This window comes from Bufo gargarizans, chromosome 4 (genome assembly GCF_014858855.1).
Source record: "Bufo gargarizans isolate SCDJY-AF-19 chromosome 4, ASM1485885v1, whole genome shotgun sequence".
Classification (NCBI taxonomy): domain Eukaryota; kingdom Metazoa; phylum Chordata; class Amphibia; order Anura; family Bufonidae; genus Bufo; species Bufo gargarizans.
This window is the reverse complement of record NC_058083.1, coordinates 180733454-180986252: the sequence shown is the minus strand read 5'-3', so window position 1 is coordinate 180986252 and position 252799 is coordinate 180733454. Positions and strand designations below refer to the sequence as shown.

Here is a 252799-nt window from a genome sequence, read left to right as displayed (position 1 = left end):
GAACTGTGCAGTCTTTTTTGGTAGGTATAAAATATATGTACATTTATATAACATACATATATTACATTCTCATTGTTGCTCCATAGTGCGTACTTTACTGCTTCTTGTGCACATGTGTTACTGCTACAAGATGCATTTTAAGAACTTTCTATGGGACCACATTTGTGTTTGGTAAATCTGGTAGTGTCTTCCAGCAAAGGAGCAGACTACCAGACTTAGCGTATCCAGCATACCCAGATACTTTTGGGGGCGTGCCAGATCCCCATTCACTATAATAGGATCCTTTCCGGCATGAATGTTGGCTTTCTATTGAAAAAATACTGCTGCATGCAGCGTTTGCTTTCTGGCAGAAAGCCGGCATCCTTGCGGGACACCCAACAGATCCCAATAAAGTGAATGTGGATCCAGCGGGCCATAGAGGTGTCTGGCTTTGCCAGATATGTTATTCCGGAAGTCTACTTTCACATTTAATGGTAACAGTCTGGAGCAAATTTAGGCCAATTATACTTTACAGATATTTACAGATATTTATGTAGAGCCATAAATGGAAACCTTAGATAGGCTACAGGAAGAGGGAAGGTATATGATCAATGCACAAGGTGGGAATTTATCAGTTCTGTGCCAGCATTTTTCGTAAAAACATCTAACATTTTTCTCCTTTCTCTATAAATTTTTACAAACCGATGAAAAAAATTGGGTTGGTTTAACCTGATGGGGTGAGGCTTGTAGGTTTCCAACACAGTTATCATGATTAAAGGCTATGTACACCTTTGGGGCAATTTTTTTTATTATTATTGCATCGTACTTATTTTGAGCTACAAATCATTTTTTCAATTGGTTTGTGCATTTTCTGTCTTTTCCATCATTTGGAGAGCTGATGGGCTCCTTATCTCTGCTCTCTGACATTATGAGCACTCAGTATAACTCAGTTCTTATCTTACTGATAAGAATGTCGCTTAAATAAGTGTTTATGACCTCTTAGGCCTCTTTCACATGAGCGTGTCCAGATTAGGTCCGGATGCGTCCCGGTGCATTGCAAACCCGCGCCAGTAGGAGCGCAATTGCAGTCAGTTTTCACTGCGATTGCGTTCCGTTGTTCAGTTTTTATTGCGCGGGTGCAATGAGGTTTTGCACGCGCGTGATAAAAAACAGACTGTGGTACCCAGACCCGAACTTCTTCACAGAAGTTCATGTTTGGGTTCAAGGTTGTGTAGATTGTATTATTTTCCCTTATAACATGGTTATAAGGGAAAATAATCACATTCTGAATACAGAATGCTAAGTAAAATAGGGCTGAAGGGGTTAAAAAAATATATAATAATTTAACTCACCTTAATCCACTTGTTCACGCAGCCGGCATCTCTTCTGTCTTTATCTGTGAGGAAAATGACGTCACTACGCTCATCACATGGTCAGTCACATGATCCATCACCCTGGTGATGGATCATGTGATGCGCGCAGTGACGTCATCAAAGGTCCTTTTCCTCACAGATGAAGACAGAAGAGATGCCGGCTGAGCGAACAAGTGGATTAAGGTGCGTTAAATTATTATTATTTTTTTTTTAAACCCCTCCATCCCTATCTTACTTTACTATTAACCATGTTATAAGGGAAAATAATAATGATCGGGTCCCCATCCCGATCGTCACCTAGCAACCATGCGTGAAAATCGCAACCCCATTCATTTCTATGGGGCCTGCGTTACGTGAAAAACGCACAAAGAGGAGCATGCTGCGATTTTCACGCAACGCACAAGTGATGCGTGAAAATCACCGCTCATGTGCACAGCCCCATAGAAATGAATGGGTCCGGATTAACCTCACGCATTGCACCCGCACGGAAATCTCGCCCATGTGAAAGGGGCCTTAGTAGTTTAGAGATAAGATTTATTAAATGACCGGCACAAAGTAAAAGTACTCATCACACAGTTATAAAAAACAGTTAACCCTTTGTGACACAATGGCTCAGTACTTTTAATAAAGGCCAATTGATAATATGATTTTTAGCCAAAAATGAGTAAAATTCAATCATAAACAATAATTGCCTCAGAAGGTGTACATAGCCTTTACAGACAACAAATGGTGCGAATTGTAAATCTACATCTGCTCACAGCAGGCATAGGTTTCATTTCCTTTCTTTACAACACTCCAAGACGTGTGCTGCTTAATGAATGTTGTGAAATGTTACTCTGACTAATATTTAATACAGCCATATAAAACTCCTGTCTTAATAAAGCTGCCCCAATGTTTTCTAAAGGCAGTCTCCACACACAAGTTTTTTTGTATAAAAAAAAGCCACAGTTCTGTGGCACTTTTTGATGTACTTTTTTGAGCCAAAGGAATGAAGGAGTTCTTCCTTATGTTTCCCATTCTTTTTGTTTCCACTTCTGGTTTTGCTTTAAAAAACTGTATCAAACATTTCCACAAAAACTGCACCCCCCCCCCCCCCCCCAAAAAAAAAAAAGCTGCGATGTGACCACCCTAGCAGCTCCTACACACACATGAATTTTGTCTGGTGTTTTGAGAGGTTTTTTTTCTTCACATAATTGAATTACATTTTTTTCCAGATGTTTTAATGCCCTATAGAGGCAGGGATGAAAAAATGCCAGTGATTCAACGCGCTGTATTTTTTAAAAATGCCATAGACACAAAAAATACACCTAAAATTAAAAAATTAAAAGAAAATGTGTGTCTTGCCTTATATATTTCCTATAGACTTTCAGCTAATGTACGGAACTGGTGTTTTTCCCCCCACACAAAACTCTAATAACGCTAGTTACTTATCCCATGTGATTCTCAGCAATGTTCCTACAGTTGAAAATGGGCAAGCTCATACCAGATCAGGCACAGGGTAGAATGTAGAAGCTTTTATTTTTGCAAGATATGAACATCAGGTAAAAAAATGCTGCATATTATACTCTTTTATAGGACTATGAGTGAAGGGGAGGCAAAGAGGCAGCAGAGATTGGTATGGTCTGTACCTTCCCTCCATATCTGTTTTCGGCAGCAGAAAAAAACTAAAATAAAACCAGCGTATGATGCAAAGTGTGCCAACACTATGGAGATTTTATGATCAACCTAAAAAAAGAATTTTTTCTCATTTTTCATTTTTGGATATTTTCTGTATTCATTTTTGCTGATGTTTTGTATAACGGCTTAGGTTAAGTCACAGGGTAAGCTCTGTTGCATTCATTTTCACTTGCTCAGGTCAACCAATAAAACTTTGTCTTCCATTATGTATTGTAATATTGGTCACATATTTTGGAAATGCTTGTTATGGTTTCTGATAAGCTGTTTGAGATGAGATGTGCGCTGTGTGCCGAAAAATGTAATGTTGCAAACCAATGTTAAAGGGGTTATCCAAGACTTAACAACCCCCCACAATGCCTGGACCCGCAGTGCTGACCATACCTACCTGGTTTCCTTCCTTCCAATTGCTCCACGACCATCTCTGCATTTCCCCTGCAGTTGTCTGTCAATGGGGGGTATTACATGACTGCTGCAGCCAATAGCTGGCTGCAGTGGTGACCTGCTCGCCTTGCATCACGTGTGACGCAATTGTAATAGGTCAGCGCTGAGGCCGGCTATTGCCTGCAACAGTCACGTGAATCCACCTTATCCACCCTCCCACTCCCGGTCCACAGATGTTATCCTCAAGTAGAGCAGATGCAGAGACGGGCCTGGAGCGATCAAGAAGGAAATCTGTAGCAGGGACAGGTAAGCATGGTCGGTACCACTGGTCGGGATTGTAAAGTCTTGGATAACCCCTTTAAGCTTTCTTCATGTCACATGCATACAGTATTTCGATAGTTCGGTCTTGTGTCTTACCATATGGTTAAAAACTACACTTGACTTGTGGAATTTCAGTTCAGAAGCAAAGTTCACATTCATACTGACTGTAAATAATACAATAATTATATTTTTACATGACTTTGTGGTCTTTTTATATCACTAATATACTGTTACTTTTTAAACTGTACAATTATTGTAACAATCCTTCTTATATAAATCCTAATAAAATATCCTTCTAAGTACTATATGGTCACTTTTTCTGAGCATTTTGATGCGTTTTGCTGATTATTCCAAGCAGAAATGAAATATTAGCCGAAAGTGCACCAGAATACATGCACTGCCACAACCCTCTCACTTACCTCTCTTATCTTCAGCTACAATGCTGGGTGGTATGATACCAGCTGAAGAGAGGAAGAGGACAAATCATTTATGTGTTTATTACTCAGGCTAAATTCACATGGCAAAATCCACGGCAGAAAAGTCTGTAGCAGATTACTAGTTGAAAACAGGTAATTTTGGTGGCAAATTTCTCATTTGGTGGCGGATTTAGAGAAATATTACGGATGATTTAGAAGAGCATTTGGTAGAGGGTTTGGAAGCGTTTTTCTTATCCAGCCCGTGGTTGAGATATAATTCAGAATTGCTTTTGGTGGCTGAAACACTACCAAAAACGCTTGTAAAACCGCTAGCGTTTTATCCACCTCCCTATTTACTTCAATATTGAATCCTCTATCAATCCGATTCCAGAAGTGGAACTGCAGAACAAAATGCCACCGTATGCGCATGGTGACATTTTTTCCCCATCAAAGTCAGTGAAAAGTTATTGATGATTATTTAATGGCAGAAAATGGCCGTTTTTGGCAATGAAATCCACAGCGGATTTAATTCGTGTGAACATTGCGTCAAGCTTTGGCCTCATGCACACAGCAGTATCCATATTTCGGTCCACAAACCATAGATCTGAAAAATGCGGATACCGTCTGTGTGCTTTCTGCATTTTCTCTCTCCTAACAATAGAAATGGTGATTGGCATACGCAGTGCAGACCAGAACAGGACAAAGGACATACAGATGCAGACAGCACACAGATGACTTCTATGTGCTGTCTGTTTTCTTTTTTGGGGGGGACCCATAGAAATGAATGGGTCTGTGTGATCTGCAAAAAATTTGCTTCGGACAGGGATGCAAAATATGGTTGTGTGCATGAGGCCTTGGTAAGCAGGTACAGCATATAAACTGTAAGAAAGTATATGTGCAGGGCTTGAGGTGGCAGATGCAAAAGATTTGGTTTGTTTGAGTGCCAGAGAGGCTTGTAGCCAGCTCATGTAACCATGCTCATTAGAAGGTAACAGAAGGCTATTTAAAGTTTTGCCTCAACTTAGGCTACTTTCATACTCACGTTTTGGCTTTCCGTTTGTGAGATCCGTTCAGGGCTCTCACAAGCGGTCCAAAACGGATCAGTTTTGCCCTAATGCATTCTGAATGGAAAAGGATCCGCTCAGAATGCATCAGTTTGCATCAGTTCAGTCTCCATTCCGCTCTGGAGGCGGACACCAAAACTCTGCCTGCAGCATTTTTCTGTCTGTCCTGGGAGGCAGAGCCAAACGGATCCGTCCTGGCACACAATGTAAGTCAACGGGGACGGATCTGTTTTCTCTGACACAATAGAAATCAATCAGTCCCTCATTGACTTTCAATGGAGTTCATGACAGATCCGTCTTGGCTATAGAAGACATAATACAACCGGATTTGTTCATGACGGATGCATACGGTTGGTTGTATTATTGTAATGGAATCGTTTTTGCAGATCCATGATGGATCTGCAAAAAACGCTAGTATAAAACTATAGGGCCAAAAGTATGTGGATGCATGAACCATATGTTCATGTTAAATGTGTTATTCCAAAACCATCGGCATTGTTGAGTCGATTCTCCATCTTAAGGAAATAACAGCATTTACTTTTCATTAAAAGGTTTCTATGGTCTGGGGAATGTGCACCCATTCCACACAGATCAGAAAGTGAAAACTCCATATGATGTCAAATGAAGCAGAGACTTCTTTGGGGGCTGTATTAAAGGGGTATGCCCATCTGAGACAATGGGGGCATATCACTGGGACCCGCACCTATATCAAGAACGGATCGAGGAAAGTGGTGGCGGGAGGACCCCAGCCACCACCAAGCCCTCTCCCCATAGAAGTAAATGGGAGTGCACCGCACTTGCACGGCCACCACACCTATTAATTACTATGGGCCAGTGCTCGGCTATTTCTGGTAGTCCCATAGAAATGAATGGAGGGTGGCTGCGCATGTGCAGTGTGCCCTACACCACTTTCAGGGCTCCGTTCTCGGTGTAGGTATGGGCCTCAGAGGTGGACCACACCTATCAGACAATGGGGGCATATCCTAGCGATATCCCTTTAAAGCTCTGTACATGAAGGAACTTGTATGGAATATTATTGCCATGTGCATGAGGATAGCAATCTAGAAAGACAGCAAGGCTTTAGTTTTCAGAATTCTGTTCTGGCATACCAACAGAATGCTGGAATTGCATGCAGCGGAATTTTGTCCTGGAGAAAGCTCTTACTTAGCAAAGACCATTATATTGAATTATGGGATCTATCATCGGTGGTGTCCAGCATATGCTGGATCTGGCACTTTTGGTATTCCATCTCTATGCTAGAATAGAATACGGAGGATTAAAAACGGCAATGTGAACATAGCCTAAGCCTACTAAAATACCTTCAGAAATGTCCTCCTGCACAAACCTTCCTTGCATGGAAAAGTTTTCATTTTCACAGATAGAGGTCAGACTGTAGCACTCATGTACATACACACTAGTGGAATCCTCCTCCAGCAAGCTGTTCTGGCGGGGAAACAGCTTGCCGGATCCATGCTACCGCTAGTGCACCGTGCGCCGGAAGTCCGCTCCAGCCCCATTGACTATAGGCGGCCAGAATAAAACTACGGCAGGCTATTCACCTGCCGGAACAGCCTGCCGGAGAAGGCTGCCGCTAGTGTGAAAGTAGCTGTCACGGATGAGGATGGGGAAAACCCTCAGCCGTGCGATGCCCGGTGATGTTATGGCTGCTCGGCCATGAGAACAGGATAGGGAGCAGGTCACCTCCTCACGCATCCCTAACCTGACCCTAACTCCTACCTGCATGGGCCGACCTTGATGGTAGGAGGACCCATGCGCAGGAACCTTGGAGCCCTGCCTTACCCTCCACAGGTCCCTGAGCTAGGAGCTGGGTAAGACGACCTACTCCTCCTAGGCACGGAGGAGCAGGAGTCTCAATGGCCAAGCTGTTGGGAAAAAGGGAACAAGTGCAAGCCTATGTATATGGCAGGTGCTGCACTAGTTCCAGCCACCTGCCACAGCCTTGCTGACTGGATCCGTGTGCAGGAAAGCTGAAGTCCACAAATAAACAAACAGAACTCAGCACAAACTCATCCACACACCGGAACCCAGATACATGGCAGCACAGAATTATACAGGAAAACAAACAGAACATCACACAGACTTAACTAACTTAAACTTAAACTTATGACCACAGTGGTGGCTCTCACAGGCAGATAGAAAACACAGGCGGCTGCTCCAGCTAGCAAGGCTGAAGCAACCTACTGAGCCATGCCAAAGAGAGAGGCTATATAGGCCCAAGTGGCCACACCCAAGGGTTGGACACACCCAGTGCTAGACACACACACTGGGAAGGGAGTTAACCCTTCCAACACCAGAAAAGGGAAAACACACATAAAGGGGAAGTGCACACAATACATAAAACACAGTGCACACAACACACACACTTAACATAAATTAAGTCAGGTGAGACCGCATGCCAGGACAGCAAGCTGCCTAGCAATGCTCAGGCTGCTCTGCTGCTAAATACAAAACTAGTTGTCCGCGGCAACCACAAGTGAGGCCACACACCAGCGGCCCTCACCCGTGGCTGAACACCCATACAAAACCGCAGGCAACCGCATGCGGTAAAGGAGTCACGGTCATGGGCATGGCCGTGACAGTAGCCTTACATGTACTGTTTTTTCTCATATAGTGGAGAGGGAGATTGTGTGAGATTGTACTGGACTGCAACCTTGCCTCCCACCATAGTGTTGTGTCTCATGGCCACATTCTGCCTCTGTACAACCTCTGATTTCTATAGAGCCCTGAGTGTATAGGGCCTTACTGTACGTATTTTTCACCCTATAAGACGCACCGGCCCATAAGACGCACTTAGGTTTTTAAGGAGGAAAATGAGAAGAAACAAAAAACCAAAAGGTGTGTGTTTGGTGGGTTTTGATAATGGTGGTCTGTGGATGACACTATTATGGGGGATCTGTGGATGACACTATTATGGGGGATCTGTGGATGACGCACTGTTATGGGGGTCTGTGGGTGACACTGTTATGGGGGATCTGTGGGTGACACTGTTATGGGGATCTCTGGATGGCTTATTGGGGTCTCTGGATGGCACTGTTATGGGGATCTGTGGATGACACTGTTAAGGGGGGATCTGTGGATGACACATATATAGCATCTTATGCTATGTGTCATCCACAGATCCCCTCCATAACAGTGTCCCTGTAGTGTGAATGACCCCCAATACAGGGGGTGGGGGTCGCATCTGCTTTTACAATGACAGCGGGGCCCGTGCAGTGACTGTATTCTACTACACGGGCCCCGCTCACTGTATATAATCGCATCTGTAATTGTTATGTACGGTATATAATCGGGTAATCAGTGCCTGTATACTTGCAAGCGCTCGGTAGCAGAGAGGAGGGAGGAGGCAGGCCGGGAGGACGGGCGCTGGCTGCGTGAGTCACTACGTCATGCGCCCACACCGCCTACTTCATTCATAAAGTGGGCGACGCAGGCGCGTGACGTAGTGACTCACGCTGCCAGCGCCCGTCCTCCCGGCCTGCCTATAGGGCGAAAAATACGGTATGTCTTCAAGTGTATGAAGGAACATTTGGATGGCTTTTCTGCTTCCAGCACTGGAGCTACTATTGAATAGCTGATCAGTGGGGATGCCGATTGTCAGACCTCCACCGATTAACTACAGACGGCCTATCCTATACAAGACACTATATCACAGCACACAGAGTATCTTGGATCAGTATTATGGAGGCACAACTGCCATGCCATGTAGTCACAGTAGGCTATTACAGAATAATTCAAAAGAACTTAACTACTGTATATTCTTAGTATTTATTATGTCGTTGCTGTTTTTATTTGCTAGTGTAAAATATATGATTTTTAGTTTCTATTATTTATCCAGAGATTTGGAGTGGGGTTGTGTTTGGCCCTAATGGCGGAATATTGGTTGTTTGTGACTGTGATAGTCCATTGTTTCTAACGCAATGTTGCCAGCAATGTTCATCAGAACAACAGGGGTGTTTAGGTAATGAGATATTCCCGACGGTGAACACATGCTGTTTTCCATCACAAACACAACAACAGTAAGAGCTCAACTCCCGTGTGAATAGGCCCTTCACGGAAATTGTGCTCTCCAGGAAGCTGAAAATGTTGTGCCACATAATTTGGTATTGAAAATGCACAATTCCACTTACTTGTGCAATCACTATAAAGAAGACCTGTCACCGCTCCTAACATGCCTGTATTAGTAACTCATTTTTTTCCACATGAAATGACAATTCTGGAGGATCTTTTCTTATGGCTTTATTGTGTGCCATTCCTCTATTATTCCCATTAGAAATGTAGGCATAAATTGACAACTGTTACCAGTTAGGTGGGGTGTACTGCACAATCTCACTGACACGCGTTTGTGAAGACACGATGGCTTATATGACTTGTCTAACTGAAAGAAAGTTGTGATGTTCAATATGAAAACCACATGTGATGTCACAGCTGCTCACTCGGATAAAACTGTGATGTCACAGCAGTTACCTGACAGAAACACCCTTGTGATGTCACAGCAGTTACCTGACAGAAACACCCATGTGATGTCACAGCAGTTACCTGACAGTAATACCACTGTGATGTCACAGCAGTTACCTGATAGAAACATCCTTGTGATGTCACAGCAGTTACCTGACAGTAATACCACTGTGATGTCACAGCAGTTACCTGACAGAAACTGCTAAGGTAAATATAAATTATTGAAATTTAAGGTAATCTCAATAATTAATATTCATAAATAGGCATGAATCGTCTATTGATGACTCCGCCTATTTATACCTAAAAGAGGAATACTCTTTTGCCTCACACTACCCTGAACTACGTGCGTTTTACTACTGCTACTACGGTGGCTACAACAAAAGACTATACACTGTATGTTATGAATAAAGAAATATTTATTACACAATACAAATACAGTCTATTCCGCTATATCTATATATATTTATATATATATCAATGGTTATAAATATATATACATATAGACGCACACACCACAGTACAGTAATAGCACTACAATAAACACAATCCTCACTACACTACACACAGTACAATATCTTACACAATTCCACTCCAAAATCTATCTAAGCATTACACTCATACATATAAATACCAGCAACCCACCCACCTGGGGTTACAGCTTCAGGGGTACTGAGAGCAGGTGTACTCCCCTAGACCAACCAATCAGTCACCCCTTCACCAACTGTATACCCTGAACCCTGGGTTAACCCTTGCCCTGCCATTACCCATAACCCTTGATTAACCCTTGCCTCTTCACTGCTCTCTAAGGGGCAGGGGTAATCAGGGGTTAGGGGAATGGCAGGGCAAGGGTTAACCCAGGGTTGATGCAATGCAGCAGAGGTTATTGCAGACAGGGGTTAATTGCAGGGCTAGAGGTACAAGGATGAGAGGGTTCAGGGTATACAGTTGGTGAAGGGATGACTGATTGGTTGGTCTAGGAGGGTAAAGGGTTACTCAGCCATCTCTAGGGGCAAACTCCTTCCATGGAGCTGCATCTCTCTCCTGAGCACCGCCTGCGCTCTCATTCAGGTTGGGTTCTTCTTCTGTTCCGAGCGCTGCCTGCTCTCCTGGGGGCTGTGGGCTGCTCTCCTCCTCTGAGCACTGGCCGTGCTCTCCTACTGGGGTTGTATGGGGTTAACTCCTCTACCGCAGCTCAGCCCAGCGCATGACTGCCTGCGCTCTCCTATTGCAGAGGGTGCGAGGATTACTGCTCTGAGCACAGCGTACTGCTGCCTGAACTCTCTTCTTCTGCAGGGGGTAGGGGTTCTGGTCTTTCGAGCGCAGTGCTGCTGGGGTATTTAAACCCCTCTGCGCACGCACGCCTGCAGCCAGGTCCACGTGGGCTGGCGCGGTGATTTGATGTCACCGCACCAGCCCGCGCATCCTGGCATGCTCTCCCAGGTGCAGGGATCCTTTGATCCTCCCGCCTGTGGAGATATCGCATACCCCTAGTGCTGTAATTACAGCGCCGAAGGTACGTGGCATACATACCCCTGGCAAATTTTGACTTAAAGTTGCTTTTATTCAACCAGCAAATGATGGGAAATGACGAGAAATGACATAGTACAAGAGGCATTCTTGTGGAAAAAAAACTGCTTTTATTTACATTTGAGCAAAAAGTGTCCAGTCCAAAATTATTCATACCCTTCACAAACTGTCACAGTCTGTGGGAAAATCTAAAGTTCTATACCATTCCAAATAGTCCAAGCTGTTCTAAAGTATCCTAATTACCCTGATTAATTGGGAACAGCATTTTTTTTATCAACTCAACAGGTGAAAAACAGCAGCTCTCTGCAGTTGGTTTGTGGACAGTCATGGCTAAGACAAAGGAGCTCAGTGAGGACCTGCGGCTGTGCATTGTGGCTGCTCACAAGTCAGGAAAGGGCTACAAGGCCATTTCTAAACGTTTTCAAGTTCCAGTGGCTACAGTGCAAAGTATTATTAAAAAATACAAGATATTCCGCACTGTGGAAAATCTCAGAGGACGTGGTCGGAAGCCAAAAGTGACACCTGTGCTGGCCAGGAGGATAGTTAGAGAGGTGAAAAAGAATCCAAGGATCACCACCAAGGCCATCCTGGTGAATCTGGGCTCTGCTGGTGGCAATGTCTCAAGGCAGACAATCCAACGGACACTGCACTATGCAGACCATGGAGGACGCCACTTCTCCAGATAAGGCACACAAAAGCTCGCTTGGCCTCTACAAAAGCTCATCTGGACAAAGAAGAAGACGTCTGGTCTTCTGTGTTATGATCAGCTGAAATAAAAAATTAATTGTTTGGTCACAATGATGTTTCTGTTGTGATGTCACTCTAGCTACCTGACAGAAACACTGTAGCGATGTCACAGCAGTTACCTTACAAAAACCCCATTGTGATGTCACTCTAGCTACCTGACAGAAACACCCTTGTGATGTCACAGCAGTTACCTGACAGAAACACCATTCTGATCTCACAGCAGTTACCTGACAGAAAGACTATTGTAATGTCACAGCAGTTACCTGACAGAAAAACCGTTGTGATGTCACAGCAGTTACCTGACAGAAACACTGTTGTGATGTCACAGCAGTTACCTGAGAAAACCTCAATTGTGATGTCAAACCAGCTACCTGACAGAAACACCGTTGTGATGTCACAGCAGTTACCTTACAAAAACCCGATTGTGATGTCACTCTAGCTACCTGACAGAAACACCCTTGTGATGTCACAGCAGTTACCTGACAGAAACACCATTCTGATCTCACAGCAGTTACCTGACAGAAAGACTATTGTGATGTCACAGCAGTTTCCTGACAGAAACAAACACCGTTGTGATGTCACAACAGTTACCTGACAGAAAAACCGTTGTGATGTCACAGCAGTTACCTGACAGAAACACTGTTGTGGTGTCACAGCAGTTACCTGAGAAAACCTCAATTGTGATGTCAAACCAGCTACCTGACAGAAACACCCTTGTGATGTCACAACAGTTACCTGACAGAAACACCATTGTGATCTCACAGCAGTTACCTGACAGAAACACTATTGTGATGTCACAGCAGTTACCTGACAGAAACATCCTTATGATGTCACAGCAGTTAACTGACAGAAAAACAGTTGTGATGTCACAGCAGTTACCTGACAGAAACACCATTGTGATGTCACAGCAGTTACCTGACAAAAACACTGTTGTGATGTCACAGCAGTTACCTGACAGAAACACTGTTGTGACGTCACAGCAGTTACCTGACAAAAACGCCATTGTGATGTCACACCAGCTACCTGACAGAAACACCATTGTGATCTCATAGCAGTTACATGACAGAAACACTATTGTGATGTCACACCAACTACCTGACAGAAACACCCTTGTGATGTCACAGCAGTTAGCTGACAGAAACAAACACCCTTGTGATGTCACAGCAGTTACCTGACAGAAAAAAACCTTGTGATGTCACAGCAGTTACCTGACAGAAACACCATTGTGATGTCACAGCAGTTACCTGACAGAAACACTGTTGTGATGTCACAGCAGTTACCTGACAAAAACATCATTGTGATGTCACATCAGCTACCTGACAGAAACACCCTTGTGATGTCACAGCAGTTAGCTGACAGAAACAAACACCCTTGTGATGTCACAGCAGTTATCTGACAGATAAACCGTTGTGATGTCACAGCAGTTAGCTGACAGAAACAAACACCCTTGTGATGTCACAGCAGTTACCTGACAGAAACACCCTTGTGATGTCACAGCAGTTAGCTGACAGAAACAAACACCCTTGAAATGTCACAGCAGTTACCTGACAGAAAAACCATTGTAACGTCACAGCAGTTACCTGACAGAAACACTGTTGTGATGTCACAGCAGTTACCTGACAAAAACTCAATTGTGATGTAAAACCAGCTACCTAACAAACACCCTTGTGATGTCACAGCAGTTAGCTGACACAAAACAAACACCCTTGTGATGTCACAGCAGTTACCTGACAGAAACACCATTGTGATCTCACAGCAGTTACCTGACAGAAACATCATTGTGATGTCACAGCAGTTACCTGACAGAAAAACCATTGTGATGTCACAGCAGTTACCTGACAGAAACACAATTGTGATGTCACAACAGTTACCTGGCAAAAACATCATTGTGATGTCACATCAGCTACCTGACAGAAAAACCCTTGTGATCTTACAGCAGTTACCTGACAGAAACACTATTGTGATGTCACAGCAGTTACCTGACAGAAACATCCTTATGATGTCACAGCAGTTAACTGACAGAAAAACAGTTGTGATGTCACAGCAGTTACCTGACAGAAACACCATTGTGATGTCACAGCAGTTACCTGACAAAAACACTGTTGTGATGTCACAGCAGTTACCTGACAGAAACACTGTTGTGACGTCACAGCAGTTACCTGACAAAAACGCCATTGTGATGTCACACCAGCTACCTGACAGAAACACCATTGTGATCTCATAGCAGTTACATGACAGAAACACTATTGTGATGTCACACCAACTACCTGACAGAAACACCCTTGTGATGTCACAGCAGTTAGCTGACAGAAACAAACACCCTTGTGATGTCACAGCAGTTACCTGACAGAAAAAAACCTTGTGATGTCACAGCAGTTACCTGACAGAAACACCATTGTGATGTCACAGCAGTTACCTGACAGAAACACTGTTGTGATGTCACAGCAGTTACCTGACAAAAACATCATTGTGATGTCACATCAGCTACCTGACAGAAACACCCTTGTGATGTCACAGCAGTTAGCTGACAGAAACAAACACCCTTGTGATGTCACAGCAGTTATCTGACAGATAAACCGTTGTGATGTCACAGCAGTTAGCTGACAGAAACAAACACCCTTGTGATGTCACAGCAGTTACCTGACAGAAACACCCTTGTGATGTCACAGCAGTTAGCTGACAGAAACAAACACCCTTGAAATGTCACAGCAGTTACCTGACAGAAAAACCATTGTAACGTCACAGCAGTTACCTGACAGAAACACTGTTGTGATGTCACAGCAGTTACCTGACAAAAACTCAATTGTGATGTAAAACCAGCTACCTAACAAACACCCTTGTGATGTCACAGCAGTTAGCTGACACAAAACAAACACCCTTGTGATGTCACAGCAGTTACCTGACAGAAACACCATTGTGATCTCACAGCAGTTACCTGACAGAAACATCATTGTGATGTCACAGCAGTTACCTGACAGAAAAACCATTGTGATGTCACATCAGCTACCTGACAGAAAAACCCTTGTGATGTCACAGCAGTTACCTGACAAAAACATCATTGTGATGTCACATCAGCTACCTGACAGAAACACCCTTGTGATGTCACAGCAGTTAGCTGACAGAAACACCATTCTGATCTTACAGCAGTTACCTGACAGAAAGACTATTGTGATGTCACACCAACTACGTGACAGAAACACCCTTGTGATGTCACAGCAGTTAGCTGACAGAAACAAACACCCTTGCAATGTCACAGCAGTTACCTGACAAAAAAAAAACGTTGTGATGTCACAGCACTTACCTGACAGAAACACCATTGTGATGTCACAGCAGTTACCTGAGAAAAACTCAATTGTGATGTCAAACCAGCTACCTGACAGAAACACCTTGTGATGTCACAGCAGTTAGCTGACAGAAACAAACACCCTTGTGATGTCACAGCAGTTACCTGACAGAAACACCATTGTGATCTCACAGCAGTTACCTGACAGAAACACTATTGTGATGTCACAGCAGTTACCTGACAGAAACATCCTTGCGATGTCACAGCAGTTACCTGACAGAAACACTGTTGTGATGACACAGCAGTTACATGAGAAAAACTCAATTGTGATGTCAAACCATCTACCTGACAGAAACACCTTGTGATGTCACAGCAGTTAGCTGACAGAAACAAACACCCTTGTGATGTCACAGCAGTTACCTGACAGAAACACCATTGTGATCTCACAGCAGTTAACTGACAGAAAAACCGTTGTGATGTCACAGCAGTTAAGGATTAGGATAGAGGGATGGCACTCTAATCATAGGCAGTGTATGGAACAGAAATATTTATTATGAGCTGGCTGGTTGTGCCAGGAAACAATGATAAAAAGAGTACCGTATATAATACAATAAATATAAATACAATGTAGGAGATGAGCCTTCAATTAGATACTCCTAGTAAAATCAGGCAAACATAGTGGATATGGGATAAAATACCATAATACAATAGTATAAAGTAATGAACAAAAATGGGAAAAGTGGAAAAATGAAAGAATGAAAAAATAGATAAAATGGAAAATTGAAAAAAAAAAAAAAAAAAAAAAAAAAGAAAATAGAAAAATCTTTAAATGTAAAAGTCTGAGGTAGTGGTATGGTCAGAGTTCTGTAGACCTACTGGAGATATATGTAGGTAACTGATCCAATGGTATCCCCAAAAAAGAGTAGATAAGTCAATTGGGTGGGTAGGTAGGGACCTCCTTTTAGGAGGTATAGTATTGTTATAGTTCTGTCCTTTTGTCCCAGATAGATAAGATGTACACCTCTAGTTAAGGGTTAATCCAATATTGGTACTGGTCACTCTTATCTCAGATAAATAGTGTCTCCCATTGATATCTGTTTAGTTATGTAGAGAGTGGTCCAGTAGTCATAGATTGTATTGTATATACTGCTGTATTAGCAGGTACATTACCCTCCTTCGATCGGCTGGTGAGTGGCTCCCGGCAGGCGTGCGGTGTCCACGTGTGTTGTTCCCGCTCGCAGGGTTGAATGCTCTGCCTATTCGCTTCTGTAGGTGTTCGTCACTTCCGGTGACGTCACTTATACTCACTAGCCTTCCCGCTCGATTCTCGTCGGCGTTCCACACGGCGGCCGGTTGGCGGGAAAAGCTTGAACTTTCAAATAGATGTTATGCTCCGGAGTTTTGTAGTTTTTAGGATCCTTTTTTGTTGCTAGCTAGCTTGGCTTGGGTATGGCTACCGCAAAAAAACCTCATACGCGTTTCGGAGCCTACTGCTCCTTCTTCAGGAAGGTTTTTTTTGCGGTAGCCATACCCAAGCCAAGCTAGCTAACAAAAAAGGATCCTAAAAACTACAAAACTCCGGAGCATAACATCTATTTGAAAGTTCAAGCTTTTCCCGCCAACCGGCCCCCACGTGGAACGCCGACGAGAATCGAGCGGGAAGGCTAGTGAGTATAGGTGACGTCACCGGAAGTGACGAACACCTACAGTAACGAATAGGCAAAGCATTCAACTCTGCCAGCGGGAACAACACACGTGGACGCCGCACGCCTGCCGGGAGCCGCTCACCAGCCGATCGAAGGAGGGTAATGTACCTGCTAATACAGCAGTATATACAATACAATCTATGACTACTGGACCACTCTCTATATAACTAAACAGATATCAATGGGAGACACTATTTATCTGAGATAAGAGTGACCAGTACCAATATTGGATTAACCCTTAACTAGAGGTGTACATCTTATCTATCTGGGACAAAAGGACAGAACTATAACAATACTATACCTCCTAAAAGGAGGTCCCTACCTACCCACCCAATTGACTTTTTTTTTTCTTTTTCAATTTTCCATTTTATCTATTTTTTCATTCTTTCATTTTTCCACTTTTTCCATTTTTGTTCATTACTTTATACTATTGTATTATGGTATTTTATCCCATATCCACTATGTTTGCCTGATTTTACTAGGAGTATCTAATTGAAGGCTCATCTCCTACATTGTATTTATATTTATTGTATTATATACTCTTTTTATCATTGTTTCCTGGCACAACCAGCCAGCTCATAATAAATATTTCTGTTCCAAACACTGCATATGATTAGAGTGCCATCCCTCTATCCTAATCCTTAACTCTCACCACAAGCGTCGGGTACGCTCTGTTTGGATTGAGCACCTTATTCCATTTTTTGGGCTTTAGTGAGCCGCCCCACCATAACTTTAAAATATGTCACAGCAGTTACCTGACAGAAACTCCATTGCGATGTCACAGCAGTTACCTGACAGAAACACTGTTGTGATGTCACAGCAGTTACCTGACAGAAACATCCTTGTGATGTCACAGCAGTTACCTGACAGAAACACCATTGTGATGTCACAGCAGTTACCTGACAGAAACACTGTTGTGATGTCACAGTAGTTACCTGACAAAAATACCATTGTGATGTCACACCAGCTACCTGACAGAAACAAACACCCTTGTGATGTCACAGCAGTTTCCTGACAAAAACACCATTGTGATCTCACAGCTGTTTCCTGACAAAAACACCCCTGTGATGTCACAGCAGTTACCTGACAGAAACATCCTTGTGATGTCACAGCAGTTACCTAACAGAAACAAACACCGTTGTGATGTTACAGCAGTTACCTGACAGAAAAACCGTTGTGATGTCATAGCAGTTACCTGATAGAAACACCATTCTGATGTCACAGCAGTTACCTGACAGAAACACTGTTGTGATGTCACAGCAGTTACCTGACAGAAACATCCTTGTGTTGTCACAGCAGTTACCTGACAGAAAAACCGGTGTGATGTCACACCAGTTACCTGAAAGAAACACCATTGTGATGTCACAGCAGTTACATAACAGAAACACCCTTGTGATGTCACAGCAGTTACCTGACAAAAACTCCATTGTGATGTCACACCAGCTACCTGAGAGAAACACCCTTGTGATGTCACAGCAGTTAGCTGACAGAAACAAACACCCTTGTGATGTCACAGCAGTTACCTGACAAAAACACCATTGTGATCTCACAGCAGTTTCCTGACAAAAACACCCCTGTGATGTCACAGCAGTTACCTGACAGAAACATCCTTGTGATGTCACAGCAGTTACCTAACAGAAACAAACACTGTTGTGATGTCACAGCAGTTACCTGACAGAAAAACCGTTGTGATGTCACAGCAGTTACCTGACAGAAACACCATTGTGATGTCACAGCATTTACCTGACAGAAACACTGTTGTGATATCACAGCAGTTACCTGACAAACACCCTTCTGATGTCACAGCAGTTACCTGGGATAAAAACCGTTGTGATGTCACAGCAGTTACCTGACAGAAACACCATTGTGATGTCACAGCAGTTACCTGACAAAAACACTGTTGTGATGTCACAGCAGTTACCTGACAGAAACACCATTGTGGTGTCACAGCAGTTAAATGACAGAAACACTGTTGTGATGTCACAGCAGTTACCTGACAAACACCCTTCTGATGTCACAGCAGTTACCTGAGATAAAAACCGTTGTGATGTCACAGCAGTTACCTGACATAAACACCATTGTGATGTCACAGCAGTTTCCTGACATAAAATCCTTTGTGATGTCACACCAGTTACCTGACAGAAACACCATTGTGATGTCACAGCAGTTACCTGACAGAAACACTGTTGTGATGTCACAGCAGTTACCTGACTAAAATCCCATTGTGATGTCACACCAGGTACCTGGCAGAAACACCCTTGTGATGTCACAGCAGTTAGCTGACAGAAACACCCTTGTGATGTCACAGCAGTTAGCTGACAGAAACAAACACCCTTGTGATGTCACAGCAGTTACCTGACAGAAAAACCGTTGTGATGTCACAGCAGTTACCTGACAGAAACACTGTTGTGATGTCACAGCAGTTACCTGACAAAAACCCTATTGCGATGTCACACAAGCTACCTGACAGAAACCTACTTGTGATGCCACAGCAGTTTGCTGACAGAAACAAACACCCTTGTGATGTCATAACAGTTACCTGACAGAAACACCATTGTGATGTCATAGCAGTTACCTGACAGAAACACCCTTGTGATGTCATAGCAGTTACCTGACAGAATCACCGTTGTGATGTCACACCAGTTGCCTGACAGAAACACCCTTGTGATGTCATTGCAATTACCTGAAAGAAACATCCTTGTGATGTCATAGCAGTTACCTGACAGAAAAACCGTTGTGATGTCACAGCAGTTACCTGACAGAAACACCATTGTGATGTCACAGCAGTTACCTGACAGAAACACTGTTGTGATGTCACAGCAGTTACCTGACAAAAAGATCATTGTGATGTCACACCAGCTACCTGACAGAAACACCCTTGAGATGTCACAGCAGTTAGCTGACAGAAACAAACACCCTTGTGATGTCACAGCAGTTACCTGACAGAAAAACCGTTGTGATGTCACAGCAGTTACCTGACAGAAACACCATTGTGATGTCACAGCAGTTACCTGACATAAACACTGTTGTGATGTTACAGCAGTTACCTGACAAAAACCTCATTGTGATGTTACACCAGCTACCTGACAGAAACAACCTTGTGATGTCACACTAGTTAGCTGACAGAAACAAGCACCCTTGTGATGTCACAGCAGTTACCTGACAGAAACACCATTGACATCTCACAGAAGTTACCTGACAGAAACACTATTGTGATGTCACACCAACTTTCTGACAGAAACACCCCTGTTATGTCACAGCAGTTACCTGACAGAAACAACCTTGTGATGTCACAGCAGTTACCTGACAGAAAAACCATTGTGATGTCACAGCAGTTACCTGACAGAAACACTGTTGTGATGTCATAGCAGTTACCTGACAGAAACACTGTTGTGATGTCACAGCAGTTACCTGACAAAAACACCATTGTCATCTCACAGAAGTTACCTGACAGAAACACTATTGTGATGTCACACCAACTTCCTGACAGAAACACCCCTGTGATGTCACAGCAGTTACCTGACAGAAACAAACAACCTTGTGATGTCACAGCAGTTACCTGACAGAAAAACCATTGTGATGTCACAGCAGTTACCTGACAGAAACACTGTTGTGATGTCATAGCAGTTACCTGACAGAAACACTGTTGTGATGTCACAGCAGTTACCTGACAGAATCACTGTTGTGATGTCACACCAGTTGCCTGACAGAAACACCCTTGTGATGTCATTGCAGTTACCTGACAGAAACACAGTTGTGATGTGAAAGCAGTTACCTGATAGAAACACCCTTGTGACGTCCAGGGCCGTCTTTAACGCGGGGCAAAAGGGGCAGCTGCCTCGGGCCCAGTTGCTCCTGGGGGGCCAAAGGCAGCTGCCTCTTGAGCCCCGCTGGCCACTGCCCACAAATTCAATTACATCGTCCGGAGGACCAGGAAGCAGTGAAGGCTTTGTACTCACCGCTTCCTGGTCCTCGGCTGTCGGCTGTGCAGGGCTTCTGACGGCATGAGGCGCTCTGTGATGTCACGCTGTGCGCAGCCTTCACAGCACAGCTGACAGCAGGAGGATTCAGATTGCGCTGGAGGAGAGGAGTGGCGGCGTCCAGGAGCCGGAAAGGTAAGTGTTTTTTTTATTTTATATTTATGAGGCTGACGGACACTTCTGGGGGCTGGTGAGAGGCACTGGGGGCTGGTGGAGAGGCTGCTGGGAGCTGATGAGAAGCTACTGGGGGCTGATGAGAGGCTACTGGGGGCTGCTATAAGGCTACTGGGGGCTGCTATGAGGCTAATGGTGGCTGCTATGAGGCTACTGGGGGCTGCTATAAAGCTACTGGGGGATATGAGGCTACTGGGGGCTGATATGAGGCTACTTGGGGCTGATGAGAGGCATGGAGCTCTTATCTGAGGTCTGATTGGGGGTCATTCATATTGTGGTCTGAGCTGAGGTCTGATTGGAGGTCTGAGCTGAGGTCTTATTGGGGTCTTATTAACATTAGGGATCTTATTAGAGCTGTTAGCTGAGGTCTAATTAACATTGGGGGTCTGATTGGTGGTCTGACCTGAGGTATAATGAAAAATATTTTTTTTCTTATTGTCCCCCTCTAAAACCTAGGTGCATCTTATGGGCTGGTGCGTCTTATAGGGTGAAAAATACGGTGGGTGAAAAATACGGTACTTGCTTGCTCCTCCTCCCTACCTCCCCTGCCTTTTGCGTACGCCACTCGCCGTGACGTCACGCGGAGGCACTGCAACGCTAGGGTGAGCCGAGCCCCAGTCTCCTTCCTGAACTGAAGAGCAGTGCCCACTTCCAGCCCTGAGCCCAGCTGCCCAGAGCACTGAGCCTGCTGCGTCTTCAGAACTGTAAGTATTTACAGTAATTCATTGTAAGTTTTTTATATACAGTACAGACCAAAAGTTTGGACACACCTTCTCATTCATAGAGTTTTCTTTATTTTCATGACTATGAAAATTGTAGATTTACACTGAAGGCATCAAAACTATGAATTAACACATGTGGAATTATATACATAACAAAAAAGTATGAAACTGAAAATATGTCATATTCTAGGTTCTTCAAAGTAGCCACCTTTTGCTTTGATTACTGCTTTGCACACTCCTGGCATTCTCTTGATGAGCTTCAAGAGGTAGTCAACTGAAATGGTCTTCCAACAGTCTCGAAGGAGTTCCAAGAGATGCTTAGCACTTGTTGGCCCTTTTGCCTTCACTCTGTGGTCCAGCTCACCCCACCCCAGGTCATCTGGCGCAGCACCCCATCACTCTCCTTCATGGTCAAATAGCCCTTACACAGCCTGGAGGTGTGTTTGGGGTCATTGTCCTGTTGAAAAATAAATGATGGTCCAACTAAACGCAAACTGGATGGAATAGCATGCCGCTGCAAGATGCTGTGGTAGCCATGCTGGTTCAGTATGCCTTCAATTTTGAATAAATCCCCAACAGTGTCACCAGCAAAGAACCCCCACACCATCACACCTCCTCCTCCATGCTTCACGGTGGGAACCAGGCATGTAGAGTCCATCGGTTCACCTTTTCTGCATCACACAAAGACACGGTGGTTGAAACCAAAGATCTCTCATTTGGACTCATCAGACCAAAGCACAGATTTCCACTGGTCTAATGTCCATTCCTTGTGTTCTTTAGCCCAAACAAGTCTCTTCTGCTTGTTGCCTGTCCTTAGTTTCCTAGCAGATATTCTACCATGAAGACCTGATTCACACAGTCTCCTCTTAACAGTTGTTCTAGAGATGTGTCTGCTGCTAGAACTCTGTGTGGCATTGACCTGGTCTCTAATCTGAGCTGCTGTTAACCTGCGATTTCTGAGGATGGTGACTTGGATGAACTTATCCGCAGCAGCAGAGGTGACTCTTGGTCTTCCTTTCCTGGGGCGGTCCGCATGTGAGACAGTTTCTTTGTAGCGCTTGATGGTTTTTGTGACTGCACTTGGGGACACTTTCAAAGTTTTCCCAATTTTCGGACTGACTGACCTTCATTTCTTAAAGTAATGATGGCCACTCGCTTTTCTTTACTTAGCTGCTTTTTTCTTGCCATAATACAAATTCTAACAGTCTATTCAGTAGGACTAATAGCTGTGTATCCACCTGACTTCTCCACAACGCAACTGATGGTCCCAACCCCATTTATAAGGCAAGAAATCCCACTCATTAAACCTGACAGGGCTCAGCTGTGAAGTGAAAACCATTTCAGGTGACTACCTCTTGAACCTCATCAAGAGAATGCCAAGAGTGTGCAAAGCAGTAATCAAAGCAAAAGGTGGCTACTTTGAAGAACCTAGAATATGATATATTTTCAGTTCTTTCACACTTTTTTGTTATGTATATAATTCCACATGATGTGTTAATTCATAGTCTTGATGCCTAAAGTGTGAATCTACAATTTTCATAGTCATGAAAATAAAGAAAACTCTTTGAATGAGAAGGTGTGTCCAAACTTTTGGTCTGTACTGTATATATATATATATATATATATATATATATATGTAAAACTTGTTTTATGTAAGTAAGAGTGCTGGGTGGTTGGAGAGGGGGGGTGGAGAAGGGGGAGAGAGGGGTGGATGAAGGGGTTAGTAGTACAGTACTATCTGCACATTGTAAAAAAAAATATCTGCAAAATACTATATATTTGTGTCAGAAGTTATGCTTTTTTTATATTTAGTATAATGTTACAGCCATTTTATTTGATACTTTTGCGCTGATTCTTTTTTTTTCTCTATATTAATGGACACTATAGTCACCAGAACCACAACAGCTAAACGTAGTAGTTCTGGAGTCTATAGCATGTCTCTGCAAGCTTTTTAATGTAAACACTGCCTTTTCAGAAAAAAAGGTTTATATGTATAGGCGTACAATACCTAGGAAAGCATAAAGAAAGCGCACCATAGCGTAGTATATTCCAGTTGATTATGGCAGATTGATAGAACTAAAAAATGTAGGCTCACCTTAAGGAGTTGTGCTATCAATAGGCACAACTCTACTGTAGGTTTAGCACTTTTCGTGCAAACTCCTGCGTCCACTTGTCGGTTTATGCTGCCGTAATATCCAAAAGTTCCGGAAAGGATGCCCAATCTTCCCCAAAAGACAAAGTAGTAGTGGTATCAGGATACAATCAAGGCGCAAAATACACCGGCCAGGACACTCGCATGAAAAATAAGAATCTTCTTCTTTATTGAGTTTTTTCTTTTTTATATCAAATAAAACAAACAACGCGTTTCGGGGGTACTCAAGCCCCCTTCATCAGGTTCAAAAAGACTCAATTGATTTGTTTTATTTGATATAAAAAAGAAAAAAACTAAATAAAGAAGAAGATTCTTATTCTTCATGCGAGTGTCCTGGCCGGTGTATTTTGCGCCTTGATTGTATCCTGATACCGCTACTATTTTTTAGAAAAAAATACAGTATTTATATTACTGCCAAGGAACACCTCTAGTGGCCACATGCTAAGGTGTGGGGAGGCGGGATCCATGGGGCCCAAGTAAAATCTTGCCCAGGGTCCAATCAATATTAAAGACGGCCCTGGTGATGTCATAGCAGTTACCTGACAGAAACACCGTTGTGATGTGACAGGAGTTACCTAATACACACCACCTTGTGATGTCACAGTAATCATCGTGCCTGCTAAGAAGAGCTCATAATTCCCATCCATGTCACAAGTGTATCTGATGTAAATACATCTGATGTCACAGAAGCTCACCTGGCTACATGCACACAACCACGCCATGTTTTGTAGTCCACAAATTGCGGATCTGCAAAACACGGATGTGCCCATGTGCGTCCCCCAATTTGCGGAAAAGAACAGGCTCTATATTATAGAAATGAGGTATGGCAACCTCTCCACTCAGGAACGGACGGGATCTTTAAAGACACAACTTCCATGCATATAAGGATGAAGCCCTTTCCCTATCACAGCTCACGGTTCGTGTTTTTTTCTCAGGGGATGTGTCCTTTCTGCTGCAGCTCTCTCCCTGTAACTGTTACCACTTCAACAGTAGATCCAGCTAGTGGTAGTTGAAGGATGGAACTGAGCATGTGCAACCAACTCAGTAGGTGGACTTGCACATTACCATACACATTAAACACTAGGGGTCACCATTATAATGAAGTAAAGCGAATATCTCACAAATGGAAACATTTTTGTAACAGAAAGTAAACTACAGAAGTAACTAGTTTTTCATACTGAATTATATCAAAATAAAGGTGGGTTCACACTAGCGTTATAGAGTCCAACAGGGTTATAACGGAACATAAAGGAATCCATAGGATGGGAAAACATAATGGATCCGTCTGGATCCCGTTAAAAAAAGTCCTGTCGACAGGGCTTTGTTTTCCGTCTTGCATAACGGGAACCAGACGGATCTGTTGTGATTCGCATAGACTTCTATTAGAACGGAGAGCAAACGGAATGCCTTTTAAAGGCGTCCGTTTTGCATTCCGTCATAATGCAAGTCTATGGACAGCAAAACGGATCCGTCCTTCCGTCTTATGGATTCCGCTATGTTCCGTTATAACCCTGTTATAACGGAAAGCCATAACGGACTCCATAACACTAATGTGAACCCGCCCTAACATTTACTGATGGCATAACCCCTTTAATGCAGATGAATGCAGTGATTGCATCCATAAAGTGTTGGTGTTGCTCAGACCTACCAAACCAACCACAGCAAAATAGAAGGTGGAAATGTATTAGTTAACTAAAAAAGCTTCCATCGTCCCTGATAACTTGCAATCCATGCTGAAAAGGAATCATGTCAGATAAAACACACGCATAAAAGCTTGATGCGTTTATTAAAATATACACATTTTGGTAGAGTGAATTTTCAGATAGTAGCTTCAAATCTGTAGATTTAACACACAATAGATTGAAAATAAGTTACTCCATAATAGAGATGCATACATTTATCTCTCTTCAGATACAATGACCCATTGTCCAGTGCACCAATGGGACTTAAAATCCACAAAAATAACAAATCCAACAAATACAGCTTTGTTAAGTAGGAAAAATAACGCAACAAAGCAAGTGCAAAAAAACAACAAACAAACCACCAGATACGGAGCAGACGGTAAGGAATACAGTAGACATGGCAAGCTGACACTGCAATATAAAACAGAACTTTTACAATAACATTGCCAGATTGGAGAACAGACACTGCAACCTGTAGCTCCCCGAATGTCATGATCAATACTAAGAAGACAATTTACATGTGGGATATTACATTTAGAAATATAAAAACCTGTTTGTATTACTTTTTATGTATTTTCTTTAGGTTAGAATAAATACACTAGACGGACGATATATAAACATATGTAAACTTTGTGCCCACTAGACGCCTTTGTTTATGCAGCTCACACGGATATCTGACAGTAAGAAATTTTGCGTTTATAATAGCAAAATATGCCATGCCACATCACCAATATCACAGCCAAGAGCGATCACATAAATGCAAACTGAATGGAGCCCCATTACTATACAGTTCACGTGCCGACATTCAGATCCAAATTATTTTCTCACCAGAAATGATTTCAGCATAGGAAATTCTCCGCTGATATGAGGGTACAATGATACACTCCTTGGAAACAATGTGTTTGTACTCAAGACATAATTTTGGGTATAAATTCTCATTACTATTCATATGGGGAAAATATGTATAGCTATGGCCTCTAGGGTCACTTCCCAAATGCATTGCAATCTCTGCAGTCCTCTTGAGCTGTTGACTCATGAATGTGATCACTATGCGTATCTCCCATCAGTCCTGTTTTATCAGATATAACAATTTAGATGTAGTGCTATTTTTTGTAATCCTGGACAACCCCTTTAAGGCTAGGTCTACACGACGACATTTGTTGCGCGACAGATAGGGCGCAACAGTTGTCGCGCGACATTTTGTTGCACCAATGTCGCGCAACAATTTTTATAATGGCAGTCTATGGTGTCGCACTGCAACATGCGACATGTTGCGACTGCGACGCGACAGTCGCAGAAAAATCCATCTTGAATGGATTTTCTGCGACTGTCGCGTCGCAGTCGCAGCATGTCGCATGTTGCAGTGCGCCACCATAGACTGCCATTATAAAAATTGTCGCGCGACATTGGTGCAACAAAATGTCGCGCGACAAATGTCGTCGTGTAGACCTAGCCTAAATGTTCTGTGATTTAGGATTAGGATATTGGGAGTTATAAGTACATTTTTGTATATATACTGTAATGACTTTTTTTCATATTTTGTTATGTTGCGGACTTGTGCTAAAATAAAATAAAAATTAAATAAAAACATTCACATTTTTCCAAACGATGTTGCAAATAAAGATGAGCGAATTTCATATTTTGAAATTCGTTCACGCTTCGTTTGGTGGTAAAAGCAGAATTGCATTATGGATTCAGTTACCACGGCGCATAACGCAATTCTATGACAGAATGCATAACGGAATGCCTTTAAAGGCATTTCATTATTAATTCTGTCATAATAGAAGTGTATGGGCTGCATAACGGATCAGTCCCTTTTCTGTTATGCAGGGGAGTCCTCTCCTGCATGACGTAAACCAGTCGGATCCGTTATGCAGCCCATAGACTTCTATTATGACGGAATGCCTCTAAAGGCATTCCGTTATGCATTCTATCATAGAATTGCGTTATGGTCCGTGGTAATGGAATCCATAACGCAATTCTGCTTTTACCACCAAACGAAGCACAAACAAATTTCATAATATGAAATTCTCTCATCCCTAGTTGCAATCAATACCCCATAATGACAAAGAACACAGCACAATCAAAATTTTTGCTAATTTTTTTAAAACGAAAAGCCAAAATCTTGCATGGACACAAGTATACAGACTCTACTCTTCTGAAACCCCTTTGGCAGTGATTACACAGTCCAGTCTTGTTGGGTATGATGCAACAAGGTTTGCATATCTGGATTTAGGGATTTTCTGCCATTCTTCTCTGCAGATCCTCTCAAGCTCTGTAAGGTTGGATGGGGACCATCAGTGGACAGCCATTTTCAGGTCTCTCCAGAGATGTTCAATTGGATTTAAGTGAGGGTTCTGGTGTGGTCACTCAAGGACATTCATAGAGTTGTCCCTAAGCCACTTCTGTGTTGACTTGGCTCTGTGTTTAGGGTCATTGTGTTGTTGGAAGGTGAACCTTCAGTCCAGTCTGAGGTCCAGAATACACTAGGTTTTGAGAATATGTGTTTGCTCCATTCAGCTTTCCCTCAACACTGTCTCCCTGTCCCAGCCAATGAAAACACCTCCACAGCATGATGGTGCCACCACCATGTTTCCCTATAGGGATGGTATTGTGCAGGTAATGAGCACTGCCTGGTTCCCTCCAGACAAAGTTCAATCTTGGTTTCATCAGAGAATTTTGTTTCTCAAAGTCTGAGAGTGCTTTTTTGCAAACCTTTATGTGTCTTTTACTAAGGAAAGGCTTATTTCTGGCCACTTTGTCATAAAGCTCAGATTGGTGGAGTCCTGCAGACAAGATGCATTGCCAGCTATAAGACCTTATATAGACAGGGGTGTGTATTTCCAAATTATGTCCAATTAAGTAAATTTAACACCATTGAACGCCAATTAAGGTGTAGAAACATCTCAAAGATGATCAAGAGAAATAGGAGGCCATAGTAAATGGTCTGAATACTTATATCCAGGTGAAATTTTATTTTTTATTTTAATAAATTTGCAAACATTCTAAAATTCAGTTTTTACTGGGGAAAAACTTTTTGGTTTAGCACAAAGCCATAACATAACAAAATGTAAAACAAGTGAAAGTGTATGAAGACTTTCCGAATGTTCTGTATACAATAGGTGTCATTTACTAAAGATTTGGGTTTCACAGTCTTAATGTAAAGCCTGCTTGCAAAACATGCATCCAGTTTATTAAAGATGTGCAGGCCTCTTAGTAAATATGTTGCATTTGTGATGTCAGTGCACCTAGATTCCAGTTATAATTTACACCAGTTTCCTGGTATAAATTATAATAAATGTGTCGAGGTGTGGTGGCTATGCCCTAGGCATTGGTGAATCGATCTGTACAAATTGATTCATTCATCAAATAGAGTTGCTGCTCGTGAAAAAGCTCCCCTCTGCCATTTGATTCGCAGGGCCAGACATCTCACCAGGCCCTGACAATATCATGGCTTCTTCACTGCACTGAATAGGGGTGCAAGCACAGAGTCTCTGCTTCCGTACTGCAGCAGGGACTGTTCATGCGCCGTTACCTGGAAGTGTAGCAGCAAATGCACAGTATCGGCAGCAGAGCCTCTGCACAGGAGATTGTCAATGAAGCAGCAGAAGGAAAATATAGCAGCAGAGACAGCCCCTCGAGGCTGGAAATCCCCCAATATGTTGCCATCTAAGAACTGGGCTAAAGGCAAAAGAAGCTAAAATATGGTAGAATTACCTAACTTATTCCTATGTAGCTTAATTTATTAATATAAATGAATCTCGCCCAACAGATATCGCTGTTACCACCATTTATCAAAAATGCCGTATTCTGAAGTTATAAGCCTACCAGTGCATCCTGTGTTAAATCAGTTTCGATATTCAGCTGCTGTAAGTTATGTCCTGCATTGGATTCTTATAATGTAGGATGTAGGAAACCTCATTGGTAAGAACAAGGGGCATGGTGGCCAAGACACATCTCACTGCCCTAAGGCATGATGGAATAGCAGACACATGACAAACTAAAGTAGTATTCAAGCATGGGGGATAAAAGAAAACTGCAAATGAAAAACAAAACAATCTAAGAAGGAATGGGAGCTAGAGTAATTGATGAAAATAAACTTTAGAGCAAAAAGTACTTTATGGCGCATCCTCTTTAACTCATTGCTTTGTAAAACACAGAGGATTCATGAAAACAAGGTGCATCCTGTTGATAATTTTAATATAGAGTAAAAAAAAATGTAAGGTCAGGTGGTATTTTCTACAACTTTTCTAAGTAGAGAATTAACTAAAAATGTTCAGAAGAGGTGTAGCTACAAGTTATAGGGTCTGGTGTAGCAGATAGTGGTATCACATAGCAGAAGTGCAATCTGCATAGTATTTATTCATTTAACACATTTTTTATAGTGCCACTATATTCTGCAGCGCTTTACAGACATTAGTATCACACTGTCCGCAAGGGGCTCTCAATCTAAGTTCCCCATCAGTATGTCTTTGGAGTGTGGGAGGAAACCGGAGTACCCAGAGGAAACCCATGCACACACGGGAACATACAAACTCCATGCAGATGTTGTCCTTGGTTGGATTCGAACCCAGGACCCCAGTGCTGACCACTGAGCCACCATGCTGCCCCTAATCTAGTATTACTAGATTATCACAGAAAAAGGAACAATTTTGTACCTGAGTAGGCCATCCTAGCCTTTTGGGGCTTGTAGAACCTTGTGAGTATTTTAACGCTTACTATTCAGTCAAGCATATCAAAGAAATAAACCTTTCGACTATGTTCATATGGGAACAGCATTAAGAGAACTGTGGTTAGAGCAATACAAAAAGAAAACTGTGACCTTCTAAAGTGGACACCCATGGCTTTGTTTCATACTGGTAAGGGGGTAATCAGTAACAAATGACTCCTTTCTGTGATATTATGAGACTTATTCCCATGTAGGAGATCAGTATATGCAATTAAGGTTTTGATAACACAGAACAGGGGGTATAAACGAGCCTTTCTGAAAGTAATGCAGAAATATTTAGCTCTGAACAAAGCACTTGGAATAATGTCTACAATTTAGTACGCCTGTGTATAAGAAGGATTTAGCTGAACTAGAGCAGATGCATGAATATTTCACTTATGGGGTGCATATAAAAAATAAATAAGAGATAGGTCATCAATATATCAGTTGGGGTTCAACTCTCTGGTGGGTGCTGCAGCCCCTTCCTAGGCCAGTGACTCCACGTTCATCAGTCATGTAATGTATGTGCAGCTCACTTCCATTAAAGTGAATGGGACTGGGCTGCAATACCACTGTACAATGTGCAGTGCTGTGTTTGGTCAGTCCGTAAAACAAGGGATATTTTGCCAGTACCCGTGCAAAGAATAGAATCAAGATAAGTGGATCGACTCTAACTAATTGATTTGTCCCCACAGGTGAAGAAGGGCCCACCTACTAGGGCTGGACATTTAGTCCCACCCTGACTTTTTCTGTCTGCTCTGATTAATAGAGCAAGGGCAGAGCCTCTGCTTCTAATTTGCAGTTGCTTATCTGATCTTTCAATTTGTCCGTAAAAAATGGTGGCTGTCCATGATTTTTGGATAACGTGTCTAGAAAAAAAGAAAAATTCAGGTTGGCAACACTTGGACATGTTTACATTTGGGAAAAGTAAGGCTACGTTCACATCTCTGGCTCAAACTGCAGTAGTCTGTTCTGGCAGAAGAGTTTACCGTATGTATGCAGCGGTATTTGTCAGGCCGAATGGTGTAGGAAGGAGGGGTTTGGGTTCCTGGAGAACTGGGCCGACTTCTCTAGCGGCTACAGGCTCTATCGTAGAGATGGGCTGCACCTCAATGGGGAAAGGGCAGCTGTGTTGGGGGAGAAGATGGCTTGAAGGTTGGAGGAGTGTTTAAATTAGAGACTGGGGGAGGGTAATTACGTTATAGGATGGGAAGATAGTGCAGATAGAGACCGAGGGCAAGGTAATGGGACTGGGGGAGAAATGGAAGTTGGGACTAGAACATCTCAGAAGGAAAAGTGTAGGGTACAAAATATACATAAACCTCTTAAATGTACGTATACTAATGCCAGAAGCCTGACTAATAAAACTGGTGAACTGGAATTAGTGATGTGTGAGGAGGACTATGACATAGTGGGAATAACTGAAACATGACTGGATGATAGCTATGACTGGGCGGTTAATGTACAGGGTTACAGTCTGTTTAGAAAGGATCGCCAAAACCGGAGAGGGGTCTGACTTTATGTAAAGTCCTGTCTAAAGCCCACAGTCCGAGAAGATATAAGTGAGGGACATGAACACGTGGAGTCACTGTGGGTGGAAATACATGGAGGCAAAAACAATAACAAATTACTAATAGGAGTTTATTATAAACCACCTAATATACCAGAGTCCACAGAAAATCTGCTATTAAACGAGATAGATGAGGCAGCAAATCATAATGAGGTGGTTATTATGGGGGACTTCAACTACCCAGATATAGACTGGGAAACTGAAACTTGTATATCTCAAAGGAAACAGGTTCTTGGCAATAACCAAAGATAATTACCTTTCCCAACTGGTTCAGGACCCGACTAGAGGGACAGCCATACTGGACTTTGCATTAACCAACAGGACCTGATAGAACAGCAGGTGTGCAAGTCGGGGAACACCTGGGAAATAAGGACCATAAAGTAATAACCTTCCAATTATCATTCAAAAAAGTGTTTCTTCAGGGAGGAACAAAAATACCAAACTTCAAAAAAGCTAAATTTAGCCAACTAAGAGAGGCTATAGGCCTAACTAACTGGGACAAAGTCCTAAAAAAAATAAAAAATACAGCCACAAAATGGGATATTTTTAAAAGCATCCTAAAATCTAATTGTGAGCGGTACATACCTTATGGGAATAAAAGGTTAAGGAACAAGAAAAATGTGGATAAATAGAACTATAAATAAATCAATAAATGACAAAAAGAAATCATTTAAATCACTAAAACAGGAGGATAGCGAGGAAGCACTAAAAAACTATAAGGAAAAAAATTGAATACGCCAAACTGGAGACTGAGAGATTAATTGCCAAAGAGAGCAAAACTAACCCTAAAATGTTTTTAATTATATAAATGGTAAAAAGTATAAATCTGAAGCTGTCGGCCCTCTACAGAGTAATGAGGGGGGAGTTGCAGAGAGCAATGAGGAGAAAGCAAAGCTATTAAATATTTTTTCTCCACTGTATTCACTGAAGAAAATAAAGAAAATAAACTGTCAGATGAAATGCAGAATGTAAAAGTTAATTCCCTATTAAAAGTGCCCTTTCTGACCCAGGAAGAAGTACAGCAGCGTCTTAAAAATTTTAAAATAGACAAATCGCCAGGACCAGATGGCATACACCTAAAAGAATTAAGTAATGTCATAGCCAGACTCTTATTTCTGATATTTAAGGACTCTATATTGACAGGGAGTGTTCCACAGAATTGGTGCATAGCAAATGTAGTGTCAATATTTAAAAATTGTCCAAAAACAGAGCCTGGAAACTGTAGGACGGTAAGTTTAACATCTGTCGTGGGTAAACTGTCAGACCACACATGGAGTACTGTGTACAGTTCTGGGCTCCTGTGAACAAGACAGACATAGCAGAGCTGGAGAGGAGGCGGGCAACTAAAGTAATAACTGGAATGGGGGAATTACAGTACCCTGAAAGATTATCAACATTGGGGTTATTCACTTTAGAATAAAGAGGGGGGATGATTTGAATTTTTTATCCTTTTTTAATATTTTCAAAACCTTTTTTTTAGGGAACTATAACAAGCAATCATTAGATTGTTTTTTTCATAGACGCCAATACATTAGCATTGGAGTCTATGACAATTACACTAAGTTCCTATGGAGCCCTGCAGGCAGGCTCTCCATAGGAACTAATGTGCGCAGCCCTATGCCACTCATGAGTACAAGGGCTGTTGAAGACTACATGCTGCGGCTCCCCGATGTTCGCCAGGGGGAGCCGGAACACGGCTGGGTCTCCCGGTCTTTAACTTCCCAGATGGCATGGTCAAATTTGACCACGGCATCTGATAAGTTAAATGGCATACATTAATCCTGGGTGCCTGCTGTTTAAAAGGTGGCTATGGCTCTATTTTTAAATGCATGACCGCCAATGTAAATTTATGTGGGTTGGTCAGGAAGGGGTTAAACCTATTACCCTAACCCACACTACTCTCCACAGTTGTGCACACCCCTACATATTCTCTCTTATCTCTGCCTACCTCCCTACCCATCCTCAGTGTTTTGCCAATGACTTAAGACTAACATCCTCCATAATTTTAACCTCTGGCTCCCAACTCAAAGACTTTTATAGAGCTGCACCAGCTCTCTGGAATGTGCTACCCCAGACAATCAGGTTAAATCCCAACATCAATAGCTTTACGTCTAAAAGTCCTAAAATAACCATCTTATTTATGATGGCCTGTTACATTCCCTAATCTAATTATTTTCCATTTACAGCCCTTGTATGTTATTCCTTAAAACCTGATCCCTTTATCCAGCAGCAACCTTCATACTTCATGCACTCAAATGCACTTGAAATCTCTACAGATTATATGAGCAGGGCCCCTACCCTTAGGACTCATGCACACGACCAACTTGAATGGGTCTGTCCTTACCACAAAAAAGTAGTGCATGCATAGAGAGAAACCCCACGGATGCACTCCGTAGTGCTTCCGTTGGGTTTGGTGCCTCCGTTCCACACCGACCTTCTGGATTGTGGACCTATTCAAGTGTGCTATTTGTGGGCAGCAATACGGGCACAGCCAGGCAACAGCCATGTGCATGAGCACTTAATATATGAATTATATGTTCCCTCTGATTATAAAGTGCTGCGGAATATGTTAGAGCTACAGTATATAAAGATTATTATTGTTAATAAATATCAGTGTTCCAAGTTCAATACAATTGTCTTTCGCCATCACAATCTTAAAAAACATTTTGATTATTATAACTATGCCCAGTTTCATTTTTCTTCAATATCATTACTGGGGCGTACTTATGAATATTAGAGCCAATCACAATCATTGTATAGGTAAGGCGTCCATCGATTGCCACAAAATTCTCTCTATACATGAACCTATTTTTAACTAGAACTTTTTTAAGGCCTAAACTGAGTGTATAAAATCACAGCATAGCTATAAGCATTGTACATTGATACAAATTATTTTTGTGTTTTTCTTTATAAGCAAAAATCTGCACTTGTCAATAGTGTTATATCTAAAACCATCAAAAAGGTATTTACATTATAGGCAAGCTAGGCACATGGCAAAGGCAGCATTACACAAGAGGCAGCAAAGATATAATGAAAACTATTTCCATTTCTGTGAAGGTCCATTCCCAGTATTTACTATGCAATCACTTTTCTAGTACAAGCTTGGGCTTGGCAATACAGAAGGAGTGGGGGAAGATTTATCAACGATGGTGCAAAGGGAAACTGGTTTATTTGCCTATAGCAACCAATCAGATTGATCCTTTCATTTTCCAAAGGTGCTCTGAAAAAAGGTGTGATTTGATTGGCTGTGATGAACAACTAAGCCAGCTTTCCTTTGCATAACTTTTTATAAATCTCCCCCCATGTGTTTTATGAAAAAGACATAGGTGCAGATTTATCAAACTTAGAAGGTTGTCTAGACCTCTACCAGATTTATCACAGTCATTTTATCACTTTTCTCTAATTGTATGCTATTAGCATCCAATCATGAAGAGAATTTAAAACAAGAATTGTGGCAAAATTCTATACAAAATGATGCATATTAGGCCACATCCCCTTGTCGGACTAGGCACTGATAATATGTCTCACTAAATGTCTCAATTTATGCCCAAAATATAGGTGCTCTCACATTAGTAAATTTGGGCCTTAGTGACTTAAATGTTTAATATTTAGGTTGGAGCAACACGCAGGTGTAAATTTATCAACTGCTTTGCAACACTTTTAATTTTTTTTTTTACCTTTCATCACTTTTAAAGTAAAGAGAAACGTCGGCAGAGCAAGTCCAGCAAGTTTCCTACAGATTTATTATTATAAAAAAAGACAGAAAATGGTGTAAATTATAGTGCAAATAGTTTTCATATTCTGTCTTCAGGACAATAGAAGATGTACCAAATTTATTAGGACCAATGAAGTATGGTTTAAAGGGGTTGTCCCACAAAAAATATTCTACAGTTTTCAAACCAGCACATGGATCTGAATACTTTTTTACAGTAATTGCATGTAATTAAAAATGTTGCATAGCCACTGAATTATTCAATAAAATGTATCTGTATAGCACCACCTGCTGTTTTTTTATTTATTATTTCTTTGTCCTGCTCACTAAGATGGACGCACATGCTCAGTTTCATTTTTCAGCTGCCTCCTGAGCTGTGATAGGGAGAGCTGAGACACAGCTCCTGAGCTGTGATAGGGAGAGCTGAGACACACCTCCTTAGCTGTGATAGGGAGAGCTGAGACACGCCCCCTGAGCTGTGATAGGGAGAGCTGAGACACACCTCCTGAGCTGTGATAGGGATAGCTGAGACACACCTCCTGAGCTGTGATAGGGAGAGCTGAGACACGCCCCCTGAGCTGTGATAGGGAGAGCTGAGACACAGCTCCTGAGCTGTGATAGGGAGAGCTGAGACACACCTCCTGAGCTGTGATAGAGAGAGCTGAGACACGCCCCCTGAGCTGTGATAGGGAGAGCTGAGACACACCTCCTGAGCTGTGATAGGGAGAGCTGAGACACACCTCTTTAGCTGCAGCAGAAAACTCCCCTTGAGCTGTCAGCTTGATATAAATCAATGGGCAGAGAAATTAATGGGGAGATCTCTGGCTCCATGTGAGGTACAGGGCTGGTTCTAGCTTTGTTAGAAAGAGATTGTCATGTACTATATGATGTATTTCGTTGTCTACATTTTTCATGAGATAACCCCTTTAAAGCTGCCATATAAAATGCTAATCTTAATATATACACCTCACAGACTTTTGTCATATAACTGCGGCAATTAAGAAAAAGCAGAGGTGTCCATAGCAGCAGAACTTTCACTTTGCAATTGGCTGTATAAATGAATAGCTATGATCTGACTGGTTGCTCCAGGCTGCTCTCCATTTTTTTGCTTTACACAATAATGGAGTTTGATCCTGTCTGATTAGGAAAGGCTTTCCCACAGCAAGATTTGACATAGGGTCTCCTGATCTCACATGATGGAATCTGATCTTGGCCTTGGTACCATACATAATGGCATGTTTGGCCAACAATCTAATGTGTGTGGGGAGCTCCTGACTCTTCCCTGTCAGTTTTCGTCGGGTATGAGAAGGATCGGGCAAAGTGAATATTTTCGCTTGATGCTTTTTATTCTCCTAGGAGATAAGCCGACATCAGAAGTGTCTCTCTATCTGTTGAACACAATACACGTTTGGCTAAATGAGGAAGCAGGGAGGGAGTCAGGAGAAATAGATGTTGGCCAACAACTACTGAAGGTATGTGGTAGCCATAAAAATCTAATACAGTATCGTGCGAAGAGCCAAAGATTGTTTTATCTATTTATCCTAGTTGCAAGGGTGGCCGGAGCTAGTGATCCCACTGTAAGGACTGATGCTTATTGATGGGGCTTCTATTTTTTTGGTCATTGTACATGGCATCTACACGACTGTTTAATGAATGACAAATGCACACATGGATTATCATACATTAAAGGCAGACATCAGAAAATGAAAAAGCAATTCCCAAAGTCTTCTTAGGCAGATCAGCATAATATAAGTCTCATCACAGGTCATTAACATTTACATGCAAATATGGAGTCTTATCTAGAAATTTTTACTGTATTTGTACAATTTCAAGATAAAGCAATACAAAACATTGAAATTCAAGAGATCAGAAAATACATTAAATTTGATGATGAAACATTTCAAGGTAAATTCTTCTTATTTTGCAACTTCCTGGAAAATATTAAGGAATCAATACTCCATTTGTAGTAGCAGGAACACATGAGACATACTGATTCTTAAGCCAGCGTTTAAAGGACAAATGACATATCACATAACAATAGACTGATTGGCTTCTCACCAACAATATATTTTATGACTGTGATTTTCAAGCATCATATACCACAAATGCTTAAAGGGGTTGTCTCATCTCACCTTTACGATAGCAAGATGGGACTAAGTCCTAACCACCAGGAAACAGCAGAGCGGGCCAGTGCTTTGCTGTTTTAGTAGCTCCTATTGCAGTGCATGGGTTCTATGGAAATAGCATAATGTGTTGTCCTATGCTGTTTCTGTATCTCCCATGCATTGCAATGGGGGCCACTGAAACAGTGGAGTGCTGGCCCACTCTGCTGTTTCCCATCCACCTGCTGGTTGGGGCTTAGTCCCATCTCACCTTAGTAATGGTCAGTTGAGACAACCACTTTAATATAAAGAAAAGATCTCACCATGATTCTGACTACACAGGTTACAAGCAAGTATAACTCATTTTGGCGGTACTTTGGTTAAAATACTGGGGCTTTCCCTGTGGGCTGAACATAAGGCACAAGAGGACCATGTGTGGGCCCTGGGCCACCAGGCGTGCATCACTGCTAAAACAGTCTGCATCCCACAGGCCCTCTACAGTCTACCATAATATATAGACTATAGTTTGCACTAAGGTCAGTGGATTCACTTTATCTGATATGCAGCAATTGTAGTTTGGATAATAGGAATGTATTAGACAACAGCATTATGAGTCAAAGTACCACCAAACTCGAGGTATTGGTTAGGTATTACATGGAGAGTGCTACAGTGAAACAACCAGAATTCCAAGAATATCTTTTCTTGGTATCTTTATGCTCCGGAGTGGCACTCGTTTAATATTAGGCACCAAAAAACATTCTGGATTTAAGTGGTTCATTTTCTGCAATGTGTTTTTACAAGTTGCATTAGAGAACAGAGAACATCAGCTAAATGCAACTGTCACACATACACACAGTAATACAGCATAGCCAGATGTCCATATTGTCTCAGTATACCCAGCGCAAGTACACAATGTTTCACGTCACGCTGTCTTGCCTTCCAAGCTTTCATCCTTTAATAGTGAGTTTAGATATAAAGCACAGTAGACATGCTGCACAACGATGACATGGAAATAACAGAACATCTAGGAACATTCTAGCCATATAAATAGCATCAAATAAGACTGGGTGGATTGACTGCCATGTTCGGTGCTACAATACCTACATTGACAGAATATTGGAAGTCGAAGCAGAGGTAGAAAATCACACAATTGAAAACCTTGAAGTAAAACATGCAACTACATCTGAAAAATACTTCAGTCGTGTAAAAATAGATTGGATGTGTCTCAAGCTGCAGCAATAGTGTTCCTAGACTGCGGGCCTTACATCTATCACAGGATATATACAATCAGAACCATTTTTTACACTTTTCTATATCTTCTCCCACCTAGACAAAAATATACTGGTTTTAGAAAGTCTTCCATACAGGGAACAGCAACCATCTGAAACTGCACCTCAAATGAAATGCATTTAATGATATCAATAGATTTTATATTACAAACCTGAGGATAGCATTTTTGGATCGATAATTAATGTCTATTAAATTTTTATATCAAATCTACATATGAAAACTCCTCTAACAGAGGCTTAATAATTCTTAAGAAGCAGCAGAGTCTAATTATATAATGTGCGGGTATAGCCACAGATTCCTCTACGCTACATCTTCAGCTATGTACAGGCAAGTGTAACAGTATCCCTTGAGTAGAATGGGGGTTGTTGGTTATTATTGTAATAATAGAAAACTACTGTATATATATTCATTTCTTCTCCAAATAATTTGGCACACATGTTTTAATTCTATCTTAGTCTTTTTTTCTTAAAATATATCTGTCAACTATCTCTGAGGAGACAAATTGGGAATGAGCCAAGAGCACATAAGCCCTAACCAAATTGTAGCACTTCTTACATTTCAATGCAAGTCCTACAAAACAGGTGTATCATGGGTATAGTGGTTGGTAAAAGGGGCAGCGGGTCCCAGAGGTGGAGCCCGAACCAATCAGACATTTATGGTATATACCAGTGGTGCCCAACCATTTTTCATCTGAGGGCCTCACTAGACATGGTATACCTGCAGACGGGTTATTGTCTGAACTGTGAAACTATACATTTCGTGGGCCATAACCAGGTAGCTTTGACAGAAAGAGGGGGCACGTGTGAGCATTACTACTGTGAAGGAGCAAATATCTGGGCATTTTTTCTGTAAAGGGGGTACATGTGAGCATTACCACTGTGAAGGGGGTACATGTGAGCATTACTACTGTGAAGGGGGCACATCTGGGCATTACCACTGTGAAGGGAGCATGTGAGCATTACTGTGAAGGTGACACATCTCTGGGCATAGCAAAACTAAGGAGTGGAATGCAGGAAACTCTCTCTAGAAATGTATTGTGGTGCAATATAATGAGTCCTCGCACACGGGCACCAGACATAGTAATCACATATTAAGAAATAGGCTCAGGTCCAATCACTTCCACCACTACCACACCTCACCAGTCACATCCTCCATAGACCTCCTGCTCCCATCTGACTCGTCCTCACCTTCTCCTTTGACATGCTATAATGCCTGGCTGAGAGTCCTGAGGGGGGCTGTATGGGTGGGTGTGGGGAGATGCGGTCTTCAGTCGCCGCAAAACTAATAATAGTACTGCCCCACAGTATAATTAAGAATGGTGGCGCAGGCTCGTCTCTTCTGCAACTTTGCGCAACCTCCGCCTTCGGTCACTGCATGGGCCGCATGATACAGCTTTGCGGGCCAAATGTGGCCCGTGGGCCATAGGTTGGGCATCACTGGTATATACTATTGCTATGCCATAAATATCCGAGATGGTAATACCCTTTTATATGCATGAAAACCATGTTACTTTTAGTCCACCCCTGATTTTTCTCCATCCTCCATCTTTGTAGAACCATTTCAATAACAAATAATTGTGCTTTCATAAAACTCCTACTTTAAATTCTTCCTATTACTTCTGGTAGGTTCTTTGGGCACTACATCCTATTGAACAAACATTTGGAATCTCCAAGGCCAGAAACTACTGCCCACATCATCCTTTTTGCATGAGAACAATGCAAATATCCTTCCATTCATACCACATACTTATATAGTTTGATTGTTGGCTGTACCAGGATGGATTTACACATCATAGTTGAGCTTATGTGTCTGAAACATTCTGATAGGACACTTTCCATCCTCATTATGATGCCATTACATATTTTACAAGTGGAATTTCCCAACTAGTCGTCTTTGCCAAAGTTTTGTATGTACAGGTTTTAACTATCCTGCATAATTCCCCTACGTCTATGACTATCCTATGCTAGACAAGCACAATAGAAATCCAAAGCCATATATTTTACACTGCAGCACAATGTATGTATGTATGTATGTAATTACTTTGGTTTTATAATGTCACCTCTATTTTCGGACCATTACATCTTCCCCATGCCTAACCGTTCTCTGGACCTTCTCTTTTCCAAAATCATAATGAAAGTTTTTCTTTTTTATAAATATATAAATTCTAGATAAATAGGAAACATCAATTGAAGAACTGCCAACTGTATTTCAACCATGAGAAAGGAAGTTTTACTCTGTATTGTTTTGGACTATCCTCATTATAATATAATAAAACAAACGAAGATAATGTAGGCCTGAAATGTATGGAAAGGAAAATCAGCAAAACATTAAACACTTTTTTACAACTTAGTAAGCAGTACACTGCATGAGAGAGGAGAGAATCCCCATACAGGGCCTGTGAAGCTGTTGCGTTTTAGGCCACAATTGAGGTGGATCACAAACACAATGTGCTAATGGTTATTCTGGGTAGTCTAACTCCTCATTGGCAATCAAAGCATCAAAGTCTTGTTTATGCTTTCCTTTACTTTTCGGTCTGCTGCTTGACCGGTTGCTGTCTTGTGCCTCCCCTGTCTGCTGATAGTAGTATCCTTTTGTATCTGCACTACCCCAGTCCTGGGATTTTTCTTCTTCGGGAGGGTAGGATAAGCCATCCTCTACTGAAAAGGTGTCGTCAACATCATATCTCTGGTACGTGCTCTGGTGGAGAACCTCTTCTCTTGCACTAATTTCCAAGGTGCTGTTCCACATGCCATAGCCAAAATATATCAGCAAGCCTATGGGATCACAGAAAGAATATAATATACTATTAGTGATGATGATGGAAGTGTGACATTTTTATTACCTTTAAACAAATCAAATTGTCAAATAACTGCTTAATATTTTCATAAAATGTTCTTTCCTGTTTCCCCTGCTTTTCCTTGTTATCTGATTATAATAAATACTGTAAGGGTACTTTCACACTTGCATTTAACTTTTCCGGTATTGAGTTCCATCCTAGGGGCTCAATACCGGAAAAAAAATTATCAATTTTATCCTAATGCATTCTGAATGGAGAGCAATCCGCATGTGCAGACCTTTAAAGTATGAAAAAGATAAATACTGGATCCGTTTTTACGGATGACAACCGGAGAGACGGATCCGGTATTGCAATGCATTTGTGAGACGGATCCGCCTACAAATGGTATATGTTTGCATACAGATTGCCGGATCCAGCAGGCAGTTCCAGTGCCGGAACTGCCTGCTGGAATCCAACAACGCAAGTGTGAAAGTACCCTCAGTAAAGTTGAACATTTACCCCTTTGAAAATAGACAACGTAGTTTAAGAGAACCAGTCAGGCCCCTTCTGAGGACAACATAATGTAGTGAGACACACATGATTTCAGTGGTCTGTCAATAAGGAGTTCACATGAGCTAATTTTGAAGTACTCACAAGTAAAAGATCAAAGCGAGGAGTCCAGCATGAAGTAAAGAGTCCAATGTATTTGTAAAACATGAGCTTAACCATGCCCTCTCCTACCTGCCAGCTGCTGACATTTCTCCATATGCACAGTAATACAGAAAAACCTGTCATTCAGCACCTGGAAAGGGGGGATAGGGTTAAACCCACATATCATGAATGCATTAGTTCAGTGCAGGCTTCCCACTGAACAGTTTAACTATTTCATGTTAAATTCTTAGTGACAGGCCAAACTGTGTGTCTGCCACTTAAAAACTTCCTAAAATCCTGCAGTTTTGCACTGGCCACCAAGCCTCATAATAGGCTAACACTGCTCTGTATGGTAGAGATCACTTTTCCGCAGTCATTTCATTATCATTACAGGCAGAATTACAATAACAGATAACACCTATATACAGAAAACACAGCATCCATCATTCACAACAGGTGATAGACACAGCTTCCCCGCCTTGCACAATGACCTCTGTCTGCATGGTCACACAGTATGTCTAGAATAGAGGTCAATGAGTCTCCAGTCTATTGTGCCTATCGTCTATGTGGCTGCTGTAAAGTATATTTCCAAGTGCTAGCAACAGCTCAGGCAACATAGCCCCATCAGTCATCATGTACAGAAACAAATGAACAAATACTGATAATTAGTGTTGATCGAGCATCAAAGTGCTTGGGTGCTCGAGTAGAACACTTTGGGATGCTCAGGTGCTCTACAGAACACCAGAGCACAATGGAAGTCAATGTGAGAACCCGAGCATTAAACCAGGCACCCCCTGCTCTGAAGAGGGGAGGGTGTCTGGTTCATATGAAAAGGACAGAAATTGATGGAAACAACCACTGAAATGGTTCGGGAACAGTATGGGGAGGATGTCTGGATCCATCTTGGACTCCACGGTCGCTGCTGGGAATGATGTTGTCCGAGTAGTACGCCACTTTTACAGACTGACAATAATACACACAAAACCGAAGATAAAATCGATTTTAGAGGAAAAATTGTTTGGAAACTTTCTTTCCTGTATATTTACTTGTATATAAAGTGCAAGTCTGAAGGCTGCCAAAAATTACAAGGAAGAGGCACTGCGATACAACCTGTATATCACATAAAGATGGACCTCATTCACATTGTGGTACAATTGTTCAGGTAGTGGGACTCCTACACTCATAAAGCCTATGCACTAAGTGAAAGGGCTGCCAAAAATTACAAGGAACCGGCACTCCAATATACTCTTTATTACACGTAAAGGAGGGCATCATACACACCCTTGAAAAATTATGATTGATGGGCTGCTGGTGACCCTCAAAAACATTAGGAGAAAGGGCCTGCTGGTGACCATCTAAAACATTTTGGACGAGGGCCTGCTGCTGAGCTGACCATCTAAAAAATTTGGGGCGAGGGCCTGCTGCTGATCTGACCCTTTAAAACATTAGGGGTGAGCGTCTGCTGCTGAGCTGACCCTCTAAAACTTTAGGGGCGAGGGTCTGCTGCTGATCTGACCATCTCAAATATTAGGGGCGAGGGCCTGCTGCTGAGTTGACCCTCTAAAACATTAGGGGTGAGGGCCTGCTGCTGAGCTGACCCTCTAAAACATTAGGAGCGAGGGCAGCCTAATAAGCATGTTGATATGATGGAGGAGGAAGAGGAGAAAAAGAAGATTGACCCATATACCCTTTTTTGGGTGCATGGGAATACAGTGTATTCAATACACCATAAAAGCCACATTTAAAGTGCCTTTATGTTCAGCCGCTTTCCTCTGGTGGAGTAGAGACGTCAGGGGCAATCCAGGCCTTGTTCATTTTGATAAGAGTCAACCTGTCAGCATTTGCAGTTGACAGGTGGATGCGCTTATTAGTTATTATGCCCCCATCAGCACTAAATACACGCTCTGACAAAAGGCTGGAGGCAGGGCAGGCCAGCACCTCCAAGGCATAGAGCGCCAGTTCGTGCCATGTGTCTAGCTTGGACACCCAATAGTTGTAAGGCACAGAGGGATCGCTGAGGACGCTGACACGGTCTGCTATGTACTCCTTTACCATCTTCCAAAACTTTTCCCTCCTTGTGACACTAGGCCGCGCATCAGAGTGAGGGTGCTGGTGGGGTGTCATGAAACTGTCCCAGGCCTTGGAGAGTGCTGCCCTGACTCTGTTGGAACTGCTGCGTGTTCCCCTCGTCTCCCCTCCTTGGTTGCCCAAGGAACTACATACTCTGCCGCCAGCGTTGTCAGCTGGAAATTTTTGGAGCAATTTTGCCACAAGGTCCTTCTGGTATTGCACCATTTCGCTAGTCCTCTCCACCACAGGAATGAGAGATGAGAAGTTCTCTTTGTAGCGGGGGTCAAAAAGGGTGAACAACCAGTAATCGGTGTTGGCCAAAATGCGTACAAAGCGATGGTCACGGCAAAGGCAGCATAACATAAAGTCAGCTATGTGTGCCAGAGTCCCAACAGACACAACTTTGCTGTCCTCATCAGGAGGATGACTCTCAATCCCCTCATCCTCTTCAGCCCATCCACGCTGAACAGATGGGATAAACCTGCTATGGGTACTACCCTCTGTAGCGGAGGCAACCTTCTCCTGCTCCTCCTCCTCATCATCCAATTCGTGCTGAGAAGACGAACGGAGGGTGGTTTGGCTATCACCCTGTGTACTGTCTTCCCCCATTTTCACCTCTTCAATATGCAAAGCGTCCACCTTCATTGTGAGCAGCGAGAATTTCAGTAGATACAGATGTGGGATGGTCAAGCTGATAATAGCGGCATCGCCGCTCACCATCTGTGTTGATTCCTCAGAGTTGTGTAAAACCTCACAGAGGTCAGACATCCATGCCCACTCGTCGCTTGTGAAGAGCGGAAGCTGACTGGAAAGGCGACAACCATGTTGCAGCTGGTATTTCACTACTGCCCTCTGCTGCTCACAAAGATTGGCCAACATGTGGAACGTGGAGTTCCAGCGCGTGCTAACGTCGCGCAACAGTCAGTGAGCTGGCAATTGCAAGCACTGCTGCAGCGTTGCCAGACCGGCGACAGCTGTAGATAACTTTTGGAAATGGGCACTCACGCGGCGCACCTTCACCAGTAGCTCAGGCAAATTTGGGTAGGTTCTGAGAAACCGCTGAAACACTAAGTTGAACACGTGGGCTGGGCATGATATGTGTGTGAGCTTGCCGAGCTCCAAAGCCGCCACCAAGTTACAGCCATTATCAGACACAACTCAGTCTGGTCCCTTATACCCTGCCACAGCACTGCGGCCTTGTGCTGTTTGTTACCTAAGCAAATCCTGATGGAAGAAGGGCCCGCAATCCCAGGGTACGACTCGCTCCCTGCATCCATAACGTTCATCCAGTGTGCCGTCAGGGAAATATAGCATCCCTGGCCAAAAGCACTTGTCCATGTGTGTCCAATAACTGCGTTGGTCAGGGCACTGGTGATGTTATGGGACACATGCTGGTGTAAGGCGGGGACGGCACAATGGGAAAAATAGTGGCGGCTGGGGACTGAGTAACGAGGGACAGCCGCCGCCATCAGGCTGTGGAAAGACTCAGTGTCCACAAGCCTAAATGGCAACATTTTCAGGGCCAGCAATTTGGAAAGGTGCGCATTTAGTGCTATGGCCTGTGGGTGGCTGGGTATTTGCGCTTTTGTTCACATCTGTAAGCTGCGCCTGGACACATAAGTGGATGTGCTAGCTGATGGTGCTTGCGAAGGTCCAGGTGCAGGGCGGGAGGCATCCGAGTCTGCGTCTTGGATAGGGGATTGGCCAGCACGTAACACAGGAGAAGAGGAGGCAGTGGTGTAACCTCAGACACTGATTGTGGACCCAGGTGTTTCCGGCCACCTATTAGGGTGCTTTGATGCCATGTGGCAGATCATGCTGGTGGTGAGGTTGCTAGTGTTCACGCCCCTGCTCATTTTGGTATTTCACAGGTTGCAAATGACAATTCTTTTATCGTCCGCACTTTCCTCAGAAAAGCGCTAGACTGTTGATCACCTACCCCTTGGCAAGGTAGATTGCTGCAAAGGGGTGCTCCGGGGAACAGTTGCAGGCCTGTTTGGTGTGGCCCCCCCTCTCCCTTTTGCCACCCCACTGCCTCTTCCAGCCTGCTGCGGTGCTGCGGATCCCTCCCCCTCTGTACTGCTGTTCTCGCTCGGCTTGCCACCTACCCAGGTTGGGTCAGTGATTTTATCGTCCTCCTCTTCCAGTTCCTCACTCTGGTCATCCTCCTGACTTGTTGACCTAACAAGAACCTTACTTATTGACAACTGTGTCTCATCCTCATCATCAATCTCTTGAGACACTAATTGCTGTTAACTTATTGGCAACTGTGTCTCATCATCATCATCCACCTTGTGAAACACTAATTGCCGTTCCCCACCGTCATCTTCTTCTGACTGTGGATGCTCAAGAGTTTAGGAATCAGTGCACAAGGTCTCCTCATGTCCCTCTTCAAGCGGGCTTGGCAAGAGGCCCAAATCAAGGAATGTCGCTGAAAAGATCTCCTTTGAATATCCAAGTGTGGGATCACTTGTTTAGCAAGACTCTCCATGGTAGGAGGAAGGAGGATCAGGGTGAGGATTCTGTTGGCCAGACTCTTAGCTACTGAGACTGGACTTTGTGTAAGACAGGGTGGTACTTAACTGACTGGAAGCATTATCTGCTGCAATCCAACGGACCACCTGGTCGCACTGGTGTGATTTCGAGAGTGGTGTCCTGTGCCGCCCTGCATACTGGGACATGAAGCTAGGTATTGTGGATGAGTGTGTTTCTTGTGCTCTGGCAGCAGGCACAGTTTCACCGTGCCCAGGGCCACGGCCTCTGCGTGCACCATCGGAAGCGCGGCCACTTCCCCGTCTGTTAGTATGCACCACTATATAGCACCCGAGAACGCATATCGGCCAGGAAATAACTGTAATGCTAGTAACCAACATGGCTACGGCATTACACTGAGGGACAGTACTTTCCCGCATGTTTATAGGCAACAAACGTGCAGGGAAGAGATTAGAGCATCGTGCTCGAGCACACGCGGTGCTCGGCCGAACACCGCTATGTGCCAAGCATCGCAATGCTCGAGTGAAAATGGTGTTTGGCCGAGCATGCTCGCCCAACACTACTCGTAATACATTCCCTTTAAAAATAAAACTGGTTGAAATATATCCTTCAACAGGTTGTATGGGATTAAATGAAGGGCCAGAATTCCTTCTGGAAACAGCACTATTGTTGTCTATGAACTATATCTGTACATGAGTGGTGCTGTTTACGGAAGAAAATAATTCTATTTTTTTCTAATATTGTACAACCACTTGAGAAATAGTGCAGAATTTTATAATTATTCCATTCAACGTCATCATGTTTTAGATAATAAATTACTTGTGACTGTTGTCCTGGCAGAGGCACCCTCATTGTGAGCACCATGTTCCACCATATATCATTAGATGCTATCACAAGAGGATAAATTCCTTAGGTGTCCAGTTGCTACATGCATATTAAATGAATGAGCTCTTGGAAGATATCCAGAATCGAAACTGTGAAAATACAAGGGCACGTTAACCTGAAGAGCCCTTCCAAGTCCCTTTCCTCTTCTCATGTTTACCTACATTGCAATAAAGAGGATTTGGGTTTAGGGCACATATGTTTGACTTTTGATGACAAATCCCTATCATGATAGTTGGCCTCCTCAGGCAGATAATATGTTGATTGAGATGCAAAATTATTTTATCGCTGACAGCTCCACAAATTAAATATGCATGATGAGTGTTAGAGAAATCTTCTGATGTGCACACAAGCCTCAGGTCTAGCAGTGCCAGATGGCATATGAGCAAAGTTCTGTTCATAGAAATTTAATGAGGCTCTATCTTGTCCGAGTCATGGTGAGCGCTGTCCTGTGAATGCCCAATTATAACTGCAACTATCTGCTCTGATGGTCGCTGTTTGATGACTCTTTATAACCAAACAATCTGACGAGATTATTAGTCACTGAAAAAATAATGTATTAATTGCCTTTTATGTGTGTTACTCTTTTATGTACCATTATATATGCAGAATTCATTATTCCCAGCTGCAAGCCAAGGACTCAGAGAGATGAAATGTTGGCAGAAGTGAATATTTAATTGCTATGTATACCTGTGAACACAGTGAAAGAAATGTAAAGGAAATCTCCATGCCCTTTACAATGTGTCCTGAACTCCATGGGGTACAAGGCAAAAAAAGAAACAAACTTCAGCTTGTCAGTGTGAATTTTTTGTTGGCTCAATGTGAATTTATACAGTAATTCAATAGTAACCAATTATGCTTGGTAAAGAAGAATAGGTAGCAAATACAGGTAAATATTCCCGTTATATACATTTCACTAGAAGAGCCATCTGCTACTAAGCTCTACAGAGAAGGGAATAAACCTGCAATTATTGCATAGTGTAATATGAAGTGCCTCCAATGCATAAACCTGCCTATGCCATACAATGGGTCACCAAAAGAAAATCCTTCCAGTCATTTTTAGAAATGCAGTACATTATATCAGACCAATTTAACACATGACTGGTGTCCTAATAACCATATACCTACTCTTATGGCTACTATGAAATTAAAATGTATATATTCTACTTTATTCTTTACCTATTAACAGGCCTAATTAACCCATTCGCTACCAGCACCATACATATATGGTGCTGGAGAAATAGGCAAACAAGGACGGCAGGTCTCTGCTGTTACAAACAGCAGAGATCTGTGGTTAATTACGGTGACCAGCAATAATACTGATCGTGGTAATTAAAGCCTTTAGATGCCGTGATCAAGTGAGATCACGGCATCTAAAGGGTCAAAAACCCAGATGCTCGCGCTTCCGGGCTCGATACCGGCATCTTCTGTGGCCAATGAGGATGCCGATAATTGATTTAAATGCGCTCAGCCTCGCTGAAGAGGCTGAGGGCATTCATGCTGCAATTCTTATTTTGGCGACCAGGTGGCGGGCAACACAAGAAATGATCAATAATCATTAATAAATGCATTAAAAAAATCCCTGATTGTTCAAAATTAAAAAAATTGATTTTGTACGCCCACATACAAGCTTCAAAATCATTACAAAAAAGAAAAAAAAAAGTAAAAAAATATATAAAAAATAAAAAATATATAAAAGTTTAAATCGCCCCCTTTCCATTAGGGCATGGCCAGGGTCATCGCTGGGTGTTGCTGGTTGACTCCCTTGTTTAGCTCCAAAACGCAATGAATGAAAAAGTGTTAACGTGGAATGTACGCGGGCTTGGGGATAGAACAAAACGGGTTATAGTGTTTGATTTGATCTCCCGACACCTTCCCGCAATAGTTGCATTACTGGAAACACATGCAGCACCCGAGATCCCCGTTCATCTGAACAAAAAATGGGCGTCGCACCAGTTCCACTCTAGCTTTTCGTCATACTCCCGCGGGGTCAGTGTATATGTCCATAGAAACGTAGATTTCGTTCCTTTGGAACATCGGATTGACGCCGCGGGAGTTATATTTTTTTATATGGTCGATGGAACGGTCGAAATTGCATACTGGCCTTTGTGTACATCCCCCCTCCGTTTGCTATGAGAGTTTTGAATCATTTGGCCACGTTTGTTTACAGTAAAGAGCGGTGCCCGCTATTAGTATCCGGGGATTTTAACTGTGTTCTAGACCCTGAATTGGATAGAATATCTAACGCTGTAAGATACAACGCCGGAAAACAACCATTGTTTAGAGGTTTTTGTAAGGAAACAGGACTAATGGATATCTGGCGGGCGTTGTATGGTAATAAACAGGTTTTTTCATGTTTTAATAAGACATACAGCGCCATGTCCAGAATTGATATTGCTCTGGCTGATAGCGAGATGATCCCTTTAATTTTAAAAATGAAATATGAGATCCATGGAATTTCAGATCACTCGCCTATCTTTTTAATTATCAGGATAGGAGGTAAACCACTCCATCTTGTCCCTTGACGCCGCTAAGGCTTTTGATAGGGTGGAGTGGCCCTTTCTCTGGCGGACTATGCATAGAATGAATTTGGGGGTTAACTTTATTGAGTGGGTCAAAATGTTATACAATGGCCCCATGGCTAGAATTAATATTAATGGAGTGATTTTACCCTCTATCTGTTTGCAACGTGGCACTCGGCAGGGTTGCCCACTCTCGCCACTGCTCTTTGCAATTTTTATGGAACCCCTGGCTTGCAGGATCAGAGCGGATGAGGGAATTGCGGGGTTCGGAGTGGGGGGGACGGAGGACAAGATCAGTCTGTATGCAGACGATGTATTGCTCTATTTAAATGACGTCTGGAGAACTGTTCCACGGGTTATGCAAATTATAGACGAGTTTAGCCGGGTTGCCGGCTATGAGATAAACTGGTCTAAATCCGTCCTCCTACCTCTGAACCGCGAGCCCCCACAAAATGCAGTAAAGGTGAAGGTACTATCTCCAACAGACCATTTGGAATATTTGGGGATAAAGATTGGGAACTCAGTAAGGGACTATGATAAATTAAATATTACCCCCCTGATAAATAAAGTAAAAGAGAGGGTTAGGGTTTGGCAGAAACTCCCCCTCTCACAGATCAATAGAATAGCATTGATCAAAATGATTTTGTTGCCCTGGATATTGTATGTGATCAGCCCCTGCCCCATATGGATCGAGGAAGTTTTTTTTAACTTGATCGATAGACTGATTAATGATCTAATATGGGGCAGGAAAAGGGTTCGCATTAAGTAACGATACTTGTCCTTGGCCGAAAGTGAGGGAGGGCTTGGTCTACCTTACTTTCAGGGATACTACCTTGCCTCCCAACTGCAATGGTGCATTAATGTGGGAGATGGCATGCTGCTATCTTACTTTACCCATCAACAGACATACCCTATAGTGAATATTTTTAGTACACTAGAAACCGGTCTCTTAGGCATGTGCCCGATAAGTTCAATGCTACAGAAAGTATGGAATAAGACCAAGTCTATTCTGCAGATCACTCAGGCTCAGGAATTCACCCTGTTATGGGACAACCCCTTCTTCAATGAATTTCTCGCTCTAAATGATAATAATTATTGGACTCGGAGAGGGATAACGAAGCTGTCACATATCTGTAGTCTTGGCAAATTAAAACTTTTAGGGGAAATATTTCACTAGAGACCCATCACGGTAATAAGTCAGTATAGATATGCTCAACTTAAACACGCATTTGCATACACGCGACATAAAATTTCTCAAACAATGGGGACACAGACACTGCTATCTTTTTGTTATAATTCGTATGGAAAAAATTTCGGGTATCAGAAATTTACACTAGACTTAGAAAGGAATTAAGCACTGTTCTTAAATTTAAGAGTGTTGGTAAATGGGAAGCAGATTTAGGGTTAAGCAACTCTCTACAGTGGCGGGAGGCATATAAAAATATTAAGAAGGCTTCTCGTTCACGTCAAAATCAGTTGACACAATTTTAAATAATAAATCTGCTATATCTCACTCCAGATCTCCTCTCCAAAAAGGGAGATGGGAAAAAATATGGTTGCCTGAAATGTCTGCACCCTGCAGCCGGATATGTCCATATGCTTTGGAGCTGTCCGGCTTTAAAAACTTTCTGGCACAGTATACTTCAGGGTATGGGTTTATTAGCGGAGAATAGCTTCCCTCCAACCATCGAGTTTGTTATTCTCGGGATAATTCCCCCGGAGTGCAAAACTAGAACACTGAAAAGTGTACAGAACTTTTGGTTGAAGGGATTCCTGGTGGCTAAGGTATTAATACTCAGGAAATGGATGATGTACAGGTCTCCTTCCCTACTGGAGTGGGAAAGACTTATGCACAGAGTCTAGGAATTTGAGGATATTAAATTTGCCTCATGCACCGGAGGGGGGAGAAACAGCTGAAGGAGAATGGCTGGAGTGGAGCTGTCGACCGAATATGATAAAATCTAGGTGGAAATTCAAGGGAAATTCAGGTGGAAGTACATTCTATGCTCTACAGTGTTTGTGGGCATAGTAAGAATCAGATTGGAGGGGAGTTGGGAGTCGCCCAGCGCACCCACGACGGCCGTGGCCTGGCCTGGGGGGGTTGGAATGGGAGGGGGGGTGGGAGATTGGGTAGGAATTTCTTATTTATTTATTTATGGAAGGAGGGAGATGAGTAGACCGCCCGGGGCCCTATATAGATTGACATTGATTTACAGGGGAATGTGGTTGGCCAGGAACTCATTATTAATGTATATTAAGAAGATTATACATTTTGAGATGAATTTGAAGATGTATTGTGTCCCCCCCTTCTTTGTTATATTGAAGTGTACACAGTGTTGTTTTTTGAGAAAATTAATTAAAAAAAAGAAAATAAAAAAAAGTAATGCAGTACATTATATCAGACCAATTTAACACATGACTGGTGTCCTAATAACCATATACCTACTCTTATGGCTACTATGAAATTTAAATGTATATATTCTACTTTTTTCTTTACCTATTAACAGACCTAATTAACCCATTTGCTACCAGCGCCGTACATATATGGTGCTGGAGAAATAGGCAAACAAGGACGGCAGGTCTCTGCTGTTACAAACAGCAGAGATCTGTGGTTAATTACGGTGACCAGCAATAATACTGATCGTGGTAATTAAAGCCTTTAGATGCCGTGATCAAGTGAGATCACGGCATCTAAAGGGTCAAAAACCCAGATGCTCGCGCTTCCGGGCTCGATACCGGCATCCTCTGTGGCCAATGAGGATGCCGATAATTGATTTAAATGCGCTCAGCCTTGCTGAAGAGGCTGAGGGCATTCATGCTGCAATTCTTATTCTGGCGACCAGGTGGCGGACAACAAAAGAAATGATCAATAATCAGTAATAAATGCATTTTAAAAATCCCTGATTGTTCAAAATAAAAAAAATTGATTTTGTATGCCCACATACAAGCTTCAAAATCATTACAAAAAAGTAAAAAAATATCAAAAAATATATATATAAAAAAAATATATAAAAGTTTAAATCGCCCCCTTTCCATATAATAAAAAAATTAATACCGTACCTAAATAACAAAAAATAAAAAAATCATGGGTATCACCATCACAGAAAACGCTCATACTATTAAAATATAAAAATATGTTTCCAATACGGCAAATGGAATAACGGAAAAAGGGTCAAAATAGCCACATCTGCCATTTTTCATTGCTTCTCCCAAATTTTTTTATAAAATGTGATCAAACTCACACACACTCCAAAATGGTATCAATAAAAACTACAGATTGTCCCGGAAAAAAATGAGCCTCCACACAGCTTAGTAGATATAACTATAAAAAAGTTAGGGGGGTCAGAATATGGTGATGTAAAACAAAAATGGTGATGTAAAAAAAATGTTTTTTTCAAAGTTTAAAGGGACACTGTCAGGCCCAATAATCATTTTTAGCTATATACAGTACAGACCAAAAGTTTGGACACACCTTCTCATTCAAAGAGTTTTCTTTATTTTCATGACTATGAAAATTGTAGATTCACACTGAAGGCATCAAAACTATGAATTAACACATGTGAAATTATATACATAACAAAAAATTGTGAAACAACTGAAAATATGCCATATTCTAGGTTCTTCAAAGTAGCCACCTTTTGCTTTGATTACTGCTTTGTACACTCTTGGCATTCTCTTGATGAGCTTCAAGAGGTAGTCACCTGAAATGGTTTTCACTTCACAGGTGTGCCCTGTCAGGTTTAATAAGTGGGATTTCTTGCCTTATAAATGGGGTTGGGACCATCAGTTTCATTGTGGAGAAGTCAGGTGGATACACAGCTGATAGTCCTACTGAATAGACTGTTAGAATTAGTATTATGACAAGAAAAAAGCAGCTAAGTAAAGAAAAACGAGTGGCCATCATTACTTTAAGAAATGAAGGTCAGTCAGTCCGAAAAATTGGGAAAACTTTGAAAGTGTCCCAAAGTGCAGTCACAAAAACCATCAAGCGCTACAAAGAAACTGGCTCACATGCGGACCGCCCCAGGAAAGGAAGACCAAGAGTCACCTCTGCTGCGGAGGATAAGTTCATCCGAGTCACCAGCCTCAGAAATCGCAGGTTAACAGCAGCTCAGATTAGAGACCAGGTCAATGCCATACAGAGTTCTAGCAGCAGACACATCTCTAGAACAACTGTTAAGAGGAGACTGTGTGAATCAGGCCTTCATGGTAGAATATCTGCTAGGAAACCACTGCTAAGGACAGGCAACAAGCAGAAGAGACTTGTTTGGGCTAAAGAACACAAGGAATGGACATTAGACTAGTGGAAATCTGTGCTTTGGTCTGATGAGTCCAAATTTGAGATCTTTGGTTCCAACCACCGTGTCTTTGTGCGACGCAGAAAAGGTGAACGGATGGACTCTACATGCCTGGTTCCCACCGTGAAACATGGAGGAGGAGGTGTGATGGTGTGGGAATGCTTTGCTGGTGACACTGTTGGGGATTTCTTCAAAATTGAAGGCATACTGAACCAGTATGGCTACCACAGCATCTTGCAGCGGCATGCTATTCCATCCGGTTTGCGTTTAGTTGGACCATCATTTATTTTTCAACAGGACAATGACCCCAAACACACCTCCAGCCTGTGTAAGGGCTATTTGACCATGAAGGAGAGTGATGGGGTGCTGCGCCAGATGACCTGGCCTCCACAGTCACCGGACCTGAACCCAATCGAGATGATTTAGGGTGAGCTGGACCTCAGAGTGAAGGCAAAAGGGCCAACAAGTGCTAAGCATCTCTGGGAACTCCTTCAAGACTGTTGGAAGACCATTTCAGGTGACTACCTCTTGAAGCTTATCAAGAGAATGCCTAGAGTGTGCAAAGCAGTAATCAAAGCAAAAGGTGGCTACTTTGAAGAACCTAGAATATGACATATTTTCAGTTGTTTCACACTTTTTTGTTATGTATATAATTCCACGTGTTAATTCATAGTTTTGATGCCTTCAGTGTGAATCTACAATTTTCATAGTCATGAAAATAAAGAAAACTCTTTGAATGAGTAGGTGTGTCCAAACTTTTGGTCTGTACTGTATATGCAGGTATAGGTCTTCTAATGTGTATTAAAAACATATAAGTATACCCCCTGTCCACCTTATAAATACAGTAAAATCATGTTTGATAACCTGATAGAATCACTAAGGTTACCCAAGGGGCGGCGTTTCAGCTCCACTTGTGCCCAGCCGCGCCCCAACCGCCGTTTTCAAGCGCCGCCCAGCTCATCATTATTCACTTCGCTAGGCGGCTTCTGCTGTCCCCGACACTCCGAGATCCCACGCATGCCCAATAGAAAGCTATGGGCATCGGCCTCACTTGCAGCTTCTGGGCATGCGCGGGATACCTTGCCCGGTACTCCCAGTGGCCACAGTGATACTGCGCCTACGTCCCATAAACATTGCTGAGGCGGCTTCAGCTGCGCCTGCGCTGGCTTTGCAATCACAGCCACTACATGTCTTGCTGCAGATATGTGTGAAAAAGCACCTGCGTCGGGGACAGCAGAAGCTGCCCAGCGAAGTGAATATTGATGAGCTGGGCGGCGCTTGAAAACGGCGGGTGGGGCGCGACTGGGCACAAGTGGAGCTGAAACACCGCCCCTTGGGCGCAAAGGAGATCGATTCTATCAGGTTATCAAACATGATTTTACTGTATTTATAAGGTGGACAGGGGGTATACTTATATGTTTTTAATACACATTAGAAGACCTATGCCTGCATATACAGTTGTGTTCAAAATTATTCAACCCCCAATGCTGTAAAGGTTTTTAGGGAATTTAGTGTACGTTTGTAATTGTATTCAGAATGAAATCTTACAGGGACTTTTTAAAGAACCAAATGCAACTAAAATGACATCAATTGTTTTTGTAATACAGTATTAAATGTTTTTTTTGTGATTTCTTCATTGACACAATTATTCAACCCCTTAAAGACTACTGCTCCTAAGAACAGAGGATCATTCAAGTGTTTTCGATTAGGTATTGAAAACACCTGTGGATGTCAAGGAGCAGCAATCAAGCATAATAAGCACCAATTAGGCAGATTTAAAAGGACTGTGATACTCAGCTCCTTCTAGACATTTACTGCTGTGTTTACAAACATGGTGAAGTCAAGAGAATGGTCCAGGAAGACAAGAGAAGAGGTGATTTATCTTCACAGGAAGGGCATGGCTATATGAAGATTGCAAAGATGTTAAACATACCAAGAGACACCATAGGAAGCATCATTCGCAAAATTAAGGCAAAGGGCTACCTGGTCGTGGCAGAAAGAAGATGCTGACTTCGACTGCTGTGCGCTACCTGAAGCGCAAAGTGGAGAAAAGTCCCCGTGTGACTGCTGAGGAACTGAAAAAAGATTTGTTAGATGTGGGTACTGAAGTTTCAGCTCAGACAATAAGGCACACACTGCGTAATGAAGGCCTCCATGCCAGAACAGGTACAGGGAAGCTTCAGCGTGTGCAAGGTACCATGAATTCTCTTCAGTACCAGGAGATATTGGATGAAAATGTGATGCAGTCCGTCACAAACCTGAGGCTTGGGAGACGTTGGACCTTTCAACAGGACAATGATCCCAAGCATACCTCCAAGTCCACTAGAACATGGTTGCAGATTAAAGGCTGGAACATTTTGAAGTGGCCATCCCAGTCACCAGACTTAAATCCGATTGAGAACCTCTGGTGGGACGTAAAGAAAGCTGTTGCAGCGCGCAAGCCTAAGAATGTGACTGAACTGGAGGCTTTTGCCCATGAAGAATGGACAAAGATACCCATAGATCGCTGCAAGACACTTGTGTCAAGCTATGCTTCACGTTTAAAAGCTGTTATAACTGGAAAAGGATGTTGTACTAAGTACTAAGATTGAATGTCACTTGGGGGTTGAATAAAACTGATAATGATGTGAGCACAGAAAAGACATTTGTGGTTATTTCATTATAAATGTTATGTTATATTTGTCTGACTTACAAGTGCCTCTTTTATTTAATTGTAAACAAGATGACTGAAAAGATCAAAATCAATGTCAAACTGGCCAAAACACTCAATTTCAGTGGGGGTTGAATAATTTTGAACACAACTGTATATAGCTAAAAATGCTTATTGGGCCTGACAGTGTCTCTTTAAATTTAGTTTTACATTATTTAGACATAGAAAACCTATATGGGGTATCTTTGTAATTGTACTGACCCAGAGAATAAAGGGCATGTGTCAGTTTTGCCACAAATGGAACGCCATGGGAACAAAACCTGTAAAATGGTGGAGGAATTGTGTTTTTTTTCAATTCCACCCCATTTGGACTTTTTTTTACCGCCTCCCGCTACATTGTATGCCATAATTAATGATGGCATTAGTAAGTTCAACTTGTCCCACAAAAAAATCAGCATTCATACAGCTATGTGAACGAAAATATAAAAAGTTATGGCTCAAAGAAGATAGAGAAGAAAAATTAAAATGAAAAAACCTCCAGTATCCTAAGGATTAAAAGTAGACAGCTTTGTCACCATCCATCTCCAAGCTATAGGTTGTTTAGATGGCCATAAGAAGAAAACACCAGCCATGAGTGCTGAAATGAATTAGGGATTATTTTCTACAGCCATGTGAATTTTTTCATTTTTTTAACAAATGTGATAAGTCACTTTGCTGGAGATAACAGGGTGCTCGGTTATCTCTAACAGTCCCACACAGATGAACACAGCAGTGGCATACATGCTCATTCACTGCTCCATTTTTATGAGGAGATATGGGGCCCCAATTCTTGTGATCAGTGGGGTTTCCGGTGGATGAACCTTCACTGACCACTTATCTCCTGTGGATTTTGCGGAACGGGTGTGGACCCATTCATTTCAATGGGGCCGCAAAAGATTTGGATAGCACACACTGTCCGCATCCATGGTTCCGTTCCACAGAAAAGTTAGAACACGTCCTATTCTTGTTTCTATTATGGTTGCGGCCATGTGCGGTCCGAAATTGCGGAAAGCACGTGGCCGTTATCCGTGTTTTGCGGATCTGCAAATTGTAACAGAAAATGGCTCATGTAGTTTGGCGGTTAGGTTACTAAGTGCATTTTTTGGCAAATAATTGGAAAGTGCGGGGTAAAAATTTCCACTCAAAACATAGCCTATGACGTTCCCCGAGTCACAAGAGGAGGCTGTGCAAAATTTCGTGATTGTAAATGCGATGGTGTGGATTCCTTTAGAGGACATACATACCAGTACATACATTCATACACTCAGCTTTATATATTAGATCTTTTTTTTTTATTATGGGTTGGTTCTTAAAAATGCCCTTCAAAATATAGCAAAAATGTATAATTCTGTAACAACTTTTCGACCCAAATTGTTCATTCACTGTCTGTTATATCCCATTGACTAAATGTCACATGTGATGACACTGTAAAACCGTATTGGCTTTCACAAGGCATACAAATCAGTAATGTTGTAGTTCTTCAAAGATCCTTCAAAACTCCAGTATGAAAAAGTAATAGGCAATATTAGGTAACTAATTATATGAACTGTTTCAAAAACTATTTTAAATAGACACGTTTCATTTACATATTGCCCCTATACTGTAGATTAAGAAAGTGCTTTAGTCATGCTGTGGTAGGTTAAAACATTCAGGGAATAAAAGTACAAAAATACAGGTTCCACCTTTTGGTGATGTTCACAACTTACCTACAAAACACCAGACAGCAAATCGGATCCATGTAATGGATGACAATTTTAGCATCAGATAAATGTTGACTAGCATTGCAAATGCAGGAACAAATGGGACACATGGTGCCATGTAAGGCAATTTTTTAGGGTTCTCCGGTTGTTGAAGTATAACAAAAACCAAAGCAATGATCAGCAGTACCATCAAAACGACCAACAGGACAGCCCACCACACGTGGTCATAAACATAATCTGCGGCAAATATTATAAAAGAGCAGAAGATGAATAGCAAGACAAAAAGAAGCATGACGCAGATGGTCACTGTGCGACCTGTGGCAAGTGTTGGCCTATCCATTTTTCCTGGTAAACCAAGCCGTATTCTCATGGTATAGTATCGTGGGCCTATGAATTTCTTCAGCTTTAAAAGGTAGATGTTTTCAGACCCATCAGCCTCTATGCCTGATGTCATGTCTACTGTTCCATAGTTTGGATGGTTAACGTTGTAGTTGGATTTGTCAGATTTACCAATAAGCATTTCATTGTCTCCAAGAGACGGTAGATTCTTTGCTCCACAGGTGTTAGTGGCTGGACTACTGAATTCCTCTCCGTCACTCATAGGAGAACAAATTTCTTTCTCACAATCAGCAATGATTCCTTCTTTCTTCTTGGTATGTTCTTCAGAAAGAAATTTCACAAAACCATCAATGTCGCTTTCAGGCTGGTAGCGCAGTAACAAGACACAGACAGATACGAGGGTGTAGGCTAAAAGAGTTCCAATAGACATCATTTCTATTAGATCACGAAGACTAACCAGTAGAGACAGCAGGGCGGCAAGAAATCCAGAGACAATACAAGCCACAATGGGTGTCTCTGTGTAAGAGCTGACATGGGATAAAAACCTATAAATACAAGAAGGAACGTATATTATTACAATAGATTTATAAAGAGCAGACAAGCTTTGTTCTATGTAACACAGTTTGTAATGCTGATAAAAGATATAGGGGGGTCATTTATTAAGCTGAACTACAGCTATACTAGGTGTATTTCAGTCACAGATTGTGGTGCAATGGCAAGTTGTGCTGCAATCTGTGATTTCTACCCGCACATGCCAGGTCTAAAATTGTGTTAGGGTAGGGGATGGGCCGGCAGCCCCGTCACATTTACCATTTTCTATGCCTGTTTTAGGCGTAGAAAAAGGTCTAAATGTAAGACAGCTCTGAAGTTTCGGCAGATCCACCGCCGACTTCTAAAACGCCAGTCTTAATATATGTGGCCCATAGATCCAACCAGTTCAGTCTATCATCCTGCAATATTGATCCAGGGGAGGAAGAAAACAGTTCCCCTATTATGTTGGTGTAGAAAGCTTCTTTCCTCTAGATGTAGAGGATGTCTACATCAGCTGTTTGAGAAGGCACCGGTGCTGCTGTGAGTGCTGCAGGCTACCCACAGCTTAGCCTGGACCAGTGATGCCACGTTCATCTGTCAGTAGTCTAGGTGCAGCTCAGTCCCATTCAAGGTAATGGGGCTGAGCTGCGATACCAAGGAAAGCCGCAATACAATGTGTGAAGCTGTGCTTGGTAAGATGCAGGAAGGCTGAGGCACTCACAGGAGCACTGGAGCCTTCTCAAGCAGTTGATTGGTGAGGGTCCCATGTGTTGGACCACCATTGATCAGATACTGATGACCTATCCAGAGGACAGATCACCAGTTAGAAAAACCACTTTAAATGAAATAACCCTTTTATTACTTGAGCCATTTTCAATCCATTCAAGCACTACAATGTTTCTGTACATTGGTGCACAAACCTGTGCACAACATTCCATGTGTGGTCTGACTAGTGATTTGTAAGGTGGTAATACTAACCTGAATAACAACCCATCACCAGACATTGCGTAGATCACTCTGGGCATAGGAAACAAAGAACCAAACAAGCTGACACTGAGCCCAGCTACTGATCCAATGGCCACAATAAACTTAGCAGCATAGAAGCCATGTTCTACGAACATCTCCATCAGTGGTGATTCTGTATCAATCATATTGTATGGGACCATTAGTGTTAAAATAACACTTACCTAGAAAGACAAAACAGCAATATGTTTGGAAAAGAATGACAGTGTATTAATGATCGTGTAGTAGCATGCCAAATTTAGTAGCATCCTGTCTTCCATAACGGTCTGGGACAAAATATATGTAATGGAAGAATACTATTAACTGCACAGCGGGGGTTGTAAATGCAGTATTGTATAGTGGAAAATTACATGTTATTATCATGATACATAATCTGGGTAGAAATGTGTGTTAATATCTGTATAAACAGTTCTCTCATGTTTGAAGAAAATCCCATCTCTAAATATGTTCAGCAGTGGATTATCTGACATGCAAAAAATTTCATTGAATTTTTTAGAAGATGAGGAAAATGTAGCATAAATGGCAGATTTCAATTACTTGGAACCAATTGTTTTCAGCACAAAGAATAAAATAAAGGTAATGACTATATTTAACTATCATATGATCAGGGGCGTATCTATAGGGGGTGCAGAGGTAGCAGTCGCTACCGGACCCAGGAGCCTGAGGGGCCCAAAGACCCTTGTGCCACATAAGAAGACACCGGTGTTATAGAAAGTGTATGCAAGTTACACCTCTGGCTGGACAGAAGGGGTTAGGTTAAGAATTTGGTATGGAGGGGGGGGGGGTGCAGTTTCAATTTTTGCAGCACGAAGGTTTGAGGGAAGGGGGGCTAAAGCTGAACTCTTGCATCAGGGCCCATGAGCCTTTAGCTACGCCCCTGCATATGATTGTTTGTATCTCTATGTCTATGGAAACATAACGGACTTGAGTAGCAGCTGCTATGTGTGTGCATTTATGGAGAAAGTCAACTGGATCTATGGCATGTACAGGCCTTCAAGCAATGATATCTCACTGTGCACAGAATATATTTTACATTTTCATATACCCTTTATATATTACATCTGATAGTTATGGGTTGACATGGCTACCACGACCACTTACAGATACATATGCTGTTAGACAGGTGATCAACGAAGCAGTTATAGCATATGGAATGGAAGTATTGGGACTCTTTGCCTCTTCCCCTGTAGTCGCTATGATGTCAAAGCCGATGAAAGCATAGAAGCAGGTGGCTGCGCCTTTCAGGACCTACAGGATGTACAGAGAGAAAATAAGCAAACTATACACATTTTATTTAGGTTTCATTTCCATAATCTTTTCTCGTTATCTTATTCAATGGAAACTGATACAACAGCTTGAAAGGATTCTCTGAAACTAGGAACCCAGGGTCAGGGGGCTGGGCTGGGCCAAAGTAAAAAAATAAAAAGACCTGTCACGAGTGCTGTGGGTCTAGCGCTGAACTCCCGTCTCCAAAGCTTCTGATCCTTGCCGAACAGAAAGTGTGACATGCCGCCTACATGCATGGCCAATCAACGGCGTCCTATGCCGGAAGAGCACATGACCACTGAGCTCATAGTACCCCTTTAGCTACAGTAAAATATTATGGTGGAAACGGTGATATTGACCTGAAAGAATCCAATAGATTCCTATATCAGTTTTAAAGGATGTCTACATACATAACTTGTATTATTTGGGATGCCTGTGGCATTAGTAAGATCAATAAAAAACAGAGGAAGAAGTCTACTGGTGACGCTGAATACCATTGCACTTTGTGGCTTTACAGTAAAGATGGTCATATACCTCTGATCATTCACTGTAAATTTTAACCAAATTTGGTGGCCTGCACTGATCATATGATGGTCATCGTCAACTGTATGAATATTTTAGGCAGATCTCACTACAACTGGTTAGCTCTTACTTGATATTTTTCATTTATAAGACTACTGTAACTAAAAGTACATCTTAAGGTATGCGTGATACAAGAGGTGCACCACCAATGAGGCGAGGTGAGGCAATCGCCATCAGGTAGCACTAGGTAGGGACAAGAGGGGGCAGTGGAAGGGCCGTGGGCAATGAGCGCTTCTATTGTGGAAATGCTCATCTCTAAATATTCAACTACATCGCTGTACTCAGGACAGCAATACAGTTCAATGCCGCGATGGGGCACAAGAGCGATGTCTCCCTGGCCCACCATTTCCTCTAATATTAGTCCTAGTTCTTGTAGCCTATCTGAGGCCAGTGTCATTAATATCACGCTGCCTGGGCCGGGCTGCATAGAGCTCAGGGCACAGAATAGAAGAAGTCTGTGTCTTGCACTGCATCGTTGACAGCAGAATGAAAGTATTTGAGTTAATTATTTTTATTTGGCAGCATGCATAAGGGAGTATTTTTGTACTGCCACACATTATAAGGGAGCATTTTTGTACTAGCACAAATTGCAAGGGGGGTTTATTTTACTGGCAAACATTATAAGTGGTCATTTTTTTAAATAAGGGTGTATTTTTTTGTACAGCCTCTGTTTTCAGCAAACTGGCCACTCTCACCGGTATGAAACCTTATTCCTGTATAGATAGACCATCTGAAATATATATTTCCTATTCCTATACTGTATATGTATTGTGTTTAAGGTGCCAGTTGCACATTAATTAGGATCACAGCTTATGCTTGCCATTGATTGCCCCTGGGGCTGGTACAGGGCGGTTTTTGGTGGCGCGATTCAGTTGAAATTGCAGCAGTATGTGTATGTTTGTATTCTGCTGACCCAGAGCCCCGAATCGTGTTGTTTTCCAAGACTTTTTAATAACCCTGCTTTGAACTAATCTCATCCTGTGGACCCAATGCATTGATAATTTTGCACCCACATGTCTGTATACCAGCAGCCAAAGTAAGCAGACCACTTTCTTCCAGTGTTTATGGAATGTTGATCTTACAGAATCAATATATATAATATCGCTATTATTAAATTTTTCAAAGGAAACTCCAAGCAAAGTATACTTTTTTATTTTATTTGTGTCAATTAACATTCATAATCCTCTTTTCAGACATTGTCCCCTACAATATTGGGGTAATAGTCCCCAAACTTATTGTGGCAACTGATGCTACGCAATTCGGGACAGTGGCAGTTCTTGCCAAAACTCTCCTCCTCCATAGCGCCATGCAGGCATTGGATGTAGATGCAGGACACTGATGTCACCATTGCCGACCCCTGTCCCACACCTCCTATTTTGTATGCCTTTGGAGAACATTAGTTCTCTTACAACTGACTCTTCCAGGTGTTTTCCTTGTTCTGTTCTCAGTATTAAGAGTTATATACAGTGCCTTGCAAAAGTATTCACCCCCCCCTCCAGTCAAGTGAACAGAGCTTAGCCCCGCCCACGCTAGTTGATACTAGTCGTGACATCAGTGGGCCGGCGGTAAACAGTGAGAAGGCCGCGGCGCTACTGGAGCTCTGCTGCCTTCTCAAACAGCTGATCGACAGGGGTCCCGGGTGTCGGACCCCCTCCGATCAGAAGCTGATGATCTATCCAGAGGATAGATCATCAGTTAAAACAAACTGCAGAACCCCTTTAAAGATTGCTGTTCACAAGCGCAAACCATCCAACATGAAGGAGCTGGAGCAGTTTTGCAAGGAGGAATGGGCAAAAATCCCAGTGGTAAGATGGCAAGCTCATAGAGACTTATCCAAAGCGACTTGAAGCTGTGATTACTGCAAAAGGTGGCTCTACAAAGTATTCACTAGGGGGGTGAATAGTTCTGCACATTGACTTTTCCTGTTATTTTGTCCAATTTGCTGTTTGCTTCACAATAAAAAATAAATAAAAACATCTTCAAAGTTGTGGGCATGTTCTGTAAATTAAATGATGCAAATCCTCAAACAATTCATGTTAATTCCAGGTTGTGAGGCACCAAAATACAAAAAAAGTCAAGGGGGGTGGGGGTGAATACTTTTGCAAGGCACTGTGTGTGTACTGTTTCTTTGGTGCTCTCATACGATTAAATGTTTTGGACAGTTAGTTTGGATCTCCATTGCTGATGTAAACCATATAACAGAACTTCTGTAAGATGACACCTTCTCTATTGACTTATAACAGAGATCAGTACTGAAAACTACATATGATCAGGCAGTCAGATCACATTTACATTGTTTCCTTCTTTACCCTTTTGTGTTTTTGTATGGCGATGCATAAGTAACAAGAAAGGTCACCTACCCCTGACCATCCATAGGGTAGAAAGTTCCCTTCTGACCAGTTTTTTCCATTCACAAAGAAAAGGCCAGCAATCATTATAAAGACCCAGACGGCCAGGTTAATTACATTTAGTACATTATTAAATCCAACTGAATTCTTTACTCCAAGGGCAACAATTATTGTCACAATAACTGCAATGACTAGAGCAAGAAGATCTGGATAGGATTCTTCACCTTTGCCTGAAATAAAACAATAATCAAAAGTCAAATATTACAATGGGAACATAATGTACAATCTTAGAATATATGGCAAAATAATGACAAAAAGAAAAAAAAAAAAGATGCCCTGCAGACTGCTGTATACGCATTTGATCAGATGGTGAAGAATGGCTACGCCAGAGGAGAACGTCTGATTATGAGTCACAAGAGTGAGTAATAGGTTGGTGATTCAGGCAGATAGTCGTCTTTTTTTCTGCAGCGCATGGATCATCTTCTGTACTATAATGTGCACATTTCTACACACAGACTTTGCTGTAGGATAATGCATGTGTGCATTTTGTCAGCTTCTATGATATGCTTTTATTGCCTTCATCCACTATCATGTCACAGGTGACACCAATGACATAGTGGGAGGCTAAGAGGCTTGGAGATGCAGTGAATACTAATCAGACAGGCAAAAGCAATGAATGATATGAAAATTTTAAGTCATTTATACTGAAACATGACATTTTAGAAACAATATACAGGTTCTACATGAAGGCCGGCAGTGACGAAAGTATGCTATAACCCACAGCAGCACAGTTATTGCATATGGGAATCCTCTGCTACGGTCATTGGTTGAAATCCATCCTTTAGTATTATCGGTAGCATGCAATGGTAATCTTCTGTTGCTCTAATCCAGGCATGCTCAACCTGCGGCCCTCCGGCTGTTGCAAAACTACAACTCCCAGCATGCCCTAACAGCCTACAGCTATCAGCCTACAGCAGGGCATTGTGGGAGTTGTCGTTTTACAACAGCTGAAGGGCCGCAGGTTGAGCATGCCTGCTGTCTAATCTGAAACAATACAGTGGCTGTTTACTTACAGCTTTATTGTCCAGCAGGGGTTCTCAACCTGTGGTATGTGTCTCTAGTAGTTAATTACAATGTCCTCATGCTGTCCTTTTGCTGTACGGCACAGTGTATGAACATAACCTTGCGTGTTCTTTTTACATCACTTAAAGGGAGTGTTGATCATGCAAAACTGCTGACAGAGCAGGGGCTAGTGCAGTGTAAATATGAACTTTTTTTCTGCCAGGTTCTGCACTTGCACTTGAGGTCACTGTGAAGGGCTCTCTGCATTAAGCCACTTTACAGCCCCTCCCAATACAGTACAACCACTACATGTGTCATTCAGAGCAAAGGGGAGGGGTTGTGAAGCAGCTCAATACAGAGAGCACTTCACAGTGACACCCTCCCCCCAGTGCAGGTGCAGAACCGGGCAGAAAAAAAGTTCATATTTACATTGCTCCTATTCAAAAGTTCCTATTTACACTGCATCAGCTCTAGGCACTTACACGGGAGCAGAATCTGGCAGAATAAAACTTCATATACACACTACTCCTAATGATAAAGATCCACAATCCCCAGCCCCTACCTAAGGACTTAGGAAAACTAGAGGAATGGTCAAAAATCTGGCAACTAAAATTTAATGTTGATAAGTGCAAGATAATGCACCTGGGACGTAAAAACCCAAGAGCAGAATATAAAATCAGTGATACAGTCCTAACCTCAGTATCTGAGGAAAGGGATTTAGGAGTCATTATTTCAGAAGACTTAAAGGTAGGCAGACAATGTCATAGAGCAGCAGGAAATGCTAGCAGAATGCTTGGGTGTATAGGGAGAGGCATTACCGGTAGAAAGAGGGAGGTGCTCATGCCGCTCTACAGAGCACTAGTGAGACCTCATTTGGAGTATTGTGCGCAGTACTGGAGACCATATCTCCAGAAGGATATTGATACTTTGGAGAGAGTTCAGAGAAGAGCTACTAAACTGGTACATGGATTGCAGGATAAAACTTACCAGGAAAGAGTAAAGGACCTTAATATGTATAGCTTGGAAGAAAGACGAGACAGAGGGGATATGATAGAAAATTTTAAATACATAAAGGGAATCAGCAAGGTAAAAGAGGAAAGAATATTTAAAAGAAGAAAAACTGCTTCAAGAGGACATAGTTTTAGAGGGGCAAAGGTTTAAAAGTAGTATCAGGAAGTATTACTTTACTGAGAGAGTAGTGGATGCATGGAATAGCCTTCCTGCAGAAGTAGTAGCTGCAAATACAGTGGAGGAGTTTAAGCATGCATGGGATAGGCATAAGGCCATCCTTCATATAAGATAGGGCCAGGGGCTATCCATAGGATTCAGATATATTGGGCAGACTAGATGGGCCAAATGGTTCTTATCTGCCGACACATTCTATGTTTCTATGTTATTTTTCTATCAGCAGTTTTACATGAACGAGACTCATTTGTAAAGACACCTGTACCTCATTGCCATAGATGTATAGATATTATAAATTGGAATATACAGTACTGGTCAACTTATCTGCACATATACAGCTAGCATTTGTGAATGATGCATTTGGAACAATTATAGCAGAACATCATCATGTCAGAGACAGTATCTGATTCATTAAATAGATATTCAATGATGTTTCTTTCTGGTCAGTGTTTAGTCCCTTCCTGACTGCCTCACATAAATTTATGTAGGTGGTCAGGTATTTAAAAATGGCAGTGGGCACCTGGGGCTATTGTATTGGATCGACAATAATGGCGATCAAACACATTTAACCCCTAAGATGCCGTGGTCAAATGAGACCACAACATCTGGGAGGTAAAAAAACTAGAGGGCACACTCCCAGCCATGCATCGGCTTTCTCTAGCAAGGATTCGGGGGGCTGGATGGTGTGTGTGGCAGCCTCAGTCCTCCTGAATGATCCGAGGCTGCCTCACATAAGTTCCTATGCTAATGCATTGAGGTCTATGAGAGAAGCAATCTATAGATTGTTTGTTAAAGCTCCCTAGGGGAACAATTAAAAAGTGTAAAAATAAAAAATATCTATCTATCTATCTATTTAAATTTATATAAATTTTGCCAAAATAAAAATACATAAACAATTTAGAAAAATAACCATGAAAGGTGTCACCACGTGCAAAACGCTCATACTATTTAAATATTAAAATTGTTTATTCCATACAGCAAACGGTGAAATGGAAAAAGAAAAGTCTAAATGGCCGATTCACCATTTTTGGTCGCTTCACCATGGTATCAATGAAAAGTACAGATTGAAAAGTACAATCTCTTCAGAAAGAAACAGCCTATTAGAAATAATGACTGGCATCCCCGATCGCAGCACGGGGATACCGGTCTTAAGCCGGTAGTGCGTGCTTCTAGGTTTTTCAATCTTTAGATTCCGTAATCATACTTGAACAGGCATCTAAAGGCTGTAATATTTCAGTGCTGCTCTGTTTTTCAGAGGCAGTAGGAACATACAAATAACTGATCTGGACCCCGTATCTGCAGCACTACTTATGTCTTACTGTAGATAATGGTCCTAAATCGGGGTGACAGATTCCCTTTAAAGAATATTCACAATGTATAGACAATACCTTTGTTTTATCTTGGATAATTATAGTATATATTGTGACACAGTGAGGGGAATGGTCTGGGAAAACAGGTATTTTCCTCTCAGTGTGTGCTGCTGGGCTGATTTGCAGCCAGGAGGGGTCAAATACCAGACTGGATTTAAACTGCCATTCCGGGGTTTTGGCAGCACTTGGCTGTCCTTAAATAGGCAGCTGGGCTCAGCAGCAGGATCTCTGTGTTGGGATCTGAGGCTTGGTGCCAGGTTAGAGGGATGAGACCCATGGGCCGATTAAACAGGCCCCCTAAAGCCTGCCGTGGACTGCTGGAGGCAGAACTGACATCAAGCTGACTTGTCTTATATGAACTTTCCAATTTGTGTGAAGCAACACCAAGATGTACTTTCCATTGTGTGTGAAGTAAACACTAAGACTGCAAAGTAACGCATTGTTTTGTGCATTTTCCTCAAGTGTAAATAAAACACTAAAGTTTGGCGTTAAGAACTTGTCTTTTGCCTCTGTACTGCTTCCGCTTACCCTATCTACCAGACCGAAACCCCACTATATATATATATATATATATATATATATAGTGTATATATATATATATATATATATATATTTATATATTTCACCATTTACAGAAATAGAATGAAAATTAACCATTACCAATTCAAAATAATGAGCTATATTTGACCTGCAACACTCAAGCAAATATTATACCAGACAGTTTCTTTAACATACAGTCAGGTCCATAAATATTGGGAAATCGACACAATTCTAACATTTTTGGCTCTATACACCACCACAATGGATTTGAAATGAAACAAACAAGATGTGTTTTAACTGCAGACTGTCAGCTTTAATTTGAGGGTATTTACATCCAAATCAGGTGAACAGTGTAGGAATTAAAACAGTTTGCATATGTGCCTCCCAAATGCATGCTCAATCGGATTCAGGTCAGGTGATTGACTTGGCCATTGCATAACATTCCACTTCTTTCCCTTAAAAAACTCTTTGGTTGCTTTTGCAGTATGCTTTGGGACATTGTCCATCTGCATTGTGAAGCGCTCAATGAGTTCTGAAGCATTTGGCTGAATATGAGCAGATAATATTGCCCAAAACACTTCAGAATTCATCCTGCTGCTTTTGTCAGCAGTCACATCATCAATAAATACAAGATAACCAGTTCCATTAGCAGCCATACATGCCCACGCCATGACACTACAACCACCATGCTTCACTGATGAGGTGGTATGCTTAGGATCATGAGCAGTTCCTTTCCTTCTCCATACTCTTCTCTTCCCATTACTCTGGTACAAGTTGATCTTGGTCTCATCTGTCCATAGGATGTTGTTCCAGAACTGTGAAGGATTTTTTAGATGTTGTTTGGCAAACTCTAATCTGGCCTTCCTGTTTTTGAGGCTCACCAATGGTTTACATCTTGTGGTGAACCCTCTGTATGCACTCTGGTGAAGTCTTCTTTTGATTGTTGACTTTGACACACATACACCTACCTCCTGGAGAGTGTTCTTGATCTGGCCAACTTCACCAGGGAAATTCTTCTTCGGTCATCCACCACAGTTGTTTTCCATTGTCTTTTGGGTCTTTTGGTGTTGCTGAGCTCATCAGTGCGTTCCTTCTTTTTAAGAATGTTCCAAACAGTTGTTTTGGCCACACCTAATGTTTTTGCTATCTCTCTGATCGTTTTGTTTTGTTTTTTTCAGCCTAATGATGGCTTGTTTCACTGATAGTGACAGCTCTTTGGATCTCATCTTGAGAGTTGACAGCAAAAGATTCCAAATGCAAATAGCCCACTTAAAATTAACTTTGGACCTTTTATCTACTCATTGTAATTGGGATAATGAGGGAATAACACACACCTGGCCATGGAACAGCTGAGAACCCAATTGTCCCATTACTTTTAGTCCCCTAACAAGTGGGAGGCACATATGCAAACTGTTGTAATTCCTACACCGTTCACCTGATTTGGATGTAAATACCCTCAAATTAAAGCTGACAGTCTGCAGTTAAAGCACATCTTGTTCGTTTCATTTCAAATCCATCGTGGTGGTGTATAGAGCCAAAAATGTTAGAATTGTGTCGATGTCCCAATATTTATGGACCTGACTGTAATAATGAGAAATGTTCCTAGAGAGTTGGCAATAGTCAAGTTTTATCATCAGAGCTGAATAATCCTTACCTAATCCATTTAATGTCCCCACACTCTCAATCATCCAGTGGCTGATAGTGTGATTGGCAAGGGAGTCAAACATGCTACTCAGGGCACTTGCTCCGGCTGCTGTACCAATGAGATATTCTAAGATTAAGTTCCATCCAATGAAGAATGCCACAAATTCACCAACAGTGACATAACTGTACGTGTAAGCAGATCCTGTTGTTTTGGGAACACGAACTCCAAATTCAGCATAACACACCCCTGTGTACATAAAAAGAGAGAATTACAGATTACATCAGAAAGTGTTTCTCAAACTGTGAAGCCACTCTCACCATTGAAGCATACCTCAGATGTTGGTAAAGTACGATTGGGGAATATATAATTTACAAGTCTTTTTATGGTTGCACCAATGTCCTGTTTGGCCACATATGCGACTCCTTTTGAGTTTATGTCAATGATCTACTGATGGCTGGTGAATCCAATAGAACTATTCCAGTAATGTCAATAAAATGTCAATTCAATAAACAGAATATACACACATAGTAAATTGTTTAACTGTGCTTTTTATATTTTTTTCACCGCTGGAGACACTCCATGGCTGAAGGTAGAACGGCAAAGAAGATTATTGAATTCATTCATCTGCTACATCACCCATGGCAATGCCACTTTAAATAAACCAGTTCAAGCCTGGACAATTTAACTCCCTTCCCGACCAGGCCTCATTGAAAGCGATAACATTTTATCTATTTGGTTATGTAAATAGTTTTTGCACCTTTTTGGTGATAAAGAGGGGGGGGGGAAGTCTTCTTTTCCCTTTTTTTTTTTTGTTAATAGCACAACATGTAATCAATATATATATATATATATATATATATATTTTTTTTTTTATTATGTCCCCTTTCCATAACTATGGGAGGAAAATCCAGCCAAAAAATAAAATTAAAATACCTTTGTAACATTTCTTTTTGCACAAAGAAAATGTCATTTCATTTTCATTACCATACTGGTATTTCATGATCAAATCTAAAATTAAAAAAGCTGAAAGGGAAAAGAAAACTCAAACTTCACTTTGGCTTTGCTATTTCTTCATGAACTGCATTAAGTGTCATAAAATGAAAATGCAATATGCATTTAGCTTTTCCTTTTCAACTGTGATATCTACAGATGTGACAAAATGCAAATGCATATGAAAAATGGTTAAATTAAAGGTGGAGTGACAGTATAAAGGGAATGTAACGAGGCGCAGGCGGCGCATGCTTCCTTCGCAGCACCACTGGCAACCTGCGCAAGGAGAGGGGCAAGGTCGTAGCCTGCGTCCTCGTCTCCATGGCAGCAGGCGAGCAGCAGGGGAGCTGAGTGCCGATAATGATTATCGGTGCTCGGCTGAGTTGGGCTGTTGTGAGTCACATGATGCTGGCCACGTCATGTGACTTACCAGCCAGGCCTATTTAAACAGGCAGCCTGCTGGCCACAGATTGCCTGTGATTAAGGTCTTTATTCGCTCCTGTATTCCTGGTATTGTGTTCCTGTATCCTGACCTCGGCTCTGCTCGTTTGACCTCGCTTCTGCTCATCTCCTGCTGCTTGTCGTGATCTCCTGGTACTGACTTCCAGTGTTTGGACTCGCTCTTGTTGCTCCCTTGTACTAATTAGACTTCCTGGTATTTGACTTCGACTAGTTTGACTTGCTTTGTGTTCTGTTTGTCCTGTCTTTTGTTTTCCCCTGCACTTACTTAAGTTAGGGAATGCCGCCCAGTTGCGCCTAGGACGGATCGTGCAAGTAGGTAGGGGCAGAGGCATGGGTGTCAGTCAGGAGTGCACTCCTCCCTACCCCCATCCGTGACAGGGAACCTGCCACCATGAAAAGTCAGTGTAATCTGCAAGCAGAAGTTCATAGAGCAGAAGGAGCTGAGCAGATTGATATATAGTTTTGTGGGAAAAGATTCTGTAAAACCTGTATTTTATTCATTTATATCCCTGCTCATTCTGGGCTTTGACATGCATTTCATCTCTGAATGCACTTTCAGTGCCAAAATTAATGAACCTACTGTTCATTATATTATAACATATATTTACATATTGAGCTTGCGCCCCCTACTAATTAAGATATATTTAAATATTGCACAGTCTGAAAATGCAAAGGCTAAGTATGAAATGAAAAGTAAATCAGCAGTCGGTGCCATTTTTCATTTTCTTTTTAATTTTGGCACTTCCAGTGCATTCCTGGCTGCATCTGCATTTTGTCACATATGTAGCTTATCAATAGTTGAAAAAAGAAAAGCTAAAAACACTTAGAATGCACTTTATGAAGAAATAGCCAAAGTTTCAGTTTTCTTTTTTCATTTTATTTTTGTCACAAATTATTCATGCTTGAGTGAAAAAATGTAAATGCAAATTAAGTGATTTTCATTTAATTTTTAATTTTGTCATGACATTTTAACAAACATGTGGAATAAGAAATGTCATAAAGTTATTGGTCCTGTAACTGAGGCTGCATATTTGCATATTAAATGTCTTCAATGTCTTATAAGACAACCCCTTTAAGAGGGAGAAAAAACATTTAAGGACACACATCTTTCTGCAGATGCCAATTATATGGTACAATAAAAATATATTTTAAGGATCATTCCATTAACACCCCCACAAAGAAACTGCTGATAAAGTGAGAATATAAGCCACACTATTTTCCAATGGTTTGGTTTTGAAAAGACAAGCGTATGAGGGCTAATATGCAATAATTACATGTGGCCAATTAGGATTTATTGTGTTACAGAAATACATGTAAACCACAAAGCCTCCATATGGAGTTACTCATCTTCATTTTCTCATTTGGATCTTGGCAGAGGTTCTCAGAATAAAATGAATCTCAGCGCAGAAGTGAACTTGGCATGGAGTAAATGCTGTTGCTGCAAATGGGTGCAAAGCATATGCAATGTTTTTAATTCTCCTTGCACAGAGTCCGAGGGTTACTCCATGATTGCAATCAACTAGATGAACAGTTCCTTTATCCATCATGATGTTGTATTCTGACCAGCTAAGGCTTAATTTAGTCTAAAAGCTGCTTATGGCAAGTAATACCACTGGGATAAGATAGAGTTAATAATTGTGAAAAAAAATTACTCTTACTTAACCATGTAACAATGATTTATGACAATTTTACTCAGTAGAAATGTCCTCATTAACGGTAATTTGGTTGAATTTAGACAGCCACGAGTGAGATGGTTCTTGCCCATTATGATGGATGATAAATTACATTGGATGTCAACACAGATGTAAGAAGGGTGGGGTAAGAGGAAGCAAAGGCATTGAGCATCTATATAAAAAATATGCAAGTTTATTACCGCATAAAATCCATAAGGGATAGTGTTCTGTGTCACTCGCGCATTTCCACCCGTCAAAGAGGTATCAGTCATAGCATGGCAGCATGCAATCACGCATCAATCACAAGCACATGGAAAAATTCTGTGGCAATCACATTAAAATGACATATTGGTAAGTTGGATCATGAATAAAAAACAACCAAAAATGGGAACAATAACACAATTACAATACACAAAGGAATGATATAAGATAAGCACTTATTTTAAAAGCTTTTCGATTACACAGCTTGTGCCTGAAATTACTGCCCCTCAGAGAGGGTTAAACTTTTCAATGCCAATAACACTTAGAGGCGGACATGTTCCCTTGGTGCACCCGTGCAACATGAAGACACAACACTGAAATGACCTTATAAAGATGATGTGTGAGGTTACCAGTTGCACAGCCTATGTACTTCAGTTACTGAAGGAACATAAACTGCATTAACTGTACTGCAGTTGATATACTACTGTATTTTACGGGAAGATTTACTGGACAGAGCCCCAAAATTAATGTCCAGTGGTCATCACCCTACAAGTGCACTTTGTGTGGCCAGACCCATGATAATGCAGCCAGGTAGATTGAATCAGGACCTGACCCATAAAAAGGCTAGGGGAACCAAGATTACCATGAGATTGAGTTCCTGTAGACACACATTTAAAGCCTGACTGCAGCACAAGTAGGGTTGTTGCGGGTATCGAAATTTCAATACCCAATCGATACTTTTGTCCCGATACCGGGATTTCCGTTTTTTTGATACTGGGCTGCGCTTCTGTGCAGTCTAGTATCTCTGAACATGAGCGCGCTGCTATCGGCGCGCTCATGTTCTCTCAGCAGCACGGGGAGAAGGAAGCTGTCCTCCTCCTCCCTCCCCCTGTGCTGCTGCTGCTGCCACCAATGAGAAGAGAGGGGCGGGCGCACTGCCCCACCAATGAGAAGAGAGGGGCAGAGGAGGGGCGGGCGCACTGAGCCACCAATGATAGGACTATTCCCACACAGAGAGCGGCGCCCAGTGATGTCCCAGCACTCACCATTAGTCCTGGGCGCCGCTCTGTTCGCCCGCAGTGCCCCATTACTGTCTCCTCTCCTGCTCCACATGCTGCTGATTACTATCGGAGCGATGGGAGGAGACATCAGCTTCTTTAGTGGGCGTTCCTTCTCCCTGCGCTGCGATTGGACAGCGCTACAGCATTCCGTGTGCATTCCGTATTTTGCGGAACAGAACAGTTGGCCCCTAATACAACAGTCCTATCCTTGTCCGTAATGCGGACAATAATAGGACTTCTTTTGCGGAACGGAAATATGGACATACGGAAACGGAATGCACACGGAGTACCTTTCGTTTTTTTTGCTGACCCGTTGAAATAAATGGTTCAACATACAGTTTGCAAAATAAAACCAGAACGGACACGGAAATAAAATACGTTTGTGTGCATGAGCCCTAAGCTTGCAGCAGTCTGTTGCATTAAATTGAAACAAAATTAAAATCACGAAAATCACCATGACTAGTACAATTCCAGCAAGTTCTTGTCATCTCCCCAATGAAATATTCTTGAAATATATAATCCCAAAAACATCTATGTACATTTTTGGTGCAAACGTCTATTTGGTTGCTGCACTGTAACACATGTTGCACCAGCTTTCTAAAGGTTCTAAAAGATATTGAGGGAGATTTATAAAAAAAAAAAGCATAAATGTCCCACTCATGAAAACTGCAACCTACCATAATTCGTGGACAAATGCTTCACTTCTTTGTCCTTGTATACAATCCTTTGTATACATTTTTACACACGTTATTGGTTGGTACAGCTTTTTCTGAATAGGGGCTGACAAGCACTTTGTATAAACTATAATCATTATTATTTTTTTTGAATCAGATCATTTTTATTAAAGGTTTTACATACAGCCAATTGTAACTATAATCATTTTTAATAATAATCTTTATTTATATAGCGCCAACACATTCTGCAGTGCTTTATAATCAGGAGGTTCATGTACAGAGTCATAAATGACATAGCAGCAAATAGGTCAACGATTTAAATAAGAGGAATGAGGATCCTACTCACAAGCAGTGATGGCCAGTTCGCATTGTTCGCCCACGAACATATGCGGGCTGCCATCTTTTTTCACAAGTCCGGCGAGGCACAGGTAAGCCCTTACCTGTGCCTGTGCTGCGAGCCGGTCTGAAAACAAATGCAGTCACCGGGAGCAGGCAGTTCAGAGAACGGTCCGATGAAGGCCCCTGGTGGCTGTTCTCAGAACTGCCTGCTCCCGGTGACCGCATTTGTTTTCAGAGCGGCTCGCGGCACAGGCACAGGTAAGGGCTTACCTGTGCCTTGCGGGACTTGTGAAAAAAGATGGCAGCCCGCATATGTTCGCGGGCAAACAATGCGAACTGGCTATCACTGCTCACAAGAGCTTACAATCTATGAGGAGATAGGGGTGACACAGAAGGTGAAAAGTGTTTGTTTTATACAATAGTCCGGCCATCTTAACTAGTGATGAGCAAAGTTTTCAAAAATTCGACTGCTTTGCTGATCCTCGACAAGAAATTTGATTTGTTACAAATTACTTTGTAACTTTGATCACATTCAGCCTATCAGGGAGTGACATCACTGATGATGTGACGGCCCCACCCAGCGTGATGATGCGGTGATGTCACACACGTTCTCTCTGCAATCAAATGAATGAGGTGAGTATGTTGTTGTTTTTTTTACCAAGAAAGTCAAATTTTTCCTGAAATTCGGATCGAATTCCACTTTGTTAACTTTGATTCGCTCTACGCTAATCTTAGCGCATTAGGGGAGTAGAAATAAAACGACATGAGCCAGTACTAGCAGATACCTGTAGTGCTTCTGAGTGCATGGGGTGTGCTATCCCCCATACTGACTGCAAGGTAGTGGTCAGGAACCTCCAGCACTCCACTTCTTGTGAAACTACATCTCCCAGCATGCCTACTTGCTAGGCTGTAATTGGAACATTCATAGAAGTGAAAGGAGCATGCCGGGAATAGTAGTTTCTCAACAGCTGGAGAGCCAGAGGTTGCTGACCCCTGTATAGAGCATAACACTGTTCTCTTTATTCTTGTAAGTATTACCATTGTACCAATATGGAGAATCAAACTTGAGAAATTACAAACATCAATCCTCTATTTATTTATTTTATAATATTTTGCTACAATACTGCTGTAAAGAACTGGGAGTTATAGTTCTGCAAGAACAGGGGCCAGAGCCTGCACAAGCCTGGTCTAGATCAATCTAATCTGAATCTAATTAGTCTCATTCTCAGTGAGGTCAACAGAGGCGGTAATGTCGTCTTTTGTAGTCATTACATCGGCTGTGCCAGACACAAATTGGGATTTTCCACATTTAGATTGTGCATGAGGTTGCCTAGAAACAGATGTGATGACACAGGTTGTAATATGACCACAGATATCTTAGCCCTCTACTTCTACGCCATTCCCGGCAATATAAATGCAGAGTGTGTCCTTGGAGGCTCAGCTACCAGAGCTAAAATGGGATTTGAAGAACGTCTATTTAATAAATAACAGCACTATAATCTTGATAGTAGATAGTTTTTATTCAAACACTTATTTCACCAGCGGCAATCAACATGTCTGTTAACGATTTTCGGTTTGCAGGCCTTCTTCCGACGCTATCGATCAAAAATTGTGCGAAAGAACAAAACGCAAAGCAAATCATAATCATATATAGGACAAAAGTAGTTATATGTGTTACATGGATATAAACAAGCAACTCATAATTGCCAGGCAATGATTCCTCCTCTTACTTCAGAGGATCTATGCTACTTTAAAAGACCTGGTATAAATCATTGTTGGTCAAGAAAACAGGAACAAAAAAACAAGAAACAAACATAAAAAAATAACATTAAAAACAAGTATTACAGAGAACTTGTTGGTGAGGAAGTACTCCAGTTTCCAAATAGAAAATCCTATACTGGGAGGGCTGCCAATAGTAGCTAAAAGAGAAATACTTACCTATGCCGCATTGGGGTTCTTTTTGGATATGTAGTGAAGGAGTACTGGTGCTATGTTTTGTTCTTTCGCACAATTTTTGATCAATAGAGGCTGAAGAAGGCCTGCGAGCCGAAAACATTAACGGTCCATTCACACGTCCGTTGTTTCTTTCCTGATCTGTTCCGTTTTTTGCGGAAAAGATCTGGACCAGATCTGGACCCATTCATTTTCAATGGGTCCTGAAAAAAATCAGACAGCACAATGTCCGATTTTTTTCAGGACCCGTTGAAAATGAATGGGTCCAGATCTGGTCCAGATCTGTTCCGCAAAAAACGGAACAGATCAGGAAAGAAACAACGGACGTGTGAATGGACCCTAACACACACGTTGATTGCAGCTGGTGAAATAAGTGTCGGAATAAAAACACATTATCTACTGTCAAGATTACAGTGCTGTTTTTTTTTATTAAATAGATGATCTTGGGGTGGGAACCCTATATGCAGCACCAACTAGCAGAGTGCAACAAAGTATTTGTAGAACGTCGCTAGTTTTCATTCTCAAGAAAAAAAAAAATCGGATTCTTAAACAAAAAAGATGGAACTGAATCTCAATGCATATTGATTGGTTCACAGAAGAATCATTGGTATCCTCTAGAGCAGGGGTTCTAGAGACAAGAAGTTTGAACGAAGTACCTCCAAGGAAGTGAACAGTGATAAATGTTAAAGGGAACCTGTCCCCAAGACAATACAGAATACCCTGCACGCAGCATGTTATAGAACACGAGTAGCTGACCAGATTCATATATACTTCTGTGTAAAAAGATGCAGTTTAGAGCTCATTCAGACGTCCGTATCCGTTTTTGTGGTTCACAAATTGCAGATCTGCAAAACACGGATACCAGCCGTATACGTTCCACATTTTATGGAACAGAACAGCCAGCCCTCTAATAGAAATGCAATTGTGGACAAGAATAGGACATGTTCTATCTTCTTTGCGGGGCCAAAGAACAGACGTGCAGATGCGGAAAGCACAAGCTTTTTTTGGCCCCATTGAAATTAATAGGTCCGCATCTGTTCCTCAAAATTGCGGAACAGAAGCGGACACAAATATATGGTCCTGTGAATGGGCCCATAACCTGATATTTATACGTTTAAACTCCTGCTCATTCTGGGATTTGAAATCTAGGAGTTGGTCCTATCAGTGATTGACATCCTTCTCTCTATGACTGTGTATACCGAGAGAGCTGTCAATCACTGCTCTATTTTAGGCCTAATCTTCTGACTATTACTTTTGAAATTAAATTCGGGGCTACCAAACATACAGGACCATGCAGCACCACATACCTTTTACATCCAGTGACATCTTCTTTTCCATCATCCTCCCCATAGTTAATGGGGCCGGATGGAATTCCGGCAGCACCTGGCAGTGACGGATCCGGCAGGCTATTCCCGGACAGAAGAGCCTGCTAGATCTGTGAAACGCAGATGTGAAACAGACTCAATAAATCTATTGCATCTTTAGACTGCCTAATCTAAATTTATGCCACCTATTAGTTGGCTTACTTTACTGTAAAATTGTGGCAAAAATCTGTGGCACATTTTTTTAGCTCACATTGCCTCATCATAAGCCAAGCCTCTTTTCTGGTAGGCCTTGCTTCTTTCCGATAGGCCATGTCTCCTTTACAGACAAGTCAAAAAAGTGTCTGGGACACTTAATAAAGGCAAGGCGTGTACGTGTTTCTAGGCCTAGCCTTCTGACTATTACTTTTGACATTACAATCCGCGCTACCAAATATACAGGACAGTGCAGCACCACCTACTTTTTACATCTCCTTTGATGTTCCATTGCCTCATCTTCTCCATTGTTTCAGACATGTCTCGTCTCTTCAGAGTTTGCCACACAGATATCTTAGTTTCCTACTATTCCATTATCCTCTCCACCTTCTCAACACCCCATCCTGCCACCTCACTACTGTGCCCTTTGTGCTCCTCAATACTATATTGCAGAAATAGATAGTTCCCCTGAAGATTAGTGCTTCCTTCAATAATTATTGCTACACAGTGCCCTACAAAATAATTGCACCCAGTGAACAGAGCCCTTGATAGCAAAAGTAGTGTAAAATAGTGTCCCCCAAAGATAAATGTGCTATGTTGATACTGTGCGAGGGTTGCCATAGCTATAGTGCTCTTAAAAGTCCCCACAATAGTAATAATTCTCTGCCAAAGTACACTTAGTAGTAATAATGCCCCTACGATGCCCCCAATAGTAATAATGCTCCCCATTGTGCCCAAGAAATAATAATGCTCCAATAGTGCCCATACTAGTAATAATTTGCCCCATAATCCCCTAGCTCACCATAATGACCTACAGTACTAATTATTCCCCCTATAGTGCCCTAGTAGTCACCTAGTACTACACCACAGTGTCCCCAATAGTATTAATGCCCCCACAGTGTTCCCCAGAAATAAATATACCCCCTTATAGTACCCCAGTAATACTAAAGAAATCCATAGTGCCCCATTAGTACTAAATACCACTATAGTGCCCCCCTATAGTACCCCAATAGTGCTAATATAATAAATTGGTAGATAAATGTTTACGTCCCTCGTCCTCAAAACTAAATATCTTGCCAAAATGGGACGTTTAAAATAAAATAATAAATCTTTACTGTGTTATTTTCTTTAAAAATAGGAGTCAACCACTCACTAGTGTCTCAGGTTAGTCAGGCTAGGGCCCCATGGACAGAGGGAGAGGTGGAGACACTATGAATGTCTATTTACACTTTCTATCTCAAAACGATTAATCGAGCCTAGAGTAATTGCCACCCTCCATAAGGCCCACTAAAACCTTTATGACACTGTATCAAGACGTACTGGCAACAGTGTCACTTTAACCACAAACCTCAGTGCTTGTTGATATATAAAACTGTAAATGTATTATGCTTGGATCAATACCTCAGGGAGACTTCCCTGAGGAACAATGGGCTTTGTATCTCGACCTCGTTTAATATGGTCGCTTGGATACGTAGGCTTATGTCTTAAAACCTGTCCTCATTGCCCAAATCTTCAAAGCTAGCCCCGCTCAACGTGCTTCCATGCGGTGGTAGGACCGCACTTCATAAGCAGCAGGTTAAAAGATTAGCAGGTAAGTAAATAGAGCATGAGGCATTAAATCCCTGCACATAGTGGCCTGCAGTGCAGCAGCATGTCGGCGCTATGAACGGCGGCATTAAAGGGGTTATCCCATCTTTGACAATGGGGGCATATCGCAAGGATGAACTGGGACCCGCACCTACAAGGAGAACTGAGCAGAGAAAGTGGAGGAGGGCGCACTGCGCATGCGCAGCCGCCCTCCGTTCATTTCTATGGAGCAGCCGAAAATAGCCGAGCACTGGCTCGGCTATTTCCGTCGGCCCCATAGAAATGAATGGGAGCGTTGGTCGCGCATGTGCGGTGCGCTCCCATTCACTTCAATGGGAGAGGCGGGGAGCTGTGCCTGGTGGTGGTCGGACCCTGGGAAACCCGGGGTCCTCCAGCCACAACTCTCCCCGGCTCCGTTCTCATTGTAGGTGCGGGTCCCAGAGGTGGGACCCGCACCTATCAGACAATGGGGGCATATCCTTGCGATATGCCCCCATTGTCTAAGATGGGATAACCCCTTTAAGTAGTTCAGACTCCGCCCCTCAGCAGGCGTGGTCTCAGTTGACAGCTGATCGCAGCATGGGTATGTCAGCTGTCTCCTCCTCCCGCTTGTCGTCAGCTGTTAGTGTAGTGTGGCAATGCTGGGGAGTGCCTACAATTGCACATACGTATCAGGAGGAACCTACTGGCGGCAATACTTGTCAATCAGCTGGGAGACACTGCAGAATGTTTCCACAGGATGGGGATCTTCCATATACAAGTCCTTCATTTAATCAGCCTCAGAGTATTGATCATATTTCTTTGTCATGACTAGAGTGTGCCCCAACTTATGCCAACCTTTTCCTGGGCTGGTGGGAGAGTGAGGTGGTCTTTTCCAACATCATGGAAAGTTTCACGTCATCGATAATACTCTGGATAAGATTTAATCGATGACGTCTTGTATCTGAATTGTCACAAAGGTTTTAGAGGGTCTTATGGAGAGAGGAAATTACTCTAGGCTCGATTAATCATTTTGAGATAGAAAGTGTAAATAGACATTCATTGTGTCTTCACCTCTACCCCTCTCCATGGGGATATAGCCTAGCCGGACTAACCTGAGACACTAGTGAGTGGTTGACTCCTATTTTTAAATAAAATAACACAATAAAGATGTATTATTTTATTTTAAACGCCCCATTTAGGCAAGATATTTAGGTTCCCCAATAGTGTTGCCTAGTTAGAATAATGTCCCCCAGAGTGCCCCAGTTTTAATACTGTCCTCCAGTTATAATAATGACTCCCCCCATACTGGCCCAATAGTGCTGCTGACAAATGAAAATAACAAAAACAAATACCATAATGCTGTCACAAAACTGTACAGGGCACAGACCTCTTCCGACCAGTGTCCTGTGCATCGCACCGACTGTGCCGGCCTCTGATAAGATTCAGGTCTAGTGTCTGTAGCCTATCAGAGTGAATGGCAGGGCAAGGACACATTGGCTCCCGTGCCCAACCACAGCATTCAACAGTATCAACGTTGAGGGCAGCAACACAGATGAATACCGAGAGGTCCTAGCAACCAGCAATGAAATATTGCTGTCTGCTAGGGCAGTCCGGCATACCCCTTCACCCTGCAGCACATACCCCTTTGGGTACGTCTACCGCGGGTTGAGAACCTGTGCTCTAGATCTTAAGTGTGTAATTTACCTCCCATAGGAAACTATCCTGCTGTCTATGTGACATAGTGTACGAAAGAATAATAAAGCACAACTCATGTATATATGTAGTATAGATGGCACTGCTGTAAACCAGGCAGCCTTTTGCCACAATTGTCTCAGAAGTTGGCTTTTACATCCTGCACATTGGGTATGGATTCCTTGTTATTCAGTTGTTGTTTTTTGGGGAGGTGAAGCAACTGAAAATGGCAATTCAGACATTTGTTTTCCAATATTTTTATAGTTTTCATGTTTTTGGAGACAGCAATACCAATGATGTTTAATTGTTTATTTCTTGTTTATTTTAATATGTAAAACGAGGAAAGATGATTTGAATTTTTTATTTGTTCCTTAAAAACACGTTAGATTAATCATCAATGCATCACCCAGTGTTTGAGGTAATGTGCCCTCTTTTTAAAATAAATGTAGTGGCATGAATTGTGACAAATTTATCACCTGGCATGTAAGTTTTTGAAATCAGCCCTACCACAACCACAACTTTCCATAAAATGCATCTGTTTCCAAATGCGCCAAAATTAAGAATTAGCGTGTAGAATAAAAAATACCTTCAAAGATTACCTTTATAATACATTCAGTGGCGTAACATGGGGGGCCTGAAGCCTATGAGGCAATAGAACGGCGCAGGTGATCACAATTACCTAATGACGAGTCTTGCGAGATGATGTGATGAGACGGTGCAGGAGGGCACGGTGATGTGTTACGCTTGCGCCGGGATGCCACAAGCGATGATGGAGTGAGGAAGAGAGGTGAGTATTTATTTTAATTTTTTTATGTAACTCCCTAAGGCAGACCATACGGGGGGTGGGGGGCATTATCAGTAAAAATAGAAGAAAACGCATACAAAGGAGGCAGTTATAATATACAGTACAGACCAAAAGTTTGGACACACATTCTCATTCAAAGAGTTTTCTTTATTTTCATGACTATGAAAATTGTAGATTCCCACTGAAGGCATCAAAACTATGAATTAACACATGTGGAATTATATACATAACAAAAAAATGTGAAACAACTGAAAATATGTCATATTCTAGGTTCTTCAAAGTAGCCACCTTTTGCTTTGATTACTGCTTTGCACACTCTTGGCATTCTCTTGATGAGCTTCAAGAGGTAGTCACCTGAAATGGTTTTCACTTCACAGGTGTGCCCTGTCAGCTTTAATAAGTGGGATTTCTTGCCTTATGAATGGGGTTGGGACCATCAGTTGTGTTTTGGAGAAGTCAGGTGGATACACAGCTGATAGTCCTACTGAATAGACTGTTAGAATTTGTATTATGGCAAGAAAAAAGCAGTTAAGTAAAGAAAAATGAGTGGCCATCATTACTTTAAGATATGAAGGTCAGTCAGTCCCAAAAATTTGGATAACTTTGAAAGTGTCCCCAAGTGCAGTCACAAAAACCATCAAGTGCTACAAAAAAACTGGCTCACATGCGGACCGCCCCAGGAAAGGAAGATCAAGAGTCACCTCTGCTGCGGAGGATAAGTTCATCCGAGTCACCAGCCTCAGAAATCGCAGGTTAACAGCAGCTCAGATTAGAGACTAGGTCAATGCCACACAGAGTTCTAGCAGCAGACACATCTCTAGAACAACTGTTAAGAGGAGACTGTGTGAATCAGGCCTTTATGGTAGAATATCTTCTAGGAAACCACTGCTAAGGACATGCAACAAGCAGAAGAGACTTGTTTGGGCTAAAGAACGCAAGGAATGGACATTAGACCAGTGGAAATCTGTCCTTTGGTCTGATAAGTCCAAATTTGAGATCTTTGGTTCCAACCACCGTGTCTTTGTGCGACACAGAAAAGGTGAATGGATGGATTCTACATGCCTGGTTCCCACCGTGGAGGAGGAGGTGTGATGGTGTGGGGGTGCTTTGCTGGTGACACTGTTGGGGATTTATTCAAAATTTAAGGCATACTGAACCAGCATTGCTACCACAGCATCTTGCAGCGGCATGCTATTCCATCCGGTTTGCGTTTAGTTGGACCATCATTTATTTTTCAACAGGACAATGACCCCAAACACACCTCCAGGCTGTGTAAGGGCTATTTGACCATGAAGGAGAGTGATGGGGTGCTGCGCCAGATGACCTGGCCTCCACAGTCACTGGGCCTGAACCCAATCGAGATGGTTTGGGGTGAGCTGGACCACAGAGTGAAGGCAAAAGGGCCAACAAGTGCTAAGCATCTCTGGGAACTCCTTCAAGACTGTTGGAAGACCATTTCAGGTGACAACCTCTTGAAGCTCATCAAGAGAATGCCAAGAGTGTGCAAAGCAGTAATCAAAGCAAAAGGTGGCTACTTTGAAGAACCTAGAATATGACATATTTTCAGTTGTTTCACACTTGTTATGTATATAATTCCACATGTGTCAATTCATAGTTTTAATGCCTTCAGTGTGAATCTACAATTTTCATAGTCATGAAAATAAAGAAAACTTTTTGAATGAGAAGGTGTGTCCAAACTTCTGGTCTGTACTGTATATTATACAGAGGGGCCACATTATATATTATACAGAGGGGCCATTATATATTATAATTATACAGAGGGGCCATTAATAATGACACCTCTATATAATTATAATATATAATGGCCCCTCTGTAATATTAGGATATATAATGACCCTCACCGTATTATTAGGATATAAAATGCCCCCCTCTGTATTAATATAATATATAATGGCCCCCTCTATATTATTAGTATATATAATGCCCCCTCTGTATTACTATAATAGCCCCCTCTGTAAGATTAGGATATATAATGGCCCACTCTGTATTATTAGGATATATAATGGCTCCCTCTGTATTATATACAATAAAAGCACACAGAGCTATGGGGACTGGATATTGCGGATGTGCTAGCGGCCATCTAGCAACACATGTCCTCAGCTCTATACCCCAAATCCCAGTGACAGGTTCCCTTTAACTTATCAACTGGTGCAATGAGTTGCTTCTCATTTCTTAACCCTTTCATGACCAAGGGTCATTGATGCCCCAATGTCCAGGTCAAAATTTACAAATCTGACATGCGTCACTTTATGTGGTAATAGCTTTGGAACACTTTTACTTATCCACGCCATTCTGAGATTGTTTTCTCGTGACACATTGTACTTCATGATAGTCATATATTTGAGTCAATATATTTCACCTTTATTTATGAAAAAATCCCAAATTTACCAAAAATTAGGAAAAATTCACAATTTTCCAAATTTCCATTTCTCTGCGTCTAAAACAGAAAGTGATACCTAATAAAATATTTATTACTTAACATTCCCCATATGTCTACTTTATGTTGGCATCATTTTGGAAATGTCATTTTATTTTTTTAGGACCTTAGAAGGCTTAGAAGTTTAGAAGCAATTCTTACAATTTTTAAGAAAATTTCCAAAACCCACTTTTTAAGGACCAGTTCAGGTCTGAAGTCACTTTGTGGGGCCTACATAGTGGAAACCCCCATAAATGACCCCATTATAGAAACTACACCCCTCAAGTTACTCAAAACTGATTTTTACTAACTTTGTTAACCCTTTAGGCGTTCCACAAGAATTAAAGGAAAATGGAGATGAAATTTTAAAATTTCACTTTTTTGGCAGATTTTCCATTTTATATATTTTTTTTCTTTAACACATTGAGGGTTAACAGCCAAACAAAACTCAATATTTATTACCCTGATTCCGCGGTTTACAGAAACACCCCACATGTGGTCGTAAACTGCTGTACGGGCACACGGCAGGGCGCAGAAGGAAAGGAATGCCATACGGTTTTTGGAAGGCAGATTGTGCTGGATTGGTTTTCTGAACGCCATATGTTTTTTATTTTTTTGCCGATCGTCTTGTGCAGGGGCTCGTTTTTTGCAGAAAGTGTTGAGGTTTTTATTGGTATCATTTTTGGGTACATAGGATTTTTTGATCATTCATTATTACACTTTATGGGGCAAGGTGACCCAAAAATTGGCTGTTTTGGAACAGTTTTCATTTATTTATTTTCACAGCGTTCATCTGAGGAGTTAGGTCATGTGATAGTTTTATAGAGAAGATCGTTACGGACGTGGCAATACCTAATATGTATACTTTTTCTTATTTATTTAAGTTTTACACAATAATAGCATTTCTGAAACCAAAAAAATGATGTTTTAGTGTCTCTATAGTCTGAGAGCCATAGCTTTTTTATTTTCTGGGCGATTGTCTTAAATAGGGTATCATTTTTTGCGGGACGAAGTGATGGTTTGATTGATACTATTTTAGGGGTCATAAGCCTTTTTGATCGCTTGCTGTTGCACTTTTTGTGATGTAAGGTGACAAAAATAGCTTTTTTGACACAGTTTTTTTTAAATTTATTTTTATGGTGTTTATCGGACGGGGTCCATCACGTGATATATTTATAGAGACGGTCGTTACGGACGCGGTGACACCTAATATGTGTATTTTATTTTATTTTTTCATTTTTTTATAGGAAAAGGCAATGTCTTTTTTTTTTTTTTTACATTTTTATTGATTTATTGATTTATTTTTACTTTTATTATTTTCACTTTTTTTTATCAGTTCCCTCTTGGACCTTGAAGATCCAGTGGGGCTGATGCAATGCTCTTGCATTGCAAAGTATAATACTTCCAGACTGCCTGTAGGTGGCAGCACTGGACGCCTTTGCCATGGCAACCGGACGCTTTTGCAAAGCGTCCGGTTGCCATGGCAACCATCGGGCGCTGCAATCACAGCGCTGCAGCCCCGATGGTGGAGAGGGGGAGCCCCCTCCCTCTGTTAACCCGATGGATGCCGCAACCGCAGCATCTATGGGGTTACAGGAGAGTGTCAGCATAGAGCTGACACTCTCTGCTGATGGCGGCGGCTCAGGAATGGAGCCGCCGCCATCGCACACAGAATGGGGAATCGGGGGCAGCGCTGGGGGGGGGGGGATGCCGGCGGCCAGAAAATGAATGCAGGGGGCGGACCGCATCAGGGCAGGAAGGAGATCAGCGCAGCTGCGCAGGAGGCACAGATCTCCGTGGCACAGGTCAGCGGGGCACAGATGGGGGGACCACAGAGGGGCACACCAAAGGCTTGGAGGATCGGGGGGCACGAGGACACCTTACCGATTTCAGGCTCTGATCTGCAGAGCGCAGATCAGAGCCTGAAACCGGCATTTTAACGCTGCCGCGATCCGATTGGTTAGTCTGCACAGACTAACCAATCGGATCGATTGCCGGCAAGGGGCCACTCTGATTGGTCCCTTGCCGGCATTACTGCACTGTATGCTGTCCGTGACAGCATACAGGGCAGGGGCAGAAGCTTTAATCCAAGCGCTTTGCAGCGCTTGGATTAAAGAGCTGCCAGAACGTATATATACGTGGTAGCTGCACGGGGTATGTGCAGCTATCACGTATATATACAGATTGCAGACGTGAAAGGGTTAAACAACCATGTCGAAAGACACATCTCGTGGTTGTGGAAAGATGTTAGTCTGTTTGAGAAAGGTCAAATCATTGGCATGCATCAAGCAGCGAAAACATCTAAGGAGATTGCAGAAACTGCTAAAATTGGGTTAAGAACTGTCCAACACATTATAAAAAACTGGAAGTATAGTGGGACCCATCGTATTCGAGGAAGAAAAGTGGCGGAATGATCGTGATCAGTGATCACTTAAACGTTTGGTGAAATCAAATCGAAGAAAAACAACAGTAGAACTCAGGGCTATGTTTAATAGTGAAAGTAAGAGCATTTCCACACGCACAATGCGAAGAGAACTCACGGGATTGGGAATGAACAGCTGTGTAGCCGTAAGAAAACCACTAATCAGTGAGGCAAACCAGAAAAAAAGGTTTCAATTTGCTAGGGAACATAAAGATTGGACTCTGGGGCAATGGAAGAAGGTCATGTGGTCTGATGAGTCAAGATTTACCCTGTTCCAGATATGGGCGCATCAGGGTAAGAAGAGAGGCAGATGAAGTGATGCACCCATCATGCCTAGTGCCTATTGTACAAGCCTGTGGGGGCAGTGCTATGATCTGGGGTTGCCGCAGTTGGTCAGGTTTAGGTTCAGCAACAGTATGTGTTCCAAGAATGAGGTCAGCTGACTACCTGAACATACTGAATGACCAGGTTATTCCATCAATGGATTTTTTCTTCCCTGATGGCACGGGCATATTCCAAGATGACAATGAAAGGATTAATCGGGCTCAAATTGTGAAAGAGTGGTTCGGGGAGCATGAGACATCATTTTCACACATGGATTGGCCACCACAGAGTCCAGACCTTAACCCCATTGAGAATCTTTGGGATGTGCTGGAGAAGGCTTTGCGCAGCAGTCAGACTATCATCATCAATGCAAGATCTTGGTGAAAAATGAATGCAATACTGGATGGAAATAGATCTTGTGACATTGCAGAAGCTTAATGAAACAATGACACAGCGAATGTGTGCCGTAATCAAAGCTAAAGGCTTTTTTTTTATGGCGACTTTTTTGGGGGATAGGCAGTGTATAATGGCCCCCCCTGTATTATTATAATATATAATGCCCCCTCTGTATTATTAGTATATATAATGGCCCCCTCTGTATTACTAGTATATATATAAATATATATATATATATATATATATATATAATGGACCCCCTCTGTATTATTATAATATATAATGGCCCCCTCTGTATTATTAGTATATATAATGGCACCCTCTGTATTATTAGTATATATAATTGCCCCCTCTGTATTATTAGTATATATAATTGCCCCCTCTGTATTATTAGTATATATAATGGCCCCCTCTGTATTATTAGTAAATATTAGTGTGCCTCAACTCCGGTCCTCCTATATGTCTGGCTCTACCACAGTATTGGGGGTAGCAGCAGGATGACAGTGTTGAGGCACCAGGAGGAGGAGGATGATAGTGAGGAATCTAAAACATGTTTTCTGTGAAACTCTGCAGAGATGCGGCTGAAAGAAGGTATCATGGTGGTCTTATCACCGAATGAAGACGTTGAGGAAAATCTACATCACAGGAGATGTCACTGGATGGATGAGGTATGTGCTGCTGTATTATACTGTATATTTTGTAGCAATGTATGTAATGTCCATTCACTTATCTGTTTCACGGTAGGGTTGGCGGGTGGATTGAGAATATGGCCCACCCTGCCGCATCCTGGCCCCAGACTTCGGTTCACACTGTGCGTGTTCTGAATTCTGGGGCCTCAAACCCATCTACTACATTATCTGTACTCAGAGAGTTATCACTGTGTTATCTGTGGTGTTACATAGGACTGCAAGTGACATCTACTATATTATCTGTACTCAGAGAGTTATCACTGTGTTATCTGCAGTGTTACATATACTACATTATCTGTACTCAGAGAGTTATCACTGTGTTATCTGCAGTGTTACATATACTACATTATCTGTACTCAGAGAGTTATCACTGTGTTATCTGTAGTGTTACATAGGACTGCAGGAGACATCTACTACATTATCTGTAAAAAGGGGAGTGTCCACAGATTGGGGGCGCGCAATAAATGGCTTGTCCTGGGAGCTGGCAACCCACACTATGCCACTGAATACATTGACTATAATGGGGACTGGTGGAGAGCTGGCTGCAACCAGGCAAACAGTGTCTTTTTAGCCAGTTCCCATTACAGTAAATGGAACCGGTCAGAATCCGGATCCGGCAGGCTGTTCCCGGCTGGAAGTGCCTGCCAGATCTGCAGATGTGATAAATCTAGTGCAACCTTAGACTGCCTAGTCTAAGTTTACACCACCTATTAGTTGGCTTACTTTACTGTAGAATTGTGCTAAAATTCTGTGGCTCATTTTTTTAGTTCACGTTGCTGCATCATAAGCCAAGCCTCTTTTTTGGTTGGCCTTGCTTAATTTAGAGGTATTATGCAGTGTCCCTTGTGTTCTATGGAAAATGTGCTGCGGTGTAGATAGGATGGCGGTAATTTAGAGGTATACATTGATTAGTTGATGCCTGCTATGTAGCCTTGTCATGGTGTCTATTCTTTCTAGGATATTCACCACATGTTTGCAGTGCTAATGTCCGTGGCTCCTTAATAATGATATACCTGCCATCCTTTGGAAGTTGAGTCATGTTGCGGACGGTATTAAGAAATAGTATGTATTACTTTGTCAAAAATGGGATAAATTTATTAACCTATTGCTGCCCAATATACCATTGTAACTTAGGGTCCGCTATCCTAATTATATGCATAATACATTCAATCTTGTGTTGGTGAATCAGCATTACGTCGCCTAATGGGGCTGTTTTACATAGTCCATTGAAGAGACATTGTGTGGAACGCATTTGCGTTCCACTGCCCGCTAGTGCGCATGACCAACGGGGCTCACTTCCTGCTGGTGCGCTTTATTCGCCGGATATTAAGGCGGCTGGTGCGCATGACGTGACAGGAAGCATCCTGTGTATATCAGTAACTGCTTAATCTTTTCTGGTAGGCCTTGCTTCTTTCCGACAGGACATGTCTTTTTTACAGACAAGTAAAAAAAAAAAAGGTAAAGCATGTACAACAGTTTTTTTTTTTAGCAAATTATGCCAGAATTCTACACATTTTGATTAGTAGGTCTCTTCCATTTTGTGTGAAACCAACCTAAAGCCAAATTTCATGTATACAGTGCCAAATCATGACTATAGGGGGTACTAGTTGTGTCATGTGTGTGTTTATCTATGCCTCTTTTTAGCTAAATAAAATACATGGAGAAAACACCAGCTACAAATACAGCTGTGTAAAACACCTGACGGAGGTATTGGTTATCTGCCGTCCGACCCCTAACCATCCCCCTTTCTTCCCCCACTCCCCGAAAGCTATCTCCACCCATGTCTCAACTCAACCTGTCCTAAAATGACACACAGACACTGGGCTTGGAATAAATCGGCCACAGCAGCCGTCTTTTATTAACATATAAACATACCATTTAATCAATAACAATTCCCCCCCGAGGGGAGGTCCTTGAAGCCCCCAAACAACTGCAAATACCCCACTGGGTGAGCCATCTTGCCTCCAGCCGTTGCCCTCCAGCTCAGAAGCACCACTGAATGGCCCCTTTAAAATCCGTCACCACTGGGAGTCCAGCCCCAACCATGGAGCCCTCCCAGCATCCTCCTCTGTGAATATGACCAACTTCAAGGACCTCCCCCCGCCACAGCCACCGTGACACCTAAACAACCCCACCTACCCCTCTACACCCTAAACCTCTTCCCACTAACCCCTCAATAAAGGGAGGGTGGGCGGGAGCTCTTCTCAGGATTGCACAAAATGCCCCCGTTCTCCTCTCTGCTTCCCTATATAACCCCTTAACCACACCCCTACGCTTAAACCACCCAATCCCCTTCTCTCCCAAAAATCCTCCTCCCAACCCCTCTAAACTCCACTTAACCCACTAACTGGGGTCTTCCTAAACCAAACCCCCGTCATGATGCCCTGCCCTAAGGCTACGCCCCTCAGTCCGGCCATAACTATAGATTTGTGGCTACCTCTTCACTCCACTGAATGAGCACCACAAAGTTCATGCAGCCTTATTATTTTCAATAGCGATTGACCACAGATGCATAGACACTTTGGGGGAGATTTAACAAGTCTTGATATCTCCTGCGCTGCTGGAAGATGTGCCTAATTTATGATGAGGCGTAGGGCTTGTCATAAATAAGGCGCATCCTCCTGCAGTCCATGCTCCTAAAAAGAGGGTAGCGTAAAAACTGGCTTTGCGACTTTTTAACGCCACTTTTCTGGCGCAGGGAGATGAGAAATACCTAATCTTGAGATCCCTGGGGGTAACTTGTAACAATAAGGCCTCTTGCAATTTGCAGTCCGCAATGCATGGGCACCGACCCTGGGCCAGCCGCATGCGAATCACGACCCCATTCACCTGAATAGGGTCCGCAATCCGTCTGTTCCGCAAAAAGATAGGACAAGTTCTATCTTTTTGCAGAACAGAAGCACGGAACGGAACCCCACGAAAGCACTCCAGTAGTGCTTCCGTAACGTGGTTCCGTTCTGTTCCGCAACGCTTCTCCGGATTGGCGGACCCATTCAAGTGACTGGGTCTGCATCTGTGATGCGGAATGCACATGGCTGGTGTCCTGCGTATTGCGGACCAGCCGTATGAAGACCGCAATACGGCCACGGGGGACACACGGCCGTGTGCAAGAGGCCTAAGACAAAGTTATAAACTGCAAAAAGAAAAGATTAACCCCTTAAGGATGCAGGGCGTACCGGTACACTCTATTTCCCGAGTCCTTAAGGACTCAGGGTGTACCGGTACGTCCTAACTTTAAATCGTGATTCCGGCGCCGCGGGGGTTAATCTGAACGGGGTGCCGGCTGAAATCATTCAGCCGGCATCCTGTCACAACGCCGGGAGGGGTCATATGACCCCCCCCCGTATCGGCGATCGCAGCAAACCGCAGTTCAATTCAGACCTGCGGCTTGCTGCGCTTTTTGCTGATTCTGATCCCCGTGGTCCCTGGCCGCGGGGATCAAACTTCAAAATGAGCCATATACATTTTTTTCCACCCCCCCTGCACCCCTGAATGGTTTTATGGCGGTGAGAGGTGCAGGGGGGGTGTTGTGGGCGGTGCGATTATTCCCCTTGAATAATCGTTGGTGTACAGTGGTATACCAGGGTGTCAGCACATTGCTGACACCCTGGTATAAACGGCTGACATCGGTGATGCGATGTCAGCCGTTTAACCCTTTCCATACAGCGGTGCGTACGGACCACTGTATGGAAAGAGTTACCAGTAAGATGCGGCTCCCTCCCTCTCCCATCGGGGGGCTGCTGTGCCTTTGCAGCCCCCCCGATGGGATGGTGTGACAGAGGGAGGGAGCCCCCGTCCTTACCCTTCACCGTCTGCGAAGTTGTGGCCACAACTTCTCAGGCATCCTGCTGTCCATGGTACTGAACAGATCTGTGCTAAAGGCATAGATCTGTTCAGACAAAGTGTAAGTAAAATACAGTACAGTACAATATATATTGTACTGTACTGTATTATACAGACATCAGACCCACTGGATCTTCAAGAACCAAGTGGGTCTGGGTCAAAAAAAAAGTGAAAAAAAGTGAGAAAAAAAAGTAAAAATCAAAAAACACATTTAGCACTGATTAAAAATGAAAAAAATATAATTACCTACACATGTTTGGTATCGCCGTGTCCGTAACGACCTGATCTATAAAATGGTCATGTTACTTTACCTGAACGGTGAACGCCATAAAAATAGAAAATAAAAAACTATGATGAAATTGAAATTTTGCCCACCTTACTTCCCAAAAAAGGTAATAAAAGTGATTAAAAAAGTTGCATGTACGCCAAAATTGTAACAATCAAACCGTCATCTCATCCCGCAAAAATTATACCCTACCAAAGATAATCGCCCAAAAACAGAAAAAACTGTGGTTCTTAGACTATGGAAATACTAAAACATAATTTTTTTTGTTTCAAAAATGAAATCATTGTGTAAAACTTACATAAATAAAAAAAGTATACATATATTAGGTATCGCCGCGTCCGTATCGACCGGCTCTATAAAAATATCACATGAGCTAACCCCTCAGATGAACACCGTAAAAAAATAAAAATAAAAACGGTGTAAAAAAAGCCATTTTTTGTCAGCTTACATTACAAAAAGTGTAATAGCAAGCGATCAAAAAGTCATATGCAGCCCAAAATACTGCCAAACAGTCATCTCATTCCGCAAAAAATGAGACCCTACTTAAGATAATCACCCAAAAACTGAAAAAACTATGGTTCTTAGGCTATGGAGACACAAACTTTTTTTGTTTTAAAAATGAAATCATTGTGTAAAACTTACATAAATAAAAAAATTTATACATATTAGGTATCGCCGCATCCGTGACAACCTGCTCTATAAAATTACCACATGATCTAACCTTTCAGATGAATGTTGTAAATAAAAAATAAAAAACGGTGCCAAAAAAGCTATTTCTTGTTACCTTGCCGCACAAAAAGTGTAATATAGAGCAACCAAAAATCATATGTAAACTAAACTAAACCTAAACTAGTACCAACAAAACTGCCACCCTATCCCGTAGTTTCTAAAATGGGGTCACTTTTTTGAAGTTTCTACTCTAGGGGTGCATCAGGGGGGCTTCAAATGGGACATGGTGTCAAAAAAAAACAGTCCAGTAAAATCTGCCTTCCAAAAACCGTATGGCATTCCATTCCTTCTGCGCCCTGCAGTGTGCCCGTACAGCAGTTTACAACCACATATGGGGTGTTTCTGTAAACTACAGAATCAGGGCTATAAATAATCAGTTTTGTTTGGCTGTTAACCCTTGCTTTGTAACTGGAAAAAAAAATATTAAAATGGAAAATCTGCCAGAAGAGTGAACTTTTGAAATGGTATCTCTATTTTTCATTAAATCTTGTGCAACAGCTAAAGGGTTAACAAAGTTTGTAAAATCAGTTTTGAATACCTTGAGGGTGTAGTTTCTTAGATGGGGTCACTTTTATGGAGTTTCTACTCTGGGGGTGCATCAGGGGGCTTCAAATGGGACATGGTGTAAATAAACCAGTCCAGCAAAATCTGCCTTCCAAAAACCAAACGGCGCACCTTTCACTCTACGCCATGTTAATGCCTGAGGAAGCATCAGAGGCACAATTCCACAAATTGTACCCCTGAGCAAAAGTTCTCCTGGTGTTCTGCACACTGTTTTCATAGAATGTGTGTCCTGTGAAACACCCTTTTTATTTCATGTTCCCTTTTGCCATACATCTGGTAGTCAGTCTGGAGATTTTTGACGTTATAGAAAAACATTTGAAAGAACAGAGAACCAAGAAACAAACACATTAATGGGGTTAATCAAGGCTTAAATATTGATGGACCTATCCTCAGAATAGGTAGTCAATATCAGACTGATGGGGTTAGACACCCAGCACCCCCATAATCAGCAGTTTTAGGAAGCAGAAGCTGGAAGCATAAGACACCTTCCACTGTGTAGTGGCCGGGCCACAGTACCGCTACTCAGCTTTAATTCAAGGGAATGGGAGCTGAGCTGCAGCACACCAGTGCAGAAAACTACATTGTATACAGAGACTTCTGCTTCCGCCCAGTATACTGTATAGCTTTCGGCACAGTGGCTTGCTTAAATAGCTGATATGTGGGGATGCGGGGTTTCAGACTGCCACCAATCTGATATTGACCTACCCTGAAGAGGTCATCAATATCTGTAGCCTGAACATCCACTTTAAGGTTTATGTATTTTTTATATGATGAAAGTATACGGCAGATGTACAATTATATCTCGGGTAGTTTTGTGCGTGCATTTGAACAATACACGGTTGGATTTTTCTATATTTTGCTTTATAGAAAAGCATATCTGTCAAATGGACATCAACTGTATACCTTTTTTGACCTACCGTATTTTTTGCTTTATAAGACACACCTGATGATAAGACGCACCTAGGTTTTTGAGGAGAAAAATAAAATTTTGAACCAAACGGTGTGATTTTGGTGGGTTTTGAACTAATGGTGTTCTGTGGATGACACTATTATGGAGGATCTGTGGATGACACTATTATGGAGGGGATCTGTGGATGACACACTGATATGGGGGGATCTGTGGATGACACTGTTATGGGGGATCTGTGGACAGAGGCGGCTCTTCCATTAGGCCACTTAGGCCGCCGCCTAAGGCCTTGAGCTGGTGGGGGCCTCGCCAGTGGCGTTGTGAGGGGGATGCGGGGGCAGGGCACAGGGAGATAAGCACTTCCATTGTGGAAGCGCTCATCTCCATAGTCATCTGCAACGCCGTCCTGAGGACGGCGATATAGATGACTTTGTTGTGGCGGGGCAGGGGAGGGATAGGCGTCTTCCTTCCCTGTTCCTCTGATAGACTCCTGGCACAAGGGCCGCAGCGTATCAGAGGCTGGTTCAGGCGGCGCCATGACATCATGGCACCGCCTGAGCCGTACAGTTCGGCACACAGGCCGGAAGAGGCTTGCATCGCATCGCTGCCATAAGGAGGTAAGTATAAAGAGGGGGGAAAAGGCACTTGTTACTGGCACGTGATTGGGGGGGAGAGGCACTTGTTACTGGCACATATTTTGGGGGGGGAGAGGCACTTCTTACTGCCACATGATTAGAGGGGGAGAGGCACTTGTTACTGGCACATGATTGGGGGGGAAGAGGCACTTGTTACTGGCATGTGATTTTGAGGGGGAAGAGGCACTTGTTACTGGCACATGATTGCGGGGCATCTATGGGGGCACTTTTTACTGTCACATTATTGGGGGGCACTATGGGGACACTTACTGGCACTTCTTACTGGCACATTATTGGGGACACTTTTTACTGGCACATTATGGGGGGCACTATGGAGAAGGGGGTAAGGATCACAATGGGGGCATCTACTGGGAGTGAGTGACGTTACGCTGCTGTGCTGCCTGCTAGTTTGATAGTGAGTACTACTACAGACGATTACGGTAGTTTAACAAAGCAGAGCCACTGGTTGAGGATTACATGAATAGACTTTACCTGCTGTGAGTGGGGCCCGGTGTAATGGAGTACAGTGACTGCATCGGACCCTGCCGCAAGTGCAACAGCAGTTGCCGGCCGTCCAGCCCCTCCTCCCACCCCACGTGATAGAGGTAAACTGTAACTGATACATCACAGGCTGTGCATTATAGCGGCCAGCGATGTATGAGTGTCAGCTTTGTGAAAGTTGGGGGGAAAAAGTGCGTCTTAGAAAGAGAAAAATACGGTAATCATTTGAAGAATCAGTATGCATTTATGATTTTACATGGCAGACAGGTATATAACAAAGAGTACAAAGAAGGCACAGATCTAGCCTAACAAAAGTACTATCATTGTTAGTAGAGATGAGTGAAGTTTAGAAAAGTTTGATTCACTAACTTCACTAAGTTAGCAAAGAAATTCAATTAATTAATTTGTCACGAATTGCTATAAATCAGGTACACCCAGGCCTCTCTGCCTTAGAATACCGCCACACAGAGCGGCCGTGGTGCAGGCTGGTTTGGCTGTGGATGACACTGTTATAAGGAGGATCTGTGGATGACACATATATAGCATTTGTACAATATTTTTTTACAAAATGTATTTGCCAAGAATCTCACATTTACAACGCATCATTAGTATTTTATATTTTATGAGTATGGCAATATTGTTTGTACTTATTTTATTGTTTGTGCTTGCAGAGTACTGTTGCATTGTTTGTCTTTTACTTTTCTGCTTTCAGCTATGGCAATGTGCACCTGCGACTTGGAATGTGCTGACTGACCCTCAATTTTGTTTTTCGTGCTGCTGGCTGGTTGTGGCGATGCTGTGTTGAAGAACCGTGTGGCCAACTAGCCCGCAGTTGCCTTTCATTGAATAATGAAGACTGCACTGTATAGCCCTTCTTTGCTATTAATGGCCGCTCAGCACCTTTAAAAAGGGGCTGTTGCTGGTATGGGGTTTGGCTGGTTAGGTGGGGGGACAATATGCATATTATAGCTGGTCTGGCCTGCAATCTCCCGCAGATTATTAGACAGTAAACACAGAATATTAATCAGCTCTGACATACCCACTTCTCCAACCCCACCGCTCTTCTGTCCTACAGGTGGGAGCCCTTCTACTGCCATTTGCTTTTTCTCCTTTTCCACATCATCTAAAATTGATGAGAATATGTCATCAAGAACATCCAGCTCCTCCTCTCTCTGCATCTTGCTGACTTTTCTAGGATATGGAGACTTTTAAGGATGATTTGGAAAAAGTAAAGCCAGTAAAAGATGAGGATGGTCATCATTAATACCTGGCCCCCCTAAGAGATGCAGACTGGATTTTATTGGTTGGCATGTTGGCACCAAAATAATAAAGATTTCCATTTTATGGGTATTTAATTATATATCTTAGGTTACGGCTGATGTAGGAATAAGTAAATGTAGGAATAAATAAATAAAACCAATGCAGCATAAGTCTTCCTCTTCTCTCTCCGGGTGTCAGGAGGAGCAGGGCAGCAGAGACTATGGCACAATGGGGGGAGAGCTGATGGCACAATGGGGGGAGCTGATGGCACAATGGGGGAGAGCTGATGGCACAACGGGGGAGAGATGATGGCAGTGGGGGAGTAAAGCTGATGGCACAAGGTGGGGGATCCGATGGCACAATAGGGGGAGAGCTGATAGCACAATGGGGGGAGAGCTGATGGCACAATGGGGGGGGGAGAGCTGATGGCACAAGGGGGGGGGGAAATGATGGGACAAGGGGGGGAGAAATGATGGCACAAGGGGGGGAGAAATGATGGCACAAGGGGGGGAGAGATGATGGCCCTGGGGGAGTAAAGCTGATGGCACAAGGGGGGAGAGATGATGACACTGGGGAAGTAGAGCTTATGGCTGTGGGTGGGGGAGAGCTGATGGCACTGGTTGGGGAGAGCTGATGGCACTGGGGGAGTGGAACTGATGGCACTGGGGTGGGGAAGAGCTAATGGCACTGGGGTGGGGGAGAGCTAATGGCACTGGGGGAACTGAGCTTATGGCACTGGGGGGAACTGATGAACTTGGGCTGATCGCACAGTGGGGAATGAAGGGTGTTGGGGACTAATAGCAAGGGGTCTTATGAGTTTTTATAAGGGAAAACTGTCTATTAATTCATTTTTTATTATTAGAATACTCGATTAATCGTAAAAAATAATCAATAGAATACTCGAAGGCCAATAAGATAATGAGTTGCATCAAAAAAGGCATAGATGCCCGTGATAAGAACATAGTTCTACCACTTTACAAATCACTAGTGAGGCCACACATGGAGTACTGTATACAGTTCTGGGCTCCTGTGAACAAGGCAGACATACCAGAGCTGGAGAGGGTTGAGAGGAAGGCAACTAAAGTAATAACTGGAATGGGGCAACTACAGTACCCTGAAAGAAAATCAAAATTAGGGTTATTCACTTTAGAAAAAAGACGACTGAGGGGAGATCTAATAACTATGTATAAATATATCAGCGGTCAGTACAGAGATCTCTCCCATCATCCCATCATCTATTTATACCCAGGACTGTGACTGTGACGAGGGGACATCCTCTGCGTCCGGATGAAAGAAGGTCTGTACACAAATATAGAAGAGGATTCTTTACGGTAAGAGCAGTGAGACTATGGAACTCTCTGCCTTAAGAGGTGGTGATGGTGAGTTCACTAAAAGAGTTTTAGAGGGGCCTGGACGTATTTCTGGAGTGTAATAATATTACAGGCTATAGCTACTAGAGAGGGGGCATTGATCCAGGGAGTTATTCTGATTGCCTGATTGGAGTCCTTAAGTGGGGAAAATTGGCTTCTACAGCACAGTTTTTTTTTTTTTACTTTCTCTGGATCTACTTGGAGGATAACAGGCCGAACTGGATGGCCTTATAAACTATGTTACTATGTCATGTCCTTCCCCTCGGTGCTTGCACCGGTATCTCTGAGCCCCTGGTCAGCTGGCACTCGGGGACTGCTCTGGAGGGGCACCTGGTAACTACCCTAATGGCCCAAGCCTATGCACACCATCAGATGCTCTAGTGAAGACCAGGTAGTTACTTAGTCACGCACCTCCAGGGTATAGCCAGTCAGTGGCGCAGTGGGTCCACACCCGCTTGGATAATAGAGGTATGCCTTTTATTAATAGCCTGCAGTAGTCATAATCTGCAGCTGGAGACAACAAAGGAAACGTAAAAACTACTATATTAAGCTGCCTGCAAAAATCCCCCAAAACAGCCTTCTGTGGGCAAATGATCTATAATTTTAAAGAGCATCTGTCAACATGATCAACCCTATTTTTTCTATATACCTATTTCCAAGATTGCCTAAACCTACACCCCTGTGTATTCCCCCTCTCCTTTGATTGACAGGGCTAGATGAGAGTTTTTTTCACACCTGTGCCGAATCGGTTTAGTGACTCGGGACTTGGGCAGTGGATCTGATGAGCTCAGACAGCAGCATCAGATCCACTGTGCACGTACTAAGTCACTCAGCCAACTCAGCGCTTGCATAATGGTTTTGCTGCTGCTCCCCAAGCTCAGGAAGCAGAATCTCATCCACTGCACTTAGAGGTCTAGCGCTGTCAATCAAAGTAGAGGGAGGAATACACAGAGCACAGGGGCATAGCGATAACAGTGGTCCAAGCACTACGGCCAGTCCCTTGGTGCTCGAAATAGATAATCTGCATAAATATAAAAAGTTTGTTCGCAAACAGTCGGTTGCTGCTGTGTATAGGGTTCCCAGCCTTATTCTGTTAAAACGAAATATGCATTAGATCCAGATATTGGGATTTGTAGCTGGATATTTATTCCTTAATATATGATTTCTAGTTGGTATGACGCCTCTGCGAGACATGTAATAGGTCGACGCAGTCTTCTTCTTATATGCAAAAGTGATTTTGACTCCAGACGACCTCGAGATCCGGACAAGTGCATTTTTCTAGATTCCATAGTGTCGACATCTGTATTTTATGTTATTTTCGTATATTATTTTTATTTATTTATTATTTTCTTCTAGAACTATATGCTGTCAATTGAATATAGTGTCTACATATGGCTTTATTATTATTTTTTGTAATTTCTTAGTGTCTGAGGAAGGCTTTGCATAGCTGAAAACGTTTACACGTATTGCCGTATGTTACTTTGCTTCGATTTGAAAACAAAATAAAAGAAAGACACAAAGAATATCACGTTTATCTGCTGTTATCTTTGGAAAAAAAATTATATAAAAAGTAATATATCTCGCCAGCAGTTCATTCTACAGAAAAAAAAATATATATATTATTTTATGCAGCATGCTCCACACTACCAGGCAATATGCCTAGTTTAATAGGGCTGATCAATCTGACAGATGCACTTTAATGCCATGGCACAGCCTCATGTATTATATATACAAGGTGTTTTAGTCACCAGTGCATAAGTATTCATATTTCACGTAAGTAATGTACTAACAAATTTGAAAGCATTCCGATGCCACATGTAATTTAATGTAAGCTGAGCATAGTCTTGACAACTTGTCTGGGAGAATTAGAATATAAAACTTTTGCTCAGCTTTAATGACGTCCTACCATTATACCTTGAGGGTCCTTTTTTATTAAAAAGTGAAAAAGAAATGCTTGTCTGCTACAACTGCATAGCCAGCACAAACAGTCTACAAATGCAGTATATCCACAACTATTATTCTCAAGATTATCAGGATCATGTCAGATCTCTAAGCACAAACACATTTAACCCCTAAGTGACCAACCATACGTGTTTTTACGGTGGCCTAGTCTTAGGCTGGGTTCACACTTGAGCGTTGCGCAAACGCGCGTTTTACGCGCGTTTTTGACGCGCATTTTTATGCGCATTTTTGTAATAGTAAACGCGCGTTTGACGCGCGTTTGTGTGATTCACTACAGTGTCCTATGGCCACAAACGCCCCAAAAGTCGCTCATGTACTTTTTGGAGCGTCGGGCGTTTTAAAGCGCGATCGTACGCGCTGTAAAACGCCCAAGTGTGAACCATTCCCATAGGGAATCATTGGTTTCTCCTTGTTGAGCGTTTTACAGCGCGTAGGAACGCGCTGTAAAACGCTCAGGTGTGAACCCAGCCTAAGCGCTGCAGGGATCCCCTGTGCAGCTGGAAAGCCTTGGCCGTGCTCTAACAGCCTGGACCAGCAGGAGTGCCGATCCGGGCTGTTTAACACTTTAGATGCCGCGGGCAATGGCGCTTGTAAAGTGCTGACAGAAGGAGTAGGCTCCCTCTGTCTCCCATCAGCACCCCACAAATACAGCAGCCTGCTGGTCAATATCAGAATAGCCTTGCCATTAAAATGCAATGCACTATAGGGATAGTGCATTGCATTTTAAAAGCAATCAAAATACTGTATGTTATAGTCCCCTTGTGGGACTATTAAGTGGTAAAAAAAAAAAATATATAAAATAAAAAAATTCTATTAAAAAATCCCTTTTTTCTTAGAAAATACACTTTTCAATGAAAAAAATTGCAAAAAAATATTCTTCCCCATATGTTTGGTATTGCCGCGTCCGTAACAATCCAGACTACATAAATAGCTCGTAAATTATGCTCTGCGGTGCTAGGAATACTACTTTTTTATGTATTAAGATCTTGTAAGTAGAATAAAATCCTTTTACTTGTGGGTCTGCACTATGTCTTTTTCCTTTTGAAGGGATAACAACTGTTTCTGCTGCCGGTTGGTTCAGAGATCGAGGGGGCTGAAGCCAGTGATTGAGGAAACGGCCTCTGGAAAAGGGATTGTATGTGAACTGACCTCTACTTAAAGCACCTTCAGCGAAGACCCAAACTCCATTTTTATGTGCGAGCAAAAAGTGTAGTTTACTTCAAAATGATACCAATGAAAAATAAAAGTCGTCCTGCAAAAATCTAGCCCTCACACAACTCCATAGAAAGAAAAAAGTTATGAGTCTTGGGAAGGAGCGATGCAAAAACATTTTTTTCCTTTTAAAAAAAGGAGTTTTATTGCAAAAAAAGTAGTAAAATGTAAAAAAAAAAACTATATGTATTTGGTATCACTGTAATTCTACTGACCCAGAGAATAAAGATATTCTGTTATTTTTACCAAAAAATGAACGCCATAAAATTTATACCATATTTTCCGGCGTATAAGACGACTGGGCGCATAAGACGGCCCACAACTTTTCCATTTAAAATATAGGGTTTGGGCTATACTCGCCATATAAGACTACCCCTCTTCCAACACACACTAAATAAAAATTCTCTCTCTTATTTATTTACTGCACTTCGGTTTTTTTATCTTCTGAAGCTGCTCGTCTGCTCGTAATCTAGCGCATGCGCAGTTAGTTGGCGCTTTCTCCTCTATTCCCTCCGCCCTCACAGCAAGAACGAGTGAATGCTCCAACTAACTGCGCATGCGCAAGATTACGAGTGGCTTCAGAAGATAAAAAAAATGGAAGTGCAGTGAATAAATTAAGAGAGGGGCAGCACTGGGATCCCGAACTCGGGGCGCGGCTGGGCACAAAACGGTGACAGCCCCTTGGGCACAAAGGTACCGGTACTGGTAATCTGTATATCTATAAAATCTTTTTTTTTGCAATAAATAAACCACAGGCCCCTCCTCCGCCCCTCTCTCATCATTGGTGGCAGTGGGCAGCGCAGGGGGGAGGGAGGGACTGCTTCCTTCTCCCCTGTGCTGCCTTATACCTGGCGTATAAGACGACCCCCGACTTTCAAAAATAATTTTTAGTGTTAGAAAGTCGTCTTATATGCCGGAAATCACAGTAATTTAAAAATGCAGTGGCAGAATTGCTGTTTTTCCCATCTCCCTCCCAGAAACAGGTAATAAAAGTTAATCAAAAAGCTATATAGACGAAAAAATATAAAAGTTATAGCTCTTGGAACGTGATGATGAAAAAGGAAGAAAAATGCTTGGCCAGTAAGGCCAAAAACAGGCTGGGCACTAAGGGGTTAAAACTTATTGTAGTCCTCCAAGAATTCAATCTAGGGGTAAAACCACAGGTTATGGCTGTTGCGTGTATTTATGGTGCATTTTTGGAAGTGAGAAACCATGACAAATCTAATTGTAATTAATTGTAATTAATTAATTGTAATTAATTGTAACCAACCGTTTGAGAGCACTGGGTTGAGGCTACATGTTTTGGCCATTGTGTGTTTGCTGTGCAGTCAAAACCACAATAAAAAACTAATGATGGAAATTTAAAAAAAGCACACCATTTTTTTAAATTCGATTTTGATTTTTTTTCAATGTCTGGGACTGCTTAAAGGGAATATATAATTGATAATAATTTTTTTCCAGTTGAAACCAGATAGCCACAAATACAGTATAATTTTTTTCTAATCTGTTTTTATTTTCTGATTGTAGATTTTTTCATTAACATGATTATTAGTTGCTCTTAAAAGGGTTGTCCGCTTTTGTAATATTGATGACCTATCTTCAGGATAGGTAATCAATGTCAGATAGACAGGGGGCCAACTGCTGGCACCCCCACCAATCAGCTGTTTGAAGCAATTCTTGTAGGAGTGCAGTGTTTTCTTCCCTGTTTACCTACTTGCCGCTACAACTGCAGCGGCGATCAGGTATAATTACAGCCCCACCATCCCATTCACTTCAATGGGATAGCTCCTTCCTGAATAGAACGGAGCCTTCCCATTGAAGTGAAAGGGGACGGAGGAGTTGTAAGCACACCTGATAGCCACTGCAATGTTGAAGGCAACCAGCTAAACAGAGAAGAGAACACAGTGCTCATACGAGCGCTACGTTCTCTTCTAACAGCTGATCAGCAGGGGTGCAGCAGTCATCAAAATTACAAAAGCAGGCAAGCATTTAGAGATATACTCTATAGCAGCCACCATGAGCCATAGACGCAATAGAGAGAAGTTGACTTCATTGACTTTTATGGGAGAATTTTCTAGGCTCTGTGATATCTGTCATTGTAATCCTGCCTGTAATGAAAATTAGATGACTGCAGAAAAGTGATCTGCACAGACCAAGAAGTGATGCCTCTTATTAGGGTAGTGACACATTCCCATTAGCAATGCAGCCTTTCAAATTCCATGTGAAGTATATAGCTGCATTATAGAGGCATTATAGAGGTATATCCTGACTGGCTGAGTTCATATAGTCTGACGTTCACCCAGACTAAGAAACAGGGTAACTTAGGTTTTGAGAAAGAGTTGAACAAAAGTTGTTATTCAGCGTGTGACAGAGTGTCTGGAGAAGTGGTGGATGGGGTGTATATTTGTCCAAGGTTCCTTCATTCACAGTTTTATTAAAAATCAACCAGGATATGTGAATGAAAGAGATGTGCAGTCGTCTTTGTGTTAGGGTTTGTTGAAAACCCGCTTTCAGGGCCATGTTGTTGGAGAGGGGAGAGTAGGCTGGGCCCCCACTCCATCCGGACAGTCCAGGTCTTGGGCTGTCCGTATTAACTAATCCTCAGGTGTGCTGGCCTTATTTAAGGTGAAGAGCCCAGTCACACCTTGCTCTCAGTCTGGGAACAGGTCATCTGTTTGGAGCCGCTGAGAGCACATCAAGTGGTACAGACGTTGCTGTTTTGTTTGGTGCCTGATATTTGGCTGGCACTGGGTCAGTGAGGTTTCCTGCTGTATAGTTAGAGCTGGACAGGCAAAGAATTTATGTTAGTAGCGGGCAGCTGGTCCAATATTACAAAATGCATGGGCTGCAAGTTACAAATATCGTGGAGGCCAGAAGGAAAATGAGGACAGCACCTAGTAGGCTTTGTATGAGGGTATCACACATGGTATCAGATGTGAAAAGGGTTGTCGGGTTTCAGCAAGAAACCAGACAATGAAGAAATGGGTAGCATTTATCTAAAAGATCCAGCTCTGCATCTTTGGTTCTCCTGGGTGGGCATTGTTTACTCGGCTGCATGGTGACATCATGGTGACATCATGTTGACAACATGCGACCACTGCAACCAATCACTGGCCTTAGCGAAGTACCGAAGCGTTACTCTGATCTTTTTCTAGTTTATTGTGTATTCTATGTTTTCTGGTGTTTGACGTTCCATGGAGTCTAGTGTGTTTTCTGTATATTCTAGGATCTCTATGTCCACAGAATTTAGAATGTCAATTTGTTTGGAATTTGTTTGTTGCTCAGTACCACAGAGCAGGGTGTACTTGCAAATTATTTGCTGTTTAATGCTTGTCATGTTATTTAATGTCACTTTATTCTCTGTGCACCTAGTGTGGTTATGGATGGAAGTGACAAGAGTTAATCAACTCTAGCACTGCACCTATAGGAAGCTTGGGTGTGGATCCTGGATCCGCCCCAAGCTGAGTTTAGAGAGTTCTACCCTGGAATTAGTAAGGAAGCAACTCCGTGTGCCCCTTCCTGATAGGACTGCACAAAAGCTACAAAAGCTTACCAATCTCTGCATGATCTAGAGAGGGAGAGAAAAAGACAAGAAGGTTCAGAAATCTGCATTGCTAAGCGTTAGAGTCGTTAAGGTATTCTTCTACTTAACCTATTTAGACTTTACTGCAGTGAGGGTAATTCTGTTAAGACACCCTTCACACTTGGACACAACTTGGCCAGTAGTTGTATCTTAAAACCTGTATGTCTCAATTGCGAATTACAGGCACAACTGCAAAATTGAGATTGCTAGATTCTGCAGGAAGACACTTGAGAACGATAGAAACAAAATAGTACAATAATTCATACAAAACCATCTAGGGAGAATTGCACTTTATATTGTGGGAACTGTGTTTTGCTATCGGTGGATGTACTACAACTCACATTTTGCACTACAGTAAAGAGAGACGTTTATTGTATTAAATCTGGCCTGGTTACTGACTCTTGCACCCTATATCAGACTTTGTATGGGTGTGAGGCAGGGAGTGTAGAGTGCAAAGGCTCAACATCTTGGGCACGCTGACTACCACCAGGCAGGAGCACCAGAACCAGGTTGTGCCCTGGGGGAAGAAAGGGTGCATCCTTTTTTATTGACTGTAGCAGCCACAGACACCTCCACTCCCATGCTCTGGTCCTGCTCCTCCAGGGCCACTGCAGTTGCAGTGCTGTTACTTGGTTCTGGCTATTGCTGGGTTGAATTCGGATAGGGACAGTTCAGTATTTCTCCACTTCATATTCACTTCCTAGGAAGAAGGTTTGTGACCTCTAGAATGCATTTCATATTTAATGAGGCACTTGACACCGATACCCTTAGGCGACTATGCGAATGAATGACAGGCAAGGTGGATACAGAGCATTCTGATAACAAATACAGATAGCCCTTGGTTAGCTCTGGGGTACTGTTCCTGAAAGCACTGTTACAAAAATATCACTGGTAAATTACCTAATTATATAATTATGAAGTTTCAGGAACCTTTCAAAACTGATCCATGTAGTATTTAATAGCAGAAGCTCTGAAATATATATTAATGAAATATAATCCACACTGTGCTAAAAATAATTCAATAAAATGAAACACTGTACACTTGACAGGAGTATAAATCTGACTAGTGCAGATGTACAGAATATTCACTTTCCTGATTAAATCCCTGGCTGAGGATATCCATCTTTGAAGGAATGGACAGTGTTAGGGCTCATGCACAGGAACGTGTCGGCAGTGCCCGTGCTAACAAACACCAATTTGAGAGCACACATATTCAAAATATCAAATTATGTTATATACCATGATTACACTATAGACACAATAAAACCTATAAGGGACAGAATATGCAGGAGAGAATATGGAAACAATGTGTCGCAAGCGGTAGAAGCTAAGTGGCCCCAGGCAGAGCTGCACACAGATTGCAGTTCCTCCTCCGGGGAAGCCAGGGACCCCCTTTCGGAGGCTCTACAAGAATACAGACATGACAACGGACGCAGTTAAGCATTGCTAGTCTAGCAAGGAACAGAACAGGAACAAATGACATAATACACCAGAACAGAGCAGATACAGACAGAACAGGAAATGGCAAAACAAGGAACAGAATACAACAATATAAAACTTAGGCGGAACCATATAAATGGACAGATGGAAAAACGCAACAGGATAAACTGACAGACAGAACTAAACCAGAACTGACCGGAGGAACAGGACACACAGGGAGAAATATGTGCTGAACGAGTGCACCTGCAAAACCACACCCAGGCACAGCAGACAGGGGAGTAACCCCATCAGTACCAGAGCTCAGAACAGGACACACAAGAACAGAATCGGGTGTTGCCCATGGCAACCAGCGTACATGGGATACAGAAATGGGTGCTGCCCATGGCAACCAGGAACACTGAACAGAACAGGTCGTTGCCCTTGGCAACCAGGATACACAGATACAGACACAATCAAAGGGGTACACACATACACGGACAGGTTCACATCAGATACCGCAGCCAGCACGCAGCCCCTAGCAACCAGCCTGCACAGGATTTTGGCCTGCAGCCAGTACATCAGGGTGCATGCAGCCAGCCTGCAGGGCATCACACGGCACAATGAACCGCACCGTGAGATTACCTCCCCCTCCGCCCTCCCTCCGGACATGAACGCCAAAACTGACAAACCGAACATGCTGACACTCTCTATCAAAGGTAAAAACCGCAGAACAAGGCTAGTTACAATGACCACAGAACTGAGATCCAGGGAAAACAAAACTAGAAATTCAAGGCAAAAACATAGCAGAACCTGGCATGGTAGCTGCTCTGCATACTGTAACATGTCGGGGATCCCCTGGAGACGTCAGGCAAGGCAGGACACGACAAAACAGGCTACGGAACACGGAAACTACAGACACATTCAAAGAGGTACACATGTACACGGGCAGGTTCACACCAGATACCGCAGCCAAAAGCAACCAGCCTGCACGGCATCAACCCCAGCCAGTACGCAAAAGGCGTGCAGCCAGCCTGCACGGAAACACCGGGAACCTCACCGTGACAGTATAAAAGTGGACACAACTGCTTTAACAAATGAAAAAAAAAGCAACTTTTCGGCACGCAGGTCTTTCTCACAACATTTTTTGCAACTGCCTGCTGACACATTGCTCTTTTTGGCTTACTTGCCCCAAATAATTTAGGTGACATTGACTTATAGGATAGCTACCTTACATCTGTTGATATTAGAGGCTCAGATTTTTTATTTTTTTTTAAATGGAGCTAATTTTTGTGCTCCAAATAAAGCAGCTTATATTTTTGGTGATACTCTTTTTGTAAGTTGGAATTCCTTGGTGGATTTAGGTTGAACTCACCCCCAAGACACCACAAATTAACCTGGTGCACTCATTACATATTTGGATACTCTATTCCAGCTACCACCATTACTGATTTTCATATATTTTCCCATATACTTACAGTACGTGTATATAACTGCATGTGTTTGTAACATAATTTTATTTTCTGCAGCAATTTCTTCCTTACCTCTTACACCAAAGAAGACAGAATTTAAGCATAAAATAGGAGTAAAAAACTCACCGGATAATATGGATGCTACTGCTGCAATTATGAAGGACACAATGACTCCTGGTCCTGCCATTTCCTTAGCAACCAGTCCAGAGACAACATACATCCCGGTGCCAACACAGCTGCCCACACCAAGGGAAACCAGGTCCACTGTAGTCAGTACTCGAGCCAGTTTGGTTCCATGGGATGAAGTTCCTGCTGTTCCTTCTAGCATGGACTCTACTGGTTTGGTGCGTAAAACTCTTGCATTGATTGCATGCCATGTAGCCCTCCAAGGAATCCGTCTTGGATCCAGATAAGAAAAGAAACCACTCATGATTAAAATATTTTTTTAGAAAACGTGTGCCGAATGCTAAAATACAGTTTACTGCAGTTTCTTCCAACATTCAGTTTTATAGCGTTTTAGTTGTGTTGCATGTGGCTTGAGTCAAGAAAGTAGCTCATGATATTACATGTATTCTTCTTCTAGTAATCCTAAGACATCTGTAAAAGAATGAATGCAATAATATGGTTAGAAATCATTACTAGACAAAGCATCTTAAAGGCTCTTGCACACGAATATATTTTTTTCCATGTCCGTTCCATTTTTTTTCACCCCTTATGGGGAGCCATTCACTTCAATGGGGCAAAAACAAAACAAGATGGAAATTACTCCGTGTGCATTCTGTGTCTGTATGTCCGCAAAGCCGTTCCGCAAAAAAAATAAAAAATAGAACATGTCCTTTTATTGTCTGCATTACAGACAAGGATAGGCCTGTTCTATTAAAAATGCAGAATGCACACGGCCGGTATCCGTGGTGTGCAAATCTACAATTTGCGGACCGCAAAGTTTGCTGTATGATATAAAGACATTTTAAGTATTCCTTGGATTTACCATCCTGAAAGCAGCTTTCCTGAAATGGATTATCGAGCCTCCCCCTCTTGTGTAGCTAAAGCTTGCTATCAGAAGCTTAGTATCTCCTACATTCAATGCTGTTATCAGTATTATCCCTGCTTATGCTGCAGCTTCGTACTGTTCTCGTCTACTTCATCCAATGCACTCACAATATACATGCAGCAAACAATAGGCTTTTAAGATTTGTAGCAAAACTCCTAGATATCATGGTTATAAATAACAGTTTTACACAGAGTTGGACTGACCTACCAGAGTGACAGTGGATCCTCTGGTGGGCCCCGATCTCTGAAGCCACAGTGGGCCCCAAAAGTCCTGGAGAAGATATGTAGCTGATCACATGCCACTTGCCACCTATGATATAGAAGTTTGGCCCACAGTATAATTTCCACTGGTGGGCCCAAGGAACTCCAGTCCAACACTGGTTTTACATGCACAATGCACTTACAGTTTTAGCACTTGATGTTAATAATGACTCGTATTATCATTATTATATTAAAGGTTTGCGGCACAATATTGATGACTTGAGATGAGAGAGAATCAAATTAGTTCAAAATCAGCCATTTGGAGCACCGCAGGAGCTGGCCCCTTTCCTGAAGAGACTCCCTCCTCCCCATTGATAACGCCAGACATCTTGCCTGGCTCTTCCAATCTAGCGCTGCTGCTGCTGTGCAAGTGCAGAGGATCTTCTGCTACCTGAGCAGTGCAGATACCAACTGTGCATCTGCCACTGACATCTGAGTACACCAGAAAGTGGAGGCGGCGCTCCTCTGTTCAAAGCCACCACCTCCAATTCCAGGTGTACCCACATGTCAGCCTTGCATTAGCAGTGGGTAGGTGAGATCTCTGGCCCTGTCAATCAAGAGGGAGATCTTGAGCAGAGGAGCCAGCCCCTTAGTGCTCCTGTAGGCTGATTTTGAACAAATCAATTTGCTCATCTCTACTGAAGACCTATCCCTGGAATAAGTCATCAATATCAAATTATCAGGGCTTAGACCCCTGCTAATCAGCTGTTCGGAGAGGATGCTGGTTGTCGGACCCCTGCTGATCTGATATTGATGACCTATTCTGAGGATAGATCATCTATATTATCACACAGCACAACCCCTTTAATATCGGCACATTAATGACAATAATGATGCTGGTAGGGGCATTGCCAGCCAGATAAATTCCCATTTCTCAACTTGTTTGGTCCCTTTGAATGTAACATAGGTGGGGGGGGGGGGGGGGGGATTTGCTTAATTGCAGTAACAATTTGTTGGGTTTTGGAGAATATTCAAAAGTGCACAAAGGCCCTGAGGCAAAGCACTGGGACCCCGCTCCACTTATGACCACCTTCAGCAGCAAATTCAGAACATGAAAAGGTGATGATTATTTTGGTCTCTGTTATGATGTCACAGTAGAGATGAGTGATGTCATAATACAGGGACTCCATTATATTACAGCATATGAGTTATACAACCAGTGATGTCACAGTAGTGGGCTAATGCACATAGTGATGTCACACCACATGCATAAGGAGTACAGTGATGTCACAGCATAGGGATAATGGCAACAGAGTCCAAGGATAATGCATAGTGAAGTCACAGTACAAGGAAAATGCATGCAAAGATGTCATAGTCCAAGGATAATGCATACAGTGATGTCACAGTACAAGGATAATGCATACAGAGATGTCATAGTCCAATGATAATGCATACAGTGATGTCACAGTACAAGGATAATGCATACAGTGATGTCACAGTACAAGGATGATGCATACAGTGATGTCACAGTACAAAGATAATGCACACAGTGAAGTCACAGTACAAGGATAATTCATACAGTGATATCACAGTACAAGGATGATTTATACAGTGATGTCACAGTACAAGGATAGTGCACACAGTGAAGTCACAGTACAAGGATAATGCATACAGTGATGTCACAGTACCAGGATAATGCATACAGTGATGTCACAGTACAAGGGTGATGCACACAGTGAAGTCAAAGTGACATTACTGCAGAGGAGTTATACAAACAAAATCACAGTATAGGGATATTTCACATCATAATATTATGGCAAGGTAAAGCATAGAAAAAAGTCACCATGTACACAGCATAGAAAAAAGAGAATAATAGAATGATGTCAAAGAGGGGTATTATAAAGTACCATTCCAGGGATAATGCAGTGATGTCCCAGCACAGAAATAATGCAAATGTATAAATGAATAACTGTAATGGTGCAGAGAAGGGGATATACACATAAAGTGGTAACCATGGGGTTCCTTAGTCTTATCCGTATTTGGCCCACAAAAAATGGACTCGCAAAATACAGATACTTTCCACACGCCTTCTGTATTTTTCTCACTCCCATCAATACAAAGGACTATTCTAGTCCACAATACAGACCAGAATAGGACATGGTCTATAATTTGCAGAATAAAACATTTTGATGTGTGTACGGCCACACAGGAAACAGCTGCAGCTTGCACGACTGCACATCTGTCAGATGCATGTCAGCCATGTCTCAAACTAGTTCTGCCCTAACGGCTTTATTCAGATGAATAGTAAGAAACTCTTAACAGACCGCACATGAATGGTGCCCGTGTACAGTTTTTCTCATAGGCACATCCACTTGAATAAATGAGTCTTACAGGAAGCTGAATGGTGCAAGCTACAATTTCTTGGCACCAACTGATGGTCCCTGCAGAAAATCACTCATGTGGAATGACCTATTGACTTAAAAGGCTATGTACACCTTTGGGGACAATTTTTTTTATTATTGCATTGTACTTATTTTGAGCTAAAGATCTTTTTTTTCATTGGTCTTTATTAACAATATGGAATCCTTTTTTGTGTACATGGCTGACATACTCTACTAGCTGCCAGTGGGTTTATTTTTCTTTTTTTTCGTCATCTGGGATGCAGACAGACTCCTTATTGTAACGGTCGCGTACACACACACAGGGGGAGGAAAGTGACCACTGCGCTCCACCCTCACCTCTGGCCCTGCCTACTTGCCTCGCAAGTCCTAATGACAGGGGACAACTGGACGGCAATCCCTAGCTTGGAATAAGTGCTGGGAGGACAGAACAGACAAACAACGGAATGTGAACGGACGGAGTCAATACCAGGAGAGCAACGAAGTACAAATGGAGCAAGCAGGGAATAGTCAGGAAGAGCCGGGGTCATAAATACCAGGAGTGTCGTGAAGTACCAAAGGAGTCAGCAGAGGATCGTCAGGAGGAAGCTGGGGCCAGAATACCAGGAGAGCAACAAAGTACACAAGGAGCAGGCAGAGGATCGTCGATGTGGATGAACTGACTCTTAAGGGCTGGTTCATTCCACCCTGAGGGAACACACCACCTTCTAAATTGGGTGCAATACTCCTCCGCGGGTTGATCACCCTGAACCAGTGCCTGGGTACCCAGGGCTTGAAAAAAAAACAGATGCTAAACAACTGGCATCAGCTGGTAAAAAGAACGCCCACTCCTGGGGACCATCCTGTAATCGGGAAATGACAATGCCCATGCGTTGACTCTCAGAGCCGGAGGACAAGGGGGGCAAACGTTAATAAAGTTTAGAATTCTTCTTAAAAGAAAGAAACTTCCTCCGGTCTCCAGAGAAGGGTTCAGGAAGCTTAATCTGCGGCTCTATATGCGGAATGGAGGCCTGAGGAATGGAAGAGCCTTGTCCTAACTCAAAAGAACTGAGTTTTTCCCCTAGCTCCTGCACCATCTGCGTCAGGTTGGAAACATGATCTGTCAGGGTGACCAGAGGATTCATGATACAGTGGTTTGGTAGGGCCTGTTATTCTGTAACGGTCGCGTACACATACACACAGGACAGACAAACAGCGGAATGTGAACGGACCGAGTCAATACCAGGAGAGCAACGAAGTACAACTGGAGCAAGCAGAGAATAGACAGCTAAAGCTAGGGGTCATAAATACCAGGAGTGTCGTGAAGTACCAAAGGAGTCAGCATAGGATCGTCAGGAGGAAGCCGGGATCAGAATACCAGGAGAGCAGCAAAGTACACAAGGAGCAGGTAGGGGATCGTCAGGGAATAAGCAGAAGGTAAGTACGCCAGGAAAAGCAAAATCACAGAAGGAACCTAAATAACAGGCAACCTCTGGCCCGCAGGCTGCCTGTTTAAATACTGAGTAACAGGGGTCATGTGACATGGCCAGCATCACATGACTCGCCCTGCTGTAAATGGCTGAGCATCTGGTTGCTGGGGGCTGACCCACCTAGGAGACAAGGACACTGCACGCGTCCAAGCTCCTGTACAGAGGCAGGGCGTCGGCAGGCGCTGCGGAGAATCAGCGCATTGGCGGCGCACCGTGACACTTATCTCTTCTCTCTGACATTATAAACACTCATCAAAGCTCAATCCTTATCTTACTGATAAGAATGTGGCTTAAATACTAGTCACACAGTTAACAGTTAACCTTTTGTGACGGAAGATCTCAATATTTTTAATAAAGGCCAATTAAAATTATGATTTTTAGCCCAAAATGAGTAACATTCAATCATAGAAAAAAATTGCAATGCCTCCAAAAGGTGTACATAGCCTTTAATGGGTCAGTTTTTAGCCCGGGTACTGACTGTTCTACAGCACATGGACGGTTCATCTATCCATCTAATGGATAGCTCTTTATATTTAACTTAACATGTAGATGAACTCAGTCGAGATGATGAAAGAATGTATGTGCTAAATATTAGCCAGATTAATTTTTTATCAAGAATCTGCCACGGGACTCCAAAATGTTCTGTGGGTGCCCCCACAGAATTACATCTAGCATGCCCACTCGCTCATTAACTATTGTTTATGAAGAACCATTTATCACTCGTATTACTCACTGCTGTCGACTATGCATGAAGTAGCCATTTCCTTCCCACCCCTGACAAATATGTGTAATAAAATGCAATTAAAATATTAAAGATATAGCAGAGCTACCCAAAATAATATGAGGTTGCTGCACTCCCACAAGAATAGCAATAAAAATCTATATTACTAGTAGTATTAGTAATAAAATACCATGACAAGAGGAAAGGGTTCACGCCAGCCATCCAATAAACATAAGCATTACATTCTCTAATTTTACACATAATTGGTCTTGTTTTTTTTAATAAAAAACAAACAGAATAACAGCAGCTAAACATAATGAATAACCTATCTAAAACACTGCATATCGCATACACTGGTGTAAGTTCCAATCTTAGATATACAGAGATGTGCATGCAAACATTTCTATGTATTTAGTCTATGTAGAAGAGCTTACTTCTTTATAAACATATCTAAGAATGCCCAGAAACGGTGCTTGTGGACAGGACGTCCATAGGAAATTATGACCTAAATCCCTATATTAATGCATTTGCCATTTTTTTGTCGCACACCATTAAAGAGGACCTTTCACCGATCCTGACATTGTGAACTAAGTATACAGACATGGAGAGCGGCGCCCGGGGATCTCACTGCACTTACTATTATCCCTGGGCGCCGCTCCGTTCTCCCGCTATGCCCTCCGGTATCTTCAATCACTAAGTTATAGTAGGCGGAGTCTGCCCTTGTTCTGCTGTAGCGCTGGCCAATCGCATCGCAGAGCTGCGATTGGCCAGCGCTACAGCAGAACAAGGGCAGACTCCGTCTACTATAACTTAGTGACCGAAATCTCTGCCTACTATAACTTAGTGACCAAAGATACCGGAGGGCATAGCAGGAGAACGGAGCGGCGCCCAGGGATAACAGTAAGTGCAGTGAGATCCCCGAGCGCCGCTCTCCATGTCTGTATACTTAGTTCACAATGTCAGGATTGGTGAAAGGTCCTCTTTAAAGGGGTTGTCCCATGAAAAATATTATACAGTTTTAAAAACAGCACTTGGATCTGAATACTTTAAAACATATTTTTTGCTTTATAAGAGGTACTTTTCCCCCCCAAAAGTGTGTGTGTGGGGGGGGATCAGTGCGTCTTATAAAGCGAATGTGCCGAAAATTATTGTGGCCGGCACATTGTTTACGTTAGCCTGGACCGTAAAGTTTGGGAAATGTGAGGCAGGCAGCGGCATTGAAGCTTTTATGAAGCTGAATGCCACCAGCCTGCAGGTTGTCGCTCCGTAGCCGAAGAGAGAGGATAACCATTCTCCTTTTCCTCTGCTGCCCTGCATGGTGTGCTGATTGGTAGCGAGTGCCAGCGGGAACTGCTGCTCCGCCACCACCACGTCAGCTTACTCAGCTTATTGCCACCCGGCTGTGCACGCCGCTGCTAAAAGAAAGGTAGGGAGTGAATGACACTGGCCCTCAATGGACTGTCTACTGTAGTTCCTGGGTGAGAGAAAGCCAGGACATGAAGGGGAACAAGAAAGGAGCTCAGGGGCAGACCTGGACATTAAATGACTATAACCCCCCTCATGCAGTACATGGTTGTATTCTCAAGCATGAAGGGGGTTATAGTCACATTTAATATGAAGACTGAGACTGTATTGTATTTAGTCTAAGGTCCCTTTCACACAGGCAAGTATTCCACGTGGGTGCAATGCGTGATGTGATCGCATTGCACCCGCACTGAATCTGGACCCATTCATTGCTATGGGGCTGTGCACACGAGCAGTGATTTTCACTTATGCGTTACGTGAAAATCGCAGCATGTTCTATATTGCCATCCGTGTTTTGCGGATCCGCAATTTGAGGACCGCAAAACACACAACGGTCATGTGCATTAGGCCTTAGATTAGTGAGTGGTCCACCCCCAACTTGTGAGTGCTTTATAAATTGCTGTGACCCCTGTAGCTACATCACTTTCTGTACAGTGATGGTCAGTTCGTAGTGTTCGCCAGCAAACACATGCGGGCTGCCATCTTTAATAAGGTAGACTAACCCGTCCGGCGATGCACAGGTAAGCCCTTGCCTGTGTCGGGAGCCGGTCTGAATTCAAATGCAGTCATCGGGAGCAGGCAGTTCCGAGAACAGCCCGATGAAGGCCCCCGGCGGCTGTTCTCGGAACTGCCTGCTCCCAGTGACTGCATTTGATTTCAGACCGGCTCTCGGCACAGGCACAGGTAATGGCTTACCTGTGCATCGCCGGACGGGTGAGCCTACCTTACTAAAGATGGCAGCCCGCATGTGCACTGTATACAGTCGTGGCCAAAAGTTTTGAGTATGACACAAATATTAGTTTTCACAGTTTGCTGCTAAACTGCTTTTAGATCTTTGTTTCAGTTGTTTCTGTGATGTAGTGAAATATAATTACACGCACTTCATACGTTTCAAAGGCTTTTATCGACAATTACATGACATTTCTGCAAAGAGTTAGTATTTGCAGTGTTGGTCCTTCTTTTTCAGGACCTCTGCAATTCGACTGGGCATGCTCTCAATCAACTTCTGGGCCAATTCCTGACTGATAGCAACCCATTCTTTCATAATAACTTCTTGGAGTTTGTCAGAATTAGTGGGTTTTGTTTGTCCACCCGCCTATTGAGGATTGACCACAAGTTCTCAATGGGATTAAGATCTGGGGAGTTTCCAGGCCATGGACCCAAAATGTAAACGTTTTGGTCCCCGAGCCACTTAGTTATCACTTTTGCCTTATGGCACGGTGCTCCATCATGCTGGAAAATGCATTGTTCTTCACCAAACTGTTGTTGGATTGTTGGAAGAAGTTACTGTTGGAGGGTGTTTTGGTACCATTCTTTATTCATGGCTGTGTTTTGGGGCAAAATTGTGAGTGAGCCCACTCCCTTGGATGAGAAGCAACCGCACATATGAATGGTCTCAGTATGGTTTACTGTTGGCATGACACAGGACTGATGGTAGCGCTCACCTTTTCTTCTTGCCCCAAACAATCGTAAAGAGGCTTCATCGGAGAATATGACTTTGCCCCAGTCCTCAGCAGTCCATTCACCATATTTTCTGAAGAAAATCAATCTGTCGCTGATGTTTTTTTTGGAGAGAAGTGGCTTCTTTGCTGCCCTTCTTGACACCAGGCCATCTTCCAAAAGTCTTCGCCTCACTGTGCGTGCAGATGCGCTCACAACTGCCTGCTGCCATTCCTGAGCAAGCTCTGCACTGGTGGCACTCCGATCCTGCAACTGAATCCTCTTTAGGAGACGATCCTGGCGTTTGCTGGACTTTCTTGGACGCCCTGAAGCCTTCTTAACAAGAATTGAACCTCTTTCCTTGAAGTTCTTGATGATCCGATAAATTGTTGATTGAGGTGCAATCTTAGTAGCCACAATATCCTTGCCTGTGAAGCCATTTTTATGCAACGCAATGATAACTGCATGCGTTTCTTTGCAGGCCACCATGGTTAACAATGGAAGAACAATGATTTCAAGCATCACCCTTCTTTTAACAGGTCAAGTCTGCCATTTTACGCAATCAGCTTGACATAATGATCTCCAGCCTTGTGCTCGTCAACATTCTCACCTGAGTTAACAAGACGATTACTGAAATGATCTCAGCAGGTCCTTTAATGACAGCAATGAAATGCAGTGGAAAGTTTTTGGGGGGATTAAGTTAATTTTTATGGCAAAGAAGGACTATGCAATTCAATCTGATCACTCTTCATAACATTCTGGAGTATATGCAAATTGCTATTATAAAAACTTAAGCAGCAACTTTTCCAATTTCCAATATTTATGTAATTATGTAACTTTTGGCCACGACTGTACACTTTCCTATGTAGATGTTAAGTTATATTATAAAAAATAAAAAAATCTGTTGAAGTCTATTGAGAGGGACATTAAACCCCAAAAATGGCACAAAACAAAATGCCATGTGTGTACAGATACTATATATATATATATATATATATATATATATATATTCCTAACAGAAATCATCTAGATGACATATTTTAACAGTTGTAAAACAAAATGCAGTGACACACTAACCTAAATGCTGTGTGTAAATCCAACCATATTGATTATTTTTTATTTCAATGGAAATAATAAGTGGAAAACCATAATTAACACTTTACAGAAATCAATTAGACAGTCACATTATATCAATATGTTTATTGTGTGCTACAAGTCAAACACAGCTATTGACGCAATTATCTGGCAGACACTTCTTTTTCACTGCATGCTATCTAGAAGTGAACTTAATCGTGACGAAGCTTTTAATTGCAGCTGTAGCCTTCTACAGATGCACATAATTGAGGGACTAAAATAATGCAGAAAGCAAAAGGAATAATTAGAGTACAATAAGAGTAATTAGGTTTTGGCACATCAGAGCAGTGCAAATGAGAGTAACAGAAAAATCATACAATACTATACAATAACTATTTACAATAGGCCAAGCGGAGCATGCACACAAGTTTGTTTTAATCAACCACCGGTTCCATGTCTTCATCTGCAATTCCTAAATGTGTCTTCTAATAAGTTTATTCGTAGACTATCAAGTGGAAGTCAGCAAAGCTTCCTGGCAAGGGTTGCTGCCAGACAGTGCAGTGCACTCCTTTAACCTCCGGAATGGTCAAGAAACTCCTACAAGGTGGTTAAGATGTCATTTTAATTCCCATGAATAAGCCATAAGTACGGAATGGTGAAAAGTACTATTTCCAAGATTTTCTTGCCTAAAGCAACAGATGCTCTTACTAAATAAATACTTATGTCAGTAGCAGATGTACAATGTGACACAATTAGGAGTCAGCTCTTGCGATTTATTTCAAGTCTGCTATTATTTCATGTGAAGTGAAGTTCCACTTTTGTTCAGAATTTGTGTACAATGAATACCTCAATCTGATACTGATGGCCTATTTAATGTATTTGCTGTGGTACTACTGTATATTAGGCTGTGTTACGGCAGTGGGTGTTAAACCACAGTGCCAACAAACAGATTTGATTTTGGGCTACTCCTAAGGATGTTATCCTGGCAGTCCCCTGGTTTTCATTCTTCAACCCATCTACAGGGATCTGGAGTTCGCTACAGAGGAACGACCAGGCCACTAGCTCCTGAGGTAGTCTCTGTTTGTTTGACAGCTGACTCACTGGGTAAAGAGACACTGTTGCAGGTCATTGAGCAATAGTACGTAAACAATCTGCGGTCAGAGCAGGCAGCAAAGGGTTAAGGGAGGTCAGGCACAGGTCAGGTTAGGCAGCGAAGTGTTACAAACCAGGAAATGGGCAGAACGTTGGTACATGGGCAGACAACAAATATAGATTGTGCACGCACCTACAGGCAAAGGATGTGGGGCATGCCAGCAAGCAAATTGAGGCCTGCATGGCGAGACAGAGCAAGAGCAGTGCAGGTCCATGCCACTGGGATACAGAAACTCGGGACCTGTAAGTACAGCAGTGGCGGCCGCAGACCGCCGCTGTGAAAGGCTGACACCAGAGTACTGCTTGTACCATATCCAAAGGGATTCTGTTGGTAAGTGCTGTGGAAAAGCAGTCGGTTGACATCCTGCAATAAAGTGTTTGAAGGCTAAAATGGTTTTATTCTTAGGATCATCAATGTGTGGTAAGCGGGGGTCATAGTGGATCAGCCCCATCCTGTGGTTCCTTGTTTATCCAGGTAGAGGCAGCTCATTAGTACACGTGGCTGTGTCTGGTACTACAACTCAGCCCCTTCACACTGCTGATTGGTGGGAGTTTCGGGGGTCAGAACCCCAGCAATCACACAATGATGACCTAAATGAAGAATAGGCCATCAATGTTTTTCCTGGAAATGTTATATGCTGGGCTGCATAGGATATACTGCCATGTGTAGTACATGTAACAAACTGCTAAAACTGTTGACACAGGAAACTGAATTTATTTGTGGAAAGAACGGTGGAACTGGAGATTTGTATTAGAGCTTCATGAAGTTGTGTCCCATTGCAAAATATATTTTGAAATGCCCCAAAAATCTGGAGTTAACCATTAACGTACCTTTTTGAATAAACAGTTCAGTGCTACATGAAGCAAGACGTAAGAGTTTAATATAACATAAATGTGCTCTACAATAGGTCAAACTCAAAATCATTCACTCATCCTAGACTAGTTATAGCTCAAAGCATGGGTCAGTACCTGAATATGTCATATTCCATTTATCCTTTGTACTAATATACTTAAACTGTGATTTGTGGATCATGAACGCATGAAATATAAAGGGGCTTTCCCATAAAGTACATTTGTCACCTATCCACAGCATACAAGGTAAAAGTATGACCACAAAATCAAGAGAATGGTGGTCCCCAAGTCCCATGTGTGACCACTGATCCATTCACTTCTGAGGGACTAATGGAGTAGAGTGCTCGGCTATCTCTGGAGCAGTGGTTATGCATTCCCTTATTTTCAGGATCTCTGGGGGGGCCCAGTGGTAGGATCCAAAGTAATCACACATTTATCACCTATCCTGTGGATAAAACCTCAGATGAAAGTCCTTCACCTATTCTGGCTGAATGCCAAAGGCATCTTGTGCTATCAATCCACTACAATTACTGTACTTAAAAACTTTCCTGAGTAACTGAGTGGTGCCCATATTTCTTTCCAGCTGGACTCCCAGTCATTTTGAAAATCACCATGGTTAATGGAAATTCTATTTAATGTATCTCTAGTGAGTTATTCTAACCCCTCTGTGCCTTGAATAGAAAAGATACAGTTCTGCAGGAGACATTCATATATTTCAAGTTTATAGCAATTCGAATGTTTAGAGTGAACAGCCGACTTATGTGAAAAATGAAAGCGGAATTACAACAAGCAGCTAATGGCAAAATAGATTTATAGCCTAACGAACGAACACATTTTCTAAAGGAGGAAAATGGGTTATTGATTTATTCGAAGAAAAAATATGTTGTCTGGAACGTCTCGCTATACTGTGATCCTTGGCATAATGCCTACAGGTAGCTTGTCTAGATTAAAGTGTATGCACGGATGCAGAACTTCTGCATTTACTAAATTAAATCATAAAACCGAGATTTCTCTATCCGCCAGAATGCAGCACAATTCCAAGTGCATTTTGGCTCCATTTTCATGATGCGGCCTTCAGGAGAGAATCTGATGGTTAATTCACAAATAGACATTGGAATAGGTGGCTGAATTTGTAATTATCCTAACTTTCAGTATTTCAAGTAAAACTGGATTAATAAACTGGAGCTACTTGGGTCATGTAATCTTGACAGGGTGCGCCGTACAGTATAGGACCCTCAAGGCTTGTGCAGTGATATAAGTCTTAGTCACTTCGGAAGTTTGGGCTTTAACTCACCTTTCAGACCTGTGGTCATGCAAAACTGACTGTCCATTTGCTGATCATGAGCTCTTTTGCTCCACCCCTTAGAGCCTGCACGGTGCGCCATACTTCAATGACACGGCAAAACATTGCGTCTGCAAATCGTATGACCTCCTCTACTGGTTGCCCTGTCCCTTAGACGGAGAACATGGGGGCTTGCAGTAAGCGTCTAGTTTCAGCAGCGCAGGCACACAGAATTTCTTGAGCACTGCAATGATCGCCTCAATAAAATGTTTGCTGAATCTTTTAATCAGTGAAAGAGGTCATATGACTGGCAGGTAGAACGTCCTGTCGCATCATGGTACCTTGGATAGTCAGTGTCACATGACCATAGGTCTGAAAGGGGAGTTGGAGCCCAAACTTAAAACATGCTATCTTTAGTAATTGACTGGTTTTACAGACGTGGACAAAATTGTTGGTACCCTTTGGTCAATGAAAGAAAAAGTCACAATGGTCACAGAAATAACTTTAATCTGACAAAAGTAATAATAAATTAAAATTCTATAAATGTTAACCAATGAAAGTCAGACATTGTTTTTCAACCATGCTTCAACAGAATTATGTAAAAAAATAAACTCATGAAACAGGCATGGACAAAAATGATGGTACCCCTAGAAAACACAGAACATAATGTGACCAAAGGGACATGTTAATTCAAGGTGTGTCCACTAATTAGCATCACAGGTGTCTACAACCTTGTAATCAGCCATTGGGCCTATATATATGGCTCCAGGTAATCACTGTGTTGTTTGGTGATATGGTGTGTACCACACTCGACATGGACCAGAGGAAGCAAAGGAAAGAGCTGTCTCAAGAGATCAGAAAGAAAATTATAGACAAGCATGTTAAAGGTAAAGGCTATAAGACCATCTCCAAGCAACTAGATGTTCCTGTGAGTACAGTTGCACATATTATTCATAAGTTTAAGATCCATGGGACTGTAGCCAACCTCCCTGGACGTGGCCGCAGGAGGAAAATTGATGACAAATCTAAGAGACGGATAATCCGAATGGTAACAAAAGAGCCTAGAAAGACTTCTAAAGAGATTCAAGGTGAACTTCATGCTCAAGGAACATCAGTGTCAGATCGCACCATCCGTCGTTGTTTGAGCCAAAGTGGACTACATGGGAGACGACCAAGGAGGACACCATTGTTGAAAACGAATCATAAAAAAGCAAGACTGGAATATGCCAAACTACATGTTGACAAGCCACAAAGCTTCTGGGAGAATGTCCTGTGGACAGATGAGACAAAAATCGAAGTTTTTGCCAAGGCACATCAGCTGTATGTTCACAGACGAAAAAATGAAGCATATCAAGAAAAGAACACTGTCCCTACTGTGAAACATGGAGGAGGCTCTGTTATGTTCTGGGGCTGCTTTGCTGCGTCTGGCACAGGGTGTCTTGAATCTGTGCAGGGTACAATGAAATCTCAAGACTATCAAGGAATTCTAGAGAGAAATGTACTAGCCAGTGTCAGAAAGCTTGGTCTCAGTCGCAGGTCATGGGTCTTGCAACAGGACAATGACCCAAAACACACCGCTAAAAACACCCAAGAATGGCTAAGAGGAAAAAATTGGACTATTCTAAAGTGGCCTTCTATGAGCCCTGACCTCAATCCTATTGAGCATCTTTGGAAGGAGCTGAAACATGCAGTCTGGAAAAGGCACCCTTCAAACCGGACACAACTGGAGCAGTTTGCTCATGAGGAGTGGGCCAAAATACCTGCTGAGAGGTGCAGATGTCTCATTGACAGTTACAGGAAGCGTTTGATTGCAGTGATTGCCTCAAAAGGTTGCGCAACAAAATATTAAGTTAGGGGTACCATCATTTTTGTCCATGCCTGTTTCATGAGTTTATTTTTTTACATAATTCTGTTGAAGCATGGTTGAAAAACAATGTCTGACTTTCATTGGTTAACATTTATAGAATTTTAATTTATTATTACTTTTGTCAGATTAAAGTTATTTCTGTGACCATTGTGACTTTTTCTTTCATTGACCAAAGGGTACCAACAATTTTGTCCACGTCTGTATAACATAATACTTTTTATATAGTTTTATAAGCACAGGCAAAACAGAAAAAACTGCATGTTACTTTCCTGTAAAAAAGAAGTTGACAAAATGATGCCTCCGTCTCTGACATCATTTCCTGCTATACAGCTATTGGCTAAAGCTGCACCTCACAGACTTCCTGTTCTGCCCTCCCCTGCATTCACTATGCACATAATAATGTTAATACTAAAAGCTCTCTTCTACCTTCCAGATATTTGCCTCTGCTTTTTGGTCCAAATGCAGGAGGAAGCAGATATAATGGATAAGTCCTTTATCAATTTTACCCGTTTTATGTACGGTGGGCATGTAGGGATTGGTCAGAGGAGGAACTCTGTGCAGTACAGCTAGTAGCACTGAGTGATGTCAGCAAAAGAATTGCTGAGTTGGTTAGTAGTAATGCAAATTTGCTGCAAGGTTCCATTTATTACTTTACTACTTGGTTTTATTATTGTTATTATTGTGGTATAGTGTGTCTGTCATGGAGGGAAGGGAAGAGAGCAGCCCTGGACTCCACCCGCACCTCTGTCCCTACCTACTTGCTTGACCCATCCTATCTGACGGCTTACAACTTGGCGGCAGTCCCTAGCTTAAATACGTGCAGGGGCCTAAAAGCAAAGGAAAACCGTGAACAGAGTCAGGGAAGCAAAAGTCAAAAACCAGGAGGTCACGCAGTACACAGGGAAAAACACAATAGCAAGGTCACAAACAAAGCCGAGGCAGTAAGCCAAGAGGTCACTTCAAATACAAATGGAGGTAGCAAGGTGGAGGTCACAAACAAAGCCGAGGTCAAAACAAGCAAGGTCTGAATATATAAAGAAGGCTGGTGAGGGTAACTAGACCAATCACAGGCAACCTGTGGCTAGCAGGCTGCCTGTTTAAACAGCCCTGACATGTGACTCACATTACACATCCCAACACAGCCAAGCACCAATTCATCATTATCAGCGCTCGGCTTCCCTGCTGCTCGTAGTCTAGGGGAACACTGGCCGCGCTGAGGAGGCGTGCACTGCCGGGTCCTCCCCACCCCCTGGTCCTCATGGAGACGACGCCGGACGTGTCCTCGCTCCTGCACACAGATAGGATGCCGCCGGTGCTGCAAGAAGGAAGCGCTTCGCCGGCTTCCTGTTACAGTTTGTCTGGAGTTGGGGCTATGTTCACATTCTTAGCTGGGGTTTCACAGCAGGAGCCTCCATTGCACATGTAAAAAAAAAAGCAGAAAATACTCCTGTATGCAGTTGTATGTTGTCAGGCAGAATGGCAGAGCCTAACAAGGAAACTTGACGGACCCTGTTGTAGCCAATAGGATCTTTCGGGCTCTGCTGGTGTCTGGCATATGCCTAATCTTGCAATTACGTTTCTCTGTTCCTATACTGGAACATCTGCAGATCTGAATTCAGTCTTATCCAATCTACTACTCCACACCAAAGTCACCCTGACAGGGTTCTGGGGAGCTGTTTAGCGGTGTCCTTGCACTATAATACTTTTTTATCTGCCATAATAAATGGGAGTATATTCATTTTTTATAGATTTTTTTAGTGCATGCAGTGGTATTTGTCCGTCCAAAACCCAGCATTTATGCTGCAAAAGTGGCCGATCACTGGTGGATAGTCAATGTTGATCCGGAGGTGGAATGTACAAGGTGGGCCATTTATATGGATACACCTTAATAAAATGGGAATGGTTGGTGATATTAACTTCCTGTTTGTGGCACATTAGTATATGTGATGGGGAAACCTTTCAAGATGGGTGGTGACCATGGCGGCCATTTTGAATCCAACTTTTGTTTTTTTCAATAGGAAGAGGGTCATATGACACATCAAACTTATTGGGAATTTCACAAGAAAAACAATGGTGTGCTTGGTTTTAACGTAACATAACAGTGTGTGAAGAGTGGGAGAAGAGAGTTGCATTGACAATCCAACACAATGGGCAGCACATTGAACACATTTTATAAGTGGTCAAAAACTTAAATAACTCATGAAAGAATAAAGTTACGCTAAAACCAAGCACACCATTGTTTTTCTTGTGAAATTCCCAATAAGTTTGATGTGTCACATGACCCTCTTCCTATTGAAAAAACAAAAGTTGGATTCAAAATGACCGACTTCAAAATGGCCGCCATGGTCACCACCCATCTTGAAAAGTTTCCCCCCTCACATATACTAATGTGCCACAAACAGGAAGTTCCCATTTTATTAAGGTGTATCCATATAAATGGCCCACCCTGTAGAATCTAGCAATGCCGGATATCTGGCAGTAACTCTGCTCTTTGTCGGAACAGCCTGCTGTATCCGCTGCTGCATATGTGAATGTACCCTTAATGAATTTAACAGCAAATAGCTCCGGTTTTGCTATGCAATTTTTTAGGTGCACTCCTTCTACAGATGAAACAAGTTAAAAGCACTTCTTCTGGATCCTGTTGACCAGCTATAGACCAATCAATAGCTTGTCTATGGAGCTCATGCTATAGACCCCTATAAAACATTAAAGGCTACTGCCACATTTGAAGTCATTTAAAAAAAATATTGAGTGAAGTATTTTTGGCTAAAACATATTTGTGTGTAGATTTTTCTGTAACATTTTGCTCCAGTATTTTGTGGTACATAGCAGATGCTTTATGCTCATGTCCATTGAAGCGTTCATCTCCATAGTCATCTGTATCGCCGTCCTCAGGACAGCGATACAGATGGAAGTGCTGCGGCAGGGCAGGACAGGGAGAGGCGTCTCCCTTCCCCGTCCCTCTGATAGGCTGCAGGCCTAGTGCCTGCAGCCTATCAGAGGCTGATGCAGGCAGCGCGATAATGTCATCGCGCCGCCGGAGCCGTACAACGCGGGACACAGGCCGGAAGAGGCCTGTATCGCATGGCTGCCAGCCTGATGGAGGTAAGTATAAGTGTTTATTTTTTTTATATGGTACTACTGGCACATGATTGGGGGGCATCTATGGGGGTACTTGTTACTGGCACATGATTGGGGGTATCTATGGGGGCACTTGTTATTGGCACATGATTGGGGGCACTTGTTACTGGCACATGATTGGGGGGCATCTATGGGGGTACTTGTTACTGGCACATGATTGGGCATCTTTGGGGGTACTTGTTACTGGCACATGATTGGGGCATCTATGGGGGCACTTCTTACTGGCACATTATTGGGGGGCATCTATGGGGGCACTTCTTACTGGCACATTATTGGGGACACTTTTTAATGGCACATTATTGGGTGGCACTATGGGGGGCACTTCTTACTGGCACATTATTAGGGGCATCTACTGAGGCCACAAAGAAGGGGTATTTTATATGGGATGGGGGAAAGAGGAACACTATGGGGGCTTTCACTGAGGCCACAAAGAAGGGGTATTTTATATGGGGGCTCTGTATAGGAGTATTTTATACTGGGGCACATTATGGTGGGTACTATGGGGAAGGGGAGAGAGGAGTTCTATGGGATCATCTATGGGGGGCACTAAGAAGGTGTATTTTAGACTTGCAAATTATGGGGGATACTGGGGCACTATATATAGGGCATTTTATACTGGTACATTATGGGGGCACTAGGAAGAAGGGAGAGAGGAGCACGATGGGGCATTTACTGGGGGGCACTATACAGGGGTATTTTATACTGGCACATTATGGGGCACTATGGGGACGTTAGCTCAACTGGGGGCATTAAAAGGAGGTATTTTTTGCACTGGCACATTATAAGGAGAATTATTACTACTTGGGGGAACTATGATGGGCTTTATTACTACTGGGGGTCTATGGGGAACATGATCACTACTATGGGAGCATTATTACTTCTGGGGCACAGTGGGGACATGTTGGGGGCAATGTAGGAGCACTATTACTACCATATGTGCTCTAGCAGAGAATTATTCATATTGGTGGGACTTTTGGGAGCACTATTACTGCACCTTGGCACAGTATCAGCTTACCACAAATATTTTTGTGGGACGTTATGTTTACACTATTAGTGTCAGGGGCACTATTTGCTGGGCGCAGTTATTTTAGGGCACTGTGTGCCAATAATTATTGAAGGGCATTATCTGCATGGTACTACTATTATCAGGGGGTTTATCTGTTTCTGCAGTATAGTATTGGGGAGCACAGCGGCACAGTATTGGGGGTGGTAGGATGATTTGTCCAGAAGATGGGAGGATGATGGAAAAGTAGTAAACTACGATTTTGTTTGTCAAACTGTTTTGGTGGTCTGGTCTGAAAGGAGAAGATGAGGAAAGAGAACATCTACATTAAAGAGACATCACTGGATGTAAGAGGTATATGGCGCTGTATTAACCTGTATGTAGGGGTGGATGGAGGGGTTAGTAGTACAGTACTATCTGCACATTGCAACAACCAAAAAAGTAATCTGCAAAATACTATATATTTGTGTCAGAAGTTGTGCTTTTTTAATTTTTAGAATAATGATACAGCCATTTTACTTGATACTTTTGTGCTGATTCTTTGGGGGGGCCCCCCCCCCCCCCCCCCTATATTAAGGGACACTATAGTCACAGAACCACAACAGCTAAACGTAGTAGTTCTGGTGTCTATAGCATGTCTCTGCAAGCAGAAAAAAGGCAGTATTTACATTACTGCCATGGAACACCTCTAGTGGCCACTCATCATTATTAAAGTTTACTACTCTACGAGGTGTGTAGATATTTTTTTTTGTGTGTGTGTTGTGGTGGAGGGCGTGCTTGCATGCTAGGGTGTGGGAAGGCGGGATCCAGGGGACCCAAGTAAATTCTTGCCCAGGGTCCAATCAATATTAAAGACAGCCCTGGTATGGCATACGGTACATATCCATGCACACACACACTTTGGTCATTGAAGGCCACAGATGCTCCAGAAATCAGGATAGGAGAATAAAATAAATATTAAGTAATATCTATTAATTAGCTAAAATGCATTGGGTGCAGGCAATGAGCAGCACAGGAAAGTGAAGGTGCTCAGTTCCCTAGTGATCATATTGTTTCATACTAAACAGCTCGATGTAGGGAGACAGCACACCTACACACCAGCTGGACTACGTGACTGTGCATGAGCTTATATTCAGGATTAAATGTTCTCTCTGCATTATCCAGCTACTTACATGATGTACACTAAAGGATTATATAATAGCTAGCCAGCTAACAATATCAAATTCACAGTGGAATATTCAAAAATGGTAAGTGTGGCCATAGCCCTAAAGACATTCTCTACCATATACATCTATCACCTATGCATGATCACTGGGGTCTCACGATCACTAGAATGGGGGTTTCATTAACCCCTGTTCCTCTTCACTTGCACATTCACCCACATGTCAACAGTGAGGAAGGGTTTGAATGAAGCAATCATTGGTTTCAGTCCCATAGATTTTGAATAGAGTGGCAATGCACTGCATACTCCACTAAGTATTTTTTGGGTTGGATTCAAACTAGGACAAAGCAGCAATAAGCAATAAGCAAGGCTATGTTGACATCACGTTTGGTCTATACGTCACGTTTGATCTATACGTCAAAGGTATACATTTAGTGTATTCCCTTATGTATAGCACTGATGTATACCTCCAACTGTATAGTGTACATGCGTACACATCGGCCACGATGAAAAAAAAAAGGATGCTATTTTTGTGATGGCCCATTGTATAGCAATTTGCTTCTCCTGTCTATACATATGCAAGACATTCTTTTGGCATCTGTCAGGGAAGACTTATGGGTACGTTTGGCATATGCACCGGGAAACTCTCCTGCCACATACACTGTGTGCAATGTGCTGGTAGCCCACTGCAAAATGGGTTAAAATGTGTGGGAAATATGATGTTATGCATTTCCTTTCTACTGGCTGTGAAAGGGTTAACAGGCCTTGGTAACCATGGCTAGATGGGGCTGCTCCACCCTACCCATAAGAATTGGTCTGCATTCAGTATACAGTTTAGTGTGGTAAGAGATAGCATTGAGACTGAAAGCAGAAAACGGCCCTGGGAAGCACCAGCCAGCTTGGGAATCAGAGCCATCAACCAGCCTCTGAGGAAGCTAATGATGATAACCACTGTGAGGAGGTGCATGCTAAGGAGACTGTGGAGATAATCTGCATTTCGGACTCCATAGCATTATTGCCTGAGAGAATAGAAACTTCAGCATACTTGGAAGACAGACTGGACATTTGATTAGAAAACTACACCCTGCAATTGGTTATTCCTAGTTGTGTCGTTTGAAAGAAGTAAAGAGATTGAGAGATACAGATAGAGATGAGAGATAAGAGAGTAATTACAGATTTGGAAGACTGACTCAGAGAGGAAATATCCAGGCCTGTCTACCACCTTTGCAACTTAAAGAACTGAGAAAACTGTAGAAACGACAACCTATGTAAGATCTGCCAGTCCAAGCATGGTAAAAACGGTGTCTTATGTATCTGAACATTATTGCAAGTAAACAACAGTTATTTGATGCAAAACCGGTGTCATCTTTGCGTGCGTCAACATCTGCATTGCCGTAGCATTGCATTGCACCAAACCACACGGGACCTTGCCATGCCAACACCCACCAACACCAAAGGCACCCTTAATCACTATGAAGCAAAGGAAACCACCAAAGCCAGGGTGTGTCCCAAGGAAACCAGCTGTGAGGACTACCACCATCATCGGGCCTCTACTACCATGCCTATCTGCTCGCCTCCCGACTGGGCCACTGCATGTGCCTGTTTACCCACATGCCATACAAATACAGCTTGGCAAATACAATAAATAAAATAAATAACATTCACAGTAGGCCCTGAAGGCCTTATCTATGCAGAAAGGTTATACATTACGTTATTATACAGGTATAATAACAATGAATATGCATATTTCTTGAATATACCTCAATTATCCATACAACATTGCCTATGCTGTAACTCTGTGTTATACATTCAAAACTCTCTAAAATTGTATGTAAAAAAACAACAACCTTCAAGTATATACTAGGAACACTGGACAAACGGGACAACAAAAATACAAACAAAAACATAGAACATAAAGATAAATCTTATAAACTAGGATATAGTGCAAATCATTTGCTCACCAGATATGAATGAAATGAATGACTTTGTAGGTTTTATTAAATTTGGTTCTTAATAGTTAAACCAAGCAAATTCATTACACTGGCAGGCAGTCCTGTATACCCAGATAACACATATATGTGATACTGTTTGCCTAAGACGTTGCTGTCTCTGGCAACAGATTGTGGTACAAATATTGATTTATAAGTATGATGTAGATACCTGGAGATCTGTGGGCTTGTGTTCAAACAATATTCCCTACTATAATATGTAATACAGCATGTTGTACTGGTCACTCTGTACACAGAGCATTTTTTCATATTTGCAGTGCATTCTGAAAGTCTTCAGACCTTGTCACATTTTTGCTATGTTGGAGCCATGTCCTAAATTATTTTTAAAAATCTAGTTTTTCCCCATCATTCTTCACTCAGAAAGTGAAAATATAATTTTACAAATGTTTGGAAATGTATTAAAATAGAAAAAAAATCTATTTTGCAAGGACATAGATTTGGGTCTATGTTACTTTACTTACAAAAGCATTTTCCTTTGTGAACTATAATGTATGAATGTGTCTCTATGGCGTTGGTCTGCTCTGGCATATATAGCTTTATTGCTAGCCTCTTCCAGTGTTCCCTCATTTATGTAATTCACCTTGTAATGTGGACTTTTATTCATGTTTTTAAAATCCTATAGAAACCGACCTACCAAGGCCACATATATGCAAATATTACTCCTACAATAAATACATGTGTACCCAGGCCATTTACAGTCCAAACAATCTTAAAATATCAAATCCTTTATTTCATTTCATAATCACATTAAATTAAAGAGTTCTGGAATGTATTGTATAACACTGACAGTATTATGTCAGTGTTATCCAGTACATTCCAGACCACTAAGGGTTACATAGCATCATAACTCAATAAAATGCTTTGCGACCCTGGCAGTGCTGGAAGGTCAGGACAGGTGCTGCGCTGCAAGTGCGGAGCGTGACAACCGCTCATTTATCAATGCAAATCAATCCATTGATTGCTGCCACCTGTAGTGCTGCTACCTGAGAACGGCATCAGATTTCTGGCATTTCACAACTAACAAACGGCTCCTGGAAGTGCAGTTATTGCAGCCATTAGCCCCTATTGTTTGCTGTATAAAACAACAGAAACCCGACGGCCAGGGAGCCAAGACTGGATTTGTACGACAGAGGTCCAGAAAGTATTAAAGAGCCATCACAATGTAAACACACAATCTATGTACAGATGTTAAAATTGTGTACAGTACTGATATCACTGGGGATCTGACTCCTGGCACCCCTGATGATCCGCTGATTGAAGAGGTCGCAGTGCGCTGGATGCGCTTGGTATTGCAGCCCAAGACAATTCACTTAAAGGGGTTCTGCAGTTTGTTTAAACTGATGATCTATCCTCTGGATAGATCATCAGCTTCTGATCGGCGGGGGTCCGACACCCGGGACCTCTGCCAATCAGCTGTTTGATAAGGCAGCGCCGCGGCCTTCTAACTGTTTACCGCAGGCCCAGAGGATAGATCATCAGTTTAAACAAACTGCAGAACCCCTTTAAATGTGACTGAGCTGCATATAGATCCTGTAACTGATGAACGTGACATGGCCTAGAAAGAGCACTCACCGCAACGTCATGGCCTGTGCAAACAGATAATCTGATATTCATGACCAATCCTGAGAATAAGCCATCAATACTGTGCTCCTTCTGTGTAAAAATGTATATTTCCTTATCCATTATGCCTGATGAACTGTTCCAAGTCTCTGATTTTATTAATAATTTCCCAGATATTCGGAGAACCTTCTCCTTGCATTGGCTTCATTATAATTCAGTTCACTCTAGAAAGGGGATATTGCTGAAACTCGTATAGATTTTATAAGCAGGAATTATACATATCAAGTTCCTAATCATTGAGTTAAAGGGGTTGTCCGAGATATGAAAAAAAAAAATATAGCACTGAAAATCTGATGGGCAGCAATATATAACTAAGCTAAGCAAGTTTTATGCAAAAAAAAAAATATATATATTTCCTCATTTCCCTGGTTCTTTTCTGGCCCTTTGTTTACATGCAATAAAAACAATCTCTGCCCCTCCCCCTGCTCTGCTAAGGGAGTGAATACAAGAGCTTCCCTGAGTGACATGTCTGCCTGCTGGGAGACTCAGCAGCATGTTGTATGTGTTGGACTATAAGTCTCAGCTGTATAATGACACTGCTAAGGGAGTGAATACAAGAGCTGCTCTGAGTGACATGTCTGACTGCTGGGAGACTCTGCAGCATGTTGTATGTGTAGAACTACAAGTCCCAGCTGTATAATGACACTGCTCATACACACAGGATCTTCCCCCTACCTTCTTGTGCAATGCTCTCTCTAAGGCCTCATGCACACGACCGTTGTTGTGTTCCGTTCCGCAAAATGGGGTTCCGTTGTTCCGTTTCCGTGTGTCTTCCTTTATTTTTTTAGGATCACCAGACATGAAGGAAAGTAAAAAAAATGTCTAAGCCAAGTTTGCCATGCAAATGATAAGAAAAAAACGGACGCAGACGCGCGGATGCGGATGACAATCTTGCGTGCCTCCACGAACCTATTGACTTGAATGGGTCCGCAAACCGATTTCCGTGAAAAAAATAGGACAGGTTATATTTTTTGGACAGACTGAAACCACGGATCACGGACGCGGATGACAAACGGTGCATTAGCCGAGTCAATGGGTCCGCAGAAAATCACAAAAAATGGAACAACGGACACGGAATGAAACAACGGTCGTGTGCATGAGGCCTAATCCTTCAGCTCCTGTGCCCAGAATTGTCACTGCTGCAGATACCCAGTCTGTGCAGCTGAAGTGGTTAAGAATCCTAGGAGAGAGAGCAGACGGCAGTGAAGGAAGGGGGGGGGGGGGGGCGTGGTCAGCACAGTGACATTTACAGGCTTGTAAACAAACGTTATCAGAGCTGGGAGAGAAGCTGACATCACAGGTCATGTGACCCTCAGTCTAATCTGAGAAACCAGCCACTGCAGATAAAGTGAGTGAATTGTAAAGCTGTTACATTTGCTTAGTTAGGAACATAGAAAGAACAAAAAAATAACTCGGATAACCCCTTTAATTTATCTGCATTGTTCTTCTGCATCTGCAGAAATAATCATTCCTCCAAGTCAGGGGAGCATATGCAATTCTAATAAAGCTGAATATTAAATCTGCATATTAGATTTATCATTTGCCTACCGAAAAACTATTGGTAAGCATGTCTTCAAACTTTATCAGAAATATTACAAAAATAATATGTATTTTCTCTTGTCTCCAATAGAACGAACCTTATAAACATGCATTGACAGAAATATGTAACCTAATACCTGTAACACAAACTGCATACGTAGTATGCTTGTAATATGTACTCATGATGCACTTAATAAAGGGAACCTGTCATAGGGATTTTGTGTATAGAGCTGAGGACATGGGCTGCTAGATGGCCGCTAGCACATCCGCAATACCCAGTCCCCATAGCTCTGTGTGCTTTTATTGTGTAAAAAAAACGATTTGATGCATATGCAAATTAACCTGAGATGAGTCCTGTCCCTGACTCATCTCACATACAGGACTCATCTCAGGTTAATTTGCATATGTATCAAATCGTTTTTTTTTACACAATAAAAGCACACAGAGCTATGGGGACTGGGTATTGTGGATGTGCTAGCAGGCCATCTAGCAACCCATGTCCTCAGCTCTATGCACAAAATCCCGGTGACAGGTTCCCTTTAAAGGAAATCTGCCAGCAAGAAATTCACTTTTAAACCAGCCACACTGCCTTGTAGGACTCCCATTAAAACCAAAGAGGAAACTGTTTTATGTTTCTGCAATAACTGATGTTGCAGTTCTATATCTTGTGGATGCAGCTACCCTTTTAAATTCTCTGCACTGCCTGCATCAATCTTTCCACTTGTGTCAGCTGCATGAAGCCATTTGGATCGGAAAGAATTAGAAGGGAACAGTGCTTAGGAGATCCCCACAAGCCCCCTTGTTTTAGGAGTCATATACCCAAAGAAGTTAAACTTATGACCAATGACCTACCTTCAATGGAGGCAGACCATACAACTGCTACACTGCTGTAATAGAAGACGTCATCGGCGCAGGCGCACTGAGGGAGTGCTGAGGAGACGAGCCTCCTCATCTCAGAGCGCCTGCGCCGAATCCACACAGGCGCGCGATTTTTGAAATACTGACAGGGCTGGCCAGAGGAGGAGATCCCGGCTGGCCCTGTCAATCAACACGACGAGGGGGCGGATTTCTGCAGCAGCTACCAGCAAGTAGCCGCCCTACTTGCTGGTAGAGACCGAATTTACATATTATAAAACTTCGTTTTTTGCAGAAACTGCTGGATCAAAGTAAGTAACACAATTATATTGTCATATATCACAATATAACTAATTTCACTAGCCCAAAAAAAAAAAAATCACTTTAGTGGGGTGACAGAAGCCCTTTAATGTGGAAAAAAAATGCATTTTTATGCAGCCACCACTAGGGGGAGCTAAGTGAAAGTTGATTATTACAGCTTCTAATTCAGTCAGTTGTAACTACATAAATTCCTGTGTACTGAGCTCCCCCTAGTGGTGAATGCAGGAAGCCATCTTTGTAAAAGAATGGAAGCAGGAGAGTTATCAATGTATTTATGCCAGTTTTATGGTGTAAGATACATTGAGAAATATGGTGTTGGCAACGAGCATAATTTTTATGAAGAACCGGCTTAATTTTTTCTGACACAGAGGCAGATAAAGTGGTGTAACTTTTTTATTACAATTTTTTTTAATTAAAATTTCCTCTGCTTAATTTACAAAAATGTAAATTCATCAGAAAACTGGGTGCTATACTTTGCGTTCTGCACTGCGTGGGAGTGATTGATGCCCGTGTACTGGTGTACTGGATGGGGCAGGGAGGCCTATAAGTTTTACTATAGGATCCTATGAGATCTGCTTACAGCATATTCCTAACAAGATGTCCTAAATGTACATATCTACAAAAACCACTTAGACTATATATTCTGTTTTTAAAAAGGCACCTTTACTTTCTGTTAATATCTCCTTGCTTACAGGATGATGCAGTGTGACGCATGGTTTCATTTAAGCAGGCGTGACTTGAAGTGAGAAACATTTTCCATCATCAGGCACTGCATAATTAATATACCACAAAGTCCACGTTAGGCCAGTGCACTAGCTATGTCTGTGGTTAGAGGAGCAGTGGAAGTCCCAGATTCGGCACATAACTGAAACCAATGGAGACCCCATTATAATAAGTGGTTCTGTTTGGTTTCCATTTGGTTGTCCACTTTTTTAGCAGGAAAAAAAATCCCTGTCTGCTATTTTTGGCAGAATCTGCAATGGAGGCCCCGAACTCTGAGTCTCCAACTCAGATGTGAACATCCCCTAAATGAGCCATACTGCACCAAACTAGTACTGCCATATTGCTTAAATTGTACCATCATATAGTACTCAAATGGCTGTGCCATACAATGCTGAAAAAAATACTTCCATATTGTGCAATAATCTCACCATTCATGGTATAGAAAATAAGTTCACAGTGCTGAAATTGTACCACTTATTATAGTTATTTCTTTCTTTTGTCATCTTCTGTGATAAATGTATACAATATACATAACAGATATGCAGAACTGACAGCACTAACAGATATAGGGGGTGAGAGTGATCAAAACTGGTGCAAAGTAGAACTGGCTTAGTTGACCATAGAAATCAATCAAATTCCACCTTTCATTTTTCAAAAGAAGCTGTGAAAAATGAAAGGCAGATTCTGATTGGTTGCTATGGTGTTTAATACTGATAACCTATCCTCAGGGTAGGTCATCAGTACCTGATTGGTAGGGGTTTAACTCCTGGCAGCCCCCACTGATCATATGTTTGAAGAGACTGAAATGCTCTGGTGAGCTTCCCAAGCACAGTACCGTCTGTTTTTGAATAGCGGCAGTGCTTGCTACTGCAGATCATCTCCATTTACTTGAATGGAACTGACTGCACCTAGGACATGTGACTGATAAACGTGATTTCAAGCCCACAGCGCTCGCTTCAAAAAGCTGATCAGTGGGGGTGCTGGGGGGTCAGAACCCCACCAATCAGATACTAATGATGTATCCTGACGGTCTCTGTTTACCCGGGACATAACTACAAAAGGTTGGGCCCCTTAGCACGTTTTTAAACGCCCCTCCCGCACACATCACCTGAGCAACTTCCTCTATGGCTGTCACTCTTGTAGGAGGTGTACTGTAGCTATCACTGTTATGGGGCTACTGTAGTTGCTGCTACTATGGTCAATTTCTTTCATTTCCATTAGTATACAGGTGAAACTCGAAAAATTTGAATATCGTGCAAAGTTCATTTATTTCAGTAATGCAACTTAAAAGGTGAAACTAATATATGAGACTCATTACATGCAAAGCGAGATATTTCAAGCCTTTATTTGTTATAATTTGGATGATTATGGCTTACAGCTTATGAAACCCCAAAGTCACAATCTCAGGTCTGCTCAGGGGGTATGGACTAATTAGCTGACTAGAGTGTGACACTTTGAGCCTAGAATATTGAACCTTTTCACAAAATTCTAATTTTAAGCTGCATTAATGCAATCCTTTTAATTTGAATTACTGAAATAAATGGACTTTTTGTCACGGCGGACGTACACTTTGTAAGATAACACACCAACCAGGCTCTGGACGAGAGACAGGGGAAGGGTCACCTCCTAGCTTATCCCTGACCTCTTTCCCTGCACTGCTCATCCCACAGCAGACCTTGAAGGTAGGTGTGCTAGTGTCCTCCAGCCTGGGCTAACAAAACCCTTGAACTCCCTAAGATGGTGAAGTGGGGAGATAGGAGCAGTCTGCTCGCACAGAACCTGGATGGACAAGAAGACACAAACAACCGAACTAGCAATGACACTTATCTCTGAGAGCAGGAACTGACAGCCAACCTTCTCTCCAAGCTTCCCACACCAGAATGAACAGTATAATCCGCTCAGGACACTGGGCAGTGTGCTATTTAAACTAAAGACCCCACCCAGTGCACCTGAGAGAGGCGGATCCAGCACGGCTCCAAAGCAATCACTAAACTCGTGCTGCTATCCTGGCTGACCTCCGCACATCGTCAGAGTGGGGCATGACAGTACCCCCCCATCTACGGGTGACCTCCGGACACCCCGGACCAACCTTATCCGGATGGGACCTATGAAAGGCCCTCACCAGTCAGCTGGCGTTGACATCAGACGACCGGAACCCACACCCTCTCTTCAGGACCGTATCCCCTCCAGTGCACCAGGTACTGGAGGGAGCCCCGAAGAACTCTCGAGTCGAGAATCCTGGAGATCTCGAACTCCAAGTTTCGCTCGACTAGAACAGGAGGAGGAGGCAATGGCGATGCTACTAAACGAGACAGACCAGGCGGCAGATCATAATGAGGTTGTTATTATGGGGCACTTCAACTACCCAGATATAGACTGGGAAACGGAAACCTGTATATCTCAAAAAGGAAACAGATTCTTGGCATTAACCAAAGACAATTACCTTTCCCAACTGGTTCAGGACCCGACTAGAGGGACAGCCATACTGGACTTAATATTAACCAATAGACCTGACAGAACAACAGATGTGCAGGTCGGGGGACACCTGGGAAATAGTGACCATAAAGTAATAACCTTCCAATTGTCATTCAAAAGAGTTTTTCTTCAGGGAGGAACAAAAATACCAAACCTTAAAAAAAGCTACATTTAGCCAACTAAGAGAGGCCATAGGCCTAACTAACTGGGACAAAGTCCACAAAAATAAAAATACAGCTACAAAATGGGATATTTTTAAAACCATCCTAAAATCTAATTGTGAGCGGTACATACCTTATGGGAATAAAAGGTTAAGAAACAAGAAAAAACCAATGTGGATAAATAGAACTGTAAAGAAAGCAATAAATGACTAAAAGAAAGCATTTAAATCACTAAAACAGGAGAGTAGCGAGGAAGCACTGAAAAACTATAAGGAAAAAAATAGAATGTGTAAAAAACTAATGAAAGCCGCCAAACTAGAAACCGAGAGATTAATTGCCAAAGAGAGCAATACTAACCCTAAAATGTTCTTTAATTATATAAATGGTAAAAAGTATAAATCTAAAGTTGTCGGCCGTCTACAGAGTAATGAGGGGGGAGTTGCAGAGAGCTATGAGGAGAAAGAAAAGCTATTAAATGAAATGCAGAATGTAAAAGTAAATTCCCCATTAAAAGTGCCCTGTCTGACCCAGGAAGAAGTACAGCGGCGTCTTAAAAAGATTAAATAGACAAATCGCCAGTACCAGATGGCATACACCCCCGTATCCTAAGAGAATTAAGTAATGTCATAGCCAGACCCTTATTTCTGATATTTAGGGACTCTATTAAGGACTCTATACTGAAAGGGAGTGTTCCACAGGATTGGTGCATAGCAAATGTTTTGCCAATATTCAAAAAGGGTCCAAAAACAGAGCCCGAAAAGACTTAAAATCTGTTGTGGGTAAACTGCTATAATGCTCTACTATATACTGTGGGGTACTGTATAGTGTGGGGTAGGGATCGACCGATTATCGGATTTACCGATATTATCGGCCGATATTCAGGATTTTGAACACTATCGGTATCGGCATCTATTTTGCCGATATTCCGATAGTGTATGGGGAACACAGATCGCGCTGCTGACAGCGCTCTCCGTGTTCCCCTCAGCAGCACAGGGGAGAAGGAGCAGTGTCTCCTCCCCCTGTGCTGCTCCTGCCGCTGCTGCCAATGAAAGGACAGGGGACAGGAGGAGGGGAGGAGCTATGGCCACTGCGCCACCAATGAAGATTAATCTATCATTCATATACAGGAGGCGGGAGCTGGCTGCAGGATCACATAGCCGGCTCCCGGCCTCTATGAGCTGTAGCTGCGATCCGCGGTAGTTAACTCCTCAGGTGCCGCGGATCGCAGCTACTGCTCATAGAGGTCGGGAGCCGGCTATGTGATCCTGCAGCTCCCGCCTCCTGTATATTAATAAATTAGAGATTAAGCTTCATTGGTGGCGCAGTGCGCCCCCCCAAGCCCCCCAGTATCAGACATTGGTGGCGCAGTGCGCCCCCCCCCCCAGTGGTGGCGCATAGGGCCCCCCCACCCCAGTCGCAGTGCGCCCCTCCACAGGATCCCCTCTCCCTTGCTCCTCCGATCGGAGCCCCAGCAGTGTAATGCTGGGGCTCCGATCGGTTACCATGGCAGCCAGGACGCTATTGAAGCCCTGGCTGCCATGATAAGCTCCATGCTGCTGTGTGCACAAAGCACACAGCAGCAGGGACAGTGTGAGCTCCTATTCACCCTGATAGATCTCTATCAGGGTGAATAGGACAAGGGTTCTAGTCCCTAAGGGGGCTAAAAGTTAGTTAAAAAAAAAAAGTTACAAAAAAAATAATAAAAAACACCAAAATATTAAATATAAATGAAAAAGAAAGATTTACAAAAAAAAAAAATACACATTAACAATAAACATTAATTTTCAGCAGATTTGTGGGAATTTTTATTTTTTTTTCAAAAATGAAAATTCCCAGAATATCGGTATAAATTATCGGCTATCGGCCTGAAAGTTCACAAATTATCGGTATCGGTATCGGCCCTAAAAAATCAATATCGGTCGATCCCTAGTGTGGGGTGCTATACTGCATAGTGCTGTATACTATAGAGTGATATACTGCATACTGTGGGTTGCTGTATACTATAGGGTGCTATACTGCATTTTGTGGGGTGCTGGGGTGCACTGTAACACTAGGGTGAGCTGAGCCCTGGTCTCCCACTTCCAGCCTGAGCCCAGCTGCCCAGCCACTGATCCTGAGCCGCTGGAGTCTTCAGAACTGAAAGTATTTACAGTCATTCACTGTACTCTACCAGATGTGTGAATTTTTTGTGTGTGTGTTGTGGTGGAGGGCGTGGTTGCCTGCTAAGGTGTGGAGATTCGGGATCCAGGGGGCCCAAGTAAATTTTTGCCCAGGGTCCAATCAATATTAAAGACGGCCCTGGTCATCAGCAAAAAGAAACACTTTACCATCGAGGCCTTCTGCAATTTCGCTGATAAAGATTTTAAACAATATGGGTCCCAGAACAGATCCCTGAGGTACCCCACTGGTAACAAGACCATGGTCTGAATATACTCCATTGACTACAACCTTCTGTTCTCTGTCCCTCAGTCACTGTCTAATTCATTTAACAATATGGGAGTCCACGTACAGCCTTATTCTACATAATTAAAAAACGTATCTTTATTTCATGATGGAATAACCTTTGGATGGTAATATATTTTCTTCAAAAAGCATTTTATATTTTTTAAAAATCTGATTTAAATAAAAACAATCCAATTTTTTTTTTTTTCAATCATTGATTTTTATCCACCCTGGTCAGCTCCCTGCTGCTGTGTGCATATTGCACAGGGCAGCAGGGAGAGTGTGAAGTCCTATTTACCCTAACAGAGCTCTATTAGGGTGAATAGGACAAGGATTAATATCGCATATGCTTAAAATTATATTGCAATATACAGTAGATTTTAGGCCATATCGCCCACATCAGATTTTCACACAAGTCTTAAAGGTAGATAAAGATATCCAAATCAAACAAATTAGTCAAAAATATTAGACATTTATTTGGCCTCCCATCTAGAACTCTTGTATCCCTCTAATCCATCTTCAACTCTGCAGCCTGATTAATCCACCTCTCCCCGTTACTCTTCTGTGTCTTCTCTCTGTCAATTCCTTTACTAGCGCCCCATTGCCCAGACAATCCAATACAAAACACTATGACATACAAGGCGACCTGTCGCCTCCATCTGTGACCTGATTTTCAGGTACCTTCTGATCCTCACAAGGCCTCCTTCTCCATACTATCCAGCATCTTGCAACACCTACTGTATCTGCTATATCCTCTTTCTTCTACTCTCACTTTCGAAAACTTAACATGGAGAATACAAAATGTATCATCTTTCACCCATCTCCCAGAGCTCCCACCCCAAAAGACCTATCACAATCAATGGCTGTACACTCTCCCAGGTCAACCAAGTCCGCTGCCTTGGGGTAAGCTTTGATTCTGCTTTGCCCTTCAAACTACACATCCAAGCCCTTCCCACTTCCTGCCACCTCCAACTCAACAATATCTCTCATATCCACACATTTCTCAACCAGAAATGTGCAAAAATGCTTGTGCATGACCTCGTCATCTCCCGCCTAGACTACTGTAACATCCTCCTCTGTGGCCTTCCATCTAGCACTCTCGCACTACTCCAATCTATACTCAACTCTGTGGCCCGACTAATCCACTTCCACCCCCCTCCTTTACTCCTCTGTCTCTTCTCAATCCCTCTGGCTCACCACTGCCTAGAGAATCCATTACAAAATACTAAGACATAAAAGGCCATAAACAATCTGTCTCCTCCAAAAATCTGTGACCTGATCTCCTGTTACCTTCCCACACATAACCAATGATTCTCATAAAGCCTTCTTTTCTACTCTCTTCTTATCTGCTCTTCCCACAATCATCTCCAAGATTTATTCTGTGCCTCCCCTGTACTCTGGAACTCTCTACCCCAACAGACTATCACTTACAGTCTAAACCTTCAAAATGAAACCTGAAAACTCACTTCTTCAGACAAGCCTACAATCTGCAGTAATTCTGCCTCACCTGCACCGCTGTATGACCAGTTTTACTCTCACCTACTGTGTCATTCTCTATCCCTCCTGGATTGTAAGCTCTCATGGGTCCTTTTTGTAACGTATTGTGTTCATTCTTATTGTACTTGTCTTGTTTTATGTATGCACATACCTTTTCATGTGTACAGCATCAAGGAATAAATGGCGCTATAATAATAAATAATAATTAAGAAAAATGATCCAATATCATGTCTACGAGTGGCAAAAGTATGTGAACCTATAGGATCAGCAGATAATTTGAAGGTGAAATTAGAGTCAAGTGTTTTCAATCAGTGTGATGACAATCAGGTGTAAGTGAGCGAACTGCGTTATTTAAACAATAGGGATTTATCAAAGTCTGAAATTCACAAGATATGTTTGTGGAAGTGAATCATGGCATGAACAAAGTAGATTTCAGAGGACCTCAGAAGAAGAGTTGGTGATGCTCATCGGGCTGGAAAATGTTACAAAACCATGTATAAAGCGTTTAGACAAAGAAATAAAGGAATATTCTCCAGCATCCGTCAGTGTTGGTCATCTTTATTGTAGATCGGTATATAAGTACATACTTTAATCTTCACCACCCTCCACCACAGGTTAACATGTTTCAAACTCGAAAGCTCTTAGTCATTACCTCAGGTCCTCTCCGTGCACCGAGCGTTTATTGTGAGCTGGATAAACTTTTATCTTTCATTAAATAGTTTGGACTCTACCAATCCACTGTCAGACAGATTGTGTAGAAATGAAAGAAATTCAAGATCATTAAGATCAACCAACAAAGATCACGCCATGAGCAGGGCGTGTAATAGTCCACAAGGTCACAAAGGAACCCAAGGTAACCTCTAAGCAATGAAAGGCCTGTCTCACATTAGCTAATGTTAATGTTCATGATTCCCCCATCAGGAGGACAATGGTGTGCATGGCAGGATTGCAAGGAGCAAAAGAAAAGAAACATGCTGCCTGTTTGCAGTTTGCTAAAGATCACCTGGACAAGCCAGAAGGCTATTTGAACAATATTTAGAGCACAGATGAGATCAGAAAAAAAAACTGTCAGTTTAAATGAGAAGCATTATGTTTGGAGAAAGGAAAATACTGCATTACAGCGTATTACTTTATCCCATCTGTGGAACATGGTGGTGGTACTATTATGGTTTTGGCCTGTTTTGCTGCATCCGGGACAGGACAGCTTGCCTTATTTGAAGGAATAATAAATTCTGAATTATACCAGCTAATTCTAGGAAACTGTTAGGACATCTGTCCATGCGCCGAATCTCAAGAGAGTCAAGGAGCAAAGCAACAACCCTTGGCACACAAGTCATTCTACCAAAGAATGGCTGAAGATCAATAATTTTAAAGTTCTGGAATAGCCAAGTCAAAGTCCTGACCTTAAAGGACCTGAAGAACGAGGACATAATACCTCCGAAAACATGTTGGCAGAAGCACACCACTGCTATCTACACCGTGAGTGACGTCACGTCTGGTGAACTCGTTTGATCTTTGGATTCTCTTGCGCGTAAGTTGAGAGGCCGGCTGGGGCTTCCTGACAGTCATCTGTGGACTGGTGTTGTTTGCTACTCACTTCATCCCTGCTGGAAACATTCATCACAATACAAACTTACCATTATCCAAGGCTTGGTTCATTCCCCAATGTGAAGAGATCCCAGGCACTGTCCTTTAATCCAAACGCTCCAGTCTGGTAGGCAGTATATGGTTTCAAGCTATTAGCTAAGTGTGGAAATACATTTAACCATTGATTTTGAATCATTTTCCTTAATAAAAAAATGACCAAATATAATATTTTTCACTCATTTGTTTGATCTGATTATCTTTATCTACTTTTAGGACTTGTGTGAACATCTGATGTAGTTTTAGGTCTAGAAATAAAGAAAATTCTGAAGGGTTTACAAACTTTCAAGCACCACTATATATTTTTATTTTTGTCTGGGTTGTGCTGAGAACTGGTGGGAGTTTATTGTCCTGATGAAGGGTGCCCTCTTGCCCCTGAAACGTGTCGACTTTGAATAAAAGACTACCAGTTTGGTAACATTACAATACGGAGTTCTTTCTGTATCAGCGCCGCATGGAATGGTCTCAGATTCTTCTTTTACTGCATTTCTCTTCATCCCATTAACCGTGACTCACGGATAAGGGCAGAGACCTGGGCAGCAGACGCAGACTTCCCCGCAAGCTGGACAGGAAAAATCCAGAAAGGCGCTTTATAGGTGTTGTGTCTTATCACAACCCAATCTGGTAAGCACAATCATTGTATTCATATTATCCATACCTGGGGGGTGTGGCTTGGCGATGGAGTAAGACGCACTTCGCTTCAGTTCCTGTGCTCCGCTCTATTAGGAGACATTATTCACTCACAAAATGGTCATTAAAAAGAAGTCAGCTCAGGCTACCCTTGGCCAACCGGAATCTACTCCCTCCTCCCAGAACATAGAGAAATTCTTCTCCACGGGAGATCAGCGCTCCTCACATGCGGCTCCAAAATGTCCGACACATGCACCGGAGATGTTAGAAGAAGACAAGCTGCTACAACAGTCCGGAATGGACACTTCAGATGAAAAGGCAGGAGCAGCCGGGATGGAGCCCGTGAATGAGGTACCGGCGAGGGAGTCACAGCCTGAGGCATACTCACCACCTCCGTGTCTTCCTGATACAGAAAGTCGGGAAAACGCTGTCTCCGGAGAATGGAGTAAGTGAGAGCGGGAGTTTCCTCCACTGGGCCCACCAGATGTACTGCTAGTGCCCTCTGTATCACCCCTTGTTGTTCCATCTACCCCAGTTAGAGGCTTTTCAGCAGCAGCATCGTGTGACATTTCTGCCCTACCTGAGGCAACATCTTCCTCTGAAATAAGAAACCTCCGCAATCAAATCTCATCAATGCCCACTAAGTCTGACATGGAGTCATATATTGTCAGGCTGGAAAAGGTTTATAGGGCAGAGATGAACACCATCAAGCGCGAGTTGCTTTCAATAGGGGAGAGGGTCACAGAAGTAGAGCAATCGGTGGTAACCGTCAGTGCCAAGCAGGACTCTCAGGAGGCCATCTTAGAATCTCACTCCTTTCAACTACAATACCTGGCAGATGTGGTGGATGATGCAGAAAATAGGGGCAGGCGAAATAACATCAGGATATGGGGCCTTCCTGAGGCAGTGTAACCTAAAGATCTAGACAGCACGCTTCAATGCAATTCATTCCCCTTCCGCCTTCAGGTTCAAATTAATGGACGTATGATATCTCTCACCCATCCCAGAGATGTCCCGTCGTTTGCTGCTGCAGTGGGTATTTCACCTGTGAAGATCTCCGATTGGCCTTCCCTGCCAGTCAATGTCAGGATGGACTTGCCACCTAGACCACAAAGGGAGCCCAAAACACCTCGTCGTAATCCTCACTGCAACATTAGAAGCCAAGGTCCAAGGGACTCTCAAGATGGAGCAGACATGGCTTAACAGTCAGCGCTTGATACTCATTGAAGCTACTATAGGGTTGTTCCTTTATTATGCCCTGCAGGTTTAAAATGGAGGCTGATACGCTGCTCTCCAACTCATGGCCACAGCGCCATGTATGGTGTTGACCATATAATGTTTGCTTATACGGGTGACAATTGTTTTAGCCCTTATGTTCGTTGATCCCGCGCTGGCCCATCTTCTGTGGATTAACGCTTGGGCACATTTGGAGATAGTGATTCACCGCAGAATCGGTAATGTTATGCCCTGCAGGCCTAAAATGAGGCTGACACATTGCTCGCCAACTTATGGCTGTTGCACCATATATGGTATTTGCTTATATAATGTCTGTTTATACAGGCTACAATGGTTTTAGTTCCTATGTTCGTAGATCCCGCGCTGGCCCATTTTCTGTGGATTAACATCCGGGCACACTTTGGAGATGGTGGGTCACCGCGGAATCAGTAATGTTATGCCTTACGGGTTTGAAATGGAAGCTGACGCATTGCTCTTCAACTCATGACCGTTGCACCATATATGGGATTTGCATATACAGGTCCTTCTAAAAAAAATTGCATATTGTGATAAAGTTCATTATTTTCTGTAATGTACTGATAAACATTAGACTTTCATATATTTTAGATTCATTACACACAACTGAAGTTGCTCAAGCCTTTAATTGTTTTAATATTGATGATTTTGGCATACAGCTCATGAAAACCTAAAATTCCTATCTAAAAAATTTTGCATATTTCATCCGACCAATAAAAGAAAAGTGTTTTTAATACAAAAAAAGGCAACCTTCAAATAATTATGTTCAGTTATGCACTCAATACTTGGTCGGGAATCCTTTTGCAGAAATGACTGCTTCAATGCGGCGTGGCATGGAGGCAATCAGCCTGTGGCACTGCTGAGGTGTTATGGAGGCCCAGGATGCTTCGATAGCGGCCTTAAGCTCATCCAGAGTGTTGGGTCTTGCGTCTCTCAACTTTCTCTTCCCAATATCCTACAGATTCTCTATGGGGTTCAGGTCAGGAGAGTTGGCAGGCCAATTGAGCACAGTAATACCATGGTCAGTAAACCATTTACCAGTGGTTTTGGCACTGTGAGCAGGTGCCAGGTCGTGCTGAAAAATGAAATCTTCATCTCCATAAAGCTTTTCAGCAGATGGAAGCATGAAGTGCTCCAAAATCTCCTGATAGCTAGCTGCATTGACCCTGCCCTTCTTTATAAAACACAGTGGACCAACACCAGCAGCTGACATGGCACCCCAGACCATCACTGACTATGGGTACTTGACACTGGACTTCAGGCATTTTGGCATTTCCCTCTCCCCAGTCTTCCTCCAGACTCTGGCACCTTGATTTCCGAATGACATGCAAAATTTGCTTTCATCCGAAAAAAGTACTTTGGACCACTGAGCAACAGTCCAGTGCTGCTTCTCTGTAGCCCAGGTCAGACGCTTCTGCCGCAGTTTCTGGTTCAAAAGTGGCTTGACCTGGGGAATGCGGCACCTGTAGCCCATTTCCTGCACACGCCTGTACACGGTGGCTCTGGATGTTTCTACTCCAGACTCAGTCCACTGCTTCCGCAGGTCCCCCAAGGTCTGGAATCTGTCCTTCTCCACAATCTTCCTCAGGGTCTGGTCACCTCTTCTCGTTGTGCAGCGTTTTCTGCCACACTTTTTCCTTCCCACAGACTTCCCACTGAGGTGCCTTGATACAGCACTCTGGGAACAGCCTATTCGTTCAGAAATTTCTTTCTGTGTCTTACCCTGTTGCTTGAGGGTGTCAATGATGGCCTTCTGGACAGCAGTCAGGTCGGCAGTCTTACCCATGATTGCGGTTTTGAGTAATGAACCAGGCTGGGAGTTTTTAAAAGCCTCAGGAATCTTTTGCAGGTGTTTAGAGTTAATTAGTTGATTCAGATGATTAGGTTAATAGCTCGTTTAGAGAACCTTTTCATGATATGCTAATTTTTTTAGATAGGAAATTGGGGTTTTCATGAGCTGTATGCCAAAATCATCAATATTAAAACAATAAAAGGCTTGAACTACTTCAGTTGTGTGTAATGAATCTAAAATATATGAAAGTCTAATGTTTATGTACATTACAGAAAATAATGAACTTTATCACAATATGCTAATTTTTTTTAGAAGAACCTGTATAATGTTTAATGTTTAATGCCCCTATGATTATAGATCCCGCGCTGGCCCGTCTTCTGTGGATTAACATCCAGGCACACTTGGGAGAGGGTGGGTCACCGCGGAATCAGTAACGTTCCCAATAATGATATATCGCTTGGGGAAATCCCCCTTGCTTTTTGAGTAGTCGTCTATACTTTCGCAAATTCTCAGGGCTCTGCTTCTCTACTGAAGTATCCTGGTTGGGGTTTGGGGAGATTCATGCAAAGCCATGAGCCTGCTCATAGCAATTTACAATGCTGCTTCTGCATGGTTCTCCTCTTCCAACATAGAGAGATATTCAGGTGGATATGTTAAAGTGAGGTGGCTCTTTACAGTTTGATGGAGTCATAGGTTTATAGAAATCTAATAGTGGTTCAGTATGTTCTTCTAGTTCTTAAATTTTTCTCTTTTATTTTGTTTTCTCTTCTCGATCTCTGTATGATTAGTTCAAACATGATCAGTCTTCCAAAGGTCTCTTATGGAGTTGGAGACGAGAGGGCTCCCCTGTCAAAAACTCGTCTCCCACAGGGAATCACACAGCATTGATTGTGTGAATTTTTTCCCTCTCTCCCCAACTGAGGAGCAATATCACAGAGGGGTCTTGGTGCTCCTTTTAACTATTGCCTTCTAATAGGTGATTTTTCTAAATTCTTCTCACTTCACTTTTCTCCTACTCTTTCTCCTCCTTTCTAATTTTGTTTGCTTTCTATTCTTCCCTCTCTCATTCCATTTCCCTGCCCCTATCCACTTCCCTTAAGAATGAGTACTTTCAAGGTTGCATCCTTGAATGTTCGGGGATTCAGTACCCCGCAGAAACAATCTCAGGTCCTCTATCAAATGCACAAACAAAAGGTCAATATTTTACTACTACAGGAGACTCACTTTTGAGCGGGACATGTGCCAGTGCTTAGGAATAGATATTTTTCTCAATGGTATCATAGCCCTAGCCCCGATTCACGATCTAGAGGGGTTTCTGTGGCCCTACATAGATCATTTCAGGGTAGCATTGTTGATGTCAGTATAGATGGAGAGGGGCGCTATATTTTTCTCAAACTGAAGATCAACTATTCACTGTTCACGATAGTAAACTGGTATCTTCCTAATGTAAAACAGCTTTCTACTTGCAGATGTTTCCTGAGCAAACTAGAAGACTTTATGGAGGGTCAGGTGATTGTCGGTGGTGATTTTAATTTCACACTGAATCCAGCTTTAGACTCTTCGGCAAGACAGAACTGTCACAGACGGTGTACAGGAAACAAGACAAAGCAACATGCATATATGACTCACTGGATCCAAAGCTAAGGAACCATAAGGGAGACCCCTGCACAAGACCTGAGACTTTCCCTGGCTGCTCAGCCTATGCAACGATCCCAGAGGTGAATGGTTGCATATCCACATACCTCGACTATATAACCCCTGAACACCCTACAATAGTGAGGGGACACGACCACCGGCTCCCTACACCAGACACGGAGGGAGTCAGGGTCACCTGGGATCCAGCAAACAGAAAATAACAGATAAATGTAGCAGACTGGAAAACAAGATCAGCATGCACACACACTCCAGGAAGTAGTATAAGCCGCCCAGTAATGCATTATGGGGCGGAATTTAAAGGGATGCAATCAGTCCAACCACATGACAGCTGAGAGAGGCTAACGAGATGAGGAACTGAACATCACAACAAAGAAACTCAAGGAGGAGGGTTGTGACAAGAACACTGCCCCCTGTTGACAACTACGATCATTACTCACCCGTTTTCACTCTCTCCAACTCATTGATGTTTAGAGGATATTACATCCACAAGGTAGGGATTATACCTTCTTTTCGCCCACCCATCAGTCATACAGTCGTATTGACCTCTTTCTTGTTAGCCATCACATATTGGCTTGGACCCCTAAGGCCTCCATTGGGGACATTTTATTATCTGACCATGCTCCCATATATTTTTCTGTTGAGTTGCCCAATACGCTGGCTAAACCTTGGAACTGGAGATTGAACAACAATCTTCTGAGAGATGTGGATTGCATGGCGGACGTACGAAATGTCATCAATGAATTCCTACAAGTCCACTCCTCTGACCCCACTCCCCTTGCAATTCAATCGGAGGCAATGAAATGCGTTCTTAGAGGCACATTTATAAAACACGGCTCCAGATTGAAGAAGGAAAAAGCATTGACGCTTACAAAATTATTGGCCCAAGCTCATGACCTTGAAACATTACATAAACAGACACTATCTAACATTACGCATGTTGAATTGCTTAAGGTTAGGAACTCCATTAAAACCCTAATAGATCAGCAATTTAGGAAATATCGTGAATGTGGGAAAAGGCTCTTTTATGAGTTCTCAAACAAGTGTGGTAGGCCACTAGCACGCTTACTACATCCTAGGGGCCCGCAAACTTTCATACCATACATTAAAAATGAGAATGGTGTTAACACACATAATCCAATGGACATCTTACAGGTATTTAGGGATTACTACTCCAAGTTATATAATCTTAAAGGCCAATTCTCTGATATGTCACCACCCTCATTAGAGAAGCGGATTGAAAAATACATCACTGAAACAGCCTTGCCCACAATATCTGTGACAAATAAAGAACGACTGGACTCTGACATCACGGAGGGAGATGTTAAAAATATTATTAGGAATTCTCCTGCCGGGAAATGCCCAGGTCCTGACGGCTTCACAAAGGCTTTTTATAAACAACTTAATGACCTTCTGGCCCCTTTCCTTGCGAGGGTTTTTAATAGCATTGGTCCAGGAACTCTATTTACTAGACAATCATTAGAAGCCCATATTAGCGTTCTACCCAAACCGGGGAAAGATCACTCCCTGTCGTCTAATTTCCGGCCAATCTCATTGATCAATATAGATATCAAATTGTACTCTGAAATACTTGCAGATAGACTAGCCCCTATAATCCCAAACATTGTTTATACAGACCAGGTTGGGTTTGTCCGCGGGAGAGAAGCCCGGGATAACACGATCAAAACTTTACTCCTTACAGATATAGCTAGAAATAGGGCCTCTCCTCTCTGTCTGCTCTCGATTGACGCGGAGAAGGCCTTTGATAGGGTCCATTGGTCTTTTCTTGACTGTACTCTACAACAAATTGGGATTGGTCCCAAATTTTTAAACAGTATATGTGCCTTATACTCAGACCCCACTGCAAAGGTAAGAATTAATGGACTTCTATCCCCACCTATACCGATTCAGAATGGGACTAGACAGGCATGTCCCCTTTCTCCACTTTTATATGTGTTAGTAATGGAACATCTGGCCACAGCTCTTCGTAAGAACCCATCCATCCATGGTCTTACGGTTGAAAGTAAACAGTACAAGACGGCATTATATGCTGACGATCATTTACTTTATATCACTCAGCCTCGTATTTCCATCCCCTCGATCCTAAAAGAATTCGAACAGTTCGGTCACTTAAGTAACTTTAAGGTCAACTACACAAAATCCGAAATCCTCACCGTAACTGTCCCTCATAATGATTTTACGGGTCTTCTGTCATCTTTCAAATTCAAACATCAACCTTCTGCGATTAAATATTTGGGTGTTCACATACCAGCTGATAGTAAACACCTGTTGAAACTAAACTATTTCCCCTTGCTAGATAGGACATTGAAAGACCTTGAGACTTTTAATAAAAAGGAGCTATCGTGGTTTGGGCGAATTAATGCCTTGAAAATGGACATTCTGCCCAAATTTCTATATATATTTCAGGCAATTCCCCTTTCTCCACTATCCTCCTTTTTCCGGAAAGCAAAAACAGCATTTTCCCGTTTCATATGGGGACAGGGTAGCCCGCGGATAGGTCATTCCACTTTGGTTAGATCTAAATCTCATGGAGGTGTAGGCTTACCGGATCTAAAGTTATACCATAGGGCTGCAATACTCGTTATACTTGTTAGAGTATTAGACTGGCAGCACAATGAAGGCACGAAACAATGGGTGGGTTTAGAGCAAAGTTTGTGCTCTCTCCCTCTTAAACATATTCCTTGGCTTTCACCACCCACGGTTATTTGGCCACCTCCCATTATTACAACATACAATCAAAACATGGGATTCAATAACTCTTAAGGGGCTGGGTATCAGAAGACTTAGCCCGCTTACTCCTATTTTCCGTAATCCAGCATTTCCTGCTGGAATGGGAGGGGATTCATTCCTAGGCATGAAGATCACAGATGACCCTCGTTTTCACCACTTGATGCTAGGGAATACATTCTCATCCCTCTCCTCCATCTCTACTCAATTTCCGGATACACGGATATCTTGGCTAGAATATGAGCAAATTTAATCTTTTGTTTTGTCCAGGGGAGCACAGTGTTCTTTTGGAGCCACACTAACAGAGTTTGAAAAGCTGTTCATGGTATCCTCTCCTCCGACTCACCTCGTCTCCCATCTATATCAGATTCTTCTAACGGGCTCACACAAGGACAGTCCTAATTTTATTAGTGGCTCGGAAGCAGATTTAGGTATTACCATAGAAGAGGCTGATCGTCAAAAAGCATTCCTATACTCTCATAAGCTTTCTATGGCTTGTGCAGCTCAAGAGAAGAATTACAAGATCTTATCCCGTTGGTACAGATACCCAGTTAGACTTCATAGAATCTTCCCTTCAGTATCGGAGCTGTGCTGGCGGTGTTGTAGGGAAAAAGGTACGATGCTTCATGTTTGGTGGGGATGCGACTTAATTAATCCCTTCTGGGACTCAGTATTTAAAGCCTTTAATAAAACCTCACCAAAACAAGTTGACAATTCTCCTCAAATAGCACTCCTCTCCATCCTCCCGGGTTCTCTATTGTCCCAAAAAGGGTCTCTGCTAAGATTTTTAATTACAGCCGCTAGGACAGTGATCCCTAGATACTGGCGTTCGACACATGTCCCCAATATGAGGGATTGGTTCCAAGAAAAGCAACAGATAGCTAGGATGGAAGAGATTTGGGCTGAGGCGTCTGATTTGTCTGTTAAATACTGCAAGATCTGGGCATGCTGGGTTAATGCATTAGAATCCTCTGACTTCCTCTCTCTGGCGGTATAAGGCAGGGAGACTTATGTTTCATGTTGTACTGAAAACTCCATATTGCGAATCTCTCCTTGTGATGGAGATATATTTGTTCCCTCTCCATTCCCTCTACCTCCCTCCTCTCCTTCCCCCTCCCTCCACCTTTCTGCTCTCCCCCTTCCTCTTTCTTGTTTCACTCTCTACTCTGTCTTCTTTTTTTTTTCCTTTTTCTTTCCTTTATTTTGGACTTATACCAAGGTTCTGATGACAAACTGGTTATTAGATTGTGTCTTGATATATTAGAATTTGTATTGTCATACACTTTACCTGTGCCTTTAATGATATACTGTCATAGATCAGAATTATCATAATCTAATACGGAGCGCCTAATCAGAGGTGTTCCTTTGCTGTTCTGTATATTTTAATTTTATGAAAATCATTTAATAAAATATGATTAAACATATTATCCATATCTGTAAGGTTCTACACACGAGGTGCTGCCTCCTCTCCCCTTTTCTCTTCTTTTATGAGAACTGGTGGGAGGGATGTTGGCATATATATCTGTATTTTTGTCTGGGTGTGGGTGAAGGGGTGGGAGCGTATGTATATTTATATTTTGTCTGTGTTGTAACGATTTGTATTTGTGTAAAACTACATTATTATTATTATTCATAATAATAATAAAGATGCACCACATTCATCATACAGTGTGAGTCACCTTAATAAATTTGGCACATCTTCAGACTTCTTGGTCCATGTTTATACGGTCTATATCTTAGAGTGGATTGGTAAGTCTGCCCCAAAGCGTAAATGGAGGCAAAGCCACCAATATGTAGCAGGGACTGTCTAAACTATATTTACTATTATTTTTCACAGTTCTGATAGATATAGACATCAGATGTCAGGTAGTCACTAGTGTAACCTAATTATAATGCAATCACAGAGTACCTTCACCAGTGTAAAACGTAACCTTTACTTTTAACAATGAGGCTGGGCAGGACAAGGAAAGGAAAATGGACTCACCCTTGTCCTATCACGCAAAATATGTGGGAATTGTCTTTATTTATAGTCATGAGATTTACCATTATGATTTGGGTATTACTACAAGAAAATAATCTGATTCGCACACATATTATTGCCTTCATTCCTGTATCATTAGTTTTTTGGAAGTTTTTTTGTTATATGTAGTCCCTTGATGAACTGACCCCAGAGAACGGTTGAGAGAAACGTGTCGGGAGTCGGGACAAAGTTTGTATTCCTGGGACATATGGTATGTGCTCCTTTTTGTCCACTGGTGATCAAAACCTGGATGCCACTGGTTCATTTGGGAGCATATATGTATTATGTGCGATTATTTTTGTTGTAACTTTATTATTTTCTGGTATGCATTGACTTATGACATTACTATTGAATTATAGTCAAATTAAGTCTCTTCTCGGGTGGCGGTATCTATCCCTTGTCAGGGTCATATAGGGCCTATCAGGAGGTTCCTGACACATAATCGTCCCTATCAGGCCGACCATTCCGTTTTGCTAGGCAGGGCCTATAGCTTGATAGGGCAAGTGTGAGAGTGAGTCAATTTTCCTTTCCTTGTCCTGCCCAGCCTCATTGTTAATTGCTTTTTAAGGACACAAATTGGGTGATTTTTAATGATCATCAGTAAAGGTTACGTTTTTACACTGGTGAAGGTACTCTGTCATCGTATAATTAATATTAAAGGGCTTCTGTCACCCCACTAAACCGTTTTTTTTTTTTTGTTTACTTATAATCCCTATACTGCGATTCATGCCTACATAATCTAATTAATCATTTTGGTCCAGTAGATTGTGTTAAAAACGTGCTTTTAAAATATGCAAATTTCCTTGCTACCAGCAAGTAGGGCGGCTACTTGCTGGTAGCAGCCGCATCCTCCGATCCTAAAGACGTCCCCTCCGCATGTTGATTGACAGGGCCAGGGAACGGGATCGTCCTCTGCTGGCCCTGTCTGCTATCAAGATCTCGCACCTGCGCCGTAACGGTATTCAGTCGGCGCACTGAGAGGAGGCCACTCGCTCGGCCGCTCCATCCTCAATGCGCCTGCGCCGATGACGTCACATCTACACCCGGCGCAGGCGCATTGAGGATGGAGCGGCTGAGCGAGCGGCCGCCTCTCAGTGCGCCTGCGCCGATTGAAGACAGGTACGGCGCAGGCACGAGATTTTGAATGCAAACAGGGCCAGCAGAGAACGATCAGCTATTTGTTTCTGGTAGACCTAAATGTACTAGACAGCGTCTGCTTCATGGTGACACTGCTTTACTATGAGCTGCCTGCTGCTCACCACAAGGCTAGTGGATAACTGGTAAGAAGTATTAACAGTATTTGTCCTTCTACAGCACTGACCATTCATTTGAATGCATAGAAACAGATGGCTGCTGAACATCTTCAAATAAATCTACAGTAAATCTATATTAAAGGCTTATCCTGGTAATGCAAAGGTGAACTTTTGTTAAACTGTTTTGCAATATAATAAAGTCTAAAATAATGTTATTGTCTGTTTTGCACGGGGCAGCACGGTGGCTCAGTGGTTAGCACTGGTGCCTTTCAGCACTGGGGTCCTAGGTTCAAATACTCCGAACAAGGACAACATCTGCATGGAGTTTGTATGTTCCCCCTGTGTTTGCGTGGGGTTCTCTGGTTTCCTCCCACACTCCAAAGACATACTGATAGGGACCCTAGATTGTGAGCGGAATATAGTAGCGCTATATAAGTGCAATAAATAGAAAATATTTTGCCTGGTTTTCTGGAAGAAAAAAATCTTGTAGCCCACCCTGGATAATGTTTAACCTGTATTTCCACAGATAGCAAACGACCTGTAGCCTGTAATTTGCCGGTCGAACATGCGCCGTCCTTTCTTCTTGTGCTTGATGTTTTCTCTGCAAGCCGATGTGAATGCGTTCCTGCCGGGATGATATGATGTGGGCGTCACAAAGGTCTGCTAGCAGAGACTCATGAACGTGTACAAGGATGGGGATTATGGGAAATATAGTTTAGGGAAGTGTATCCAGGTCCTGTGTGATCAGTTTTTTTTTTTATTAGGTTAGGCAACCGGAATACCCCTTTAATTTTACATTAATAAACTACAGCATGGGGTTTCAATCCTCTGTATTGTAAATCACGTGTTGGAACTGTTGAATGGAATATCAATAAGGATTTTTTCTCTATGGATGCATGTGACCAAGACTCTATCTTGAGCAGGGATGCATGCATCTGGAAGTTTATGGGAAGTAATGGGCTCTTAGTATCATTATAGTTTTTTTTATTTTGTTTTGGAACCATTCATTTGAATGACTGGCAATGAAAATCGGCGGCTGGCTTCAATTTTTAATGACACCCACAGACTACATGGCATTATCAGCTGGCAATTTCCCAGACTGTATAACAGACTACACATGAGTGCAAGGCGCTACTGCCACACTATAGATTTATATAATGATGGTCTATCCTCAGGACATGTCATCAATACCTGATCAGTGGGGGTCGACTCCAGGCATCCCTGCCAATCGAGCTGTTTGAAGAGGCCACGGCGCTCTGGTCAGCACTGCAACCTCTTCCTTACGCCGGTGGTGTTACATTCATTGTCACATGGCCTGGGCGCTGCTCAGTCCCATTCAAGTGAATGCACCTGGACTGCAATACCAAGCACAGCCACTACACAATGTACGGCGCTGTGCTTGGTATGCTTTGAGGAGATGACGGCGCTCTGGCTTCTCTTCAGATGATTGGAGAGCCGAATGTTGGACCCCCATGAAGATATTCATGGCCTATACTTAGGACATTGTTTTGCCCAGCAGCGTTGAGAATCATTACAGATCATGTCTGCCTTAGTTTGGGTATTTCTGTAGTGATTAGTGTGGTTTTAGCACATCTAGCGGTGTTAAGTTGTATTACACTTTTTTTTTCCTGTTACAAAGACTGCTGCATTATGGGTGTTGCAAAGCATTGTGGGAGTGCGAAGCATCCTGGGAAAGAGAAGCCTCCAGTCACCAGGGCACATCAGCAGAGCTGTAATTCTGCATATCTGCTTCTCAAACTCCACCATCCTTGTAAAACCATATCTGTTGAGAGATCTACCTTTGTTTTAGGGATATTATTTTATGCCGAGCTGTTCAGCTAGTTATCATTGTTGTTGTGTCTACTGTTAGCTAGACATGTAATCCTATGTATAGGCAGCCATTTTACCATCTGCTTTCACTTATGACTGTTAATGTTACAGTACATGCTATGCTATATACGTATTCATGCTATTTGTATTCTTATAGTTTTACCAATCAATCAATCAAATACTCTTGTTTTACCAATAAACAAGTTAGACTACAAAGAACAATCCTCTTATTTGGAAGACAGGAATGGTTTATGCTGAATGTCAGACTGCACACTGTGTGAACGTGTAAGAAGACAGAACAGACATCAATATAGGAGTGCTGGAAAAGCTTTTAAAACTACCTATGAAAATATGGATGTCCCCACTAAAATATATGGCAGGTCTTTTTGCGATCTATGTGATACGGTGTGCACATAAAATAGAATGTGGCTAGAATTATGACTAAACTAAACTTATTATCTAGAACATGCTCTTGTGAAGTACAAGAGCGTTTTGCTGAAGTAAAGGCAGTATTACCGATTTTTTGACAGATGAATGCTCGTTAGTGATCATCTTGCAGTGTAATACCGCCACCAACCACCCAAACGCTTGTTCAAAGGGCAATTGTTTGCCAGCAGCAGATCATGCTGTCTAATTACGATCTACCGCCAACCACTTTACAGCATGGGGACGAGCGATGTGATAACGATCACTCTAACCTTTGTTGTGGAGGAGATCGCTGCATGTAATAGCAGTGGTCTCCTCCGCTAGTGAGCAAGTGATTGTCAGGGGGGAACGCTTCCGACAAACGCTTGCTCAATCGGCCTGTGTAATACAGGCTTAAGAAATTAGGCTTTCAATGGCCTAGAGACCTGTGCTACCCACACAATAATGTCAGTAATGAAATGGGGACATAAGGAATAGATGCGGCCACACTGACAATTCCCAACAAAGGAAAGGGGCTCAGGTTACCTATTCTCCATCCCGACCATCTGCCATCAGTCACTTTGTAAATGCACCATTGTCCCCGAGGTAATATGCCTAATGATAACAGAACATCACTCACTACTACCCTACAGATCGCCAAAAATGAAGGCTTCACAGCTATAGTTCTATCACAGAACAATAAAATGACAGGTGCAAAGTGTTTACCTTTCTACGTCAGCCAACATACAGCGCACTTCATAGTTTACCTAGGCGGGCGATATCTGTGTGATCATAAAGGGCTTCAGCCATGTTTAACAAGACAACACAATCGTGTGAAAGGGGGATAAATACAATTAGGCCTACGGTATATGCAATTGTGTTCTAATGAAACAACGTCACTCTGGATTTTGAGTCATGCAAGCGCCCCTGTTTGTTCTGCGAGCATCTGTTATCTGTTCTTGTAGTAGCGCCCCTTAAAGAGGACCAGTCACCATGAAATGCAATGCAGGTTATAGAGCAGGAGGAGCTGAGCAGATTGATATAGAGCTTTGTGGGAAAAGATTTAGCAAAATGTATACACTAAGGGCTGTATTACACCAACAGAGTATCTGACCAATTTCCGTACAATCAGACCAATAGTTGGTATGTATAAAAGAAGATCTGCGAGTGTAAACGGCCAACTGACCAATGATTGGTCAGAAAATCTGTAAAATAAATCTGTTTGTGTAATACAGCCCTAAGTGTATATACAGAGATAGCTGTCTTATAGGGGTTGTCTCACCTGGAACATTGGTGGCATATCGTAACCAGCCTGAAGAAGCTCATTTTGCTTTAGTAGCTATTTGCCTTGCCCATGTAATAACAATTCTGAAGCATCTTTTCATATAAGTCAATGTTGTGTCATCCCTCTATTACTCCTACTATAAATTTTAAAATGAACTGCAGCAGTCTGCAGTGAAGATCCAACTGGGTGTTACTAGCTGGGGTATATACCTGCACGCTCTGACACTGTCCATTCAGTGCTGCTAGTGTCTGACTGTGCAGGGACACAACCTCAACTGGTAACTCCCAGATGGACCCTTACTGCAGACTGCTGGAAATTCATTCAGAACTTGTAGTGGGAATAATATAGGAATGACATAACATAGAGTCATAAAAATAAAAACTCCAGAATTGTTATTACATGGAGAATGCCGGTAGTTACTAAAACAGGAGATGAGACAGATCTTCTTTAAGGGGTAATGCACACAAACCTATTTTTTCCTTGTACTTTCTGGTTTTTTTGCAGCCCATATGCCGAACAAATCACTTCAATAGGGCCACAAAAAACACGGAAATTACTCTGTGTGCAGTCCTTGTCCATATGTCCGCATGGCTGTTCTATAAAAAACGGACAAGGATAGGACTGTTCTATTAGGGGCTGGCCCTTCCATTTTGCAAAATGCAGAATTCACACGGCGCGGATACGCAATTTGCAGGCTGTAAAACATCCAACAGTCGTGCAGATGAGCCTTTATTAGCGATCTGTGCATGCCTGACCTAGTGCAGGCTAGTATTGCCGCCATAGACTGTAGCGTATTTCCTTTATATGATGCCAGGGACGCTCTCTAAAGAAGTCAATGAGCCTTTCGGTTACCTAAACTTTAGCTCACACGTTACTTCTACATCTTTCTGTACTTTAAGCCATAATAATACATTTGCTCAATTTGATCAAACTGTTATTTTCCATTTAAGGCAATTATAACATACATTATATTACGCATCACCAGCAGGGATTTCTTTTTCATGGACTTGAGCACTTTAATAAAGAGCGCTAATTTATTTCTTTAGCTTTTTTATTGATTTAATAGCATTTATTACAAGTCCTCCAATTATATCCATTATAGGATTTTTTTTCCCATTTTTTTGTGTATTGTAACTAAAAGTGCAATTGTAAGCATTCTGGAATTAACACTCTCTCTGTAGGTTCAGTTTCGTAGAACCCTGAGAATTGTTACCTTCAGAATACAGTTACACAACTGTCTGAGACCTAACTCGGATACGTGGTCAACCCCTTTAATTTTATAGGCAGCTTCCATCTGCGGCTTGGCATTTTATCTGCTCATCATTCATTGTTATATTATAGCTCTGCAAACATTAATATATTTTACTGTGTATTAAAACCTCTCCTGATCAATCTCATGAGCGTGGATCATATTAAAGACAAAGTAAAGGTCAGAGCTTCAGGCCTTTAGGGAATATAGGGAAATGGCTTGGTTACTAATGACTCTCAATATCATAGCTTCAGATCAGATCATGGGTTTCAAGATTTAATCAAAGAATAAAATGCATCATTAAAGGGGTTTCCTCAATATCAGCATAGTGGGGTCCTCACCCCCAACAATCAGCGTTCTGAAGGGATTGGGGCACTCAGAGGAACGTTGCATCCTCTTCACTGTATTGGTACTGTAGCTTGATCCCATTCACTTGCATGGGACGGAGATGTATAAGTTATGTGTGAGTTATGGACGTGACATCAGAGGCCAAGGAAAAGACTGTGGCACTCGGCCACTTCTGGCCCCCCCCATTAGTCAGGTATTCCAATGTCAGTCCCCAATTGCCAAGGTGAAAATGCCCCTTTAATGTGCCATGTGACGCTTCGATAATGATCATGATCAGGGAGCTTCAGGTATGCTAAAATAATGGTCGTAAGATCTGAAAATTGCTTTAAGAAAACACAATCGCCTAATGGTCTGATATTAAACCAGCTATCTAGAGACCTAAGTGCTTCAATAACAGAAGCCATATTTTCAAGACCAGCAGTAAATAGCTAAACAAGCAAGAAATCACTGAATTGTATGCATTATTGAAGTGTGTAAAGACAGGCATAGTGATAAGGTTCTTGCTGTTTCTATGGAGTCCAGGCTGTGAGGACGCAGGAGCTTCATGTGATCTCAAGTAATCTCTATCAGTTCTTCAGTATGGCAGAGAGCGGAAACAGAGGAGGGAATGTGTCATATGTATTTTATGCCTTTTGCACACAAACGTATTTTCTTTCCAAGTCCGTTCCGTTTTTTTGTTTTTTTTGCGGACCGTATGCAGAACCATACATTTCAATGGGTCCGCTAAAAAAACGGAAGGTACTCCATGTGCATTCCGTTTTTCCGTATATCCATTCCGCTAAAAGATAGAACTTGTCCTAATATTGTCCGCATAACGGACAAGGATAGTACTATTCTATTAGGGGCCAGCTGTTCCGTTCCGCAAAATACAGAATGCACACGGACGTCATCCATATTTTTTGTGGAGTGCAAAATACATACGGTCGTGTGCAAAAGGCCTTATTCTGCTATACAGCTTAGGCTTTCACACTGGCGTTTCTGGGTCCGCCTGTGAGATCTGTTTCAGGGCTCTCATAAGTGTCCCAAAACGGATCAGTTCAGCCCCAATGTATTCTGAATGGATAAGGATCTGTTCAGAATGCATCAAGGTGATATCACTGCTTATCAGCTCCCTCCTGACCTCTGCACAGGTCACAGAGCATGACTAGAAAACTCTCCCATAGAAGTCAATGGGGTCAGCTCCTGTCTATTGTGTAGCTGCTCTCAAAAGTCCTAGTGGCCAGTATGAAAATTGTGGAGTTATATACAATTTTTTTAAAATATAGTGACAATGTAAAAATAAAAATTTTATATAAAATTTTGATTTAAACAATAGGTCATTTTCGGATGACATATCCCCCTTAACTGTTCACACTTGCACAAGAAGCCTTCAGGGGAGACAGGGGGTTAGTTTTGAAAGCAAGAACAGTCTGCAAGCAGAGATGACAGAACCCTGACATACCCCAGTATTAAAGGGAACCCGTCATCACTTTATGTTGTCCATACTAACGGTAGAATAAAGTATAAGTAAAAAGTAAGTGGTTGCCGAGAACCATCATCACAATCATTGCAGCCTGGGCCTGGAAAAGAGTCCCGGCCACCTGAGAAGAGTCCTGGTTATTCATGGATTCCTGCCCTCCTGCCCACCTGCTGATGACTGACCGTCTTCTACCTAGTTTTCTCCCTTTCTCTCTAGGAGAGAACTGCCAGTCATCAGCAGATGGGTGAGAGAGCAGGAGATTATGGATAACCAGGACTCTTCTCAGGTAGATGTGACTCTTTCCAAGGCCCGGGCTGTAATGATTATGATGCTGGTTCTCAGCAACCACTTACTATTAGCTCATGAGTGACACACCGCTGACATCAGCATTTCTGTCACCATTGTATGCTGCCCTCAGTGAGGTCAGCATAAAGCTGATGACAGGTTCCCTTTAAGTCACCAGTGGGTTGTACAAACGATTAATCATGACAACAGTGTGAACAGAACCGTAAAGAAAAGGTTTGGTAACGTTCAGCTGAATATTACAATCCCAGACAGACTGTCACTATAGTCCCCAGGTCTCTCCCGGCACAGTGAGTCATGCTGACGCATTTCTCATTCATTCATAAACCCAATACGCAATGAAATTAGGAAGTCAGTGTGAAAAAAACATGGCTGCTCAGAAGAGATAAACATTTCATAAAGTAACTGGATGTGTTTGTACATAAGAATTATAAAATCACACAAAAAGACCATATGGTCTATGTAGATTTCCCTTTCTCTCTTAGGGTAGATCTGTTATCCCAGGCAGGCTTCACTTCACTTACTGTAGATTCTCCAACCACATCTGATGGAAGTGTGTTCCAAGCATCTACTACGTGTTCTGGAAAAAGTGTTACAGGGAAGGAATGGAGTTGTTCTTTAATATGGATAGCCACAGATGTCTTACATGCATGTGAGAAGATCATATTTCTTTAGCCATCATGATTTCCAGAGAGATAAGCGTCCAGATTTCAGGGGTGGGCTCCCAGTTCTCAATCCTAGCCTTATCAAAGTATTTTGCTGGGCTACTCCTTTAACAAGGCCCACCTGGGACATGGATGGCATAATGTATATCAGGTGTATGGGGGTCCCGCCACTGGGACCCGCTCCTATCTAGAGATCGTGGATCCCGAAGTGAAGGAGAGCACACCGGGCATGTGCGTTGTGCTCTCCATTCATTGCTATGAGAATTCCAAAAATAGCTGAGTGGAAGTCTCATAGCGGTAAATGGAGGATAGCCATGCATGTGTGGTTGCTCTCTGTTCACTCTGGGGGTCCCGTTCAGAAGATAGGAGTGGGTCCCAGACACGGTCCCAATATGACATTGAATTAAGTAATTTTGTATTAACATATTTAAAATTTTACAACCCGATATGACATTGACAGCATATTCTAACAATATGCCATCAATGCCCATCTAGTAATACCCCTGTTCAGCGGCGTACATAGAAATCATTGGGCCCCATAGCAATCTGAATTGTGCCCCCTAACTCCGCCCACTACCCACGCCCAATATATATATATATATATATATATATATACACTGCTCTCCCCTGTAGCATAATGCCCCAGCATATATAATGCCCCCTGTAGTGCCATACTTATATATTTAAAAAAATATATATACTCACCTGTGCCCTGTTCTCTGCCACCGTCTGCAATGCTTGCCACAGGTCTCTTCCGGCCTGTGGCTTAAGTTGCCTTGTCCCGGCGCAGGCTGTCACAAAGACATGCCAATGACCTCATGCACGTGTCACTGGTGGCACAATGACATGCCACCCCTGACCCGATGCAGGAGGTTGAAATGATATCATCTCGAGCACCTGCGCCGTTCTACTGATCGAAGTCTATGAGGCTAAATGGTGGGGATGGAAGTGTGCTGTGGTATACTGCCCCCCTACCCAGAAGCAGGTCAGTGGCCGCCTAAGGCGAGATCCTCATGGCAGAAGAGGGCCTGAGTGTAGGAACCCAGTTGTTCAGATAGTAGGGATAGGCCATCACTTGGAAAATCCTGGACAACCCCTTTAAACCATTACAATATAAAAATGCCATATAAGAAGGGCAGTAAAGACTGCGTGGAATGACGCCTGCCAAAGATTTCTGCATTACTAACTGTCCTAGTTCCAGACATCACTGGCTTTTAATTATTACATACAGCTTTCCATTAGTAATAATACATGACTGGATTACTTGGGTATTTCCTTAGACGGATGAATGTGTTACTAAACGCAGTAGTGCCTCACAAAATCATTTCTGTGACAAAATATCCAGAATGTAATATATGCATCATATAAACACTGACAGAGCAACAGCAATATGTACAGCAATGCCAAAGTTTACAAGTCAAGCCAACGGATACCGCAACGACTCCATACTAATCACAGCAATCTGAGATAATGTCTGTCAAATGACAGGATGACTGATGGCGAAAAGAGTAACTGAAGCTTCCATGTCAGCTAGAACCAGCCACAGAGACAAAGCCACAGAGACAGAGCCACAGAGACAGACACCGAGACAGACACTGAGCTCAGCTCTAGGCTTCATGTCCAGGATGGAAATCCAGGACCTCGGAGAGCTCCAGAAAACGCCCATAGAGCACAGCCAGGCTGATGAAATGCCGAGCCTTCCTAGAAATAGGGGCAATCATCGCATCCGACAAATCGTTCTCATGTCAAATAAAATTAACCCCCTCTGGCAGAAAGCACTTTACCTTGTCATTTAAGTATAAAGCTTAATAACCACTTCCATGCCACACGGGGAAACGCTTTTCAGTAAAAAATTACTCTGGAGTCAGGCAAACAGCACTTCTTACTCATCAGGACCCAGCGGGCAAGTGGGCAATTAACTCTGTAGCCACCAAATGACATATCTGGGTAGCTGAACAGTATATTATACGTCGCCAGACTGCTGAGCGCCCCTCGCCACCTGTTACTTGCAGATGATCACATCTACTTACAAGAAAACCCGTCTTCTAAACCATCCCGGTGACTGCACTTTTATATATCATTTATACCAATAATCATTTTGATGATAGTGATAAACGATATATTAATTGCATGATATCTATATCTATCTATTATCTATCTATACAGTATATATATAGTTCCCAATTAAGCATCATATGATACAATATGATACATTTCTCTATCTATCTGTATCTATCTATGTATCTAAAAAAAAGGAAACAACTGCAGCATTTCCATAGGTGAAAAGGTTTATGGAAGTGCTGCGGTTGTTTTCTTTTAGTATGTCTTGACCGTTGGTTACGTCCACACTGCAGGCACTCCGGGCTTCAGTTACTGTTGGTGCTGCCTTGGATTTTCCTTCTTTATCTATATATCTATCTATCCATGCGTCTATCTATCTATCTATCTATCTATCCATCTATCCATGCGTCTATCTATCTATCTATCTATCTATCTATCTATCCATCTATCCATGCGTCTATCTATCTATCTATCTATCTATCTATCTATCTATCTATCTATCCATGCGTCTATCTATCTATCTATCTATCTATCTATCCATCTATCCATGCGTCTATCTATCTATACATATAAACATACATACAGTATATATAGTTCCCAATTAAGCATCATATGATACAATATTATACATTTCTCTATCTGTATCTATCTATTGAATATCTATTATCTAATCTATATATCTGTCTATTGAATATCATCTATCTCTCTAGCGATCTAATATCTATGACATATCTATCTGTATAGTGGACTCCTCTCCATTTACAGAATATAGGTCACTATGATTAATCTTTGCATGTCTCAGATTCCCTTCTGCTGCCCCCATACTATGTGTACCACCACTGCAGATGGATGTGTGCCAGCTCACACCCCAGGGTAGGTTTCTGCTGGTGCCCAGCTGCCCTCAGGTAGGTTACACTTTCCTTTTACATGATGAGGGAAGAAGTAAGATCTAGTAGTGGGGGAGGGGGAAGCATCTTGGGACTTGCTGAACTGTAAGTAGACGGTACCTACTGTAAACGCCCTTACATCAAGCCTATAGGCGCAGCCAGCCAGGTCTACAGCAGCATGCACAGTAGTAGCTGGTATAAGGCAGGTGGCATTACCAGGGAAGGCAGAGGGATAGACAGCACAGAGGGCTAGGCACAGAACTGCCCATACACTCACCGGACCGGGCATCAGCAGGCAGCGCCGGGCTCCATCTCCCCTCCAGTCTGTGGATGCTGTGGATGAGGCAGCCAAGCAGGGGGCGGGGCCTGCGGCGTGCGTACAGCAGCTCCTGAATCATTCACGCTCTCCCTGCGTCACGTGACCTCCTCATGCATAATGCATCAGCGCCCTGGCCCTGGCACGTCTGCTGCCAGCTCTACACCTGTGTGTGCACCTACCTGTGTACCCACCTCAACGGGGCTGCAGATAGGATCTTCTCATAATCAGTAAGCTGAAATTAAAACAAGCAATGCTAGTTGTGAAGAAATGAAAGCCTAAACTTTAGTCAGATATGGCTAGAGGAAACTGGATTATGGGTAAAATGAAAAGAAATTAAATTTTCATATTAACCACTTAAGGACGCAGCGATTTTCCATTTTTGCGTTTTTGTTTTTCACTCTCTGCCTTCCAGCAGCCGTAACTTTTTTATTTTTCCATTCATATAGCCATATGAGGGCTTTTTTTTTTTTGCTGGGACACGTTGTACTTTTTAATGGATCCATTTACTATTGCATAAAATGTGGTGGGAAGCTGCGGGAAAAAAATCCAAATGGGGTGGAATTGGGAAACAAATAAATTCCACCAGTTTTATGGGGTTTGTTTTTACTGCGTTCCCTATGCGGTAAAACTGATCTGTTACTTTCATTCTCCAGTCAGTACTGGAGGTCAGTGCAATTACAGGGATACCACATTTATGTAGTTTAGCTTGTGTATTAATACAGAAAAATATATATTTATTTCCTTTTATGGCCATATTTTGACCTTTATAACTTTGTGTGAGGGATCATTTTTTGCATGACTATCCGTAGTTTTTATTGATCTATTTTGGAGCGTGTATGCCTTTTTGATCACTTTAAAGGGGGGGGGGAGTGAAGTGACAAAAAAATGTCGAATCTGCCATTTAGATATTTTTTTTTATTCTAGGAAAAGGGAGGGATTTAAATGTTTATATATTTTTTTTTTTATATAGGTGACTATAACATGCAGTAATTATATTGCATCTTGTATGCTGTAATGCATATCTATGCATTACAGAATACTGAATTCAGTACCTTCCAATGCAATGCTGCCACCTGCAGGCCTGCATTGGAATATACTAGTAATCAGCCTTGGAATATATTAGTAATCAGCATGTAAGCACTGTACAGGCTTAGGCCTATTAATAGTACCATGGCTAAAATCAGGGAAGGCGCCCCAGGTTGGGAAGTACACGGCTCCCAGTTTTTAGGGCTCCCAGATGCATATCAGCAGTTAAATGTCTGTGATCGTCATTACCGCCAATCGCAGACATTAGCCCTGGACCTCTGATGTAAAACAGCAGAAACCCGGCGGTTATGACACCCCCTGCACTCATGAACAAGCTCCATCCTTACAGACCAGACTGTAGGTCCAGAAACAGTTAACTGTACATTTCCTCCCATGAACAAACTTTTTAATCACATATGAACAACCTGTCACATATCGGGGACTAGACCGGCCCACCGCGTCACGTGACAAGGGTTGCCCAAGCCCTTCAGGCCCATTCACCTCACGCCCTCACACGCTTTTACGCCCTACGCCGGGCTGTAACTTGAGCATAAATCGCCACCTGAAGCCTGCAAGCACACCCACGCACTAACACAAAACTTTCACTGCCACCACCCGTCAGTTATAAGGTCAACAGGACACCCCTGAGTGTTCCGGAAAACAACATTCAGCCTCAGACTGCACACACACTCTTCATGGAGCTAACAGGTTCTTAAAGGGGTTATCCCACTTTGCGTTTTTATACTTACCTGCTGCCACCGCGCGTTCACTTCCTGGATTCTGGCTGGGGGCGGGCTTCATCTTGATTGAAGTCTTCTCCCGACTGGGCCGCTGCTGGACTGAACGCGCACGCCGCCGCGCATGCTCCATGGTGACTTATTTCTGGCCAGTATAGTACAGAGCCGGCGTGCGCGTTCGCAGCTCTGTACTATTCTGGCCGGGAAGAAGTCACCGTCGCGCATGCGCGGCAGCGAGCGGCCCGGCTGGGAGAAAAGAAGGAGTCTTCTGGGCAAGCGCGACCATCAGGATTTTGGAGAAGAGCGGTGGTCGTAACCAGGGGAGACCGAGTCACAACAATAAGGTAAGTGGGGATGAATTTTATCCTAATCGGTGGGATTTTGTTAATAAAGTATATTTACAAAAATGATCACTGTCAAATCATTAACAGATTTAACAGTGATCATTATGATGGGATAACCCCTTTAAGGTTACAAGAAAAAACATCAAACTTTTAGGTTTAATGTATAAAAAATAGACAGTACTTGGCTACAAAAAATGATTAACAAGAGACATACATAAATGGCAAACAATGGTAAAATAAAAAGGAGAAAACAAAGAAAGTTCTAATACTTGACATTTGTGTGGTAAAAGTCCTTTCCTCCCAGGAGATTTGGGCAGAATACTGGCGCACAAACCATTTCGATTGGATCTCCCACTTTGTGACACCCAAATATCCAGGGATTGCATGTGTATGCCTTTCCTCCAGGGGCAGGCCTGACTCCCACCTCTGGCTCAGTCCCTCTGGGCCAAGCTACATTACCCATAAAACATATATTATCACAGCAAACATTATAACTAGGAATAGGGCGGTCCTTATTACTGACACAACCATTATGTGTTATTCTTTCATTTTCATCAGCCCCACAGAAGTGAATGGAGCGGTGCACTTCTCATTCCTCTCTATGGGACTTCTGAAAATAGCCGGACGCCGCACAGATTTGTAGCACTCACATAGAAATGAATGGGAGACGGCCGCACATGCATGGTCCGCTCTCCTAAACTTTGTGGGCTCCGTTTTAGAGATAGGTGCGGGTCCCAGAGGTGGGTCCCACACCAATCAGACATTGGGGGCATACTCTAGAGATCTGCCCCCAATATATGAGATGAGACAATTACCTTTAATTTTTTTTACTGTGGCCAGAAAGGGAATAGGATGAGAGACTTAATTAGAGCATCACATATTACAATAATTAGTGCAGTGTTCTTCTGTGGGAATCAAGAGAACAATAGTTCTGTCAGGCCTCGTTTACATTTCTGTATTTCACGTACTTGTTCTATCCGCATTTTCTGTGGACAGCACACATACCTATTGATTTTAACGTGTTTGTTCACACATCAGTGCTTTTGCACTGATGGAATAATCACAAAGACAAGCGCTACTTTGGTCTGTGATGCAAACCAAAAACGCCAATTGAAGTCTGAGGGTCTGTGAAAATCCACTGACCCCACACAGATGGCATCTGTGGTCTATCAGTGTTTCATGGAACATTGGTAGAAGACGCAGTGTCCATATACCGATGGAGGACACACGGAGGGCAAAAAAAAGGACACAGGGACCAAACACGTATTTTTCACGGATGAAACACTGACGGATTTCAAATACTGAAATGTGAACAATGCCTTATACTGTTATCTCACTTCACCTACAATTATCATAAGGAATACCTTCTTCCCCACACAGCAGCAGTAAACTAATAATTTCCTATCATACAGGATCTTTCATTATTTGTGCTGGCTTCTACAGAAAGACAATATTTTGCAGTTAATATTCAATTGTATAGTATGGCCATAATGAAAAACAGATAAAAAATAATAATTTCTATGAATATTGAATAAAAAATCCCCCTTATGAAGGCAGGGTCCCTTCAAAGGGAAGCAATAAGGTTTAAAGGGGTTATCCAATAGTAAAAATACCCCCCACAAGGCCCGAGACTCTCCTATAGACGATACCCTGTCCATGGCACCCACATCCCTCTGGATCCCTGCACAGCCACTGCTGCTTCTCCCCGTCGCGCGGATCAAAACATACGGCGACAGAGGGACGCAGCCAATAGCAGGCTGCAATTGTGACCAGCCTCCCAAGCGTCACCCGCGATGCTTGAGGCGTTTGAGAAAGAGGGAGGTCCCTCAAAGCGTTGCATAGCGGAGTACTACTGCTCCCTGTCTTGAATGAACTTGCCCAGAGAAAGAGATGGTGAATGCACGAAGAAGCCGACACACTGAAGCGAAGCCGCAGCGAGCCGGTGCTAGCAAAATGGACTAAGGTTTTTATAACCCTTTTTTTTTTATTTTATGAGTTTTACCTTTTTTCATCAAATAAAGGACACTAATTTAATAGATTCCTGGTTTTATATAGCATATACCAAAGATACTCTCCATGAGATCACTCAAAACTAAGCAATACTGTGAGAAAAGCCATCACATTGCATATATTACACAGATTGCAGAAAATGTAACAAAGCGTATACATTTTGGAAATCGTCTGTATGGGAAGAACAGCATTATTACTGAAAACCCTAGAAAGTAAGATATCAGTGCTGCAAAGTCTCCTGCAGTGAAAGGCAGATAGAAAACAATGGAAAAGTACTGACTTCTTCTCGCGGAGAAGGACATCGATAGATCAGCAGGGAGTGCAGGCAAAGAGCAGGCCTACTGTTATATAGTACAGGTAGTCACAGGATACCAAATGTCTGCAATCCAGTTTCCAGAAGAAATTCTCTATTTGTTACCAGCTGTCCTAAATAAAAAGATTAATAGCAAGATGTATATGTATATAGTTGTATAAAACCTAAGGTAAAGGTATATGATACGAGCCTGATTCCAATGATGAATGAGTCAAATAGAGAAGCAGTCATGACGCGTTTCATACCCAAGATGATTTGTAACACTTTATTAAGACTCTGGTCTACAGGATTTGCTTGTGTGAAGAAATATGACTAACCCAGCAGAGACCATTTTCATCAGTCTGTCATTTTCTGATTTGGATGGTTTTGGATAAAAATGTAAGTATAAAGTGGAGCTTCTTATTATATTGACTTATTTGTGATTCCCTAATGAATAAGTCAGTGTGACTGGTAAGCAGAGAAGTAAAATCAGTCCAGCCGGTGGCGGATTACACTAATAGTTGAATGCTCCAGCGGAGCCCAGTCATCCAATCTACTACAAAAACGCCAAGTCTAAAAAAGAGGGCGGGAAAAGGGGCCAAGCCAGGAGGCCGTATCATTTATTATTTTCTATGCCTGTTTTAGGAGTAAAAAATTGTCTAAATGTAAAAAGACTAGGAAGCTGTAAACGCCAAAGTTATGTAGAGGCTGGCGCCTCTTCGTAACTTCAGTGGATCCACCGTCAGCACCGGGGTAAGTAAAACTGGCGTCTTAAGAAATGACACGCTTAGTCTTGGAACAGAGAGCTTAGCTCCATAAAAGACATCATCAGGGTAAGATGTCTTGCCACCATCAACTCTTATATCTTAAGGGACGTCGACCGAGTGCCATGTTGGACACTGGTCGATGGGGGCTTGCTCATTTGTCTGCATGCCTTGTGGTGACTGTTACTTTACCTTTGTATATATCTTTTATCATAGTTTAGTAAACTGTGCACCTGTCATGTTAAGTCTATTTCCTATCTCATGATAATACAGTAATGCTATGTATTTTTGATGTAAAGGTGTCTGCCGGTTCCCAACATTGGACATGGGAATGTAAAGTAGGTATTTATTGTTCCATTTTTCATGTGGACAAGAAACGGGTACCTAAATGTTTTTTGAGACAGATTAACCAAAGATGACCACTTCTGTCTAGGCGCTCATTCACACGACCGTTGCCCCTCTGTTTCTGTATTCACTTGAATGGGTCCGCAAATCCGGAGATGCGGAACAGAACGGAAGCATGGAACGGAGCCCCACGGAAGCACTACTGAGTGCTTCCTGGGGTTCCGTTCCGTGCCTCCGCTCCGCAAAAAGATAACACTTGCTCTATCTTTTTGCGAAACGCAGTTTGCGGTCCACAGCACAGGCACGGAGGGGCAACGGTCGTGTGAACGAGCACTAAGGCTGGGGTCACATCAGGTTTTGTCCTACGTTTAATGTATACGTTGAGGAAAAAAAGGATGCAAAAGCCATCCTGCAGAGTGAAAAAAGATATACCTTAACGTATACTTTGTTTTCCAATAGAACTCTATGGTGACGGATGTCACTGTATTGCAACCATTGGAGGCATCTGTATATAAACGTATATAGTTAAATGTAAAACAAAACCAGCCTAATGTGTATGCGTTACATCTGCAGCCCGTGGCCGTTGCTGACTCCCCCTTACCTCTATTAGGAGCATTATTCATTGAACTACTTCTACTCCCATTTTTGTCATCTCCACTACTCCCCTCCTCTCCTTTATCTGTGTGCAATTGCATGGCTGCTTCTAAGGGCCCTTGCACACAACCGTATGCCCTCCGAGATATACGGGCGTGAGCGGGCCCATATGTCCCGGATTAGCATTGATCGTGTGTAGGGGAACACACAGCATCATAGATTACAATGATGCTGTACACGTCGGGCCGCCCCGGGACTATTGTCCCGAACTCATATGATCTTATGAATGCGGGTCAATAGCCCTGCGGGCGGCTCAACTTGCACAGCATCATTGCAATCTATGATGCTGTGTGTTCCCCTGCACACGATCAATGCCGCTCCGGAACATATGGCCTGCTCACGCCCGTATATCTCGGAGGGCATACGGTCATGTGCCAGGGCCCTAATTGTTAATCAGTTTCTGCTATAAATGCTGGACTGCCTCTCACTACTTGCCTGAGCTTAGGTTCCTAGTTTATTAGTTTACCATTGCAGGTGTGCTATTCTGTTTGTCTGCCCATGTACCGAACGTCTGCCTATTAACCGAATGTGATACTCCGCTGCCTTCCGTGATCTTAGCCTGCCTACTGTACTGACCCTTTGCTGCCTGTCCCAACCTCGGATTAGTGTCATGAAATTACACAAACTCTGCCTGCCCTGACTGTTTACTGACCAAGTATAGCTAAACCTCTTAGTGCTGCACACTGGTGTAGCCGCTAACTACACCAGGAATATTCCAAGAGGTAGCAGCCTGGTGGGTCCCCTGCAGCAAAAACCAGATCTCTGTATATAGGTTAAAGGATGAATACCAGGGGATCGCTAGGATAAAGCCCTTAGGACTAGCCCAAAGTCAAATCGGTTAGGGTCCATTCACAAGCCTGCAAGTGTTTTGCAGTCTGCATAATCCCATACGGCGAATGGTGTAATGGAAAAAAAAAATAATGATCAATTTGCCTTTTTTCTCACTTCACCTCCCCAAAAAAGTGAAATAAAAAGTGATCAAAAAGTTGTAAAGACTTCAAAATGGTATTACTGCAAAGTACGGATCGCCCTGCAAAAAATTAGCCCTCACACAGGTCCGTACACATAACTACAAAAATGTTATAGGGGTCAGAATATGAAGATAAAAGTAAAAAATTAATTTCTGTCAAGGTTTTTTTTTCAGTATTAAAATACAAGAAAAACTATACAGGTGTGGTATCATTGTAATCGTACTGACCTGGAGAATGATGGTAACAGGTCAATTTTACCATATAGGAAACGACGTTAAAAAAAAAATGTAATTGGTAGAATTTTTTTTGAGGTTTTTTTTTCAATTACACTCAATTTGTAATTTTTTTCAGCTCCCCACTACATATCATATGCAATATTTAATAGTGCCATTAGAAACTACACCTTTTCCCACAAAAAAATAAGCCCTCATGAGGCTATATGAATAGAAAAATAAAAAGGTCCTGGCCACGGCCTCTGAGAGGTTAAATGTGTGGGATTGGAGCGGGTCCGACATCTGCCATACCTGTACATGGGATGTCAAAAAGGGGTTAATGGCAATGCATATAGCTAATGCCTTTTCCTTGTTTATTACACTCTTTCCATGATTTTGGAGAAAGTGATTGGGGCAATTTTTTCTGTCTATAGAGCTAAAGAAGATGGGCTGTTTTATCTGTTTTTGATTGGTTTAACCCCATGGCAAGAATAAGCTATGGACTGGATGAAATATGATTGCAATTCATTTTACCCCCAAAGCAAGTGGAAGAAGCTATATCCCGCCACTTTTTATCTAATTTTCTACAAATTGCATTCATAACTTTCCATCACCTGTCCGGAGAGGATGAATGAACCACACAGAAGGTCAGTAGACTTTCCACTCTCCTGTATTACACGCCGTAATGTTTCTACACTACAGGTTTTCATATATTTGAAAATGCTTTCTCTACCTACACAATGGGTGCAACAAGGCACTTTTTAATTAAATGAGACAGGGTATTATTGTACAAGACCTTGATGCAGGTCCAAGAAACATAAGAGGTATCTGCAGCGCTCCAAATAGTTTCAAATCAATAAAGTGCTTTATTCATCCATGTGAGAATTCAGTCCGGTCACAGGACATTTCTCAAGCAGTGTAACACTGACAATTACAGGTATATGTGCATACAAGTGGAAGTGTGACTTCAGCGCGTATTACATAATTAGTAGTGACAATGTCCAAAAATATTAAAAATTGTATTATATAAAATGCCACGCACCAGAAGCAATACTGCTACTAATATACATACATAATCAATTATCTATCTATATATCATCTATCATTCTATCAAATATCTATCTATTATCTACCTATCTAATATCTATCTAATATCTATCATCTATTATCTACCTATCTAATATATCTATCTATCTAATATCTATCATCTATTATCTGCCTATCTAATATATCTACCTATCTAATATCTATCTAATATCTATCATCTATTATCTGCCTATCTAATATATCTACCTATCTAATATCTATCTAATATCTATCATCTATTATCTACCTATCTAATATATCTACCTATCTAATATCTATCTAATATTGATCATCTATTATCTACCTATCTAATATATCTACCTATCTAATATCTATCTATCAGTCGATCTCACAGTCTATCTGTCTATTTATGTAATTGTGGGCATCATTTTCTCTTTTATCCAACTTAACCCAATCTTTTAGACGTTATTCTATAGTTGAAAATGTAAAAAAATGACATAAGTAATCCATTTTGACAACTGTAATACCCATGAGTGACAGTGCAATATCCATTGAATAGCTTTTCTCTGTGTAACGATTTGACAGATGTTGAGCTCTATGGAGAATAACCCCCCCGGGTAGCAGCAGAGAACTGGGCTTCCTACAGTACGTGTTAAATATTGACAGTAAATAGAAGGTGTTTAATGCAGTGTTTACCAAAAATGCATAATGAAGAAATCAAACATTTCCAAGCGGTTGAGCTGTAAATACATGAAAACATAAATTACACCAGCCAAATTATTGCTGCATGACAAGTCTTCATCTAAAGCAAATTGAGTTTTTCTCTAATCTTTGCAAAACTGTTTGTTTTTTTTATCTGGCACAAGAGATTGTAAATGGAAAACATGTCCTATATACAGCACGCTGCAAGCACTGGAGCAGGTGAGTGTGACAGGACAATGAAGGCAGCTTCCCAGGCTGTAACAGATCCTAAGTACTAATATATCTGTAATAGTTCTACATAGCCAAACAATAAATTAGATAATATAGGCTAATGAATGAACAAATTGATGGGAAGCTCACCAGAATAGAGCACGACTTGCTACCACCCCATAGCTATTGATACATAACAAATAAAAAAGTGGTCAGCTCACAAGAAGTCAAATATGGCTAATTTATTCCTAGCTGTAAAAACACACCTATAATAGGTCAAACCATGTAAATAAATGGTGCACTAAAAAACAATCGTATACATATACACAAATGCCAGTATAAAATAACAATATTCCTAAAATGGTTTATAGTGGGCTGCGGAGCTCTCGCAGCTCACAATTTCATATTATGACTGCAGTCCTTTGTAGCTTTAATGTAAAACTCTATGCGACTTGGGTTAATGTCCAGTGTATCTGTGCGCATATATTTGGTGCGTCTAGTAATTGTTAATGGTGGATTAGTATGACAAGGTACAAGTTCACTAACATGTGCACCAACTCAGCCGCCTTATGTATGCTGTAGTATGTTGGATATCTTTCCTCTCATACAGCGTTTAGCGCAATGTGCTTCTTACCAGATACTTGTGGCTCTGTCTGCGGAGTGGTACCTGTTCAGATCCAAACTACACACCGGCGGCCCCACAGATGATCTCTCTTTGGTGGCAGCACTTCGCGCCTGCGCAGTGGGAGTTTACGGATGCTAGCGGCCCCACGAGTTGTCTCTCACTGGTATCGAAACTTCACGCATGCGTACTTCGATTTCCCAGCCGCCAAGTTGTATCTTCTTTGTATAGTTGTAGCAATCTGGGATTTAATAATCTAATTGTGTAACACAGGATCTTTAAAAGGATGCAGTCGTTCTTGTCGCCAGACGCGTTTCAAAACCGCAAGGGTTTCTTCCTCAGTGGCAAAAGGATTGTGTTCATCCCTATTAATCCAGACATACTGGCTGGTAGGACTCCTCATGCTGAATAAAACTGTACCTTTCTTTTGTCTGTATGTTAAACAGCTGCAGAGAAATCTGTGTTTTTATTCATATGCACTGCTATGTAACATCCCCTGTGCTCTGCACACTCCCCCCTCTCATTGATCTACAGGGCTAGACATCAGGCTGAGGACAGAGCTGTGTCCAAGAGCTGTGTGCTTGTAATATCATATATCACTATGTACTATAGCTTCACCACACTAAGATCTGCTCAGAAAGCTAATCTACATATTACTGCTGTATTCACAGACACAATATATGATCATACCAGTAATGTGTGTTAGCTTATAAGCATAGAAAAGACAGACATCTTTATGTGGTAGTGCTATAGCTTGGTGGTTAAGTAATTGGCGTTGCATGTAGAAATCCCAGGTTTAAATCTTGGGAGAAATATAACAAAAATTCTCTTCAGATATTTTTTTCTTTCACATTTATCCCATAAGAAAAGTCGATGTCCTTATCATATTGAGAATAATGTATTTTTTTAGAAAGCTAATAAATATTACTGGTTTCTTTATAATCACATATTGTGTATGTGAATAAATAGGTAAACAAAACACTATTCACAATATAGTAATGCCTTATTATTAGCGTTGGGCGAGCATGCTCGGCTGAATATCGCGTGTGCTTGAGTTAGTGTATTTAAATCTAATTTAGCCTCTATTTCTGAAAAGTTTTTGCCGGGATTCGAACTCACAACCTTCTACATTACAGCCCAGAATGTTAAATACACTGGGTGTCTCCAAGCACTGATTCCATATATGGACATAGCTATATATGGAGTCAGAGCAGGGACTCCTAAGCCGAACTAGAGTCCCGACATCAGTGCTCGGGCTCTCCCATTGACTTCCATTGTGCTCTGGTGCTCTGTAGGGCACCCGAGCATCGGGAAGTTTTCTACTCAAGCACATGAGCATTTGGTGCTCGACCAACACTACTTATTATTATTATTACATGATTATATATTATTTATTATAGTATGGTTTTGAATAAGAAAAGAAAATTACAGAAAGAACATTTATATCTCTTCTGGGATTTAAACCTAGGAACTCTACATACAGAGTAGACTACTATACCACTAAGCTATAGCATTACCATATAGAGGTATCTGTTTTCCCATGCTTATAAGCTATCACACATTACTGGTTTCATTATAATCATATATTGTGCCTGTGAATATAGCAGTGATATGTAGATTAGCTTTCTGAGCAGATCTCAGTGTGGTGAAGCTATAGTACATAGAGTATATGATATTTATATGTTAGCACATAGCTCTTGGACACAGCTCTGCCTTCAGCCTGATATCTAACCCTGTCAATCAAGGGGTGGGGGCAGTATTCAGAGCACAGGGGGTGTTTCAAAGCAGTGCTCAGAATATTCAACCCCGCCTCCTAGTTATCCTATTGCTCATTTGCATATTATTAAAACACAACACCCTACACCTGGGATCCCTCAGGCTAGAAGGAATACCTGTGGTGAAAGGGTGTGGACTGGGAGGTCCCTCTGCCAATCCTACCTCTCAGTCCAAATAAAATCCAGCCCATGAAATCTAAACAAAACCGCTCCAACAACTAAACTCTGCTGAAACAAGTGCAGCTTTCTGGATTCCATCTCTCTCACCCAGCTGAGGAATCTGGGCGAGATATACACACCTTCCACATATACCCCATTCTAATAACAACTCATATACCCCATTCTAATAACAACACATATACCCCACTGTAATAACAACACATATATACTGCATTCTAATCACAACATATATACCCTCATTCTAATAACAACACATATACCCCATTCTAATGACAACACATATACCCCATTCTAATAACAGCATATATACCCCCATTCTAATAACAACACATATACCACATTCTAATAACAACACATATACCCCACTGTAATAACAACACATATTCCGCATTCTAATCACAACATATATACCCTCATTCTAATAACAACACATATACCCCATTCTAATGACAACACATATACCCCATTCTAATAACAGCATATATACCCCCATTCTAATAACAACATATATACCCCATTCTAATGAAAACACATATACCCCATTCTAATAACAACACATATACCACATTCTAATAACAACACATATACCCCATTCTTATAACAACACATGAAAAAAAAAGAGAAAAACGGATATGCTGGATCACCCCACAATAACAAGGAAGGTGCTACTAAGTCCTATTGATCCACCACATTAACAATGAAATAATATCAAAACAGCTAGTATGGACCGAGCACAAACAGATTACAGAGTAAAATGACAATTTATTAAAAAAATCCTAAAACATATAAAAATAAAAGAACGTAATCACTGCAAATTCAAACAAAGGAGAAAATGTTGCTGTAGGCACATACAAGTGTATATAAGATGGCAGATAAATGTCAGATAAACGTCTTGCTCTAGGCAAAATTGTATTTTATGCGATTGATATCGTAGGATAATCCTCAGTGGCACATATAGTCCCCTTTCAAGGGTATATTCCTTTAATAGCAAAGTAACAGCATTTCTTCAGAGGGCTGAAAATATCATATGACCCGTTTGTAAAAGCTCAACCACAACATAAATGTTAGTTCTATAACACAACGCGGTATGGCATAGAGTCCGGCTCTCTGTGGCGTCCCACTAGGCCTAGACTGTCAATTACACGATTACCTCTCCAGACAATTTTCGTATTCGTTTATTTTCCCAACAAGCGGAGCAGGTAAGAAAGTGTATCCGTGCCCTCAGCAGTCGTAGGACCTGTGGTGTATCACATGCTGTGTCACGTGACGTGAGCTTAAGGGCGGATTCTTCGATTCTTCCAGGTGCAATGTTCTTTTGGCTAGCCAACAAAGTCCAGTAAAGGATTCAACTTCATAAAAAGTTCATAAAAAGTCCTCCTTGGGTAGACAGGTATCAACCATACACGTTTCGGGAACCACTCTTAGCCCCTTCCCCTACAAGGTCGGATTAAAGTGGCCTTGGAAAAAAAATAAAAAAAGAGACCCATGTTGTTGGTTGATCCAAATTGGCAGAAGGTGGGTCAACACAAGTAGGTGGGACCCACACAGGTAGGCGGAGTCAGAAATACCATGGTGCATCACAAATACCACCCAAACAGAACCAGATACCACAGTCCAGTACAAAACAGCACAATATTATCTCAACAGAAGCTGTCCTTCGTTGGTGACAAGCACCAGCTGCCATGTTCTGTCCTCCTCCTCTAATTGTCTCAAATTATAGAGAAGGGCCAACCCTACCTTCAGGATGCTGTCTAGATTTTAGTGCTACTAAACAACTAAACATACAGGAGAATATAGTACCATATACTTATTACCTACAGTTGTGTTCAAAATTATTCAACCCCCAATGCTGTAAAGGGTTTTAGGGAATTTAGTGTACATTTGTAATTGTGTTCAGAATAAAATCTTACAAGGACTTTTTAAAGAACCAAATGCAACTAAAATGACATCAATTGTTTTTGTAATACAGTATTAAATGTTTTTTTCTGTGATTTCTTCATTGACACAATTATTCAACCCCTTAAAGACTACCACTCTTAAGTGAAAACACCTGTGGATGTCAAGGAGCAGCAATCAAGCATAATAAGCACCAATTAGGTAGATTTAAAAGGACTGTGATGCTCAGCTCCTTCTAGACATTTACTGGTGTGTTTACAAACATGGTGAAGTCAAGAGAATGGTCCAGGAAGACAAGAGAAGAGGTGATTTCTCTTCACAGGAAGGGCAATGGCTATAAGAAGATTGCAGAGATGTTAAACATACCAAGAGACACCATAGGAAGCATCATTCGCAAATTCAAGGCAAAGGGCACTGTTAAAACGCTACCTGGTCGTGGCAGAAAGAAGATGCTGACTTTGACTGCTGTGCGCTACCTGAAGCGCAAGGTGGAGAAAAGTCCCCGTGTGACTGCTGAGGAACTGAAAAAAGATTTGTCAGATGTGGGTACTGAAGTTTCAGCTCAGACAATAAGGCGCACACTGCGTAATGAAGGCCTCCATGCCAGAACTCCCAGGCGCACCCCCTTGCTGTCTCCAAAGAATAAGAAGAGTCGACTGCAGTATGCCAAAAGTCATGTGGACAAACCACAAAAGTTTTAAGATTCTGTGGACTGATGAAACAAAATTAGAACTGTTTGGGCCCATGGATCAACGCTATGTTTGGAGGAGGAAGAACAAGGCCTATGAAGAAAAGAACACCTTGCCTACTGTGAAGCATGGCGGGGGATCAATCATGCTTTGGGGCTGTTTTGCTTCTACAGGTACAGGGAAGCTTCAGCGTGTGCAAGGTACCATGAATTCTCTTCAGTACCAGGAGATATTGGATGAAAATGTGATGCAGTCAGTCACAAACCTGAGGCTTGGGAGACGTTGGACCTTTCAACAGGACAATGATCCCAAGCATACCTCCAAGTCCACTAGAGCATGGTTGCAGATTAAAGGCTGGAACATCTTGAAGTGGCCATCGCAGTCACCAGACTTAAATCCGATTGAGAACGTAAAGAAAGCAGTTGCAGCACGCAAGCCTAAGAATGTGACTGAACTGGAGGCTTTTGCCCATGAAGAATAAGCGAAGATACCCGTAGATCGCTGCAAGACACTTGTGTCAAGCTATGCTTCACGTTTAAGAGCTGTTATAACTGGAAAAGGATGTTGTACTAAGTACTAAGATTGAATGCCACTTGGGGGTTGAATAAAACTGATAATGATGTGAGCACAGAAAAGACATTTGTGGTTATTTCATTATAAATGTTATGTTATATTTGTCTGACTTACAAGTGTCTCTTTGATTTAATTGTAAACAAGATGACTGAAATGATCAAAACCAATGTCAAACTGGCCAAAACACTCAATTTCAGTGGGGGTCGAATAATTTTGAACACAACTGTACATAAAGCCTTATAGTGCCCTTAGTAGTAATATAGTCTCCTATGGTGACCCCAGTAGTTACAATGCCTACTATAGTGCCCCCATTCATAATAATGCCCTCTATAGTACTCTCAGATGACAATGACTCCCTATGTAATAATATTGCCCCCTATAGTGCCCCCAGTAGTAATAATATTGCCCCTATAGTTCACCAGTAATATTAATGTTCCCAATAGTATCTCCTCTCAAAGTTAGCCAAGATTAAGAAAAAAATATCGAATACTCATCTGACTCCCTTTCCATGCTGAGCCTGCTGTGCAGGCCACAAGCAAATTCTGGTCTGCGACTTGAGATGTCTGCATCCCCACAGAAGCTATTTAAATGACGTCATCATGACCACCATTGATACACTCATAGGCATCAGGACTAATGGCCAGTGGCATATGCGGGTGAACAGCAGGGCAGGGCGCCATCAGCTGAGGACAGCGATACCCAAGAACCTAACACTTACCAGCATCAATTGGATGCATCTGATCATTGTGTACCTGGCGGGCGGCTGTGAGGAGGGTGCTGGCAGCTGGGGTAGCCCCGTAGGAAGTTTCCCAGTAGTGCCTATAGCCAGTGCACCCCTGTTTACATACTAATGTCACATAGATAATTTATAATATTATAATTATTATTATATGTTCTTATATTATTATAAAATTATTTTTCTATTATTATTATTGGATTGCTGCTTGTGAAGAGCGAGCAATTCCTATAAAGCGATATAATGTTCTCTACTACATGTATTGTGTTTTAACATAGAGCAGTCAGGTTTAGCAACAGCTCTTGTTTTGTAGACAGCATCCAGAATATTTTATGTTCAGAACATACCGTATTTCTTTTTTTCCGCGTAAAATATTAACAAATGTACAGGCCTTGGGCAATTTACAGAGGGAATGAGGTAAGCACCATTGTACATGCTAATCCACTATTTTCAGACAGTTTGCAGACTACACTCAGGGGTCATTAAAAATTGAAACGGAATGTTATAGAATAGAATATTCTCTCTGATGTGTATTAGAAAAAGTATAAAGAATGCTTTTAGAATCATTTGTAATTTTACTGTCTTTGACTAAAATTGTTATGTTCATGATTCCTTTACTTTTTGAGGGCTCGTTTACAGGGGTTGTCCCACGAAACATATTCTACAGTTTTTAAACTAGCACCTGGGTCTAAATACGTTTGTAATTGCATGTCATTAAAAATTTAGTATAGCCACTAAGCTATTCACTGAAATCTTTCTGTATAGCGCCAACTGCTGTTTGCACTTTTTCTAAATTCTCTGTCAGCTCACTGAGGTTGACATACATGCTCAGTTCCATCCTTCAGCTGCCACCAGCTGCAGCAGAAAGGACATGCCCCCGAGAAAGGACATGTCCCTGAGCTGCCAGCTTGAAATAAATCTAGCAGAGCAATAGCAGCAATGAATGGGGAGATCTCTGGATCCATGTTATGTATATGGCTGGTTCTAAGTTTGTTGCAAAGAGATTGTCGTGTGCTATATGATATCCGATTGTCATTTTTTACTCTACTCATGGGATAAACTCTTTAATTACCCCGTATTTTTCACCCTATAAGACGCACTCCCCCCCCCAAAAAAAAAGTGGGAGGAAAATGGCAGTACGTCTTATGGGGCGAATGCTGCTGTTTACACTGATACACCGCCAACCGCATGCTGCACAGCCGGCGGTGTATCAGTGGGGAGGGAGGAGGGGCTGGGGGCCGGCATCTAGTTTTGTAATGGCAGCAGGGCCCGGTACAGTCACTGTATTATATTGCACCAGGCCCCGCTCACTGTACTAATCGTATCTACAGTAACTGCAGGCAATGTTTAACTATAGAATATGTTCGATCCAGCAGCCTGTACTTACGACTATAGCAGGCAGGAGGCAGGGCAGGCGTCACGTGCCTGCTCCGCTTACTTTATGAATGAAGCAGGCGACGCGGGCACATGATGTAGTGAGTTACACTGCCAGTGACCGCCCGCCCCTCCTCCTGCCTCCTGCATCTTGCCTCTTGCGGTCGTAAGTACAGGCTGCTGGATCGAACATATTCTATAGTTAAGATAGAGACATGTAGGAGAAAAGGACGGCACTCACCCCTTCTTTTCGCTGAATCAATCCTTCTTTATTAGCAGTAGTAAGCGGACTACAAACACAGGAATTCAACCAGGTGAATGGGCGACGGCCCATTACGGGGCCAGAGGAAGCACTTAGGTGCGAAACGGCCGTCGCCCATTCACCTGGTTGCATTCCTGTGTTTGTAGTCCGCTTACTACTGCTAATAAAGAAGGATTGATTCAGCGAAAAGAAGGGGCGAGTGCCGTCCTTTTCTTCTACATGTCTCTATGTTTATTGGAAGTAACTTGCTGGTTACACGTAAGTCAGAGCACCGCCGACCAGCGCTTTCAGTCATACAGCAGGCATATTCGATCTTACCCTCACTTGACCTGGTACCGTGACATCAGAGATCCAAGGGGTGTCATCTAATTGCTGCAGTGCCACTCCGTTTCTTTTTCTCCGTACACAGAATATTCTATAGTTAAACATTGCCTGCAGTTACCGTAGATACGATTAGTACAGTGAGCGGGGCCCGGTGCAATAGAATACAATGACTGCACTGGGCCCCCGCTGCCATTAAAAAAATAGTGTAGATGTCAGCCCCCACCCCCTGTATTGGGGGTCATTCACAGTGACTGACACTGTTATGGGGGGGGGGGGGATCTGTGGATGACAAATAGCATAAGATGCTATTTATCTGACATCCACAGATCTACCCCATAGCAGTGTTATGCCATCCACAGATGCCCCCATAACAGTGCCATCCACAGACGCTCATAACAGTGTCAGCCACAGATACCCCATAACTGTGCGTCATCCACAGATCCCCCATAATAGTGTCATTCACAGGCTACCATTAGCTCAAAGCCCAACAAAGGCACACCTTTTGGTTCAATATATATTTTTTCTTATTTTCCTCCTCAAAAACCTAGGTGCGTCTGATGGTGCGTCTTAAAGGGCCAAAAATACGGGTAAACAGGTTTATTGTCCTTTGTTAAATACGTTGACTATTAATTTAGAACTATGCAATTTAAGTGAAATGCCAATAAGATGAAAAGTTCTGCGCAGAAACCCATATTTGTGTCCAACCTACCAATAAATGAGCTCTTTTTGAGAACTTCTTTGCAAAGGTCTGCATGTATTGCCATATCCAGATGATCTTGAACATGTATGTTTACTCCCTGTCTCTATCTGTGGAACCTTGTGTACGATGTATTGGAACATAGAATTTGCCTTTAACCCCTTAGGGACCGGGCTCATTTTCACCTTAATGACCAGGCCATTTTTTGCAAATCTGACCAGTGTCACTTTATGTGTGAATAACTTTAAAACGCTTTTACTTATCCAGGCCATTCTGAGATTGTTTTTTTCTTTACATATTGTACTTCATGACACTGGTAAAATGGAGTAAAAAAAAAAAAATCATTCTTATTTATAAAAAAATACCAAATTTACAAAACATTTGGAAAAATTTCCAAATTTCAATTTCTCTACTTTTATAATAGATAGTAATACCTCCAAAAATAGTTATTATTTTACTTTCCCCATATGTCTACTTCATGTTTGGATCATTTTGGGAAGTTTAGAAGCAAATCTTGAAATTTTTCTGACATTTTTTAAAACCCACTTTTAAGGACCAGTTCAGGTCTCAAGTCACTTTGTGAGGCTTACATAATAGAAACCACCCAAAAATGACCCCATTCTAGAAACTACACTCCTCTATTCAAAACTGATTTTACTAACATCGTTAACCCTTTAGGTGTTCCACAGGAGTTAATAGCAAATAGAGGTAAAATTTCTGAATTCAGATTTTTTGGGCAAATTTTCCATTTTAATCAATTTTTTCCAGTAACAAAGCAAGTGTTAAGAGCCAAACAAAACTCAATATTTATTGCCCCGATTCTTTAGTTTGCAGAAACACCCCATATGTGGCCGTAAACTACTGTACGGGCACACGGTAAGGCGGATTTTGCTGGACTGGTTTATTTACACCATGTCCCATTTTAAGCCCCCTGATGCACCCCTAGAGTAGAAACTCTATACAAGTGACCCCATCTAAGAAACTATACCCCTCGAGGTATTCAAAACTGATTTTACAAACGTTGTTAACCCTTTAGGTGTTCCACAAGAGTTATTGGCAAATGGAGATGAAATTTAAGAATTTCAATATTTTGGCTAATTTTCCATTTTAATCCAATTTTACCAGTAACAAAGCAAGGGTTAGCAGCCAAACAAAACTCAATATTTATTGCCCCGATTCTGTAGTTTGCAGAAACACCCCATTTGTGGCCGTAAACTACTGTATGGGCACACGGTAGGGCATAGAGGGAAAGGTGCATCGTGTGGTTTTTGGAAGGCAGATTTTGCTGGACTGGTTTATTTACACCAGTAATGCCCAAATGCGTCCCGCAAAGCCATGTCATGCGGCCCGCACAGTAACAGGACTTTATCAGCGCACTAGCACAGGGCGCGTTGTGAACGGCACAGGCAGCAAACCGATGCTGCCTGTGCCTGCAAGCTCCCTGCCCAGCGCCGCCTCTTAGCTAATTTATTCACTGCACTTGCCTTGAAATTGAAGAGAAGCGCCGTAATCTCGCACAGGCGCACTGGCAGAGGCATCGAAGTGCGCATGAACTGTCTTCCTGGCCTCTGCCAGTGCGCCTGTGCAAGATTACGGCGATTCTCTTCAATTTCACAGAGACAAGTGCAGTGAATAGCTAGGAAGCGGCTCTGGATGGGGAGGAGATCTGTGAATGACACGGGGGGGGGGGGGAATCTGTGGATGACACTGAGAGGGTGGTATCTGTGGATGACACTGAGGGGGGGGAATCTGTGGATGACACTGAGGGGGGATCTGAGGATGACACTGAGGGGGGATCTGTGGATGACACTGAGGGGAGGGATCTGTGGATGACACTGAGGGGGAGATATCTGTGGATGACACTGAGGGGGAGATATCTGTGGATGACACTGAGGGGGGGATATCTGTGGATGACACTGAGGGGGGATATCTGTGGATGACACTGAGGGGGGATATCTGTGGATGACACTGAGGGGGGGGATATCTGTGGATGACACTGAGGGGGGGGGAATCTGTGGATGACACTGAGGGGGGAATCTGTGGATGACACTGAGGGGGGAATCTGTGGATGACACTGAGGAGGGGGGGAGATCTGTGGATGACACTGAGGGGGGAGGGGGGGATCTGTGGATGACACTGAGGGGGGGATCTGTGGATGACACTGAGGGGAGGATCTGTGGATGACACTGAGGGGGATCTGTGGATGACACTGAGGGGGGATCTGTGGATGACACTGAGGGGGGATCTGTGGATGACACTGAGGGGGGATCTGTGGATGACACTGAGTGGGGATCTGTGGATGACACTGAGGGGGGATCTGTGGATGACACTGAGGGGGGATCTGTGGATGACACTGAGGGGGGATCTGTGGATGACACAGGGGGATCTGTGGATGACACTGAGTGGGGATCTGTGGATGACACTGAGGGGGATCTGTGGATGACATTGAGGGGGGATCTGTGGATGACACTGAGGGGGGATCTGTGGATGACACTGAGGGGGATCTAGGGAGGGGTGTGGGGATGTTGGGGTGTGAGCTCTGGAAGGGGTGGGAGGTCTGATAGGTATGTGGAGGTGGGAGATCCAGGAGGGGGGGGTCATAAATGTTTTTGCTATGGGGCCCAGTGATTTCTAGCTATGCCCCTGATTGGTAAGATTGGGTGGGCACTGGAGCGATAGAGCGTCCTGCTGTAGGAGAAGCCGGCGGGAGATGAAAGGAGGTGGGGCCTGCTCCTGGTGGTGTTGGGCACACGGCGCAAGCATGGTGGTGGAGGATCTGACTGAAGCCTAAAGACCAGGCATCAAGGTAGACCTGCAGATGAAGGTGACAGAGCAGTATGTGATGTATACATGTGTGTAATGTATGTAGTGCAGTGTGATCACCACATACTGCACTACATACATTACACACATGTATACATCACATGCCCCCTCCCAGTAATAATGCCAAGATATGTGCCCTCTTCACAGTAGTAATGCTCACACATGCCCCCTCACAGTAGTTATGCCCAGATATGTGCCCCCTCACAGTAATAATGCCAAGATATTTGCCCTTTTCACAGACGTAATGCTCACACATGCCCCTCACAGTAGTTATGCCCAGATATGTGCCCCCTCACAGTAATAATGCCAACATATGTGCCCTCTTCACAGATGTAATGCTCATACATGCCCCCTCACAGTAGTTATGCCCAGATATGTGCCCCTTCACAGTAATAATGCCAAGATATGTGCCCTCTTCACAGATGTTATGCTCGCACATGCCCCCTCACAGTAGTTATGCCCAGATATGTGCCCCCTCACAGTAGTTATGCCCAGATATGTGCCCTATTCACAGTAGTTATGCCCAGATATGTGCCCCCTCACAGTAGTTATGCCAGATATGTGCCCTCTTCACAGTAGTAATGCTCATTCGTGTCCCCTCACAGTAGTTATGCCCTGATATGTGCCCCCTCACAGTAGTTATGTCCTGATATGTGCCCCCTCACAGTAGTTCTGCCAGATATGTGCCCTCTTCACTGTAGTAATGCTCACTTGTGCCCCCTCACAGTAGTTATGCCCTGATATGTGCCCTCTTCACAGTAGTTATGCCCTGATATGTGCCCTCCTCACAGTAGTTATACCCTGATATGTGTCCCCTCACAGTAGTTATGCCCAGATATGTGCCCCCTCACAGTAATAATGCCAAGATATGTGCCCTCTTCACAGATGTAATGCACGCACATGCCCCCTCACAGTAGTTATGCCCAGATATGTGCCCCCTCACAGTAGTTATGCCCAGATATGTGCCCCTTCACAGTAGTTATGCCCAGATATGTGCCCCCTCACAGTAGTTATGCCAGATATGTGCCCTCTTCACAGTAGTAATGCTCACACGTGCCCCCTCACAGCGTTTGCATTTCTTTCTGGCAAAGCTACCTGGTTCCGGCCCACGAAATTTATACCAAGTCTAGTGCGGCCCTCAGGCGAAAAATGGTTGGGCACCACTGATTTACAACATGTCCCATTTTAAGCCCCTTGATGCACCCCTAGAGTAGAAACTCCATAAAAGTGACCCCCTCTAAGAAACTACACCCCTCAAGGTATTCAAAACTGATTTTTACAAACGTCGTTAACCCTTTAGGTGTTCCACAAGAGTTATTGGCAAATGGAGATGAAATTTTAGAATGTCAATATTTTGGCTAATTTGCCATTTTAATCCAATTTTACCAGTAACAAAGCAAGGGTTAGCAGCCAAACAAAACTCAATATTTATTCCCCCTATTCTGTAGTTTGCAGAAACACCCTATATGTGGCCGTAAACTACTGTACGGGCACATGGTAAGGCGTAGCGGGAAAGGTGTGCTGTGTGGTTTTTGGAAGACAGATTTTGCTGGACTGTTTTTTTTATACCATGTCCCATTTGAAGCCCCCCTGATGCACCCCTAGAGTAGAAATTCCATAAAAGTGACTGCATCTAAGAAACTACACCCCTCAAGGTATTCAAAACTGATTTTACAAACATCGTTAACCCTTTAGGTGTTCCACAAGAGTTATTGGCAAATGGAGATGAAATTTCAGAATTAAAATTTTTGGGCAATTTTCCATTTTAATAAATTTTTCCCAGTAACAAAGCAAGGGTTAGCAGCCAAACAAAACTCAGTATTTATTGCCCCGATTCTGTCGTTTGCAGAAACACCCCATATGTGGCCGCAAACTGCTGTACGGGCACATGGTAGGGCGTAGAGGGAAAGATGCGCCGAAATTTAATCTGCATTTGCCATAAAGTGTTAAGGAACACCTAAAGGGTTAATAAAGTTAGTAAAATCAGTTTTGAATACCTTGAGGGGTGTAGTTTCTTAGATGGTGTCACTTTTATGGAGTTTCTACTCTAGGGATACATCAGGGGTTCTTCAAATGGGACATGGTGCCAAAATAAAGGCCATCAAAATCTGCCTTCCAGAAAGCATGCAGCGTTCCTTTCCTTCTGCGTCCTGCTGTTTGGTCATACAGCAGTTTATGACCACATATGGGGTGTTTCTGTAAACTGCAGAATCAGGGTAATACATTTTAAGTTTTGTTTGGCTGTTAACCCTTGCTTTGTTACTGGAAAAAACAGTTTAAAATGGAAAATGTGCCCAAAAATAGCTGTTTTGGCACCGTTTTAATTTTATTTTTTGGACCGTGTTCATCTGAGGGGTTAGATCATTGGGTATTTTTATATAGTGGCAATACCTAATATGTCTACTTTTTATTTATTTATTTAGGTTTTACACTATATTATCCTTTTATAAACAAAAAAATAATATTTTAGTATCTCCATAGTCTAAGAGTCATTTTTTTTTTGTTTTTAGCCGATTATCTTAGGTAGAGGCTCATTTTTTGCAGGATAAGAGGACGGTTTTATTGGCACTATTTTGGGGGGTATATGACTTTTTGATCGCTTGCTATTACACTATTTGTGATTTAAGGTGACAAAAAATACCCTTTTTTGCACCGTTTTTTTTTACCGTGTTCATCTGAGGGGTTAGGTCATGGGGTATTTTTATAGAGCAGATTCTTACAGACGCTGCAATACCTAATATGTCTACTTTTTTAATTTATTTTAGTTTTTCAAAATAATATTTTTGAAAAAAACATTTTTTTTGTTTTAGTGTCTCAAGTCTGAGAACTATAGTTCTTTTTCCCCAATTGTCAGTGGCTAAATGGAATTAAAATTGGGGAAGGGGGATTATAAATTTAGAACCCCATGGAAGTGTGGTACTCCCTGAAGCAACCAATAATGCAGAGGCCCGGATGATCGGGGCACGTGTCACACTGAGTAGTGGTGTCCTTCCGTATTCCCTTCCTGCGATACACTCTGCACTTTTTGGGGGTCCGTCCCTTCTTTCCAGTATGGAGGACCACACCTGGAAAGTGTTAGCCAAGGACAATCTGGCCCCTCCTGTTTTCCACTGTAGAGGTCTGGGCCTCTGTTGGATGGGTGACTTTTCGGTCGACCCCGCCGGCGGCCTTTTTGCCGCCCGCGTTGCCGACCTTTCTGTCCCCCGCCCAAACCTTGACTCTCACTAATTGCAGGGGCAGGTGATTGGATATATCACTGCCTCAGCACATGTAATTCATTTGTTCACCATATAATCACATTCATTTTTTCATTGGTGGTCACCATTTGTTGTCTATGAAATATTACATTCAAGCTTTATATCTTTTTGTGGTTTTCTTAATTTTCATCATATGCATCATGACCATTTAATTATAATTATGATTTTTGAATCATGTTTTTTGAATCATGTTGCTTGGATTATAGATGTTGATTGTGTATTCGATATCGAATCAGGAAATATGTATCGATTTTGTATCTATTAATGCATGGATCTATTCATGCTCTGGTGGCCATTTAATTCTAAATATAATAATCATGATTATTCACCTACGGGTAGGCTTATTTAATTATGTTGTTTGGATCATGGATTCTGAATACACAATCAACATCCGATTACAACCATAAAATATGTATGAATTTTTATTATTAAATTATTGTGTATATTGTATATATTTTTTACATTTTCTATATATATGTTTATATTTTTATACAATGTACAACACATTATGTAATTTATTTCTTCTTGTTTCACACGTCATCTTAGGGTAGATGATATTTGGGCCATAATTATATGGTCCGTTGTGCACTTTCGTCGTTTCGGCTGTGGTCAGTGTGGACGGGCTAGAGCAAATATTTGTTTATGGATGTGCTCTGCCCCGCCCCTACTCACACACGGCTGACTTTATGCACTATATTGGTTGATCTATTTATCACGTGCATATGATGCTAATTGTCGTTTTCAGGCTCAGTTTAAGTTGTGTGAGACTCAGTATGGATGCGTCCAGTGTCCTCCCTGGCACCCCGTTGCAGTCAGTCACATGACTGTAACACTTCCTGTCTCCTTACCCACGCACTACCGGTTGCGGGTCACCTGCGTTCCACAGGGCCGCGGACTGCACATGCGCTGGGCCATCTGGACGCGCTCCATTACGTCATATTTTCGCGCTTGCGCGATGACGTGGATGCGCCGAGAGATGGCGTCTAGCATCATGGAGCCTTCCGCGCCCAGATATGGGGACCACAGGTGTACCATATAGAGGTAATTTCCCTTCACCCACCCACCTCTCCTTATATATACCCTGTCCACACATCATTCAATACCTCCTGACGAAGCCGTAGGGCGAAACGCGCGTCGAGGTTGTGCGCCCAGGGCCCTCACGCCCATTCACCACCATGTCTTCAGGTACGTTCTAAGCCGGTATTTCTCTGTTCATACTGCTGCTGGGGACCTCTGCACGCATCCATAGTGAGTCTCCTTATTTATCCATGGTATTTATTGTCTACATTGTTATCCCCATTAGAGTATTCTTACTCCCATGGTCTGCTTTTTCATGGTTTCAATACCATGTGTAGACTCACTGTGTTTTTCCCTGCACTCAACAGGGTTACTTGTATAAATTCATCTACAGGTATTGTGTAGAGCTTCCATATTTGGCCATTTAGGTCATTTTTGAACGCATATTAGTACTTGATCATTGTACCTGTCCATGTGTCATTATCTATAGACACTAAGGTGTATTGTGGTGTCTGTGACCCTGCGCTTCTCCGTATTCTTGCAATCCTGTAGTAGCTCCATCCTTTGTATTTTATCAATAAATTTATATCTTTTTATACCATTTTCCACTTGTTCGTTTTGGTTTACCTTGGATGTTATACAAGTGGTAATTGTAGCTGTCTAGTTGACAGGTGGCCTTTTGTAGGTTAATAGTATTGAATATATATTTATAGGCAATTCCTCATACATGGATTATCGATCACGTGACAAAGATTGGATGTCACAATTGGGATCAGTGTTTGGTGACACTACAGTGCAAGATGCGGAGAAATGTGATAGCAAGGAATTAAAGCATAAGTTCAGAGAGGCCCTTAAAAAACGTACCAAGTTGTGGTGGAATAAAGCCTCCCTAGAGAATTACCTTAATAGAAATATTATACCACGGGGACTTCGGATCCAGATTTTTCCAACCTTGGAGGGTGAGGATCCCTCTTTTATTGCAAAATGGGAGGAAACTCTCACAAAATGTTCACAAACCTTAATTGAACTGCTGATTGGGGCAGATCGGAGATCTTTGGAGGCTGTGGAGAAGGACATTGACAGCCACAAGGACAACATCCACCAACTGTTGACTAAGGAGGATTTGGAGACCTTTGATAGAGGTCTTGAGGAAGATTTAATTAAGTGGGAAAAAGAAATCCAGTCGATTAAAACAAAAAAATTCCAGAGAGATCTGGGAGACTACCAGCAAAACAAAGTATTCAAGTGGCAACGTACGAACCTCAGATCCGAATCCCGCTCACGATCCCAGTCCCTAGTATCATCCTTATCCGAGGAAGAATGTGGCGGGCCTTTTTTAGAAGGACGTCCGGCCACTACTCGCGGCCCAGATCCCGACAGGGCAGGTTACAACCTCCGCACTCCAGTACAAAAGCGGAAACACTGGAACGGGAATGGCCGAGGGAAGAGAGCAAAGAACTAAAGGTAATAAATCTTTCTACTATTAATCTTACCCCAGTACAACAAGAGGTCTTACAAAAAGGTTTATCATTTTCTCCAGTTGGTAGATTTGACTACTTTGAGGTAGTCAAAGATTTAGAACTGTTTGCCCGCAAATTACTTTTCAAAAAATATTTCAATCGTGGTCAGGAAGCGACTGCCTCCCTGTCCCCAGTTGAGAGGCAAGCGATTAGAGACTTAGAATCCCTTCTGGACGACCAGGTAGAAATTACATCTAGTAGATCCCCCATACATCTGCACAGGCGCTCGCAGACGTTTCCCCCTAAAACATTATGTCCCGCAGTGGATGTCTTTGTGAAGCTTGTTAAACGTGATCTTAATATTGATCACCCACATATTAGGGGTGACAATCTGACACGCCCACAGAGACGGGCACTGCGTGAACTCCAAAATCTTAAAGAGGTAGTTATAAAACCTGCTGACAAAGGGGGTAACGTCGTGATATGGCCTGTGCAGATGTATGAAAAGGAAGCCTTTCGACAGTTGAATAACAAACAATGTTATAGAAAAATTGAGAAAGATCCTACCTTGATCTTCAAGAAAGAATTAGATGACATCTTAAGGGATGCTTATGACCAGGGTATTATCACCCTAAAAATGATGGAAGGGTTGAGGGTTGACTTTCCCGTCAAACCAACCCTTTATTTGCTCCCTAAGGTGCACAAGAACCGCACCCATCCGCCTGGACGCCCGATCGTCTCAGGGATCGGTAGTCTGTGTACCAACATAGGGAAGTTTATTGACTTCTTTCTCCAAAAGAGTGTGGAAATTCTCCCATCTTTTGTAAAAGATACGACAGATATGCTGAGGCGATTGAATGGTATTCATGTCGATCAGGATGCGGTTCTTGTCACTTGCGATATTGAATCGTTATACACGTCTATATACCACGACCAGGGAGTGCGAGCATCTAGATCCTTTTTAGTCATGACTGACTACGATAACGATCTGATTGAATTTATCCTAGCGTTATTAGAATTCACATTGACGCATAATTATTTTCTCTTTAAGGACCGCCTCTTCCTACAGCTCCAGGGTACAGCAATGGGGGCATCATGTGCACCCTCATATGCAAATTTGTTCCTGGGGCTGTGGGAGAGAGAGCTGGTTCATGAAACACCTGGATACGATGCCGCACTCCTATGGTCGAGGTATATAGACGATGTATTCTCCTTATGACATGATACCATTCCTGCCCTAGAAGATTTCCTGGCTCGTCTTAATACAAACACCCGCAATATTAAACTTACCTGGAAATATAGCCTCACAAACGTCGAATTTCTAGATATAATGATTATCAAAGGTCCTGATGGACATCTGTCTACCGATCTATTCAGGAAATCCACAGCTGTCAATGCCCTTCTCCACGCCTCCTCTGCTCACCATCCAAACACGATACAGGCAATTCCTACAGGGCAATTCCTGAGAACTCGCAGGATTTGCTCCAGCGAAGAGCATTTCGACCAGCAGGCCTCGGCCCTGACACAACGATTTCTCGAAAGAGGATACCAGTTCAACACTATCCAGCGGGGTTATGAGAGAGCCAAAAAAACATCTAGAGACTCTCTGTTGGTGAGTAGGTCGAAACCAAAAATCAAAAAAGATACTAGTGTGAGATTCATCACCCCTTTTAACAGCAAGTGGAAGTTTATACAATACATCCTTTGCAAGCACTGGCCAGTCCTGCAAACTGATGGCGATCTGGCTGTAAGCCTTCCGGCGTACCCCCAGATTACTTGGAGAAGGTCGCGCAATTTACTCGACATTCTTACCAAGAGTCACTATGTGCCCAAACCTACCGGCGGTATTTTTGGGAGTAAGGGCCCGAATTGGGGCTCTTTCTCCTGCGGATCCTGTACTGCTTGTCAGTACATGATCCGGTCTACCGCCTTCTGCGACTCTTCTGGTTTAAAGAATTACACTATCGTACACCATATAAATTGCAATACTGAGGCAGTGATATATCAGATCACTTGCCCCTGTAATTTGTTTTATATTGGTATGACCAAAAGAGCACTTAAGGTTCGAGTCTTGGAACACATTCGCAGGATTCGGGCAGCGGCAGGCACACCTGAAAAAGACTGGGACTCGCTACAAGCAGTCCCAAGACATTTTCACAAATTCGACAGATCCGGCCCAGGGGGACTAATAGTTAGGGGTATCGACAGAATCCACTTGGGATCCAGAGGCGGCAACATCAAATTGGCATTGCTGCGTAGGGAAACCAAGTGGATTGTCACCCTAGATACCGTCACACCCCATGGCCTCAACGAGTTTAGTAGCTTTTCTTCCTTCCTATGAATAGCGCGCAAATTTTAATCACAGGGTATATATCTTTGGATGTCAATACATGTCTTTATGACTATAATACTATATGTTTGTTTTCCTTCTTTTTGAGATCTCATACACCCAGTTCCTTTGTGGGGTTCGGTGGCAAGGGAGGTCGTCATCAACCATGGGAGAATGCGATCGTCATGCGGTACAATGCCGGATATTGTACCATCGGACACATGCAGGACATCATCCCTCAGCACAGCCATCCTATTGCCCTAACATCCAGGGTTGCAACATGGTTCTCATCCTGCTGGCAGGTTTATATTGCCTTCTGATTATGTGGATACCTTTGAGTCCTAGCCTGGCCTGGATCGTTCCTCTTTCACAACTGGGTCGTTTCTGGCCCCTCCTGTTTTCCACTGTAGAGGTCTGGGCCTCTGTTGGATGGGTGACTTTTCGGTCGACCCCGCCGGCGGCCTTTTTGCCGCCCGCGTTGCCGACCTTTCTTTCCACCGCCCAAACCTTGACTCTCACTAATTGCAGGGGCAGGTGATTGGATATATCACTGCCTCAGCACATGTAATTCATTTGTTCACCATATAATCACATTCATTTTTTCATTGGTGGTCACCATTTGTTGTCTATGAAATATTACATTCAAGCTTTATATCTTTTTGTGGTTTTCTTAATTTTCATCATATGCATCATGACCATTTAATTATAATTATGATTTTTGAATCATGTTTTTTGAATCATGTTGCTTGGATTATAGATGTTGATTGTGTATTCGATATCGAATCAGGAAATATGTATCGATTTTGTATCTATTAATGCATGGATCTATTCATGCTCTGGTGGCCATTTAATTCTAAATATAATAATCATGATTATTCACCTACGGGTAGGCTTATTTAATTATGTTGTTTGGATCATGGATTCTGAATACACAATCAACATCCGATTACAACCATAAAATATGTATGAATTTTTATTATTAAATTATTGTGTATATTGTATATATTTTTTACATTTTCTATATATATATGTTTATATTTTTATACAATGTACAACACATTATGTCATTTATTTCTTCTTGTTTCACACGTCATCTTAGGGTAGATGATATTTGGGCCATAATTATATGGTCCGTTGTGCACTTTCGTCGTTTCGGCTGTGGTCAGTGTGGACGGGCTAGAGCAAATATTTGTTTATGGATGTGCTCTGCCCCGCCCCTACTCACACACGGCTGACTTTATGCACTATATTGGTTGATCTATTTATCACGTGCATATGATGCTAATTGTCGTTTTCAGGCTCAGTTTAAGTTGTGTGAGACTCAGTATGGATGCGTCCAGTGTCCTCCCTGGCACCCCGTTGCAGTCAGTCACATGACTGTAACACTTCCTGTCTCCTTACCCACGTACTACCGGTTGCGGGTCACCTGCGTTCCACAGGGCCGCGGACTGCGCATGCGCTGCGCGGCGCCATCTGGACGCGCTCCATTACATCATATTTTCGCGCTTGCGCGATGACGTGGATGCGCCGAGAGATGGTGTCTAGCATCATGGAGCCTTCCGCGCCCAGATATGGGGACCACAGGTGTACCATATAGAGGTAATTTCCCTTCACCCACCCACCTCTCCTTATATATACCCTGTCCACACATCATTCAATACCTCCTGACGAAGCCGTAGGGCGAAACGCGCGTCGAGGTTGTGCGCCCAGGGCCCTCACGCCCATTCACCACCATGTCTTCAGGTACGTTCTAAGCCGGTATTTCTCTGTTCATACTGCTGCTGGGGACCTCTGCACGCATCCATAGTGAGTCTCCTTATTTATCCATGGTATTTATTGACTACATTGTTATCCCCATTAGAGTATTCTTACTCCCATGGTCTGCTTTTTCATGGTTTCAATACCATGTGTAGACTCACTGTGTTTTTCCCTGCACTCAACAGGGTTACTTGTATAAATTCATCTACAGGTATTGTGTAGAGCTTCCATATTTGGCCATTTAGGTCATTTTTGAACGCATATTAGTACTTGATCATTGTACCTGTCCATGTGCCATTATCTATAGACACTAAGGTGTATTGTGGTGTCTGTGACCCTGCGCTTCTCCGTATTCTTGCAATCCTGTAGTAGCTCCATCCTTTGTATTTTATCAATAAATTTATATCTTTTTATACCATTTTCCACTTGTTCGTTTTGGTTTTCCCGAGGTACTCCGGCCTGCTCTTTCCCGGTCAGAAAAGATCAGGGCCTTAAGGACTTCCTCATAGAACTGGAGGAATTTCCCTGTGTTGCCAGCGCTCCGGGACAGCGCAAAAGAGTTGTACAAAGCAAACTGTACCAAGTAGACCGCAACTTTTTTGTACCACGCCTGGGTTTTGCGCATGGCATTATATCGCTTGAGGACTTGATCAGAGAGATAAACTCCTCCCATATACCCATTGTAGTCGACGATACAATCGGGCTTAAGGACCGTTGCCGCGGTACCTCGCTTAGGGACAGGGGTGATGCCGTTACCGTGAATTGTGGACAGGACAGTTGATTTTTCCGCACGGTCCCACAAGCGGACGTGGATCTGGCAGCGAGGGACTGGAACAACTAGTATAAAAATTATCCACGTACAGGTGGTAACCCTTATCTAGCTGTGGGTGCATAAGGTCCCACACAAGTTCCAGAGTGGGGGGACATTCTGGGGGTTCAATACGGGAATCTCGCCCTTCGTACACACGAAACTTGTAAGTGTACCCTGAGGTACTCTCACAAAGTTTGTGCAGCTTCATGCCATACCTCGCCAGCTTAGAGGGAACATACTGGCGGAAAATGAATCTCCCCTTGAAAGCAATGAGAGGCCTCCAAAAATTTGGCCCCAAGATCGATGACCGGCCTGATTTTGTACAGGCGGTCATAGGCAGGATCACCTTGGGGGGGACATGCTGCATTATCTGCATAATGCAGGCATTTCCGGATGGCCTCAAACCGGGCACGTGTCATGGCCGTACTGTAAAATGGGGTCTGGTAGAGGTCCTCCCCACTCCAGTAATGCCGGACACTGTGTTTTTTGACTAGGCTCATGTGCAGCACGAGGCCCAAAAAAAAGGCCTCATCTCGGCTGCACTGACCGGAGTCCAGCCACCGGCCCTAGCCAAAAAGGAGCCCAGGTGTTGAGCAATAAACTGTTGGGTGAACACATTCCTTTGCTCCACCATCAGATTCAAAAAGTGGTCACTGAAAAAAAGACTAAAATAGTCATATTCAGTGAAGCCCACTGTGGGAATCTTGATTCCCGGTTGACCAACAAAATGAGGAATCGCAGGCTTAAAATGCTCTGGGGTACACCATGCAAGTTCACCGGTAGGGGGCTCCGGTGGACTTAACTGGCGGGCCATAAAAATAGTACGAGCCCCAGAGCTTCTCGTACTAGTGTGGGCCACAGGGTCCCTAGCATGGCGGCCCCCTTGCTCCGCCTGGTGGTGTCTCCGCCGCCTTGGGGGCTCATCATCATCTCTAGATGATGAGGAGGATGCGGATGACAAAAGGAAAGTGGGGTCATCCTCGTCCTCACTGGGGCTCTCGGAGTCGGAGGCAAGCTGGGCGTATGCCTCCTCGGCTGAGAACATCCGGCAGGCCATGGGGGAGTGTGTGTGTGTACGTGTGTGCCTGGAAATCATTATTTATAGTGCGTGTGTGTGGGGGCACGGGTGTTCGCGGACTTTGCCCTAAAACTAACGGAAAAAAAATAAAAAAATAAAAAAAGGCCCAAAAATGTGAAAAAAATTCTAACTCGCTGATCAGCCGTCCAAAGCTGATCGGCGATGGGGTGTGCGATGCGCTAACAGTGGCCGGACGCTAAGAGTGCCGGCCACAGTCAGCGTACAAAAAGAAAAGGCTGCAGCACCCCTGGGGGGTCTGTGGACCCCAGACATCTGATTTGGGTGATCTAACAAAAAACTATTATTTTTTTTCTTACACTAAACTTTCCCTGAATATCCCTGCATAACCTAACCTGTCCCTAACCTTTCCCTAAATACCTTTTAGTGCCAGATGGCACTGTAGAGGGTCAGAAGGGGGTACTGGGTAGATATAGGGGTGCTGGCTCTGGAGATCGATGCAGGCTCCACTCTCCTCGCTACCGGACACAGAAAGGAGGAGGAGAGGAGCGCTGCAATAATTTAAACCGCCTGTAGCCAATCAAAAGCGATCCTGAGAGGTGATGTCACAGGAGCCCCCCGCGCATTGTCCCAGAGTGCCTGCTGATTGATTTGAGCAGAAACCCAGTTCCGATCACCGCCCGCTGTGCAGCGGTGATCGGAACTACACATGATGTACGGTATGTCATGTGTCCTTAAGTACCGGGACATCATGACGTACCGATATGTCATGTGTCCCCAAGAGGTTTAAGGAAATTTGCCACCACGATTTTGGTTCGAAGCTCTACAGATAAGGACTCCAGATCATTATTTTTTATTTTATTTCTGCCACCATTCCCCCGATGTCAGGGTTTAATACTGCTATGAAATACATTGTCAGGACTGCTGTGTATCCACACATGAGTCCCCTCTATTATGTTAGCATGACCCAGCAGCCCGAAGTGGGTTTTACAACGCAGCGTTGAGTGCTGACAGTGGGAGAACGGGCGCAATATGTAAACAAAAAATTGCAATCATGCATTACTGCAGATAATAGACCAAAAAAATGGAAGCAGATTCCCTTTAGGCCTCTTGCACACGAACATGTGCGCCCCGTTGTCATGCTGCGGCCCGCAAACTGCAGGCCGCAATGCACGAGCACAGTCGTGGGGCAGCCGCAGCGGATCCGGACGTTCCGCAAAAAGATAGGACATGTTCTATCTTTTTGCGGAACGGAAGTACGGGACGAAAGCCCACGGAAGCACTACGTAGTGCTTCTGTAGGGTTCCGTTCCGTGCTCCGTTCCCCACCATTCCACATCTCCGGATTTGCGGACCCATTGAAGTGAATGGGTCCACATCCGTGATGCGGAATGCCAACGGAACGGCACCCGTGTATTGCGGATCCACAAATGCGGTCCGAAATACGGCAACGGGGTGCACACGTTCGTGTGCAAGAGGCCTTAAAGGGAGTGTTTTGGTTAAAAAAAAGCAATTTTAAAGGGAATGTGAATGGTGGATCCTGTGTAAATGGAGGAACCTGTGTTATCTATACACAGAGGTGATATATGCCATTCTAAAGAGTGTATTAGACACCCTGATAAGGCAGACGACTGTTGGGAGGGAAGCGTTCCTCCCTGGCAATCGCCTGTTCGCTAGCAGAGGAGACCGCTGCTATTACATGCAGCGATATCCTAGTCCCCTTATCCCCATGCTGTACAGTGGTTTGCCGTGGCAGATCGCAATTAGACAGCACGATCTGCTGCATGCGGAAAGATCTGGATTGCCTGATGAACGAGCTCATTCATCGAGCAATCGGCGGCAGTATTGCACCGCAAGATGATCGTTAATGAACGTTTATACAAACGCTTGTTAGCAATCATTGGGCATAAAATCTGCCCATGTAATACACCCTTAAAACTGCCTGTAATGATGAGGAGATAACTGAAGTAAAGTGATCTGTCCAAAAAGTGACGCCTATGGCCAGTGTAAAATCTGCAGGAAATTATGATTTTTGTTTAACTATATATAGTGACATGGGAAATTAAAAATAACATCATCAAGCATTCTTTTAAAATATGTTTAACATAAAAACGTGATTCAAACAATAGGTCATTTACTGAAGACACATTCCTATTAAATACTATTGGTGCCATTTTTCCCAAAAGAATACAGCTGACTGCTGGGGGTGTAAGCAGTGGGCCCAATGGATCAACTTTTTGTTTAGGTAGCCTTCTAACAGAAGGATCATCCAAAATGGGCAATCCCTTTAAACCTGGGGCAATAGCCATAGGCTCCTGTTCCTCACTGTAAACTGCTGCCCCATATAGAAAGGTGCCCCTTTGGGGATGGCCCAGTCTCCTCCCCCCTATTGCCATGTCATGGATGAGATTTGCAGATAGCTGGAACTTATAAATAAACGAGCGACTGGCTTGATCCCAAACTAAGGAGCTTATAGCTAAGCCCTATAAAACCCTAAGAGCTCTCCCTGACTGCTATGCACATACAAGGGTCTCGATAGTAGACGATTGCATGCCCACGTACCTAAGCCTGTGTGACACCTGAAAACCCTATAATAGTGAGGGGACACGACCACCGGCTCCCTGCACTTAATATAGAAGGAGTCAGGGTCACCTAGAATCAAGCCAGCAAGCAAACACAATAAAGTAAAGGACTTATCTGAGCAAACAGCAAACATAGCCTCCAGCAGTGAACACTTCATCCAGCAAGTAGTATAAACCGCAAAGTGAGGCAGTATGGGAGGGAATATAAAGGAAGATGATTGTGTCTAAATAAGTGACACACCTGGCAGAAGGAAAGGAGATGAGAAAGTGAAACCAAAACAAAGAACATCATACAAGAGGTAGAGAAGAACGTCTGCTAGACCTTCTCACAGAACTGGCGGTGACACGCCAGCTCTGAGGTCTGGGCAATCCAATGGACGGCACTGTGCTTGGTAGGCTGCCAGGAGTCTGCTGATTGGCAGGAGTGATGAGTGTTGGACCCCCACTAATCACATACTGATGACCAGAGGCACAGCTAAAGGCTCATGGGCCCTGGTGCAACAGTTCAGCTTGGGCCCCCCTTCCCTCAGTGCTTTATGGCCAGGGGCAGGGAAGCACATAGCCTTCATAGTGCCTTAGGCTAAAATTGAAACGGCACCCCCATGACAAATTCTTGACCTAACCCCTTCCCTCCAGCCAGAGGTGTAACTTGACCAGCAGGAACTGTCTATTATAGCAGTGCCTTCGCATGCGGCACAAGGGTCTTTGGTTCACCTTAGGCTCCTGGGCCCAGTAGCAACTGCTACCCCTGCACCCCCTATGGGTGCTATGCCCCTGCTGATGACCTATCCTCAGTATTAAACACTCGGAAAACCCCTTAAAGTAGTTTGCTCCAATTCACAAGAGCTGGTTACTGTAAATATCTCAGGAGACTTTTTCATTTTAATATCTAGAACTGCTGCAGGCATATGTTACTACCTGTAGAAAATCCTGCAGCTATATCACTGTGTGAATGACTGGGTACCAAGTATATTTTTAGCTTTGGTCTTCTGGCTCCCTGCCACTGAGGAATAAAAGCTCTGCATTACTCAGTGTGAGGTTAAGAGGCATCCGCAGACCTTACTGTTTTCTTGAAGTAACTGGAAATGTCTGGTGAAGCGGTGATTGGAGGCATGGGGACGGTAAGTATCGTCTGACTTTCACTTTTATTTATACTCATTTCACCTACCACTGTTGCAGCTTATTATTTCCTGTCAACTGGAAATGGAAAACCGCTCATTGTAATCCCCCTGTAATTATGAGCGTCAGTAACAGTGTCATTAGATGTTAACACACCTTTCATGTTTTTCTTTCCAGCCCTCACTTAAATCATTCAGATTTTCACAAGTAGGTGTGAGTAATGTATCTGAAATTTCATGGGGATGGATTAGTCAGGACACTTCATTTTATTACTATGTTCCATGATTTTATATAGAAATGTACAGTAGCCATGGAAACGAGCAACGTATTGCCTGGAATTTATTACACTGTTTCTTTATCTTTGCTAGAAATAATCAATTATATACTTGGAGTTCATAACAAGGGATTTCATTATAAATCCATGCGGAAAATAAAATATGCACAGTCAAATTAAATGAATAAATAATCTTTAATTTTATATCATTAAAGAATCCCTCCAGCAGGGAGACAATAATGTCTAAAAGATTGCTTGAATGGGTTCTCCAGTGTATGACTGGTGAACATTTAACCTCCGGGACCCTTGCTGGTCAACACATTGAAGGGGCTGTAGCGTTCATGGTAATGGCACGTCCCGTTCAGAGCGTAAGAGCAGCTGTGTCTGGTACTCATCCCGTTCACTGAACACTGCTGCCCCTCCACTGTGCTGATCAGTGAGGATCCTGCTGGTTGGACCCCATCGATCAAACATTGATAAGGCAAGTAAAAGTTATCAAGAACCCGCTTGATAACAACTAGTTCCAATGGGAAAATCACATTTTTACTGGCGTTTCCCTTTAGAAACCATTTTTCCCCTGACAATAAAAATACCTTTAAATATGAAAGTCAAAAATTCTGCTGAGCCAAGTGGTAACTGTTTTTGTAACAGCCAGTGGAGGACCTATATGGTCATGAATGTAAGGACTGGCAGCTGCTCCCCGGGACGGCTTGATGAGAACAACTAAGGGCTTATAGGAGCAGAACAATGAAAATAATGGAAGTGGAAGTGTCGACACACACGCAAGAAAAAGTATGTGAACCCTTTGGAATGATATGGATTTCTGCACAAATTGGTCATAAAATGTGATCTGATCTTCATCTAAGTCACAACAATAGACAATCACAGTCTGCTTAAACTAATAACACACAAAGAATTAAATGTTACCATGTTTTTATTGAACACACCATGCAAACATTCACAGTGCAGGTGGAAACAGTATGTGAACCCTTGGATTTAATAACTGGTTGAACCTCCTTTGGCAGCAATAACTTCAACCAGACATTTCCTGTAGTTGCAGATCAGACATGCACAATGGTCAGGAGTAATTCTTGACCATTCATCTTTACAGAACTGTTTCGGTTCAGCAATATTCTTGGGATGTCTAGTGTGAATCGCTTTCTTGAGGTCTTGCCATAGCATCTCAATCGGGTTGAGGTCCAGAAGGCGTATTTTCCTCTGTTTAAGCCATTCTGTTGTTGATTTATTTCTATATTTTGGGTCGTTGTCCTGTTGCAACACCCATATTCTGTTGAGCTTCAGCTGGTGGACAGATGGCCTTAAGTTCTCCTGCAAAATGTCTTGAAAAACTTAGGAATTAATTTTTCCTTTGATGATAGCAATCCATCCAGGCCCTGACGCAGCAAAGCAGCCCCAAACCATGATGCCCCCACCACCATACTTCACAGTTGGGATGAGATTTTGATGTTGGTGTGCTGTGCCTCTTTTTCTCCACACATAGTGTTGTGTGTTTCTTCCAAACAACTCAGCTTTGGTTTCATCTGTCCACAGAATATTTTGCCAGTACTGTTGTGGAACATCCAGGTGCTCTTGTGCAAACTGTAAACATGCAGCAATGTTTTTTTTTGGACAGCAGTGGCTTCCTCTGTGGTATCCTCCCATGAAATCCATTATTCTTTACTGTTTTATGTATCGTAGATTTGCTAACAGGGATGTTAGCATATGCCAGAGATTTTTGTAAGTCTTTAGCTGACACTCTAGGATTCTTCTTCACCTCATTGAGCTGTGCTCTTGCAGTCATCTTCACAGGACGGCTACTCCTAGGGAGAGTAGCAGCAGTGCTGAACTATCTCTATTTATAGACAATTGGTCTGATGAACAGCAAGGCTTTTGGAGATACCTTTATTACCCTTTCCAGCTTTATGCAAGTCAACAATTCTTAATCGTAGGTCTTCTGAGAGCTCTTTTGTGCGAGGCATCATTCACATCAGGCAATGCTTCTTGTGAAAGCAAACCTAGAACTGGTGTGTGTTTTTTATAGGGCAGGGCAGCTGTAACCAACACCTCCAATCTCATCTCATTGATTGGACTCCAGTTGACTGACACCTTATTCCAATTAGCTCTTGGAGATGTCATTAGTCTAAGGGTTCACATACATTTTCCACCTGCACTGTGAATGTTTATATGGTGTGTTCAATAAAAACATGGCAACATTTAATTCTTTGTGTGTTATTAGTTTAAGCAGACTGTGATTGTCTATTGTTGTGACTTAGATGAAGATCACATTTTATGACCATTTGTGCAGGAATCCATATCATTCCAAAGGGTTCACATATTTTTTCTTGCAACTGTAATTGACATGAACGAAGCCAAACACACCCCTTTGACTATAATGGGATCCATTCGGGTGTCCACTTTTTTGTCAACTCATTTCGGTGGAATCTGGAAGGGAGGCCCTGAATGAAGCCTCTAATGCAGATGTGAAAATGTCCTAATACCGAATAAAGCCTCATTCACACGTCAGTATTTTGGTCAGTGATTTCCATTAGTGATTGTGAGCCAAATCCAGGATTGGAGCCTCCACAAGGATAAGGTATAAAGGGAAGATCTGCACCTGTTCTGTGTTTAGAGCTGCACCTGGCCTTGGCTGAAAATCACTGATGGAAATCACTGACCAAAACACTGACGTGTGGATGAGGCTTAAGACTGTATACAAAGAAGCAAAGATGATCTGCTATACAGCACATTACAGGAGGAAGAGGAATACAATCTTCTGTACCCCAAGGGCAGATTTACATCTTCACAAACAGAAATACCTAAGAAAAAAAAAAATGAAAAAATAAATGCAATGGAGAAAAGAGTAGGAAAAGAAGGTATACTTTATACGGACAAGTGGAATACTTCCTTATAAGGACTCTGATTCAAAGGGTTTATTCATTCTTTTATAGCAAAAGGGCACAGTTTTTTAATTTATTTTCAACGCACTGCAACTTTGTGGGCAAACATCACTTTGGACCATTAATCCCTTTAGGACCAGATCATGTTGTGCCTTTAGAACGAACCACTTTTTTGCATTGTTGCATTTTAAGCGTCAAACTTTATTTTCCATCAATGTTAGTTAATCAGTTAGTTGTGTGTTTCAGTGGCACCATTTGGGGTAAAAATAATTTTCTCATTAACTTTTATTAACAGTTTGTGGGAGGAATGGGGAAAAAAATTCTGCCATTGTTTGTTTACGTTTTAAATTTTGCAGGTACAGTGATACCAATTTGTGATTTTTCCATAATAAAACTTATGTTTACATTTTTTACTATGTTTATTGGTCTAGGAAGGGGACTAGGATATTAGATCTCTTGATTGCTCACATAATACACTCCACTGTAGTGACAGGTGGCCTATCAGTCCCTGCTTCTGGCAGTGCCAGAGAGGCATTCTGTACTTGGTATTCCCTCTGACTGCCATATTATTCAACCCATGATTGCATAATGGTGGGCCGATAGTGTGATGGAGAGAACTCCTTCCTTCTGTAAAACTGATTAAATGCTGTGGATGCTATTGACTAGTGGATTCCTGTCATTGCAGCTTGAAATTACAGCTGTCTCCCGCCGCCAATGAGCAGGTGCAACTGCTGTGCCTGGGTGGTCCATACAATATAACTGTAAGTCGAGGTGTGAGAAGTTAGTCTTCAACAATAACCAAACCTCCCAAGTTCCCAGATTCAGCGGAACAGTCTCTGATCAGAAAGCACTGTTTTTCTTTTGTTGATACGAGGCTCTATTCTTGAGTTATGATACTTTTTCTTAATATGCAAGTTTGGCCTTTGTTGCACAGAGGGCGTTACCTTCCTGGCTGCTTTGCCACTGCCTGGCCCTGTCAATCAAGGCAGCCAGGGAGGGACTGGCCACAGAAACGAGTATCGCTTGGGTGCAACAAGAGCAATGGTGATGATTCCCTCATTGCATCAAAAAACTAATTTTCATATTTAGAAAAAGTGTCATAACCCGGGAACAGAATCTCAGATCAACAAAAGAAAAATAGCTCTTTAATCAGGTGAGCCACGGCTATGCGTCTACACAAATAGTTGGGTAGGGAGGTCTCTGGTGAAAGATTCCCTTCCAAGTGACACAAATAAAATGAACAGAGAAGGGAAATCAAAGGATTTCCTTTAAGAGACTGATTGATCACCTGAGATACTACAAACAAATGTTAATCACTGTCCTGATTTTCTTTTCCATACTGCAGCCCAATTAATCAGTTATTCAATGGGGAAATGCTTTCAGTTATGAATAGAGAAAATGTTAAAGGGCTTCTGTCACCCCACTAAACTCAAATTTTTTTTTTTAGGTACTTATAATCCCTATCCTGCGATATTGCCATACATTATGTTATTCATCATTTTCGTTCTGTAGATATGTCAAAAAACGTACTTTTATAATATGCTAATTACCTGTCTACTTGCTGGTAGCAGCTGCAAAAAAACTTCTCTTTCGGTGACCTCATCAGCGCAGGCGCACTGAGGGAGTGCTGAGGAGGCTCGCCTCCTTCTCTCAGAGCGCCTGCGCCGAATCAACACAGGCGTGTGATTTTTGAAATGCTGACAGGGCCGGCCGGAGGAGGAGATCGCTGCTGGCCCTGTCAATCAACAGAAGGAGGGGGCGTTTTTTTGCGTCTGCTACCAGCAAGTAGATGCCCTACTTGCTGGTAGACAGGTAATTAGCATATTATAAAAGTAAATTTTTTTACATACTTCCAGGCCTTGCTTCAAAAAATGCTGCATTCTGCTTTTGCGGGCGCTGGCAGAGGAATTTCCACTCACAGAGAAACAGTTGCGGGTACCAATCCAACAGCGCATGCAAGAAGAGGGTGGTTTGAAGATGTGTTGGTCACTTCAGTTTTGAGATCATTCTTGCAGTCAATCCATCGACAGCCGTCCTCCGGATCCAGCCACAGGGAAAGGCCGATGTGGACGCTCTGAGAAGCGATGAGCCCCTGGACTACTGGGTGTGCAGGCTTAACCTGTGACCAGAGCTGGCACAATTTGCCATGGAACACTTGGCTTGCCCCTCGTCCAGTGTCCTGTCCAAAAGGACGTTCAGCGCAGCAGGGGGGATCGTGACCGATAAGCGTACTTACCTAGCTCACGACTCGGAGGAATTCAACACATGTGACAAGTCGACCACAATTGATTGAATTTCCTCATGACAGCCCACAAATATCCGCCAAATCATGGTCCCTGTCTTAGGTAAATACAGCGGCATAAAAGGCCTTTTTTAGGCCTGTATTGGCCGACAGTTACATATTTATCCTGTGACCGCCTAATGTACCTCCAGCCACAGAATCCTACAAAGTTGTGTGCTGTCAGGTGAATGCCTATTGGCTAATTTTTGGGGCCTGTACTGGCCGACATTTAAATTTTTATCCTGTGACCACCTAATGTCCCTCCAGCCACAGACTCCTACAAAGTTCTTTGCTGTCAGGTGAATGCCTAATAGCTAATTTTTGGGGCCTGTACTGGAGTGGCAAGTTCTCACAACAATACTTAGTGCACCAATCACTAATATCTCATGAGTCCTTATAAAATCGCATCATTAGGTATTTTCGCAAAGGCACTTTTTTTTAAACACTAAATCTGCATTACAGCGATTGTTCTAACATGCATGTGAAATGCAATCAAATACACTGCTTTAATGTCAAATTACTTAGAAGTTCTTCCGAAATGTTGCAAACATTTTTGCCAACCATCTTTTCTGATCACATCCAACTTCGGTCTGGTGGAAACCAGTGGCTGTAGTAGGTCTTGCCTATTATGCGCATACACGAAAATTACATTGCCGATATTTCCATAATAAAAATAATGAATGGAGATCGCAAATTCTAATAACAGATCTGGTATGCTACTGTCCATGTTGTGGGACTATTTGTGCACTTATAGTAATTATTTGGTGGCTGCAAATATGACCTGAAGGTTTTTCAGGTTCGCCTGCCATTCAATTCTATGGGGCCCGCTGCGAACACACTGTTCACGAACATTTGAGCACAAACACGCATTCGTGTTTGCGAACCGTCCCGGTCAATGTTCGTCCATCACTAATTGTGTGTCCCAGTACATTATTGTGTATTGTCTAAATGCAAGTATACCATTTTGCATTATAAAGGTTACATTTCAAGGATGACTAATGAACACAAGTGATTTATTTGACTGTCTACATGTGATTTTATAACTGCATGTGTGTCTCAGACTGATGTGGTTTTATGATGTATGACTTGTAAATAATGCTGCATATTAAGCAGCAAGAATTACAAGAGATGAAAAAAGCATGAGGTTCAGAGTAACTTTATTTTTATATTTCTAAATGATGTTGATGTTTTTATAAACAGGAAATTGCTCTTCATAATTGGATTACTAATTGACTATAACTGCATTTTAAAATCTGTGTTGCCAGCTGCAAGCTTCCCTCATCAGTGCTGATGTCATCCTACAGCAGGTACAGTGATCAGGAATGTTATTGCTAATAGTGCCGACCACCAAATCATTTTCTCCAAGAAAACATACCACATTTATATACCAAGATCAGTATGCATTCCATTTTATATGAGGATGCATTCCCATGACAGTGAAAAAAAAGGATTTTGACTATGGATAAACTGGCAGTTTTTCATGGTCATTTTGCATCCTTGTGTCTATTTCCTGGCCATTTCTCTGTTTTTAACAGCCATTTTTAGCAGTCCTTGTCATCTGTTTTGCATTTTTTTATGACTTTCTTTAATCCATTTTTCCTCTGTTTTGCATCTATTTTTAATGCCCATTTTTCATACATTTAAAAATTGCATGAATATCATTGGCTTTTTTGTTTAAAGGCTATGTACACCTTTGGGGGCTTTTTTTTTTATTATCGCATTATACTTATTACGAGCTAAATATTTAGATCTGGGTTTGAATAGGGTACATACAGTATAGTCTAGAGAACACCTCATAGTCATTCAGTACAAGTCCCACCTGCAGATAAGTCAGTTGCCCTACACCTCTAAATGCAACCCATGCTAGGGGTCCTGCCCTGACAAGAGTGCCCCAGAGTTATCAAACAATCCTTAAAATAGCCCCTGCCAGTGGTAGATTGGGAACTAAAAGTGGTCCCATGCTGTAGGTGGGTCCAAATTGACAGAAGGCAGGGTAAACACAAGTAGGTGTATCAAACACAAGTAGACAGGGCTAGCAATACCACAGTGCAGCAAATAAATACTGCCACGGAAGAACCAAATACCATAGTGTAGCACAGAATACTGCCCCAGCAGGACCAAAGCACAAAATACCTCCCCAGAGGCTGCCTCTCTGTGGTGGCCAGTGCTAGCTGGTGAGGTGAGACACAAGCCACAGCACCTAACCAGCCATACTGCTTGCTCATACATGAGAATACAGCACTACATATGTCTTACATCCAGTAATGTCTGCTCTAATGTAGACGTTCTCTTTCCTCATTCTCTCCATTTGGACTAGACCACCATGATGACTTATTTCAGCCACATCTCATCTCTGCAGAGTTTTTTTTACACAAGACATTTTACGTTTCTCACTTTTCCACCATCCTCCTCACCTTCTTAACAGCTCAGTCACATTAAGTTTTCCAGGTATCCTTTTTTTTTATTTTTCACTGCTGTATTTGGCAGAGACCATGAGGAACCTGAAACACCACTAGGGGGGAAGTGGTGTTTGTACCACCCCCACCCCCCAATCCTCAACAAATCAGAATAGTAGTTGATTCCAGTTTTTGATAGTCGACATCCATCAAATGTACCTTTGCTCCATTGCCATGAAATAAAATAGGAACTATCTGAGGTTCCTATGGCACAAAGATAACAATGTAAACAATTAGGTCATAGATAACAGTGCATGTCTTCGGCAACAGCCCCTCTCCTGCTGTAGCAATCTATGGACTCAGAAGGACAACCTAAAATGGTCAGAAGTGGTATGCATTTGATGCTTGTCAGTTTGCAGAGGAGAACTTCTATGTAGATCATGAAGTTAAATACTTACCTACAAGTGAAGAAGCAATTGATCATCTCATTAGAATGCAGGAAATTCTATCTGTAGCAAACATCAGACTCCACAAGATTATTTCCAACAATCAAGAGCTAATGAAAACATTCCACTATGATGATTATGCAACCAACTTGAAGAACCTCAACCTCAGTTCTGATACTCCTCCCATTCAATGTAGCTGATCTTTGTTGTGGGACATCAAACCGGACACATTTCCATTCCAAGTGTCAATCTGTGACAAACCTTTCACCAAGCGAGAAGCTGTTGTGTATGATCCTTTTCAGTTCATAGCTCTGATCACTTTATGGCAAGATGTTACTGAGACAGTGAACAAAGAATGGGACACTCAGCTACCCATTGTGAAATAATACAATGGCAAGGAAAAGGTCTTTGAAAATACAACTCCAAGTCCCACATTGCCGTGCCAATTCTATGATGGGTTATTATTTGAAATTTGTATACTGTTCCCTACTGTTGTGGATTACATTCCTTAAGACCTTCAGCCGCAGAACATAGATCAATGTTATAATTGTTTATTATTGTTTGCAGCTGCATTTTCATCATTATTGTCTTCAGATCTCAAGATCCACCACCAAGACTACATGCAGGTACATTGTTGTTAATGTTTTTGTGAAATCTAAAGGTTTCAGAAGAGGAGTGTCATGTCCCATGTCTCATGGTTTTAGGTATGGTCATATTGCTGTTATTGCAATGTGTTTGCTGTTCGAACTTTGTCCCCGCTATCTCTCTTTAGCCAGACTCTAATGTAATCAGTTCCTTCTTTCTTCCTGTGCCTGGCTGCCATTTTCATATATGCTGTAACTGTTAACATCTGTTGAATCCTGGCAAAAATCCATCTTTTCACCTACTGTTTGTTCAAAATTACAAGGCTTCAGCCTGAAAGTAAACCTCATTTCGATTCTTCATACAGACCTCATCAGTGCAGTTGAATGCTTTCTAATAGATAGATAAAATTGGTCAGTACAGAAAACCATAGCTATATTGTCTTATGTGCGTGATAGTTCAGCCTAGGTATTGAATTAGTCCAACCTATTATACTAAAGATTGGAAATATCCTAATTATTGCATTAGGTGGTGCCTTTTACCTAGGGCTTTAGGATTTTAAACATACCCCTGTCAAAAGCCTCTGTTACATATAAAAATAAGTTATAATACAGCATTTGCTGTATTTAACTTAGCAGGGATTAGTTAAGTGGCATTTGGCACATGCGCAGTGTGCGAAGTCGAAGCCATTATACCTCACTTCACTGTACATGTGGTTGATGCTGCTATTAATATTATTTTTGGGCTTCAATTATATAGCCCTGGATGTTTGGTCCCAGGCCCCATATGTACTGCCTACCAGATAGATACAACTGTATTCCCCTCCTCAGGACAGAAATACAATTGAATCTAATGCACAGGAAGAGCGGAAGGACCTGTGATGACATCACAGACCATGTGATCACTGCTGAAGGCAGTGGTTGTGAAGGACATGCGATGATGTCATCATCATGTGAGCAGGAGAGGATGGCGCTCAGCAGTGAAGAGAAGCCCTGGAGAAGAAGCTGTGGTGAGGTGTGTGTCAGAGGTAAGTGAACAGAGATTCACAGTTTGAGAGGCAGAGTAATGCTGGGAGTTGTGGTTATTTAACTGGGACTGTATGTTAGGGCCGAAGGGAGGGATGTTATTTCATTACACTGTATGTTGGAGTGGGGCAGTGTGATGTTATTTACATGAGACTGAATGTTCAGGGTGTGATGTTATTTACATGGGACTGTGTGTTGATGGTGGCTGTGGGAGGGAGTGATGTTATTTACATGGGACTGAATATTGCGTGGCTGAGTGAGGGAATTATGTTATTTACATGGGACTGTATTTGAGGTGGCTGGGGAGGGGCTGATGTTATTTACATAGGACTGTATTCTAAAGGCAGCTGTGGGGGGGAGTAATGTTAGTTACATGGGACTGAATGTTGAGGGGGCGATGTTATTTATATGGCACTCCATGGTGAAGGCGGCTCTGGGAGGGAGTGATGTTATTTACATTGGACTGAATGGTGAGGGGGCGATGTTATTTACATAGGACTCCATGTTGAAAGTGGCTTGGGGAGGGAGTAATGTTATTTACATGGGACTGAATGTGGAGGGAATAATGTTGTTTACATGGGATTGTATGTTGAAGGTGGCTGTGAAGGGGATGATATTATTTACATGGGACTGTATGTTGAAAGTGGCTGGGGAGGGGGTGATGTTATTTACATGGGACTGTATATTGGAGGGGTTGAAGGGAGGGAAGTGATGTTATTTACATGGGACTGTATTTTGGAGGGAGCTGTACATTGTAGACAGAGAGGGATATTTTTTAGATGGGACTGTATATTGAAGGGGGCTGGAGAGGGTGTGTTTACAAAGGAAATAGTGTTATTTACATGGGACTGTATAGTGGAGGGGCTGAGGAATTATAGTTTCTGAGGGCACTAAAGGGAGGAATATATCTATAGGGGGCATTATAAATACTGGGGGCAATTCAGAGCAAGTATTATAACAGTAGGGGGCGATATAAATAGTGGGGGGATTTCAGTGCAGGTTTTTAGCAGGACAAGTAGTAGATTTTAATGGAACCTTTGGGGTACACACAGTGGCGTACATAGAGAAATAAGGGCCCCATAGCAAGGATCAAACCAGGCCCCCCACACAGGACAGAAGGGTGTCTGCCTAAACCCTTTTTCAGTGACCCTTGGGCTATTTTTTCACTGCCTCATTTGCTAAAGGTTGTTGCTGAGGGTGGAGTCCTGACCAAGTTTTCACCCCCAGTAGAAGAGGGGATGATCCCAAGTGGGTCCCCTCTTGCCCTGGGCCCCATAGCAGTTGCATGGTCTACCACTATGGTAGTTATGCCCCTGAGTACACATGACTTACTGATTAAGGTCTCTTTCACACGGGCGTGTGTGCCCCGTGGTCGTGCTGCGGCCCGCAAAATGCGGGCCACAATGCACGAGCACAGTCCGTGGGGCAGCTGCAGCGGATCGCAAAAAGATAGGACATGTTCTATCTTTTTGCGGAACGGAAGTACGGGACGTAGTGCTTCCGTAGGGTTCCGTTCCGTGCTTCCGTTCCGCACCATTCCGCATCTATGGATTTGCGGACCCATTGAAGTGAACGGGTCAGCATCCGTGATGCGGAATGCCCATGGAACAGCACCCGTGTATTGCGGTCCGCAATATGGCAACGGGGCGCACACACCCGTGTGAAAGAGGCCTAACTTTTATTAACTCTTTCTGGGGGAATGAGAAAAAAAAGCAATACTGCCATTGAGTTTTTTAAATTTAAAATTTTATTGTATATATATTTCGGCATAAATAGCATCATAACTTTATTCTCTGGGTCAGTAAAATTACAGAGATACTAAATACATATAGTTTTGTTTTTGTTTTTTGTGATTTACAAATTTAGCATTTTTTTTTAAAGAAAATATTTTTGCATCACCGCAACCCATAACTTTTTTATTTTTCATTCTACGATACTGTGGGAGGGCCTTATTTTTGTGAGATCACTTGTACTTTTCATTGGTATCATCTTGGGGTACATAACACTTTTTGATCGCTTTTTATTTCTTTTTTCTTGGTGGCGAATAAGCAAAAAAACAGTAATTCTGCATTGTTTTTTGTTTTTTTACAGCGTTCACTGTATGGGGGAAAAAAATTATGATAATTGTGTAGTGTGGGTCGTAACGGACACTGTGATAAATATGTGGGCGCCCCTCCCTACCCAGTGCCAATTTCTTAACCTAACTTCTTCCCTTCAGTCCATGGCCCTTCCGCTGCCCCTCTCTTGCCCCTTCCTGGTGCTGCCTGAGGCGATCGCCTCACCAGGCCTCATTGGTGGTGCAACCCTGTGTGGGGAGCATTTTCTTTTACAGATTTTTTCACAGCCTGCTAGGAAAACACTGAATGCAAGCCTGGGCCTTCATTAGGTCCCAGCCTGCTGTGCACAGATTCTAATCTAATTTGTGGGTTGCTTATGGGAGACAGAGAGAGTGTGCACCCTCTGTAATTGTTTAGATACCACGGTCGCTATTAACAGTGGCATCTAAGGAGTTAAATCATGATCCATCATGACTATTTTAAAGATAATACAACCGGATCTGTTCATAACGGATGCAGCTGATTGTATTATCAGAACGGAAGCGTTTTTGTTAATCCATTAAGGATCCAACTAAAACGCTGGTGTGAAAGTAGCTTTAGTCAGTCTGCTTTATTAACAGCTGCATGGTATTGCAGGTGCCGTAAGACCATTAACAAGGCAGACCGACTAAACAATGCAGTCCTCAGTAGTTTCATTTGGGCCCAAAAAGTGCTGTCTGGACCCACAGGAAGATTCACTCCTTGTATATTGAATAGGGAAATGAGTGATTCCATTCAGCCCTGAAAATGTTATATCTGTGAAACTTGCTGTAGCGGTAAAGTGGTACTAGCTCAATGATAGCGATATTTTTGGTGACGGATGGTAATAGTTTTAACCAGTTCCAGAGACTGTGCTGGTGTTAATATGGATTTGTTCAGATATATTCGACAGTGAAATCAGTTCCTTTTTCAACAAAAAGCCTGACGCATACAGCAGGTGTGGTGTCCATACTTCTTTCACAGCAGGACATGGGCCTTAAAGGGCTTCTGTCATTAGGAACATGTTTATTAAACATCAAGAGAATGCCAAGAGTGTGCAACGCAGTAATCAAAGCAAAAGGTGGTTACTTTGAAGAACCTAGAATATGACATATTTTCAGTTGTTTCACACTTTTTTGTTATGTATATAATTCCACATGTGTTAATTCAGAGTTTTGATGCCTTCAGTGTGAATCTACAATTTTCATAGTCATGAAAATAAAGAAAACTCTTTGAATGAGAAGGTGTGTCCAAACTTTTGGTCTGTACTCTATATATTATGTTTACACTGCTATGATATTTAACAATATGTTTGCACAGAGCACTTTATGAGCAATATGATATAGTTTAGATAATGATCTATAATATTTCACTGATTAATTGTACACTACTAATGATATATGGCACGTTCTCCTCTCTGTGCTATGTGGGCAAACGTCTTACCGGCGATATTGCCTAATATGTTATTGGGGTATCGGAGAAGGTGGGGTTGTCTGCATAGCCCAGATAGGCGAAAGGTGAGGTTTATAATGATATTTAGAATTAATATTGCACTTGGTATTTATATAGGGCATCACAGTATAGGTGTACATCTTTTACATAGCTCTGAAGTTCCAGTAACGTTTTAATGCTATCTTCATATTTATGTATCACATCCATTTTATATATTCTTATAGCACCACCATTCCCCTAATGTCATCTTAATGTATACACTAAAAATAGGAAAACGAAAGGTTATGGGCAGGTAATAGATTCCCACATAAACTCAAACCTCTTTTCTTTCTGGCTCTAGTTCGCATTGCGATTCTGAGGTGGGCGGACTTGCGCCGTCCCATCACTTGTGTTCGCAGTGATGTCAGACGTTGAGCTGCCCTCGCTGTGATCGTGCAGACGGAAGGGCGGAAGTCCTTTATCAGCTTTACCAAGGAATCATCGCGATGCGCCAAGAACTGGGCAGACGAAATAGTGATCACGTGAACGATAGGAAGATTACTATTGGCTGACCGGCTAGTTTAAAAGACCTCTATAGAAACAGCGTAGCCACTCCTCCTGAAGAAGCAAATGTGAAACGCGTGTTAAGAGGGGCATACCAACAGGCGATTGCGATTCCCACACACCACAGAGGATTTTAGGTAAGAGCATATATAGGACCATATTCTCAGATTCCCTAGACATGAGTCACGTACTATCTTGTATAGACTATAATGATACTGGTCTGTTTGTAAGGGAGTTGAAGCCGCGCTGCTCTAGATTAGGTTCCCCGGTCAGTGATGAATAGTGTTGGGCTCCACACGCCTTTTCTCTGTCACTCTAACAGGGTCCGATCTTCCAAACACAATAGCCTCTGTGAGGTTCAAAGGACAGGCAAAATAGTGAAGTACCCTTTATCAGATGGTATAAAAAGGTTTTAATCTACTCACAACAAAGTTGTTCAACAAAGGCATATAATAATTCCACTTTACAACGTCTCGTTCCTGCCCGACCCGGGTTTCGCTGTCTCGCTTCCTCAGGGGCGAACTGCGCATATGTGCAATCAGGCTCCTTAAGTAGCCCAGCTGCCTCATTACATTCAGTATTTCACCGGATCGTATCCGGGAAATACAGGTCAAGCTTTTGTATTATACATTTATAAAACAGCATTACTTTCATCTTCACTAATCTCATCAGTTTTGTCATAAATCATGACCGCACTTCTCTTATATTACAATATCATTATAATCAACCTATCATAATCCATTACATCATGAGCCTATCATAATCCATACATTATCATTATAATCAGCCTATCATAATCCATTATTACATTTATCTAATGCATCGATCCCCATTAACAGCCACACTTTAAACATATTTCCTAAAGTTTGTTATACATTTTCCTTCTCGTGGTTTTGTCCACCATCTCCCTCCATCTATCAATCATCATGGGTCGTCATATCGCCCCACCCTCTCCTGGAGCGTCATTCGAATCTGCCCAATCTCACCTCCCCGGTTACCTCCAGCTACGTCACTCCATGACGCTACCCTACCAGGACAGTCCAACCTCCTGACGTCACCCGAAGGTCCTCAAGAGGCGAGATGGGAGAGAGTCGAATATCGCACCAGGTAAGATATTTCACAAAAGGCACGGTTTCAAATCAAACTCGATATTTAATCCACCTGGCTGCAGAGTCCCCAACTGATAGATCCACTCGACCTCTTTCTTATTTATTTGTATCAGTGAGTCCCCTCCTCGCCAATGGGGTCTCACTACCTCAACTCCAGCAAATTTCAAACCCCAAGGGTTCTTCCCGGGGTTTGAAATTTGCTGGAGTTGAGGTAGTGAGACCCCATTGGCGAGGAGGGGACTCACTGATACAAATAAATAAGTAAGAGGTCGAGTGGATCTATCAGTTGGGGACTCTGCAGCCAGGTGGATTAAATATCGAGTTTGATTTGAAACCGTGCCTTTTGTGAAATATCTTACCTGGTGCGATATTCGACTCTCTCCCATCTCGCCTCTTGAGGACCTTCGGGTGACGTCAGGAGGTTGGACTGTCCTGGTAGGGTAGCGTCATGGAGTGACGTAGCTGGAGGTAACCGGGGAGGTGAGATTGGGCAGATTCGAATGACGCTCCAGGAGAGGGTGGGGCGATATGACGACCCATGATGATTGATAGATGGAGGGAGATGGTGGACAAAACCACGAGAAGGAAAATGTATAACAAACTTTAGGAAATATGTTTAAAGTGTGGCTGTTAATGGGGATCGATGCATTAGATAAATGTAATAATGGATTATGATAGGCTGATTATAATGATAATGTATGGATTATGATAGGCTGATGATGTAATGGATTATGATAGGTTGATTATAATGATATTGTAATATAAGAGAAGTGCGGTCATGATTTATGACAAAACTGATGAGATTAGTGAAGATGAAAGTAATGCTGTTTTATAAATGTATAATACAAAAGCTTGACCTGTATTTCCCGGATACGATCCGGTGAAATACTGAATGTAATGAGGCAGCTGGGCTACTTAAGGAGCCTGATTGCACATATGCGCAGTTCGCCCCTGAGGAAGCGAGACAGCGAAACCCGGGTCGGGCAGGAACGAGACGTTGTAAAGTGGAATTATTATATGCCTTTGTTGAACAACTTTGTTGTGAGTAGATTAAAACCTTTTTATACCATCTGATAAAGGGTACTTCACTATTTTGCCTGTCCTTTGAACCTCACAGAGGCTATTGTGTTTGGAAGATCGGACCCTGTTAGAGTGACAGAGAAAAGGCGTGTGGAGCCCAACACTATTCATCACTGACCGGGGAACCTAATCTAGAGCAGCGCGGCTTCAACTCCCTTTTATTAACTGCATTGAGTGTGAATACCTACCACACTACCACGGAGCCTGCAGCAGCGCAAGTACTTGTCCTCACTGAGACACAGGACTGACTTTTATTGTATTGTTTTGGTCTGTTTGTAAGATAGATATGGGATTTGAGGCATGGTAATTACCTAACCCTTTACTTCTGATTGTGGTGTGTGATTACCTATTATGTACCACATATAGCGGCATGGTGAATCCTACAGGATATTGACATGTAATTGTTTTAGGCCACACTATAGGCTGTTATCCATGCGGGACTCTATATGGTGGTTTTATTAGAAGAATTCTAGCTATTGCACGTTGGCACTTTATTTTGTTTCCATATTTTGTGTATGTATATGTTTTTAATGATAAGACAATAAAGTTTGATATATGTACTGATATTTGGGTACTTCATTTTGTAAAGTTGAATGATTTATAGAGGAAGTACATCTGTGTAGGTACCTGCTGTATTGATCTAGTTGGATAAAAATTTACGTGTGCAGCTTACAAGGCCTCGTTCACATTTCTGGGTCAATTTGACGTCCGTAAAAAAATCAGTCCGTGATTCAACCGTGAAGATGCCCATGTTTGGTACATATTTCCTTGTTTTGCCCTCCGAGTCTCATCCTTATTCCATGGACAATGCTCAATGGAAAATTAATTTCCAAAACATCCCCTATCAGTGGTCAGGAAAAAAAACTAAAACAAATGTGGACGCAAAATGGAGGACACCTGTGTTTTGTCCATGTTTTTTCATGGACCCATAGACTACAATGGGCGTGTTTAGTCTGAATCATGGACCAAAAGAGTGCATGTCTCCGTGTCTTTTTCACTGACCTACTGTCAGTAAAAAAATACTGATGGGTGAACAGACAAATTAAAGTCAATGAATACGGGTGCTGTCCGCAGAAAATGGGCAGCACGTCAGTGAAAAACAGAAATGTGAATTAACTGATTCTATGTCCAGGGAACTGGAGATTAGCCTCATTCACATTTCTGTGTCAGTGTCATGTTTCATCCATGTAGATATCCATGAAGGAACCGTGGTTGGTCCATGTGTCCGTTTTTTACCATCCGTGTGTCATCCTTAATCCACTGAAGTTGCTCAACTGAAAATTAATTTCCAAAGACTCTCCTATTAGTCTTTAGTGAAAAACGGACGCAACACGGATGCCATCCGTGTTGTGTCAGTGATTTTCACGAACCCATATATTACTGAAAAAAAAAGTACGGAAAATGAACAGACACATTTAAATCAGCTGATTGCCATTTAGGCTCTGCGATCAGCAGTTCTTGATAGGTTGTGGACAGCCAGCAGAAATGTAGCATTACATGATGACCATTGAAAATAAAGTAATATATGGATAAGCCAGGTCTACCAGAGTGGATGCGCTAATACTTTGTGGACAGTGGAGTACAGACCACACAATTGTATGTATTTCTGTGAAGGTTCTCATTTATCCAGGTCATGGTATATATCTGTAAAGAATAAATCAAGGCAACTGGACTTACTGTAGATTTCTTGAAAACGTTTCACTCGTTCTTCCAACGAGCTTTCTCAATTCTGAGTGATTGTACAAAAAATTCTGGGAATAAATATGTAACTGAATCCACATCTGGTAATTAGACCCAGCATTGGGTCAAAGGTGTTGATTCCATTATCCTAATTGGAGTCAGTAGGTGATAAAGACTTCCCAGAAAAAGGTGTCAAGACAGCATTGTATGTGGCAGACAATAGATGTCTAACCCCCCCCCCCCCCGCCTCTATTCTTGACACCTTTTTCTGGGAAGTCTTTATCACCTACTGACTCCAATTAGGATAATGGAATCAACACCTTTGACCCCAAGCTGGGTATAATGACCTCTGACCAAATGCTGAGTATAATTACCAGATGTTGATTCAGTTACATATTTACTCCCAGAGAATTCTTGTACGGTCACTCAGAATTGAGAAAGCTCGTTGGAAGAACGAGTGAAACGTTTTCAAGAAATCTACAGTACGTCCAGTTGCCTTTATTTATTCTTTACAGATAATTGTATGTATGGCAATTATTTGATGTAAATACATTGAGAAATATGGTGTTCAGAATGATGACCATATTTATGACGTTACAGTTTTTCCGGCATAGAAGTCACATAAAAAGGGAAAGGTGGAGTTTGATTTTTTAAATAAAAAACTCCACTTTAAAAAACAAAGCTAGAACAAGAAACGCCCCAAATTCCACTGGCAGGGGGCATAGGTTTTGCTATGTACACTCCTGTATGTGGCTCTCCCGTTTAATGACACCTAATAAAATACTATTCCATACCTCCCAACTTTTTGGATGGTCCATGGTGTGGATGGATCCATTTTTCCTGCATATCTATAAATTTCAATAGTTTTCTATTATGCAGTAGCACAATAATTATCTGAATATAGAAATTTCTAATATCCAAATTGCATCAAATAAGCTTCTGGAGACTGAAATTGTTCTTCTCCAGTTGGAGGCAGTTCCCCCTTGTCTTTTGAGGGCATTTGACATGGAACTGTTTTTCACCGTATTTTTTGTATGGCCCATTTATATATTTGTATAGGTTAATTATGTTCCCCCTTAGATGTCTCTTCTCAAGACTAAAAAAAATAAATTATTTTAATCTTTCTTTGTAACTAAGACCCTCCATGTCCCTTATCAGTTTAGTCGCTCCCCTCTGTACTTTTTCCAGCTGCAGTGTGTCCTTTCTGTGGACTGGTGCCCAGAACTGATTTGCAGATTCCATATGAGGCCGCACCAATGCTTTGTAAAGTGGTAATATTACATCCCTGGTAATATTACATTGTTTAATGCATGACAATATCCTGGTAGCCTTAGAAGCAGCTGTTATTTAATCTACCATCTACAAGGACACCTAAATCCTTCTCTATAAGTGACTCTCCCAGTGTTACTTCACCTAGGACATATGAAGCACAGAGATTACTACCAAGATGCATAACTTTAAATTTATCCACATTAAACCTCAATTGTCAAGTTATTGCCCAATCACTACATAGCTTGGTGTCATCTGCAAAAATAGAAATGGTGCTATTAATCCCGTCCTCGATATCATTAAAAAATAAATGAAATAATAGAGGACCCAGCACTGAACCTTTGGGTACACCACTTATAACCCGGGACCATTCTGAATAGGAATCATTGACCACAACTCTCTGGACATGGTCCTTCAACCAGTTTTCAATCTAATCACGAACTATACTTTCCAAGCCTATAGACCTTACTTTACCTATTTAACGTCTATGAGGGACAGTATCAAAAGCCTTTGCAATATCCAGAAACACTACATCCACAGCCGTCCCTCTGTCCAGGCTTCTACTCACCTCCTCATAAAAACAAATCAGGTTAGTCTGACAGCTTCTGTCCTTGGTAAACCCATGTTTGTGGCAGGCACAGCACTGTGCCTTTTGCACTGTGGCATTAGAAGAATTTTGATATCTCTGACTCCAAGCACCAAATGCTTGAAATAACTTCTTTAGTAATTTCAATTTTTTTTTTTATATAACACTGCAACCTCCGCAGCAGATAGTCCATGTACATAACACGTGGGGAAAAGATATCACAAAATGGCGGTATGCATAAGATGGTGGTTTAACTGTTCAATCTTGTCATTCAACATAAAATGGTGGATATATTTCTCTTTTGAGTATCTGTACTGTCACTAAGTTATTTAAGCACTTTATGATCTCTCTGAGAGGTATATCTAAGATTTGACCGATAGTTCTACTGATCCGTATGCAATTTGCATGGATTGCTATTTGTATGCTATTTGTAGTTTGCAATTGATTTGCAATTGATTTGATGGAACTCTAAGTAAACACATATATATCTAGTTCAGTATACAGTTCTAAACACAATACTAACAATATGAACATTATATTACTGTTCTAAATACCTATTCTTGGCCTCCTGTTCCCATAAAACAGCTCTCAGTGGAGTGAATATCTCTTCAGCTTCTGTCTCTGGTGAATAATGATTTTAGCAGCTCCCGCTAGGGGAACTCCCAGACAGGCTGTGTGTGAGGCTGGCTGTGATTGGTGAAAACTCTTGCTGTGTGAGAAGCTGGCTGTGATTGGTCTAGACTTCTGCCCAGCAATAACAGATTAACACTATACTTTCTGTTGTTTCTTCTGTGTCACTGAGCTTACCTTACATTACAAAATTAATCTTAAAGGCATATTATCTTTTTCTGCTTCTGTGAGCACAAAATATAACACTTATATGACATCCAAAATACAGTAAATAACTCTGCTTTTGTCTTTAACAAATAAACATAGGAACTGTATAAAGGTTATTAGCGGGTTTATCTGTATACACATATAAGGCTATACTAGCAACCTAGGACAGGTCTTAGCTGGCCAGCTACACTCCCACAAAAATTACCTATAATTCTATGTTCTTAGTGGTAGGACTTGAACATGAATTTGAGGAATTTTCCATCCGGTTCTCAACTTCCAAGTGTCTTTTATTACTCTCAAGTAGAACAACTAACTTCTGTATAGGACGTTCCAACTTGAGTGAAGTAGTGAGACGTTTTTCTTTTTTGTCAAGTTTTGAGTATCCTATTTGTAACAACACTCTTCTTACTAGTTTGTCTTCATCCTTTTGAACTTCTAGAACTTTGGCCAATTTCCATAGACTTCTAGGTAAATCTTATTCTTTCACTAACACTATGTCAACAATTCGGACATTTCTTCTGGGTGTTTGCCATTTACTTCTTAGCATAAGATTGGCTAAGTACTCTTTCCTTCATCTATTTCAAAACTGTTCTGATAGATATTGAACTTTTCGCCATCTCCTTTTAGCATATAAATCCTCTTTGGTGAACTTGCCAGGCGGTGGCTGTATGTAATCCGACTTAAAGGTGAAGTAGATGGTTGGGAGTTAAAGGGTCCAAACTTGGATCGTTGATGGTATTAACTGTAAGTGGACTGTTAACAATAGACATTACTTCATAGAATAGGGTCCTAAGTGAAGCATTATCTATTCTTCCGAAATTCTTTTTTAACACTGAACATACATTTCTCACAGTTCTGATTTTCCCAAACTCTTCCTGTACGGCTTGCATGTGGAGCATTCATGTGAAAATAACACTGTTTCACACTTTTAGAGCTCATTCTATTCTTTGCTCCGACAAAACTAGATCCTTGGTGATCTAAGCTCTCTGACAATACCTCTAATGGCTATGAAACATCTTAAGGCGTTGATGAATGCGTCAGTTGACACATCCTCTATCATTTCCAGGTGAATTGCTCTAGAGCTCAGACATGTAAATATTAGTCCATATCTCCTGTACTCCTTGCGGTTCTGTTTGGTGACGAATGGGCCAAAACAATCTATTCCGCTATAAAGAAATGGTGGGGATGGGTTTACACGATCTGCTGGTAAATCTGCCATTCTTTGTTCTTCTGTAGGTCTATGTGCCTTTCTGCAGACTGCACATTTACTTATATACTTTGCTATAACTTTGCTTCCTTTCACAATCCAGTAACCACTTTCTCTCAAACAGCTTTGGGTAAAGCTTCTTCCTTGATGCAAGGATATGTTGTGGTAGTGATCAATAATCAATCTTGTGAAGGTAGAGTTTTTGCATAGAATTGCTGGATGCTTCACTCTGCTAGGTAATGATGCATTTTCCAGTCTCCCTCCTACCTTCAGTATACCATCCTGCAGAAGAAGATTAAGCTTGTACAATGGGTGGTTGTTTGGAAGCCTTTTAGGTTCTTGACTAAGTCTTTTCAACTCTTCACTGTAGAATCTCTCTTGAATGAGTCTTATGACTGTTCCTTCAGCTTTCAGTCTTTCTTCTACATTCAAGAATTCCTTCTTTCTGGTTCCCTTTGCCAAATGTTGAATTCGAGCGACTATGTTTATGACTGTATTCCATTTTGAACATCTGGCTAGTCTTTCAAGTATGTCATCTTGACACTTGGCAGCAGTGCTCAATGTTTGTACAACTTTTACTTCTGGATCACCCATAGACACTTCTGTGTAACCTTTACTGGGCGTGATTTCCTTTTCCCAAAGGAACTCTGGACTGGTGAGCCAGTTTGAATTTGTCAATTCTGTTACATTCAGGCCTCTTGATCTGCTGGGTTATGCTTTGGTGACAAAGATATGGAATCTTCGAGCTTTTCTGTTTATGTATCCTAGGACAACTTGTGAGTCTGTCCAAAAACATTCTTCATCTATTTTCAATTCCAATTCTTCTCTCAGAAACTTGCTTACTGATGCTGAAACTACGGGTGCTGTCAGTTCAAGTCTTGGTATTGTCTCAATACTGGTAGGTTCAACTCTGGCCTTCCCCATAACCAGGGCACAGTGTATCTTTTCTTCTCCTATTACTCTGATGTAGGAGCACTGACCATAACCATAACTACTGGCATCTGAAAAATGATGAAGTTCTATTTTCTTGTACTTTCTGAAATCATGAGGTACAAAACATCTGGGTATTCGAACTTCAAGTTTTGCAAGCCTCTTATCCAACTCTCCCACCTTAGCCACAAATTTTTAGGTATGGGCTCATCCCATCCAAACTTCTGCATAATTCTTGCAGTATTTCTTTTGCTCTGAGGATTACTGGGGCCAAGAATACCAATGGATCAAATATAGAAGCTACTGCAGAAAGAATGGTTCGTCTAGTTGCAACTTTCTTTTCAATAGATACTTCAAAGAAGAACTTGTCGTTCTCTACATTCCATCCCAATCCAAGTACGTTCTGAACTGGAAGATGATCATAATTGAGATCTACATTCTTCATTGTTGCTGCACGTTCAGAGTCACTGATGGATTCCAATACCTCTCTGTTGTTTGAGATTAATTTGTGAAGGCGCAGGTTTTTTCTTGCGCATAACTCTTGGCTTTCCTTCACTAGTTTCATTGCAGATTCTGTGGACTCTAGACTTATAAGACCATCATCTACATAAACGTTTTTCATCAGAAAATTTGCTGCTGATGGGCAATCCTTTTCATTCTGATTAGCCGGTACTTCATACCATAATTGGCACAACCTGGAGATGATGATGCTCCAAACAAGTGTAATTTCATTCTGCATTCTGCTGGCTCTGTATCTGTATCTCCATCCTCTCACCATAGAAACCTCAGGAAGTCTATATCTTATTTTTCACATGAAACTGGTGGAACATCTTTTCAACGTCACACATGACCGCTACGCAATACTTTCTGAATCTACAGAGTACTCAAGGAAGAGTGTTTGTAAGATCTGGTCCTTTTAGTAGATGATCATTCAGTGCAATACCATTGTACTTAGCTGAGCAATCAAATACTACTCTAATCTTATCTGGTTTCTTTGAGTGGAAGACTCCTTGGTGTGGGATGTACCACACTTCTCCTTCTTTAGGTTGGTTATTAACTTTCTCTGCATGTCCTTCTTCGAGGATGCCTTCCATGAATTTAAAATAATCCTGCTTGAGTTTGGGATCTCTTCCCATCTTTTTCTTTAAACATTTCAATCTTGCTAGGGCAAGATTTCTGTTATTTGGCAGATGTGGTCGTTCTTTAAAGGGTAAGGGCATTTCAAGATGACCTTGTTGATTCTGCTGAATACTTTCTTCTAGAGTGTGTACGAACTTTATGTCTTCTTGGGATACACTCTTTTCTTTAGAACTTATGTCTGAAAAGTCGGATTCAAGGATCTTGATTACTTTCGCTGGACTTACAGTTGGTAACTCTTGGACAGATATTCGATGACACAATCCTGTCACCTGTCTTGAGTTTGTGATCTTCTGTTTTCCTCCAACAACACCCCATCTTAGATCAGTTTGAACAGCGTAGGGTTCACCCTTTCCTCCTGTGATTACCTTTCATGGTACCAAGGCTTCGGGACAATCATAGCCTAGCAACAGTCCAACACCAAACTCCTTCAGCGGGGACATTTCATGAGATATGACAGATAGGTGCTCCCATTCATTGGCTGTTTCACAGGTAGGTATGCAATCTCGATATAGAGGTATATTATCTTTTGTATAAGCTGGAGGTAGATCCAATGTGCAGTTTGAATGAAGTCCTCTAACTCTCAGTCCTTTGACCCTTTGACTGTTCATTAATGTGTCTTTCCCCGTCATTGTGGCAAGTTTGAGCATCACTGGTTCTGTAGCCACTTGTAATTTCTCACAGATTTCTTAAACGATGAAGGTGACATCACTCTGGGCATCCAATAGCGCATAGGCGTATACCTTCTTGTTCCTCCTTTTAGGATTTAATATGCACACTGGTACAACCATTGATGTGCCATTGTTTTCTCCTTCCCTCACTCTGCAAGAGAATACTGATACTTTCTTTCCTTCCTCAGTATCTTTAGGTATTGAGGATTTATCCTTCTTTGGACGTTCTTTATGTAGTGGTGTAGGATGGTGTCCTTTGCAAAGCTGCATGTGGCCTTTTTCTTACACTCCTTAGTAACATGGCCTTTTCTTAGGCATCCGAAACACAGTTGGTTATCCAGCACACATTTTTTCTTTTCTTCTTGGGACTTCTCCTTCAATTGTTGGCACTTATGTATGGAGTGGTTCTCTCCACAGAACATACAATTGAAGGTAGTCTGAAGATTTGTCGGTTCTGTCTCTCTACTGATCACAGTAGTGACCTTGGACTTGCTCTCGTAGGTATCTGGACCTTTAGCTGCTGCGTTGGTTGCAAAGCTAGTTGCTCTTGCACGTCTTATCTCTCTTGCAGGCCTTTCTTCTAAGAATTTTAAGACGTAAGATGATGTTACTGGATTACATGCTATCCTCATTGACAAACTCAGAGAACTCTTTAAAACTTGGGAAGTTCTTACCTAGATCTAACTGTTTAGTCACATAGCGATTCCATCTAGAAGACACTTCTTCAGGTAGCTTAGTTAGCATCCTGTAGTTTTCTAGATAGTTGTTTAGTACTTTCAGTCCTTGAACATGTGGGATGGCATTGCTGCATGCTTGCAGGAAGTTACCATACTTTTGGAGTCTGAAATGATCTTTAGGACCAATTTTAAGCCAGTTACTATATCTTGCATTCAATTTTTCCCAAGCTTGTTTGCAGGCTTCTTCATCTTTTCTATAGAAGTTACCTTCAAGAACTTCCTTGGCTTCTCCACCAACATATCTCTGAAGGTAGAATAACTTGTCAACTGGACTGAAGCAATGATGCTCAATGATCATTTCAAAACTTGCCTTCCACTCTATGAACTTCAGTATGTCTCCTGAAAATACAGTGGGTTCCGGAACAGGAAGTCTAGATAGGACTGTCATGGTATCTAGGAATAGAATAATCTGGTTCGATTTTGTCACTTCGTTCTGAATTAGGTGAGTCCTTTTCTTCATCTTTTCCGGTAGAGATAGAGGGTAAATTCACACACCTTTTTCCTAACATTGGACTAGGCCTCTCTTTGTTTTTATGAGCAGGGGTGGAAGGATAATAACTTATTTCTTCACTACATGCTGGAGATTTCCTTCCATTCTCCTGGGCATATGAAGAAAAGTAGGAGTCTTTTTCTTCACTTAGTACAGATTTGAACCTATGACTACTCTGACTCAGGGCCGGTGCAAGGATTTTTGCCGACCTAGGCAAGATAAAAGTTGCCACCCCCCTTATCAGATGATCTGCCCATATCATGACATCACATATGTTCCACCCCTTTCTCAGCATTTAAATAAAAAGAGAGTTATATGTTGCAATAAAGCCTCCTATTAAGAATGGTGGAGAATAACTACCATAACTTAAGCCATAGCTAAAGAAACAAGCCTGGGGCGAAAAACAATAAGGCCCCCCCCCCCCCATGACACTTGATGACTTTTACAGAAGAAACTGTATATTGTGGGGCACAGTGTAGGCTATATGTGTATAACATAAACATATTTCATATGAAAACTTACAATTACTTGGCTTCACCCTTGGGGATCTCGGACACCACTTCAACACTTTGGCTGGGGGGCTCGGCGAAGCTGATGTGTTTTATCCTAATAAGAAAGATTTCATAATAAGGATTAGGAGAAGGGGCAGAGGGATAGCAGAGCAGGGAGAGGCTGCTGCTGCTACTAGGGGGCCATACCATGGGGGAGTAATAAAGCCCACCATAATGCCCCCCCCAATAGAAATAATTCTCCTTATAATGTGACAGTGCAAAAAATACCCCCTTGTAATGCCCCCAGTTGAACTAATGTCCCCATAGTGCCCCCATAATGTGCCAGTATAAAATACCCCTATATAGTGCCCCCATAGTGCTTCTCTCCCCCTTCCTCCTAGTGCCCCCCATAATGTACCAATATAAAATGCCCCATATATAGTGCCCCAGTAAATGCCCTCAATGTCCCCCATAATTTGTAAGTATAAAATACCCCTCAGTGCCCCCGTAGATGACCCCATAGTACTCTTCTCCCACCTTCCCCATAGTACCCACCATAATGTGTAGTACCCACCAGTATAAAATGCCCCTATATAGAGCCCCCATATAAAATAGCCATTCTTTGTGGCCTCAGTAGATGCCCCTATAGTGCCCACCAATAATGTGCCAGTAAGAAGTGCCCCCAATGTGCCTGTAATAAGTGCCCCTATAGATGTCCCCAATAATGTGCCAGTAAAATGTGCCCTCATAGATGCCCCCCAATCATGTGCCAGTAGCCAGAGCCCCACCACCATCATGTGTCAGTAACAAGAGCCCCCCCATATCATGTGCCAGTAGCCAGAGCCCCCTATACAATGTGCCAGTAGCCAGAGCCCCCCCATATCATGTGCCAGTAGCCAGTGCCCCCCTATATCATGTGCCAGTAGCCAGAGCCCCCCATATCATGTGCCAGTAGCCAGAGCCCCCCTATATCATGTGCCAGTAGCCAGAGCCCCCTATTATGTGCCAGTAGCCTGAGCCCACCCACCAACATGTGCCAGTAGCCATAGGCCCCCCTATCATGTGCCAATAGCCTGAGCCCCCCATCAACATGTGCCAGTAGCCATTGGCCCCCCTATCATGTGCCAGTAGCCATAATGCCCCCCTATCATGTGCCAGTAGCCATAGGGCCCCCTATCATGTTCCAGTAGCCATAGGGCCCCCCTATCCCTATCATGTCCCAGTAGCCATAGGCCCCCCGATCATGTGCCAGTAGCCAGAGCCCCCCATCATGTGCCAGCCCAGTAGCCACCAGTATTGACAACAACAACAAAAAAAAACACTTATACTTACCTCCATGTCAGCGATGCGATGCAGGCCTCTTCCGGCCTGTGTCCCGTGCTGTATGGCTCAGGGCTCAGGCGGCGTGATGACGTCATCACGCCGCCTGCGCCGGCCTCTGATAGGCTGCCAGCCTAGTGCCTGCAGCCTATCAGAGGAAGGGGAAGGGACACACCTCCCTCCCCTGCCCTGCTGCACAGCCATCTGTATCGCTGTCCTGAGGATGGCAATACAGATGACTGGAGATGAGCGCTTCCACAATGGAAGCACTCATCTCTGTGTGACACATGTCCACAGTCCTGCCTATAGTTAGTTGCGTGCCGGCGTGCCAGCCCTGCTTACTAGAGCGGCGGCACAGCATGAGGGGTGCCGCCGGCCAGTTAACAAACATATTATTTTTTTAAACGAGCTGCCTAGGTCGCCTTACAGGTGGTGCCGGCCCGGCTCTGACTCATATCCTCCTCATGTACTCTGAGTCTAGCTTCTATGATCTTAACTTCTTTCTGCCTTTCCAGACTTTTCTTAATTCAGCTTCCATTTGATGGCGCTGTGCCTCCATTTAAGCTTCCATTTGATGGCGCTGTGCCTCCATTTCAGCTTCCATCTGATGGTGTTGTGCATCCATTTCAGCTTCTATCTGATGGCGTTGTGCATCCTTTTCAGCTTGCTTTTCAGCCATCAGTTGACGCTGCACCTCGATGGCAGCTTCCATCTCAATTTCTGCTTTCTTGACAGCAAGTTGTTCAGCTAATTCCTTTCTTTTGGCTGAAGTATTTAAGGACTCTGATATGTGGGTGGCACTTCTGTTAGCAAAGGAAGTCACACTTGAGATTGTGGTTCCCCCTAAGGACCTAACATAGTCTCTCATAAAAAGCTCGTTCATTCTACTTCTTGCTTTAACTTCATCATAGTTTGCTGCAGATGATAGTTCTCTCATGAGCTTTACTAAATCTTTAGTGACTGCAGTACATGTGTCCATGTTCCTTACAATATCCTGGGAAGGTGTCGTAAATGACCGCAGTTTGACATATGCTGCCATAAGCTCTGATTCAGATTCTTCTACTGTCTCTATCATATTACTCAAGTTCCTTTATATACTTTCTTGCTCTAGCTTTCTACGAATGTCTTTAATGTATGATTTCACTTCTCATACATTCTGGCAAACTTTTTTCCTTTTAATGCTGCTTCTTGCTCCTAATTTTCCAGCATTTTTGGGGTCTGTTTTCTGGCACGTGATACGTGTCTTAATTCATCTGCTTGGGTTATATTTGTTTGAGGCAAGACTAATGCTGCAAAAGAATCTTCTACCTCAGACAGGTTCCCTTGCTCTTCAACTTCTACTCTATCTATCTTTGTATCCTCTAACAGTGGCATGGTAATACTAGGCTCAGACATTTTACTTTAAATGCTATAACAATCAATACAAATAATTAGATGCCTTTCACTTTAAATGCAATATTGACAAATGCAGAAATAAATCACTTTCACTTTAAATGGAACAGCGATAAATGCAGGCAATAAATTACTTTCACTTTAAATGCAATAGAGTCTGTGTAATACAAACTGTCCTTTGTTTTACTTTAAAGTCTTTATCTGAACACAAAAATATCTCTTTATGCCAAAGCCTATATGCAATGATAAGTAATAAAATGAAAAGCTCTGACCTTATTCTAAAGAGCAGGATACTGCTATCTGAAGGTTGCTGGAGCAAATGTCTGTCTTAAAGGAGACTTGTCTTTCCTTGATGTGATGCGATGCTCTGTGCTGACTTGTTATGCACTGTGCAGACTTGCGATGCTCTGCGCTGAGTTTCGATGCTTTATGATGACTTGCAATGATCTGTGATGACTTGCAATGCGCTGGCTTGGATACACTGCTGCAGGCTTTGGGCCTTGTGGCGGGAAACTAGCTGGCTGCAGTACGTGGCCTCTTCATGGATAGTGGTGCGGGCACTCTAGCTCTGGACTTTGGCCTCCCACCATGCTTCTCTTTCTCTCTTCAATGGCCTCTATGGTAGCTCAGCTGAGATGTCTTTGCCTGCTCACTCAGGGAACAGTTGCTGCGCGGCGGTATATGCTGGCGCTCCACTTGTCTTATGCGCTCTTTACTGTGCAAGTTGAGGAGCGCTATCGCTTTGCCCTCTGAGGGTAAATAGTTCCACTGTTGCAGGCGCAGCACTATGAAGTGCCTTTTGCGCTGTGGCATTAGAAAAATGTTGATATCTCTGACTTTTAGTCTAACCAGACTGTCTATTACTCTGTAATTCCTCTAGTGCCATTTTATTGAAACAGTAGGTTTTAAGAGCACACCAAATGCTTGAAATAACTTCTTTAGTAACTTCAACTTTTCTTTATATAACACTGACGCCTCTGCAGCAGATAGTCCATGTACATAACACATGGTGAAAAGATATCACAAAATGGCGGTATGCATAAGATGGTAGTTCATCTGTTCAATCTTGTCATTCAACATAAAATGGTGGATATATTTCTCTCTTGAGTATCTGTACTGTCACTAAGTTATTTAAGCACTTTATGATCTCTCTGAGAGGTATATCTAAGATTTGACCGATAGTTCTACTGATCCGTATGCAATTTGTATGGATTGCTATTTGTATGCTATTTGTAGTTTGCAATTGATTTGCAATTGATTTGGTGGAACTGTAAGTAAACACATATATATCTAGTTTAGTATACAGTTCTATACACAATACTAACAATATGAATATTATATAACTGTTCTAAATACCTATTTTTAGCCTCCTGTTCCCATAAAACTTAGCTCTCAGTGGATGAAATGTCTCTTCAGCTCCTGTCTCTGGTGAATAATGATTCTAGCAGCTCCTGCTAGGGGAATTCCCCGACAGGCTGTGTGTGAGGCTGGCTGTGATTGGTGAAAACGCTTGCTGTGTGAGAAGCTGGCTGTGATTGGTCTAGACTTCTGCCCAGAAACAACAGATTAACACTATACTTTCTGTTGTTTCTGCTGTGTCACTGAGCTTACCTTAAATTACAAAATGAATCTTAAAGGCACATTATATTTTTCTTCTTCTGTGAACACAAAATATAACAGTTATATGACATCCAAAATATGATGTCACAGTAAATAACTCTGCTTTTGTCTTTAACACATAAACATAGGAACTGTTTTAAAGGGACACTGACAGGCCCAACAAGCATATTTAGGTATCTATATGACAGTACAGGTCTTATAAGGGGTATTAAAATCAGATAAGTATCCCCCCTGTCCACATTCTAAACACAGTAAACTGAAGTTTTATAACTTGCTTGAACCGTCTTCAATCTGCCCAAGGGGCGGCGTTTCACCTCCACTTGCGCCCAGCCAGCCGCTCCCAACTGCCGTTTTGAAGCGCCGCCCAGCTTATCAATATTCACTTTGCTGGGCGGCTTCTGCTGTCCCCGCTCTAAAGCGCTGCGCTGAACAGTGCCCGGCGCATGTGCCGGATCTTGTGAAGTCAGGGACAGTAGTAGCCGCCCAGCGAAGTGAATATTGATGAGCTGGGCGGCGCTTACTGTACCGGACTTCACAAGATCCGGCGCATGCGCCGGGCACTGTTCAGCGCAGCGCTTCAGAGCGTGGACAGCAGAAGCCGCCCAGCAAAGTGAATATTGATGAGCTGGGCGGCGCTTCAAAACGGCAGTTGGGAGCGGCTGGCTGGGCGCAAGTGAAGGTGAAACGCCGCCCCTTGGGCAGATTGAAGACGGTTCAAGCAAGTTATAAAACTTCAGTTTACTGTATTTAGAATGTGGACAGGGGGGATACTTAGATGATTTTAATACCCCTTATAAGACCTGTACTGTCATATAGATACCTAAATAGGCTTGTTGGGCCTGTCAGTGTCCCTTTAAGGTTATTAGCAGGTTTAGCTGTATACACATATAAGGCTATACTAGCAACCTAGGACAGGTCTTACCTGGCCAGCTACAATGTTGGTTATAGCTTATAATATTATTTACAGTCACATACTCCTATATATAGTCCCTTAAGAGTCCTTCAAACATTTTTCCCACAACAGAAGTTAAACTAACTGGCCTATAATTACCTGTGGAGGGCCTAGATACTTTTTTTAATATGGGAACCACATTTGCCCTGCACCAATCACTTAGCACTGTACCAGTACCTAGAGAATCTTTACAAATTATAAACAGGGGCACAGCAATGACTGAACTGAGCTCTTTAAGAACTCTTGGGTGTAATCCATCTGGACCCAGAGCCTTGTTCGCATTTACCTTATTTAACTTAGCTTGGACCATATCTACTGTTAGCCAATTGAGTATATTACTGGATGTACTAACAGCCCTGGCACCACAGATATCAACTCCTTTCTCTTCTTTTGTATATACAGAGGTAAAAATTTTTTTAGTAACTCTGCTTTTTCCTTATCTTCAGTAATTAACCCCCCTTTACCATTATTTAGGGGACCTACTTGCTCAGACCTTGGTTTTTTAGCATTTATATATTTAAATAATTTTTGGGGATTTGTTTTGCTCTCTTTTGCCACCTGCTGTTCGTTTTGTATTTTTGCTAATTTTATCTCCGTTTTACAGATTTTGCTAAGCCCTTGTAAACTTCAAAGGCAACATCTGACCCCACAGATTTGTATTTTTTAAAGGGAACCTGTCATCAACTTTATGCTGACCTAACTGAGGGCAGCATACAATAGTAACAGAAATTCTGATTTCAGTGGTGTGTCACTCATGAGCTAATAGTAAGTGGTTGCTGAGAACCAGCATCATAATCATTGCAGCACAGGCCTTAAAAAAGAGTCAAATCTACCTGAGAAGAGTCCTGGTTATTCATAATCTCCTGCTCTCCCCACCCATCTGCTGATGATTGGCAGTTTTCTCCTAGAGAGAAAGGGAGAAAACTAGGTAGAAGACTGTCAGGCATCAGCAGGTGGACAGGAGAGCAGGAATCCATGAATAACCATGACTCTTCTCATGTGGCCGGGACTCTTTCCCAGGCCCAGTCTGCAATGATTGTGATGTTGGTTTTTCGGCAACCACTTACTTTTTACTTCTAAATGACCGACCGCTGAAATAAACTCACCTGTCTCTACTTTATGCTGCCATTAGTATGGGCAGCATAAAGTTGATGACAGGTTCCCTTTAAATGCCATTTTTTTGTCCCTTTTTACAGTAGCTGTAAGCCATGGGTGGGGTTTAATTTTAGCCATTTATACTTGTTACCTGCAGGAATATATTTTTTAGTGCAATTACTCAATGTGGATTCAAAGCTCTCCCATTTATCCTCAGTATTAGGGCTCATGCACACAAACGTATTTTCTTTCCGTGTCCGTTCCATTTTTTTTGCAGACCATATGCGGAACCATTCACTTCAATGGGTCCGCAAAAAAGTTACTCTGTGTGCATTTCGTTTCCATATGTCCATATTTCCGTTCTGCAAAAAAATAGAACATGTCCTATTATTGCTTGCATTACGGACAAGGATAGTACTGTTCTATGAAGGGCCAGCTGTTCCTTTCCACAAAATACAGAATGCACACGGATGTCATCCGTATTTTTTGTGGATCCGTTTTTACAGACCGCAAAATACATATGGTCGTGTGCATGAGCCCTTATTATGTGACAGTAGCTGTTCCCAGTCTATGCCCTGAAATGCTGCCCTCAACCTAGGGAAATTAGCCTTTTTAAAATTCTGTGTTTTTGCTCTGCCTGACAGCGTTTGCTTCTTATAGTTTAGGGGGAATATAATTATATTGTGGTCACTATTACCTAGTGTTTTTTGAACAGTAACATTTCCAACAAGCTCTGCGTCATTGGAGATTACCAGATCCAACAGAGCATTGCCCCAGTGGGTGCTTCTATAAACTGGCCCATAAAGTGGTCCTGCAACAAGTTGAGGAATTTTCTCCCCTTTGCGGTTGAGGCAGAATCATGACCCCAGTCAATGTCTGCAAAGTTAAAATCTCCCTTTATGACCACTGTACCAGCCTGTTCCGTCCGCTCTATTTGGTTATACAGTTGTGTTTCTATCTCCTCTGTGATGTTAGGGGGTCTATAGATTACACCAAGTATTATTTTTTCAGTGTTTATATCCCTTTGAACTTCCACCCATAAGGTTTCCACATCCTCACCATCCTCACCCACAATTGCCTCTTTCACACTTGTCTTCAGATCACTCCTCACATACAGGCACACGCCACCTCCTTTTCTATTGACCCGGTCTTTCCTAAATAGTGTAAAACCCTCAATATTTACAGCCCAGTCATGCGAAGAGTCCAACCATGTCTCAGCCACACCAACGACATCTATGTGTTCTTCTAGTACCATAGCCTCCAGCTCCCCCATTTTGCTAGCTAGACTTCTGGCATTTGTGAAAATACATTTTAAACTACTATTACCTGTAAGCGAATATCCAGGATTTTTTTTTGTTACCTTGGTTGATGTTTGTATGTAACAGGTTCTTGTTACCAGCAGTTCTATTTTTCATCGGTGTACAGTTCTGCCCAGTCTTTTCCCTACATTCCTCACTAACTCCAGACCCCCCTAAATCCCCACTGCCCCCTCCTATATCCCATTCTCTATCTACACTATCTACCCCCTTATTAGTATTACCTGCACCCTTCCCCCAGATCCTAGTTTAAAAGCTCCTCCAGCCATCTAACCATTTTTACCCCAGGGCAGTTGCACCCTCCCCATTGAGGTGCAGCCCATTCCTACTGTAGAGCCTGTAACCTACAGAGAAGTCGGCCCAGTTCTCCATGAACCCAAACCCTTCCTTCCTGCACCAGCTTCTGACCCACTTATTTAACTCCCTAAGCTACTGTTGTCTCTCTGGTGACGCTCGTGGCACTGGTAGTATTTCTGAAAACACTAACTTGGAGGTCCTGGACTTGAGCTTCTCTGCTAGTTCCCCAAAATCATTTTTAAAGGGAACCTGTCACCTCCAAAAGTGATATAAAACTGCCATCATTACCTTATAGCAGCCCTCAGTCTGTAATTGATCATGTGTGTGAGTTAGAAATTCGTCAATCCATACTTGTGAAAAACGCTTTTTTATTCTCCCTGAGCGCTCTGTTTGCTGTGAGCTTGAAGTCAAGGGGGCAGCGGCCTCCTTGCTTCAAGTCAAGCAATACCCGCCTCTTACCCGTCCCCTCCTGACTATGATTTACATATTTACCATTCCTTGGGATTGGGCATTGCACCCGCGCGGAAAACTTGCTCATGTGAAAGAGTTCTAAAGAAGGAAAACATTAAATATGAGTTAGAATTAGACCCTGTCTGCTGTAATTGGAAAACTTGCTAGAATCAAGACAACAATACACAAGGAAAATCTATCAAACCTTAGTTTCTTGCTCCTTGTCCTAAACTCTGGTTCTTTGAAGGAATTCTGTCACCAGATTTAACCTTAATAAACTAGCTGACATTAGCGTCTTTCCCTCTCCGTGCCTGCGCCGAATACTGAACAGCGTGAGATTTCACCAGAGCACAGGGCTGGCAGACAGATGCGAGCACTGCCTGGCCCTGTCAATGAGGACTTGGAGGGAGGCGACAATGGTGGGAGAACGGAGCCTCTAGGAGCAGGAAACCCCCCCCCCCTCCCCGCGCTCCTAGAAGCTCATTGGCATATTATAAAAGTTATATTTCTGGAGTAACGGGGACATAGATAAAAGGAGGAATAGGCTAGTTAGGTTTAGCTGACATTAGCACATCGCTAATGTCTGCTAGCTTAATAGGGTTAAATCAGGTGACAGAATCACTTTAAACTCCACTTATTTAGAAGCCCACTTAGGCCGAATGCACACGGCCGTGGGACACCGACGTGAGTGGTCCGTGGTATCCCGGCCTGGCATCCTGATTACAGCACATATAGATCATACGAGTGTATTACTGTAGTGCAGCGGCGGCATGAAGCACGCGGCGTGATAGCAACCAATGACGCAGTGCGCTCCTGCTGTCAGCAGGATGCCAGGCCGGGATACCACGGACCGCTCATGTCCGTGTTACACAGGCGTGTGCATTTGGCCTTAGTGCAGCAAGCCCAGGTAGAGCGAGCACTGGATAAGTTGAGTGGTGCAATTAATAGCACCTGGAGGCAGGGGCGTACCTAGAGCATTTGGCACCCGGGGCGAACCCTTTGTTTGGCCCCCTGCCCCCCCCCCCCCCCCCCCCAAGAAAGTTAAGAAAACATGCACAAACTTTTTTCAATGTTTTCAATAATATTTATTACAAATTACACCCCCTCCCTCCCCACCTTAATTACACACACACCCCCTTAATTACACCCACTCTCTTCTCCCCTTAATTACACCTCCTCCCTTAATAACACCCCCCCTTAATTACACCCCTTCCCTCCCCACCTTAATTACACACACACACCCTTAATTACACCCACTCTCTTCTCCCCTTAATTACACCTCCTCCCTTAATTACACCCCCCCTTAATTACACCCCCTCCCTCCCCACCTTAATTACACCCCCTCCCTTAATTACACCCCCCCTTAATTACACACTTCCCCCCTTAATTACACCCCCTCCCTCCCCACCTTACCCCTCCCTTAATTACACACACACATCCCTTAATTACACCCCCCCCCCTTAATTACAAACCCCCACTTAATTACGCACACACACACCCCTTAATTACACAATTATTTACTCACATTTTGATGATGCCTCAGGCTCCATCCGACCGCTGGTAATGGATCCTTCCGCTTCTTTAAAAGATCCGTGAAGGCGGCGCGGCGTCGGCGGCGTGATGTCATGTTGCGCGCCGCCGCAATAATCCTTCCACAGAAGCCGGCGCCTGGCGGAGTCGCGTCGCGGTGCAGCAGTGGATGGAGGGGTGACTCCGTCATGGCACCCCCCTTGTGAGTGGCACCCGGGCCGGGCCGCCCCCCCCACCCCCCCCCCCTTGGTACGCCACTGCCTGGAGGTACAAACGATTCTCCTTAGGGCTCATGCACACGACAGTTGTTGTTTTGCAGTCTGTTTTTCATGGATCCGTTATTCCGTATCTGAGGGTTTTTTTCTCTGATTTAAGACCTCTTCCGTTCCGTTATTCCACAAAACATATCCGTATGGTTTCCGTATGCGATCCGTTTTTTGCAGATCGGAAACAGTAACTTATTAATCACCAAACACATGAGCAATATGGGCTGGGCATAGCATTTCTACAGTATAGATCTGCAAAATACTGCTGAAATATGGTTGACATACAGATGTGTTCCATGTGCGTTCCGTATTTTTTGCGGACCCATTGACTTGAATGGGGCCTCGGACCGTGATTTGCAGACAATAATAGGACATGCACTACTTTTTTGCAGAACAGAAATACGGAAACGGAATGCACACGGAGTACCTTCCATTGTTTTTGCAGACCCATTGAAGTGAATTGTTCTGCATACGGTCCGCAAAAAAAAACGTAATGGAAGCGTAAATAAAATACGTGCGTCTGCATGAGCCCTTTACCAGGTACACAGCAGAGAAAAAAATGGGTTTAAACAATGACAGTACCAAAATTTCTAGGAGTGATTTTCTTGTTCACAAATGTCCTTCATGAGTTCATTCAAATTATAACTCCCAGCAGAACCATAGAAGAAAACATGAAGTCAGCAGAACTGGGCCAAGAAACACAACTCCAGACTCATGCAACTGATTTTCTAAAGGACAGGATGTCTAGCATATAATAACAACATACTGCTGAAGTCATCAAATTCTCCCACCTGTGTGACACTGAACCCTCACTAATGAACATCTCACTTTACTAATTCTGATGCGTTTCACCTTTAATTCCAGTGTGGCCGGACTAGAGGGGCAGCCTGGGGGGAGGCCAGCATGACAAGGGGAGGCATCGGCGAGACAGGTTAAAGGGGAATTGGTGGGTTTAAAGATAGAGGTGGAGAATGGCAGGTTTTAAATAAGTTGGCAGGGGATGAAGAAGGGGCCATTTTAGATGAGAAAGTGACAGACAAGGGGCACAGCAAGGAGCAGACAGCTCCCACCTGCCCACCCCTTTTAGATGGTAGCAATTCCATTATAGTGTGTGGCCAGGTTGTTTTGTTTCTCAGGTCACAGCTTGCGGATGGGTGAAGCCCTTACCGAAAAATGGCTGACGTGGAGGGGTTAATTAGGCAGCTGCGGGCAAAGGTGGAGGTGCAGGGTCCAGAGTGGTTGCAGGTGCAGCTACAAGGCCTGCTCAGTGTGGGCCTTAGTCCGGAGCTGGTCCCCAGAGTCCAGCACCAGGTCAGGAGCCCCTCCAGGGAACCTCCACGCCCTGGGAGTCAGAGCAGCAGCCTCTCGCTCGGGCGTCCCACCGTGGGAGGAATCGACGTGCACGGCGGGACTCCAACAGATCCTTAACAGCACGTCCTCTGCTGGTGGGGATGTAGGAGCAGGACCAGGTTCGGCGGATCCCCTGCCTGTTCCAAGGGAGGTTGCCCGGCGCAGGCATAGGAGTGTGGATGAAGCTGTTTCTCCCTGCAGCCGTGGGGGTGGCAGGCTGGAGCAAATGAGTGGGCGGCAGGGCGCTGCCCCCCCCCTCCCCGTCTTCAGTTCTGTTGCCAGCATGGAGTAGGATATTGGATTGGATAAGCCTCTTCCTCAAACAGCACCAGCGCTTCAACTTTTGGGCCCCCCCAGATTGGCATCATTCGCTGGCACTGGCTTGACACACCTGGATACGGGATCAGTGGATGGTCTGGTCTCAGGATCTGCGTCTGGACGGGATACAGGATCTGCCGACCCTCAGGGGACTTGGGGCGGGGGCTTGTCAATGTATTAGGGGTCTGGCATCAGTTGCAGCAAGGTGGGCCGTGTGGGGGGTCGCCGCTTCCTGCCTGGGGTATAATAGGGACTTGGTTTAATAGCGTGGGGGTGGGAACAGCTCAGACACAAGTTGGGAGCTTTACGGTTAGGAACGCCGCGCCGTCTGCAGGTTCGGGTTCTCTGTTCAGACACAGGCTGGGGGTTCGTATGAGGATGAGCCAGTTAGGATGGATGACGCGGCACGGGGGAGGTTTATGTGTGCTTTGAGGGACCCCTAGGAGCGCACTTAAAGCGGGGCATAAGGGAGTGGATCTGGAAGGGGGAGTATGTTGAATTTTTTTTAACTGCTCCCCTTGAGCATTTTAATCTGGACAGGGCCAGAAAAGATGGTTGTCACGGTTAATGCCATATTTAGATAATTAATCTGGAAGAGAGGGGTCCCACGCATAAAACTAGCTACGCTCTGTCGACCAAAAACTGATGGGGGGGCTTGGGGCTCGGGACCCATGGATTTATTACTTAGCTGCCCAATTACAGCATTTACGCGGCTGGGGGATGGAGGAGGCCATTAATAAGACGGAGCAAATCGTGCAAGTTCTAGTGGGGGGGGGGGACTTAATAACAGCGTTAGAGGATGGATCCCTGGATAAAGCAGGGAATGACATTCCGATATTTCAGATTATCCACAAAGTTTGGTGGAAAGCGAGGAAAGTAGCAGGGATACAAGGGTACACAAAGTTTACCGTAATATGGCCCAATTACATGTATGCAGAACTACATAAAATATCTTCTATCCAGACGTGGGGACGGTACGGACTTACCCACATGCATCAGCTGTATGATGGGGAGACTTTAAAAGAATATGCCCAACTACAACGTGAGTTTCAGCTTCTGCACTCCCAATTCTACATGTATTTGCAGCTTAGACATTCTATGCATTCGCAGGGTAAAGTGGAAAGGATTAAACCTGCCTCTAAACATACAATTATAGATTTGGCAAGCACTAAGGGATCCACTAGCGGGGTTATTTCATTGCATTATAATAGTCTTATCGAAACGCAATTTAAAAAGCAGCCTCTCCGATTGTATGACAAATGGCGGGAAGATATACCTGATCTAAAGGAAGACCAGTGGCACAAAGTGCTAGAAGGATTTACGGATATAGCGGTGGGTGAGGCACAAAGAATGTCACAGTTGCTACTGCACCTGCCCTCTTAAGGAAAATGGGGTATAGATTGGATGACATGTCCCAGATGTGATGCACCCAATGCTGCATTGATACACCTTATGTGGAACTGCCCCAAGCTGAGAAGATACTGGAGGGATGTGATGAACATAATACAAAAAGTGTTTGAGACGCAAATTGTGGTTTCCGCCAGGGTGTGTGTACTTGGCTGTGTTGACAGTCTATTATTATCTGCTGAACATACATTAGCGATTATTCGTATATTGCATCAAGCAAAAAAGATGATCACGTATCATTGGATGGACCATGACCCTCCTAAGGTTCAAGAGCTAGTTAACAAAGTTCATACCCCGGTGCAACTGGAGAGATTTGTATATCAAAATAGGAATAACCTTAAAAAGTTTAAAAAGATCTGGGGCAGATGGAAACAACACTATAACATTGTAGATTAATTTGGAGGCTGCAGATGCATTGGAGTAGGATTTGCTGATTACAACACACTGGTCTCATGCAAACTTTTTGACGTTATCCTTTAGGAATCTAGGAGACTGTATTCCTGGGGAGCAGGTGGGACGCTAGGGTTTTTAGTAGGGTGGAGATTTTTTTCTGAGAGGCTGCTGTGTTATATGTGCTTCAATACCTTTTCTTGTGATATGCTGTCATAAGGTTCGATCGGTTGATTTGATGTCTATACTATACCAATATAGAATATGTATCTGAAGGACATCGACTTAGAGTTGTTTTTTCTGCTCATTTTGCTCAGACTTTTCACCTAAGAGACTTTTGGAGCTTCTCCAATGTGATTTACTCCAGAGATAAACTGGAGTATTTAAAGAATACGGTGCAGCAGGTGCAACATTGGAACAAAATACAATTACGCGATTTGCAGTCGCTTTTGGGTAAACTAAACTTTGCTAGTCGTATAATGCCGATTGGCAGGGTTTTTTCATGGCATTTGTCTATGGCGACTGCAAAGGTGTCAGGGCCTCATCATTACATTCAGTTAGGAAAGGAATTGCATGGCGACTTGAGAGTTTGGGGTTCGTTTTTGGCTTCCTACAATGGGTGGTCGCTATTTTTAAGTGAGGCGGTGAATTGTTTTGATTTTGAACTATTCTCGGATGCAACAGGAGGGACGGCTTTTGGGGTCTATTGCCGGGGGTAGTGGTGCGCGGAGAGATGGCCGGAGGGGTGATTTTTCGCTGGGTTGGATACGCAATCTAGCTTTGCTCGAGCTTTTTCCGATCCTGGTGTCAGTTTTTCTGTGGGGCGAGAGATTTCAGAACCGTAAAGTACGCTTCGACTGTGATAATCTGGATGTGGTTCAGGCGATCAATTCATTGTTGGCATCATCGCCACAAGTTGTGTGGTTATTACAACGTTTGGTCCTGGAGTGTTTGGCGCTTAATGCGTGGGTGGTAGCAGTTCATGTTCTGGGGGTTCAAAATTGTATAGCTGACGCGCTTTCTCGTTTCCAGTGGGAGCGATTTTGGATGCTGGCGCCAATGGCGAAGGAGGTCCCATGGTCTGTCCAACTTTTCTATGGGATCTGCTCGAGGAGTAGCAGGGCTGATCTGGTCGTCGTTGGCCCCAAGAACGTGGGACACTTATGCTAGTGCTTGGATTGGTTAGAAGAATTGGTATAGCAGAATAGGGGTTTATGTCGATGGCGTGGGTGTTGATTTGGAGGCCCCTATGCTGCTTTTTCTCGGGCATTGTAAGGAGCAGGGCTGGTCGGTAGCAAAATTGAACAGAGTGGTGGTAGGGTTGACTTTTGGGTTTTGCTTATGTGGTCTGCCTGACGTTACTCAACGTTTTTTAGTGGGTCAAGCTTTGAAGGGTTGGAGGCGCCATGAGAGGCGACCGGTATCTTTCGCCTTGGAGGTGGATTTGGGCAGGCAGGTGGAGTCGGTGTGCAGGTCTGCGTTTGAGGGTTACTCGTTTAAGCTGGCCTTTCGTTGTCCAGCTTAGTGGTAGTGTTCGGTGAGCGGGTGGTTTATGGCAGGAGGACGTCGACCTCTATCCAAATAGGTTGGAGTTTAGAATTAGACGGTCAAAGAAGGACATGATTGGGAGGGGTTACAGAGTGGTTCTTTATGCGGTTACAGAATGCGCAATGTGTCCAGTGCAATGTTTGGGGGATTAATGTGTGGTTAGGAAGGGGAGGTTTGCTCCTCTTTTGGTTCATGATGACGGCTCTTTCCTGTCCTGTTTCCAGTTTCTCGCAGTTTTTCGTTGGTGTGTGGCTCGCCTGGGTTTGGATGGAGCAGGTTATATGGGTCATTCCTTTTGCATAGAGGCGGCCACTGAGGCTGCAAGGCGCGGGGCAGGTTATAAGGTTGTTAAGCGGATCGGTCGGTGGGAATCCCTAAATTTTAGGTCTTATGTACGCCCGGCTCGCCTTTAAGGGGGAAGAGGTTAAGTTGTGTTTTTGTTGACTAAAGGGTAGTTATTTTTCTAAATTAGGCTAATGGGGGTGTCCTGTTTTTCTTTTCCTTCTCTTTACAGATCGGCGGCCGGCTTTAGTCTGGATAATGGGACATTCGTACGTTTTTTGGGGTTTCGTGCGAGAGGCGGTGAGACAGGACGGGCGACAGCTAGGTTTTTAAAGGGACGTGGCAGTGATTCATTGGCTAGGAAAGAGAGGTATGGTGTGTAGTAGTGTTTTACCAGAGATACAGAGGTTTGTGCGTTTGGATAGACCCCCCGATGTGTTGGCGTTGCATATAGGTGGAAACGATTTGGGGGCACGACCTTTACGCGAGTTGATTAGGGATATAAATTTTTATTTGTTGCTGATCTGGGCATTATTCCCTGGTGTAGTAACCGTTTGGTCCGATTTGGTCTACAGGCATGTGTGGCGGGGGGCACGGTCAGCAGACCGTTTTAACAAAGCTCGGATAAAGGTGAATCGGGCGGTGGGAAGGTTTATGTCATGAAATGGGGCTGTTGTAGTAAGACACACAGATTTGGAACAAGGTTCAGGGGGTTTTTGGTAGGGGGTGCATCTCAATGCGATTGAAATCGATCTCTGGTGTCTTGGCCTGCAAGGGGGCATTGAAACGGCTTTGGGAATTTGGAGGGACGCACAGGCATAAGGGCTCAAGCCTGTGCGTTCTTGGCGGCATGAGGTCTTTGGAGTTGGTGGAATAACCGTTTTCTGGAGGATGAAGGGCTCCATGGTTGGGGCTGGACTCCCATGGTTGTATTTTCGGGGCAGGTTTAGGTCCATCAGTGGTGCCTCCGAGCTGGCGCTCATTGGCGGGGGGCAAGATTGAGTACCCAGAGGAGGAGGAGGTTTAACAGTTGGGGCTTCGAGGACCTCCCTCGTCGTTAATATATGTTATACATATGTTGGGGGGGTGTGGTGTTATATGCCGTTGCATATGGTTTTGGTTGTACAGTTGTTTATTGGGAAATTTAAATATGTAATAATAAAACGGCTGCTGTTGCCGATTCAATCCAACCTGGTGTTGTGTCGTTATTTTGTGTCATGGTGGGGGTGGGATGTGTTCTAGGAAGCAAGCGCGATAGCCAATACCTGCGTCAAGTATGGCCGGACTAGAGGGCGCAGCCTGGGGACGAGAAGAGGCATCGGCGAGACAGGATAAAGCGGGATTGGTGGGTTTAAAGATAGAGGCAGACAAGGGGCACAGCAAGGAGCAGACAGCTCCCACCCCTTTTAGCTGGTAGCAATTCCGTTATAGTGTATGGCCAGGTTGTTTTGTTTTTCAGGTCACAGCTTGCGGATGGGTGAAGTCTTTGTCACGGAAGTCAAGGCGGCGGGAGGTCCTCGGAGTTGGTGGAATAACAGGTTCTGGAGGATGGGAGGGCTCCATGGTTGGGGCTGGACTCCCATGGTTGTATTTTCGCGGCATGTTTAGGTCCATCAGTGGGGCCTCCGAGCTGGCGCTCATTGACTGGGGGCAAGATGGAATACCCTGCGGAGGAGGGTTTAACAAAACAGTTGGGGCTTCGAGGACCTGCCTAGTCGTTAATATATGTTATACATATGTTGGGGGGTGTGATGTTATATGCCGTTGCATATGGTTTTGGTTGTACAGTTTATTGGGAAATCTAAATATGTAATAATAAAACGGCTGCTGTGGCCGATTCAATCCAACTTGGTGTTGTGTCATTATTTGGGGTCATGGTGTGGGTGGGATGTGGTCTGGGAAGCTAGCGCGATAGCCAATACCTGTGTTGTGTCATACATCAACATTTTACTTTATTGCTCTGCAATCTGCAGACCACAAACCTGACGCATTGCTAGAATCCTAGGTAAATTGGGAGTGGGTACTTCTGAATACTCATGAAGAGCTGGCTCTTCTGCCTCTGGCTGTGGTAATTTGTACTCCTCTTTTTATAGCTATAAATATTTGGGCTCATTTCTCTATCAGGTAAATGCATTAAACAAACAATAAAACAACACAGCTAGTATACTAGTACATATACTTGGAACCTAATACAGTAAACCATCTAAGACAACCCTCAAAGAAAATGGCCAATATATAAAGGTTATAACTAAGGACAATGAAAATCCAACAATTAAAAGGCCTGGATTGGAGTGGTCTTCTCATACAGGGGGACTTTTTGAGAAGATTCACTGTATATTGATTTGAACACAGATCTAAGCATCCTAGGAAACTATTTCTGATCTAGCACAATAAATCCCCCTTTCTCTGGCACTGGTAGAGGCCTGAGAACAGTTATTGGCTGCAGTGTAAGGTATACCTGCACGCTGACAGTGCAATCTGTAAACAAGCAGCAGGAGGACTGTGCAGTACCCCAGACCTAGGGGTATCTGAAATTGCTGTTCATTTATTATGTAGTATGTTTCTGCCAATCAGCCTAGCAGCGGAGCAATGGTTGGCAGTAACAAAGCTAACCACCCTCTATCTCCCTTCTTGGTAGGAATGGGCTGGTCCTACTTCCTGCCAGGAGGGGGAGTTCAAGTTCAGTCACTCCAGTCCTACTCCAAGGAACCAGATTCAGTTCTCCTGTGGGACCAACACTCCAGAGAGACTATCAGAACAAAGCTTCCAGAAAGCATCAGTGTGATAGGACAGCAGAGTGATCAGTTAAATAACAGTTTTACAGACACTGCTGCAGGTGAGGGACTGAGGGACTAAGTATCAGACACCCATTACCCATACTAACCTCAAGCCTGTATTACAGTGGACACCTATATCTGCAATCTGAATTGCCATCCAACCAGCCACCATACCTCCTGATCTCGTGCTAGATGTGTCGCAAGTTATATTTTGCACTAAATAAATAGAAACTTTTATACATTTACTTCTGGCCTGATTTTTTTAACTACCGTTCCACTGCACCAAACCCCCAGGGAGCAACAGCCTGAGGGAGTACACCCTAACACAACACCTCATCAGGGCCACTACTACTCTTATGCTCTGCACCGGCTCGCTGGTGGTGTGGAAACATTGATGGAGAATTCATTTTTTATTTTACACCATCTGGGGGAATGTCCAAGACTTTTAATTGTCTCTGAAAATCCCTTTAATGACATGTATATGCAGGGGCATATAATGAAAGTATTTAGTCTAATAGATCAGAATCATTCCTATCAAGAATGATCAGAAATATTGGAAAATTCAAGTAAAAAATAACAAAGGATCAGCAGAACAGGACTTCCACCCGCTGTGCCCGTGACCACCAGACAAACAATCTAGTGAAACCAAAATGTGCAAACTGATCACAGCATTAGTATCAAATAATTAGAAAAGGCTCCACCAGCAAACTACTGGAGCTCAGCCTCTCAGTTACCAGCTGAAAAGGGAGATAAATCAATACTAATAATACAGGCTGGCTCACAGTATTTTTGCATAAAATTTATTAATACACCAAATCAATAATAAAATTTTGTATCAGTATCAGCATACATACATAAACAAATAGGTACAAATGTGCGGAGCTCACGCACAGACCTAGATAACCGGAGTACTCCTATACATGAGACTTAAAGGGAACCTGTCACCGGGATTTTGTGCATAGAGCTGAGGACATGGGTTGCTAGATGGCCGCTAGTACGTCCGCAATATCCAGTCCCCATAGCTCTGTGTGCTTTTATTGTGTCAAAAACCCCATTTGATATATATGCAAATTAACCTGAGATGAGTCCTGTCCCTGACTCATCTCACGTACAGGACTCATCTCAGGTTAATTTGCATATGTATTAAATAGTTTTTTTGACACAATAAAAGCACACAGAGCTATGGGGACTGGGTATTGCAGATGTGCTAGCGGCCATCTAGCAACCCATGTCCTCAGCTCTATACACAAAATCCCGGTGACAGGTTCCCTTTAATGGCTAGAGTTATGGTGCAGGGGATTATGTGTTGAACCGTTCAAATGTCCATGATTATAGTTACCGATTCACCGGATAGTTGAAACCATAAATTCAGGATTGTTGTAATTTCCCACACGGGGACTCTGTGTTTAGATGTTGTCTGGCAGTTCGTAACCACACTTTCTCCAATCTGTGGGGCTCCACTTACTTGTTCCTTGTGGAGCAAACCATCCGACCCGCTCGCTCAGCGTCCCACGTGTCCAGCCAGGTAGTTAATCGCTGGTTTGTGACGCAGGCGCCTGAGCCGTAAGGCTAGACGGAAGCTGGTATAGCTGAGTCGAGCCGGTAGTTGCCTGGACTTGTCAGCTCAAGGAGAGTAAACACAACAGGATTTACCTTTTGTTTGTGGTAATCACAGATGTAGCGACATAGTTTCAGTCCACTTAGTGGATTCTTGGTGAACGGAATCTTTGTAGCAGTATCTTGTTTTGAAAAAATCTTCTTGCGTTTCTGAAAAAGCCGCACCGATAGCCAGGTCTCAATACACACTAGACGCGTTTCGGAAACAAGTTCCTTCCTCAGTAGATAGTTGTGTAATACACAACTATCTACTGAGGAAGGAACTTGTTTCCGAAACGCGTCTAGTGTGTATTGAGACCTGGCTATCGGTGCGGCTTTTTCAGAAACGCAAGAAGATTTTTTCAAAACAAGATACTGCTACAAAGATTCCGTTCACCAAGAATCCACTAAGTGGACTGAAACTATGTCGCTACATCTGTGATTACCACAAACACAAGGTAAATCCTGTTGTGTTTACTCTCCTTGAGCTGACAAGTCCAGGCAACTACCGGCTCGACTCAGCTATACCAGCTTCCGTCTAGCCTTACGGCTCAGGCGCCTGCGTCACAAACCAGCGATTAACTACCTGGCTGGACACGTGGGACGCTGAGCGAGCGGGTCGGATGGTTTGCTCCGCAAGGAACAAGTAAGTGGAGCCCCACAGATTGGAGAAAGTGTGGTTACGAACTGCCAGACAACATCTAAACACAGAGTCCCCGTGTGGGAAATTACAACAATCCTGAATTTATGGTTTCAACTATCCGGTGAATCGGTAACTATAATCATGGACATTTGAACGGTTCAACACATCATCCCCTGCACCATAACTCTAGCCATTAAGTCTCATGTATAGGAGTACTCCGGTTATCTAGGTCTGTGCGTGAGCTCCGCACATTTGTACCTATTTGTTTATGTATGTATGCTGATACTGATACTAAATTTTATTATTGATTTGGTGTATTAATAAATTTTATGCAAAAATACTGTGAGCCAGCCTGTATTATTAGTATTGATCACAGCATTGCACGCTCCAATTCTTGCTCAAAACCGTTTATTTCAGCAGGTATATCCACCACTGAAAATTGAGATGTTTTGCCATTTTTTAAGCATTAAAGGGATTCTGTCATCTCCCCTAAGCCAAAAAACGATTTTAAAGCAGCCATGAAGCACAGCTTACATGGATTAGGCTGTGCTCTTTGATCTTGAAATCCGTCCAGCAGTTACTGCAAAAAACGACTTTGATTGATATGTAAATGTGTCCTGAAGGTGCCCAGAGGGGCGTTTTTTTCTTCTTAGAGAGCCCAGTACCGCCCCTCTTTCAGTGCCCAGCCCGCCTTCCTTGTACTTTCTAACCGCCGCCCCCGGCCTGCCACAGCCTCTCCTCCCTCTCCTCCCCCTCCCTCACGCCGAACGAACTCTCGCACAGGCGCAGTACCCACTGAGGGCTGCGCCTGTGCGATCAGCAGGAGACTGAGGGCAGCAGCTTCATCTTCGTCACTGGGCATGCGCCGAGCCCAGTGACGTCCGATGCTCGCTCTTCCCTGCTGACTGAGGGAAGAGCGAGCATCGGAAGTCACTGGGCTCGGCGCATGCCCAGTGACGAAGATGAAGCTGCCGCCCTCAGTCTCCTGATGATCGCACAGGCGCAGCCCTCAGTGGGTACTGCGCCTGTGCGAAAGTTCGTTCGGCGTGAGGGAGGGGGAGGAGAGGGAGGAGAGGCTGTGGCAGGCTGGGGGCGGTTAGACAGTACAAGGAAGGCGGGCTGGGCACTGAAAGAGGGGCGGTACTGGGCTCTCTAAGAAGAAAAAAACGCCCCTCTGGGCACCTTCAGGACACATTTACATATCAATCAAAGTCGTTTTTTGCAGTAACTGCTGGACGGATTTCAAGATCAAAGAGCACAGCCTAATCCAGGTAAGCTGTGCTTCATGGCTGCTTTAAAATCGTTTTTTGGCTTAGGGGAGGTGACAGAATCCCTTTAATTCATGTTATAGTTTGAGAATGTACACAGTCGAGTCACATTATAATGACCATCAGCTAATATCCAGAATAACCACCGTGTGCAGCACAGACAGCACCTACCGAGCTGCTCAGTGGTTAGCACTGGTCCCTTGCAGCTCTGGGGTCCTAGCTTTGAATCCGACCATGGACATCTGCATGGAGTTTGTATGTAACATCAATAAAAAAAACTTAGAAATGCATGTGGATAGGTAAGAACCATAGTATTAGTCTGCATAATCTATTTCTCAGGTTGCAGCAAGAGCTTCAAAATTCTGCATTTCCTAATGTTTACAATAAGTCATCAAAAGCAGCCCATTGTAGCGCT

General features: G+C 42.7%; 1 protein-coding gene across 1 annotated transcript; it reads right to left on the bottom strand.

Annotated features, from left to right (window-relative positions):
• Positions 1 to 41358: 41358 nt before the first annotated feature.
• Positions 41359 to 167740, bottom strand: SLC7A14 (solute carrier family 7 member 14). Its single transcript, XM_044291012.1, has 8 exons — positions 167698 to 167740; positions 110085 to 110555; positions 71024 to 71260; positions 65225 to 65442; positions 62118 to 62264; positions 60972 to 61180; positions 59130 to 60007; positions 41359 to 41816 (listed from the first exon to the last, which is right to left on the bottom strand). The coding sequence occupies exons 2-8, from the start codon at positions 110386 to 110388 to the stop codon at positions 41500 to 41502; spliced, it is 2310 nt and encodes a 769-aa protein (XP_044146947.1). The 5' UTR covers positions 110389 to 110555; positions 167698 to 167740; the 3' UTR covers positions 41359 to 41499.
• Between the last annotated feature and the right edge of the window lie 85059 nt (positions 167741 to 252799).

Excerpts from the sequence above, each read along its gene's own strand:
- SLC7A14 (XM_044291012.1), bottom strand. The coding sequence starts at position 110,388 with ATGAGTGGTTTCTTTTCTTATCTGGATCCAAGACGGATTCCTTGGAGG. Across the intron at positions 65,443-71,023 it reads GGGGACATTAAATGGATTAG|GCAAAGGTGAAGAATCCTAT; the intron begins GTAAGGATTATT and ends GTTTTATTTCAG. Across the intron at positions 60,008-60,971 it reads GGTGATGGGTTGTTATTCAG|GTTTTTATCCCATGTCAGCT; the intron begins GTTAGTATTACC and ends TTGTATTTATAG.